General features: G+C 44.8%; 4 protein-coding genes across 28 annotated transcripts; 3 read left to right on the plus strand and 1 right to left on the minus strand.

Moving 5' to 3' along the window:
• Positions 1–4,703: 4,703 nt before the first annotated feature.
• USP20 (ubiquitin specific peptidase 20) lies at positions 4,704–28,645 on the plus strand. Of its 6 annotated transcripts, XM_054220805.1 has the most exons (25): positions 5,012–5,145; positions 8,479–8,594; positions 8,989–9,042; positions 9,754–9,816; positions 9,961–10,092; positions 10,667–10,763; positions 10,954–11,023; positions 11,597–11,710; positions 12,833–12,911; positions 14,246–14,684; positions 15,610–15,747; positions 17,021–17,133; positions 17,571–17,743; positions 18,240–18,334; positions 18,604–18,637; positions 19,081–19,126; positions 19,400–19,580; positions 20,043–20,169; positions 20,280–20,449; positions 21,097–21,178; positions 21,563–21,671; positions 22,068–22,170; positions 22,428–22,499; positions 23,360–23,544; positions 26,693–28,645. In XM_054220805.1, exons 2-24 carry the CDS (start codon positions 8,514–8,516, stop codon positions 23,518–23,520), a joined length of 2,733 nt encoding a protein of 910 aa, XP_054076780.1. In that variant the 5' UTR covers positions 5,012–5,145; positions 8,479–8,513; the 3' UTR covers positions 23,521–23,544; positions 26,693–28,645. The 6 variants fall into 6 exon arrangements, with proteins under 6 accessions (XP_054076777.1, XP_054076780.1, XP_054076781.1 ...); XM_054220802.1 differs by lacking the exons at positions 5,012–5,145; positions 26,693–28,645 and adding an exon at positions 4,704–4,842 and having other exon boundaries at positions 23,360–25,618; XM_054220806.1 differs by lacking the exon at positions 23,360–23,544.
• Positions 28,646–28,676: 31 nt separating this feature from the next.
• FNBP1 (formin binding protein 1) lies at positions 28,677–131,283 on the minus strand. Of its 17 annotated transcripts, XM_054220813.1 has the most exons (19): positions 131,031–131,283; positions 99,171–99,286; positions 94,045–94,101; positions 91,262–91,409; positions 79,000–79,062; positions 78,073–78,177; positions 64,007–64,135; positions 62,133–62,279; positions 56,954–57,151; positions 55,956–55,982; positions 55,395–55,490; positions 49,517–49,618; positions 42,216–42,325; positions 39,310–39,442; positions 38,162–38,283; positions 37,575–37,714; positions 37,011–37,169; positions 34,129–34,297; positions 28,677–31,879 (listed from the first exon to the last, which is right to left on the minus strand). In XM_054220813.1, the coding sequence occupies exons 1-18, from the start codon at positions 131,052–131,054 to the stop codon at positions 34,263–34,265; spliced, it is 1,911 nt and encodes a 636-aa protein (XP_054076788.1). In that variant the 5' UTR covers positions 131,055–131,283; the 3' UTR covers positions 28,677–31,879; positions 34,129–34,262. The 17 variants fall into 17 exon arrangements, with proteins under 17 accessions (XP_054076788.1, XP_054076796.1, XP_054076791.1 ...); XM_054220821.1 differs by lacking the exons at positions 49,517–49,618; positions 55,956–55,982 and adding an exon at positions 46,274–46,288; XM_054220816.1 differs by lacking the exon at positions 55,956–55,982.
• Positions 131,284–137,221: 5,938 nt separating this feature from the next.
• On the plus strand, positions 137,222–177,857 carry GPR107 (G protein-coupled receptor 107). Of its 2 annotated transcripts, XM_054220331.1 has the most exons (18): positions 137,223–137,379; positions 142,501–142,626; positions 143,166–143,216; positions 143,465–143,553; positions 144,209–144,375; positions 145,985–146,019; positions 146,233–146,289; positions 147,106–147,216; positions 149,702–149,835; positions 150,778–150,853; positions 151,847–151,920; positions 152,494–152,611; positions 153,621–153,751; positions 155,562–155,605; positions 163,979–164,028; positions 164,765–164,848; positions 165,657–165,781; positions 172,163–177,857. In XM_054220331.1, the coding sequence occupies exons 1-18, from the start codon at positions 137,269–137,271 to the stop codon at positions 172,257–172,259; spliced, it is 1,680 nt and encodes a 559-aa protein (XP_054076306.1). In that variant the 5' UTR covers positions 137,223–137,268; the 3' UTR covers positions 172,260–177,857. The 2 variants fall into 2 exon arrangements, 1 of the variants encoding a protein (XP_054076306.1); XR_008469264.1 differs by lacking the exon at positions 163,979–164,028 and having other exon boundaries at positions 137,222–137,379; positions 172,163–172,186.
• An 8,841-nt stretch (positions 177,858–186,698) lies between these two features.
• NCS1 (neuronal calcium sensor 1) lies at positions 186,699–210,235 on the plus strand. Of its 3 annotated transcripts, XM_054220983.1 has the most exons (8): positions 186,699–187,005; positions 201,036–201,060; positions 202,884–203,022; positions 203,496–203,574; positions 203,721–203,809; positions 204,082–204,159; positions 204,534–204,650; positions 205,388–210,235. In XM_054220983.1, the coding sequence occupies exons 1-7, from the start codon at positions 186,942–186,944 to the stop codon at positions 204,630–204,632; spliced, it is 573 nt and encodes a 190-aa protein (XP_054076958.1). In that variant the 5' UTR covers positions 186,699–186,941; the 3' UTR covers positions 204,633–204,650; positions 205,388–210,235. The 3 variants fall into 3 exon arrangements, 2 of the variants coding, with proteins under 2 accessions (XP_054076958.1, XP_054076957.1); XR_008469313.1 differs by lacking the exons at positions 186,699–187,005; positions 201,036–201,060 and having other exon boundaries at positions 201,077–203,022; positions 205,388–205,780; positions 208,850–210,235; XM_054220982.1 differs by lacking the exons at positions 186,699–187,005; positions 201,036–201,060 and having other exon boundaries at positions 201,077–203,022.
• The last annotated feature ends 1,987 nt before the right edge of the window (positions 210,236–212,222 follow it).

Here is a 212,222-nt window from a genome sequence, read left to right on the forward strand (position 1 = left end):
CATTCAGTTGCCTCTCTTTAACGCTTTAGAGAAAATACCTTCCTCCATCTCTGAGGCACCTTGTGGCACTTCATCTCCCTTCCCCTCTCTCATCCCATCAGAGCCCCCATCATTCTCTGCTCCGCAGCTTCTTTATCCTCCTCTCCGCATCCAGGGGGTCCCCGCTCGGCTCCTCTCTCACTCGCTCATCTCTCCTTTGCCGAGATGCTCTGTCAGGCTCCGGCGCTCCCAGAGCATTTGGCAGGAGCCGGTGTCCCCTGGGAGGGGGAAACAGGTGTAATGAGGGTTCCAGTGGGATGTGGGGGGACCGGGGGGGACTCCAGGGGGTCCCAGAGGGTTCAGGAGTGTCCTGGGGTGACCCAGGGGACTCTGGGGTGTTCTGGGGGGTGTGTGGGAGGGTCTGAGGGGGAATGTGGAGGGTCCCAGAAGGCTCCAGAGAGTCCTGGGGGAATATGAGGGGTCCATGGGGTCCTGGAGGGCTCCAGAGGGGCGGGTGTAGGAGGATCTCAGGGGGCTCCAGGAGATCCTGGAAGGCACTGGGGGTGCTCTCAGGAGGTGTGGGGTGTCCCAACGGGATGTAGGGGGTAGCAGGAGGCACTCCAGGTGGTCCCAGAGGTCTCTGGGGTGTCCTGGGGGCGATCTGTGGGGTGCTGGAGAGGGTGTGGGAGGGTCCCAGGGGGCTAGAGGGAGTCCTGGGGGAATGCAGGGGGGTCCCATGAAGGTCCCAGAGAGTCCTGGGGGAAGACAAAAGGTCCCAGGGCGTCCTGGAGGACTCTGAGGGGCTCTCATGGGGTTGGGGAGAGGTCGCAGAAGGGCCCCAGGGGGATGCGGGGGATACCAGGGTGGGCTCCAGTGGGTCCCAGAGGGCTCTGGGGGGCTCTAGGGGATCCTAGAGCAGGTGTCAGAGCGACCCAGAGGGCTCCAGGGGGTCCTAGAGGGGTCCCAGAATTCTCCAGGGAGCCCTGGGGGGAACGTGAGGGGTCCCAGGAGATCCTGGGGGGCTCTCGGGGGGGGGGGGTCCTACAGACATGTGGGGGGGGTCCTACAGACATGTGGGGGGCAAACACGGGCCAAAGCCAAAAGCCATTGTCCAGCAGGAGGGGCAGCCCTGCCATGACCTGCTGGCCTCACGTCCAGTGCCGGTGGGAGCTTTCGGAGGGGCTCTGGGTGTTGGGCACACTCCTGCCCTGAGGCCAGTGGGTCTTTTAACAATCGTTAGTGATGTTAAGAGCTGTGGTGACAGCCCGCTCTGAGGAGAGAGGGGATTTCTCCATCCCAACCCGCATGGGGTGTCCAGGGACTTCCAGGACTTGTGCACTGATGCTCTTTGAACCAATTCCTCAGGGGCACAGGCAGCCAGCCCCCTCCTGGCGCAAGACCCAGCTCACAGCAACGCCAGGAGAAGCAGCCTGAAGAAGCTGGCCGTCGCTTCCTCGCTAAAGAGATAAGGTAAGCCTTGGCCACGTGCCTCGGGACGCTCAGGGACCAGGTGGATGCTCGCAGCCCTTCAGTTTGTGCTGCTGTGACCCCTGCAGAGGGGACAGCCAAGCCCTTGCCATCCATCGCTGGCTCTAGGAGGTGAAAATTGGGCTCGGGCAGCTTGGTGTTACTGGTAGCTGTGTGTCTGGCGTGGCTCGGGGTGTCGGTGTGGCTCTGGTTGGCCGTAGACGTGGTCGTTGTTAGAGAAGGACGATGCCAGTGTCCTCCCAGGGTGGCTCCTTGGTGGATTTTTGGCACGGCAAGCTTAAAAAAGTTGGCTTTTGGTAGGGCCAGTGCTGTTATGAGTGGGCAGGTGTTAGTAAGTATCTCCTACTGCCATGACGTGCTTTCCTGGGTAAAATGAGCAGGTGAATCAGCTCAGACACTGTTGTCAGCTGGTTTCCATTAGTTTTTTGCCACCGCCGGTGTTTGCAGCATCCCTTAATGGCCAGAGCTGCGGGGGGGAGCTTGTTGTGGCCGGAGCCACTGTGGTTTCTAGTGGCAAATCCTTGCTTGGAAGCACAGTCCGGCGTGGGGAGCGTGCCAGCAGTGGAGGAGATGGGAGCTGCGGTCACCCCAGGGAGGTGGTTGTGGGCACCAGCGTCATGCCTTGTCTCTGACCAGATGGCTGTGTGTTTATGTGTGCTCCTACGTGATATTCATAGAGGGAAGGGTCAGCCCAATGCCATGAAAATCTGGAAAGCAACTCGGAGCCCTTCAGAGAAAGCCACTCTCCTTGCTCGTTGTGGTCTGGGCCTGGGTAGGAGCTTCGGTTTAGTGCTTTTGTTCCTCCCAGCTTTAGTTTTGGCCTAGAAAGGGGTACAGATCTCTTCTCTTTCCCCGAGGTCGTGTTCCTCCCGCAGATGCCCACGTGTGCCCTGGGGGGTTTCGGTGCTCCAGGCTAGGGGTGAGGAGGTGTCGGGTCCCGCTCCTGCAGAGGGGGGCTGTGGAGGTAGCTCCCGGCTATAACTGTACAGCGGCGCTGAGAGCAGAGGGGGTTTTGGAAGTGGATTAAAGCAGTGCTGCATTTCCTGGCCCTGGGAGTGAGGTGCCCAAGGCAGCGTCGTCTCATCCATCGAGCTGATGGACAGGGTTGCGTTTGATGTCCTGCTGCCTTTCAGAGCTCGGTTTAACACAGGCAGCTGTGGCTGGCACTGCTGGGTGAACTCATGCAGGTAGAATGGGGAATACTGGACCAGAGCTGGCCGCAGCAGCAATTCCTGTTGAGCTGCAAGCTCATCGGCGCACACCAAGAGTGTACCAGGGTCCGGTAGACAGAAGCCTGCTGGTTTAGGCATCTGGCTCTTCCCTAGAATTCAAGGGCATCCAGGCTCATCAGGGTAGGAAAGACTTAATTAAAGTGGCTGGGTTGGATTCCAAAATGTCTGTTGAGTACACGCGAAGACTGAGTTCAATCAGCGGACATGGTGAGGAAGACTATCGACGACCACCAGAGGACCCTGGAAGACCACCAATGGACATGGATGCACATGCATCAAGGACATTTACATATATTAATGAGTTCTAGGTGATAATATTAACGTGTTAATCATTTCTGGGAAATGTAAAGAATATGTATATTCTGATTGCTTATAACCTTTGTAGTCGAGCAACTCGGTGCACACACTAGGCGGAGTGATCCCCTGCACACCCAGCGCTGCAATAAAGAATGCCTGCTTTCTAACACTCCAAAATTGAGTCTTAGAGAGTCCTTAATTGCCGGCTTACGGCCACAGCGGCCCCCAGCAAGTCCCCAAAATAAGGAAGACAGTTCACTGCTGGGGCACATCTCCACTAGCTCATCAGGTAATCAACAGCACCAGATGAGAGGGGAGAGGGCAATGGGGATGGAGGAGGTGTGACAGTGTCCAGTTGAAAACCCACATGCAGCCCAAAAGTAATTTGTTGAAAATCCATGCCATGGTAAATCCCAATCTCCACCTTTTTCTTCATGGTTGGGAGAGAGAACAGACTTGGCTCCCTGTAAACTGACACTGCGCGCTTACACCCAACTCCCCCTCTTTTCCACCCTCAGGCTTTCATGGAGAAACTCCTCTATCAAGAACATGGTTTTGGCACCCTCCGACACCTAAGGGTTTCTACTGAAAGGAGGCGGGTGACAAGAGAGGAATTTACTGTTACATTACACTGTCGGACAAGACAGCTTCCCATCCTCAGTGCAGCATCCCTTACCTTGCCCCATTGGGTTGCTTTGCAGGGCTCTGCATTACTGTGCCTTCCTCAACGGAAAACCTGGAGAAGAAACATCCGACTTAGACTTGATGCTTTCCTTTTAGTTAATGAACTCATTTTGAGTTTTTGCAGTTCAGACGGAATCTCCTAGGCAGGCCTCGCCTTAACCTTCTGCACATCAGTGTTCAGGGAACAGACCCCCCATCTCCCAGAGCGGCCGGGGCTCCCGGCAGGTTCGGACCCCTCCGTTACCCTCCCGGGAGGGCTCACCGTCCCTCCCGCCCGCAGCCCAGCCCGTACCCGGGTGTGGATCTCCTCACGGCCCGGGAGAGGGCTCTGCTCGGGCGGCTGTGCCACGGGGCTGCCTGCAGCGGCGGCCGGACGCGGCGTTACTGGCGGTAACGGTGGGACGTTACAGCGGGAGAGAACGTTACGCGACCACACCGCGTTAGAGCAGTGCAACGCGATAACATGATGTGACGAAACGCTGTAACACGACAGTGCAACATGACGGTATAACAAGGTGACGTGACGCTACCGGACACTGCACGTCCGGACTAACGGGGACCCGGGGTTCCTTCCCCCCCTGCTCCCGCCGCAGGGCCGCCCGGCCGGGCTCTCCGCCGGTCCCACACACCTGACCACCTCCTCCACCATCTGCTGCTGCTCCTCATCGTTGTCATCCTCGTCCTCCTCCTTGTCCGAGTCCTCCCTCCGCCGGGGTAACGGCTCCTTGCCCGGCCTAGCGCTCCGCTACCGCCGCCATCCTATAACCGCTCTACACTTCCGCGTCGGGCGCGTCGCACGATGATGACGTCACAGCCCCACGACGAAGCGGCGCAGCGCTGCTCTTCCGCCAGCACCGCGGCCGGGCAGGGGCCGCCCGCCCCCCCGGGGCGGCGCCGCCTCCCGCCGCCCCGAGCGACCCCCGCGCCCTCCCGGGCTGAGAGCTGTCCTTTCCCGTTCAGTGCCGCGGGTCGCGGTGTCTGTCGCAGTCCCGGCGGACGGACTGACCGCGGCGTGCCTGTCAGGACCGCCACAGGGAGGAGGCGCCCGGGGCAGCGCTGGCCGCACCCGACGGTTCGACCCGTCCCTTCGGGCAGGACGCGGGCAGTCGAGCCGGTGACGAACCCCCGCCCGGCGCCGCGTCCCCGCCGGGGTGGTGTCCTGGTGAGGAGAGCCGGGGTTCGCCCCGCCGAGGGCTCCGTCAGGGCGCTCTGCTCGGGGACCCTCGGGACCGGCCCCCACGGGGCCAGCGGCGCCGCCGCCGCCCGTCTCCTCCCCGCCCCTCCCCCGGCCCGGCCCCCGCCCCTTCCCCGGCCTGCCCGCCGCTCCGCCGCCGCCTCCCCGCGCTGCTCGGGGCGCCGGGGCCGTTCCCCGTACCGGGCCGCAGGGCGCGGCCTACCCGGCGGCCCGGCCTGAGGCGCAGCCCCGCGGCGGGGCGGGGGCGGCGGTGCCCCGAGCATCCCGCAGGTGAGAGCGGGCGGCGGGGCCGGGGGCGGCGGCGGGGCCAGGGGGTGGTTGGGACGCGGGCCGGGGCCCGGCACTGCCGCTTCGCCCCGGGCGCTGTGTGGGAGGGTGGCCTCGGCCGGCGGTGAGGCGGCGGCCTGGGGGCTCCGGGCCGCCCCCCTCCGGGGTCGGGCGGTGCCCGGCGGGGCGGCCCTGCAGCCCCCGGGGCCTGGTGCCTTCCCCAGGGCGGCGGCGGCCTCCTCGACACCGGAGCGGGACCCTGTGGGGCGGCCGGTGGCTCCACCGGTGGCTCGTCCTGCCCCAGTCCGGCGGCAGGCGGGGACATTGATATCAATATCGGTATCAGCTTCCCTCATGCTTACTCCTTAGAAGAGGACTTGGGTTTGGGGGTTCTGCGGTGCTTGAGGAGGGATGTAGCAGGGCGAGGGGGAATTTCTTGAAGGTGTTTTTTTCTTAAAAACTAAACCTCTAGATGCGCCGTCGTGTTGTGGCCTCCAGTAATAAATCCATGTCAAAACCTGATCTCCTTAGCCTGTTCTGCATAAAACACCTGGATTTCCAATTCGTGCTGCGGTGCAAACCTTGAGCTAAGAGTCAGAAGCGCCTGGTTTCTGGTTAGTCCTTGTCAGCAGAGCAGTTCAGTAAATATCTCTTTCTTCAGTATCTTAAGTATAAAATGTCGCTAATAACAGCTGCGGATAGTCCTTTATCTCGGTAGGTTACGCAATATGAGCGAGCAGACCCCGGTGGTTGTTTTGCGAATGAACAGTGCTAAGATTTCTTTTATTCGTACAAACAGTCACCCTGCAGACCATGAATCTGCAGGTATCTGAGATTCTTGACAGCTGGCTCTAGCTCCGGTATGAAACCATATAGTTGTTTTAAGCAAGAAAACCCCAAGAAATGCGTTCTGCAGAAGGCAGAGACACTGGGTTTGGCAGCAATTTAAGCTGCCGGTAGGTTGAAAGTAGGTTGCAGTTACCGTGGAATTGTTCTGACGTGTTCGTGTACTGTTCCTCCACGGCAATGCTTGGGAAAGACAGGCTGCAGGACGTTTTAAGGTGCCTTCTTTTTCCATCATACACATTGCGTTTTGATAAGCAGAGCTGAGCTTTCTGGCAGCGCTTTTATTCCATTCCTGGTTTCCTGAGCAGCATTTGAGGGCTTTGTGCGCCATCTAAAGCTCTTAGGGCAGAGTGGTAGGCAGGCAGGGATTGAATACTGCCTTCTCAACAGGCACGACTCAAACCCTTTCTGATGCATTCAGTCAGGGCTGAGAGTTTAAAGAGTTAAACTTGAGCTTGAGAGCTCAAGTTTAAAGGCATGGTTTTAGTGTGGAGTAGAGGGGTGGTTCCACGGAATGTGCTAAAAACATCCACATCCACAAGACTCTCTTTAAAATAGTGTGCTCCAAAACCAGTTCCTGGTTAGCTGAAGCTGGTGAAGATGAAGGGATCTGGAGTTAATTTTAGAACAACATTTTGTTCATTAGTTTTTCTGGGAAGCCCCTTCTGGGCAAAGGATAAGAAACCAAGGAAGATGAACTAGCAAACATGGCATGGATACTTTTAAATTTTTTTTATTTTAAATTGGACCATCCGATGCACTTGGGAAAAGGGGTCAGTTTTGAGGAAGGAACTCAAAGCCTGAAAGCATCCCAGTTTTTATATGTTAGTCAAAAGTACTGCACTCTTGTCACTTGTCTTTTAAACTGACAGCTGTTATGTGACACTTTTGCTTTTCGGTGAAGGTGCATGAGATGGGTCAGTTGTTTGTTCAGCATCTCTCCGCAGGTTATTGGGATCCTGGTTACAACCCCTGTTGTGTTTTCTGGCATGCAAATTCCCCCTTCAGTTTTGCTTTGCTCCTCCAGTTCAGTTTATTGAGTGCTGGAAAAACATTGTTATAAAATTATCCTTGAGGTTTGTTTCCCGCCAAGGCAAGGTGCTAGGCAAGCTCTGCAGCTCCCAAGATAAGTTTTCCTGGTATGGCTTATTCATTTATCCATTTTTTTTTTTAATTATTTTTTCTTCTTTTCTCCCCACTGTCAGTGATTCAGACCGGATAACGCTGGGAATTCTTTCTAATGTCCTCAAAACACGTAAACAACAGAGTGCAGCAACCATGCTGCTGGAGTCGTTAACTTCATCAGATTTTTCCACTTCTTTTTTGTAATGGTGTGGGCTTTTCATCTCTGCTTCATTTCCAGCCAATAGTAATATTTTGGATCCCGATCTGTGTTGTTAATATCACTTGTCTTCTTTTTTCTTTAACAGCCACAAATGAGGTTACTTAAACTATGCTCAAGAAACACAGACTCTTTTAATCTCCGGTTTTATAGCTGCACGGTACTGAGATGTGTTTCAAGTCTTTTACATAGCCATGGACCACCATGAAAGTGTTTATTGTGCTCATAAGCATGCAGCTATGAAATCCTCTGTACTTGCGGTGCTTGTATGGAACTGGGGGAACAGTGTGTTGTTACGTTTTGTACAGTCTTTGAGAATTATGTGGCTCACATAACTAAAAATCTACCTATCGGTAAATTCCTCAGAGACTGAAGACTGGTTATCTGTGTTACAGATGATTTAAGTCTAATTCCCTCCTGCCCAGCTTCATTTACAACAATAATCCTATTTTTAACCTTTGGTAAAGTAGTATAGTAACTAAATGTTAGATTCAGATCAGCAGAGTATGAGTAGCTTGAAGCTCTTTGACACCATTTGCTGAATACTTGTGTCTTGGGCTGCAGTGCCCTTTCACTTTTCATCTGTTTCATGCAAACAAGCTAATTAGATTTGTATCTTTTCCTGCTGCATGTTTGCGTTTGGCAAGAGGAACTCAGTTCAGATCACCACGTTTGTTTTCCCACCCTGCCTGCTGAGTTAGCGCAGAACCGCATTTCCTAGGGGGGAAGGCATGGTTTACCAGTCTGCTCAGGTTCAGGGAGTACGGAGTATTCATGGTACACAAGAGCAGTTACGTATGTAAAGCATGTAGGAGTTAATGGGAGTTTTTATGTATTGCTATTGGACTCTGCATCATTCAGAGATGCTACATGATCCAGACACATCCTTCATTGTACCGATTATTACCTTTATTCGTGTGTTTCCTTCTCCTGCCCATTGCCTGGCTCACTTACCTATGGGTTAACAACGGGTCAGAGCTGTGCTCGCTAACATGACCGGCTCCTGATTTAGATTTGTGTTGATCTCTTTGAACCTTGAAGATGGATATCTTCATCTCCAATATACAAAACACGCTAATTTATCTACTTACAATCTGTGAGAGCAAATCTGGCATGTAACTGAAAGGAACTCTCCTTTCTTGTCCTAGGAAAACACCCCCTCTGTGGGTGAACACTGGTGAAAATGGGGGATACAAGAGACATCTGTCCTCACCTGGATTCCATAGGAGAGGTGACCAGGGATGATCTGCTGCTCAAATCCAAGGTACGGGGTGTTCTGGTTGTCAGTCCTTCCCCCTTTAGCTATTGTGCATGGGTTTGCATGTTTGTTTTTCGAAGAAAATGCTGCCTGTCTCCATAGAGGAGGGCCAGAAACTCCTCTTCCAATGCTGATGTACCCTGCACAGGTCCATAAAGTAAGCCTTTGCCCACCCCGTCTGATCTATTTCTTGCTGTCATTTTATCCTGCTTAAATGTGTCACTTAGCTAAAACGCTGATAAAGCGTATATTTAATTGGAAGTGTGATATTAAGAAATGAAATACTGTGAGCTGCAGGTTGGCAAGGCCTGTCTTAACAGAGGAGTTTCCCACTCTTGAAAAACCAGGTTACTTAAAAACCAAACATGCAAACAAACCTTCTTTTATCATGAATATGCAGGGAACTTGCCAGTCTTGTGGAGCTGTGGGACCAAATCTCTGGGCTTGTCTTCAGGTAACGATGGCTTGCTATTTGTGTGCATGATGTGGTGGGACTTCTCTTTAAAATAGGTATTTTTTTTTTAAGAAAAGAAAGTATTGTACTAAAAAAAAAAAGCGGGAAGCAAAGAGGGGGTTAACAGTGGAACGATCCACCGTTTTTTGATGGATTCCAAGGAAAAGACTCCCTACATTAAATGCTAAAACTGCTAGAATATTCCAAGATGTAACAGTTCACTCTTCATAGGTGATTGCCCCCTGGTAGTCCCAAAAAGAATGAATAAAATGCCCAGCATTTACTGTTGGCTGGGCCCTGCCTCTGCTGGCAACTGGGAAGCGAGGCTGCCAGTGTGAGACCTCAGAAAACCTTGCTCAGGGCAGCGAGGCAGAAAGGAACGAGAAGGGGCACCCGGGTGGGCAGGGGGAGTTTATTTTTACACTGGAATGCCCAGAGGTTTTGAGACTGCTCAAATGAGCTCCAAATTGCCCACTGCAGCAATTGCCTTGGAATAGAGCCTTTACATGGGTGCAAACCTGGTTCCAGGTTTTCTTTGTTAAATCAAACAAAATTTTCCATCTTATTTTGGGCCTCGAACAAAAAGCAGGTTAGAAAACTGGCAAGATCAATTCTGAAGTTGCAGCTGCTGGTGGGACTGGAGTTGCAGACTCTTTCATGAAGGGTCTAATTTGTTGTGCCCGTTGTACTTTTGCTTTTTTCTCTCACTAGATTGGTTGTCCTTATGTTGGTTGTGGGGAGTCCTTTGCTGACCACAGCACACTTCATGCACAGGTAAGCTTTTCTCTGTTGTCCATCTTAAGATAGAGTTGGATCCTTCCCATTACCTAATCCTCCTCTACCCTGTTCTGGTAGTCCAGTGCTTCAGCCTGAGCCAGCTGTCAAATCAGATCCATTATTTCTGCTTTTAATTTTTAGGCCAAAAAGCACAACCTGACGGTGAATCTGACCACTTTCCGCATCTGGTGTTATGCTTGTGAAAAGGAGGTGTTCTTGGACCAGCGGCTGGCAGCGCACACACAGTCACCACCAGTAAAGTTCTCTGAACCGGTGGGTCTGTGTCACAACGTGTCAGGGTTGAACACTTGGCAGGATTTTTGTTTACCTGTTGCAAAGTTAGCCAAGATGTTTCCGCTATTGTCCAGGCTTTTGTTGTGATAGGAACTCTTTGACTGAAAGCGTCTAGCTGTAGTCAGAGAACCACTAGCCTTGCCTTATAGGATCTCTCAGGAAGAAGACTTCCAGACAACTTGAATATCCATTTGGACTGACCTAGCCTCTTCCGTGGGGTGTCTGTTTCTAGGAGGAACCATAGAAGCTGTCACATCTTCATTTTCAATGCACGGTCCATGGAAATTTTAGCTGTCAGACCAGAAGCATGTGCACTTGTGACACTGCTGCATATTCCTAGTGCCTCTCCTACCACGTGTCTTGGAAGCGGTAATGGTTGTGTTTCCATTTCCTCCTTGCATTAGTGAAAAGGACAGACAGTGCGACTGGTTCTTCTCTCTCCAGTGTGGTTTTATTAAAGGCTGGCTTGATTTATGTGTAAGATCATACCTCTCACAACTCATCTTTTAAAGCAGGCCTCTCCCTGATGCTTATTTCTCTGTCTTTAATGTAGGATTCTCCACTGCCTGCTCACCCTTTGAAAGCTGTTCCGATTGCAGTGGCTGATGAAGGTGAATCTGAATCTGAGGATGATGATTTGAAACCAAGAGGTAAGTCTGCATCCAGCTGATGAAGGGGCTGTGAGGGTAACTCCGCGATCTGGAAGACCTGCCCTGAGAGGTTCCTAGGAGCAGAGTGCGGAGACTCCCTAGAAAGGTCTGAATTCCCTCTCCTTTGGGGAGGAATGTAGAAAGTAGTTTGTCTGGAAAGTGTTTCATGCCTCTCTTGTTTGTGCTTTAGGCCTTACTGGAATGAAAAATCTTGGGAACTCCTGCTACATGAATGCAGCACTTCAGGCTCTCTCTAACTGGTACGCATTAGGGCCTTTACGAGTCTTCACTAAATACCAAAAGTGGCGCCTGTCATCTGAGACCTTCCTGAGTCTTTGAAAGAGAAATCAGCCAGGCTGGGTGCGGAGAAAATGACTGTTTATTTAGGGCAACAGAAGTTTGACAGTAGGACAGTGAGTGAATAGCCAACTCGTGGCTACATACAAGACTCATGTTTAGATGATTAGTGCTGGAAAGTAAGACTTCATCCTTTCTGTTGTGACAGAAATGTATTTATTGCTTGGGAAGGCATGTCACATCTCTTTATTCTCCCCAGTGGTACTAAACAACCTGTATCCTGAAATATTCTCTAGCCATCCTGCTGAGAACTAATTCCAGGATCTCTTCTCTATACTGGGAGCAGATTCAGATCAGCCTTTTTCATTTGTTTCAAGTTAGGAGACAAGTCTGCATCTGGAATCACTTCTTCCCTCGATTTAAAACAGTATCTTAAGCATGCTTTTGAAAAGCATGCATTTAAGTTTTGATAAACCCTTAAATAAAAGCAGAGGAGAAAATTCTGTGCATTGAGTTCCTCTCTTTTTTTCTTGTAGCCCACCTCTCACACAGTTTTTTCTGGAATGTGGCGGACTGGTCCGTACAGATAAGAAACCAGCACTGTGCAAAAGTTACCAAAAGCTGGTGTCTGAGGTTTGGCATAAGAAACGGTGAGTGGTCACTCCCTAATCCTATCTGGACAGGTTTCTACTTAAGTTAGTTCTGAAGTCTGGCATCAGCAAAGAGGAAATCTGATCTTCAGGGCTAAGTGCATTGTCTAAGGCAGTCAGTTCAAATCCTATGTAGATGGTTATGTGAGGATTCCCCCGTATCCAGGAGATCCCATATCCTGCTACTCATGATAAAATGGACATATTGATGTCAGCAAAAAGAATACATTAATGTTATAACTTTAAAAAGGAAGAGATTATTTTTTTATATATATAGCTTCTCTATTGGCAATGAAGGAAAAATGATGGAGTAAGGGAATACTCTTGGCCATTTCTAAGTATTTTGCATGGACTGACCAGCACTTAATTGCACTGCTCTTGATTAGCAGAGGGATTGATAATTTGGATGGAAAAAGTGATACAGAGATTTTTACCGAAGAGAGCAGAAAATGCAGATGATGTTTTGGGAAATGTTTGCGATTGGTTCAAATTCTAGATCAGTTCAAAGGAAAGTATAAAATAATGCAGCTATGCTTAAATCTGGAGATATCTGCTCTGTGCAATCAGCTGGAAAAAATCAGACTAGGAATTTAAATGGCATTGCACGTTTGTTTCATGTTAGTTGTTAACAAGAGATAACTAAGATATAGAGCAAAAGCGAACTCTCTGGAATAGAAGGCTGTAGACTTTGAAGCAATATAATGTTGTTTTCATATTGGCTTTGATTTACCTCATTTACTGGGTTGCCAGCCCACCCAGATTTTGAGACAGACGTGGTGCTGCAAAATCAAACCGAGTAACTAATTGCAAGACCCTGCTCTGGAGAGAATCACTTGAGACAGTTTAAAGCGTGGCCAGAGCTTTAAGTTAAATGTGCTCTAGGTAGAAGTCTCTCTGGAAGGAGAGGTTGAAATGACTGCGAGAGGTTTTCCGTCTCTTAAATTGTATGTTGTCCAGCTAATGGAGAAATATATGCCCAGGCTTCGCAGGTGCGTCATTATCTTTTGTCCTCTTTAACTAGTTATCAGAGCCTGTTCTATGGCATATTAGACAAACTGGCTCCAGGCCAGATAAGCGAACTAACTGGTTTTGTGGTGTTTTTTTTTTTTCATATCTAAACAGCCCAAGTTATGTTGTTCCAAGCAGTCTGTCCCATGGAATTAAGCTCGTCAACCCCATGTTCCGAGGCTACGCACAGCAGGTGGGGCCTCAACAAAAACATGCCATTATTCCAAAGATGGTGGGATTTTTTTCTTCCTGCGGTGCTGGTGCTTGTGTTCAGAAGAGCATGAGCTCCAGGGTTATGCCCATGTCGTATCTGATAGAGCACTCGGGTGGGATTTAGGAGACCTGGGTTCTCTTCCAGGCTCTGTCTCTGGCTTGCTGGTACCAAATCAGTGCATTCTCTTATGTCAGCTTTCTCACCTCTGAAGTTACAATGGTCGCCTCCTTTATAAAGGACTTTGAGATCTATTGGTACGTGCTTTATGAGAGTTAAATTATTTATTCACATCAAAGCTGAGAAACTTGGATAAATCTGTACTAAAAAGTTAAAGATAGGAATGTTCTATATTCTTTTTCTGTGGAATTACAGCAAATTAAATCTTATTTAAAGATAGTATCCCTTTTTTTTTTTCTTTGAATTTTTTATCAGCGTATCTCATGTTTATTCTTTAGAGTAAAATGTAAACATCAAACTATGATTATAAAATTTACAAGAGAAGTGACAGTACATCTAAACTGTGATACTGACAGGAAATCAAAACAGAGGATAAAAATAATGATTAATGAGAGAACTTCTATATTTATCTTTGATGTGAAGTACATTGGATTGGAAAACTCTCCGCTGTAAAGAGATAATGTTGAAAGGAAGACAGGACAGGCTAAAAGCCAAGCTTCCATAAAATAACAGAAACATAATTAACTTTCCGGAGTTGTCAAAATACCAAGTCACTTTCCAGCAGGTCCTTTGAAGCTGATGTATCAGCTCTTTTACCACGTATTACGAATGTGGGAGCTTGTGACTAGACTCTATAGTCTTTGGTTCCTGGTTCCATTCCCTATTTATTAAAGATTTTAATCTGCCCTCTCCAAGAGAGGGATTGCCATGAGCAGAAGTCAGTGTTCATGAAATTTGTTTTGTGGATAAGAGTCTGTTCTCTACGGCCTGCTGTCTTCATTAGGCTTCTGCTTGTGTCTTGCCTCTTATCAGTGGCAAACCCCTGATAAATAAGCTCATGGTTTGCATGCTACAGCTGCTCTCTGGCTTTTCAGTCTCTTTCAGCTGAAGATGTTCAGATAAAAATTGGGTCTTTTATCATTTAGGAGTTAAAAACATTTATGTAGCGGACAGGATTCTTGGTACATTGCCACGGTGCCCTCTCTGCTTTAGTAGGGTCTCCTTGTGTTGCCGAGGTGGGTAACCTTTGTGGGCAGCGCTGAAAGAGGCTGTGAATGGAGCCACCTCTTCTTTTGCCCCTCTCATTTCCCCTATGTCTGGGTGGATGCTAACATGGAACTACTCCTGGTTTTCAGGACACTCAGGAGTTCCTGCGGTGCCTGATGGATCAGCTTCACGAAGAACTGAAGGAACCAATTGTTGCAGAGACGAGGGATTTGGATACCAGTGACCAGGATGACAAACGAGAGGGAGACCGAAGTCCTTCGGAGGATGAGTTCCTTTCCTGTGACTCAAGCAGCGACAGAGGTGAAGATGGTCAAAGCCGCACCACAAGCGGCATGGGCAGCAGCTCCCTGGCAGAGACAGAGCTGTTGATCCAGGACGAAGCAGGGAGGGGGATCTCCGAGAAGGAGAGGATGAAGGACAGGAAGTTCTCCTGTGGCCATCGGCGCAGCAACTCGGAGCAGGTGGATGAGGATGCAGATGTGGATACTACTATGATGCCAGTTGATGGTAGAGCCTCACCTGAGATGCTGCCAGCTCCCCGTCCTGCCAGCCCGTGTAGGACACCAGGTATAAACCTCTTCCGGTCGTGTTATTCGTGAGAAGACGTGGTATCATCCTACACAGGGACGGTGTTGTAGTGCAGTGGCAAACAACAAATAACATGACTGTTCCTTTTATGGGTTTCAAAAGATTTTTGCATCCAAGGCTTTCTTCAGCGTCCCTGGCAGTAGTTTCTGCCTTTGTGCACAATTGCTTCGTGAAGAAAACATAATACCTAAGCCAGAGAGGTGCTTACCCAGGCTAAAGTACTACAGAACTGAGTAAAGACTATGTCCTGAAGGCAGTGATAGCTGCCTCTGCCAAACCTGCAAATGCTGTATTTATGCCTTTTCCTAATTGAAGAAAACGTTTTTGTTTGTGTACGTTGCTTTATTTGATAGGCTGGCCTGGGGAAACAGATGTGGGAGATTATATTTGTTAATGTTGGACCGTGGGCTTTGTGGAAGGCAAAGGGAGATGCACAGTTTGTGCATTTCTGTGTCTTAGGGAAAAGAAAAGAGCAGCAGTTAAGATGTAGGTGTGGAGTCACCTCAAACTGAACACATCCAATCTTCCAACACTTCTTTATGTAAGAGTCTTACTCTGCCAACTGGCACTGGAGACAGCAATGCTGTTTATGTGGATTAGGGATACAGGAGCAAGCTGTAAAACCTAATTAGTCATAAGTGTGAAAAAATGTTGGGTTGTTGGGTTTTTTTATATGTGATTATTAGCTGTTCAGTACTGCTCTGTATGCACTCTTATCCATGCACTGAGGGAGCTGTATCTGCCGACCTGTGCAAGAAGGACAGTTAATAGACACTGAATTGTGTGTATTGGGAAAGACTCTGTGCTGGAATGCAGGGCTGGGCTGACACTGACTGCAGTAGGGTTGCCTTTCGTAACTGGGATTTTCACCAATGCCCTTCTCCCTCCCCATTTTCCCAAACAGAACCTGACAACGATGCCTACGTGCGCTGCTCCTCGCGCCCCTGCAGTCCTGTCCATCATGAGATGCACTCCAAGCTCTCTGGCAGTCCTCCTCGCTCCAGTCCTGCCAGGCTCGGACCTTCCTACGTACTCAAGAAAGGTAGTGCAAAGAGTCTATGCTGGGAGACAAACTGGGGAGAAGGGGTTCATTTACAGAAGAGAGAAGGAATCCGTCATGATTCTTGATTAACAGTTTTAAGAAGTGCTGATTCCCGTGGACATCAGTGCTATCTACAATAGTACTAGGCACAAACTAAAAAAATACTAGGCACTAGTAAACCTGCAGGTAAACTCAAGCTCTGGGCACAACAGAATTCTAGTATGCTCTTATATTGGAGCCTGAAGTGATTTCCATGTCTGCACCTGCGTGCTGTGTTTGTTATTAATAAAATGGCTATGAAGTCCCAGGCACAAGCTCTGTCCCTTTAGGGGAGTGTGGAGATGTGTAAACATTTGGCTGCCAGACTTGAATTTTGTAGCATGTGGGCCAAAGAACGGTTACCGAGAAGGAGCTTCCTGCCTCTTAGACATCCTGGTCTCGCAATAATAGAATTAAGGCTGCAGATGTCAGTCCAGTGCCGGGGGCATTGTTGGGCTTCAGAGTGGAGCTTGGCTTCTGTTGTTATCAAACCGGTCTCTTCATCCCAAGCAAATTGCAAATCAAAAATCCCTCAGCATTGCATAGTCTACAAACACAATGGCATGTGGTTATACCACTGTCCCTACAGCTGTTCAATAATGGCATTCTTTGCTCAACTGTGTCCCAGGCCCTTGGCTGAGGTCAGCACAGCCACAGATGTTCTGGCCGGATAAAAGCACTCTGTCTCCATACACGTGTGCCTGGGAAAGAGGGCTTGTTATTAAACAAAACTGTGTGTTTGGCCAGTCCCTGCTCTGGCAGGACTCTCCAGTGCAAGACACCTGGGGAACACATAGTAAACGTCTGAGGGGAAAAAAAAGGGGGACAAAGTAGACAGGCAGGTGAGGGGGGGGAGAGGAAGTACGGTGTAAAGCTTAGAGCAAAATGTTGCAAGACCTCAGAAAAGCAGGGACTCTCTGGCAGGGCCAGGCTTCTAAACATGTAGTAAGAGGATGGAAACAGGATTTCCAGTAAGACAATTTCTGCCTGCTGAGAGCTGGCACGTTTGTGTTGGTTGGTTTGGCTGCCTCCCCCTTTCTTGTACCAGTTCAAGCAGCGGTATTCTTCATGTCAGTTTACAATGGGCTCCGCTGTCTCACTGGCATGCAAGCGGCGTCTGGACATGCAGGACAGCACTTGTCCTGTGTTCTTCTTGTGTGGCTGCATGACTCTACTGAGATGGAAGGCTGGGAAGGAGTTGCTACATGATGGGTCTCCCTTGTCTGTCTTCCAGCCCAGGTGCAGGCTTCTGGGAAAAAGAAGAAAGAACTTCGTTACCGTAGTGTGATTTCTGACATCTTCGATGGCTCCATTCTCAGCCTGGTGCAGTGCCTCACCTGTGACAGAGTGAGTTTCCCGATGGCTGTCGGTCAAAGAGCACACAGTCCTCTGGTAGATCCCTTCTTAGGAAATGGTGCTCCCATTTCCAAACAGTGGGGTGCAGTAGGCCTGCTAAAATGATGATAGGTGGATGGTGGGAGAAACCTGCCTTGCCAAGAAGTCGTATTTCTCTGTAGGGGTCTGTTTGCTTATCCCTGTTACTGAGTTGACCTACCAGTATCCCGTTCACATTAGAAAACCGATTCCAGTGCTACAAAAACCATGACAAAAGTCGTCCTGCTGACAGCAGCGAAGAATAATTAGCCAGAGTGAGTTGCTCTTACTGCCAGCTCAGGTTTCCAGCCTAGACAAAATTCAAGCAGTGATAAACGGTGATGAAGGTCAGGTCCCAGCTCTGTTACACGCTTAGGAAACCCAGACCTCTTCCTCTTGGATATTTCCAGGTTTCTACGACAGTGGAGACATTCCAGGACCTGTCACTTCCAATCCCAGGGAAGGAGGACTTGGCCAAGCTGCACTCAGCCATCTACCAAAATGTGCCAGCTAAGACAGGGGCATGTGGGGACAACTATGCCTCACAAGGCTGGATTGCTTTCATCATGGAGTACATCCGGAGGTGTGTTTCCTATGCAGGACCTCTTTACCTCTTTTTTCTGGGGTTTGCCCTGCAGTGCTGGAAGGCAGCTATCCCTAACCAGTGGTGTTTTCAGCAGAATGTCGATTGGAACCATTCCTTGGACGGCAGTACGTGGCACCTCACAGGTCTTTGAGCCTTTTCATGAAAACCAGCTGCTGCTGTTCCTCCAGTTCTGGCATACACCTTCAGATCCCTTGTGCAGCTGACAATATCTCACTCACTTCTGCCTTTAGCTCAGTCTTGCCCTCCAGAGCAAATTGATTCCTGGCGTAGTTTTCCAAATCATTTCCAGTTTGAGCAATCACAGTAGGAACATCAGCTGAGAGAAATCATGCTTTCCCTGCTCCTCTGGGATGCGCAGTGAGCTCAGGACCTACAGCTAGGAGAAAACGCATCATCCATTTGGGGTTTTGTATTCCAAAGTGTCCAGCTATTTTATGTATAACTCTTTCTCTTAATCCCCTCTCTTTTGCAGATTTGTGGTGTCCTGTATCCCTAGCTGGTTTTGGGGTCCCGTTGTGACGCTGGAGGATTGTCTTGCTGCCTTTTTTGCAGCGGATGAGTTGAAGGGTGAGTTTTGTTCAGTGGGGTCTGACAGCACGAAACAAGGAAAACCACATGGAGGGGTATTTCACGTGCATTTTGGAGGCAGATTAAATTTCCTGGAAAGCCTGCCTCTGTATTTCACTTAGAGAGAAGTGTTTGGTTTGATCTCTCGTCACCGTGGCTTCTCCAAGAGGTTGCTTAACTTGGTTTCTCTGCCCTGGACGGAAATGTAGCCATATCAGCATTGTGTGCTCTGAGTAACTGCATAATGGCTTTCTTCTCTTTGCCTACAGGGGACAACATGTACAGTTGTGAACGGTGTAAAAAGTAAGTTTGTTTTACGTGTATCATGTTGTATTTCTGGAGTTTTATTTCTCTGTACTGCTGTCAAACGTTTTGCCATGCCTTCTGCCTGGACATTTCTTCTGCCAAGTGGCATGTAAAATCTGCCTTGCCTTATGCTGGACTTCTGGTCTTGAGGGGTCACCGATCGCAGATAGGAAGAGTGCTGGCTTTGGGGGAGAAAAATAAAAAAGGATATGAACAGGGATGTGGCTTGGCAGCAATGGAGCTATTGTATTATAAAGAAGAGGCATGACAAACTGCTCATGCCATGCCTCATTTGGGAAGGGTGCTGCAAAGAGCCTGAATTTGTTGCTGCTGAAATTCAAGATTTGTTTTGGATTTCAAAGCGAGCAAGACCCAGCCGTGCTTTTTGGCATCCCTTTGCTTTAGAGATTTCTCACAGCTAGTTTCTTTTCCTCCCTCAGACTGCGGAATGGAGTAAAGTACTGCAAAGTCCTCCGGCTACCAGAGGTGAGTGGAAGCACCGTGTTTCCTACTTTTCTTTTAGCAGCCACTGAGGAGGTAAGGAGGCTAGCGGTAGAACAGAAATAGCAGTTTGTTTTGGTGGCAAAGTCCTGTATCCAGACCAGAAGAGACTTCCCCATTCTAAGCTGATGAGCCAGCAGGTTTCATGACTAACAGGCAAAGAAATCTTGCAAAGATCAGATGCACAGGGATGCGCTGCTTTATCAGAACACCCACAGCAAAATTGCACTTTGATGTTCTCTGGCTTTGGTCTTTTAGATTCTTTGCATCCACTTGAAACGGTTCCGGCATGAGGTGATGTATTCCTTCAAGATCAACAGTCATGTCTCCTTCCCCTTGGAAGGGCTGGATCTGCGACCTTTCCTAGCCAAGGAATGTGTCTCCCAGATCACCACCTACGATCTCCTGTCAGTCATCTGCCACCATGGCACAGCAGGCAGTAAGTCCTTCTTCTGTGAGTATGGGCAGAGGCGAACAGGGACAAGATGAGTATGAGCAAAGCAGAATTGTGTTCCAGACTAGGCAACACCTCTCCTGGGCTGAAGTGCAGTGTAAGGCCTGTCCCCTCCATTCCCAGCCTCTGCCCTTTGAAAAGTGAACCCAGCAGCTTCTGACAGATGCCCTGCAGCTATTTTAGCCTCCCCACTGGGGTGGCTCAAACCCTTTCCTGATGTTCAGTCTCGCTGAGAGGCCCTTTCCGAGGAAGGCAAATCAGGATGACAGTGCCAGACTCCCCTGCTCCTGCAAAGCTTGCCTGAACAGGAATTATGCCTTGGGTTTTTTTTGGCGCTCTCTCCGTTCTTTGCCAGCAGCTAATCCTGTTTGTGCTGCTGACATTATCCCAGGCCTGACTTCTGCCTGCACTCCGAATTCCAGCAGTGCTGTGTTTTCTCTGCTACAGGTGGGCATTACATAGCCTACTGCCAGAACGTGATCAACGGCCAGTGGTACGAGTTTGATGACCAGTATGTCACTGAAGTCCATGAGACCGTGGTACAGAATGCAGAAGCCTATGTCTTGTTCTACAGGTGAGCTGTGCCCTGGATGCCGCAGTCTCTTGCTGGTTGCAGAATACCCAGAAATGCATTTCGCAAACTAAGTTTTCAGGAATTGCTTAATTTTCCTTTCCCCGCTTAAGGAAAAGCAGTGAAGAAGCTGTGCGAGAGCGTCAGAAGGTTGTGTCCCTTGCCAGCATGAAGGAGCACAGTTTACTCCAGTTCTACATCTCTCGAGAGTGGCTCAATAAATTCAACACCTTTGCTGAGCCTGGTCCCATCACCAATCACACCTTCCTGTGCTCTCACGGAGGTAAGGCGGCGCAGCTGGACCTGGGAACAGCTGCTCTCAGCTGTACCTTTATGCTGCCTGGTGCATTAACAAGTGCAGAAACAACCCCCCAGCTGCCATCCTGATAACCGTGTGCGCTGCAGTAGGATCCAGGATCCGCTGCTTTGGCAGAAGCTCCAGCGTGCTCAGGGAGAGATGAGACAATTACCCCATTGTCCTGCTGATCAGAGGCCAGGAGGGATGTGTAGTGCTGGGAAACAACAGGTTTCAGTTCTTCATTTGTTTTTAAAAACAAACCTGTAGAAAGCAGATAAGACAGCATTTATCTGTGTTACCCCATCAGCAAGGCTGGCCTTCAGTGTTTGTTTAGAGAATGGAGCATGTGCTACTGAAGAGAGCTTTACCATTCTGCTTCTTCATCTGTTGTGCTGGGGAGCCCTCGTGTTTATAAATCTCCAATTGGAAATAAAGCACTTGATTAGAAAATGAGGCCATGAATTGAGAAACCTCCACAATTGATGAACTCTTGACTGTCTTCCATCAGTAGAGGAAGCAGATTCTGGAATCAGGGAGTTTTCAGCAAGGAAGATCTGCCTTTTTTTATTTGTGTCTTTACCCATCAATAACGAGTTCCCTGGTTAACTGTCCCTCTTGCCTTTCCTCCACAGGGATCCCTCCTAATAAATACCACTACATCGATGACCTGGTTGTGATTCTGCCCCAGAACGTGTGGGAATATCTCTACAACAGGTGAATATGGCCACTTCATTCTTTCTCCCTGTGAGTTTTGGTTTTTGTTTCACACCTCAGGCTGCGACCAAGACATAATGGCTTCGCAGGGCACCTTAAAGGCGTGCAGTGCTTGGTGTGGACTGGCAAAGGCTGGTATTTGGTAGAGCCTCCTAATCTAAAGCAAAATGAGCTGTGTCAATTGTCCCAGAGCAATATTGTGACTCTCACTGTGTTAAGGCAGCACTCTCCATTCAGCTGCGGATACATCTCCTTCACCAGTGTCTGGAGTAGTATAAAACCCATCTCTGCAGGATTCAGGGCTGGGAAGCACATCCATTCAGTTCTGCGTTCAGTTCTCCACTCAGCCGTTCTCCGTTCCCCTCCTTCTCTTCCTGGGCTCAGGTTCGGGGGTGGCCCTGCTGTGAACCATCTGTACGTGTGCTCGATTTGCCAAGTGGAGATTGAAGCACTTGCCAAACGCAGAAGAATTGAAATAGACACCTTCATCAAGGTTTGTATGGGAAGCATCTGTAAGCAACAGCAAAGAGCAGAGGTGGGAAACGGAGACCTGTCACAGACAGTGGAAAACTGCCCCTGTTTTCCAGACCATGATCTACAGCATGGCCAGAAGATTGATCCTGGGGTTTGTCAGTGCTAACAGCACGGGGAGGGGCAGCTGGAAGACGATAATGCTGTGCGTGGCTGCATGCAGACATGAAGTTTGAAACCATCCTAGTCTCTTGCCTGCTCTAGTGAGCAGGAACAGGTTATGAGAAGGGTGGTAGAATTACAAGGGGTTCTTCTGAGGAGTGGCAAGGCTGCCTTACAGTTAACAGAAGGGGCTCCCCCAGATCTCAGGAGTGACTAAATCCTTCCTGCATGTCTCTGTTCTCCTCTACTCTCCCAGCTGAACAAGGCTTTCCAGGCAGAGGAGTCTCCAAGTGTCATCTACTGTATCAGCATGCAGTGGTTCCGTGAGTGGGAAGCCTTTGTCAAGGGGAAGGATAACGGTAAGAAGCCAGAGACCTCCGGAGAGTGTCAGGGGTGAGAGGCAGAATGCAATCAAGTCTATTCGCTGGGTCCTTGGTGAGCGCTGCACCTGACTGGTGCAACTTGAGGCTGAATGGAGTTCAGATACCAGCCACTCCACCTGCTGGTCCCCAGGGCAGAGCAGAAATAACAAGAGAACTAGCTCGGGAAATAAGCTGAATCTGGTGCCAACATAGAAAGCAGAATGGGTTTTGAGATGTTTGTTCTCCTCTTACAGAGCCTCCCGGACCAATTGACAACAGCAAGATTGCACTCACAAAAGCAGGTGGCCACGTGCAAGTTAAGCAGGGTAAGGCTTGTGCTTGTTGTCTTGTGGTGGAGAATGTTCCACTGGATCTAGCTTCCGTAGTGAAGTGGTCGCAGAACAAGATGGTGTTGCAGAGAAGGACAGTTCTCTACACAACCCACTGCTTTGATCTTGTGTTGCTCTTGACTTGGTCTTTACTCAGGATCTGCTGTGGTCCAGCTTGTGAAATAACATCGCTCCTGCTGCTTGTGCTGTCCTCGCTGGGCTCTCCTGCCAAGCAGATAACGATTGCATTTGCATCTCAAAGCAACCCTTGCTGCTTTTCCCCTCCTCTGTAGCCATTATGGCAAAGTTCTCTGCTTTCCCTGCTTTGTGCTTTGACCACCTTAAGTTGTGTCCCTCCTGGGACAGCCAGGAGGGGGGTTTTCAGTCTCAGGTTTTCAGGCTGTGCAACCCCAGCTGCCTGGGACTCGTGTGTCTGAGCACATGTTTTCAAGCCCCTGGGCTCTCAGAGTTCATTCAGGGGCCAGGCAGGCCCTGGCATCATGGGCTGTTGTTGCTCGGTTCCTCTCCAGGAAAGGAAAAAGTGACCCTGCAGCAGTTGGCTACGCTGCCGCAGAGCCCCGGTGGCTTCCAGCAGCAGATGGCACTGCAGAGAGCTGGTGGGGACCACTGTGGCTGCAGCTGTGCGGTGCAGAGCTGGCAGTGGAGTGGGGGCTTCGGTGGGGCTGGACCGTGCAGCTGCAGGGACCACTCGTGCCTCGCTTTTCCTGGGGGTGAGCAGGGGCAGGCAGTTGGAGAGGACATCCTCCGGTTGTGGTACACCAACCTGTCCCTCTGCCGGCTGCAGAGAGCAAGGGGCTACTGGCTGCATGGCTCACTCCTGCTGTTGTCCCTTTCAGGCGCTGACTACGGGCAGATTTCCGAGGAGACATGGATTTATTTAAGCACACTGTATGGAGGGGGCCCAGAGATTGCTATCAGACAGAATGTGGCCCAGGTCCAAGAACTGGAAAACCTCCATGGGGAGCAGAAGATTGAAGCGGAGACGCGGGCTGTGTGATCTATGCGGGACGGGGCAGGGAAGGTACGGCACAGATACGGCCAGGTTGGACAGGGCTTTTGAGCAGCCTGGTCTAGCGGGAGGTGTCCCTGCCCAGGGCAGGGGGGTTGGAACTGGATGATCTTTAAGGTCCCTTCCAACCCAAACCATTCTATGATTCTGTACGTCCATGTGGGGATGGAAGGCTGGGGAATCCTGAGGAGTCAAACCTCTTCCGCTGTCCGGTACGTGAAGGTGTGTGCAGCTCCCACCACCACTTCTGGGGAAGGCAGGTCTCCTCCGCTGTCCTTTCATGTGGCTTTGAATATAGAGGTGGTGCTGGGCAAGGCTGGGAGAAAAGCAGCTTCCCTGTAACTCATCTCTGGGTAACGCGGTGGTAGGAGACGGCAGCCCAACATCACCAGGATGTGTTTCAACCCGACCCCTCTCCCTTCTGTTTGCTTACAAGGACGCAGAGCTCCCAGCTTGCCCCCAGTGAACTGAGTCTCTGCTCCTTTGCAGGTTTTGCTTTTGGCACTTTTTAATTCAAATGTATAGAAGATAATGAAACATTATTTATGTTTCCAGCAGGCAGTATTGCAACTAGAGAAACCTGTTATTTGATACTGACTGAGCCACAGGGTCTCCCGGTAGTTCTGTGCTGGTGGTGCGCAGCTGTCACAACTTCCCTCTTTTGCTCTTTATCTAATTCTTGCAAATTCAGTTGCAATCGACTGAACAATTTTGAAAGAGGCCATTTCTTTCTTCCCTAGCCCCTAAAGCCACCCCTTCATGGTCCTCCAGATTATTTTTTTTCCCTCCTTGTACATGATTTCATGCATTCAGCACGTTTTCAGAGAAGAAAGCTGGCTTCCCAATGTACAGTTTCCACTAAAGCTCCTGGCAAGCTCTGTAGGACGCAGCCTTCCAGGTGTTCAGCTTCCCAGGGCGGCACAGGAGCAGCTTAAACTGAGAGCTGGCGACGGGCAGGCTGCGGTGGAGCAGCACAGCCCCAATGCAGGCTTTAGGGTTCCTGGTTCATACCCCATCCTCAGACTGACCCTGCTGTAAGCCCAGACCCATCCCCACACCTATCACCAGAAGCAAAGGGGACAAGAAGGACGAGCAGGAGCCCGTTAGTTCGCACGGAGCCTGCTCAGGTGGGTCACCCTTGGCCAGGGCAGCGATTCCATGCTGGCAAAGGGCCCTGGCTGGGCAGAGCCCAGGCTGTTGGAGCAGCTTCTGAGGAAGGAGCTGTTTTCTGCAAACAAGCCCCCACCTGTGTGCTGAGCTCATTCCAGCATCTCAACACGGATGTCGTTTGTGTACACAGTGGCTCATTTAATGAACAGAAATAACTTGCTCCCCATCTACTGCTGCTAACGCAGCCGCGGAGCATCTGATAGCAGGCAGGGAGAGAGGCATGACAATAAAGAAGGCTAAACACTACTTTTCGCAGCAGGGCTGTTCTTAAAAGTTCTTTGTTCACCTCGTAAGCCAGAAAGGCAACAGTGGAATCTTTGCAGTTCAGTGGAAGCAGAGCAGGGCAGAGGCGGCCTTCCATGGGCTGAGGAACCAAGCGGTCTCAGGACAGTGCTGGAACCTCAGTGATTCCACAGCATCAAGTCTGGCCTTGGTGGTACCAGTGGAGCCGGGAGCTCCTGAGCGCTTCACGTAAGAGAGGGGGAGAGGCTGCTCTTTGACTTAGAAAGTGGAAAAGGGCGTAGGACAGAATTTGGAAAGAAAAATGCGGCCTTCGGATTATTTTTTTTGTTTTAGACCAGATGTTTGCTGCAAACAGCAACAACTTCTTTTAAATAGCGTCTGTAAATGGTTCAGCATGTTAATTTTACTCTCCTGTTTATTGGATGTTGTACGTACCCAGCCAGGCCTGAGGGGAGGTCAGACAACGAGCCACTGTTGAGATTTCTCATTGTTTTAAGCTGTCTTCATTAGCACTGCAGCCACCCACCGATCCGCTGCAGAGCCTGTAGGGCTGCATGTCTGTGTTGTCCGTGCAGTTCGGAGAATGCTGTACAGATTGTAGTAACAATCCTGTGCTTACGTGTTATACTTTGTGCTGAAAATGTGTTACAATAAATACATGTGCATTCAACAAGCTGCTGACTGGTGCCTGCCCTGCGTGGCCAGAGGGTCTCACGGCTTCCAGGGAGCTTATGGTGTTACTGAAAACATTTTAAAAAAAATTTAAAAAATTAAAAATCCAAACTTTCTGCAGCCAAGAGGCCTTGCAGTAACGGATCCTTCCGAGCAGCAGTGACCTGCAGTGGCCCAAGCGCCCCAAGCCGTACTGCGGGTGTCCAGAGGAGGGCGCCTGTTCCTTGCAATCTCTGCTCACAAAGATTTCATCTTCCCTTCGCCCTGTTTCAGCTGAGTTTGTCTCAGAAAGCCCGTGCTGTCTGGCAGCACGTGCTACTCCTCACCACCTTGCTGTGAAAGTAACTCACACAGGAAGCAGATGAAGTTTCCTTGAGCTGCTCTCAGTTTCTAGAATTTTCTGTCTGTTGCGTGGCTCAAACGTCCTCACTGAGATAATCCACTTCCCTGGTGACACTTACATGAGAGCAGCTTTGCCACCGAGGCCCCGGGAGCCTGCCACCACTTTCTGCCACTGTCAATTAATGGAGCTGCTTAACGAGGCAGGTGCCAGGAGCACTGCGGAGGGCAAGGGGCTCTGTGCCAGAGCCATGAAGGGCAGACACCGCCTCAGCCCCAAACACCCGGAGAAACCAAGCTCTGGTTGGGTTAATAAGAACATGCAGCTTGTTCTTTAGCAACTTGAAGTCAAAGGCCAAAACTCACATCTCGCAAACAAACGCCATCACCTCAGCAACTGCAGAACAGCCCAAAACCTTCCAGGAGACATGAATGAACGCCCTCCCCCAGGGAGGGGATTAGGCAGTGTCTAGACAAACAGCTCTAGTGCAGCTCTGGCAAAACCATAATTGTACTTTTTGTCACCCTCTGTCCATTAAAACACTCAAAGCTTAGTTCTGCATCTGTATTTCATTTGAAATCTGACTACGGCATTGCTTTGCCCCGACTCCTGCAGCAGGCAGCTCTAGTAGCTCAGCCGCAGCTTTGGGACCCTTTGCCCACGTAGGCTGCGTTTCATGGCTAACTCTTACCAGTCGCTTTTGCAAATCGCTTCATTTTTCCCTTATTTTATCAGGTCCCTTGCCGATTGCAAAAAAAGGGAGATGAAAGAACTCACGCATTGGACCAATGGAGGTACCCTCAGTATTTAGATGACCTGCTCCCTCTCCCAGTCTGCTGGGACTACCAGGCAGCTCAGTTTCCCGGCGCTGCTCCTCTTCCACCGACTCCTCTCGCGCCCAGACCGCGGCCACATGGACAGACAGGTCACTGGGGAGCTGCCATACACAAATGATGGGTTCTGCACCATCTGCCCCACGCACACATCACGTCTCAGGCCGTGGAAAGGGGAAACAGCTCTTCCCTCACTGCTGCAGGGCCCACGCACAGCACGGCTCTGCCCTCGCAACACTCGCTCACGAGGCCACAGCCAAAGCATCCCCTACACTCCCACGTGCTCAGTGACACAGCCAGCATACGTAAACCTCATTTTATTGTCTTCCTAGCCATTGCTCAGCTTGGCTTCAGTTTCCAGCCTTCAGTCACTCATTGGGTTGTGCTGTTTCTATTTGCAGTTAGCAATGCTAACACCGCGTAAGATAAATCTAAATCAGAGCCAGATCCATACCCCCTCCTAGTCATTGTTTCCCAAAAATGCAAAAAAAACCTAGCAGACTGTTTCATAAACAGTACTGATTTGTCCTGAATTGACAGGGATGTTAATTGGTACTGGCAAAGAACTGAAACTGTTAAAAAAAAAAAAAAAAATAGCAATCTGACCTTGGGGGGGGGGAAATAAAGTATCTCTCTATAGCTGCTTCGAAGGAAATTATCGGCCAAGTATCACCTACTCTGAGCTGTTCAACCGCAAATCCTCACGGCTCCTACATGAGGCTGCTTCCAAGGAACTGGACTAATGGGCACTGGAGAAGCTGCCCAGAAGCCTGCCTGGGCTTTTGTCTCAGCTGGAGCCACACACGCCGTTCACAAACCCTGCACATTAGCAGGGAATTGTAAATGTCCTCCCCCAGATGTACAGAAACACAGCTGGGTTTCAGATTATTCGGTGAAGGGAAACGTTACTGTATTTCACACACCCGCCCGTTCACACATGCATGCGCGCGCACACACACACACGTGATGTGCTGGGCTTGCAACAGCTTCAGTTTTAATGTATAAACAGTCAGGATCTGCCAAGACTTCCAGCTAAACCAAAGCCTTCACAATGGGATAATAAGCTACAACTCTCTGGTAGAGGAAATATTTTCCCCAGGTTTCCAGTTCTCGTAGCCTCCTACTGGAGAGAGCGCCTGTTCTGCCCAAGTACACCAACCACCCCAACCAGAACAATGCATTTTTTTTTCTCCTCAGCTGACCAATTAAACAAAAACCAAACACACAAACCCAGCCACTTCATCCTCTCTTCAATGGCAGCTGGAAAGGTAAAAGTTCGATAACATTGTGTCTCCAAGTGACCTGATGGGAACTGGCTGCCTGGGACAGGCAGAGCCAAATCAATACTCCAAATACCTGAAAATTCCAGTATGAAATAATATGAAATAAAAACCAAACCAAAACCAAACAAAAAGCCCCCAAGTACCATGAGTAAGAATGTGTCGTCATCCTTCTGACCATCGCAGCTCACAGGTACGAGCACCCCACTGGAACAGGCTGTTTCTGCTGCTTTGTCCTAAATTTTACAGCTGGAAGCAAACCCCAAATCCCTCCCAGAGGCAAGGAGAACAGCCAGGAGTAAGAGAGCAGCCCTGGGGAGTTTCCGGCTATAACATTTCTATCTGGCTGAAACAGTAAGTCACAGCTCAATTCCCGTTCTCAACTGGAAAACGCCTGTGGGAAGGCAGAAAACTCACTGGGAGCAATGGCGACAAAACCTCAGCAAAGCAGGAGCCCCAAAGAGGCACTGCCTTTTTTATGAGAGAAGTGACAAAACCATTTTTTCCCTTCTTTGCATGATTCAAAAGGGTCCAGCAAAACTGCATGTCTGGAATTAAATGTTTATTTAAATACGCGGATGACTTTCATTTGTTACAAGGTCAATATTCGCTTTCAAATGGAAGCACTTTATTTGGTTGAATTCTGTCTCCAGAAATGAATGGGCAACACCAGAACCTTTTACACTGGCAATGAAATCACAACACTGAGATGCCACCAAAACCTAGAGATCAGTGCTCAAACACACATACACACACATATACAAATAAAAAAGTGCTCAACATCATCATGTTAAAATAGAATTTGGCTTCTTTTAGGTCTTTTGACACTTCAGGCAGGAAAACAAGAAACAAAGAACAATATGCATCAAACTAAATGAACTTCTGAAAAATACTCAGCATTAAACACAACTTTCAGTATCAGTAAATATGCTTCTTCTCTATTTACAGGTGTTAAGAAAGGGCATTAGAGACTTTTGCTAGGGATAATGACATTTGGTAGGACAGTTGGTAGTACAGTTCACGCTTCTGGGCGAGATTAGTAAATTCAAGCAGAGTTTTTATAAACCAGTCACATCTTTAGTCCTTCAGATTTTGCAAAAGGTAAATTCTACAAAAATTACTCATTTGTTATCCTGAATAAAGGCAGCGGAATAAACACGTGTAGGCTACAATACAGGACTGTCACTAGTTTTTTCTTGCAGTAAGGTTTAAGGTACAGGCTTTCGGGAACTAGTTGCCAAGTTTATAAAAACTCCATACGTGGTCTTTTCATAAAACTTTTGAAGAAAAATCAGTCAGCTAAAGCTAATGCTCCTTCTAAAGCGCTATTCAGCAACACAGACATTGCAATTCTTCAAATGTTCCACAGAGGCTGACAATAATATACTGTCCACCTAGATTAAATATATAAAAGCAAACTTTTATCTAATTTTTACATAGATGGCACAACAATAGGTGAAAACAAATTCTTCCAGCTGCTGATTCAACAGTGCATTGGACACAAGAATAAAAATACTGCAGCTAAAAAGATTTTAAAGATATTTTTGCACAGCTGTTAGCTGCTTAACCATTTAGATCCCCTGACAGATGGATGTGATAAAGCCTTGGCACGAATCTTGGTACAAAGCCACAGGTGCCAACCGCGTGGATCACATTCTGCTATCAGAGGCTCCTGGATCTAAACAGTTAAGAGACCACAGTAGCAGCAGTGATAAGGATGGTAATTTAATTGATTATGACCCTTCCGACACCGATAACGCTGTAGCTGAGCGGCCTCAGTGTTAGTACCACCTGCTCCTCAACGCAGGCTCCTAAGCCACTTCCATTAGATTAAAAACCATAACTTTTTGCTGGTTGATGCTTGCAGATATTAAGCACCATAATACAAGAGCTACAGCACTAACTGTAGGGCTGAGGGACTTTGTGCTCTTAAAAATAAAAGTTGGTATCTTGAATGGAGAGAAAGGGACAGAGTTATGAAGACAAACATAACCCAACTCAAAAGTTACATCATCCTGAGCGGGGAAGACCTGGGCAGGCCCCCGGCACAGAGAGGACATGCTGCTCGGACAGGGTTCTATGTGGTGGCCCTGCACAAAAGCATAGCAGGCAGCAAACCACCACACACACACACACACACACACACACACACACACACACTTGTGTGCAAACTAAACCTGAGAGGTTACATTTTAGGGTCACTGCCTGTAGTGGCATCCACATCAATTTTCTCAAATTCGGGGGATTTCACAAAATATGCTGAAGTTGTCTGAGAGCAAGTAGATTCCCCCAAATGATGTGTTGCTCCATGAATGAATCAGGCCCTCAGGGGCTATTAAGTAGCAACTCAGCCTTACGGGGCTCAACCATGTATAAGACGACCCTAAATTCTAGCAATGGTAAAGATTCAGGGGAAACCAACAGTTATAATACAGGAGTTTCAAAAGCAATTGACCCTTTCCTAGGCAGCTGAGGTCCAGATGATGTGATATTTGGAGATATTACAGCTCTCTCTCCATTGCATGACATGATAAATGCAGCATCCCTTATCATGCTACTTCTGCTTCAAATAAAACCACGTGAGAACAGGATGGCTGACAAGTAAGTCCCAATTCCTGTCTGGCTTCTGGGTCGAGGTCCAGTCCGTAACAAGGTGGGAGAATGAAACAGAGTGTGGTTTCTTTTTTCTTTTCTCTTTTATTTTTCTAAAAAAAAATCTGTTATTCAAACACTAACTGATGAGAATGCACAAGAGGTCATGCAAAAGGAGAAGGCGGGTCTGAAATGCTGAAAAACAAACCAACAAAAGAAAACTGCAAATAGATTAACACCAATGAGCCACAAAATAACGTGACCCTCAGGAAGGTGGGCGCAGGCAAGGCAACAGGGCGAGCATGCAGACTGAAATAAGAGCAAAACGGAGGCCTTCGTGACCAGCAAAATGGGGCTTCAAACCAAAATGCCAGTGTGTGTGTCTGTGTGTGTGTGAGAGTGTAAGGAAGAGGAGGGGGAGAGGAGGGGGGGAGGATAAGGAGGAGGGGTGAGAGAGAACAAGCAGGAAAACAAGCGTACATACATGAGCTTGAAGGCTTTCAGGAGACAGCAAGGTCATAGGGATTTAATACTTGGAGTAAGCATCAGCCTAGATTTCAAAAAAATAAAGGCTGACAAGTATTAGTGACTGTTTGGGGAAAGCAGAATTTGAATAATGCATATGGATCAAATTTAATATCTGCAAATTCAGAGCCCAGTCCAGCTGCTGTTAACACTGTTCCTGGGGGAGGATTTCCACGTGTGGGCACCTCCCGGCCAAGCTGTTTGATGAGACGACCTGCAGGATCAGCACTAAAGGCACCGTGTGAAATGCTGATGGACCAGTGCATACATTCAGATGGACTGAGGGACAAGGGAGGACAGAAAACAGACCAGTACGTGCTTGGGACTCTCCGGTTACCCTTGGCATCAAAGGGCAGCTAGCAGCCCTTTGACCGGTGTTGGCAGGAATCGGGAGAGGGGAAAGTGTTGGTTATGTTTTACGGAGGGGCTGTGCCAAGCTGGCAGAAGAGTGGGAAAGGCTGAAAGGTGAATCTGAGCCACAGGTAGCATGCCATGAAAAAGCACAACATCTGAATGGTACTGGGATGGAATTTAGGTCTGAATTTTTCAAGTGGGAACTCCAGACAAGACTGGGAGTCTGGCTTTCCACAGGTGTGTTTTAACTGCCTGCAGGGTAAACAGACCATTTTGTTCCTCCTTTTGTGACAAGCTCGCCCCGAGGTTCTTGCACCAGCACAAACACCTTTAGGAATCTAAAACATAAGAAAGACAAAAAGAAAGAGACTGGATTAGAAAGAGGCTGGGGGAAATGGGATCCCTTCAGAGTAGCACTGCCTGCAGGAGGTTAAAGGAAATACAGCATCCGAGCATCTCCCAGGTTACAAGGGGTTATGGAAGGCTCCTGAATACAGTTGGGAATACCTCAGGAATGCAGTTGCCAGCACTAACAGTCATCATCCACCCTCAGCCCTTCCCTCCAGCCTGGGGACGAGCATCACCGGGACACTGCTCTCCTCCGGAAGGAGGATGTAAAACCCAGGAGTAGGACCCTGCCAGCAGTTTCTCAGTGCAGAGAAAACAAACAGCTTTTTAATTTTCAATCTGCAAAGGAGTACTGTATATGTTCAAGTGGCAGCTCCAGAGACCGTGAATATTACTGAAGAATAACAACAGGAAGCTAAACCACAAAGAATTCTGCAGATGAATCCAGACTAGATATCCTTTCCACTACAGGCTGCAAAGACCTTTCACATTCCTAAGGGAAGTCCAGATATAAACGGATATGTGAACGCAGTCTTAGCCTCAAAACCCATCCTGTGTCACATTCCTGTGCCCACGAGGGGAAGTTTTGTCCATGGCCAAGCGAAGCTACAATCCAGAAGTGTGATTTTGCTGTATCCAAGGCAATACAGGATGAGTCCCAACTTCCCTCACATTCAAGCGTGCAGGGGAACCTTCCGATCTCCTTTGCACCCACTTCCACAAAAGAAAAAAAAACTCCAAACGACAGTACAAGAAAGTTTTCAGAGCCACAACAAAATGGCTGTGGCTTTTCCTGAAAAGGAACTGCATTTATATTTAGTGTGGGAAGCAGGTGAAAAGCAGTTCTGAGCCTTTTGCTTTCCATTAGTAAAGTTAAACTTAAATGAATTGCCATTAAAAAAAATAATCTCACAGGAATGAGAAAATATAACGTTTATTAGAAGAAGACACCACGGTACATCAAGCTATGAAGAAACTTCTGGCAGATAACGACTATTTAAAAAATAATAGAAGCGGAACAACCACACTGGCCATTAACAAACCTTAACACAAAACGACAGTTTCTAAGCAATTCCAACCAGATGCAGGCAGTCCAGTAACCAAAAACGCTTACCAACGTAAGAGGGACTGAGTAGTTATCAAAACAACAGCTAGGTTAAGCAGAATAACAGCCTATAAAACCATTTATATTGATACATATATAAAAGGATAAAAACAATTCAAATTCAAGTAACTTTAGTTTTTAAGTTATGTTATATACATATTTTTTATATACTGGGAGAACTAAGAGCAATTATTTAACAAAAGGATTTTTAAAAAGCCACAGTCCAGTTTATAATTACTGTTTCCTAAATAATTTGGCAAGCATTAAATAATCAGATATATCCTAGATAAAAAGTGCATCAGCATGGTTAACCTTTACCTATTTATTTATATAAGTCAAGGCTCTGCAAAATGGTTACAGCAAACAAACGCTGAGCTGCAACACCGAGAATCACAGAGCTGTCTTATCTTATAGATTTATTTGTATAATTGGAGGTGAGGAGGGACAGCCCCACAGTGGCAAAGGAGCTGAAATGCGAGTCAGCCCATGGCTCCAAAATGTTTTTATCAGGAAGTTTAACTTCACAAAATCACTGCATGTCTCCCAAACAGCCAGTCTTTCTGGTGGAAGCCAACGTGGCATTTTTTTTTGGGTGCAACAGAGAGTTTATCTAAAGCTGGTTATTTCATGCAAATTCTTTTGTGTATCAGACTATTTCACAACACCTCTCAGTGAAAGTCAGTTTTGTTCCCAAGAAGATGATGAGGTACCATAGTCAGTAACACACTGTGGTCAGCCTTGAGCAAAAGGGCCCAACTAATTCCTGCATTCGACAGTTGCCAGCACCAGATACCCGACAGGTACAGAAAAGCCCTGCAAGAAGCTACACCCCTGTGTGCAGAGAGGAGTTTTCTTCCTCGTCCCCTGGCAGTTACAGGTTGGCATAAGCCCCAGAACATAGTTTACATCCAACAGATCCAATTCTTAGTCTGCATGTTATTTAGCATTCATAATAGTTTCCTGCATGCATCACAAAGAACAAACATCACAAGAGAATATAGCTGGCTCTCATTTATATTTGGAAGCAGAATAACAACTAAATTCATGCAGTTGGGACAGTGCTTTCATTGGTTGTGATGCACATTTAGATTTCAAGAGGTGAACTTATACGTGCATCAGCTGAGTGAACGGTACCTAACAGAGTCTTTCATTGCTGGAGATATCACATGTGCATTCATCTCTTCTAAAGAAAACCTTCTGAAATAGAGCTCTTAAAACAACCGTAGCAGCGAACCAGTAGAATAAGAGGTGAACAGGCCTATGCAAACCTACTCAGAGATTTTCTGAAGTGATTTGTACACATCTGGAAAAAAAAAAAAAGGCAAAACAAGATAGATATTACTGTTCTTTTTTGTGACAGGGTTTGCTAACACCCTCTGACCGGAGGTACCATTGTAAACTTTACAAACAGCCCTCACACGGGTATTTGCAGGAGTTTGCAGACCCAGCTCAGCTCCCATGTCTTCATCCCTCCTCACTTCTACCATCACGAGGGCGACCGCAGCCCATGACTTACCTGTCCTACTCATCTCAGGTACAGCAGCAGAGCCCTGCCAACATAGGCTGCAGCTGACTGAAAAAGCTCACCAACTGCCCAGCGGCTTTTCACAATGCATTTAGCAGCTGCACCTCTCAGGCAGGGCTGCCTCCGGCTCACGGCGCTGGCACAACAGCTGGAGACGATGCTGCTGGCTCGAAGGGTCACAGATGTGCTCAGAGCTGGTGCGAATGCTCCCACCATTCAGGCAACCAACCTCTAGAGGCACCAGCTGCTCCAGCTTCTTTCCAAAACCAGGAAAGAACTACTGAAAGTTTGTAAATACTTTAGTATTTACAGTGTCATTTTCAGGAACGTGGTAGCTTCTGTTTCAAGGATTGAGTAAACTCACTTCTACTAATATATTAAAACTCAACTAAGAAATTTGCAGCTTGCAACAAAGTTTGTCTTTTAAACACAGTAGCACTTCCCCCAAATCTTTATGTTGCTACCCTGACATTTTATGCAAAGTTGTCTTTTAGCTTTTCTTTTTAACCAGAGAATTGAGAAAGAAAGAGGTAAATATTATAGTTTGTTTACATTAGATAGTCAGAGATACATTTCAATTTGTTCCTGAAGTCCAGCAAAATTAATGGAAAAACTTTAAGAGGATCTGAAAAACCTCCATCATTGCTGTAGAAGTGGCTGCAACTGTATCAGCCTTTGCTCCTGGCACAGATTGCATTTTTTCAATCATTCAGCATCATCCTATAACTTACATAATACCTTTAACATACTAAACATTCTGGCTGGTATTGCAATACTCCTGCAATATTCTCTCCAGAAGGGTAAAGACAAGCTTCTGCTAGTTCAGTTAGCGGGACTGTCAGGATTTCTTCCCCCACCCAGGGATACGCTTTGCTTCACTTACCCCCCCAACCTGCTGCTCTCCTCATCACGGGGTAACGTGCTGTAACGTTCTGCTGTGAACCACGCTGCGCACCCCAGGGCAGGAGAGACACGCTCCGTTCTTAAAACAGATTTAGATGCCACACTAGCTTAGCAGTTTCAAGCAGCCTACACTGCTGCTTGTGGAAAACAACAAGTTTTCCAACAGAGTAATAATGGTGCTTTCAACCATCACCACACACAAAGTCAAGTCTCCATAGGAGAGAACACAGGGATAAGAGATGGGATATCCCCCAGGTGGTGCTTTCTGCCTTGTTCCGAGTTATGAAGTAAGGAGAATGTACAATCCACGCTGCTCTTTCAAAGCTTAATAAAAGCCAACAGAGGGGCTGAGCTTTTTGCACTCTTTTGCATCTCAACTGACCCTGTATTTGCCAACACAAACACAAAACTACGGCGTTATGGCAAAATGGAACAAGACCCCAGACTTTCATCTGCAGCAAACAAGGCACTGCACTGTTTAATACTGAATCCAAGACAGTGAACTGATCAAGTTATAGTGTTTGTTTACAGAGACAGTCCCACTCCTCTCTTCCTGCTGTCCATAAATCCCAATGAGAATGGTTCAGTTTTAAATTGGATGAGGCGGCTTGTTTCACACCAAAAACTCTAAAGTCTAGGAAACTTAATCTGAAGGATTAAGTGACTGAAAAAATACAAATTATTTAACAGTGGACTTCAAACACATCCCGATTTGATTTTGACTAGAAGCTTTGGATTTCTTGGTGTATTACATTACCAGGTGTTGATGGTGCTAGCATATATTCCAGCCAGGACCCCTAGCACTGCTTGCTTACACAACACGCCTACTTGTGAGGAGTTAAAAGCAACAACGAAACTGAAGACTGCCAAATCTAAACTCTGAGTGTCTCCACTGATCACGTGTGAGCAAAAGATTAACCCATTAGCTATGGTCAACTGGAACAGCAAATACATCCAAAAGACCATTTTCTCAAAGTGGGAAAGAACAGAGGATCTTTCTTAATGCTAATGTTTTACCTATTTATCAAGGACCACAGAGTGCTGTGTAGAGAGGTTTTGGCGAGATTTCTCCCTCCCCTTCCAAACACACTAACTAAATGATGACCAGGTTTCAATCCAAAAGGTCCACAGAACACACCAGGCTCTGAAAAGCTACCACACTGAGACACAGAACAGCAGTCTAAATATTTCCTATATAACGTTCCACTGAATCAGTCTGGGACAAAGGGCTGACTTGTGAACGCATCTGAGACGCCACCTGGGTATCTGAGGAGAACCCATGTTATCCCAAATGGCTTTGTGTTTCCTGCACTGTCGGGCGTGCGGTGGCAGTGACAGTTGAATACACACTGTCGAGGAAAGTTTCCCCTCTAGTTTTACAGTCTATCACACTATCCTTCTCTGATCAATGAAAAGCACGTTTTGCAGCACAGCAAGCCATGTTAGTCCACATACGAAATAATGCACTTTGTGGCATTGTACAGACTTTTAAAAGGCTCTATCTGCAACACAGAGCAGTTGCAGTGTTGGATATCTCTGGGAAAGCAAATAAAGTAATAATAGTAGTATCAAATATAAGTCATAGCACCTTTGGCATTTTTGTCCAAATAAACTTCAACATACGACGTCGGGACATAGCCCTCCTCATCTTCATTCCTTCGGATTCGTGTCCACCCATCACCTTTGTCTTCTTCTATTACATAGAGCATTTCTCCTTCTGCTACGGAAATTGTTCCTTCATTCTGACCTGAAAGACACAGTAAAATGGAGTGTAAGCACAACAAGAACCACAGATGCAGTGGGGGGTTGCTCAGGGCACACTCGGACAAGGTGCTGACGCAACCTTCCCTGCATCACTGGCAGCATGAACAAGAACATGTGATTCTGGAAACAACAGGCGGTACAAGAAGAGCCAGATGAATGTGATCCTGACATCAGAGTTTTGTTGTTTGGTTTTTTTTATCTTGCAGAGTCCATGCATAATGGGAGACAAATCACTCTTAGTGCCTCTCTACAAAACAGAATCATGCCAGAGCCTCACTTGCCCTTTGTCTATTTAAGGACTGCAGAGGTTAAATGAAGGTTTCCTGCTTGGCCTTGGCATACCAATTAAAAAACAGTAAGTGAAATGAGAGTAAAGGTTGAGCGATACCTTCAAATGTATAGAGCGCTTTACATGTTCCTATGGTGGGTAGTGGTTCTTCATCATCAAATTCATCGTCAAAATCTGTTGCAGGTACTTTCATCTCAGTCTCCTGACTTTGCTCTTCTGTGTAACTGCCATCTGGGCTGCTCAAGAGAGGAAAATACACAGCAACTATAGCGACCAGTCTCAGGAGCAAAGAGAAGGACTCAATTACTAGACACCTAAGGCACAGTGAGCTGGAGCAGCTCCGCAATTCCAAAGCATGCTCAGAAACGGCTGTTACTACTAGCAGCTGTCACAATGTCATGGGTGAGACCAGCTATTTTTTCCCCATCAAAAGCTGTAAAATGCACCTATCTCACTCACCTTCACAGTAGCCAACATAGGGAATATTACACATTTCATCATATTTAAATTGGGATCTTCCATGTGCTAGAAATCAGTATGTGAAACGCTTGATGGAGTGCCTGCCGTTAGTCTGGATGCACAATCATTTTCTGAATGCTGCAGAGCTAGTTTTCCTGATTAACAAGCTAAGGAAAGCGGGTCCCAATTATCAGTCTGAAGAAGACAGCTCCGTACAGATACTGTACCTCTCCCGGTCCTGCGCACAGCTGTTCACTGCTGAAGTGTTCTGGGCTTCATACAGTCCGCTCTGCCGCCGGGCCTGTTCAGTCCGCGCAGGCAACCTGCCCTCCACCTCAGCCAGCCAGCCCTGCAAGGGGAACGCAGCGTCAGACATCTCTCCTGCTTCAATTTGCAACAGGATAGACACGTGTTGCTTTTACTTTGCTGTGTCATATTTGACATTCAGATTATGGAACTAAAAGCAGTTTGTAAACATATTTAATTTCTCCTTTGGGTTGCAGTTGTCAGGGGGAATAGATTCTCTACTATGAGTGTATATTACATCTATTGGCCTTGCCAAAAATCACACTTAAAACTCAATTCTTTTTTGAGACTGGGTGCTGAGAACACTAAGACCCAAGAGCAGCAGTTAACAACAGCTGCTGGGAGCTGCTGCTGCTCTAGTCACAATCAAGTGAAAAGATGTGTGGCAGCTTACAGTAGTCTCAATAACACCAGAAACAGCAATCTCGGTCACTGCTGAGCGCAGAGGACTAAAGCTGGGGTGAATGAAAGACCCAGTGATTTTCAAACAGGTAAGAAAGCAATGGATAGTAAAGCCAACAACTGTAAGAAACATCTGAAATTAATGGGCTGTACCTATTTATATACCTAGTGTAACTCATCGAGTGAAGTCTTTTCTCAGCCCTGTAATCCTTCTTGTGTAATTATAATGGCTTCATATATTCCAAATACTCCTAATGCTCTTGAGATCTTGGACCTCTAAGAAGCTTCCGGTTAGTGACAGACTATTCCTTAAAACACATTTTATCTGACAGCTTCTCTCTTGCTGTTAGACTATAAACGTGCTTTACATTTATGTTCCTCTGATTTTCCACAGACATCTGTAACATGATGCTGAAAATTATTTAATTAATTAAGCATCTGAACCCCTCTGGGCAGTCCAGAGAGCACTACATTTTCTCTTATCCACCACTTAGCATAATTTGTTTTCTGTGGCAAATTAAACAGCAGGATTGTTGGCTGACAGTCACGTAGCGCTTACCCATACATAGTAAGAAAATGCATCGATACATCTGGAAAAGCAATAAACCATCTGCTTCAAACCGAGCATGTGCTGAGCTACATTTTCCTGAAATGTCTCTTCCCATACCTCAAATTTCTGAACTTCTAATCGTAACTTTTCAATGTTCTGTCCAAGTTCTGCTAATCTGTGATCCACACTCGCTGCATCTCCCATCTGTGGGTTCTTGATATACACATCTTTCATTTTCGTTAAGGCATCTCTGAGAGATAGAAGAAAAATAAAACATATAAGTACTAGTGCGGCTGGGGGCAAATCCCTTTCTCTAAACGATGACAAATGAAAGGGTAATGAATTGCCTCTTCTTTACTCTGTGTTTCAAGCCTAATTGCTTACAGAGGTAACTGAGAACATCCAGACAGGGTCTTTTGCCCTGTATAGAACCAGCCATCAAAAAAAAAAAACAGTAAAATCCCTTGCCAGAAGAGAACTTACCCCATCAGAGATGGGAAAAAAAAGTGAATGACACCTTTACCTGCAATGTGACACGACACAGACATTGTGCACAAGCCAAACTTTTCAACTCCCTACAGCTGAGGGCTCTTCAAGCAACCAAGGCAGGAAAAGCCTCACCAGTGGATCTGAGGCTTCACAGGAGATGTGCTATGTTGGTACAGGCACACGACACAGACCAAGTAATTCAAGCTCCATGGGCCCTGCTTGATGAGTCTGAGCTGAAAAATGACTGAATTTTTGGACAGTGGCATTTTATAAGGTAAAAAGAGGAATGTGGTATTGACTTTTAGCCTGGCATGTTCTTTTATTTGGTACTATGATTTCTACTTGCTAACCCCGGGGGAAGAAATAAAAAATAAAATAGAAAAATCTTGCAACCATTGCAACGAATGACAACTTCAACTTTCTAGATGAGTATCATCCCAGTTTTGGGGGAACTGGTGAACAGTTGCACCACTGTTCTCCATCATGGGCTGAAATCCAGTTCAGAAACCGGGACAAAGAGCCGGATGTGGATGTATTAACAATAAAAATTGAGTGTTAACCAGAAATTTTCACCCTGCCTGTTGCAGTTTGTCTTTTGCAACCCAAATTGTTTGCAAGATATTGATTTCACACTGCTTAAAACAAAACTAAATCCAGATGGTTTGCATTTGTCACAGTGCAGTGAGAGATGGACCTTTGGCCACAAAATGTGATGCTGCATCCTGGCAAGTTACACAGCATTTTTGCTAGACTCTTTCTGGGGGCTGTGTTTCTATCAACATAGATGCCAAACGCGTAGGGTTTCAGAGATATTAATTTTAAGGCCTGCTATGAAGAATGTAGTACCGTAGGGCCAAGATTAATGTAGTACTTGCCTTCCTGAGCTCCCTTAGGAAAGTCTGCAGCGCTCTCGCCGACAGCAGTGTGCTGCCTTTGGCCTGAGTCAAGTTAAGGCTGAACTTCCAGAAAAAAGTTATCTGCGTGATGATGAACATTTCAGAGCTTAGACGGGTGGACTTACAAGCTGATTTCCTGTATTACTGGCACAGCTATTCAGCTTTTCTCTAGGCATTAGTTGGGGGGAGAAAGGTTAATGTGAGTCCCACGAGTCAAGTTAACGCTCTTTATATTTTAGAGTTTCCCATTAAACTCTTGACAATTGCAATCCTGTGCCTGCCTTTGCTTTGTGCGTATAGAAAATGGGAAAAAGTGTGGGTGGTAAGGAAGTGGGACTGCTCTGTGGTTGAAGCCCTAAGGGACAATATTACAAACATATGAGTCATGATTATTACTATTTTTTAACTCTTATTTAACTGCTGGTGCTACTTCCTCAATCACATTCTACCTTTATTTAAAATAACTTCATTCTTCTCTGATTTCATATCAGATTATAATGTTGGGTTACCTCACAATCAATACAGAGCAGAAAGGAAAATCCGTACACAGACTAATGTAAGTTACTACAGAGAAAAAACCCAAAGCTATGAGAAGTCATATAACCATGTGCAGTTCTCCCTTCTTATTCATGATATAAAATACAAGGAAGAAAGTCTGGGTTACCAGACCAAATAAATAGGTTCTTCAAAGCAAAGTAGCAGAAAAAATAGGCACACCTGTACAAACGCAAAGCAGTATTTAGGGACAGACTAGTACCAGAGAGGCCAAGTCTTGAAATTATTCAGGGAAGAAAAGGTCTGTCTCTGGCAAACATAGCACGCTGAATCTTTAATGAGACTGCAGAATGTGAACAAACACAGAGCAGCAAATACAGGCTGCAAGAATCAATAAAAATGTGTAACTAAAATAGCCTATTCTCAACCCGAATAATAAGTGCAGCCTTGTAGAAAAAACATCCACAAAACCCAGGAGTCATTATCTTTCTCCTTCCAGGAAACATAAGCTACAGATCAGAGAGTCTTAAGATACACACCAATCAATCAGCTCTTTTGATGATGTTATCATGCTCGTAATAGCATCTCTCGTTGGGATCTACCTCTGACTGATGCTGTATTTACATCCTGTTCTCTCCTAAAGAACACCCTCAGGGAACAGAACCCATCAAGAAACAAACTTAGCATATCTAACAGTGATCTTGGTCTGGCTCACGATTAAACTGCTGCTCTCCTGCGAAAGCCCAAGAAAGCAGCTCCAGAAAGAAGGGAATACTGTCCGCAATTGCTTCACTTGTATCTTCCCATGCTTATACTTGGATCTTCTCATCTCACAATTCCAAAGACAGGATATGCACCACACTGAGGTGGGAGAATGGAATAAAGAGAAAGCCAGCTTTTGCCCCAGCTCTGACCTGCATCAGCCAAAATTAAATAATGGGTGTCAGAATCTGAGTTATGGAGAGCCTTGCATCTCTCAGGTGTTTTTTAACCATAGGCAACTTCTGCTTCTTCTTTCCTTGGAACAGCACCTTAAACAAACCTAGAACCTCATTCTTATTTGGTCTTCCTTATATGTTAGTTTTTTCTATTCTCCTATATAAGGCTACCTATTTCAGTCTTCATTGGAGGGGGTTGATGTACCTTTGATCCATCTCCTTCTGAATGTCTTTGTTTAGTTCATCAACTTTTTGCTGAAGTTTTTTTCTTCTTTGCTCAGGTGGGAGATTGCTGAAGTCTTCTGGGCCTGCTCCCTATGCAGAGTGGAATGGAGGAAGGAGGGGGGAGGGGAAAAAAAAAAAGAATAACAAAAATCAGAGCTTGAAAGAATCCTTCAGGATTGCATTTTGAAAATAGCTTACAAAAATCCATGCAAAATCACAATGGTCTGAAGCACTGTTATTGTTTGTACTGAGAGTTATCAGTCCCTGAATGGTCAGGAATCTGTATGCCTTAGAAATAACCCCAGGACCACATCCCAGTTCCATACCAAATGGATAATGGGAGATCACCAACTAAAAGAATGCCAGAATTCAATGGCAAAGCTGAGTAATTCTTTTTATCCACAGTTATTATCAGATTTTATTCAACAGAGTTCCATTTTTGTGGAAACCCGATCTTTCCTGCCTTCCTCTACTCTGCTACAGACAGCATCCCCATAAAATCAGTTGCCAGCTCTTACTCCCATGTCACAGTCACGCTTCCCATGTACACTACTAATTGCTGGCTCACTCTGCATAGTCTGAGTGTTGGTCCAATACAGTTAATTTATGTCAGGGCTCTCCCAAACACGCTAAGATAATTGAAGTGTTTGCTCTATGATTCTGCAATTTAAAAACATTCTGCATGCTTTTCAGGATTCACACTCCATGTCAAAGTCTCTCGATTTTTCCTCTCTCGCTTGTACTAGCATAAAAATCAGGAGTTATATCAAGCCATAGAATCAATCAATTTGAAATCACAAACGAAGAAAACATTTGACCACAGTGGTTACCTTTGTGTGATTCTGCTTGAAAGCCCCTTTCCTGCCTTCAAGCTGCTATGCCTCTTCTTGATTGCCTCAATTTAACACAGCAGATAGATGACATAAAATACATCCATACTATTTTCTTCAAAGTACCACCTATTTTTGTCTTGCAAGAAGGCAAAGGGGACAGTTTGGGTGGGCTATACTGAACACAGCTCAATACTAATTAGTCGCACCATAAAGGAATGAGGTTCTTGTACACAATCTTTAACTTGTACAGGTTTTTCTTGTTTTGGTTTCTGCTCATTCCACCTCCCATTTCTAAGGGGGAATACTGGCCTACAGGAGAAAGAAGGGTAAAAAGAGAGAGCTGAGTAATGAAATTCAATGGCCCAGCAGCTTACTGAAAGCTTGTCCGCAGAGTTGCAACGTTAGTCTTACTAAAATGCCAAATCTCTCTTCCAGAAGAGTGTGATTTAGTGGAAACTCTGACACAAAAGCTGCCCATCAGATCCTTTCAACTCTGCACTGAATGTGCTCCAAGACAGTGCATTCATTCTCCTGCAAATGGAGAACAAGCTGTTTGGGAAGCAAGTGTATGGGTGTCGGAGGGGTGGAGGACAACTACAGACAGGTCACCTTCTCCTCTAGTCTGGCCATTTCAAACTAACAGAGCAGGCAAACCTAATAAAATTGATTTTCAGTAAGGACAGCATACGCGTCCAGTTAAGCCTTGATCATCTGTGTAATAATACACTGAAAATTCCATTTCATGAGACAATGAGAAAGCAAATTTAGGACACATGAAGGAAATAACTAAGTGAATTACACTTATTCTGAAACTTTAACCACATGAAGTGCAATACAGCGCTTACATTATTTGCTGTGCATGGTACAGGCGAGATCTATTTTAATTCATTCTTTAACGACAATATTTTGCATGATAGTAACTCCCACATCACATTAGACGCGTGAGCAATTCAATATATTCCACAGATAATCTACACAATAAAGCCATACATAACTGTTTAAGGCAAAGCATTTGGATGTAGCTTTGTAAATAAACAAGCAGTTACAAGAAATACTATGTAACATATTCTTCCCACTTCTAAGCAGATGAGACAGAGATGCTTGAAAATATCACCAGTTACACATTAGAGAATGCAATAGATGTAGCGAAATGAATTTGGAAAAACATCTTCTTTTTGATTCTTCAACTTCATTCAAAAGCTCTAGGCTGGACTAAATTCAGTATCTTTATTCACAATGCTTCAGACCAAAGCATTCGTGCTGCATAGAAATGCGTGCCTGGGACCAGGAGGGGATCTCACTCAGACTTTATTCCACACTCAATAGTTTCCCATCATAACAGAAGCTACAGTTCCTCTCCAAAAGGAGGAGCCAAGGAGCAATTTTTGCACATGCTGGGCACATTTCATGCTGTCAAGCAAAGACACACCTGGGCTCTCTCTCAAGCAGTGAACGTAGCCTACGTTTTCCAGAAATCCTTCAACTGAGGCGAGGGGGAAAATCTGTGCTATTTTTGATGTACTGTCATAGGACCAGCAGAGCCAGTGCTCGCTAGAGTTCCTTGCATAACGATACTGGGATTTAAAATGCAAATTGTCCCCAGATGAAGGACTGCGAATGAAGAGGCTGCATTAGGACCAGTTTCTGGGCTGAAGCTATATATATATGGTGAGAACGCGAGGTCTGTCAGCCCCAGTTTTGGCTCTTGTATACCTAAGATCCGAGAGGAAACAACAAACAAGCCGATTTCCTCTGCCTGAGGCGCACACGGGTCTCAGCCCTCTCTGCACACCTTTCTGATTCCTGCAATTCTTGGGGACTGGCCAGGTCAGCCATGTATTTTAGGAGGATTTATTCCTACATACAAAGGCTTAGCTCAGCTACACAACATTGTGACCAGGAAAATAACAAATGGAAATCCCTGGTAGAAGTGTGCTGGACTACTAGGACAGTGGCTTGGCGACAGTCAAAAGAACAAGGTTTGCAAGTAAGTTGGAGACTTCCATCCTTCCTCAGGCCTACCACAGGTCTTCAGTGAGAAGCAAAATCGGTAATGGAGCCCAAGCAGGTCACTGTGTTGGCAGAGGAGCAGCAGGACCTGAAAGCTCTAGAGCTACAGCAGGTAACTTTCATGGTCTACACGTTTCCTCCAAATAAGCTGCTATGAACAGAACAGGTCCACAAGGACACATCCAAGAAGAACATACGTGTAGGGGAAAGAGAGCACCTAAAGGCACTGACTGGTGAGGAGCAGGAAAACTTTCAAGCTAACGCAGCTAAGGTGCTACTGCAGATCCCCTGAAGCTATCCAAAACTGCAATCAATCATTTGCGGCTCTTGCACGCTGGCATGAAGTGGGTCAGCAAACCAGTCACATTCTCCTTGGGACTGGCCTTACGAAGGGCAAAGGATGGAGACAAGGTGTCAGAACATAGCAAAGTGTGGAGTACCTCAAGCAGTACAGCACCTTGCGTATGAAGTTCAGCACATAATTTGCTTTCCCAAACATGTTCACCCCTTCCCTTTCCAACTCAGTAACATATTATCTTACCGTAGTTCAAGAAACCTTCCCAGTTGCATCAAAGATAGAATTTAGGATTCAAATATATGTTTATCTCTCCATTTGCAAATTCAAATCAGACTGAGTTAACCTTGTTGGTTAAGGTTTACAGAACTTTAATTAATATCATTATTAGTTATTCTGAAGGACTACATAGGGCTGTAAAATGTAGGCGGTAATGATGCAGATTTCCAGTAATACCTGGACTTGGAAAGCAAACTTTGCAGCTACGTTATACAAAAAGACATGCATTTCTCTCTGGAAAAGGTCCAGCAAGCACATAAACCTTTGTTGTTGTTGGTTTTGTTTTTTTCTTTAAATTTTTTAATGTATACTTATAAAGTAGCAGAATTACTCAATACTGGTTTTCTACATTTTCATAGCCCTAGATTACAAATGTGAAAACTAAACTATATATTAGAATTATTTTTTTAGCAGCTTATTAGAAAGACTGAATTCTGATCACCTCTATTAGACTCCAGACCTGTGTATTCAGAGTTATCTGATAAATATCAAAAAAGCAAACACAAAGAAGAAACAAATTTAACAGTTAATTTCAGTGTCATATGTGGCACAGTGCACATTAAAACACACACAGAAAATTGTGATTAAAACACAGGACAGGCATGCTGTAAACGTGCTTACCAGCTTGAGAGAAAGCTTCATGTAAAAATTGGAGAGATACGGGGTGGAGGGAAAAAGAGAAAAAAACAACAGAGCATCAGTAGAAGAGGAACTTTTTCAGACTGATGTTACAATAAAACGACACACAATCCCCTTGCTGTTGGAAGGCAAAATGGGTAACACTAACAGATCTGTGCAAAAGTTCACAAGATGAGCCAGGGTTATCAGTCAGCTGCCGTTTTCCTCACCAGAAACAGAAATGGAATGAGTCTTGTACCTCTACACATGTGCTTTAGCACTGCAGGTGAAGATCTGGCCTCATTTACAGCCACTACAACAACAGTGACTTTTCTCATTACAGTAACATCTCTGAAGTGGAAAAAAACCTCAGAACTTGCAAATGTACACAAGTCACCTTAGATCAAAAACGTGCTGGAATGCAGTCATAAGCATCAGCCCCTTTATGCCAGGGCTTAAGAGAAGAGGGGGTAACACCGACCAAACTCACTAGAGAGGCAAGGTACTGTCCTTGGCCTCCAGCTGCACACCACATGGTGGGATCTCCAGCAATCTCCAGTGAATTCCTAGCTCCCAGGCCTATGTCCAAAGGACAACATCCCTGAAATATCCCTGTTGATTGCGTACAGTCCTGTCCAGGCAGTCACATAAAGTCATTTCACATTCTTGAACAATTCGAAAACAAATATTCAAGTCTCAAACTTACTTTGGCCATACAGTCAGACAAGGTCAGGACCAAGAAGGAGGAAAAAAAACCCTCTTCTCTTTCCACCAAATTGATCCTATGATAGCACAGCAAGACATTATTCAAGCTCCTTAAATGATATACCTGATCTAATTCTTCAAAGGTTACCACATCTCCTGGTCCAGAGCCAAACCGTTATCTTTTAGTTACTCTGGGAAAGTGAGAGACTCAAGTGAGGAGGATGCTTCAAGGGCCTCCAGAGCAGGACGCTTTGCCTCTGCCCTCCATCACTTGCACATAGAGCTCTCGACAGCACGGGAGGGTCTCCGAAACTGCCATGGGAACAAATGTGCCTGGGCAGGCAAAGTTACCAAAGCCTCTTACAGTGTTGTAAGATGTTACAACAGCTGCAATTCAGAAGGTTCTTCCAAGAGATAGGGAGACTAACAGTGCTTTTCCTGTTTGCTGCCAAGGAGCACAAGTTAGCTGCTGCTCAGGATATAAAGCCAGATGTTAAAGGGTAAATCAAAACTACCCCCCAGCCACCTCCTCCAGCAGTCCGCACTGTGCCTGTCCTTCCAGCTCATTGGGGACAGTTGTGAAATGCTCAAACTACGCAACAAACTTGTAAGTGCATAAATGCACGTGCTCGGTGCTAAAGACAGTTGAAACAGAAAAGCTGGAAAACAGCTCTCACTGCAGGCGCTGATCTGACTGCGAGAACCTCTGAATCTCTTTCCATTCAAGAGTTCTCTATTATTTTACTACCAACAGCTCCTGAATAGGATGCTCTCAAACAGGTGCTCCATTTTTAGCAACAGCACAGTTCTTTAGGACTAGATTCAAAATAAAGGTGGCTCCAGACCTATGATGTTTTTGACAGCATGAGTTAAGAAATACACGTTTCTCAAAAACAACAATTACCATCAGTTACCAGAATTTGTACAGCAATACACACCAACCATTCAAGGAAAACGTCTGGCCTTGCGATAAATAGTGAAATACTCCATTTGAACTGAGGCGCTCGGTGACAACGCAGCGGTTAAACTTCCCTCTGAAGCTCAGTCCATCAGGAAGTAAACACATGATAATGATCACAGTGCAATGAAGAAATTCACTCTCTCAGCTACTAGGCCATTAAAAACAGCAAACAAAACCAATCCATCTGAGAGAATAATCATACAGGAAGGAGAAAGAATGAGCTAAAATACGCTGCTGAAGAAATTCAGCATAGGCAGCTTTTGTTTGTATAATTGTTTTAGCGCTCCTGTGAACTTTAGCATAGACATGATCAGCACAAATTGAGATCCTTGTACATACAGACAAGACTCATGGTGCAGAATAAATATTTACCTATGAAGCACTCTATCAAAGGCACAAATGTATGCTACATGCGCTAGTTTCTAAACACTACTCACTCTAAAGGCACTATACTACTGCGAAGAATCATCTGCATCAAGACTATTCTTTTGCTGTAAATTCAGCAAATTTGAAAAGGATTATAGACACTGTATGCCGAATTCTTATGCTGTTAAGTATGACAAAAATAGAGAACTTATTAATAGCATTTCCAAATAGTACATCAGGGATTGTTATAACCAGTACAAATAACAAAGCAGATCATAGACTGGAAACAGCGAAATGCTGAAATAAGTCACATTCAGTTTTCCATTTCTGAAATGTATTCATCATTTCATATGAGAGCAATTCAGTTTGTATAAACAAATATAAGCAGACTGAAAATAAATCTGCATTAAACACTAAGTAATTACTTTTGCCCACTCTGTTGGGTTTTCACAGCTAGAAACTTGCTCAGAGCTCCTGGGAGAACAGGGGCATTTTTTCCCCCCAAATGATCGAATAAATTCCATTTCTTCAAAATGAGCAAATCTGTTTCAAGCTGTCAATTTAAAACAAGTCTTGCTTAGTCTTGCAGGGAAAAAATGAAGAGCCTAAGAGCCACAAGCTTCAATAACACATGAGAGAGCATGAAAGCCAGCAAGTCCATGTGTTATTGGACAGTCACGGACACTAACCTCACTTACAGAAAATGGGATTGAAATAAATCACTGGACTTCATAAAACCAGGAGGGTCATTTTCTTTCTTAGTGGTCCTGTAACAATCTTCCCATACTCTGCTTTATTCATATCATATTTAGAGGCCAAGTATCTTGATTCCATGAATTCCATGAACTATGATCAGTACAGAGAGTTCAGGGAAGCTTCAGAAAGCTTCATGACCAGGCACGGAAGGTGTCACTGCACTGCTGTGAATCAGGGCTGGGCTCAAGACTGCATTTGTAAAATAATTCAGAATAAATGCATGGAACCTGTTTGCAGTCCTTACTCTGAATTTCACAGGTCCAGCTATTTCAGTTGTGCCAATTTCAGCATTTCCAGGTCTAGCAGACTTATCTTTCCTGCACATAACACAGTAAGCTGCAACTTGCCTCCCATCAAATTTTCGTTTTATCTTTTACAAAGCACATTTCTACAGCACACACTGATGGCGTTGTAAGTGGGGTTAGCGACTGTGTAGCAACGGTATGGGCTGGTCACACCATACACGGACTTACAACATATTCCCTAGCCTCAATGGCACACGTGGGTGTCCCTAAAGTCCTCTTCATGAGTTCTTTGTGAATATACAAAGACTGTGTCTGCTGGTGAGTCAGCAAGAGAAAACACACATCCGTTACACTGGAGACGAGCACGGCACCTCTGTGTTTACTGCTTCTACAGCAAAAGACAGCTTGGCATTTAACTAGCCTTTAAGTGCAAAGTGGAAGTTTCCTAGAAACTAGGCGAATATTAAGAGATTAGCATTCTCACAAAAATCAGAAAATACCATATTTTTAAATACTAGCTTAAACACGCAAGGTCAGAAAACATCTCTCTGTGCTAGAACAAACCAAGGCTTGAATGACCCCACCCACCAAAAAATCCTGGTCTTGCCACAGATTTATACACTTACATTAGCATAACAAGTAAGCCCAGGGGCAGGGAAGAGAGCAGGTACAAGAGGGGGCGGTTTGTTTTGTTTGCTGTTTCTGCATGCTCACAGAACAACGAAGTGCCCACCACCCAGGCAGACGCGTCAAGGGAGAAGACTGCACGGTATGTCACAGAGAACAGACGGGATGGTAAGGGAAAAACATTAACTGGTGCAATGGAAATAAAATCACATTGTAATGAAGTCAACAACTTCCATTAAAAAGGAAACCACAAAAGTCCCTCCGTGAGCCTTAGGGAACTGCCTGGAGGCTGGAACTTGGGTAATGAGAGCAATATCTGTGTCCCAGCTCCCAGACCCATCCTCTCTGCTTCGTCACATCCCAGATGCTGAGGCAAGGGAGGAAAGGCAAATCTGCACAGCACAGTAATTCGAAGGTGTAAGTTCTACCCCTGGATTTTGTTAGTTCAGAAGTATTGCTCTTTAAATAAAGGTGCTGATGTTACTGCCGCTACAGCAATAAAACAAAAGAACACAAAATTAATATCAACTAGCAGAATATTGAGTCTTCTTTGTCCTCAAAATGGAATTAGAAAAAGCAGAGCAAGCATAAATTAAATTGACTTATGTAAGTGGTTCCTCATTTTTTGTACTCTTCTGGCTTTAACTTCCCTAAAGAGACAGAGCTGATTTTAGATGTTACACTACTTTTATACTGTCCTTTTAAAGAGGTATTAGACTCTCACAAAAATTGTAAGACTTCCCCCCCCCGCCCCCTTCTAACTCTGATCCATGACAAGTGCTGTAACGGTTTTACAGTATTTTCTACAATGGACGTTGAGGGTAGAAGAAAGAAGCTTTGAGGAAAACACAAAAATGTGATTAGAAAACCATAGACACTGACGAGAGTCACCAATTTTTTTCTATTTTTTTTATTTTTTTTTAAACAGACTAGGATTTCGTATTGGCAGTGACCACTGACGCTGGTATTGGCGGCTCTACATTAACCTTGCATCTGTTGTAAATTGTTCAGGCATCTGCTTCCTTCCATGATAACAAGATTCATTGGATTTTTGGTTTAGAAGCAAAATTAAAACCAGACTGGGCAGAGGACATGTCATTATTAATTATATAATTCATTTTAACAGTCAGTCCGCTTTAGTTCTGTAATTTCTCTTTCCAAATGCAACATAAGATGCTAAACCAAAACTTTATAATGGAATTACTACAATATACTGCCTCTCCAGACACGTTCTGATAGCAAAGATTTCACAGAGGAATTGTATGGGAATCCATTCACTCACTCATGTTTCATTTACAATGATCAATTACAGTGTGCCATTCTGCTGGTGGTATCTGTCCTGTTAAGGTCTTAGTATCTACTGGACTTGTTCACATTAAGTAGTTCCTTTTCATGCACTTCTTCCTTAACGCCAATGCAAAAAAAAAAAGTTTCCTCTGAAATAAACAAATTGTTACCCTGGCTTTTGCAGGAGTTAACAGCCCAGTTTATCAACAAAGCCAGGAAGGACCTGCTTGATAATTTCATTGAATACTCTAAAAATAATACTTAAAATACCTTTGTGGCCACCTTTACTGCAAGGTGTCTGGCTGGAGTGGAATTTTGTCTCTGAACAAAACCAGCAGTGCGGAGACAATATTCAGAGCAAACAAAATTCTTCAGTGTCCAAAGGCAAACAGCCGTTACACTGTCCTGTCCTGCTGGCTACCTGCCTGACCTGGCCAAAAGTTGCTTCACTGATGTATTTCTGCACGGATCAAATGTTCTTCTGTGTAGAGGACACCATCTCCTCTATGTCCTCCTAATTTCGTTGGCAACTTCACAGTCAGGTATTTGTAACATGCTCCTGAGCAAAATTCAGATGCTTTTGTGTTTGGCAGGGGGATGGAGAGGAATTGAGAAAAGGAAATCTTACGAAACTTATTATGGTAAAAGCAGAATTAACAGTATTATCTGGCTGTACTGAATATAGAGTGGGTCATATCAACCACATCAGCTGAAACAAATGCCAACCACTCATTTTTCATGTAATAAATTAACCGGATTTGAGGGTGGCTCTTGATTTATTTTTTGCCTGGTTAGAATTATTTTATTTTTGAAGGTCATATGGCATTTTCATGATCTTTTAGTCTGACCATTTGTATAACAAATCACCAAGGACTTACAAAATGGGAACTTGACAAGTTTTCAAATCAGTCGGAGGAAGCTGCCAGAGCTTTGCAGCCTCTCCTACGCCATATTTCTACATGAAGCAAGCGTCCTCAATTCGTCCCTCTGGAAAAAGAGAGGATGATCTGAACACTGGCCTCCAACTCTGCGGGATGAGTCAGGCAGGAAAAGTATTTACATACGAACACCCTGGTAGCTAACAGGGGAAGGAAATAAAACAGAAAGAGAACACAGTGAAAGGTTTAAATGAAGATTTAGCAATAGCCTTTCCTTGCAAATTTTTAATGAACGTGCCAGCAGAAATTCGAGGGATTTCAGGGAAGACTATAGGAAATTGTTCTCATTATTTCACCTTCCGCACAAGCCACTTAAAACCAACACGGTACACAGAATTTGTAAGACTTGCTTGGATTTCTCAGATAGTTAATACATATGATAATGGCCTTTCTTCATTAAATATTAAAAGCCATTAGTTATAATTGCTTATACGGCCAAATACTCGCTAAATAAGAATTTGTACATTTGAAATACAAATTTGTGAAGTGGCCAGGGATCTACAAACTAGTATTTTTAAATCAAGTTAGAAATATTCAGCACTATTTTCAATATTCTGTTCCATGAATGGCACTATCGGAGCACTGGATTGCAGTACAAACCTTCTCCTTCAGCAGCACTGGACTCTCCAAAGTGTCTCATACCCCGGATGAAGCCGACTGCCAGGTGCCACCAAGACAGCCACTACCCAGCTCAGTGCCCGGGTTTGCTGCTGCAGAAGCAGAATTGAAATACTGTCTCCCCCGGTAAAAGCTACTGAGAAGACGCTCTGAGCCAAACTGCAACTGAGGGAAAGGGGTACATTTACAGAACCTGCCTTTGGACAGCTTAGAAACTTCCCGCTTCCCCAGTGAAAATCAGTGAAGTGTGCGGAAACATGACTTTCTGGGGCTCTGAATTTCCCATTAAATGGGAAATCCTTAGCAAAGAACTGAAAACCGCTCTGTATAAAACACCTTTTTATAAAAAGTACTGTCTGCAACCAGATGAGACAAAATATTGTTTACAGCACTGCTCTCAATTCTCAGTAACTAACCACTGAAGTTCCCGACTGAAATCATCTCTACTTGTACAGCTCCAGCCTCAGCCCTAAATGCCAGTGCAGTCCCTGGAGCAGAATTTGGGCTTTTTAAAGGAGTCACTTCCTTGCTGTTACAGCCTGCTCTAAAAAACATTTTAAAATACTGAACACTTGCGTCTCATTCCTGTAATTTTTATAGGAGGAAATAATTCTAAGGACCTTAACCCAGGAGCCAAAGTCATGCTATGCCAGCGACTTCTCAGCACAACTGTGCCACGTGTGAGCTTCTGGAAAGATAAAGTCTTCTTTTTATTTGAAAAATGGAAAATTTTCTCTCGGGGACCTGTTATTTTACTTACTGCTTATGAAGACCACCAATGAGAACATTTTATTCAACACAAACACTTCCACATCAGTTTACCGCTATAGGCACAGCCAATGTCAAGGACAGGAACAGAGCAGCTGACCTGGGAAAACTCAGGTCACGCTTTCTACTCCATCAGCAGCAGAGGAGACAGGGACACTGTGCTTGTAACAGTAGTGATGTGTCACAAAATGTTGATACAGCATGATCTACACGCGGGTGAATCCCCAAGGTCAGCCATGGAGGCGTTCAGCTTCTCTGCACTGTACAGCACATAAACCAGCATCTACCACACTGCACTTCAGCTGAAAAACCCAAACCTTAATCCCTCAGAACATCTCATCTGTGTTTTGGAGCTCGCATGCTAGACTGATACAGCTTTTGCAGATGGAATATCATTTTAAACTGAGTGCATCATAGCACTGGGAAGTGAAAGTCAGTTCAGAAACCCACAAAATCTGTGGACTTAATGGGAAACACCCAGAAAAAGACCTGCTGGCCTGCAGTTCTGCATGCCAATGTAAGTAGAGAGGGCTGCAAGGACAAGTCCAACGTGGAAACTGAAATTTTTTTGCTAGCTTTACAATGGTTCATCACATAATGCTTATCAAATTCTTAGTTAATGTCTTTCCTCCACAGTTTGCAAGAATGGCAGCTATTAATGTCCATTAAAAATAGTTTTTCAACTTGGTATTTTCACAAAGATATTTCATTAACATTTAAACTGTCAAGAATAAAAATTGGGGAGAAAACACTTAAAGCTAATTAGAAAAAAGTTAAAGAGCATGGCAGGATTTTAAATTCTTCTATGGACACTTAAAAAGCCGTTTAAGCCACATCATCTGCTCATGGAGGTCCAGACACAGACATGATAAACAAATTTGGTGGGAAGCAGTATTACTTATGCTCTCTACAGCAATTGAGTCAAACCTTCCTATCTTATTGAAATTTCATGCTACAGGATGTGGTTTAGGTCCTTGAGAAGTGTCAGCCCCAAATATTTGAGTCAACTGCAATCAATACATCTAGGTAGCTGCACGGAACATTAAATTCAGTGTCACCCCCGAGGCTCCACCAACACAGCAGCCCTGGTTTAAAGCACACACGTACCATAAACCACCTAGAATCAGTTCATCTTTCACATCTCGCCTTTTTTTTTTTTTTAATCTTAAGACTAGACTTCCTAAGCAAGCTAACATTGCAGCACTTGAAGCACCATCTGAGGCCAAGTCTCTGGAACAGAAGTCGCACACAGAGGCGTTCTTCGCCATGAAACACAGGGAAGTCATCTTCCCACTACTACAGCAAGGTGAACGCCTGAACATGCACCAACTGAGGTCAAAAGAATTATTTTCTAGAATCCCTCCTAATTACTGTCCTCCTCCTGCCACAGATATTGAGCTGAGAGGCTCACCCTGCAGAGAGAAAAACTTTTCACATGAAGGTAGACAACATGCAGCACCAGGATCAGAGGAAACCTCTGAACGGAGCTCCTCCAAACCTACTCTGCTACAGACATACGCAGGGCTACTAAATTAGTGACTTTGACTTCTACATGAGTATTACTTAATCTTCAGCTATTCCTTCCATTCTTTGGACAATCCCTCCTCCCCAAAAAGCCCGAATGGGTAATTTCCATCAGCAGCTGCACTTTTTGTGGTTTCATTGTGGGGTTTTTGACTACAAATGGCTTTATAGGTTGGGATTCCTTGGATTTGTCTGCATGTTATGATAAAACACAATGGATTCATTCACAAAACAAAACAAGTTTTTACATAACAGAACGTGCAATAAAAGCGCAAGAAAGAAAGAAAAGAGAAAGAAAGAGAGAGAGAGGTATCCAGAGGAGAACTTACCCCGCGCTTTAGGCTCCTGAAGCAGTGGATTTTGGGTTTGGAGGTCATAAACTCGTTGAAGCGATGGGAGAGGGGTTCCTTTTGCTGCTTGGGAGACTGGGGGCCGTTGGGAACAGCAGAGGGTGAGGCAGAGGCAGGGGGAGGAGGAGGGGGCTGATGGGGGGATGTTAAAAGGGACATAAGCTACGTATAAGAGATGGAGAAGTGACAGAATAAAAACCAAAATAAAAAGATAAAACGAAAATAAGCATCAAAACCAATATTTGAAATCCAGAGAAAAAACCAATTAAATAATTAAATATTAAAGGCCATGGTTCAAAAGACGGGGGGAAAGCAGTATTTAAGAGTTGTGTTAAATAAAGAATGTGATAAATGGAAGTTTTAGTAAGTGATGCAACAGAAGAGTAACACAAAGTATTTTGACAGGAGGCTCATGCAGACTCTTCCATGCAGTGCTATCCCCATAAATTGCCCTGTTCTCTTCTGTGGACAGCTCAGAATAATGCATATGGATAGAGCTTTCAAATACCTGAATTTAAATGGATCAGATAAGGAAGGTACCTTAGTGCCCAGTAGCGTTTCTATTATCTGGAAAACAACAAACCACATTCCTTCCTGCTTTCAAATCATACCTCAGTAATGCGCATCACACTTCACTTCTACAAATTATTCTGCCAATTTGCTCATGAGTTAGTCCTGGTTGGTTTTTTTCTGGCTACACTGATGTAAGCACCAGACAGCCGTGTTCTCTCATATACCAGCGCAACAGGAATGATCCATTTTGAACAGGTAGATCTTTTGACTCTGGCATTAGTAGAAGAGGTTTCATAGGGTCAGAGCAAGGGTGAGATCAAAACCACAAAGCTACTCCGGGCTTCCATCAGTGTTACTGAAAACCGGTTTAGTCCAGTCACCCTGACACATTCTGGTAACCCCAGAGAAATGTCGCCATGCATTGTGGTGTAAAATATGACAGTGAAATGAAAAAGGTTTAATGGATACATAAGTTAATATGGTTCTTTTAGGAAGTCAACTGCTCAGTTAGTTATGCTCCGTTAGTTGTGCTTAACAAGAATGAATCGCAGCAATTCCCTGTTCCCAGCCACCCAACTGCTGAACCCAGTGGACAGACTGAAAAGATAATGCAAATGAAAAGCCAAGGAGAGTTTTAGAAGTGTCAAAACAGTAATGCCACATTAAAGCTTCCCAAAAGTAACGATGTTAGTTAGCGCACATGGCACTAGGTAAGTGGTATACAATTCTAATTCTTTCTCTGAGTTAGGAACAGAAATGGACCATGGCAGAGACATGACAACTTAAGTTAAATTAATATAATCAAACGTAATTAAAGAAATTATACAAGAAAAAAAAATGTTTCAAGATATAAAGAAACTTAAGTAACCAAAGACTACAACAAAACACCATATTAAGACATCAGTTATTAACTTTCGGAATCTAAAATTCTCTTTAAAAAATTGTAATTGCCAGGATTATTAGACAAGACAGAGGTTATTTACTATACATATACTAGCACCAAGCTCAAGTTTGCAAGTCAGTACCTTATTTTTCTTGATGAATGGCCATAACTTGCCCTTGGACTTGCCACCGAACTTCGGCTCAGACTTCCCATCCCCTCTTGAGTTGGAAAGGCTGGATTCCGAGACAGTCCGCTTCATTGGCTGCGTGAAGTCCTCAAAGTCGACGTCTCCCGGAGGCTCGAACCCGGATTTAAAGGCTTCTATTACCAGCTGTGAATCCTGAAATGGGACAGATCCAGTACAAGTATAAACATCGCTGATGAGGGCTGTCATCTAATTGGTGCCATAGAAAAACAGTACAAGGACAAGAAAGTTTGCCCATGCACGAACCAGCCTTTACAGGGACCAGTCTCATTCCCGGGAATGAACACCCTTCCAGGGCCCGGGATCGATACAAGTCTCTCACCTTCTGCTTAAAGACCATAAAGCATGGGTCACTGCAGTTAACTAAAGATGATGCCGAGGAAGAGTAAACTCAGGTCTCCTCACTCCAACCTTCCACTGAGGTGCGGAACCCTGGAGTTTCACCCCAACCCAACAATGTTTTCGCCCCCTTTGTTTTGTTTACACACAAAAATCAGAATTCTGATACAAACACCTTTTAAGGTTTTTTTCATGTCTACTGGTAAAAATGACTAAGAGCTTATTGCTATTAACTTTACTGACTAGAAAAGCAATGAGATTGCAGTAACCGAACAGATAACTTTAGTGACTCATAACAAGATTTAACGTATAGAATTGCCAGGCGTGCAGCTGTAGGCAAACTAGTGGAAAATCCCAATAAATTCTCCCATATAAAGGAGCTCTTGAGCAATCACACTGCCCCAAGCTGACAAGTCGATGCACGTGAACTCATCTACAGTAAATGGCAGGAGTTTATCTTACGAGCTTTACCCAACAACTGAGCAGTCCAAGGTCATGCAAGTAGCCCGACACCTTGGTGCGGGAGGCTGGGAACTCCATGCACTGTCATTAAAGCCACATTCCCTTTTGGCACTACTAGGAGTGTTAGATGCAAGTCAGCCACATACTGTCTGTCCACCGTGTACAATGGTTTTGCTGCCCCCTTTTTTTTTTTTTTTTGACAGAAGGGAAAAAAATATATATCAGAGCTAGAACAATATATACAATATACAGCATTTTTCCTGGCCAGGTCCACAAATGCAATTAATTATAAATAAGCTCAAATTCAGACTTCCAAATTGCCAAATGCATTCCAGCATCCCAAATGCATTTAAATCTAATGGACTCAGAAAAAAAATTATTTTAACACACTTATCTACTTGACTTCTTGGTAAGAGGCCTTTTTTATGTTATATTGTTGTAACAGTTTTCTTCTAAGATCATTAGAGAAACTGTGCCACAGCACACAAATATCTATCACCATCCTCTTCAGGCAAAAAAAGATGAACTTGTTGCTTTGAAGGCATTTCACAGATTCTGCTTATGTCTGTCGGTAAAACACTATTCATGAGAAATCCAGTGGGATATAAACATATCCAGAGGCCAGGCTCAACTGAGCAAAACACAGGTATAGGAAAAGTTTTGCAAAAGTCTGCAGGGGATTGTGAAGAAAATTAAGGTTTAAGATCCTCAAACTCTCAGGTGCTCTGCGAAATTCCTACACAACTTTTAGGGAGGCAGAACAACACCTTCCTCTATCTCATCCTAGTTTGACATTAAAACTTCCTCAGATCTAAACATTTGAAGAGATTTTTAATAATACTCACGAAAGCAAGATGAAGAAGGAAGAGACTATAAACATACACAAGGTTACATTAAATAATCTGTGGATATTTTATCCTATGCGCAGAGCTTTTCATTTTTTCCTCTTAATTTTACAGCGTTCCTTCCATTTATCCAAAACATCCTTCCACTACAATAGAGCTTAAAATAACCAGCATGCTCCATATATCACAGAGATAATGTCATAACAGGAACTCCAAAGTCCGTAACAAATTAATTTTATCTGCTGCTAGAGCCTTCTGAAGCAAGTTCTGTATAGGTTCACCTCGCAGTCACTACAGCTTACCCTTGCAGCATGACCTGAAGCTGGCCATTTTGCAAGTGGGCATGAGGCATAACTTTGTAACATTTAAACTGCAGAGAACATAGAAAGTATTAAATCTGTCCCATATGTCATTCTGGTTCTTAACGCTTTCTGACGGAATAGGGGCCCTGGAATAAAAGCGATCTTCCAGAATCCTGCTAGCATCCATAGAGGGAGGGAACATGGAGCCAGCCGTGGGAAACAGTCTGCACTTCCACAGTTTCAAAGTCATTATAGAAATACATCCTTCCTTACTACTGTATTACACAATTCTGCCACTAGAAATCATAGTGGTTCACAGATACCATAGGAACCCACCTTCATAGGCCGATGTTTGTAATAAACTTACCCAAAGCTGAAAATTGATAATAAAAAGCTGCAACACACCTCCATGAAGTGCAAAGTTCTGCCGCTTTCATTATTTTTTTTCCTTTTTAAACAGTAACGTCTTACCGTCAGCTGGTAATATTTTACTCACAGCAAAAAAAAAGCTGCAGAACTTGAAGGTTGTTACATCCTTTCAGCTAGAGTTGACACACAGTTTGGTACACAAGGTAAATTACTAGAATTGGTGTTTTCTCTAATATTTTTTTTTCTTTCTGACCAATACATCTTCTGTATTAGTTGTGGCTGTTCCATTTAAAGATCTGGTTTCTCAACTGAAGTTACCACACAAAGAGTGGAGCTTTCATTTAACCTCCCGCCTTCTTTAGTAACTCTGTATGTGAAAATAAAACCAAAGAATAGCAAGAGCTAAATAAGAACTCCAAACGCAGCACTGCCTTTTGTCAGTGTCACAGTGTCTGACCTTACACATTTCAAGTTTGGCAATACTGTATGTTTGTTTATGATTACCAGATCCTGGAGATCTCCTCCCAGCTGGGAAACACATGTGGGCCCAGAGTTTCACACAAAGCTTTTCCTGCTCAGCAGGCTCTTGGTTTTGCTCACCATTGTACTAGCTATATTATCACTGGCTGTCCTTGCAGTCAACTTCCCTGGAATCTGACTCAAAGCTGACTACAGCACAGATCTAGTTGACTTCCCTATGCAAAGTTTTCCACACTTGAAAAAGATAAGTAAAGGAGACAACCTTGAATTTGAACTTTTTGAGGAAAAGGAGAAGCTCTTCTGACGGTAGCCTGAGAGAGCCCAAACTTGCTTCTTAAAATGTTAAGAGGTGAGATGGGAAAGGTCTGCTGTAATCATAGAATCTGTCGGCTTGGAAGGGACCTTTAATGGCCATCTAGTCCAAACCCCTGCAGTGAGCAGGGACATCTTCAACTACATCAGGTTGCTCAGAGCCTCATAAAGCCTGGCCTTGAATGTCTACAGGGATGGGGCCTCCACCACCTCTCTGGGCAACCTGGGCCAGTGTCTCACCATCCTCAGCGTAAAGAACTTCCTCCTAATGTCTAATCTAAACCTGCCCTGCTCTAGTTTAAAACCATTGCCGCTCGTCCTATCGCTACATGCCCTTGCAAACACGTAATACTCTGCATTAGTGGCAAACGCAGTATATTACCTGGAAATAAGAGAAAATACAGCCTTTAAATTGCTAATGTGTGCACTTATGGCCATCCTCATGAAGTGACAGGACCTGCACACTACAGAAGGGCAGGAACAAACATATCACTTATCAGAATCAAGAAAGTTATAAACTACCGTTCCATAGATGAAAAAAAAAAATCTTTGATGATATTTAAGAAAAGAGAATCCTTTATGCATGTAACTGTTTTCCAGATAGAACGTGCTAAACCCTTTGTAATTGCTCAGATATAACAAATCTGTTTAAATGCATTTTTGTTCGCATGGTGTTTACAGGAGACCCCTTAGTTATCCATGCTCAAAGCCAGCATTTTGTGGTGTCGTACTTGTGCACAAGCCATCAATCTGACTTAACTGTGTACAAGAGAGACTAACTTGAATATAAAATTAACACTGATTCAAATACCTCGCTTAAGTCTGATTCAAACTGATTCAAACACACGCTTAAGCGTGTTTTGCTATGACCTCACTTGAGGATTCAAGCAGTTGTAGGCTTAGATTAGGAATCTCCCCAAGACGATTTCACCATGCAGCACCAAAAGCCATACCTCAAGAACAGCACGTTGTTCTAACATGGAAATCTGTGCCCCAACTCTCCCTTCTCCCACCCTGAAAAGAGTCATTTTCAGATTATTTGGTTTCCTATGCTGCTCTCTGTGAGAGCAATTGCTGAGCAGAAAGTAGTGGATTCATTTCAAAGCTTCAGCCTGAGGCTTATGCCGCCAATTAATGGCGGTCTCCGGGCTCTGGGGACTGAATAGCTCAGAAAAGATTCCAGTGCAAAAAACGTATGGGAAATTCAAACAGCCAGCAAGACACATGCTGTTTGTATTTGAAGCACTAATGTGATCCATGAGAAGGGCTGAAAGAGCAAGCGGCGACTTCATTTACGAAGGTAGCAGATCATTCTGAAAACAAAATAGAAAACACATTTGCCCTCATGCTAACTGTACATCAAGAAGCTCAACCAAACTCCTTATCAGCCTTTTTATCAGGAAGGCTTCTTTTTAATGCTACAATGATGTTCAGAAATCAAGATATGCGAGAGCTCATTTACAGATTGCTACCAAACCTCAAATCTGCAAACAAAGATTTTACAGTAGAAATTTTGCCAGATTGGTTGCAATTATTTATGTAGCAAATACTTTAAATACTTCCATTATTATAAAACTAACTGGAATGAAGATATTTCTGCAACATTTAGTTTTCTGACTATTAGGCATAGAACCCATCTGAACAGGAACTGGGGATTATTAAGTATCTGGAATTATGCCCACCTTCCTCCTTATTCTACGCAGAAGCCCATTTTTCACTTACGGGATTTCAAGAAGTAATTATCCTAGTAAGTGAGAGAATATTCCTAAAAGGAAAAAAAAATTAAAATAAAAAGTAGAGGCATTTCTGGGTGTTAAGTAGATTTGGGAAATAATCTGAGCACATCCTGCCTCAGACAAAGTAGCTTGGGACAAGAAGCCATTGTTTGTTTTATTTCTGTAACTATAAAGCTCTTGTGCTGCAGCCTGGACCCAGGATTTAAGTCTCCGTATCTCAGTGAACAATACTAAAGATGACAATCAACAATCCAAACAACCCAACACTTACATTCTTGTGATCAATTGATTCTGCAGCCTTTGTTATTTCATCCAGACACTTTCCAATGATAGGGATCACTTGGCGATCGACCTCTGCGAAAGTTTTCATGGATTCACCTATCCTCACGATTCTTCTTTCCTCCATCTCTTGTATTTTCTAAAACATTACATTTCATTCAGATCAAATATCAAAATTAACTTCACAGTTTCAACCCACTTTTTTCCCCAGCACACATCAGCTGCTTCAAAAGTTATGGTTTAAACATATTTTTAAGAACAAACTAGGACAGCCTCATGAAGGCACCAAGTGATATTGTTCCCTCAAACATCAAAATGCCATTCTAAAAGTAATCTCTGTTACACCTCCTGGGAATTTTTCAATTCACTTTTTATGTTAAAAAATGCTGATTTGTCAAAACCCCAGCTTTAGACTTGTAAGGATGGCTCCTCAGGCTTTTAAGAGAATTTCTGCAACAAGAACTTTTTTCATTTTCTGTGCATGTTCTGAAAGATCTTATTTTCATTCCGCTGCAGAATCCAAGCAAACAAAAATCTTGACATTTCTCCTTTTCCTTAGGAGGTAATTTTTGGTTTACAGGCAGTCCTATACATCACATGTTGTTCACACCAGGGCTCCTCAACACATGCTCCCTGTTGCTCAATGGATTCAGTGCCACAGTCTCCAGTATAGATTCCACGGGCCTCTCATTTACAACAGAGGGAAACTGGATGTGGTATAACGCTATTGTGACAGATTATACCAGGATACAGAAGGGCATGAACAGGAACAGCCTGTTTCACATTAGACTGCAGCAATCTTAGGAAGCACTGTCAGCTTAAAAATCCCCATTGCTTTGACTGATCCACAAGCAACACAAATTCTTTACAAAGCAACTTATTTCAGCATCTGAAAGGAAGCACTAGAGCTTACTGGTGCACTGGTAGTGAAAAGGATACATCCGCAGTACTTTAAGCATGCTCACCTGCAAATCACAGCACTTAGCAGATCTAGCACTAAATACAAATACATTGCAAAAATTTTATATCGGATGCCACGGATAATTTATCTCAAGACATTGGTTTGAAACACCATGAAGCAAAAGAGTCCATTGAGCTAAGAAGCTGCAGCTAGGGATAATAAAATGCGTAATTGCTACGCAAATATCAGTTATTTCTCATCAGATGATAAGCACGTGACATTTTCTCCCTTAAAGAGGTTGTATTTTCTACTTCTGATGCTTATGACTCATTACAACGGAACAGTCATTTAGAACTGCTCTACTACATTAATCTCTCTAACGTTCAGTCAAGCACAAACCCAGATCTTCAGTCAATATAAATCTGATGGCTTTTTTGTTCTTTCTCTACAGTCTTTCTTTAGGCCCCCTAAGGCATAATCAGCAAGCTCGCTTAAACCCTTTGACATTCACTGGTACAGAATTACTGTGGTTTAAAATTTAAACATCTGTGAAGTCTGATTTGAAGACGGGTTATAAAGGGCTGTGAGGCTTTACAGATTTAATGATGCCCAGCTGACTCCTGCCTCAACAATGCAATGAATGCTCTCATTCCCCAGATGCATGGACACAAGAGTTTAACAGAGGAAGATTGTGAGGATTCCAAAGACTATCGTAATGTGTCATGACAATTCATGTCATCTTCCTCATATATTATCACTTGGTATCTACTCTAAGAGAAAGGGACGATTTATCCTAACGAGCTCTCCATCTTGTGTTGGCAGACTGCATACAAAATTTGCTAACAGTGACAAAAGTCACCAAAAAATAAGAGACAGGGTCATAGAATTGAGACGATGTGCAATACGCCCCTCTGTTCTTATCACAAGATTAAGAGCTACTCTAGACCAGTGCCAGTGACCCTTACCTGGAAGATGTTTGGTATGTGTGTGTAGTAATGATCATGCTGCTCACTGTTGAACTTCTGTAGAGTGGAAGAATATTCAGCTTTGCTGTCTTCTGCCATTTGATGTCGTAGCTGAGCTTGCTGTCTTGCCTAAAGAAATGCCAAAAGAAATTTATAGTTTATACTACAGGGAAAGAAATTGCGTTGTGTTACTCCTCATCTGACTATCCTTACCAGTAGGCAGCACAAGAAACAGCATATGGGTCTCTGAACACTTCAGCTTGTGGTTTAGTCCTATTTTGTGAAACAGTTCATGCACGTTGAGCAGAAGCCTGCAGCGTGCACACTGCTGCAGTTCCTTTCTTGTGTTACAACATGCTCTTTCCATGAGCCATTTTGCATTCCATGAACAACCTCTGTTTGTACTGCAGGTAAAACACCAAAACAAGTTTGCCCCTCTACTAGCCCACTTAAGACGCACACACGTTTTCTGTACGCTTGCGGTCGCTCTTCTTGCTCCACTGTATGCCCCATTGGATGGCACCTGCTTTTCTCTAACGAACTACTTACCTGTTGGCTAGCAGTATTTTAGAGGGAAAGGGAAACCACAAAAAAAAAAAAAAAACAAACCAACACGGTTTTGTCTCATTTCACATGCCTTAGCCAACATAATCATGACAAAATATCTTAACTTGTGCTCCCACTGTGCTCTCTGCAAAGTCCTTTTTCTACAGTTCCTCAAACAGCGCTGGCATGAAGTGCACAAGGAAAGGGGAGCCTTAGTAGCAGCTGAGACACGACTCCCTTCCTATTTTTACCCACACAGATTATTTGCTTTGCTACCCAGCATAGCAGAGGGCAATTAACCTCCCTTCTTTCCCTAGAACAATCTGTCCCTGAGTGACCCTTTTACATTTTCAGATTCCTCTTACAGTTCTGCTTCCCAAGGCCTTCTGTTATCTGTTCCACTGCCCAATATTATTCCCTTACCGCCTCTACCATCTGTTTATTTTAGTTGCCTTTTCCTTCCTTGCTGCTGGCCTTCATACAGCAACTCTTCCTTCTCTTCCCTCCCTACCCAGCTCCCTGCACCCACACGCTTTCGCTCCCTGTCCTGCATCCACCTGCTGCAGCTCCCTCTCTCCCACTTTGCCGTCACCTGGCCGGAGCTCTGCTGCTCTCCCTGCTCCACCATGCCCACTCCCACGGACCAAATCCTTGCTCCAGGGAGAACTTTGCGACCGACCCGAGTGAGTGAGCCCAGGATTTGGCTTTGGAAATCTAAAATATCCTGAGTTTGCACACATTTTTCAGGCACTCATGGAGCCTCCTCACCCTCCGTTCCCAACCTAGCCTTGAACAATGCTGTGTGGGTCCAGAAAGTATTATGTTCCAATCACCTCCTCAATTTCAGAATAACCCCTTTAAGAAAAGGGAGAGAAAGACTGCTTTAAAAATCACTTAAAGCACTTTGGGGTGTTTCAGGGAAAACACAACAAATAATTTTGGCATATTTTAAGTGGACTCCCATTAAAAACAGTTCAGAACGGGATTATTCTTTGAACTCTTCCAAGCAGACAGTAGTTTCCTGACAATAAATCCACGAAATACCAAATCATGGAACATTTTAGTAATCATAACTGGAAGTTAACAAATTCTGCCAAAAGGTTTCAAATCTCAATTTGCAAAGAAATAGGCTTCCCTTCCATTTGTCCAGCTCGCACATCTCACCTAATAATTTATTTCACCTCAATTCAGCTATTTCTTTTGCATACACAGTCAGCTGTAGAAATTTCCTAGATCCCCTTCAACATTCTTTCTACAAAAATAATTCAAGCACAATGAAAAAATGCTTTGGCACCAAGTGCATAACAGGAGATGAAACAGTAGCACCAAATGGAAAAGACTGAGACCATAACCAAATAAATAAATCCAATACAAGACAGGCTTTCAACTTTGCTTGTTTCCCAGGAGTTTTAACCGTCCACTAACTCCTGTAAAGGATGCGTATATCACTTCAGAAAATCTACCTGCTGCAGTGACACTCCAAGAAGCCATATCAATCATTTTTTCTGCCCAAGTGCTATATAGCTTATTAAATTTCATTGTCCACACACTCATATATAGCTACATTAAATATGAGTGGAAAACAATACAGCCTTGTACTACAAACACAAATTTATGAGCAAAACAAAGTCAGCCATGGAAAAGTGGACAGCTGTAAGAGTAACGTACGCTTGTCTCCCAACCCCTTCCTCAAGACCCAGCTGCTACAGATCAATATCCATTTGTGAGGCCCATTCTCGTCATCTACCTAAGAGCAACCCATTGTCTGAGCTGACTTCTACAACAGCCCCAGTCCCACTCATACAGCTGTCCCTTTTTCTTTTTAAATAGCACAACTCAGGAATTTGTCCCTTGACTCTATTGTTGAAGCAGAAAAACAAGAAATCCATTATTACCCATTTCCAGGCAGATCCAGCAAACATTAAGCCATCAGAGTCCACTTCCATGAGCGAGCTCATTGGCTGGACGTGAGCAAAGTAAGTCTGAGCTGCATGTGTACAGGGGCAGATGCTTGGTTTCCAAAACGATCTTAACTGGCCCCAAATAAGAGGGGGCAGCAGATGAGTAAGTAAAATTGGGTACATTCCAAAACCAAGAATTTTTGTATGAGTGCCCCAGTGATGTTTTGTTTCTCCTGGCCATTTAATGCATTTGGCAAGCTTCAAACAGTTTAAATATTTTTTCCAATGAGGTATTTGGATCTTAAAATAAAAATATTTTTTAAAAGTCTAGAATTTTTTTTATTACTTCATTTTAATACGTCACTTACTCTAACATTATCACTTCTAGTACTAACAGAATTATATTTTATAGCTAGGTTCCTGCACTCTGCTGAAGCACAGAATGATAAAAATGAGTTGACGTTAAGTTTCACATTCAGAGTAATGGATGCAGCGGCCTGGAGCTGCACAGAGTCAGAGGAGCTATTTCAGGAGTAATTTATAGTTGAGCTTTACAGAAAATAAATTTTTGACTTCTTTACTGCTCACTTGAGCATGCAAACAGCTTCAGAGAAGGTTTTTCTGGGGGCTTCTTAATGTTAAAATATTTGATCTGAACAGTATTTTCAGGAGGAAAGGCTTTGGGAGTCACGGTCTCTGGAAAACCAGACCATGATTTCAGATATAAGAGGATGGTACTGCAACACAGCTTTCAGTCAACAATCCTCTTTCCTTTAACTGGGCAGGGATGCCTGAGCAAGAGCTCACGTTTCCAGCACCACATGCGAAACCACGATCCAGATCTACAGACTGCCAGATTACTCGGCTGTAAGAGATGTCAAGGCCAGGTACTTGTAATGCACCAAAAAATTCCCTCTGCTCTTGAAAGGAAGAAAGAATGAGGTCGCCTTTCAGCATCATGAAAAAGCAGAAAAGGGTATATACATGTGAGGGATTTGTGGGGAAAAAAAGCAGTTTTCTTTCAAATGCATGCTTCTGCACACATTTGCAAAAGACACACAGATTTTGCACACTCTCTCCCAGAACATACCTTTGTAACATCTTTTTGTCCCCAAATAAACGCATGCACTGTGTACACATATTGCATCTTCTCCAAAGTCTGGTTGTGTTAAGGCAGTTCTTCTCTGAACTCACATGGCAGCAACAAAACCAAAAGGTCACATATGCCAATGCAAGTCTCATCAAGACAAGAGCTCCCAAGCATGAACAACAGCCCAGTATCTGCAGCACCATTAACCTTGCAACGAGCATATGGGTAAACTGCAGGTTTCCACCACCACGGCAATCGGATTTATACACAATCACACCAGAGGAGTGTTTTGTATAACTAACTCTGAAAGAGAACTCAAGGGAAAGGAAGTGTAGCTCTGATACACTGAACTCGTCAAAACCACAGCAGCAGCAGGTAAGGCTTATTATGTACGACCTCTTCTCTCACTGAATTGCCATTAAACATAATCAAAACCAATCTTTTTTCCTTCCTTTACACAACCTTACTAGTTGATGGGGAAGAATGCAGGGCACTAGCTAACTGCAGGGCAGTAGTAACTTTCAAAATGTTGATTCTTAAAACTGGTAGAACTGCGGCTGTCTTCAATGCTTTAAAAAGAAAAAAAAAATTAAAAAAGTCAGGCCTCAAGAACACTTCCGTTATGTGAAAAACAACACTAAACTCAATAGCCACATGAATTGGCAACATGCACTATGGCTTCTATCTCTTCGACAAGGTAGCAGGAAAAAAACAAACATTACTCCTCAAGATTATTTTAATCACATTTCTTGCAGATTTTCTACCTAACCACTGAGTTGCAAAACCCAGACTTTCAAAGAGCATCAAAAGTTAGTTCCAGACGTTTAAATGATTCCACCAGGAATCCAGAGATAGGAGATCTCAGCTAAGTGATGGATACCAGGGTGGGACATTGATGCTCTAAAATCCTTCATATAGTAAGTACTTATGGAAGTATTTCTTTACCCTTTAAAATAAGAAATTGGAAGAAAGTTAACCCTGCAACCCTTTCACTCTGAAGTAACCCATGTTAAGGGAATATATTTAATCTGAACCTACTCATCACCTGCTTGAAAAATCCACAGCTTAGCAACATGATGCAACTAAAGTAATCATTGCGTATCAGAATGAGACAACAGAATTACGGGCAGGGAAAGTTCTCCATCATCCTTTCAAACACGCAAAACTAGTAAAGCTTTATATACTGATCTGAAATCAATCCTAGTACTTTATGCCTTCGACTAGTGGTCAGAAAAGGAAAATTTAACAGAGAAAGGGGATACATACATCTTTATGATGGGCACTGTCGATCCTGAAGGTGTGAGAAAATGTTAATAAGCCGCTATCCATTACATGCTGCCTCCGAGAGAACTCAAAAAAACCAAATCCTTGTATGGCATTATTGGATACACCTTCTCCCTCCAAAATCTGGTTTGATATGAAAAGCAACTGGTGACTAAGTGTAGGAGAAATTTAAAAAAAAACAAAAAAACAAAAAAACAAAAAACACCCAACAAGTACACTTTCTGCCATTTTGGTCTCCAATACAGAAAAGAATGAAGGATATTTTGCTGAGAACAATTTTCTAAGACACATTCCAGAAACAGCAAGAGGGTCAATAGACACACTGTCTTCTGGGTTTACACAGACAAAAAATGCAGCTCCTCAAGGCTGTTATGGTGGGAGTGATATGAATAACTGAAAAGGGCAGAAAAAAGCTTTGGCTGCTATTCAGCCGATCCACACTAAGTGGAACAGTTCAACTTCTCAGCAGTTGCTCTTGTCCAGAATGGCAGAGTTTCCAGTCAAAACTTTGGTGTAGTTTTCTTTCTTCTTTCTTTTTGCCTGTCCCCAACCCCTCCTTTTCTTTTAAACCCAGACAGCATGTGAGATGCGTCACTGACAGACTACTGCCTGCCAAAATAGATCTGTCTTTGGTAAACCCAAGATCAGACTAAAATGCAAACACAAAAAAAAAAAAATCACCCCCGCCCCCCCCTCAACTACCCAATCCTTTCAAAATAACTTAATGATAAAGGCAGACTCAGAAACACTTCACCAATTTCAGGAATCCTTTCAATTGCTCACAGATTTTTCAGCGGCAGGCTCTGGTGCCCCCTCCGCAGACAACCTCACATAGAATCGCTCTCTGTCCCGAGCGGGCACCAGCACGACCAGCAATGGGGCGCCTCTTGGTAGCAGCAACACTGGCAGCGTTTGCAGAATCATTAATAACAGCAGGAATTCTGCCACGGACTTCAAAACAGGGCCAGGATTTCAGGCTTTGATTTACACAGCCTCCAAATCAAGCTCCATTGTTTACTATTTTACAATAACCAGCTGGGGTCTCTCAACAGGCAAGCAGAAAAGATTTTGAAATTTGCTTTTCTGAAAGTAGGAAGTTAGAATGGGGGGCGCAAAATAACAAACAGAAAAAAACACAAAGGGAAAAATCCTTACTTTTAACATTAGAAGTGGTGAGAAAAAAAAAAACTGAGAATCCCTGAAATCCTTTGGCTGAATACAATACACAAATGAGCAAACCACTGACAGGGGATGGAAAAATCTTCATCACCGGATCTTGGGAACTGTTATCTAGTGCAGTTGCATTCCACATAATTCTGCCAGACTATAAAAGTGCTCACCAATATATACTATATTAGTATATATTAGATATACTATAGCAACAAAACACCACTGAAGCTCTAATGAGAAATATGGACCAAATTAATGGAGCTGGGACAGTAACCAAGTAAGCACACTGCACAGGGTTCTAACACAGCTCTTGAATTTCTCTGGTTAATAATTATATATATATATATGTATACATATTATATACGTGTGTATGTGTGTGTATACATATATATAAAAATAATAAATAACATCATATTGCAACAAGGACTCACCCAACTGTGCCAGTCCTATACTCTTATGACCAGTCCTGCAGCATGACTAAAGGCACAGTTGCTTGCTGATTAATGGAATCCGACAGCCAGAGGTTACCTGAACTTTTACTTAATTGAACGAGCCCAAGACTTCACTTGCCTGGCTTCAGACTTCAGTTCTGCTGCAGACTCCCTTGCACAAATTTGACTGCTGTATTTCCCGGTTATAAAAAAAAGTGTATTGCTTTTTCTTTTTTATCGTATCCAACCAATCACCTCAATTTGGTCTGCGAAGTGTTCAGAGCAGTCTAAATGTGTAAGAGAAGGACCACTACATAAGAATTAAGAGCAGCTGCAAACACTGACACACCATGCACCAGAGAAGCACCTCTCGGTGCACTGTTCCAAGGCCCAGGTGAAATAACTGCCTTGAATCCAAAAGTTTGCCTCCTTGCACTGCCATTCTTATGTCACAAATACTAAATATCCAAACTCTTTGGGTGACCTAGCTGCAAATCCCTGCTAACATCCAGTAGCTCGCCACATAGCTCGGAGAAACACAGTTCCATGATGATACCTAACAAAAGTTCAGTACAAAGGAACGAGGCGTTCAAGGTAGGTGTAAGGTTATATGGGCTTGAGGGAGGAGGTAACAAGATGTGTTCGGGGCAGTGGCCAACAATGTTTAAATTATTTCTGGAGATCTGTTTAGTTGTACTAACATAAGCAATTAAATTCTGCAGTGTATAAATGTAAGTAAGGAATATAAATAAGGGAAATTATTTCAGGACTGCATAATAGATTGCTTAGTTCATACTTTGAATACTGGGCACGGTTCTAGTCATCTCTCTCCAAGAAGAATTTACAAACACAGCCAATGCAGAACAGATAGTTGGGGCTGAAGAAAGTTACCAGTACGAATTTGCTAGCCTTAAAAACAAACTTTATGGGTACAATACATTCACTTAAACTGAACAACTTAAAAACAATGAGCTAAATTCTGAGGTCTCTGCTTTATTTTCCCTTAGTTCTTCAACAGGTGAAGATATCTGTTCTAATATTTTGACAGAATGACTGTAAACAAGCTTTCCAGCTGTACAGCATAAACTAATTGCTTTGCATTAGCTAAGAACACTGGTTATATTACACTTCTGATTCAAACTGCACTTGAGCCTTAATTCAGAAGTTGCTCTTAAGCCTCCCCCCCTCATACCCCTTTTCCTCCTTGTTTGATCCTTTAGCAATTTACCTCCCAATAGAGTTGTAGTGTTACGGAACTCAGTCAAATTGCTAGGGAAGAGCATTACTGCAGAGGAACACTGCTAAGAAGAAATGTAAGTTAACATGGATTTCCTTATCTTACACTAAAATTCACTGGTGCTTCTGTTTATTGATCTCTTAACACCAAACACAGTGTGTGCATGGGATACATATGGGTAGTTACTAAGTTTTCCACGCACTCCTGATGCAGTCATTAACTCTTTATTGACTAGAGATCAAAGCTCTTAAATTAGTCATGATTCCAAAAGGGAAACAGCTGCTACATACAGTGTCACAGCCAGCAGGTTGTAAACAAAGCTTACTCTTCCAGAAATGCAAGCGACTGTCCTGAGGGACTCCCTACACTCACACACTACATCATCCATCAGGAAGGAATCAGTTCAGGAAGGAGACTGGGGCCTGCATAACCCAAAGAAATAATGTTAGTGCGAATCTAATGGCCTTAAATCACGTTACCAAGAAAAGACTGGACTTAAATTGATGGGAAATTTGACCCACCTCATAAGCAAAGACACAGAAGGGTTCAGCCAGCTCCATTTGTGGAGCAAGAGAAAAGCAGCTGCCTAATTGAAGTACGTAAAACTCGCCACCACGCAGAGAACATGGGAAAGTCTTATGCAATATCTAACTCTCGAATAAGAAATGCACAGGCCAGGCCCTCTCGCACTATGTTGAGGACCGAGCCTTACGCACCTTGCCTGCCTATTTCACTAACACCGCTGCTGCACTTTTACAAATTCACGGCAGTGTATAGGAAAAGCAAAGCCTTTGGAACTATTCACTACAATATGTATTTGCCATATTAATGACGCAAACACTGTAGAGCTTGTCCACCTTCTAACATTACCTTTGCATGGCACTACATTTTCCAAAGTGCTGAGAAGTTCATTATGCCAGTAGGTGCCTCAAGGTGGACAGGAGGATGAGGGGATACACGAGCCCCACTGTCACAGGGCAGCATCTCCTGAAAAATTAGGCCCATTAAGTAGGTATAGTCTGCAAAAGACAGGCACCCACAATCTCAGGTTATGCTGCAGAGTTTACTGCTGACAGTCTTAATTGACTAAGACCCAAGTGACGCACAATTCAACAGCACTGAGCTGGAGATGTCGCTCTGTTGTTTGTGTGTGGGGTTTCACGCTGCATCCAGCTCCGTTGGGACTTGGCTGCTGTTCCGACAAAGCATACTGTAAACGGTGGATGCGGGATGATAGTGCCGAAACACAGATCAGAGGTTACTCCAGAGTAAGTAAAAATAGCTTGGTGCACCCTTCATTCTAAGGATGTGTAAATTCTTAACGAAGAGATCTGCATCCCGCAGCGCAGCAGCCTACAGGCTGGAAAAGCATTTTACCACTTGACAGCATAACTGCGCTTGCACAGGCAGGAAGATGAGCTTATTCCAAGAATCTTTCAAAGTGGCAGTATTTCTACATCTGTGGTCAGTACGACTCTGCCAGTGATTCAGCTCACAACTACCCAAGGCAATGTAAGAGGACATGACTTCTACGGGTAAGGAGGGAGATACAGACTCTTTGCATGGCACTGAAATAGATGGTGAGAACCCAGGGGACGTGGCATAAGAAGAGAGAAGAGAAAATGAAACTTCAAGCGTGAAATGTCAGTATCTCTCTGCAGTTATATTTACAGACTAGTAAATTAACGTCATGGTGATATCATATTATGAGGTTTTATGCCTTTATGCAAATCTTAGCTATTTGGGACTCCAAAAAACTTGGATACAGCAGACATAACCTGATCTGAAAGTCTGAGCGCTGGGGAAAGCTCCTAGAGATTTCAATGGACTCAAGACTACTATTTCCCTCATTTTCTCTACTTCAAAAATAAATCAAAACCAACCAAACAAAAAAAGACTAGCACATCTAAAACGCCAAAGTATCGCTGAGTCAGCACAGGAATAGAACCATCAATTTTTTCATTTATTTTGTTTTTAGATATGACAGGATTGGGCAGAGAAGGGAAGAAGGAATGGAACGATAATTCTGTCATAATAATTTTGGATCTAGGTTTGGATAATTTTGGAGTAATTTTGATTTCAAACCAACAGCTGACTTGCAACAAGCTCAAGCAGCTGTAAGCACATAAGAAAGCAAATTCAGTAGGAAACCCCACTGTCCCAGAAAAGAACATTACAGGACACAAATAAAATTGTAATACAAGCTCGTCCTTTCTGGTTGCAGGCTGAAGACTTACTAAAGATAAGTCAGACAAAACCCACAGCAAAAGAAGATATCACCCCATCTTTTAAGCAGTGTCAGAAGCTTCTTGACTTCTGAGAGTTAAGGTCAAAGTTGCACTTTATGTCTTTCTAAATCTACTACTACTAAACTGCTCTCTAAATCCACAATGCATTTACATTAATCTCAAAACCACCCAAGGTGGAAGAACCCTCCCAACATAACAGGAACAAAAATCAGAACAAGGTGATGAGCCCCAACTTCAGGACAGCAATTATTGGAACTCACGCACCGCTCATTTATTACTATCAAAGCTGAAGTTGTTCACTGGCAAAATCATTACTGAGGACGCCAATACACGACTGCGCTGCTCTTCAGCAAAGGGACGGATCCTGCTTAACACCAAGTACTTCAAACTGCTGTCCTCCCCCTCAACTGCTGTGCAAATCAGGAGGCAAAGCATCCACCCCTTCCCATGGTTGGCCTCAGCCTCTTCCTCTTTAAAAACAGGGCCTGAAGAGTCTACTTTGAAAATAAACCTTTAGAGAAGACAGCTGACTTATACTTTTTTTTTTATTGCAAGAAGTCTGCAAAGGCACCACTGGCTACCACGTTATCCCATAAAGATGTCAGCTTTTTAGCGATTGCAGCTCTAAAGAGAAGGAACAGACAATAGAGCGCTTCCTTATATGTACACCGGCTCCACACTGCTCACAGCTACCATTTCCCCAAATGGTCAAAAAACTGAAGCAGCTCCACTGTGGTTTTTGAAAGAGAACTGCTTTAAAGCACACATCTCACTGCGATCCAAACAAAGCTAACACAGTGATACCCACAAGGCTTCCCGGTATCAGCATCAGCATGTTGCACCATTTACTTAGTTTATAAGGATATTTTCACAGTACAGCTTTCTGCAACGCAGTAAGCTTCCTACCCCAACTCTGCTAAACTGAACTGACAAAACCTTTGCGTCGACACTTAAACATCTCTCTGGAAACATCAGCTGCTGGCAATTTAGAGTCTCAGTGCAAACACAGGAAGGGAGCTCAGGGGCCCTAATTCACACTCCTTTGATTCCTCCATAAAGACAGAGACCATTGCAGAGCCTGAACACAGCCTTTTGCTCCGTGTTCTTACCTCCAAAAAAGGAGATGGGAGGAAACAAAGCTAAACACCCTGCTCTCTGTAAGAAAAAATACACAACTTTGTCAGCTGCAAAGATGATTGAGCACATACTGGCCACAGAAGGCATGTGCCCTCTGCATATCAAACCTGAGCTGGTCCTACAGAAGGCATTTGGACCTAGGTGCAAGACTCTGATGCTGCACATCCAGCCATGCCTGTAAGCATACAGCTGTGGCCCTTCATGAAACAGTCCTGGAGGAAATGAGGAAAGTAATCCTTAATTTGTTTCTCTGCAACTATTCTGCTTACTTAATCCTAGCAAACTGTAATATCTTAGGCAAGGCCATGTTAAGTGCTGGCAGCTGACACCTCTGTCACAGAATTTCCTGCTGTAGTTGTCAAAGGCTACAACAACTGAAAGACAGAGATGTGAGAATTTCAGTGCCTCTTAAAGCTTAACATTAGGTGCATTAGGGAATTGCAGCTATATATTCTTTTGATTGTATGTGTCATCGTGATCGCTGCAGAATTTTAATTCCTTTACTCTATAATGCATGATGCAAAAAATAGCTCTAGTGTCTGCTCATATTTGCAGGTACAAGCTAAAGTAGACAAGGTGTCAATCTCAAGCCGAAGAAACAAGGGCAACCAATCCCACTGCTTGAAGAGCACCTCGGTCCACCAAAGTGAAAAGCATTGGCTCTGAACACAGCCAAATTGCCTGCTTTCCTGGCCAGACAGATTTTTGGGAGCCTTTGGAAGCAAGAGTGCAGCATCCAAGCCATAAGGAGCAAGAGAAATCAGAACCGCTGCAATAGAAGGAGGAGGTAAAAGTCACCATATTGCTTCATTTGAAGCTGAGCAGTTTCTGCATCTCCCCGGAGCGAGGCAGCAAGAGCTGCCCCAACAGCAGCACTTGGTTAAACAATGTCCTATTTTGCACTGGGGAGTTATGCAAGAGCGGGCCCAGTCACACGGGCAGAGGGAAGCAAAGAAAAGGCATTATTCACAGCCTGACATGGATGAACCCAGCTTAACACACGCACTTGGAAAACACTGTTCTCTCTGTTCAGTAATATTATTTCACATTCCACTCGTTTTGATAACCTTTTCCTTCTCCATCTACCCTGCTGCCTGATTGGAAAGTCGACTAATGCCTTCTCCTGAGATTAGCCAACACACATAACTGCAACGGATTTTTTTTTTCTTCTTTCAAGATACCACTGAGCCTCATTTTGCAATAAATAATTTACAAATACACTCAATAAAAAGCTAGAGGAATTTAGAAGGGAAGCCTCTCCTTCACTTTACAGCAAAAGAGCACTAGGGTAGGCATTACTTCCCAGAATTTACTTAACGCCATCAGATTGATTTGCCACCAATATGTAGCTTTTCACTCTCACCAGAAAAGGCCTTAGAAAGGGATGCAGAAGTAAGGAGTTTCATCCCTCTATTTCAAATAGTAAGTATCTGTATCCCTTTGACATGGCCTCAGCTTTGGAAAAAAAAAAATCTAGGCCAAGTCCTAATTTTGTCTATGAAAAAAAAAAACGTATTCTAAAAATCACTTTATACAGATAAAGCAGAGATGATCCTCCTCCGTCAGAAAAACCCACACGTGGTGTTACATCTTTAACCATCCTGTACAAGCATTCATCTCTGAAATGCCCTGGCAAATCCAGAAGGCAACAAAGGATCAAATCTGCATGGTGAATTTACAACTAATAGCCAAGCAAATTCCAAGACCACAGATGTATTTTTTCCTTTGATATACAATAGGCTTTGGGGAAATTTTCAGAGATTTTTTTTTTTTTTCACTTACTGTCCTCATTTTTAATAGCATCCTTGATACCATCTGCTACCCAGCCTCCATGATGTGTACTAGAAACACCTTAAGATCCCACAGATGTAAAAAAAAATTTGGATTTGATAGCTTCCCAGGACTGAACTAATAATAGAATGAAGCAGACCTCTTGAGGAGCAAGAGCTACATTTTACAAGGGCTATCTCGGACTAGAAAAGATTCATACCTATAATTCAGTTTCCTTTCTTGTCCCTCCAACAAAGTCTTCGGTATATTTTAAGCTTTACCTTTTTTTTTCCCCCCCTTGCTTTTTTTAAGAAACAAACCTTTTCAAATGTTCTGGCTCTTTTCTACCTATATGAATCAAACTCAGGGAAGACAAAACTGCCTTTCCACATTGTAATATGGTGTTTCTGATCTACATTACTAAATCTTCTAAGCAGATATTTAACACCAAAAAAAGAAGCCACTTAAACAGGCTTTCTCCCTCTCCATTGCTTCCTTGTTACGGGAATATCACTAGACTTGGACATTTAAACTTTAAGCCTCCTTCTGCACATCCGATTTTGAATCAAACTAAAGAGAAAATATTTCAAGATGGATATGCTGAAACAAATGTACGTTTAAAATTAAGCATCAGTTCAATAGCTCCACTGAATGGGGATCAATGTATAAAAATCACAAATGACTGTGCAACCAGAGAGCAACTGAAAAATTAAAATAAAAGCTATGTGCCAACTGTGACAAGCATGGATTCCAGGATTCTGCATAACATGAAAAGCTGTCCTGCTGTAAACCGAGGACCACGAACAACAACCCTGGTAATATTTCATTGCAAGTAGTAACACGGGGACATCTTCAAGGTGTTGCTCAAAAGGCAGGAAGTTTAGTTCTACCTGGATCAGAGAGCGAACAGCAGCATGTGGTAACTGCGGGCACCCCTCAGGGAGCCCTCACAAGCCTGACTGCCACAGAAGCTGGGGTGTTAGTAAAAACTGATTTTGCACAAGCTCATTTACAGCCATGTCAGCTATGTTAAACTCAGTTATCACCCTACTGAAGAAAACTGACTGTATCCCTTTAGAATTTTTATGCAAATATAGGTCTCTGCAGAGATCTCCTGATTTTTAATTAACCTACCGACAGACTTAAGTGAGGCGTTAAGCCTCAGAGGTTTTATCCTACCAGCAGGACTGAGGAACTAAACCGATCACATCCATGTTTACAAACAGTCTCTCTCTCCACCCTCTGCCTTACCTTTTCAACATCTGCTTTTGTAACATTGATGTCAGCATCCATTTTCTCGAAATACTGCTGTGCTCGATCAGCTTCTTTGCAATCACGTTCAAACCGCCTTTTACTCTTAAAAAGAAAAATAAATGCCTTCATTATGGGAAAGAAACACGGTATCAAAATCTACCTGAAATCAATCCCTGCCCCTAAATTGATTTCCTTTAACAACTGTCAGATTTTAAGACTCACTTGTTTACATTGGAATACATTTCCATATTAAAGAATTTCAAAAAACAAAAGATACCAGAAACACATTTTTTGTTCCTTTCTTCAGGCTGCTTGATCCTACCAACAGCACTAGTGTTTCAGTATTTCTCCCTGTTAGCATCTCTTCTGCTCTTGTAGAACAAATCACTACCAACACTTAACTCCCTCATTTTTATAATGCGCAAGGGAGTTACTAAGATTCGTACATTTGCAAGTAGGACTTTCGGTTACTGATGTCCCCTTTCTTTACCTTCTCCTCTACTTACAGTCTCACTTTTCATTCATCACATGAACAGCAATTCCAATGTATTTACTTCTGAGAAATAGCACCTTACTCAAGAGACGGTCCCATTAAATTTATTCATGCAGCATGAAGCTATTCAGCTTACAGTGGAATACCTGAATAGGACCGTTAGGGACCCTGCATTTCCAGCGACGCTTAGCACACTTTTCAAGTCATATCAAATGAAAAGCTACTTATAAAACACAGATCCCACAGAAAGCCAAATGTACTACGAAAACATACTTTTTCATGTCTACCAGTGTATTTAAGACAGTGAAATTTTAAAAATCAGCTTTTATCCATACACTTTTCTTTTTCCAAATATAATGTTTGGAACCATCTCTAGGAAAACAGTATAAAAAAATGACTTAAACATCACATCTGAGGAAGCTTCCACTTACTGCTTCAAGTTGTTTCCAGCAAGTTTCAATATGTTGTTGTGCCTTTCTGCCATCATGGAAGTGCTGTTTAGAAAAAGAAAAGAGAAAAAGAAAACATTTTGAACAACAAAAGAAGCAGCAGTCAATTATGCTCAAGGAGTTCCAGGAAAAAAAAAAAAAAGAAACCCCCAGAAATTATTCTGACAGCTGTGTTCTGCAACACTGGTAAACTGAGCAGGTGTATGATGACTATCTAATGTCTCAGCAGGCTGCAGATGCATATTTGCATCAATTATAGTGGTTAGTTAGACTAAGGCTAATTAATCCCTTTAGCAATTCTACCTTGCATTGTTCCCTGTATCTCGTAATTATTGGTTTCCCATACAACGAGATCTGAAGCACTCTTATTTGAAGAGTATTTCTTTGGTTACTGACTGAACACTAGCTCTAAATTAAAATTTCTCTTTACATGGAATTTACCAAGATGCCCTTGATTGGCACATTCTAACAACCGATGTTTGTCCTGATCTTCATTCAGACTCAACATAAAACCCTCTTCTTCCCAGGTCCTGGCTGCGTGTGTGAGGCCAGCTGTTCATTTCTCTTGCAAGGTATTCAATTCTTCGAGTGCCTCCAAAAACTCTCCTCTCCCGCAGACTGGGGGCGTGTGTGCATGTGTGCACACATGAAGGTGTTGTAGAAGCTTTAAATGCAAGATGTCAGCTACATACTAAACGACAAGGATCTTCTCCTGACATGCCTTTTGGAGCAAGTCTCTTAATTACAGCTGGCTTAAAATAACCATTCTTAACCCTTACACAATGCTCTTCATCAGAGAATCTAAGTTGCTTTAGATATTACCCCCTCTGTCTTCCATATGCCACACTTTTCCTCAGGATAAGCGATTCGATCAAGATCATTGCATGAGTCAATGACCCGGCTCTAAATAGGAACCTTAACACAGCCCCCAGCTGACCGCTAGAACAGGTTACTCTCCCCTTACAAACCACCCTGTAAAATAAGTAATACAGCAAACTACAAATAGGAAGAGCGATGCCTTTCTGATGTATTATTTACTGGCAATTTAGGATGTTTTACTCTAATACAGGTATGGTTTCATGCAGTAAACTTGAAAAAATAAAAAGTCTGATGATACTGACGGATAATCCAACTGCAGCTCACTAGAACTCATGCATTCTCAGACCTGCACATAACCAGACATTTCATAAATCCTAAGCAACATGATATCAACAGTCTGTTTGGGTAGAAAAGCTCTAACTTCATAGCAGTAGCCTGCCACAAGCTGCCAAAGTCAGAAAAATGTGCCTGCAAACAGTTTATAAATTGGCAGCTACTTGGTTTCCTGCATCTTCCCCTAAAACAACTGGCATTTTCCTCTCTCAGAGAAGCAGGTTTCTGGAGGAACACGCTACCTAGCTGCTTTTCTGGCACCACCAGACACGCCAGTAAAAAGCCACAAAACCACAATTCTGTCACGCTGTGTCCAATAGACTTGTAGTGCCTTAAAAATCTCGACAACCTTCAAGTTGTTTGTGTGAAGAGAAGAACGCCACACTGTCCTGAGCGCTCTGGATGCTACCTGTGGTCCCAAACACCGGCTGTTGAGGAGGGATGCTCACCTACAGTTAGCTTTAACTTTCTGGATAGAGTTTATCTCTGCACAAAAATTCTCAAAGCAGAGAAGAGAGGCACAATGTCAGTAACGATTAAAAGCCTTACCGGGTCTGTGGCATGCTCAGCTCAAGGAGAGCATGCAGCAGCTGGGCAATGGAGGGGAATGCAGGGACAGCGTGGCACCGCTGCAGACGGGGACAAACTCCTTTCACCATGAACCCCAATGGTACTTGTGCAGTTCAGAGCCCTGCCTGCCACACTAGGCTTCTCCAAAAACTCAGTCACCACATGATGATGTTAAAGAAGTCCAGATATAACTGTGAAACTGCAGTGGGGAAAGGCTCCACATCCATTTCAGTTCCTGTGGTAGATCCCCCTTTCCTTTCAACTCTTGTGTGACAGACACTGTGTCTGGCTTGCCAGGGGGCTTAGAAACCCTCCTCATTTCAGGCTTGCGTTTGTAATTAGAGCTTAGGAAACCAGTCCCAAGGAGCAACACAAACAGTCCCAAGGAGCAACTGTAATTTAACACTACATTTTTCAACATTTTGCTAATAAGCATGGAATTTGTGAAATATCTTTTAACAGTGAAGCTGCAAGTAAAATTACTTGGCTGTCTTCAATTCTGCATCCCCTGCCTCCGCCAGCCTTTGCTTCTGCGCTTCCCTCTCCTCTACCTCCGACTTTGCTGGAGTGGAGGCAGGGACCTGACTTGGGAGCAGCTGGTCTGCATGAAACCTAATACTCTCAATGACCCATAAACCTTAGGAAAACAACATGCCCAGTTAATTTAACAGAACACAATTGTATATAGGGGCTGAAGGGTGAACTGGGAATCAAAAGCGTATCAGATAACAGGACTACTCTGGGCTTGTATTTTTAAATCACTTTGTAGTTAGTCAGTAATGTAATTTTCATTTTGCACAAGCCATCCCTGTTATTTCCAAATTTGCCTTCTCTGTAGAATAAACTCTACAAGCTGCTGGAAGCATGTGCGAAAGACACACTAAACCTGAGCAGTGTGGCTACATTTTTTTTTTTTTTTTAAGCTCTTTTACAGAAATGGAGCATTGAGATGTTAAATGGGCATTACTTAGGGTTATTAAATAGTGGAACAGAGGAACTGATGTCAAGTCACAGTTCAATAAAAACAGGTGCATCACATTTTGGAGATTTCACTGCAATATTGCCTTTTTTTTTTTTTTAGTTCAACCATTTTCTAAATATATTTATAACCCCCAATTCTTCTTGTGTCATCCCATAAGTATATCCTTGTTATAAGAGATACATATGATAATACATATGATAATAGATGTAATATGATTGAGAGCACTTCTGCTTTTGCAAATCTTTTGCCCTCAAAGGATGACTTCTGCCTTCCAAAAATTCATTTTTATATAAAGCAACTAAGTAGTACCTTCCAACTACCTATATTTCTTCACTGCCCCCATTTTACGGGTAAGAAAATTGAGACAGTAAGGTTAAATGACCTGCTCAAAGTCATACAGGAAGCCTCCAGTTTCCTCAAACCCCGTACTATCTTCAACTTCCGCAAACTCATTTCCTTTACTTCACAATCTTCTTAAACAGCAAATGGCTTTTAGCTTCGCCCCCGCAAAAAAAAAAAATTAGCAAAAATAACTTTAAAATCAACTCCTCCTTGATAAGATACAAGTTTTAATTTAAAGAAAAAAATTTTAATCAAATGAAATAATTGGTTATTCTACACCTGATGATTCAGCAAATGGGAACATGAGAAATGATTTAGCAAATGTTATGCAAATCTACCATTCTTAATTAGTCACACACATTTCAGCAGCTCAGTGATGAATTTAGAGCAGCTGATACAATATAGAGTATTGTATTTTTCCCCAAACTGATTGCCCAAACTAAAGCACCCTAAACAGGCTTTCTATTTAAAAAACTTAAGATTATGAGCAAGACAGAGTTAATGAATCACACTTCATTAACTTCATTCACAGCATCCAAAACACACATTAAAACCATGGTAAAATGGAAGTTTTGGTTTCGTTAGTGTTCAATACTCTATCTCCCTAAATCACCTTTTAATCTATACTTTGGAGTCAGGCTAGCAATCACCACGCCAGCTTTAAGATTTCCCTGAAAAGTATTTTTTCCAAGCATTACATCTATTAAATAGCTTAAAACATAGCAGCATTACCCAAAACTGAGCCATACTGGCTATGCGACCATGACTGTCCTTTCTCCTGTGTGTTAGAGCCCAGTGCAGTTCGGATGTCGCAGGGTGCTCCGAGCAACGCATAACTGGCCATGTTTTGACTGGACGTCTCCATCCATTCTGCGCTCATAGGGTAAGACCCAATAATCTGTGTTTTATGTGATCTCACAAAAATTAAAACTTGAGAGATTTTCAGCACAGTATTAAGTTGCTTATATGAAGACTCTGGATTAGATCAACTTTTTAAAAATATTCATTATATTCTAAAAACTCCCAGCTCAAGGAATACTCAGCTACAGTAAAGGCAGAGTTTTATGAAGAGCAGGAAATCCACATATAGACACACAGTATGCATGAGGTTTTCTTCCTTTTTAAATCAAGTCATACCAATCGGTGTGCTCTCCTCATTACCAGGCTGACTGTGTTCGTAACAGCTGGGGAGAAATCCTGGCTGCTGCACAATCACAGACAAAACTCTCATTGACTTTTGTTAGGCTCAGATTTCACCCGTGTTGATCAAAACACTCGGTGCAGCGAGGGAGCTACCTACAATGCAGCGCCTGTTGCTGCCAACACTATTACAATACGTAGCAGTGGGATATTTTTGCAAAACTTCCTTGGTATGCAAGAGGGTTTACGGAGCCACGCAGCTCACAGAGCAGACAACAAAAGCTTGTTAGAAGATGTCTCTTATCTTCTTTCTGACCTTTTGAGAGGAGAAGTAGAACACTTGCTTTTCTTAAAGTTAGTTAAGAGGAGTTAAAAGTTCTTAAAGTAGTTAAAAGCATCTTATGAAGGACAATACAGTCCAATAATTTTTCTGAAGAATTCCTGGGCAGTTTTAAATGAAAAAATTGCCTGAAACACTTACACCATCAGCATGACAACAGGGCTACTTACGCTGTACCAAAAACTGACCATGCGAAACATTTTAAGAAAGGCTGTTAACAAGACAGCCTGGTTTTTCTTAAGGAAGTAAACGCAACTGATTACATGGTTAAACTTAAAATTTGCACATCTACGGTCAGTTTATATTAGAAGTAGTCAGAAAAATAATCTTAGTTAATTTATATGCATAGCATATGGTTCACTTGCCAAGATCCTATTTAAGCACTTTTAAAGAGAGACATATGACAAGGCTATTTCATTCTCTTTTCTGTTTTCAAACTAGTTAATGTAACATACTGAAAAAACAGTTAACTTTGACTTCTGCAACTGGCACTCTCAGCTCATATTGATAGTCAATATAAACACAGCCATGTAGTACTTCCTCCTCCAATTCAAACTCTATTGCCATTTTTCTTACAAGTCATTCTTAAAATAACAGCCAGTGATTAAAGCCTACCAGAGACGGAAATTAGAGAACATTATTTTTTCCTCAATTTTCTCAGCTCAGTTCGCAAAAGGCCTTGTCAAATGTTTTTCTTTTCCTGGATGCAGAGACAGGAAACAGACTCCTGAGAAGAAATCTTTCTTTCCAAGAAACATGCTCTTGAGGTCTTATCGCTCTCATTTGTAATAAGAGTAGCATAAGACAGTCCTGTGAATGTTGAAATGAAACACATGACTGTCTTCACACATGTTCATCAGTGCTACTTCTTAATATTGTGGCATAACCCTATTCTCCTTTGCAACCTTCCATGTGAACGTTATTCTTAATGCGTACCTACCAACTAGGTCAAAACTGAAGCAGGTTATATGAATCGTGTTCAAGGTTGATGTCAATTCCACTTGAATTGTCTCCTCCTGAAGCGGTGAATTCCAAAGGAATTCCAGTTACAGACCTTTAAGACCAAAGTTTTTCTGCCTTCAGACAAAGCCCAGATCAGCTGCACAAGTCCACCAGAACTAGCTGCTCCTGCATACTGGGAGACGTGACAACAGAATGATGGTGATCATCAGAAACCTAAAAGGCACCATGGCACTAATATTTATGGTAATTTGCCGTGTCATGCTACTTATCACAGATTAAGTCCTTATACTGGGAATCGTAACTGAGAACGGCGTAACTTCTTCTCAGGCACAGAGATAACTGTGCATCGCGTTCCTCTCAGCAGAGCAGCACTGCACTACTACAGCTTAGCAGCACAACTCCGTGGGAGCAAAGCTGCAGGGATCCTCGAGGGCACTCCGCTACACTGGCCAACTCTTCGAGCAGCCCTGCTGAACCATCCATCTGGCTTCACAGCAACAGGCCAGAAGGCCCTGCGTTCAGTGAGCACAAGCACAGGAATGACAGGTTGTTTGGAGATCACATACCCCGCCCAAATCCATCCTTGGGGGCTAATCAAGCCCAGCTGTGCCAAAGTGCTCTACAAGAGTAAACCTATGGGCTTTTCAAAAGGAGATCCAACATTGCTACTAAAAACTAAGGTATGAAGAAAAGATGTTTGTGTTTCATATCCTGCAATGAGACTAAAGGAGCACGCTATTTGAACTTCCACCTCTTCTAGTTCCCAGTCTTGTCACAAAGCTTCTTTTCCACTGATCCTCAACCAAGAGACATCACCTCGACAGAATGTCTCCTCCCTCCATTAGAAATGGCCTGTGACAGTCCCATACAATGCTTGCAGTGATAAGAAAACTAGAAGATTTACAAGTTAATGCCTCAACAGGCAAATAAATACTTGTTTCTTTAAACAGCTGCAACCTTTTAACTGTTTCTGTATAGCCTTCATGTATGTGGATACCCGCACGTGAATATTAAGACTTGCATCAGATATTTAAAACACTGAACGTGAACTGTCAGCTAAATATGCCCATGTGTATCATGTACCTCAGGCCTTGGATAAACAGCTTTTGGACACCATTAAGGTATGCTCTACCAGCATGGCTTTATTGTTGCTCTTTAATTTTAGGCCGATGTCTGAGGCTGTCTGAATAGAGCACAAAGGGAAAAAACACATGCACGGCCAATGCTCAAACTCTCTCGCCCACGGGCATTTCACAGTTATGAACCGAGAAGGAAATGTTACTGTCGATAGAAGACATCTCCCATCTCTCCCCTCTAACAGGCTGTTGCTCTGCAGTGCAATATTCAGGCTAATTCACAGAAAATGTAACTACATTGGTTCGTAACCTTATTTTGTTTCCCAATCAGAATCCTTCATGCAGTAAACAGAAGCCACTTTATTTGAACTATTCTCTCATAGTTCAAGGTACCCATTCAAAACTGGGAAGAGCAGGATATCAAGTCCAGTGGTCTCAACTTTGACTCTGCTAAACCCAAAGCTCACATTATACCTTTCGGCTGGATGGGATATTATCATTAGTTTCCCACACAAAGATGTTTTGGAAACTTTCATAATAAGTAGTTGCTTTTTCCATCCCAGAAGAGTCCTTCACAGCACGATTAGAAGACAAGTACAAATATGTAGCACAGTTCCATTAAATTTGTGCCATAATTTGGGGAAACCCAAGAAGCAATCAATAAGAATATACAGAACTTATTACGATCTTTCCTAAACAACTTTCTGCATTCTTTCATTTCTTATAGCTACTACTGGTATAATTTAACTAAATGAAATACAGCTGAAATATCTTGTAAGAAAGGATGAATATGTAGAATTAGATCATTGTGCAGTGTATTTATCGTGCATAACAAAGTCTCCCATAAAAGCCCAGTTTTACTTCTGTTCATAAATAGCTCCTGCAAAGCTTCTATCTGGCAACGTAAATATTTAATAATGTTTATTTTTTATACCCTTAGATTAAAATGAAATACTTCTAATGCCATTCACAGGGCAGTAAGCTGGGTTAGTCACAGAACAAGAGCTGGGGAAAGCTCAGTTTGAATCTTGTCAACCTAAAGTTTGGCGACTCACTTTTCCCTGTCTCTCTTTTCCTCTTTCTACTACCTGCTTTGCCATTAGTTTGTAATTTCTAGAAGGCAGCAATGTCTCTTTATACCTCTGCAGTACAAAGCACAGCTGTGCTCCAAACACACAGAGACCTTGAGGCACACCCAAAATGCCATATGGAAAAATCCATTGTGCACTTGACAGGGTCGTATTCTGCCATCCCATCTCACGCCTGCACAGTGCATTACACCATGAGAAATCCTGTCGAAAACCACAGGACTATTTGCAGAACAGGGCACTATTCAGAATGAATGAACATGGCAGAATTCCTCCAATTATTTACTTTTCATCAACACCTGAGAGTCTACAAGAAACAGAAAGTCCTCTGACATGTACACCTCCCCATATGAATACACACTGGGAGGGCACACACGCTCCACCATGAAGAACCAGACCATTTTTGCCCTCATGGTACCCATAAGGATGCATTCATTCCCCATTCCCCTTCTATCCTGACACAAAATGGAACGTATTGACATCAGGCAAATTCTCTCCCAACCACAGAATCCCAGTGCTGCACCGGTTCAGTCTACAGCAAAGCTCTTGGCTTGTACTTGACTCTCATGCTTGATTGTACAGAGCCAGCCCACCCCCAAGGGGAGGTGGAGGCAGAGGTAGAGGTGAAAGCAGCAGCAGTAATAAGAGGGATAGTACATGACTCCCAAATACATTTTTAGCAAAGCTGACATGAGCAACAGCTACATAGAGCAGCTGCTGCCGGAGGAGACCACGAGTCAGACCTAGTTTGTGACCACTGATCTAAATCAGCATTGTCCCAGGAATTAATTCTTGTATTTCTATGCAGATAAACTACAGTACTGAGGGTTTTCCTCAGCCACAGTGGAGAGAATACCTAAACCAAGTTCTCTCCTGTGAAGCTTTAAGAAAAAAAGGAAATTGTCAATGCTTGGGCCGCACTGGCTACATGTTTGCTCCTAAGTCCACTAAGGTGTCACCCAAAAAGAGGGTAGCAAAAACACCCCAGCGTCTAGATTATTACTTTTTTAATAGAACAAAGCATGGCGAGTACCCTGGCAGGCATAGCAATGTGGAGAAGCAGATTCCCTCACTAAGCAATCAAAATACTAGTGATCCCTCTCTCACATGGAGAATAACTGGTCTGCTTAGGAGCTACTGTCACAACCAGCAACAGTTGCAATGGGTGGGAGTAGAAGAACTGGAGTACATTTCCAACCTGAAAATGTATTACCTATTAAGGCTCATGAAGCAAAGTCTAAACACCTCTCTTGACATTACTGGCATCATCTCCTTTTCTTTTGTCACAGACAAGCAAGATTAAGTCTAAATTTTGTAATACTGCAGTGCCCCCAGCTCAAACTTCACACCTTCCACAGCTACCCCAAAGTAAGGCTTTGGTGAAATTGGTGTGGCACGAAGAATGACCGCAGAAGCAAGTTCTTTCCCTGAAACACTCTGAGAGACAATGCCTAACTTATTTATGTGGCTTGGTGATGGAGGTCTTCATACAGCGAAGGGGAATTCAGTCACATGCATCTGGCCTCAATAACCTCAAAAGGAAGGTGGATGGGGCATGACATTCACATGCAGTGTAGAACTGAAATTTCAGCTTTAAGGCAGCTAGCAAGATCCCGGCTGAAGACGAGAATTACTCACATGAGAGCACGGATACACTAAGATCAAAAGAATACAAGAAGAAGTTGAAGTGAGGAACTGTACTATAGAGAGTTTCACTTCACCAGACAGCTGGGAAGAACTGAAACAGCACAAGGAGTTCTCCCTCTCACATGCACACTTCTTGTGTGCGAAAAGCAGGCAGGGCGTACGCCTAACTTCAGTCACTGGGAGGGGAAAACAACTTGGCTGGTACAGTGATAAGATCAACGAGGGCTATCCTATGGAAGAGGAATGCCTAGTATGAAAAAGTTTAATGCAACGATTGATCTTTGTTGCTAACGTTATTCAAATTTCACAAAAAACAGTCTTTGCCTGATTTTTCTAACCACTTTCTGATGATCAAAATACATCATGCAACAAAGCACATTTACACATCATCTTTAAAAACATAAAGGTAACCTAGAATCCTCCCAAGCTCCAAATCAGGCCAGAGGAAAGACAAGGCATCATTGCCTTTTGAACAGCGCCAAACCACTGTGAATTTGCAAATCATCCCACTTATCCAACCTCCAGACTGTCCTGCCTGGTTTTGATTAGCTGCTTCTTCCCCTATTTTCACCATTAGCAACCATCTTATATGGAAAAACAAAATCATCAAGTACATCTTTCACAGTAGTCAAACGAATCCCACACACCTAAAAATTGCATGACAAATGAATTTTATCCAGCGTAAAACCAATGGAAGGCTTTTTAAACTATCAGGTTCTGCCCTGATTACAGGCTACAGGCTTGTACTTGTCAGGGAAAAACAAAGATATGTGATTTCTTATTGTGCAACCCAATCAGCTGCTGGTACAATTCCACTTTAATCAATAGAGCTAAATGAGCATGAAAACAGAGTAATGCAGGCATGCATCAGACCCCACTTGTTTAAAGATCGCCACCCTCATCCCCCATTACTCCATTAAATTCCTATTGTGTATCAAGGGGGTTTCCTTTGGAAGCAGCAGCTCGGAAGACTGATATATTTGCCTGACCGCTTTCTGCTGTTCTTGACTTCATCTTTCGCACATTTATACTTATGACGCCTCTGTGTACCATTTCCATCCTCCAGGTGGGAAATTATAAGAAAAAGAGCAAGGGTACTTATTTATCTCAGTCATACTTAAACCACGGGAATTTTGTACCATTTTACAGGTATTTGGACACCTGAATGAGCTAATTCAAATTATACAAGACTCTGTGGACAAGAATGTGGGTCTACCAATTCCTATGTGTGGCCCTAGCCCCAGAAGTGATCACCTTTTCTTACAGCTTCTGGCAACTTAGTGGGCTTGGTAGCATTAGATTAACAGTTGGACTTGATGATCTTCAGGGTATTTTCCAAACTAGATGATTCTATGAACTTGTAGCATAACAGCTGATGACATATCAAGCAGCGCGCACGAGAACTCTGCCTGCAAAATTTCTGGAAATCCCAAGCCATTCATCAATTCGTACCATAAAAGGTTTTGCCAAAGCATCAGCCCTCTGTGATATTTACACAACCACCACCTTCCCCTCCTGCAGATCCCAGCATGATTGATATGTTTGTGTTTTACAGTATGAAGTGAGAGGCTATGTATGAAAAACGCCTGAAGGCGGACACATTTTCCTTTTCAACACTATTTGCTCATAAATGAGAAATCTACATGAATCAGACAAGGACTCATAATTCACATAGCTTATATTCACATTACAAGAACAGTACAACCAACATGACTGACAACTGTTTTCTGTTAAAGGCTTAAGAATTCTCAGCAACAGCAGATAAATAGTCAGTTGGGTTTTTTTTCTGTTCCCATGCTGTTATCACTTGACCAATACCAAAATAATTTTCCTGTCATTCACCCATTACTTAATGTGAGCCATGCTTAACTACAACAGACCAAACAAACCAAAAAAGCACTACAGTTACTGCTCACATTCTTTACAAGATAGCAAGTCCTCTTTCGTCGTATTTAAAATGTTTCATAGATATTCCAATCACCTTATACACCCATATAATTGAAAAATTACGTAAAAACACTGTAATTGACAGAAAAATGCCACTGTAATGCTTTTTTTTTTTTGCTTTGCTTATTGTATGGAGTCCATGTAGAATAAAAGGTCATAGAAGTGGCTGAGAAAACATTCTCATCGCAGCTGTATGTAAAACATCCTTCTATGTTGCTGCCAAAATATTATGTCCCTGAAAGATTACACACCATTCTGCAAATTAGAGGTAGATCTATTCCTCTATTTGTTTACAGACTTACCATCCTAATACAACACTTCGGAAAAGAGGGTAATTTCCAGGTCTATGGTCCAGCCCAGCACTTGAACACGTGCTTAACATTTAGTGAGACTACTTATAAATGCGTAAGTTTTGCTGGACTAAGCAAGAGTACTTTTGCACTTTCCACAATGAACCATCAGTTTGGAAGTGAAATACAGTGCCCTGATGCTCCCGTGCCTTGTTACACTTTGCTTAGTCATTTTATACTTGTGTTATTACCATTTGTAAAAATAATGCTCAGAATCACTATTTTGTGTCCACTCATCCCAGGTATAAAGGTTTTGCTGACCAGATCTGGCTGAGAAGAACGAAAATGTGAACCAAGATCTTGATAATTCTTTTAGTCAAGTCCCAGTAATACAGTTTCTCTGTTTCAGTGCTGCTGGACTCTTCCCTAAACAAGCTTTTGGCTAACAGAGCCTTAAGCACAGATGGATCTCTGACCTTATTTAGCAGGGATTCTCCTGAAGGCATTGCTGTCTGATTTTATAACATTTGATTGAAATGGTTCAGCGAATTGGCCAGGGTACGTAACCCACTTTTTAATGCTTAGTTCGTTAGCAAAGCTCATGTTTATTAACTACAAATAAATTTTGCTTAACATTGAACTTCCCTACCACTAATTATCTGTCTTAAATAGCACTTAATTGTGAATAATAAAAAATGATCCATTACCGATTTCCTCTCTTGTTTCAGCTCCTGCACATAGCGTGTTAACTCTCCAGTGATAAGAGAGGTCATGTTCTCTGAAATGACCTCATGCTGTCCGGCATAGTCATTCATTTCATTTAAAGTGGCTAGGAAGGCTCTAGTTGATGTGTACCTGCAGAGGACAAAAATGCATTTTGCTTTTAGTCCCGTTCTTTTCATAAAGACACACTGCAAAGGGATGCTGTGTCCTTCTTAAGCATTTAGTATTGCTACGTGAGACTGAATATGAATTAGCACAGATGCACTTGAAGGAATTTCTCAAAAGGAAGCTTATCCCACACACTGACAGTTGTCTCATAAATTAATCTTGATTTAGACAGTTTGACATTGGCTCTTAAAATATCACAGTCTTAGAGTGCCAGGATTTTTTTTATCAGCACAGCTCTGAGACTTCACTATTCTAAACTCTATTCACCAAACATTTCCAGTTATACTCTTTCAAGTCCCACAATTCAGTGCACAGAGTCATCAGTGTACTCTACCTGGCAAAACCCTGCCTAAGAAACTAACTTTTTGGCTAGCATAGAGCAGAAAAATAAAACTTTTCAGGGTGTGAATTTAAATCAGCTATAGTTTATGAAGTTTTCAAAAAGGTAGTGAGTTTACTAACCAGATGTTCATTATCAACCCTTAATTTTTAGTACTTCCATCGCAAGGTCTATTTTTTGTATAAGGTTATCTCCAATACAACATTCCACGTATTATTAAAAGGAAGAAACAAACATCTGTGCACACAATTTCAAAACAGCAGATTATATCACTAGCATACTCAGCACTGCGCCAACAGAGCTGCATTTAAATACCCTGGCTGGCTGTGCTGGTCAGCTGGCAACAGCAGCTTTGCAGCATTGCATTTGTACATTCTAGAAAAATTATTAATGTTAAATGGTAGTGGTCTGCACTTATAACATCACTCAAAGGTGAAAAAGAAAAGCAAAGAGGGAGAGATTTAGAGGAAATAGAGAGAAGTGATACAAGTAGGGATTAAAATGGCATCAAGGAAAAAACAGAAATAAAAAGAAACTAAAAAGAAGAGACTAAAAATATAGTCCAATACAAGCAGCCACGTTCCCAGTCAAGCTGTGGTGCCTCGGGAGAAATTCCAGTTGCAAAAGACAGGGGATCAAAGCCACAGAACTACAGACTGACAATAAACTTGAAAACAGATCATTTTTAGACAGGCTATCTCAAAGCAGTGTCCGAGGCACCCAAAGGTCGCATGACAAATCCTCAGACATTATTTAGAGACATGAGGAAACTATAGGGAGGTTAACACTACATTTAAAAGGGCAAAGGATACACAGGACCTTCTGTGTCACATCACACGAATCATTTAACTCCAATATCCTTTTCCAGCAATGAAAGATGTGTCAAAAAATGCTGTAGTAAACTCAAAATACCCATTTATGGTATAACTACCCAAAGGCAGGTATAGTTAGGTATAACTCCTAATCTCAGGTACAGACCAGAACAGCTGATGTGCTGGCAATGTAAGTTTCCTTCTGTAAATATCCATATCTCAAGAAATAATGGCATAAATAACTGATTCACAAACAATGTTAACTAAAAATAAATTAAAAAGAAAATGAAAAGGCTGTTATCTCTGTTAATACGAGCCAGTAGAGTAGCTGTATACAGCAGCTTGGGGGTCTGACCCAAAAATATAAATTAATGCAATCATACAGTTGTATCCACATTCAGACTCATTTGAAATGTTTAAAATTTCAAGGTCAAGGGTTTGAGCGGGCTGCCAGGCTCTCCAGAGGCAGAACAGCCTCCCGCAATACAAGGCTGCGGGGCCAGGCTCTGCCATGCCTTCATTCAAAGCCAATACATTACAAAACACGGGCATTGAGAAACTTCGGAGTCAGAGTGCTCTAAGGAAAAGGTTCTCCCTCTGGCTTATAGCCTGTCTGTTGGAAAGCTCCTCCTCTAGAAAGTTCTCTTTAAAGAATATCTTTAATCTCATCAAGGGCAGGAATGTTCTTAATGACACATGGTCTATCAACACTCGTATCCATGTCCGCAGTGTCACAGTACAGTGAACGAGCTGTGCTTTGGCACTGCAGTCGCTATCTGCAAGTGCCACATTAGTCCCCTGCCACCAGGGAGATACAGTCTGAATACATGAATCAACAGCAGAGAGCTGAGGCCATGCAACGTCCTTCAACTGCAGCAAGTCATGCAGCGATCCATCCCAGAATACTGGGAGTACAAACTACATCCTTCACCTTACTCTTCAAGAGCCACTGGTTTCTCTGCAGTGTCATAACATTATCCCTTTAGTAAGTTATTAATCTGTGTCGTCAGTCCATTTGAGTAATTTAATACTTACGCAGACTACTGAAGTTTCACGTTAAAATTAACAACTGTTTCTGTTCCTGCTGAACGTAGTTAAGAATTTAGTCGTTCACTTCCAAGAGCCAGGACCATACCGTCTGGCTTAGAGTTTTTAAGGTACATGCGGAAGAAAAACCCAAACCAAAAAATAACCCAAAACCAAAACCCCAAACCAAGCATCCAGAAACCGTAACATATAACGGGAACTGAATAGTTACAGACCAAATCCAAACTTTGAAAATCAACTCCTTACTAACTACCATATGAGCCTGTTTCTGCATCTATGATTTCTATCTCATACTTGACTTTAAAATCTTTGGTTTACAAATGAAATCCTAGTTGGTAACCCAAACTTTTCCCCTTCCTCCATCGACACATGCTCACTCAGCAGTGGATCATGAACATACCTGTATTCTTCCTCCTCTTTGGAGTTCTTCTTGGGTTGGTATTTCTTTGAAAGATTCCTAAAATTAAAAATACATATATATAAAATTAAATGTAAAGTCTCCTTTAAATTAACTGGGCAATCTTTGCATGCACACACATTCTGTAAGGCTTCAGTTTTTATTTGCAGTGACTAGACACATTTTCAGAATTATGATTGCAATTGGGCTCTGAATGGGCCACACAGCTCTTCAGTCACTATGATGGTAATAAAGTGGCAGATTATGAACCTGAGAAGTTAATAAATTACAGTCACGAAGTCAATACACCTGAGTTCTGTTTCTGCTGATACACAAGTCTCCAGCTGATCTAAAGGAGACCCTTTTACAGTAAAAATACTGGTCCTTGGGCACACAGACATGCTGAACAAACTCCACCAGTAGAAGGTGTTACTCCATATCCAAAGGCCAGCCAGCCCATTAAAGCGTGGTCTGCTGCAGATGACACTCATGGCCAGGGAAATTTGCCTGCCTTTAGCAAGATGCTTCCAAGGAAGAGAAAAATCTTCATAAAGCTGTGTGAAGCTGCACTGAGATGACAAAAGGGGGATGATTTTATGATTATTAACTGATTCTGGGAGAAATGTGAAATTTGATTATCCCAATTAGCACAGATGCTTGCATCTCTCATTACCCCACATCCAACTAATGATTTAATTTTAAAATATTGATATGCTTTTCAAGTGAATAAGAACATAACTCCACTAGCACATTTAACAGTATATAGCTTTCACTGTCCTGAAAGCACTGGTGGAGCCCCTGCCCAGCAGCCTGTGAAGGGTGGAACAAGTGTGTGCTGTCCACATGACACTCAGTGCTCCCTGCTGATAATTAAAGCTCAACATTATGATGCACACTGCACCATAGCACGGTACAATGCCACGCATCTTTTAAACAATGCAAACCAGTGAGCTGACAAATCTTAGCAATTTGAAGACCCTTTAAGTGCTGCAGTACCGAGATCTCCTCTGTTCTACACTCAGCCCTATTACTATATTACTATATAATGCCTTCCTGCAGCCTCTGTTAGCCCACTGTGAAATGAAAGCCATTTGTTTCAGTTTTACAAGGTTGTTTCAGCAATTAAGGATAACGTACAAGCGGTACCGATGGAATCATTGTCCAAAGGACTACCAAATTTCATTGGCCTATCTGTGCCAAACTCTTTGGATGACCCCCAGAACGCATCCAGTTGAAAAGACGCTGCTTTTTCAGAAGTGTAACCCGCTCCTTGTTGCGTGCTGGTTTTACTGCTGACTGGGAGACAGCAGGGCCTCATCTCACATTTCTTACTCCTTTTGTTCTCCTTAAGGAATTAAGAGGGATCTGCCCAAACAGAGTAATGGCCAGAACCCTGGCAGATTTGCACAGACAAACATGTGTTTCTCAAAATTTAAGTATCCCTACTGGAAGGGATCCAAACAAGTATCTCCTTTCCCGTCTCTGCCTTCTGTGAAAAGGGGATGCTCTGAAACAATGACCTCTTCTCTAGTTCTGCATGCAGCAGCTTCAACCAAAGAATATCAGCAGAGCAAGAATTCTGCAAGCTGTTCTGCATGATTACAGCAAGTCTTACAGCACTCTTTGTATACCAGGGGAATACCTCCCTCCACACTCCTGCTCAAAGAGGAGAGGGAAAACCACATGAAAACCTGCACAGAAGACTACACTAATAAGGTATTTTCACACACACTCAAAACACACGTGTCCCTGTGCTGTCATGCTGCCCAATTAATTCTGACATACAGAGTTACTGTCTTCATGTGAATCTTTAAAGCTGTAGAAATGCTATAGAGCTAGGGAAAAAAAAAAATCCAGACAGTATGCTTTCACAGCAGAAAAGATTCTGAAAGCATGTAACAGGGATTAGTATCTGGGTTAAAAATATTATTTTCTATGTTCTTTATAAAACAAAAAATAAGAGTCTATATATTTGAGGTCTTTTTATTTCCCCCCGTCTTTTAACCAAAAACATATGTAGGACTTTAAACCAGGACACACACAAAAAAACCCAGAGGTGATACTGAATCGAGTAAGAGTCACTATGACCCTCGCCCATTGAAGTTCAGCATGCAATTCTGCAGTGTCATGACCAGAACACTGGCACTTCCCCGGTTCAAGCTCATGAAGCAGTAACACCTTCCAAGCTAACAGCGATCAAAGAGGGAACACAGAAGAACAAAGATCAGCAGTAAAATAGCAATTCTGGAGAGACTCTGTGTTATCCTGTGCACCTGTCTCCAATTCACTTTTCTATTTGCCTTTCATACTGCATCATTTTTTTCTGCCTTTCCAGCTTGTTTCTCTGCTCCCTTATTTCCACTTATTTGACATCTTGCTCTTTCTCTCACATGTCATTCTCTCACATCAGGGGTTCCCGATTCTCAGATTATCCTATTCATCTTTTTTTTTTTTTTTTTTTTTTTACAACACATCTTCCTCAAGGCTATCTATCCACTGTCATATCCACTTTTTGATGCTCAAAGTGTGTGTGCTGTAAGGTAAGTAGTGACTGGGGAAGGACAACAGAACACCTCTGCAGCACTCAGAGCACAGTGTCCAGCATGTCAGCATCCAATGGAAGTTCAAAACAAAACACAGGACCAAGTGAAAACTCTTCCATAGTTTCTGCACCCCTTCCTTCCCAGACTATTTTAATGATTGAACAATTATAATGCAAAACAAATAAGAAAACAATCATGTCAAATCTGAAATGGACTCTCACACCAGGACTGACTGTAAATGGTAAAGCAGGAGCTGAATAGCACAGGCACAATGTGTAACATATGTGACATCAGGGAGTTTCTTCCACTGGTGTAACCAGATAAATTTGATTTATCCTGCAAGTATGTAGACCTAACTTAAGACTTTTAAACAAAATATTACATATATGTCTGCAGAGTTATAAAGAGGAAGGAAAGAAACATTTTTAAATAGAAGACAATTAAGCATCAACAGCTGACCAGGGTGAGATGTAGACACTCAGAGAGGAAGAATAGCGAGCGAGGGAGTCCAGAGACCAAGCAGAAAACACAAGTTTCACAAAACAAAGTTCAGCAGCTTTACTTACACTACAAATAAAATTGATTTAAGTCCACAGGAGTATCTTGTGTTAATGTGTCCTTTTTTAATAGTATGTCTGCATGTTATGACATGCAGTGACACGCTACAGCCCTTTCACACCAAATGGATGTCATACAAGAAAGGTTTGCACCAGCCTTAAGGAGACTTATTAGAAGCAGATGCATTTTTTTTTTTTAAATGCCCAGTACTGTTTTATCTCAACACTTGACAAGTCTACATTTTTGTTTTTTTCTTTTATACCTCTAACTACCAGCTGACTCCAAACAGCATTGTGTTGAAGAGCTCCTCAGCGATGAATGCATTTGTCCGCAAATCACACCCGTAGGTGGGGAGACAAATGCAGCTATGCATCAGGAATTAAAATACAGAGAGAAGAAAGAAATTAACCAAGTTTGTTTTGGAAGTCTAGGACAGAATAAGAAATAAAACTCATGAGTTCCAAGTTTCTAGACAGTCCAAGGTAAAACTATCTCCCACTTTCCTTAAACATTTTGTTTGAGTGTCTATTTTTATAATTACACTCTTTACACCTGGAATTTATCATCCTAAGAAATTAACTGAGTCTAGTGTGTGATTCTTCATCAGACAGACCTGCTCACACAGATACTCTGTTGGGGTTTCCCACTCCAGTCATACTCTCTTTTTTCCAGCTCATTTGGCTTCTGTAATTCAGTCTCTTCTCATCTTCATAGGATGTGAGCAATTTGTTCCTGCACGAGTCATTCTCTATTTCCTGCTTGTCTGTAGCAGCAACCCTGGGGAATCCTTGTGGCATTCCCCTGAGAAAGCACATAACCATAAAGGCAGGGTTTTATCAACCACCAGCTCCTCGTAAATAACAGGCCATTGTGTGTCTCAAATCCATGCTAACACGAGCAGCAAAAATTCTGGGTGATTTTTTTTTTTAATAGACATGCTGCTTTAGAGATATACAGATCAACTGGACCTCAGATCTCAATCTCCGTAAATAGAGCAGATGGAGAGATTTCTAATTTGTATTTTAATCATGCAAAAAAAAAAAAAAGGTATGTATTTACTGGAGGTGTGTTAGGAAGGATTAGTCCTGCACTCCCCTCCCCAGTTAGCTCCACCACCTCCAGTTTATCACCCTGGACACCGTAGTGACTGCCAACAACATTGCACCACAGCCTCTCTCCGCAGCAGCAGGACTGTCTGTGTGTTGTACTCCCTTCTAACCCCTGCTCACCTCTCATTTTTTCTACCCTACTGGGAAAAGCAGAGTAAGAGCTACTAGTTGTGGGAGGATTCTTAGCATCCCTTCCCCATTTACACTGGATCTGACCTCAAGGAATACATTTTCTGGGTCTGGCTCACATACACTCATCTCTTTACCCACAACCTCATTGTCGAACCAGACACGTAGAACGTACATAGCGGGAATTTCCAGTAATTTAACTACTTGAGATAAATTCACAGGAACTCTGCTCTTTCAAGAGACACATCACAAGAACAGTAGCAAGATTATAAAAATGTCAAAACTCAAATCTCAGGCTACAACCTGGCTAACTACATCAACAGAATTTCCAAGGGCTGAGACTCACTTTCTGACCTGCAGTTTCTCCAACATGCACTCATAAAGAGACTGTCTTATGAAACGAAACCCTAAACTTTGCTTTACAACAAATGATCGTTATCCTGCTGAATTCTTAAACCTTTCAGCATTTATACGCAGCAGTCCTAATTTCATGGAAAACATTACAATGCTATCCTCAAAGCCTGAGCCATTAATCACACATAAATCGTGAGTAAGCCCTAGTATGCTACTCAGTCACCTAAATAACCTTGCTTTTTCAAAGCATATTATTTTTAGCAGAGATAATAAAACAGTATCTTAAATTAGCTTTCCATTCTCTAAATTAAAGCTATTCTGTAAAAGCCATTATTATAAATCAAACAAATTACCACCACTAACTGACTAGCACTAACCACCAATTACAGGCTCTGAACAGACGCAACTCAAGTCCAGACTTTACATATCAACTTACCTAAGCTGCTTTGCATAGCTGAGTTCAATCTCTGTTCTTTCTTTTACAAACTTGATGTATTTTTCCAGAACATCAATACCCCATTGCGTGTGTTTTTCTAAGTTGTCAAACTGGTCCTGCAATGAATCAAAAAAATAGTTTAGTCTAGTTGAGCATAGAGATAACTAAAAATAATTTCCAAAGTGCATATCACCACAAAGAAAGTGTTATTAATATTTTCCATTGCCACAGACATTTTTATAGCGACACGGGTTTTTAAATCAACAGAAATCTGTCTCTTAATGAGACAGATACAGTACCATTCTTCATTCCTCATTTCTGAATCAGTTTCATTTCAGAAATCCTGGCACTTCTACTGAACACAATTTTCTAATATAAGGACATATTTAGACAAAGGATAGCAAATGGATCCTCTTGCCAGTACCTCATTGTACTCTAAAGAGTTAATAAAGTTCCATGAATTTGAGGTCATATCCTAATTAATAATTTTGATTTTAGTCTGGAAAATATAGATTTATATTCTGGCTTTGTCAGTGTTATGAATTTAGAATATCATTTTGAACAGCTAAAAATCGTTTTACAGAACTGAAATTACTTCCCCTATAGCCTGGTTTGTTCTAAATCAAATCATGCCACAAAAAAAATGACATTAGCTATGTTTACAGCAAGTTTTCTTGTCTACCTCCATACAGATGCTACTTTGTTCTTAAAACATTGTTGCCCTCAAACACAGCCACACATGTTTTCAATAAAATCTTTTTCAATCAAGAACATTCCACAAGTCAGTCTGGGATTTGCAAATGCCAAGAGAAATTAAGCAACTCTAAATCCAAATTAATTATCCAAGCCAGCTTATTACTACCTACAGAGTTAACCTAAAATTACCTTATTTTTTAAAACTTGGTTACTTCAACAACACTTAAATTCCATAATCATCCATTCCACACAGCATTAAGGAGTTAATGTTTCTGTAATATTTCTTTAAAAATACTTTTTAAACTGTGATATACTGAGTAATTATCCTGACAGAAACACAGTGTAAACAAGATCTTTTATATCAGCCTCACTTATTTGGCATCATAACACACATTGGCATGTAAACCATTATGATTTACATGGAAAATAGAGAATAAGTTTATACATCTGCAGTACAAAGGTCAAATTTACAACATTTTCCAAAAAGTGGTACACAGCAATAGATTTGGGGCAGATGCTTAGCTGCCACAATTAAAGCCTCTGACAGAAGCGATGCTTCTTTCTATCTGCCAAAGATGTGGTATTGCGACTTTCAGTTTGTTGAGCCACCATCGAATGTTATCAAAGCAATACAAACCCAATTCCTCAGGTGCAGAGAGTAGAAAACCAACAGAAAACTACTACAAAGCCTAGTTTCTGAATATGTTGCTTTTAAGCAAATACCACTTTCTGCTTTATAGCATCTCTGGCTCTGACAGTAAATTAGATTGGTATCACGAGAGATTCTTCCGGCATTGAACAAGAGTCATGTACACAGAAGCTGCTACGTACTAACAAAAATGTTTTAACTGTATTTTCAAGGAAAGAAATAGGAATCACATTAGAGGTGGAAAACTTCCAGAACTCTATCAAGAAGCTAGTTAAGACAGCAGGTAATATGCATGGAATAGGACACACTGGGCTTCTGTATCTGCGTATTAGCTGTAGTTTAGCATAAGGTACTATTTTAAACCAGTTCAGCCAAACCAGACTAGGCTTCGGTTGAAATTATATCACTATTAGTCAATTAAAGAGGCGCTACAGGGAGAACAGCAAAAGGTCAATAGTATAAAGTTACAAAAATAGTAAAAAAATATCTAAGCCTTGTGCTCCAGGAACTAAGAAAAAATGGTTAAGGGCAAGTGAAAAAAAAAAATAAATATTCAAACTACACAGAATGAAAGCCTGACTTCCAGCAATATAAATCACCCTTAAACCAATGTAACATCATTAACTCAAAAAGAGGATGTACGTATTCTGCAGAAAGGGAAGATGTGGACGAAGCCAGTATGTATTTGCATATAGACAACTCCCTGTTTCAGACAATTTCACAGCTGGGGAGAATACAAAGACAACCTGCGTAACATCACGGACCTCTCCTGCTCCCAGCGGGCTCAGATGAGGACAGAACATGGTGTGGTGTCTGGAGTACGACACCAGCACAATGAGGCACCTTCTGCTCTGCTTCAAATACCCAACCTCTACATCTCTCAGTTTATGCTGGCGTCAAGAAAGCAGTGCAAACATGACCTTTTTAAGGTTTCTGATAAACAAGTCTTGTAGCTACCCCAAACCCTACTCTTCCACAATTTACATTATTTAACATAAACTCATGCATATAAAACAAATACTCTACGAGGCAGTCCATTACTCACAAGTTTACATGCATTCACACACACTCCCAACTTTGACCAGGGAAATCTCTGGGAGGGAGATCCACTCCCTAATCCCTGTAAGCAAATTAAACCACCTTTATCAGATATACCATACTAGACGCGAGAAACTAACTTAGCATTTTACTGCAGCCCCATCCAAAGAGAAAAGGTCGTGGTTTCCCATAAGAAAGAATGCCTTTCAAGGAGATCCTGCCCTTCAAGATAATTCAGGCTGCTGACTGCACAGAAAGGTACAGCAGGTTCACCCTGGAAAGGCAATCTTGGTGAGTTGTCCAAACCTCTTCCACCACCATCATTGTCACCCCAACTCAATTCTCCGAGCACCATTTAGGCCAGAGTATGAATAAAAACCTGAAAATGGCTCCAGGTAGCTGCCTCGGTGTGGTCTGTTATCCCATAGATGGATCTACTGGAATGTTTCAGCGGCCTCACTAGGTCAAGTTTGCCAAAAGAAAACTCCATGATGCGCAGTGCAAAGGCAGATACACTGGGGCGCAGCTGTTGAACAGACCAACTGTGGGAAGATGCTAACGTTCTATTTATAAAGCGAGCAGAGACACTTGTCCTGCGCCAAGCTGTAACCAGAAGAACCTCAACCAGATAAACTAACAAGCACTGATCTCCGCTATCTAGCAGCAAGGCAAGGTGAAATTTAGCTTTCTGCAGACTTTGCTGAAGAGTTTGGCCTCTTCCAGGCATGGGAGAGTTTTGGCCCAAATGCCATTTCACTAAGCAGGCAATGTAACAGTGTGTTACACCGGAGTCATGTATTCCATTATCTGTTTGTTTTTCTGTGTTCCTTAGGGATGAAAAACATTAGTAAAATTGTCAACACCATCCCTTGCTGAGCATAAGATTCCAAAGGAAAGGCAGTACAGACAGAGGGACCTAGCACAGACAGTCCTCCCTGTTTCATGGATCTGCTCAGCAAGATGAAGTTAGGCAAAGGCTCTGTGTTCAAGCTAATCAATCACAGGGATGACAGAGTACACAGAATGCTTTGATCATAAAGCATAACCTTTAATTCATGGAAACCCAAGTCTGGCGATGCATGCAATCAATGCAAAACCAGTACTTCTAAAAAGCAGATTTTTGAGAGTACTTAGCAACAATATCATGCCTTCAAATAAGATTGATTATCCCACAAAAGATTTACCAGAAGCAGACTGTAGAAAAGTAAGTTCTTCCAAAGATTTCCAAACTCCAGTACAATGTTTCATTTCAGTTTTCACTGAACTCCAGAATCATTTTAGAGCTTAAAAAAAAAAGCTCTTCATGGTAATTAATCCCAGAAAAAAAGAAAAGTTCTAATGAAGGGGGAAGTGTCATCAGTAAATTAGCTAGTACTTTGGTTAACTTAAGCACTTGTAGCACTGGGCGTAAGAAGCTTCTCATACTCAAACAGTAAAACTCAACAAGGATTTTAAAGGTACCAGTGTCGCACTGAAGCCAGGAAGAAGCTGGTGGCTGAGGAGCATCTACCGGACAAAAAAAGCAAGAGTGCAGCTTGTGAGGATTCATCTGTCTCGGCTCTGAAGGGACTTGGCTCTACAGCCAGAAGCAGCCTAATGAGAGCAGCACGTGGATTCGACACAAAATGACCATCCCCACCAGCGATGGCTGCAGGTTTAGCAGGTAAAGTGTGCCACTGCAGCTGTGCAGGTTCGGTCATTAGCTGGCAGATGGCTCGGATACCTCCATGAGCTGCTGTTTCAGCTTTCAATTTCAATATACACACTCTTCTCTGTTCGTTTTTGCAGCTTACTCACCCTTCCAGTTAGGGATAACATTAGAAAACAATGAATTCCACAAGGCTTTAGCATTCTTCAACAAAAGCAAGAAAACAAGACAAGAACCATGACACAGGGTTCAGTGAGAATGCTCCCACCAGACCACAGCAAGGCGGGGAGGAACAAAAGGTCACTTTGCACCTGCTTTCTCTGAAAAAGAAACATGAAAACATGTTCTAGAAGCATTCACTACTTTCCTCTGACTCAGAGACTGGTTTACATTTAAGAACACTCTTGAGCAAAATACTGCACTGACAATGAGTCCTGTATCTCGGTAGCCTTCACATTATTGCCTATGTCCTTTTGGCCTTACAACCTGCCAAATTTCATGTTCTCCCATTTTCAAGTCCCTGCACTTATTGTGATATCAACAGCTTATTAAAAAGAACACACTTTTGATTGGCAATCAAGATATACACATAATTAAACTACTCATACAGCTGTAACTCATTCCTCTTCATCAGATTCCACCAGCTTCACAGGGACAGCAGTGCGTGCCAGTACAAACACTTCACGCCTTCCCCAAGTGATGGAGGAGTTTGGACATAGGAGCTGACCCCCTGCCTTCACAGGGGTGGGAAAGGAGAGCCTCTGCCGCTAGTTGCTTGAAACAAACAGCGTTTTCATATTAGTTCAGAGCTTAACACATTCTTGAGCATGCACACAAAAGTTAAAGCTCAAAAGAGGAAAAAACAACTTTTATTAACGTCATTAACTTGAACAGGAATTGGACATCCAAGTACCCAGAGTGCTTTGAAAATTTTATCCCTAAGGCAAAGTGTATTTAACTCCATTTCTGTTTCCATTAATTCTCTCCTGGTATTTTTACCGCTGCCCAAATAACCTCACGTTCATGCATTCTTTCTGAAACTCGGCTGCATGCTTGTTACACTGACAATGCTTAAAATGGAAATAGCACTGCCTATTTGCTTTTCCTCATTTTAAAGGGCTGCCTTAAGCTGTCAAATCCACTCACTTCTCAACTGTTCTCCTGAAGCCACATTCCCCAGCTATGCAAAATATTTTGGGAAGAAGAAAGTTAGCCATTAAAAAAAAAAAAGCTTTCTTCCCATTTCTAAAGCACATAACATGGAGTACAACCAATTGAGCAATAAAGAAAGTGTTATTCATGTGGTCTTTGAAGATCAACTCAAAGATATTCCTTCCTCTTTCAAGAGCACTTCCATCTATCGTGAACTAGTTCAACCCAAAGATTTGTCAGATCCAGCGACGGATGGGACCTTAGTTTGCCACCAAGGAGCTGCAGCTGTAGGATCTACTGAAATAAAGGGGGTGTCCCCACTATTGCTGTGAGTTACGGTCCCAGGCTCTCTGCAGCCAGACAAGGCTCCCTCTGGTCGCTGCACTTCCCGTGTCCGGTAAAGTGATTTTCACAAACAGAAAGCCTGATGATGTGGAGTCCAACTCCACCATACAGCTAGGCCAGAAGTCCTGGGATTTCTATTTGGTTTCAAGTGTGAACAAAAGATTAGATTCTGGGAGACTTCACCAGTTAATTCTGCAATTTCGATCATCATGTCAAACCTGCTTAAACAAGACTCAAGTGGCCGTGTTTACTATGCCAGGAACCAGACTGAACTGTCACTGTCACTCCTGCTGTTTTCACAGGTAGTGGTGCAGGAGGTGAAATTAAGAAGAATGCCAAGACAGAGACAAGTAGTGAAGAAAGAGTATGCTGAAAATTCAGGTGCTAATAACATAAAAACAAAGCCTTTATATTTAGTATATTCTTCCTGTAATTCTAATCCAGCAACATAATAAGAGACCCATGACTTAATCATTAAGAATATTTGAAGACTTTCTACTGCCCCACTCTCCAGGGAGTTTGATTCTGCTTCCTCCCAAAATGACTTGTTTATCCACTGTCCTAAAAACATAAGTAGGACTAGGGGAACTAAACGCTAATTTTCACCTCTGGTTCATACCTTGTCCTCCCACAGCCTCTTTTTTTTATTTTTTTTTTTAAATACTCTCACCCATTTCCGTAGACAAAAAGGAATTAAAGTGAAGATCGAGAATACATTACAGTGTTCAAATTCTAAATTACTTTTTTAGATTCCATGGTTTAACAACTCCGAATTAGAAAAATGATTAACAAGATGATGATACCTTCATAGGCTCGGTTAAGTCCCATATGGCACTACGGTGCTGGCAGAATACAACAGAATTCAGATCACAGATCCTCAGAGACCTACAATAAAGCTACATGCAAATGTTAACAGTCTTCAGGCAAATTAATAATGAAAGAAAATGCATAATGTACAGGCTACCACTGCAAGAGCCTTCCAGAAAACAGAGATGAGCAGAAAATACGAAAGCACTTCAGCATCTGTTGACTCAGCCACTACTGATGAGGGACAACTTCCCACACAAAACTTGTCTGCTATAGTCAGTGAAATCCTCAGTTAATGACAACTAAACAAACATCCGTGTTTATACATGTGAAGTATGTTAAGTATGAAATGGAGTACAGGACACTAACCTTTTGCTTCACGCAGCACAGACAAGGAGGACTGATGGCACCATGGAAGCCATACTGAAGGGACAGGGACACCATCTCTTTTTGCTTTACATTGAAATGATGCTGTGGCTTTACTGGCTGTTTTATGAATCTACCCTTCCATCACCCCTGTATATCCGGTTCTTGTTCACAAAACTATTTAAGTTCACAGCATTTTCCATGCAGATCTCCTATTCATCCACGTTTAATTTCATTTTACCCTCTGAGTACTAAATAAATTCTTCCTAACCTTTCACCCTAAACATGCATATTTCCACTCAAGCTGCATAATAAATACCCCAGAAAAAAAATCCATCTTATTTTTCCAGCTCCATTTTCCCTTCATCGCCATCCCTTAAATGCATTTTTCCATAAAGCCCAAAAGGTTTTTAACTATTCCTTTACCTCTTCCGATTCACCTCAAAACTTGATTTATGTAGGAGAAAACAGAAACTAAAATAAGATTCTTTGCTGCATCATTAGGCAGTTGAGTGCATTTCAAGCTTGGGGCGGGGGGGATCCCAGAAATCAAGAGTTTGTACTTGAAAAACTTATAGAGGAAACTGACTATGTTTTATGTTGAAATATATTTTATGTTGCTAGATAAACTCACCTCCAATTGTCCCACTTGTTACAATAAACATTATGAATTAAGCAGTTTCTGGTCTATATTTCAGCCTTGAAATGCTTTCTCTCTTCAGCATTTTGCTGAAGCTGTAAAGCAAAGCAAGTTCTAATACTTATGCCAATTTTCATTTGGATTTAAAATAATGTTGCCCTAGTATAATAGCAAGGCCCTTTGCACAGCAAAGGGTAGCAACAGGGAGTAACCCTCTTAATTGCTCCAGAGAACAACCACACTCATCCCCACCCAGAAAACCACCTTCCACAAACTCAAGAGTGACCCCTCCTGCTAATTAAGCAGAAGTGCTGTCTCACAGACAGGTTTCGGCCATGCCCTAATCCTACCTTGATGGAAACCTGAGTGAAGTCAAATAAAAAGTGCTTCTGAAAAAAGCCACCCGAGCATAAAGCACAGGGGCCAGCACCCGGAGAGCAAAACCAGTATTACAGCCACGCCGAGGCAAGGCCAGTTCTGGGAGTACAACCAGGTTGTCAGGGCTGCCAGGGAACAAATTAAATTGCAACACCTAACAAAAAGACTCACCTACAGGAAAGCTGCATCGGTACATCCCCCACAAATGAAAATCCTGAACTTGTCTTCAAACTAGCGTAGCTTATGAGCTTGTAGTAGAGAGGGTGATGCACACCACCAGACCCTAAATGCAGTAGAGGCTGCAGGGAGCAGGACAAGGTGCAGTGCAAAGCCAAGTAACGAGCTGTGAAAACAGGGATGGGAGCGAGAGCGACTCCCTCAGCAGCAGCACAGATCATCGGGTCGGCAACAAGACCCCTCCGCCTGCCAGGCAGGTCAGCAGGAACATGGCCCAAGAACTCGCCTTGGTGACTCCACTGTCCCACCTCTTACGGAAGCCTTGCACAACCTGACATGTGGCTCACGGGAGGACGCTTCCCTGTGTGAGTACAACCCTTGTCACCAACTGCCAAGACGTTCATGCACACACGCTCTCAATGTCTAGTTCTCTCTGCTGACAGCTTAAACCGTGAACTGAAACTGCTCCTTCCTGCAGCCTCCAGCAGCCCCTGAGTCACTGCTGCTGCCCAGCTGCAGATGCAGGAGTGTCGGAGCTCCAGGAGGAGCAGGTGCTCCTGCAAGAAACCTCCTGGTCTTGGCACCAGGGGCTGCTCTTACCACTACAGCAAACAGCCTTCCTCAACAGAGCCCAAACCTATTAGAACCCCAACCCTCTACCTCTGCCTTCCTGGTATCAAACCAGGCCTTCTCCTCCCCCTTAGCCTGTTGTATCCTACAAAGGATGTGGTAAAGCAGAACTTGTGGTCTCTCTATAGCAACAGGGCAAGTAAGAGTGCTAACACAGCAGCCAGGAAGGAAGGTGAGAGAGAGGATGTGCGATACGAGAGAGGATGTGGTTGCTTGTGCTGCAGCAACTTAAAAAGATGCTGCGAAAGGTAAGACAACAAGGAGGAATGATTAATTCTGGGGAGTGGGAAGGCAGGAGGATGTGAACAGCTCAGCTGGAGCAGGACAGAGCTGATGAGCAATAGGTGATTAAAAGGAACGGCAAGTGAATCAAAGGATACCAGACAGTTAGGGACAAAGAGACAGTCAGTCCTCTTGCAGGCAAAAAGCTAACGGGAAGCCTGGTTTTCTTGGAACGGGGAGATTTTGGTGTGAAATTCTGTAGATTAAATGCCCTGGGTGGCACACGTGGAAGAACCTAAATCCATCTATTATAGAGGTTGTATTATATAGGTGCTGTTCCATTTTTATCTAAACGATTACCTGAAAAGGCCGTACAGAGGTGTTGGTGACTTGACACAAGTCATCTGCTGTTATCAGTATAAGTGTCTAAGAAAGTTGTGTTACATCTCTTGAAAGAGGAAGTGTACATTTTAGAGGTGTCAAAATTTCATGCTCTTGAAAACGAACATTAGTTTTCTTCGAATAAGGAAAAGGTAAGGCTCAAAAAACACTGTTCACAATGTCCAAGGACACTTTTCATAGAAGGCCATGCTGCAGCAGCAATTCATTTCCTTCAAATAAGTTTACACATATTGAGGTTTGAGGCACTGCATGACTTCACCACAACGAAAACCATCTGTCATAAGCAGACCATTCAGAAATGAACACTTCTTTTCAAGCATAGAATTCTGCTTATAAAATACACGCAAGAAACACCACAACGGGACACAGTTTTGTTTCAAAATACATTATAATGTGCAAATTACAACCCAGGATATAAGAAAGCTCTTAAAGAGCAAGATAATAAGAGAGAAACCTCAACTAATGCCAGATGTAAGGTCAGAAATACCAACTATTTTTATTGAAGGACTGAGTGCATTTCAACCTTTTTCTGTACATGTTCAGTTATTGAAACTGAAGACAAACATGCTCACGCTGCTTCTCCTTTTGGTGATTCTAGCGCAATTCAACTGATTTAAGTGAACTTACTTCCTACTAGGTATGGGGATAAGAAGCAGAATCAAGACCTTAAAATCCAGACTCATTAGCTAAGCAAAAGCTAAACAAGGCTCATAACTACTAAAATCTACTGGGCCCCAGAGAGATGATGCATCTCTACCATTAATGATAACCACAAAACACATTTAAAAACACAAAGAAACAAAACAAAGCAATGCTAACTTCTTCCTTCTGCTCTTCCTGGGGGAATAGGAATGGGACAAGGATTTGGGTTTTGCTGACGGTATCCAGAGCTGCAGATGGAAAGCTGCAACAACCCACAGGGATTCACTGTTCTGTGTGTTATAAACAAGAGCTTTGAAAATGAGCAGATTCTGGTGTGTATCACTCTGCTGTTGGGATGGGATAAATCATGAGCTGCAGCAGAGCTCCAGCTCCGAGCTGCCTCCCTCAGGAGTTGCAGCACGGTAACAATGCTAAATATATGTTCTTGTTGTTCCAGGAAGAAAACTGTTGTTTTCAGTTGACAATGTTGCAACTTTTCACTGTTCCCCAGCACCATCCCACTTCCCTCATTTAATACACACCCATTCTTTTTATTCTGAAATAATTTGAACAAATGCAATTTTAGAACAAATTCCCAGTAAATCTTTTGGTGCCTGGCTACATCTTTGGATTAGCTGTTGACTGATTTTCATCCTCTTTTTTTCCATTCTGCGAAGCTCTCCCTTAATAACACCAGCTGTTAAAACAAAGATCAACAAGATCTCTTGCCCACACAGTTTCTCCTTTGGGCAGCTGTGTACTAATTATTAAAAATGAACCATACAGCGTTCCTACTTATTGTACGGATAACTACAATAGAAAAACAAACAAGCCTGCTGATCCATTTAAAAGAACACACACACGCAAGAAAAAAAGGCAATTCTGCGCTCTTATCCAAAACCATACTGAATTACAATTGTAAAATCTTATCCACAAGAACAATACTTCAAGCTGTAGTTGTCCGTGGGAATGTTTTTTGTGGAAACTAGCTTTTAGCCCAACTTCTTCATAAACCAATGCCATACTGGATTCATCACATAGGATATCCAAGCTGTTTTATGCATCCTCAAAGTGCATGATTTTATCATTAATATCAAACCTTTTCAAACGCCATGCTGCTCTAAGTGTGCAGCTGAAGTTCAGCAACTCGAATTTCAATCCCATTCTGTTCAATCCTTTGGAAGAGTAATATTGCGGGGGGGGGTGGGGTGTTCTTTGGGTTTGGGGGTATTTAATTTGATTTTTTTATATATCTATAATCACTTTTAAAAAAAATTCAGTGACATTATTAAACTTTATGAAATAAAGAGTCCTTGATCTCCCTCTATGTAAATGTAGCCCATATGAGCTACATGGAAAGAAAGAAAAAAAAAAAAAACCACACCAAAACACACACAAAGGCCTTGCCAGGTATGCGAGGCCTTGTCAACAGTAGAACTGTTCTGATCTCCATTAAATAAATCACGTGTCAGGTGTAGAATTGAGCATGTGCACAAGTCTCTCTTCTGCAGAGATGCTAATGCAAAGATGTATTTATTTACTAAACAGAAGACAACAGCCTTTCCCCCTTGGTCTCATTTTCACCTCCTCTGGCCGTGAAGCGCTCTGAGAACTGACTACCAAACTCCACTTCAGGCATGCGATGGGACGTTTATGCAGACTCTTGGAAAAGAAAAATACCGTAAAAGTCACTGTAGTTCTGCTTAGCTGGAGGTTGCCTCCTAGAATCATTGGAGCAATGGCAATAGCTAGGGTCAAAAAATAAGCCCCCCCAGCACATCCAAAACCCTTCCCTAAAGTTCAAATGAAAAGTGAAAAATCTGTAAACTGACTGTTCCCTCCTCTCTTTTCCAAATTAAATGGAACTAACAGCTGAAAAAGATTAAAGTACTCCTTTGCAGATGAGGTTCAAAAAGCATTTAATATTTTAAATACCATGACATTACAAACAGAGTCCTAGATTATTTTAAGGACCACTTCACACTCAGAACCAAGTAAGATTACTGCTATGCCTTAAGTACCTCTATCTGCCATTGCATTCCATTTTTTAACCCAGGAATTAGATTTGGTGCTTCTGCTCTGATCCAAGAAATAGTTAAGTTTCCAAAACAGGAGACTTCTCAGTGTGATACATGCAATTCAGGTAATCTAATGCAATAGATAGAACGACTGTCATTCTGAGTACATAGCATTTTAAACGTCTGCAAACCTAGGCACAAATTCAACTTAAATTTCAAACACAAATCTGATCACTGCAAAATTTGTTACCAAACTCTGTTCAAAATGCATTTCATAATTCAGTATTATCCACTCATACACTCCACTCTGTGGAGTCAAGCAACACCAGCAAAAAAACCCAGATTAATTCTGGAACTAGGCCAGAAACAGAAAGTAAGCAAAGAGCTGAAAAAAAGCTGAGGAGACACTATTCCTTAAATTCATCTATTGGCGTTTGTCACAAAGCTTTTTTTATTACAATAAGATCCAACTCTTCCTACAGCTATGAAAACGGCAACCAAGACATTCAGCTAACATCCTGCCAAATATTCTCCTATAACCTATCACCGTTCTCATCTCATCTCACGCTTCAGAAAAGGGACTAACCCCCCTGCTGCATTTGCAGACACTCTGCAGTACTTTGTAGAGTCAGGCCATTTGTCTTGATTTTGACAACAACATTGTTTCAAACTGATCCCGCTTGCCTAAAATACTCAAAATTTAAGTTTAATCTTGCCATGCTGCTTCTCCTCTGCAAAAGACAAGATCAGCTGTATGGCCACAGAATTAATCTACGATTAACAAACTGAAACATAGTCAAATCAAAACTAATGTGGCAACTGTACCACTGACATGCCTTGCTAAGGATCAGAAACATCCCCCTTGCATCAAAGCCTATACTGCTGTCAATAAACAAGGATTCTCTGACAACATGAGTTTCTTTTCCCTTAGAGTGAGACAGCATATACTTATTCTCACATGCTCGGTTCCATTCCATTTCTATACAGTTTATCCTCAGGTAACAACTCCCATTAATTATAGTGTGAACTCATGTTAAATCAAAGTTTAAATCTGAGGAAAAGTAATCGCACTTCCCTTAACCAAATAATCACTGTAAAAAGCCTTTCTGGAACTCCACTGGGTCTCCCCCCTCTTCCCAACAGAAGCTTCTCTCAATTCTCAGTAATAAGATCGCAGCAAAAATAAATGAACGCATCAAAGTAGGTAGAATAAAGAAGGAGAAATATTATGCAAAACGCTGACCCACCAGAAGTACACAAAGCATTTGCTCAGTACTGACAACGAATAATTTAATCTGAGGCAAATTACCAAACAAACACCAATTAAATTACATGCTGGAATACAAGAGAAAGTTCTCCCACACACATTTCAGGTTTGCAGATTCAGTAGAGCAGCACGCACGCAGCCAGGCACAGTGCTCCGTGGATTGTGATGGAGCTGTGATGATCCCAGCTACTCGCTCAAGGATACTTGAGGTTCTCCACAGGACATGAGACAATTACAAGCATCTAAAGAGAAAGAGGTAAATTTAACTCCATCACACTAACAAAAATTCATACCATAAGAATGGAGAGATCATGTGTCACCGAGCTTTGTAAAATGGGAAGAAATCAATGTTTCCCATCTTATAAACATGACACTCATGAAACGTACAGAAACAGTTTTGTAACACAATGTTCTCTACCATCCACAAATTTTAAGCACCCCACGACCTGATCAGAGCATTTGAAGCAAGTTGTAGCAGCAGCAAAGATCCTCCAGCTCTTAACAGCAGCCCTGTTGCGCTAAGTGCTGCTTTTACACCCAACAGATCTGAAACAGGAACCAGTTCACAGAGAAATCAGAGACAAGCTGGGAAGCACAGCACAGCGAGCAAGACACAGTGGTTTGCTGACTGTCCCACAAAGATGCTGTAGTAAGGCCACACTAAGCCCCAACGGACAAAGCTCAAGTTCATTCTGTTAACCACGCTGTGCCAATCAAGATAACCTAAAATTACAGTTTCTAGAACTAGGGCATCTACTGACTGTGCAAGCCTCCTAGCCTGGTTCCCTACAAAGCCTCCAGCCTCTCAAAGTGAAACAGAATATTTTACAGAAACAAATCAACAATTACACTTTCTTTTGACCAACATGACTTGGAAACCTAAGCATCAAGAATAAATAACGTTTTGCCATCCTGAGCAAGAAAAGCGATATCCTTTTAAGTAAGGACTGCTTCCCTCAGCAAGGATATTCTGCTTATCAGCTGGATAGGCCAGTCTACCTGAGCAAAAGGTAGTTTTCTTGCGGCAACAATCTCATGTCCTTGGGCTCCAAAAAAAACCATGTGAGTATTTTAGAACTCATGCTATTAACAATGACGGTACCATGATACAGACTTCGAGCCTTCACAACACTTGAATAAGCATGCATTTTCACAACCCTAATGGGAATTACAACAGTCATCTTCTATTAATCTAGTTTTTAGACACAGTCATGAAGAAAAGCACTACCCAATTTAAAACAGTGCTTACTGGGACTAAGATTAAAAGCCACACATATGTTACACCAGTCTGACCACTTCCTTCTGCCCATCCCATCTTCCAGTACTATGTATTTGCCTAAATCCAGTATCACTGAAACAAGGGACAGCGCGAAATGTTGGTTGGTTGGTTGTTTTTTTAAATTCCATTCCTAAACATGCATCTGCAATAGCTTTATATTCAACTCCCAGTTCTGAAGAGTGAATCGGTACCAGTTCATAAACCTCATGGAAGTTCTGCTGCAGCAGCTAGTAATGTTATGCTTTACTCATCCAGGCAGCTTTCACTAAAATGTTTGGGTTCAATCTCTGACTAAAAGCATCCATTTTAAGACCTCAAAAGTAAACTTCTAAGGTTTGAAATTTTTTGTAGTTTTAAAAACTCGATCATAGCCCTCTTCTCCAAGAACTGCCAGACAAAATACTGTTGGGGGGGTGGGTTGCTTTACTGCACAAAGAGGAAAAGTGTCATATCAGTTCTACTCTTGCATTTAAATACCAACTTACGAACTTAAGATGGAATGGAAAGTACACATAAAAAAAAAATCAAGTTGACTGCATCCATTCTTATTAAAACCACAAAATCACATTATGTTAGTTTACCTAACCGTAAAAGCAACTATTTTTTCAACCAGACTATCCATCGAGATTAAGCACATACCAAAACATGCAATAAATGTAGCCACTGGCGTCTAGATAAAAGCACTAGTAGGAGCCTCACAAAATAATGAACTATGCAGTAAAACCCAGAGAACAATGAAAATCCAAGACAATTAATACTACCAGGAAAAGATTCTTATTAACTTTGCTAAGCCCAGGACGCCTAACATTTTGCAAATACAGATCTCAAAATTCCTTATAAAGCTGGTAAGGCTACGGCAAGCAGACAAGAATTTAAAACTCTCTTTTAAGGAGTTTAGAGCCAACAAAGCTCCTGGTATTTTAGTGACATTGCAGGCTCTTGTAACACTGCAGGCATTTAGAAGTGCTAGCAAATTAATATGCCGCACCAACTCATTTGGTGAACAATCTCATTCAGATCTTAAGCTGCTTGTCCTGTGTTCTGAATGTGTTAGTAGGCTGAAAAAATCTGAGGCACCGAAGATATATTCTGAAAGGGTGCTACAGTTTTTAAAGAGCAAAGCTGCTTGCTGTACTTTGGACTGATTACTGGGACGGCAATAAAAAGCATTCTGTCTTGAAGAGAAACAAGAAAACAAGACCACCACACCACGTAAATTGTGATGTTATTAGTTAAAGGACTAATAAAAACTACAGTTCAATGTTATTAAAATCTTCATATTAGAAGTAATGGAGAGCTGCTAGTTAAGTTTTGAGACAGTATTATGGCACAGAGCACACATGGTGAAATTTTGTGAATAAAACTACACAGATATGCGATCCTGATTTCCACTCTTCTCACATTCTTGGAAGATGAAGTAGAAGGCTACCACAACAACAACAAAAAATAAACAGAGGGAATGTTTACATTATAATGTGCAGCTTGTGTTTTCCTACCACAGCAATAACACACCATGAAGTATCAAAAGAGGATGGTGGCAAGCGGAATGCTGCTCTTTTCTACCACTATTGTGGGAGGAAATCTAATAAATGTTTGTTTCAATTCCAGAAAGTAATAGAATCCCCAACTCTACAGGTCTATTTGGAATAAACACTGCCCACAAATCATATGCAAATCTGTTACAAATTCACTTCTCCATAAGCCTGCCATTCAAAATAAGCAGCTGATAACAGTTGCTTGTAACATAGCAGTAACAATGAATACAGCCAGTTCACATATAAAAATACTGCCAAGAGCTCTAGAGCAGACCGGCATCTCGCAAGAGAACCATAAATTTAGGTCAGCTTGTAGCTGTGTTGTTCCAGCAGCCGAACAGGAAACAATGTGATGTGCAGAATAAGATGTCAGTTACTTGGGCTCGCTCTTTCCTGAAGCGAGAGAAAAAAATACAGCCCACTTTCAGTATTAGTTCTGCACGCTTGCTTCAACTGGAAGAGCCTACATGCTGAAAGGCGGAGACCAACTCATCCCACTCGGGAAACAGAAACTCCCTTTCTAGTAACATCCAAATGTGTATTCATGGTGCAACGGCCCACAACGAGAGATGAAGCTGTTTCCTCCAGCCCATTATTTTTGAGCAGGGCCATGTAGGGCATCACACAATTACATCTTTAAGGAGTAAGCAATTAACTTCTTAAACAAAAAGAAAACACAGACACACACACATTCCATCTTCTCTTTATCAGAGATGTGTGAATATCACCCCCACACAACTTCAAAAGTCTAGACTGGGAGGGTTTTAAGCAGGTGCCATTAAATATTGATGACGATGTATTTCATTTTTTGCCTGACTATTTATTTGAAGGGAATTAATTAGTACATTGGATACATAATTCTTTGAAACGTGGCTGTCAGACATACAGACTTTTTATAGAATTCACTGAACACTGCAATTCTAGTATAGAGAATTTATTTTGGTTATGTATCAGCACACTATATTGATTTTCAGTGTAAGAAGATATAATAAAATAGATACCCTCTATTTACCTTCTAACTTAGTCTCGGAGTACAGTAACTATTCAGTAGTTTACAATTTCACAACACATAAGAACTTTCATAACAAACGTGGGTGCGAGAGAAATTACTGTCTTTTTCCCCAGACCGGAAAAGTCATTAATGAGATGGGAGCGGTTTAACACCTGTGGACAATTTCCAGGTCCTTGAGAGACATACGCTCCATCCTTCCCATCCTGCTGGTCTTTAACTCCTATCACACAATTTCCAAGACAGGGCCCATCGATGCCTGGATTACAAAATGCCTACCTACCACAATGGGAACCTGGATCTCCAGCAATAACTGCTATGACAACTCCTCCCAGGTTCATAAAATAAAATAAAAAATAAAAAAATAAGCAGGACTTCTGAAAGAGCACAACACTTTAAGCAATGCACTTATTAAAACAGCAGAAGACATTTAAGTGCTACACTGAGAAGCATTCCTCAAAAGTCTTGCTAGATGCACTTCTAAGTCATTACTGGAATGAGATGTTATTAGAGCATTTAGTTTCAAAGCAGAAGATATTAAAGGCAAAGTTCTCATTTTTTGTGTAAAAGATGTTGACTTTGGATATGACAGTTCATCAGGGCAAATACAACCTGGGAAAACTCCCCACCTCAAAACATATTTATTCTTTTTAGGAAAAAAAAAAGTCTTGCCATTATATTAAAATACCAAGTTACTATCAGCAAGCCCCCTTCTAGTGCTCTGGAGTCTTAGACTCAGAGTAAGTTATTTGCTGCTCCTATGATACTTGCTATATTCAATTGATCTGTAAGACACCTTCCTTCATCAAACATGACACTTCCTGAGCTGGCACTCAAGCCTGCCGGAGGTTATCACGCTACACTTTAGTCGATGTTTCTGGAAACATACACTGCAAATTCTGAAGTACTTTGTGAGATGAGTTAATCTTATGAGTAATTCCAGAGAGAAACAGAAAAAGAACTGGCTTTTTGAGAATAAATAATCTACTTGTGGAAGTTAAGATGCACGGGGGGATAGCAGAAGATAATGGGATATTAACAAAACAACTTGTCCTGCTGCAGAACATCAGAAAAGAGAAAATTTACTTTACCAGAGGTTTCCTAGTTGCGAAACTAGAGACTTAAACGCTTTAGAAAAGAACATGCCTGAAATGCAATGAAGGTTCAGAATATCACCCTGCCTTGCACAGACATTGATGCAAACAGTGACAGATGTTCAGAGAGCAGAGTCAGCATTACTAAATGAAGCACAATGATCTAAATTTCTTATTCACCTCAAAAAAAGCTGAAGACATAATGCAGACAGACACAATGGATGCATAAACAAAAAGCCTGCACTGAAATAATTGATATTACTCATAAAGGTAATGGCTGCAGAATAAGATTCAGTCCTTCATAAAATGTTTAATTGAACAATAGTACAAAATGCAAGCAATTTCTAAAATAACAGATATACTAATAAAGAGAAATAGCAGCATTTTACATCAGTGCAAATGTTTGATGAAAATAAATTTCCCTACAGGTAAAATCCCCAAAGTTATATGAACTTTTCATATCTTTACTTTCTTGTTACCTTTACAATTCCTATTGCATTGTACTCTTCTGTCTAGGCTGAAGAAAATCACATGGTTTACAAACTTTAAGTCAAACATTTCAAAACACAGACACTAAGTTAATGTATTGTCTCGTTTATACAACAGTAATTAGCATTTTATCTTGGGACAGGAAGATAAAAAAAATACTCCTTGTTCTATTTTCTTTTTAATGTGGATGTGAAATAGATTCCATGCAACCATTGGCACAACACGACCACGGACATCCAAAGCTTACGGTGGTCCCACAGACTCTAATCTCGATATACAGCTGCTCCTTCTGACAGAAAGTCTACCAGTCCCTTGGCAATCTGTTTTAACTCCCACTATCCCACTAATGATGTGCCAGCCCTCCTCCTCTTCACCTTTCACTCTTCCTTCTATCTATGCTTTGCTTACTTCAGCTTTCATCCATTACATTGCTGCTGCTTTGTCTGTTGGATTAAGGAGCACCCAAACACAGAAAAAATGCCTTTGTTTGAAGAACAAACAGGAACCTTCTGTCCAACCTTTGACTTGGATGGATCAGAGCTACTGATCTTCATACAGCAAATGGAGCTTCTCGGCACCATTCCCTGAACGTCCCATGATTCCCCAACTATTTTATAACACAGGGATAGACCATTTGCTTGATGACAAGTTGAATCATCTAAAAAATATGAAAGAGGATATTGACTTGAATCTACTAGATGCTTTATCTGCCAAGCAGGAAAAGCAAGCTTGGCCTCTGAACCAGACTGATGCAGAAGAGACGGAAAGAAGAAAACAAACGCATGCTTACCTATGTACACAGAGGGGTAGGGAAAGAAAAGGAATTTCTCGTCATTTGACAAGAACATCCCCTCCCATAGCAAGGGCAACAAGGTCATCCAGGGCTCTTCAGCTGTCATAATGACAATACCTTCCACTTAAAATAGTCTTTGGAAACTACAACTCTGGTCCAAATGTTGACTGAAACTGCCATTGCCCTCAGCCAAAAAAGTGAAAGACCTTATTTTTCACAAACCCTAAAGTTTAAAGCCATCTCCCTGTATAACAGAGTTTTGTCTGCAAACACAAACCCGTGGGCCATGAACCAGTAGGACCAAGGAAGTTTATGTTGTGCTAGAATACTCTGGCAGAGCACCTGCCAACTTCTACCAGGGACATTCAGTATGTCTTCACAGATGTTATTAACAAAGAGTCACCTTAAAACATTCCAGCTTTTACAAAGTCCTCAGGCCTTCCAAATATATTTGTTCCCTTATAGGAAGGATCCCGGTATTTCGTAGAAGGAAAGTTACAGTTTCCCTGACTTGGTGTGCAGACTGAGGTGGAACGAGACAAAGTGGCTAAGAAAAGAACTAAGAGCAAGACTGAAGAAATGCCATGTGGTCTACCCCATTTTTTTTTATTTTTTTATTTTTTGAGTACTCCTGTATATGAATGACATTCATAATGATCAGTAAGCATATCCAACAAGATCACTGGCACATTATAGTTAATTCTTTCTTATGGGCACTTAATATACAGACTAAAGCACAGTCATAATGTTTCATTCCTCATACAAGTTAATGAAATGATTTCCAGAAAAACTGAATGCAACCATGACGTTTTTATCCTCAAGAAATTAATGCATAACCATAGACTCTGCAAATGCACACAAGTAAACACACTCTTAAAATTTTGGAAAATTAAGACATAATACAATATACTTAGGAACAGACATTTCCTCAGTAGTGGCTGTGGTTAAAAAATGGTGTATTTCCTGGCTTTAAGATGCTTAATTCTACTAATTTAATATTTGTGACCGTATCTATTTTTGGAACAGCTATGGAACACATACACAAAGGAGAGAAAACAAGTTATACGTGTAATGCCGTGAATAGAGCTATGTAGTTCATGCATTTTTTCTTTTCTTCCCTAAGAGAATCTGAGCTTTAAGCACTGCACCACACAAAGAAAATGTATTATAGTCCCCTTTTTTAAGGGTGATTTGTGCCTGTGGCTTTTTGCTTTTAGTTTTGGGTTCATCTTCTGATTATTTTCAAAATTCTCCTTATCCAAGAAAGCCTCTTGAAGTGCATTAGGGCTTACACATTAGTCCCAGACTGTTTAATTTAGCCCTAATACCTTGAGGAAGCTTCAAGATGGATTGTTGCTATTCTGATTAAGGAATCAATCTCACCACCTGCTGAGAAGGTTAGATGAATGCCTTGCCCCCAGAGGGAAATCAATATTGCTCCACTGACCAGCAACTTCCAAACACCGCATGTGCTGATGTATCATGAATAAAGAAAAAAGCACTTGAATCTTGCATTTTAATTATAAAAAAGGGTTCAGAATTTCCACTGTTTCAACACTTTTTTACTTGTTCAACTCTTCAAGTATGGAGTCTAACTTTTTACTACTACTCTGTCAGTATTCCAGATATTTTGTTCCCAGAGATTAACCCAGAAGCAAACCACAGAAGATGACTACACCAAGCCAACAACAGATTCAACATTGGAGTCAACACAACTTTTATAGTGATATGCATGAAACCCATACATATCATATAAAAGCAAATGTCTTCTGACCTTTGCGTGAATGGAATGTGCTACTTTGTCATGCTGTTCCCTAACTATCAAGTACTTCCCCTCAACTGCTAATAACCAAGTGAAATATTTGTATTTGTATTGTTTAGCTCAGCAAAGGCTTTTGTTAGCTGGAACAATTCAACACACTCCCACAACCTTTAAATGCTGGCACTATGGTACACAAGCTTTCTGTTCAAGACTAAGCGTTTTCGAAGAGCATCAACAATTATGCAGATCCAGTCTCCAAAGATGCCTAAATTAGGTGCATGTGTTTCGTAACAGCCCATTTCTTGCAAAAATTGTCTTCTTCAACAACTACAGCTTTCCTATTTCAAGATAGTTTATGTCAATCATACTGAACCTCCGGAAAAGGAACTTCCAACAATTTTGTACATAATACAAGTATAAGGATGACACAGACAAGAATGATAGCAAAAGCCACAATGCAAAAAGAAAAACCATCCCACATTTATCCAGAAGAGGAGGTGCAGAGGTGCTCACAGTTCATATTGTGCTTTACCAGAAATGGATGCATGCTGCCACCCTTCCAGGGTTGTTTCCTGGGCTACTTCGTTGCGTCTCAGAAGACTGCGTGCAGCCACACAGCCAGAGAAACATTATTTTATCTTTAAATAGAGTTGGAACCTAGCTATACACTCCCCACCTCCTTCCAAAAATATGGCTGTAAATCCCCAGGGCACTGATTTAAATAGGAACAGTGTCACACATGTCATGTGATATGCATTCTCATTACCTAAAGGATAGCTGGTGCATTTGCTCAGCTTACAATTTGGGTTTTCAGGTAAAGCCTGCAACAGGAATCTTTACGCGTTGAATGCTTTGATCACCATGGGTAGGCTGTCTGTCCTTCAGGAGGATGCAGCCTTTCTGATCAGCTGATGACAGTGTCTTCAAGCAAAGTTACCAAAGAAGCTACAAACCAACATATACGCTACTGAAATGTTTGCTTAGAGCTTTTTCACACAGCAAACGCTGAAGTAAAGCTGTGTTACACACTTTTTCAGCTTTTACATGTTAAGGTACGAACATATGCCAAAAAACATCCTCTGTGAAACATGAATGTTGCACAACTCAAAAGAGTTGTGGGGAAATAAAGGCTCTTGACCAGCACATACAATCCCTTCCTCTCACCCTTTATTTTTAAGCTTTTCCAGTGCCAACACACGACCAAAAGTATCTCAGACTGTTATACCTGTGAGAGAGAGGCAGGATGGGTGAAAAATATTTATGTAGTGCTCTATCACAGCTCTCCCGGTTCATCCACTGCCAGTTTTCCTTTTACTACAGCAAAACCGTAGTTAAACAGTCTTAATGAATGCCACTCGTATAAGACCAGGGTTTGACAGATCAACAGCTCTCAAGAGGGCAAGAAATATTTCCCTTCCCCATTTAACTTTTGTTTGAGAAAACACACTTCCATTCACTCACTGCTGCATGCCAATCATTTTTTCCCTTTTGTAAATACAAGATAAATGCGTTAAAGCATTTATCTCTGCATAAGAGAAAGCATAATGCAGAGTGAAAAATATTATCTAAATGCATTTTAAATCTATTTGCTAAACAATTCCTTAAGGCTTTCTGCATGGAACGAGTGGATGAAAAACAACAGTGCACACACTCCTGGATAAAGCTCCCATTTGGGGATATGGTCAAATATTCTTCCACAGTGAGTAAAGGTGCAAAATGCAACCACAGAAATCAATGTACATACATTCAAACCAGTAAACCAACTCTATTTAAATGTTACATGGAAAGAGCCACATAAAAATAGCAATGCTACAACGCCAAGCATGCAAAAGAGGGCTGCTAGGTCCCTTCACTACTTTTCTGGTTTAGTTCTTTTTTAATCTTCATCCTTTGCCCCATGCTTCTTCCTTCCCCTCATGCACCCACTGCCACTTTCTCCTGATCCCATCAAACTCTTGACTTGCTGTTCCTGACACGCTAATCTCATTGCACATCCTGTCTGACAGTCACAATCCCACCTGTCCTACTCAGACTCCAGCCCTGCTCCCTCCACATGCTCTTTATCCAAGCTGTTTCCTTGTTACTAGTTCCTTGCCTCTTTTTTTTTTTTGCTTGAATTCCCTTTCTCCTCCTGAGCTCATTCCTGCTGTTTCCATTGCCCAGTTAGTCCTGGTTCTCTCATCCTCCCCAAGTTCACTATCAGAACTGCCAATTTGAATTGTCTCTCCTCAAATGACCCCATTCCCACCAGCCTCGCCACTCCAATCACAGAACAGTTCCTAGACAAGCAGCTCCAAGTTTCTGTAACTAGATCCTAGTCTGATCTCTAATCCTCCTTCCCTGCAACATTTGGTCTCTTGAGTCAGCTAGTTTCCTCTCCAACCACAGCACCTCTTCCCCCACTCCTCACCCTGAGGTGAGTATAACAAGAGAAGAACCAGTCCATAACAAGAGAAGAACCAGTCTGCTACCATCAAGGAGGCATAAGTGGTCAAATGGGCGTTTAACATGACTCAGTGCAGCCATGCCTTTCATCCCCTTTCCCTCCTGGCTGTAGTCTGCTTTCTCCCAACTACTGACCCACACTGTTCTTCCTTAATACTGTTCTTCCTTCTGGGAGCAGGGGAGGCCACCTGGCTCCACCCTGGCCTTGAGAACCCATGGCATGGAGAGCCTGGCTGCGCTCCTGCAAAGACCAGACTGGGGCACACTCAATTATTCTGTGGGTGACTGCATCATCTTGTCCCACAAAAACCCCTCCAAGGCCAAAACGTACCCAGCACACACTAGAACTTCTGAAGACTGCAGCATTAATATCTTTTACTGAGCACTCACAAAGTCATATTTTTCCAAAGACTTGCAAGATTGCCTAATTTGGGCAGATTTTCTCAAGAACAGCAGAAGGCATATCCCTGTTCAACAGCTATTGTCTGACAATTTTCAAAACCTTGCTCCAATGAATGGAAGCACTACAGCTTTCCAAAATGAAAGAGGCATCCTGTTTAGTACATGCAAGACACTGGCCCTGGTAACAACGGAATAATCCTGACTAATCTGAAATACAAAAAACAAGAGGCGGGTGCAGAAAAAAAAAAAAAGAAAAGAAAACTGCAGGCTGAGCATACTAACTTGAAAAAAAAAATTAAGCAGTAGAAAATAGATTACTTCAACAGAAAGTGTTAAATAACCTTCATAATAATAAGAGCTACCAGGTCAGTCTAGAATATTGGCTGAGACAGGGAAAACTGTCCAAGGCACCTAATAAGCAATTTCTCAGTGATAATTGGAGCTGAGCATCAAAATCTCCAGGAGTCCAGTTAGGAAAAAGCAGTATTCTCAATATCTCTGCAAGACGATCATTCTCCTGTCACACGGGTAATATGCCTTTATCTGCATATCCACAGACTCAGTGCAATAAAAGTAAAATTTTTGAACTACAAAATGAATACTTTGAGAGAAATTGTACCTGCTGTCCACAGAGGAGTAAGTCTAAACACTACAAACTACCCTTCCCCTTCAGATACATAAGCGCTACTAGCAGCACTCATGTCTGCCTCACTAAAAGGGTAGAATTTAATGATTTACTTTAAAAACTTTTTTACGTACCAAGCAGCCGCACTTGAAAATACTGAACAAGAAACTGCCAAGTGACACATATTTAACATAAGAAATCTACGTTATTTCAACTACAAGAAGAACGATAATCCACTGTAGCATTTCCTCAGGATTAAGGACTATCTGGATGACTTGGTAGCTCATTGGGGACCATCCTTCTAAACTGGGCATTAATTCCTGAGAGACTCCCTTTCAAGTTTTATTGCTTTACTGGGTTTCAGAGGGCATCTAGGGGACTGCTGTTGTTCTTCTGGCTGTTTTTCCAATTAGGTTGAATCTTGCCCAAATAAACTAAGGACAACATTGCAACAGAACTGCTTCTTTACATGCTTTACAACGTGCACGTCTGCTTCAGTGATCAGCATTGAAGACCTGGCAATCAACGTTTCATTCTTGCACTTTAACTGCGCTGCTCTGTGCTGTAAGTAACCTAGAAACCCCATCTACAGTTTTTCCATTTTTCGATGCAAAATGAAACATTTTATTTAATAATGCCAACAAATCATTCTTAAACTGAGTCAAAAGAAATTACTGAGGGGGTTAATAAGGTTATCTGGACAATACAGAGGCAAAGCAATCATGTAAAAATTCCAAAGGGATCCAAATTGCCCTTACCATACCTACTGAAGAAGAAAGACTTCAACCATCATATCCTGTACATACATACATGCATATATACAACATATTATTACTACTTTTTCCCATTTTGTATTTTAAAAAAGAACAACGACTGCAACATGTCAAGAGACAACAGTGATTTTCCTCCTCTCACCAATTTAACCAGCTTATTGTTTAAAAAGAAGTGACATGGAAAAGCAGAGTTTCTAGGCATAGAAGGGGAAAGAGAAGTTTAATCTGAAAAGCATATGATTATACTGAAGGGGGAAGTTATTTTAACATATTTATATGAACACTAAGGAAAATCTCAACAGAGCATTGGATTTTGACGGCTGGATTGGATTCAACGTATAACCAATCTCAGAAGCATTATTTCAAACAGGATGAAAGTGAATTTCCAAAAATTCATTAGTAGGTCACCTTTCCAGCAATCAACAAAGGCAATAATGTAAAGCATGTTATTATGTTACAGTGCAGCAATGGCTCCTACTCTTCATGTGGAGTATGGCTTTTGAAATTCTGCTTTAAAAGAATGTTTCACAACATGAGTAACACTAATGAGCTGCAGAGTCCAGAAAAACATCGTCTCATGTTTGCCTTCCCATATGGTTCAAGAAGGCGGGGGATCTCAAACAGACACAATACAAATGGGAAGAGTTTGTGGCTGAAAAGGAAAAAAAAAGATATTCTGCAGTCTTGACTAATGCTGAAAAAAATGTAAATTCCCTACTCTTTAATGAATGGGTAGGAAATACAAGAATAGGCCGGTGACAATATTATAGAAATCCTCTTTCTTAAAGCAAAGCAGAATTGTAAACAAAATTACTCAGACATTCATCCATTAAAGACCCAGCAACTCCTTGACGTACCAGAAAGGTGTCTTTCTACTCCTAGTGCCTGGAAATATCAGGGGGCGTACACAGGGACCTCACACATAACCCCATTCTCCTTCCGACCAGCTCCCATGAGCAGCAGGGGAGTTCCCACACAACACATCTTAAAGTTTAAAAGTGAACTACTTTTAAATTAATGAAAAGGACTACAATAGCACTAGTTTTAAAACGCACATAGTTACAGGCTGCAGCAGCCTGAACTACCATCCTGTGCTGGGCAAATGCACTAAGGTGTGCACTGCAGAATTAAGATACCATGTAATGATTCAGCTTCTATAAACAATTTCTTACTCAGTAACCTGCATATACAGGCTGACCACTTAAAATGGTGAGTGATCCACTCTGAAATAAGGAGGAGATACTAACGTCAGACAATTTTGCTGCCTCAAAACTGTCCAAATAACTATGCAGAATACTTAGCTAATGAAAAGTGTATTCTGCTTTGAAGTGCCCATCTCCTGCGCTCTGTGTACAACTTTTACTAAGAGCCTTAGAATAACCAAGCCAAAATTATAAATATGGTGCGTTTATTCCTGACCTCCGCTTTCTTTTTTTTCCCCCAGCCTCTCACTGTATTTGCTTTTAGGGTCCCTTACTCTGGGATTATATTTTCGTAGATGAAATTCCAGCCTCTGAAATTTATAGAGGTTTTAACAAGTTACTAAATAGAAACCAAGATTCTACTAAATACAAAGAGAAAAGGGTCAGGGATGCACAGCTCTGCCTCTAGCAGTTGTCTGAATAATGCCAAATAAATTACAACAATTCACAGCCAATTTACAATAAAACATGCTTTTCAGAAGAGCATTTGCTGTCACTGCAGAAGAAGATTTTCTAAGCTGCAAACAATTCATTCACCCACCTTTGAAGGCTCAGCCCATTACCTTATATAATGGAAACTCTCAACTCATAATCAGAGTTAACTTGTGATTTCCCATGCGAGACTGAATACTTCCAATTTATGTCCTTGTCCCATCAGAAACCAGCTCCTTTTCCTTTCAGCCTTCCAGAGTAACAGTTAATACCCAAAACCAAAGAACTGGCAGGGGGTAGGCAAGGTGAGAATGGGATGGGTGGGATGACACACAGAGATAAATATCTATTGTATGCAATCAACTATACTGGTGCATACAATAAAACTAGATGTTGGCTTAAGAAAAGAATCAATACATCAAGCCTAGATCCAGTTTTGCAGATCCTCTTGTGGGGAACAAGCCGACAAGAACAGAGACTTCATTTAAGATCACATTTGACTGCTGTGCCCTGGTAAAACCACTATGTATGTAATGCCACCAAGGTCAAAATTACCTAGGTACTCCAGACGGTTTCGGAATGTGAGTCACCACAATATGCAACACCCAGACATTATAAATACTACCGAAGAACAATACTGCATTCAAGCAAATTTAAGAAATGCAAGATTACAGACGCTTAAACACAAATTCTGCTGATGAAATAGAGGCGCAAATACTGAAAGAGGAAACGATTTATCAGTTACAGATAGCAAGTTGGGGCCTTCAAGTTCCGAGTTGCACCTATTTTTCATCATCTGACAATGAGGATCTAGCCAAGAGAACACAGCCTACCAGAATCCCACTTGTTTTAATACTGTGAATTAAGAAATGACTATTACTGAAAATAATAATGTTCTAAACCACAAAAAGGTTTATACGAGGAATGAACTTTATACAGCAAAAATAACCATATCCACAAATTGTATTTTTTCCATTCTAAACCATACTGGAATACTCTACAAACAAAAGGTGCAGTCCCCAAAGTATCAGTCACATGAGGAGTTCGCCAACAGAGCCCTTTGCGTAAGGACTGCAAATTAAGTCCTTTGCAAATACAGAATATTCACCTTCTCATACATTGAAAGGACAGTGACAGCTGTTAGCAGACACCCAGATTTCCACAAAAGTCAAAGAAAAGTTTGGTTAAATCACCTTCCCCCCGGTCTTTTTTTAAACTTTACACTGACTGTGCAAAAAACCCCCAACAACAAACCCACAGCATCTGCACCTCTGAAACATTCATAACAAAAAGATGAATCTTCCCACATTTAATCACTTTACCGCTTGCACTTGGCATGCTGTGTGACAGTGTTCTGAAGAGACAAGAGTTTTTCCTGGACCACTTAACTACAAATTTACACGTAGCTCCCCCAAACTACATACTGTACCAGAACTCATCATCAAGACAGTTCATTCTCTTCAATATACCAACCATGCAGCCACAGCTTCCTTCACTCAGAAGACAAGGACTGAAGAGCTGAGGTTAGTTTCAGCTCAGTTTGCTATGTACTTCCTACCACTTGCTTCAAGGGCTTCATACCACAAAAAAGAACGCTGGTGGGAAGTGTAGCACACAGTAGCATTTTACCAGCTAAAGCACCCTCAGAATAGCTGTATGTGCCATGCTCCCTGTTCTTCCCCATTACTCAAGAGAGGGAAAGGGTGAAAGAGACCCGAGTATGCTTTTACAGCCTGTTGCCCTCAAAGCATAGCCGGATGAAGGTACAAGTTGGGTCTCTACACCAGTACAAGTAATCTTTACTTAGCACTTACATTAGCTAAGTATTTAGATAACATTGCCAATTTCAAGAATCAGGCATGAAATAAGTATCTACTCTACCCTTCTACCTGCTAGCCCTTAATGCTACTCTTGAACTGGGGTGAAAAACAAAATAGTTCAAGTCCTGTGACTGTACCTTGTCCTTTACCCACCACGTCTTCCTCCGGCCCCTCTATGCTTCAAGTACAACAGGCAGAAAGTCTTTTGGGAGGGCTGGATAGACTGACAAACTGCACAGCAGGCAGGGCAGCTGCTGCCGCCCTGTAGAGCATGCTTACACATGGCAAACTCACCCAGATGGTGACATGAGACCTTCAGATTTTGCTCTGTAACCCTGGATTGCTTGGAGGCCCCAGATGATCTCATTATCCCAAGCATTTAGCCTCATACAGGATACAAAAGCTGCATTAGTACCTCTAATAATTCTGCTGGTTATGGGGCCGTTTACACTCTACAGGGCCAATCTTAAGATGCAACTCAGAAGTCTAGATTCAAGTGAAACATCAATACGAACTTTGCAATAGGATTTGCAAGCCAGAGGCACAGAATACAATCACATCACAGCATGAGGCTAAAAGTCTGTCTTGGGAATAACTTACATTTTGCTGAAGGGATTTCATTCCTTCTGAAGTATGAGGCTTTCTGCAACCAACGCTTTTTTTTCCAGGAACTAACAGAAATTCTACATAAATCCATGCACATTAACATTCTACATGCTCTAAAGAGCAAGCTCGATTTTACTTCCGCTTTGCTACATTTAAAGGGGTCAATCATAAACACGCATCCAGTCTGATAGACCAGTACATCAGAGATACAGGGTGCAAGTCAAGCCTGACCAAACACCACTAATCTTTCTAAGAAATTCCTAGATTACAGTTGGAAACACTTGTTACTGCTTCAGCTTTCAGTCCATCAAACGGTTGCATCAAATCATATATATACCAGTCACACGGTAAACCAGGCCTTTGTTGCTTACAGCACCTGTTCCTAAATACCTATTACCTGATTTCTTAAAACTAATACCAAGTTCTAAGGTGAATAAAAATTTAATTTTGTTAAAAAAAAAACAAAACGAACAAACAAACAAAGCATGCTATGATTAACAAAAGGAGGCAGTATACATTAAATACAAGTTGGTTGTGTGGTTTCCTTTCCCAGTGAAAGGAAAAACATGCAGAGAGAAATCAACATTTTGGCCTAAATACCCAAAATACCCAAAGCACTGGAAACTGATGTGTTTTCAAAGCTCTGCCCAGTAAAGCAACTCCTGCCAATTTTGTATCTAGAATCATTTAATCTTTTGGTCCAACCCTTTTCCTCAGTAACCTGCTACTCTTCCCAAAGTACTACATTGAAGATGTGAAAAATAACACTTTGATGCTGCTGAAGACAATAATTTCACCAATAAAATTTCTGGGGGGAAAAAAACAAAAAGATACAAAAGCAGCCTGTAATTGTTACAGAAGACAAATATATAACTGCATATACACCTGCAAAGATTACATAAACCAGAAACAACTATTTATAAGCACTACTCTACTACTACTGTTATTGTGCAGAAACATCTCAGTATCGCCTACACACTTTTAAGAATGCAAAAATAACGAAGTCCATCTTGAGAATCCAGAATTTATTTTCCTCTGACAAAACTGTTATTCTGACTCTTACTTTAATTCCACCCAAACTATTCCATCTCCTCACAAAATATCCAAGATGCAGAAAAAGAAGGCAACTGCAGATTTCCCCATAAACATTCCCATGCAGCTGAGCTGTTTATATACTGATGAATCAATATAGCATCACTACCGCATTTCATCAGTATGTATCACCTTTCTTTCTCTGGAATATACAAACATACCACAATAACCTCTCAGTGAGCATTTGCTCCCTAATTTACTGTCTAGTTCTAACCAGATCTAGCCATAACGTGACTACAATGTCACAGCAAAACGGGATGCTTACTTAGCTGTCTGCCAGAATAGGCCAGCAATGCATCCAGAAAGGACAGCAATTAGCACATCTAAAATAACCATTTCTATACAGGGACAGTTTAAAAGCTTAGATATGTTTACGTCTTAACTTGCCCTGGTTACTAGCCACAGGGAGATGAACCCAAGAGCAAAATCCTGCAGTGCTTTGCAATCCAGATGACCCTCTACCACTCATTCTTGACTTCTCCATTCAAAACACCGTCTCCGTTTTCCTCTTCCCCCCCCTCCCAAGCACAGATTTGTCCCAAGGTTTTTAATGTCCCACCACGGCATTAACCACCGCTTTCAGTGCCTCCTGCCCACTGTTACAAGCCCTCGATAACAGGTTTTGCTCCATGCTCCACCATCACGCTGCCAAACATGGCTGCACCATGTCCTCTTTGTGATTGAATATGTATCTCTCTCCTGCCTTTCAAGACTTCTTTTATCTGCCGACCCTTAATTTCTCACATCAGCAAGGGATCATTTCAAATCGCTATTACCCACTTTCCACGGTTTGATATTTCCAGTAATGTTCCACCGTAAACCAAATGTATTTACTCTTCCCAGGTTCACTTCAAAAACAGTCAAGGAGCTTTAGACATTGAAAACCTCCCCACCATTAAAACACACTTATTTACACACAACAGAAAACTCTTCTTGATAAAAACCCCCGTCCTTCGGAACGACCGCGGAGAGAAAGCCCTTATGAACAGCCAGAGGAAATTTTATCATCTGGCTTTTCCCCACTTGCAGCTCCCCCTCCTGAAACACGACCCCCGGCACACAGATCCCCCTCACAGCCTCCTCCGGCCTCTGGCAACGGCCACACGCAGAACCCACCTCCCTCCCCTCCACAACCGCCGTCGCTTTTCGTGCCGTTAAGCATATTTATTTTATTTTACTGAAGAAAATGTGTAAAACTAACAAGTCTCCGCTAGGATTCCCCCAGCAAAAGTTTTTACAAAGGGGGGAACCCCCTTCCAGAGAGAGCAGCCCCCAGCCCGCCTTCCCTCCCTCCCTCCCTCCCTCCCTCGCCGAGCCCCGGCCGCCCCCCCCGGCACCTCACGGACCGTTATGAGACAGGGCGGGCACCGCGCTCCACGGTAACGGCCGCAACGCCAGCCCCACTCCCTACCTCCCCTCACTCACCCACAGCTCCGTGCCCCAGCTCATGGCTCCGCCACGCTGAGGAGAGAGCAGGCGGGCGGGGGGCGCTCGGTGTCTCTCTGTGCCCTGACTGGGCTCCCTTCAACCCTTCGCTAGGGCGGCCGCCGGTGAGATGAGGCGGGTTGCGGAGAGAGGCGGGACGGGCGCTGCTCTCACCGCCGCTCCCGCCTCATCGCGCCGCAAAATGGCCCGAGCGGCGCCGCGCGGGTAGGCGGTGGCGGAGCGGGGCGGGGGGCGGTTGACAGCTCTGCCGCACTGCGCAGGCGCAGATGGCGGCGGGGGGAAGAGGCCGGCACTGCGCAGGCGCAGGCTGCAATCAGCGCGGCCGCTCTGGTCCTCGCTGGCGGCGGCGGGAGGGAGCCGCCGCCCGGCCCCGGTCCCGTCGTGGTCCCGTCACGGCAGGGCCCGCGGCTCTCAGCCCGCCCCGGCCGGCGGCGGCAGCTGGAGGGCAGCCCTGAGGGTGATCCCCGCCCACCCTCAGGTGTCTGATCCCCTCGTCTCACCGCCCTCACCCCCAGCGAGGTGGGGCTTTTTTTTCATAATTTTTTTTTAAGCAAATGTTGCTGTTTTGATCATTTGGATGCGGGGCAACCGCCCTAGAGAAAAAGGAACCTGCACCCCTAAAACCGCCTGCAAGGGCTGACTTCTTCAAACTCAGCTACCCAAATATGTATACACACAAACACACTTCCCCCCCAAAAATAACCCAAATCCGTGAATATTAAGTCCACCATCTGTCACCAACACACTCAACGAGCAAGCAGAAAAATAACAATCTGCCTTTGCATAAATGTGGGTTATTGTAGCAATTAGGGAGGCCTGGCAGAAAATGGCCCATTTCCTTGCCAGAGAAATAAGATTTATTTTGTGCTCGTCTTCCTCTTTAGCAGCATTTATTTGAGCTGTGTCATTTAATCTGATTTTACATTTCTGTTTTTCAGCTACAAGAAATGTAAAAAGACCTTTAGACTGATATATTTATTGCTGCATCCGTTCATGAAAGATTTACATGGAGGGTAGAAAAAAAAGGAAGCACATTTATTCACCTGAGGAAAAAGGTATCTGCGTATAAAAGGTGGGGATCCTTTTGATGTCAGAAGATAAAAATTGACTGGCTGCTACAACAAGTGTTACCTCCTGTAGATTAATGCACTTCTTTCACTGATGCTTGGCTATTACCCTACATGAGAAAGGACAAGAAAACAATAGGTTATTAAGCAATTCCAACATTTAGAACAACAATGAAGACAAGTGTTATGTTAATAACTGAGTGGCATTTATTTTTATACCAGTTCAATTGATTTGAACATAAGAGTAGAACGCTGCTCCACACAAAGCTTTTTGAAAAGAAACAGAGAACAGGCAATGCTTTTGTTCATCATTAAAAGTTACTACTTTTAAGGACTTGACTTCATAACAAATTAAGAAACACGCCGTTCAACTCATTTTGCAGAGTACTTCTTCCTGCTACTGCGAACGTATTTAAATATCTGAGCCTGCCGTGCTGCCTAAAGCACAACCACAGTCTTCCAAGGGTTTGTACTTCCACAGACTCAGTGAAGGAGCACCAAAACTCACTGTCCTTAGACTCACGTCCATCCAGGACGCGTTGCAAAACCTGACAACACCCTTGCATCACAATGTTCTGACAGCTTAATCCATAAATATTTGAGTAAAAAGAATGTACGGAGACCAAACAGAAAGCACAGCGCTAGTATCATCTGAGGTAAATTTGCTGTGGAATTTCCTTTTGCACAAAGAGCTGGGAGGGGAACAAGGCAAACCTGTTACACCAGCACGGGCAGGGAAACCTGTCCACGCTGAAAGATAAAAATACTTAACCAGTTACAGAAAGATAAAGGCCCGAAATACAAGTTTTGCATTAAGATGGTACATTAGAATCAACCATGCCAAAACCTATGAAAATTTATTCAAATTTGTGTGGACAGAGGTTAAAGACAAGAACTAAATGTGATTAATTCTGGATATTTCTGGAAGGGTACTTTTTCCTATCTTTGATTGCCTTTGTTATTTACCCTGAAACTCTCCAAGACAGGGATTGCCACTTACATATTACTTTCAGTTGCACAGTGCCCAAAACAGCAGGGCCCACAGCTCCCTAATTACTAATGTAATTAACAACGATGGGAGCATTAAGAGCTCTTTATGCTGAAGTACGATGCTGGAAAGCTCAGTAGGTCCTAGCTGCAAAAGAATAATTCAAAATGACACTTAGAAGTTATATTGTCTATCATTCCATTACTTAATTCGCACAATCCAGGTCTGATCAACACAGAAGCTGGTGGGAGTTTTCCTTCAGCCGCACTGAGAACAAGGCCATGCAGACCTGTTACCTAGATATGGGCCTATTCCTGTAAGTTTTGCTTACATCTCCTGTTATTATGATTCAGAGCTTTCCCAGAGGTAGATCCTAAGCCCAAGCAGAAGCAATTCCCTTTTTAGAAGGCCAGGACTGCGTTTAGGAAACCCAATCTCACTTGAAAACAGCCAGCTAAGCTGCTAAATGATTCAGAAGGTATTTAAAGAAGATAAAAATAAATCCCTAAACTACAGTTCAATCTAAACTTTTTTTCTCTAGCTTTGTTTACTCATGCAAAACAAGAAAAATCACAACTTTCAGAACACAGATGAGTATTTCTAGCTTCCAGGATACAAGAGGAAGAGGACCCACCTTTCCCCCCTGGAGTTATCACCCTTGCAGCTGCTTCCCTTTTAGTTTTATAATTCTACCCAGATCACCCACATCCAAGATAAGGAACGTGGATGTTGCTTGTAACCTCTTATACACTGGGACCGAAACAGCACCAGGAAAGGAGGAGGACACACCTTTCCCTATGGCCATCACAGCTGTTTCCTCTCTGCTGTTATAACACTACACAGATCATTCAGACACACAGCAGGGGACCTTGGTTCTCTTTAAATGCCTTATCAGGGCCCAGAGGGGCCTAATTAAGGCCTGATAAACCTTAATGGCCCTGACCAGCCTCACCTGTGGCCTCCACCCACGCCCTCTGCCCATGGAGTCAGGAGCCTCATTTAAGCTTTGGCCTGAGGGTTTAGTCTTCCTTTGAGCAATGTTGTAGGCCTACTGGTCTCTGTGTCAGCCATGGCTGTCCTAGCTATAGACCCTGTTGATATGGAGCCTGTCTCATATTTGGCCTTATCTCAGACCTGTCTCATCCCTGTAGAGCCATCACTAGGCAGTGTCTGACCTTGGCTTACCATCACCTGAACTGCAGACTGACTTCTTAACTCAGCCTTGCCTGTCATTGCTGTGAACTCACCCGATGACCTGGACTCTTGGCTGTTCCCAGCTGCCATCCCTGGGCCTGTCCTGCTCACTTTGCCTGGGGACTGTGGGACTGCACCCTGAACGGTGAGGCGCCTGACCTGTTGTCTTGTGTTATCGTGCTTATCTCCTAACTCCATGTCCCTCATAGAACAGCCAGCCCTTACTACTCCACAGCATGTCTATACCTTGGCTCGTGGCGTACATTAAGGAATTGACACAGTCTACTTTGCTCTGTGCTGAGCTCTGCGTGTAGGCTGTTCTGATGCCAAGGTTTTTCTGACACTGCTCATGCCTTCCATCCAATCTTAATAGTGGCCCATGATGCACTGAAAAACAAAAAAAAATATTTCTGAAGGGTTCTAATTAGATGCTTGGTAACAATGAAAGAGTAAAGGAAAAAGATATCTAGGCTAAATGTGTTTAACCACAGCTGAGAATAATTCTATGTGCTAGTAACAGCACATTTAGACCAAGGTGAATCTTGCCTGGAAGCTACAGTAAAGCGTATCAATGTAATGATGAGCATTGCTGTTGTAGCATATTCATTACAGACAGCAGACAGTTTGCATATTGATAGAGATGTAAATTTAAGTACAGACATTTTTTTAACACAAATTATTAGAAAAATGCATAGCAAAAGAAAGTAAACGTTATAAATTCTATTCTTGAGATCATTGAATCTAGGTAAGTGGGGAACTTAACAGTTACTACAATATTCTAATAGTCAGTGGAGAGTTAGTTACATGACAAAAAAAAGATCTTCAGACATTTTCTAGTTTGTGGCATAAAAATCTCTGATTGCTATTTGGAAGTATCTTCAGACTAAGAGAGGCTCTTCAGCTGAACCGATCCCCAGAATTATAGGGGAAAAAACTCATACTATTTGACCACTGAAGTAGTCAAAGTGTGTCTGATGCTTAGTAATGGAGCAAGGCATGAAAGCCTGTGGTGCAGCTGTGGTTGCAAGCAACTCTCAGGAGTCAAAAGTCTCTAGGTTTCCCAGGCGGCCTGTGCACAGGAATTACAATAATTCGAACATTAAAAATATTAATTCCAAGAAAATATGTGGACCAGAGTTATCTTTTCAGAATAAATTATCTGATGTTTGGAATTACGTAGGCATTTTACTATCTGTCTGTGAGGCGTAGCTATTTGTGCGCTACAAGGCCTGATGCTGGCAGGACATCTAGCGGCATGTACAAGTTACTGCCCAGACAAAGAATCCTACTAGAAAAACACAGATTGATTTTTTTTTTTTTTTTCAAGCTTCCAGATATTTTCTGGTATCACTGCAAGTTTCTTTGGCTGATGGTGAGATTTTTGTGTTAATTTTATTACCTAAGAGTATAAAATAAAAATAAGGAAATAAAATTGTAAGAGGTAATGTACAGTAACATCTGAATCGCCTCTGTACAAAGATGCGACATTCTACATAATGTTGCTAATATAAAGGTCAAGACTATTGATTTTTCTTTGCCTTTTCACCCTCTCTTGCATTTTACTACTCGCCTGGTCCAATCCAATTGCTTATCTGGCTCTAGATGAAGAAACTTGCACAGCTGTTACTCCATACACTGAAAGGGGAAATCAGAATGTTTGAGCTGACAGCACAGGACTCCCCACTGATGAATTAAATTTACCTACATCCATGGCTTCCCATTGCATATTCAGGTTTTTTTTGGCAATGTGTTAGCCTCAAAGCCACTTTAATTGCCACTGTTCGTGTTTGCTTCTTGTGTTAGTCTCAGTTTGAGCAACAAAGAAGTCACTGAAGCCAGGCCAACCTGCTTGCTGTTTCATTTTGAAGCAGGACTACAGCTACCAGTTGCAAATAGTTCAAATAGTTCAACAGCTGCAAAACTATTCCAGTGAAGAGGCAGAAAGCCCTTTGTTTTGTTACTTTTTTTTTTTTTGGTGACATTTAAAATTAATGCTCTAAACCCACCTTTAAACAGAAAGGCAGTTTTTTAGTTGTTTAGACTACCTGCTGCTCAGACATTGGCTTAGTTCTTAGAAAGAAGTTGAATCCTGCTGGCTGACCCACGGCTGGGCTGGAAGCATCAACCCGAAACCTCCGTCCGAGCTCTGCTGTGTGGGCTGAGGTTGTGAGGGCTGTGGCCTTTGTGGAATTTTTCAGAGTTGGAAGGGACCTCTAGAGATCATCTAGTCCACCTCCCCTGCTAAAGCAGGATTGCCCAGAGCACATTACTCAGGACTGCATCCAGGGGGGTCTTGAGTGTCCAGAGAAGGGGACTCCACAACCTCCCTGGGCAGCCTGTTCCAGTGCTCTGTCACCCTCACCGTAAAGTTTTTTCTCATATTTGATCGGAACTTCCTATGTTCCAGCTTGTGCCTGTTACACCTTGTCGTGTTGCTGGGAACCACTGAAAAGAGGCTGGCTCCATCCTCCTTAAACCCACCCTTTAGATACTTGTAAACATTAATAAGGTCTCCCCTCAGCCTTCTCTTAAAGAGTTCCGGGGACAGAGCAGCTCAGTGGCGCCCCACCCCAAACCAGGGCCTCGCTGAGCAGCTGCACCTGGGATGGCCTGGGGCAGGCTCGGGGGGTCGGTTCCGCTGTGAGGGCCAGCGGCCCCTCTGAGGGCCAGCAGCGCGGAGGGAGCTATCACAGGGCCCCGGCTGCCGCCATGGCCTTTACTGCAGGGCCAGGCCCAACCCGGGGGACACCCCGGGAGGCAGCCTCCGGGCGGGGAGGGGCAGCCCAGAAGGGCCCTAGAGGCGGAGAAAAGGGCTGGGAAGCCACAAAACCCCGGTGGCAGGGGACAAACCGAGCTGACGGGAGACGAGCAGCGAGGACAGGAGGGAGAGGCGGCCCCGCCCCGGTCACGTGCCCGCTCCTTGACCCCGGAAGTGGCGCGGGAAGAGGATGCTGATGCTGGAATAAACATGGCGGCCCGCGGTGGTGGGGCTGCGCTGTCGCGGGCTGCGGTTGTGCTGGGGCTGGTGCTGCTCTGGGCGGGCCCGGCCGGCGCCCGCGTCCATCATCTCACCCTCAAAGTAAGGTCTGCGCCGCCCCCGTCCCTGTAGGCTCGGCCCCGGCCGCGCTAGACTCTCCCCGGCTCGGCTAAAGGAAGCGGCGAGGCGGCCTGGGCCTGCCCGCCTCCCGCGGGCCGACGCTCTCCGCGCCTCCGGCTTCGACCCACTGCCTCCCCCGGGTCCCTCTTCCTTTTCGCTGGGCTCTCCCCCTGAGCCTCAGCCTGCCCGGGCCTGGTTGTGTTCTGCCTTTCCCGTTATTTCCCCCTGCATCCCCTTGGCCATCTCTTGCTGTCTGGCCTTCTACTAGTCGTGAGGAAAACGCCCGAAGGGGCCCGAGAGTTGCAGTGGTTTGAGGGTGTAAATGCTTCACGTTCTGATAAAAGCGAGGCAGATAGTTATGTGTGAGGAGAGATGGCTGAGTGTGGGATGGGGGGAGGTTTCTGAAGGGGGTTTGGCGTTGGTTTTGCTTTTAACCTGTGCTCTGCAGTAGTCTTCCTGTCCTGATCACTAGTCACTCACGTCTGTCTAAAAGGCAGTGTGGCTGTTTTAGAAGCCTTCTGGATGTAGTTTCTTGGCACAAATAAAGCATTCAATAGAGGTGGAAGACATTGATGCTGTCAGCTCTCTATTTAGGTTTAATAGACTTCTGGCTGTGCTTTGAAAGAGTGTTGTGTTGTCCCGTGACCGTGTTGGAGCAAAAACTAGTTGTTCAGAGTTGTTGATGGGAAGCAGTGCAGATTTTGGTGAAGATCTTCAGCTCCAGAGTGCTGCTAGCTGTTGTGTTTTGAACAAAGATCTGCATAGTTGTTATGTGATAGAGGAACTCTGCATTTGGGGTGATGCTTTTAAAGGGGTTCTGTGGTATTCATGAACTGGTCTGTAAATCCTCAGAATGAGGTTGTTGATTTTGTTCTTGTTGTCAACAACATGGAATATTTTGCCAATAGAAATATTAGAAGAAGTTAATAAAGTGGTATATGACTAGGACCAGAATTACTCTGTCCTTGTACCACTTTAGGGAGAGTGCCAAAACTTTGCAGGAGTTCCCGTTCAGCCTTTGGGATACAGTGAATGCCAGGGGGACATTCATTCCCCTGGGGAATTTCCCAGACTACGTAGCTGTCTAATGTGCAACCACATGAATATTGTTCTACTTCAGGAAAAGTAAACTTTTTCCTGAAGCAATAAGTTAGGAGGTTTGTGCTGGTTACACTGTTGTTTTGAGGAATTTGTGACCAACAGTTGAGCACTGGAAGAATCTCTGCTGGGGTGGTACTTTTCCCTTACATAGAAAATGTTCAAACTGGCCTCAAGCAAATGTTCTCAGCAGCAAATATTATGGTTTCTAGTTCCTATTAGTGTGTCTCTTAACTGCCTGCATTAATTACTGAACTGTACAGCTGGTTTTTGTGATCAAAGTGGGGTGTGGTTTTATTTTTGTAGGTATTTTGTGTGAGTTACAACACTGACTGTGGAAAGTAGAAATGTGTTAATGCCTTTGTTCACCTCCTGCATAAACACGAGCTTTATTGTTAGAGCACAGTCTCTCCCTTTCTACTTCATCCAGCGTTTATGTAAATGTCAGGCTCCAACAACTGTACCCTTTCACAATGAAATTTCCCTTCTAGTGTTCTTGCCATTGGCTCCTTGCTTTTAAGTGTGCTTTGACACTGTGCCAAGCTAAACGCCACAGCTTTGTGTGAGTGTTTTGATATTAGGTTTCCTCAAACAAACTGTTACTGCTTAAATTAGAAAAGCCTCATTCTTGTATCTTTGTAATTAGTGTGCTACGGTGAAGCTTTTTTTTTGGTTGTCAGAAAAGCAAGCCACAGTCTGAGAAGTTTCCTGTTATGAAAAGAACTTCTGTTGTCTTTATAAAAGCATGCAAAATGATATATTTCTTCTGAGTTAGAAAAATGATTTGTTTGAATCTTGCTATTAGAGTAACCTTGTCAAAGGAGACTCTTCCTTAGTAGCAATTGTTATCAGCCTCATTAGTTTAATGAGCTATGTTTAAAAGCAAAACAAAACCCCTGCAAGAATTGAAGTTATAGGGGATTGGAAACAATTTTCAGAGGTTTCCAGAAGTAGCTGGTAGTTGGAATGTTTCTCTTGACCTAAAATAAGATTTTTTTTTTTTCTTAACAGTTGAATGCTATGATTTTGAAACCTTGTATTTTGTGTAATGCAATGGTAAACTGTCTTGGAGAATGAGGAAGTTAAGTTTAATGCTAGTGAATAGCCAAACATGTCAGTTTCTAGTGACTTATCAAGAGGAACTGTCCAACTGACAATGCTGTGTAGCAGCTGTGGTGTTAGCTTCTGATTAAAGTGAGTTATCTTTGCAATTAACTGGTTTCCAAATGGGAAATTAGACCTCTACTATTTATGATATTGTCAAGATTGCAGTTTAATGTTAAATTATTATTTGGAAGATGTTATTTTTCAGTGGATGTTTGTGAATACTTGTGTCCTTTCAATGTTGGTAGGTCTCAGGCTTCGATTGCTCAAGGTGAAAATACCTTTCACAATAATTCATTTTGTCTTACACAAATTATAAGTCTTGCCATTAGTCTAACACAAATAATAGAATTCCTTCCATTTAAGGGTAAGCACTCTGATGAAACTTTCACCGTACCGATAGCGTGATCCCAATTAGGTTTTGGGTTTTTTAAAGAATATTTTTCTCCCCATTCTGGGCTATAGGATCTGTCCTGTAAACTTACTCAAGTGTTGCAGGATCAATTTTTATCCTAAAGGAGTGGAAAAATTGGGAAGATTTTTATGGAAACAAGCTGAGAATTTACTGTATTAGTTTGAGTGTAACCTGTTAGTGACATGTCCCAGATCATCCCTTCTCAAAGAGGCAGAGTTAACTGTTAAAATGCATCCTATGTAAATTAAAATAATCTGTGTGTGAACAGCTCAGGTGCTTAAGTATTTGCTTGTTCACATCTTTGTGTAAACTTATGATTGAATATTTCTGAAGTCAGCAGTTAAGTGATTATAAATAAAAGCTGTATTCTTCCAATCAGTTAAACCTCCTGTGAAAGGTGAGACAATTGTTAGTTAAGCCAGTATCTTTAAGCTGTCAATATGTGGAGCAGTAGCTGCTCTTGGAGGGTGTGCTGTTGCTTGGTGGCAACTGGTGACAGTGTGTGTGTGATCATGTAAAGCTGAAGGATTTGTGAACTAAATCTGTAAAGTCTAAGCACTCAAAGCTGAGATAAAACCAGGGAGGAAGGTGTGTGTGTGTTGTGTATTAATTATCTTTTGTTGGTGGGGAGCATATTAGTGAACCAGTGGAGTAAATAAACTTACATTGAACTGAATAGCTTTTGCAAATACTGTGACCTAAGCAGCTGTTCCTTGTCATGTTTACAAGGTGCAAAACACCTTGTGGCTGGATGATGCTGTATTCTGCACCTCTCCCCCCACCCCCCATCTTATTCCCCTCTACCTAATCCCCCAGACAAATGCTTATCTGTCCAGATGTGGTGAAATATGTGATGTGCTATGTAAAGAGCTAGTATTAATCTTCTATTCTGACTGGGAAATTATATTGAAAGTAGTGTTAAATGAACCAGATGGGCTCTTGTTTCAAGCATGTTAAGTGATCTAGAACCTGGAGACAGTGCAGCTATAATACTCTGTTGAGCAAAGCATCTGCTTTGAGCCATGTGTCATTAACTTTTTTCCCCTTTGGAGCATTAAGGGAACCATCTGGTTATTTGCCATGTTAACTTGATTCTATTAGCGTGATCTTATTACAGCTAGATTACAGGTTAGGTGTGTCAGGATTTGTGTCCTGCTATTACAGTGAGTGATATTTATGCATCGGGAATGTTTTATGCAGACATGTCAAAAGTAATACTGGGGGTAAAGGAAAAGAGAGAACTTACTGTACTTCTACAGTTCTTAGCTCAGTCTTACAGTGCCTTGTCCAGAACAGTTTGTTTGCCTTTAGCAGCTGACTTCTGTGCTTAGAGTATTCTGCAATCTGATTATCTTTTCCTTGAAGAAACAAGACGAAAAACCAATTTTCTTACTTTTAGTGATGCCTTGTAAAAGGGCTTTAAATCATATTTTAAACTTGCTTTTTAATTCTCATTGCTCTATTTCCGCTTTTCTTCCAATTAATGATCCCGTAAGATCGAGGGTCCAGCTGCATACCTGTTTATTGATTCTTGAATGCAAAGTAACAGGGATGTGGCCTTTCCTCATCTGATGTGGCAGCTGTGTGCAGTGGTTACTGCTTTTCATGTGAGGCCCTTCATGATCTCCTTATTTAAAAAAAAATAAAAAAGCTTGCTGTACTCGAACCTTTATCTGCTGAGCAAGGCACAGAAAGGGATCCACTTCTACTGTTTCTGTGCCAGACTGAGAGGAAGTAAATTATTCTATGGCTAAGACTGGGAGAAAAAGAAGGGATTGGAATTTTCCTTTTAGAGACACCAACCCAAGCTCTTATGTTTGAACCCACGTATCCAGTTTTTGGTATTTATCCTACCTATAAGATGCAAGGCCTTGCTAAAAATCATTTGGAGGAGTGGGACTGCATAAGAAACTTTCTCATCTGGCGCCATACGCATGGTTTTCCAGTGTGTAAGGTGTTTGACTATCCCAACATTGACCCTGCCTAGCAGAAAATCTGATGGGATGACAATACACTGTGATATTTGTGAAACGCTTGGCCAAAACCCAACTCTCCGTTAAGTAAGATCCCTGTAGTCAACTAATTCCTTTTCAGTCTGTTGCAATTACAGTAGTTAGCATTCAAACAATAATTGTCTTGATTTGTCTGCGGTCTTTTTTTTTTTGTTGCAATATTTTGTTTAATCAGTGATGCCAGCTATTTAATTTCATCCAGACTTTTTTCTGGAATATCCCTCAGTAGTATAGTCAGGTAATTAGCAGACACATTTATTTAAAGTTTGTGCTCTTCAGGTTCTTGTAAGAGTTGGTCAATTCCAGTGAAATAATTGGTTATATCTGAAGGTATCCTAAAGAAATTTTCTCTTGGCAAGATCAGATAGATGTTTTGCATGAATACTTGTCAATCTCTGTTACCCTGCTTCCTCTTTGTTTGCCGCTGCAGATGACGGTGTATGTGATTTGTAAACTTGCTTTCCTTTCTTACAGGATGATGTGAGGCAGAAAGTGCACCTGAACACGTTTGGCTTCTTCAAGGATGGTTTCATGAAAGTTAATGTCATCAACCTTTCATTGAAGCCACCTGTGGGCTCTGATGACAAGAATGGTTTATCAGTAAGTTATTTTGAGTCCAAAATCTGTATTAAGCTTCCTGTGAAATTGCCTTTGCACTGGATGCCTTAAGTTGTTTGAGGTGTCAGATCCTAACTGCTGGTGTTCTTGGCTTTGCTCTCCACTGTGAGCTGATATATATATATATATATATATAGATATAGATATATATATATATATATATAGATATATATATATATATATATGAGGATATATATATTGTGAGATTTATCCTTGACCGCTATCCATTCTGCTTTAAGGATAAACTTTAACTTGTCTGATCCTTTACTGAAGTTAGTTTGGATTTGAATTAGTATGTATTTTATTCTTGGTGCATATGGATAAAGCAGCAAGTTTATTATATTTGAGTATTTTTTTCCTGTCTAATTAGGTAATGAGAAAAATACCTGGATTCTGCCTTAAACATAGGTTAATTTATTTAGAGAGCAGTATCTTTGACTCTTTCAGTGGTGGTTTGGCTTCTGATACTAGGGGAGCCTGAGCTGTTTTAATTTGACAGATTCTTCTCAATTGTCTCTTAGGTGGGGTTCAGTTTGGATCGAACAAGGAATGATGGGTTCTCCACTTACCTGGTAAGAGTAAGAGATGTGAACTTACTTTTCTAAGCTGGAGACATCTCATAGTTGACCTTACTCCAGGAATGGTCAGAAGAAATAAAATTTAAAAAAAAAGGGGGCCCTTTAGACATGGGCAGGTTATTAAGGATAATTAAATCTTACAACTTGCTGGACTAGGAATGGTAACCTCTACCTGGGGAAGAACATGTCCCATTTCTTATAAAGAGGAAGGAACTTCAGAGATGTTTTGCTTATATTACCAGGATGAAGAAGTGGATTACTGTATCTTGAAGAAGAAACCAGATCAAGATGTCTCTGTTGTAATCTTACTTCTGGACTTCAAAACGGAAGCGTGAGTAAATAGTGCACACTACACTTTAAAGTTATTTCTCTAGCAGAAGCTAACGTAACACTTGTGGAATTTATTTAAGGGCTTGGAAAGCTGCTGTGCGTGTAGTTTATTTTTTAATGGGTTACTTGTGAGCTGAGCAGAGGTGAGAGTCAAAGAAAAAAATCTGTAGTAGAAACCAGTCCAAGAATTCTTCCTGGAGGTGTAGGGGGACATAGGGCAAAAGAATCATACGTTAATTGTGCTGAAGGCATGAACTTGAAGTCTTGGGTCACTTTTGCAGCTCTTGCACTGAATGTGCCATTTTGTTGTTTGTCTTGAATTATTTTATGGAAGTACCTTCAAGGCTGTGTTGCTTTCTTTTGCAAGAACAACTGTAACTGTGTGGAAACATAATTTCTAATGAGAATCTGATTACTAAAACTAAATAAACTTATTTTTCTTCTGCTGCTCCAATTACATTTGATGTGATCATATAGTGTGACTTCTCCTACAGTGATCAGTTCAATGCCAAGCTGCTTTAAGTCATGATCTGGTGCTTGCAGGTTTTGCAGTAAAAAAAAAAAAGTCAAGACAAGTTGATTTTCTTTTATTGGGTATATATAGGTTATGACAGCCTCTTCATGAATGTTGATTTGCTTTCATTTTGTTTATTTAGTGTGAAAGTACGGTTCTCTGCAGAAGCTTCTTCTTTGTTACCAAAAATTTCGTTCATGCCTGGGGAAAATGTTACTGCCTTAAATAGCAAGCCACTAAAAACGTCTGAACAGAGCAGTGATTCTGGTAAAAGTGCTGCAAAGACCAACGAAAATACAGACAGCAAAGGTAAGCCTGCTGAACCTGACCTATATGTGCTCTCACTCCTAATTCCTCATTGATGTGCATCCAGCAGTGTGTTGTGGTCGCATTCTGGGGTCCCCTTGGGCTAAACTTGGCGAATAGTCTTGTGTAAACCTGTGCATAGGGCTACCTTTTGGGCTGGAGTCTCTCCTGCTCAGTGATTCATGTTCTGTTGGTCCAGCAGAGGCCTAACATGACTGTTGGAGACCTACAGTACCTGTGAGGAGGGGTTGAGGTACTTGGTTGTCCTCTGTCTGGCAAAAAGAAGTCTAAGGGGGAATTTGGTAGCCACCAACAACTAACTGAAGGAAGGTTAGAAGGACAATAATGCCACGCTATTTTTAGTAATGGCACACAATGCAACCTGTGGCTGTTCCCTCTTATTAAGTCTTGGGTGTCTAAGATTGAATGCTAGGAGAGAAAAAATTACTTTCCTAGGTGGGTATTACAGCGCTGTAGCAAATCATATGTGGAAGTTGCAGAACCCCCATCTTTTGAGGTTTTAAACATTTGACTAAACAAGGCCAGGATCAGTGTGATATAGTATTGACAGTAGGTGTGCTTTGAGTCAGAAATTGGATTAAATACCTCCACAGGTCCTTTCCAGCCAACATTTCTATTCGTCTATGGTCGTCTTTTTCTAAAGAGTTGAAATCTAGTCTATCACTTAGAAGCTATAAGGATGGAGAAGTAACTGTACCAGTAACCTTTCTTGGAGGCACAAGTCTTTGTCTGGCTTCCAGACCAGCAGACGAAACAATTCTATAATCCCATCAGAGCTGAGATTAGCTCTAAACAGTTCATGTTATCCCTTCGTGAAAGAGTTTAGAATTGTAGCAGTCTGAGTCTGTCTCACCATGTCATGTTTATAAGCTTTGATATGGGTGAAAATTACACGCAGCTGTTCTAACAAATCAAGAACTAAAGCTGTATGGCACTGAAGATAACTGATAATTGAGCTCTAGTTTTGATTTTTCTTGCATTAAAAAGTGTCATGCACATTGACAGTATGTGCGCGTGAGCCAAAAGCAAAGCTTAAGTCTTGAACTTCTGCTTCCTGGCAGGTCACCTGTGCTTTCGTTTCTTGATGTGTTTTTTGTTTGGTTGTTTTTTTTTTCTTCCTGGGGCTTTGCTTAGCAAAGAGCTGAGAACTTTTTCCTTCCCCAGGGCTAATTAGGACTTCTGTATATTTGTCAGGCCATGTATCAAGATTACTCAGTGAGATTAACAGTACTTGGTGATAATATTAAAAGTTATAGCTGTAGACTGTATGAAACAAGGCTGTAGTTTGCGTCTGGTGTAGGTCATCTACATCCCTGTAACTGGAATGGTTGTGAAGATTTCTTGGGTAGGCTTTTGTATAAGTTGTAATAGTACAGAAGTCTATCCTAGCACTTGATGATGCATTTAGAATGAATGCTAGTTGTGGGAAGAGTCCTGGGAAAGAATCTCTGTTAATGATCATCTAGGAAACTGCCACGCAGACAAGTATAGGAAGATTTGAGTTAGGTGTTGGCAATGTGTGAAAGGTGGTAGCCTATGAGGATGTCTAAATGCAAACACGCTGAATGTACCATTAATATTTTATCTCTAGATAAGAAGTCCAAACGAAGTACAACATCTTCCCAGGTAAGAAACTATCTGCTCTTCTCTTTCAGAAATAATCTGGGGGAATATTCCAGTATAAGCATAGCCAGAAAGTGGAAAGTGTTATTTTCTGTTGCTCTCAGCCTCCACTGTAAATATACAGAATACAGTTTGGATTGCCTGGATTACGTAGGCAAATGTGGTAGTTACCCACTTAAAAAAAAAAAATCTAAAAGTCTCTTTTCCTTTTCCCAGAGCATAGTAGAACAAGAACATGCTGTTCACAATGACAGAGGAACTTTTTCATTTCAGGTAAGGTATCTGTCAGTGTCTAGTCCTAATGTGTGCAGACAGTTCCTTCACTGTACTACTGCATGAAAAGTAAGTGTGGTATGGATGCCTCTCTGATAGCTCAGTAAGTTTTTGAGTGGACTCTTATTAAGAATAAGTGCTGGAAATCTTTCTTCATAAGGTGTGGGAAAGGTTTTTAACTGTCTTTGGTATGATACAGTTCTAAATATCTTAGTCTGTAAGACTCAGCATATTAAAGTTCACTGTGGTGCAACTAGTGCATACAGATTTCTAACAACAAATAACTGTGGCCTGACTGATGACTCACTTAAGAGGAAGATATTCTCTATGAAACCAGATTAACACTTTGTTTCAGCACCCTGGTTCACTTGTGGCTGTTGGTTACTGTAAAACAAACACACTTTAAATTCTGTTACGTGACACAAATCTCATTTCCATAGCTATCACAATTGGTATAGTTGGAGGAGGAACAGAATAGCTGCTTATGCTTTAGGGCAAGTATGATAAAAATCTTATGCTTCACCATGTTAAATATATGCTTCTTGTTATCTTTTCTCTATGGTGAAGTAAGTTAACACTGATATTTAAAGGTCCTGGATTACCGGAGTGCACAATCGTAGATAGGTGCAATGATTTTGCATCTGGAGTTCTGTTGAAACTTGCAGATATGCTGGTATCCTCGGAACAGTATGCTTGCTGAAAGGAACCAACTGACCTTAAATGTCTGACTTTTTTCATGCTTCCTACCAGGGCAACCCTGTTGTGAATGAGAAGAATGCTGACTTTCATGCTGACTTTTCTATTCCTTATTTTCAGTTTTTATTTAACATCAGCTCTGATAACCAAGAAGGTCTCTACAGCCTATATTTCCATAAATGTGTTGGCAGCGATGGGCCGACTAATGATCAGCAGCTATTTAGTCTCGATGTGAGTATAGCTTCTAAAGTATAACTCATTCACTTAGATTGAAACATAAAGCTTTCAATGCTAGCTTGTATACCAAGCACACGCTGTACATGAGCATATATATGGGGTGGGAAGTGATTCAGAATTGTGCATTTAATCTGTGTGGTGGCATTTCTGAAGGAAGCAACTACAGTAAGAAGAACTAAAATACTAGTTTTGGAGAAATGTCTGGAAATCTGAAGACTGTGTGGGCTGGGTTCAGTCTGCACAGTTGCGACTAGATGCTGTAATGAGATGGGAGCTAAAACAGCTGTTCGATTTTTTTGCTGGGCTCAAAAATCGCTTTTTTTTTCCTTTACACAATTGCAGATATTAAGGCTGTTGCTGCAATCTAAATTGGTATTTGTGAATTCAGTGTTTTTGCTTTTTCTGGCCTAATTAAAGATGCATTTCTACAATGTTAGTTCCACATCTTAAAGGCAATATGTTATAGCAAATGTTTTATCTCTCTTAACATCCAAGGGTTCAGTCCTATGCTCTTTTGAGCCAGAGTGCATTATCAGAGCTCTGGCTGTCCCGTTTTTTCTTTCCTGTGCTCATGCTGGCATCTCTGCTGGTCTATAGTGAGCTAATTCTGTAATGAATCTTCTCAATGACCGAGGTAGTTCTCAGCCAGATCAGACCGCTGAACTGATTTTTACGTGGTTGTCCTGACGCCACTGCGAGGGAAAAGCAAGGGAACACATAGGTGATAAAACTTAGCAACAGCTTAACTCAGATTACTTTAAATCTGCTTCTGAAGTTGTAAGTTTAGAAGACTAAGTTTTTTAATTGCTGATTATTGCTTTGACCCACTGAAGAAATTGGAAAGAGAAGAAAACCTAGAGATGCGGGACAGTTTCAGCACTGCAGACTATCTTGATGCATTATTTTATTGAAGTCTTAGAATCATAGAATTATTTAGGTTGTAAAAGACCCTTGGGATCATCGAGTCCAACCATCAACTCCACTCTACAAAGTTCTCCCTTACACCATATCCCTTAACACCACATCTAAACAACTCTTAAACACATTCACTCCAGCACCTCCCTGGGCAGCCTATTCCAGTGTCTGACCACTCTTTTTGTGAAGAATTTCTTTCTAATGTCCAGCCTAAACCTACCCTGCTGCAGCTTGATCCCATTCCCTCTTGTTCTATTGCTAATTACCTGTGAGAAGAGACCAGCACCAACCTCTCTACAGTGTCCTTTCAAGTAGTTGTAGAGAGCGATGAGGTCTCCCCTCAGCCTCCTCTTCCTCAAACTAAACAGTCCCAGCTCCTTCAGTCGCTCCTCATCAGATTTATTCTCCAGGCCCTTCACCAGCTTCGTTGCCCTCCTCTGCACTCGCTCCAGCGCCTCGATATCTCTGTTGTATTCAGGTGCCCAGAACTGGACACAATACTCAAGGTGTGGCCTCACCAGTGCTGAGTACAGGGGGACAATCACCTCCCTCCTCCTGCTGGTCACACCATTTCTAATACAAGCCAGGATGCCATTGGCCCTCTTGGCCACCTGGGCACACTGCTGGCTCATGTTCAGCCGCTTGTCAATTAGAACCCCCAGGTCCTCTTCTGCCGGGCAGCTCTCCAGCCACACTGCCCCAAGCCTGTAGCGATGCATGGGGTTGTTGTGGCCCAAGTGCAGGACCTGGCACTTGGCCTTGTTGAAGCTCATGCCGTTAGCATTGGCCCATCGGTCCAATCTATCCAAGTCTCTCTGTAGAGCCTCCCTATCCTCACGCAGATCAACACTCCTGCTTAGCTTCGTGTCATCTGCAAACTTGCTGATGATACACTCTATGTCCTTATCAAGGTCATCAATAAAGATGTTAACTAGAAATGGTCCCAACACTGAGCCCTGAATCTGATCCCTGAGTCTTAGCACATATAATCAAGCCATTTAAGGGCATAAGTAGGTTGTTAAATAAAGCTTCTGTTTTCTCAGTCACAGGGTAATAGGCTTGCAGGAAAGTTCTTCCTTTCTCTTGACGGGTGAAGAAATCCATTGTAGTAAACCTAAGAGTGATTTTTTTAGCTATGTATGACTCCATGCCTAAAATCGGCACTGTGCTATAAAACCCCTGCTTGTTTATGCAAGGTTGTAGACACTGTTTCTAAATCAAATGTGGGCAAACTCTGTAAAGTTTGGTATAGAGAACAACTATTCCTTGTGAAAATTACTTTGCCTTTCTGAATTACGTTGCATAACTGAAGCACTGGAAACAACCTCAGTCCTCTTCTGCTTTTCAAAGAAATTATTGTTGTGGGTGTAATTTTGCAAAATGTTTTGAGATTCTTGAGGATGAAGAGCTGCTTTTATTTTTTTCTTTAAGAGTCTCATAACAGTCGCCGCTTCAGAAAAGCTAATTTTAAATGAGCGACTTTGATTGTGAACTGTAATTGTTAACTCAATGCTTTAGCAAAATGTCTTCTCAGCTGTACACATAACACACCTTTAATATTCAGATAGAAATCACGGAAAAGAATCCTGAAAGCTACCTTTCAGCGGGTGAGATCCCACTGCCAAAACTTTACATTTCCATGGCTATCTTCTTTTTCCTGTCTGGGACCGTATGGATCCACATACTTCGTAAACGCAGGTAAACGGACTAGTTTGGTGTCAGTGACAAGTATAGGCCTACCTTGTTTGATTTTTATTTTTTTATTGCTCCTCTTATAATGCCCAATTCGCAGACAGATTTAATCACTTACAACTCCAAATCTGGCTCAGTATTTGATGCCTGATACATACAGTTTATAGTTGAAAACAGCTACCTCTGTCAGTAGCATTGTTCAGACTATTGTTCCAAAGTTATCAAGTCTTACATAAAGAAATCCTTCACGTAGAGTACATACTAAAATATATTGTGGCAGCAAATAAACAGGAGATTCCTGTAGTTGATGACAAAAGGAGAATGCTACTTGAAAATAACTTTAAATAACAAGAAAAACTTGTCCAGTTTTTTAATATGGTGAGTAGCAGCTTATGGCAGTGGAGAGCCATAAACATTTTGATTATAGTTGCAAGTGGTAGGAATTCCTGATTGAAAACCATACTCTTTAATAGTTAAAGCATAGCAACAGAAGCCATGAGAACCTATGATTCCATTTTGACTTTACTTCTGACTTAGTCTGAAGTTCACTTGGTAATCAGATTATTTGGTGGTCTGGAGTTCACTTGGTGGTGTGGTGTAGTAACTTGGGGGCTTTGGATGGAGTAATACATGAATTATGTTTAGCAAATGTTTAGCAAACTTTCTAACCGTTATGATCTATATATGCAAGATGTTCCTATGAATTACTATTTTTAAGTAACCCAATTATTAAAATACAGAGTTGTAGAATATGTAGTTGAAATGTTGTTAAGGATGTTGCAGAAACTTGGACTGCAGCATTAAAGGGAATCCTTTTACACCAATAGTCAGCTCAGCCTGGGAGTTACTGTTTGACATTTGTAGGTTTTAAAGAAATACACTTGGGAACAGAAATTTTTACTGCTGGCTTTTAATTGATGCTCTTCCTTCTTTTTTTTTTCTTCCAAGAAATGATGCCTTTAAGATTCACTGGCTAATGGCAGCCCTCCCTTTCACAAAATCTCTGTCCTTAGTCTTCCATGCGGTATGTATAAGAAACATGGAATCCAGGGCATGCTGTTTTAAAAAACAAAAACAAAAAAACAACAACAAAAAAAAACTACTATGGGAGGGAGAGAGAAGTGTGTTTCATATTGAAGCATTGGAATTGAACTGCAGCTGTTTGCTGGAAGTGATTTGGTTTTCATCAGCAAATTCTGACTTTAAATACAATTGAGATCATGTCCTGAAGCGGTGAAGCAGCAAGCGCGTATGAGGGTTGAATGAGTTCCATGAATTCTAATGTTTTGGCCATCTGAGGCTGAAAGCTTGAGCTATGGTGCTGCTCCAGCTACATGGCTTGCAGTAAATGCTAATAGAATGGAAACCTTGGTGAATGTTTGTAAAATTCAGGGCCACTACTTCACCTGAAGTATTATGGTGTGCCGTAACAGACCTAACGTTATAAGCTTTGACACTTTTAATACATAAAGTCTCTATTGAATTGTATTGACTTTGCTTTTCCACTGGAAATATCTCATAAACAAAGGTAATGGCAAGCATTTAGTCCTTCAGTGTTTGTGCCAACCATGATCTCCACCCTCACGTTCACAATAGTGTAACTGCGACAAACATCTTTGGAGTCTAATGATTTGAATCTGCTTTCTAGTGAAAGTGAAACTAGAAAGCCTCTCGTCGCTTAATGTGACTGAACTTGAACAATGAATGAATAAATAGGTTGCAAATGCAGTTGTTTAATTATAGTTAAGTGTGGGAGCTGTGTAGGAAGGATGTAGATTGTATAAGATACATTCCCTAATGCTTAGGAAATACAGTGAATGGAAATGACTTCATTGTTGCTAAGCAAAAGTAGAACATGTTGGGAGGAAGTATTCTCTGAGATGTAGTAGAGTTGAGTTTGTACACACTGATTGGAAAATGAAACTCGAAGTGGCTGTCAAGCAGACCTGGTTTATAGACATGGGTGGGGTGCTGATGAGCAGTTCGTAAAATAACACACTGTATTTTCTGCTTCCAGATCGACTATCATTACATTTCTTCTCAGGGATTTCCTATTGAAGGCTGGGCTGTTGTTTATTACATCACTCACCTGTAAGTATGTCAGAAGATTGATGTGATAGATTCAAACAATGAAACTGAATTCCGTGTGGGGCTGTCCCCCTCCTGAGCAAACTGGAAAATTGCTGATTCTTTGGTACTACGTTCTGAGTGACCAGACAATAATCAGCCCTGTGTGAAGAAGAAAGCTGTACTTACAAAAGGCAGCTGCAGAGAATTGGTATTTATGTAGGTGGGGGAGTGGAAGGATAGGAAATGCTTTGCTTTTCTTTGTTTGCACTAATATTCAAGTATCTAATTTGCTCTTGGTGTGAATGGTAAGAGGGTACAGCTGCCAGTGTTTTCTCCTGTTCATGATGGTGAATGGATTACTCCCCCGGGAAAAGATTGCATATATTGACAATTGTGAATGAAGCGTAATATTGCTATGTGATACACAGTTGTAAGCAAGTACATCTGCTTCACTGTTGTAGGATAAGCACTTGCCAAAATTATGAATAGCAAGGCATTTGTTTGGGTTTGTGGCTTTACTGACTGTAGGAGAGAACCTGGACAGCAGAGGAAGTGTGATAAAGTCTCTCACTACGGTATCTGTTTCCCTTTCAGACTGAAGGGTGCTCTTCTGTTCATCACTATCGCCCTTATTGGCACAGGCTGGGCTTTCATTAAACACATCCTGTCAGATAAAGACAAAAAAATCTTCATGATTGTCATCCCACTTCAGGTGAGGACTGAGCTGTGTCAATACTTAACTGTCTTGTGGGAGAGCTGCTTGTGGAAACTGTAAAAGGCTGTGAATCCTTTCCAAAATACCGCATAGTTACTGCTTGTATGAGCCTATTAGTTACAATATCAGTTGAGCTGGGATTTCCTGGGCCAGAAGTAACTTCTGTAATTTTCCCCACTTTTCTCCATATATTGAGTATGAGAAAATAGTGATCAAATAGTGTCAGCAAGTGAACAGCAAACTATAAGGTAGGTATATTCATGCTGGGGCAAAACTTGGACTGCAAAACAGTACTAAATGGCTAAGCACAGAAATTAAGTGAAAGCTGTCACTTCTGGAATGCTTGCTGAATGGACTTAAGGTGGAAAAAAAAAAAACAAACCAAGACTTCTAGGTCTGTTGGGTCTGAGGGAAATTTTCTGAGTGTGTTCAAAGCGATCAGTGCTTGTCTCCTCTCCAGGAATGGAAGTAAATAGGAGAGCAGCACTTCTATTTGTTGTAGGCAGAACAGTTTTTCTGCCTTTTCAGGAATCCCTTACCCATCTGCAAAGTGACAAGTGTATAATTTGTGTTTGAGGCTCTTATAGAGCTCAGATATGGAGTACAAAATGCAGTCAATGACCAGTTTGAATTATTGGCTTAACTTAGAATAATGCATTTAGACTGTTTGCTCTCTGTGTGTATGTGGAGTCCTGTTTCTGTATGTTTACAAATAGATTTTGCTCTTTTTATCTCTACTGATACAGTAGATTCAGTATTGCATATGACAAAAAGGAATACTTTCTGAATGCCAGCAGAAATAAGTTCCAGTCAGTTTTATTTCTGTAAATGCTGTGAAGATGCTGCTGAATGTGTGACTTTCTTGACATAGAGCTGCAGAAGAATTATTGATGTTACTGAATGGGCTCTTTCTGCAACTGTGGGACAGCTTTTCCTGAATTGGCAGCCCAGATCTAGTATCTCCTGGGAAAGCTTCTGAAACCATTAAGTGTGTTTTGTCCTGTAGGTACTGGCAAATGTGGCATATATTATCATAGAGTCAACAGAAGAGGGGACAACTGAATATGGAATGTGGAAAGAAATCCTCTTCCTGGTAGACTTGCTGTGTTGTGGAGCCATCCTGTTTCCAGTGGTATGGTGAGTCGCTGTGTGGTTTCTGAGCCCTGATGGCTTGAGCTGTTTCTGAACTACTGAGTATTGACTGATAGCTAGAGCTAAAGATACTGCCAAAGTAAAAAAAGTCAGTCATCTGGAATCAAGTGTTCTGTTAATATTTTTTTTAAACTGTATCATTCTTTTGAATTCTGTGTTGTGGAAGATACTTCTTTTAGGGATGTTAAAGTGGGGATAAGGTAAGGTGGGTGGTGATTTTAAGTGTGACCAGCACAGTACAGACAGAGGTGCTTTTGAAACCCAAAATTTTGCAGGAGCGCTGACTCTTTCTTACATTGAGAAACGGGATTTTGCTTTACTGCCTGAGGCTGGAAACTAGGCTGCTAAATTCTAAAACAATAGTGCTGTCTAAGATTCGTGCTGCCTTCAAGCAGAGTAGCTGCATTTTTACTTAACTGTTTAGAAGAAATAATCCCACAGGGAGCGTTTCCCTGCCCTTCCTTCCACTCTACTTGTCAAGGAATAATGTTGGTTATATAAAACTTGACCAAAACACAGATAATTCAGAAAAACACTATTGTTGCTTCTTGCCAATTAGTCAGAACATTCATCTTCCAAATTCATTTTAGTCTTAATTGGATAAACAGCTGCATTTAAAGGAGGATATGAAGGAGTTTCTGGCTCCCTGGTTAGTAAATGCAGAATATTCTTTTTTATCTTCAGTATTTTTTTCTGAAACATGGAGTGAATATAAATGTCTGTCTAGTAAACATGTCACCGCTCTAGAGTGTGTAACTCTTGAGTGTTTCGGAGAACTGTTTGATAGCGCATGTGTCCTTACCTTCCCAATTGTCCTCTGTGTAGGATCAAAACAATACACAGCCTTGTTGGCCTTCTGCCAAGGCTGGGAAATGTCTTCCAAGAAATTTGCACTACCCACTTGTCCCTTCCCCCATTCCAGTCAAAATGCAGTAGCTCTTCTGAGTTTGAGTGCGTTTGGGTATGGTAAATAAACCTGCAGGAATATTAAATTTAACTGTAGAGAGACTTGATTTCCTATGATAAAGATGACTTCTACAGTTGTAGCTCTTACTACCTAATGCTAGAATCCATATATGCTACCTAGTGATACAGTGGTACGAAACTTGCTTTCCATAAAGAAACTGCATCTAAAGAAAAAAATGCAGTTGGGTGAGCTGTGCTGTAACTGTTCATAGTGTGCAACCAGTGTTCCTGCATTGTCACGGTACCAACATAAACTGGTGGTGAAGCCCAGGACATAAAATCCTGCCCCTTTTTTCATCTGGGTAGTGTCACTGCAGCTGTTGGGATGACTCATGTGAGCAAGGTGACTAAGACTTGGCCCTTGAGTTTACATTCCTGCAGGGTAGCTTCTGTTACATAAGTTGCCTATGTAGACATGTAAGCTGTAATCAACTATTTAAATGAAAAGAGCTTAAAAGGGCAGTAAGATGCCAAATGCTTGGCAGTGCTCTGAATAGTAGCTCAGCTTAACTGTACAAGTGTAAAGCATTATGCTGGAAAATGCCCCAGTTTCTCACTCTGCTCTCTCCCTCCCACAAAGCTTTCTGTAGGCTGAAGTAGGCTTTAGCAATCAGCTTTCTTAATCACAAGGAGATACAGATACTTGAACTAACTGCCTGAGCCGGGGAGATGGGGGTGAAATATATTCAGTGCCAAGCACACTAAACACAGTTAATCATGAGCATAGCCCAGCCATAAAGAGCTAACAAAACTTGTTAGAGGGCTGCAGTGAAAAGGGAGTGGAAAAATTGTAGCTAATCTACTCTTTTTTTCCCCTGTTATTTTTCAGGTCAATAAGACATTTACAGGAAGCTTCAGCAACAGATGGGAAAGGCAAGTAATCTGTAATTTTCTTCTGGTTTATGCTACATGCCATAAGATAATGCCAGAATTTCAAACACATGATGTTGATTTTAAATACGTAAACTAAAACTATAAATCTACACTGTGTTATTGTTGCACCGATGCTTTTCCTCAGTGGGCTCATAGGAATAACTTCTGGAAAATGAGCTTTTTCGTGTATTGTTTTGACTATCAGAACTCATGTGTGAAACTTACTCTCTTGTACTTGCACAGCTCTCAGTGCTCAAGCTAGACATGACATCTAGAGCAAATCATCTTGACAGATTTTCCTTCTTTTCTCACTCGGGTGTTCAGAAGCAGAGCTAGAAATTAATTCCCCAATTGCTGACTATTAGTCAAAATAGACTCCCTTGTTTAAATTTCTGCAGAAATCTGTTCCTGCCAGAATAGAGGAAAACAAACCTCGTTTGAAACAAAACATAAATTGGTGTTCAGTGTAACACGGTTCTTGACTTGTCCATGTTTGTACAGGAGCTTAAAGGACTGCTTGTGTAAAGCTGAGTTGCGTTTATTGTAGCAGTGAGATGATGGATGGAAGGCCAACCCAAATATGGCTTCTGTAGCATGTGCTTTTCCTGCCTTATCCTCTCTTCTTAATTAGTTCTTCAGTTGGCTGCAGATTCAAGCTGTGGAGCATAGCACTGGCTTCCTTGGAAGCAGGCAGCCATTTCAGTAATCTGCCATTTGATGGCCTACTTGAAAGCTTTATTTGTAGAAGGCTCTTTTTTGGCAATATCTTTTCAACCCAGTCTTACCCGTTAACTCTTGTCTCTCCTTTCTGGACATAACCTCCTATGTCTGGATACTTCTTCCAGCTGTTTCCTGGTTTCCACTGAGACTCTTGGATTTTGGTGGAGATTGCCTTTGTAGTCTAGTAGGTGAACTGTGAGGCTGGGTACTGAGCTCAGCTCTGTGCAGACCACAGATTAGGTCTCTTGCAATCTGTTGAATTGAAACAATAATTAAGGGGAGCCCAGCATTTTTTTAGATTCAAGTTGTTAAAAAAAAAAAAAAATCCACAACAACCGTGCAAACACAAAAAAACCCAAACCACCTCAAACCTAAAGGGGGGAAAATATTTAATTTCTCATAGAAACCAATGCAGAAGAGGTTAGTGTTGATATAACATGAATGTTATTGGTAGCTTTCTCATCAGTGTGTTTACATGGGTTCAGTGACATTCACTGATGAATTTGTTTTGCCTTGTCCACTCAGCGTATGTTCTGGAGTATTTATGCTCTTATGGTTACAAAGTCTGCTTAAATTTAGGCACACCGTGAAAGCAGTCTTTCCTCTGAACTGAGGACTTCGTGTATGTAAGGCCTGGTTCTTAGGGTGAGCCACTGTGCGTGACTGCAAATAGCAGTCAGCTTTCCTGTAACTAAGGCAGAACTGTTGGGTGGCAATTGAGTCTGTGACTATTCAGATGCTGAGCAATCAGCAGATAGTGCATGTAACAGCCAAAACCTCTAGATCTGTACGGCCTCAGGTGATTACACCGTGCCTACCTTGCACTTGATGGTTCTTATCACAAGATGGTGCTATGGAGTTTGCTTAACTTCAAAATCTATTGAGTGAAGGAGAAAAAGTGGCCAATGTCAAGGATGTTCTGCATAAAGACTGGACCTGTCCACTGTTCATGGTAATGGGTGGAATCCAGACCTGAGTACACCCAAGCAGCTCTGAAGGATACATTGAGGTGTATAATGGAGGTAAAAGAAAATGGTGATCTGAGAAGAACTGGCTGTGTCTATACGCTAGTCAGTGCTATGCACAATAGCCCTTAAGGACTCTTCTTAGTCGTCTGTTTTGTCTTGCTTTCCACGGGTAACGGCACTCATCATGAATGTTGCTTGTGGATCACCTACTGCTGTTACCACACTTGACCTACTGATGTTACCATCTGGCTGTGCAGATTCTGAAAGTTCAGTAAGTGTGCGTTGAGAGGGACTTAGCAGCTGTGTTATGCTACATTAATAATGAAATAATAGCTTTTTTTCAGGGAAAACCGTGCATAGGCTGGCAGCACATTGTGGCCAGGACAGCCACAGTGCTGGGACTCACTTGTGAAATACATGGTTCGAGTATTCAGATGCTGTTGATAAGAGCCCATGCGGAGCAAGTGAGTGGCAGTGTGATGCCAGGAGCAGGATGTTACCTAATGATGTCATGCTGCTGGTGTGCCTGGTTGAGAAAACCAAAATGATTCGGCTGCACTGTAATAAGTTAAAATCATTCATGTTAGGCTTATCAATGAATAGTCTTGACTAGAACCATATACTCTTAACTCTGTAGGCTTCCCTTCGAGGCCCTGTTTTGCAGAGGTGCTGCTTAGTATCTTAGCTTCTCATGAAAAAAACAGGACCAGTGCTAACTCTGAAATCACCAGCATCTATTCCCCCCCCCCAGTTGAAGACAGTTTTCTACTGAAGTTGATAAATCCTGGATCTTCTCATATACAGTTAACTGCTGTACTACCTGTCTTGTGGTTAGATCTGACTGAATCTTGTGCAGACAGTTCTACGTGGACTGCCTATTGCTTGCTGGGATTTATTATCTGGTATTACCTTAAAGGCTGCTTTCCCTGTTCTTCGCACAAACTTCATTAACTTAAAGGGTGTCTCGGGTAATTATGTACTATAAATTCAATCGCTGTTTTTCCTGGTGCTGAGTTTTCTGGTGACTTTCTCACTGGTGAAAAAGACCAAAGGAAAATTACTTTTGCTTCCTTGTGTCTTTTAGAACTAACAACTCCAGGACCTCATGGCTCAGTTTCCTGAGTCTTGTCCTCTTCCAGCTACTTCACAACCTGTTTATTAGATAGCACTCCCTTGGGTCAAGTGCAGCCATGACTGCAGGGTGACTTGACTAGAAATGAAGCAGAAAACTGGTCGAACTACCAGTCTTTTAGACTTACAGCTGTGCTTGCCATAATGTATTAGCAATGTACAACTATTGAAAAGGCTTATTGTAAGTAGCAGTGAATTGGAATCACTAGGTAATGGTTGTTTGAACTTGATAACTTTTTTAAATTTTTCTAAAGTGGGAAAGCTAGAGGAACAGGTCTAAAGCCATAATTATCCAGGAAGACCTTACATGCACAGATGCTGTGGATTGCTAGTGAAGAGATGGCATAGCACAGCAATACAGCTGAATTTGAGCTGCCTGATTGTTTGCTTTTTTCCCTTGAAGGTGATCTTTAAAGCAAAATATCTGACCTACACAGGCTTCTTATCTTGCACAGCAGTGGGCGTAAACATCCCATTTTTAGAAGCTTTTTTCTTCCCCTTTTAAAATCACCACCTTCAGACTTAAGCAAGTGCCTAGCTGCAGCTCTTTGGTCTGTCACTGTATGCTCTTTCAGATGAGAGTCCGTGCTCTCTGTCCATTTCTAGACCTGCATTACAGATGTCTTGCAGATTTAAGGCAATCAGCCTTGCAAACTGAGCTTAAAATTGTTTGGGCTGGAAAGATGGTCAACTACCACTACCTTGTTTACAGGCATCATGAGAAAAGGAAGAGAGGGAGTACGTTGTAGTAAACTTGCTTATTTTTGGTTGAAACTCAAAGTTCTTGGTCACTGGACCCCTCAAGTCTCATAAGCCACTGCTGCGTATCATGTCATCTGAAGGAGGAATGGAAGTCTGGAATCACCACTGCAGTTTTTGTTCTGCTTGTACCTCTGCGCATGCAATGAGATATGTGAAACTTGGTGCAGTCTGATCACAAACGGTTAGCTATTTTCCTGAAGCACTGCAGCATGTCACAGTTGGCAGCAGAATTGGGGGAAATACATTGCAGTGTGTAGCTCCCAGGCAACATTCCCTCTGTGCCGTGCAGTGGGCAAATGGTGATTAATGCTTTCATACTTGCCCCCGTGTCAGGAAAAAACACTTGCTGTATTCACTGTCCTCCTGCTTCTGTACTATGAAAATGCTGTAAAGAAAGAGCCTCGTCCTGTGTGGTGCAGAACACCCTCTGCTTAGCTGAGCTTAGCAGACACTGGAGGCGTTGGCTCCCGGGAGACCTGTGCTAAAACACCCCCGCAGCTCTCCAGTGGGTAGGAGGGGGTAACCCAAGGGTAAACGTGCTCCAGGCAGTACATGGGCATCTGAAACCTTGAGATAAAGCTTAGTGATTTAAGTGTTGAGACCTCGATGGATAGCACTAGAGAGCTGGGAAATGTTGAGAAATGAAATAGGTCTGTTATGTTTCAGTGTACCACTTCCAGGCGCCTGGATGGCTATGCAGGGTCGATGTAGCTGTTAGGTGTTCGAGATACATTGCTTGTCCTGTACTTCAGACTTTCTTATGACCCTAGGGGGGAACTCTTGTGCCACATGGCTAATGTGTTTCAGAATATCAAGATTAACTAGTCTGTGCCACCTTCTCATGCATGACATGGAGAGTTACTGTTATCTGTTTGCTGGATTCTTCTTTCTAGTATAGGAATGCTTTTAAGCAGAGTGCTGTAGAGATGATGAGTCCGTGCTTCTCAGAGTTACTCCTGGAGTTGCTTTTTGAGGTCTAGATCTACGTGTGTGTCTTCATTCCTGGGGGGAATAGAAGACTTCCATTTACTGTTTGGTAATGGCACGGATTGCATTTCAAACACACCAGAGTGAGTATAGGGTGCAAAGCATTGTAGAAGTATTCTTAGCTGTCAGCATGTTCACTCAAGATGCATTATGGTTTGCCCTTGCGTACTGTATTGTCTGGACTTGAGCTCCCTATGCCCTCAGCTGCAGTCCTCTTATTTTTATTACATATGTATTCTAAAAAGATCAGAGTTACTCATCAAAAAGCTGCTGTCTGACCATGTGCAAGGCTGTAATGGATAGCCTGACTTTCTTTTCCCCCATCTTGTAGGATGTCTCAGCATTTGAAATTAGCACAGGGGACAATCTGAAAAGAGACTGATTATCAAAATACTGTGGTATGCTATGTTTTGATTGATGCAGATCAGGCTATTGCAGGCACAAGCTGTTAAAGTAAATGGTGATAGAGAGGGGAAACTGAGGGAAGCAAGGTATAGTCATTGTTATAAACCTTTCTTGGAGGATGGCTTTCATCTTTTCAATTACTTTACGAAAGAGATGGAACACAAGTATGAATTCATTTGTAAAACCTTTGGTAGAAACTCTCTATTTTTTTTTCCTTCTCTGCGGTTAAGTACTATTCCTTGAAGAATGGTTATCATACTCAAAACATAAATTTACCCAGCCTTTACTGCATGCTGTGATTGCTGCTGTGTTATCACAGCTTTACAGGTTGGGGCTGCAAGTGATTCAAGTAGCAAGTGACAGCTGCTGGCCTAGCCTCTCTCCTTGCAAGTGTTGCTGTCAGTGTCTGCACTGCCAAGCTAAGGTGAATCAAAATCTTAAAATGTCCAGCATCGCGCAACTCGAGTGTTACTGCTTGGAGCACATTCAGCCTGTGAAAAAGCATTTCACAGGCTGCTGATGCCAAGCAATGATGATTTTAGACTTTCTCCAGAACAGTGTGTGCTGTAACTTTCAGCTGTTTAAAAAAAAAAAACTGGCAGAATTTTGTGGACGCGGGTTAATACTGACTTTAGTGTCTAATAGCGGAGAGAAGTATTCCTGAAGTTGAGGCAGCTAGAGGAGAGCATTTAGTTGTGAGAAATAAGCAAGCCAGCTTCCAGAGGTGGCTCTTCAGTCTTGCTACTTGGTGGTGGTTGTCTTTTTTTTTTGTTTTTTCCTCCCCTCACCCTTGTTTCCTATGCTTAGCCACTCTAGATACCTAGATGTACCAACCTATGACTCTGATTATCATGGTGAGTCGGTGAGATCTTGAGCTGTGCTCTGTCAGTTGGAAGAGGTGGCGTTGTGACACTTCAGTTGGCAGCCAAATCTCTGGCTTCATGATCCTTTCCTCCCATGCACTGCATGAATCCAACAGAAATGACTCTCCAGCTCACTCGGTTGTTGACTGTAAAGCACTGATGGACTGGCAGTTTGAATCACAGCTGTTGAGTTGGTGTTCCTTTAGCTACAAAGCCTGGTAATTCTCATGGCCTGTCATTGCACCAGTTGGTGGCAGTTTTTGAAGATGAATGTGTTGAGTTCAAAATAGATCCTTCTGTGTACAAGACGGTATGTGGTAAATCACAAGATCTTCATGGTCGCACTTAATGTAGCTCTCCTTTAAATAGGACAATATTGCTTCCCTGCTTCACAATTTAATGAGCTTATCCTGCATATTTTACATGGTTTAATCTTTCTCCAAGTGTATTATGAAAATCTTTTTAACATTAGGTTACTTGGTAGAGCACTAGACCCATGAAAATCCGTAAGTTTTTGCTATTTAATTGTGGGGAAACTAGCTTTTGCAAGGGAAAGAAATGAGGGAGAAGTAGGTAAGCCAATGTCTCAGGGCTGATTTAGCTACCAATGATTTAGTTAGGTTCTTGTTCTAACAGTTCCAAGTCTTGACATCTGTTACTCTGTGCTTCGCTGCTGGTATTCTACAGATGCAGGTCTAGAGCTTGGGCATTGCTTTCTGGAAGCCCAGAACTGTATATTGCAAAGTAGATGCTATTCTATGTTCAGTGTTTCATATTGCAGTCCAGAAGGGAGCATCCTCCCAAACCTGAGAGCTGGTGTTCCTCTGACATACTGTGCTGTAAGCTCGCCCCTGTGAGCACAGTCTTGCCCAAAGCCAACTCAGTCTGACTGGTGTTCAGACGAGTGTTGCACGGTACAAGCTTTAGCTGTATGGAAACAACCTTGGTGTTCCTTCACAAATAAGGTTTGCGGGTTTTTTTCTGTTGAGCTCTGGCTCTGCTTTCTCTTCCTGACATGCCCTGTGCTCTGTCAAAAGTTAAACATACTGTTTGGAAATGTGTAGAAGCCACTAGCCAGCACTAAATCAAAACTACTCTTAGCTTAGTTTTATCTGCCTGTCACTCAGTTTATGCCTTGTGTAAGTCAGGGGTGGTTGTCATATGTCTGCTGAAGGAGGGTTTGTTTCTGTCTCAAGGTGTCCATAGCTTTCAGTGGTTCTCCTGGAACACTAAAGGTGAGTTTTGGAAAGTGACTCTTGATCTCTAGATTATAAAAAGCAGGTTTAAAATAGTGTGTTTTCCGTCTTCATGGTAGCTTATGTAGTGGGAACCTAGAACAGTTTACTTTAGTGCATTTGACATCTACCTTTCCGTAAGAAAAGCTTTATTGTTTTTGTCGCAAGAAGTGAAACACATTTTTGGTAGCTATTAGCCCTCTTTTTCCTCATGTATAATACTATATTTTGCACTGCTGTGAGCCTAGAAAATCATACATGTAACCTTATTTATAAATTTGCTTCTTGCAGTGGATGATTTCTGTGAGGGAGTGCAGGTGAACTTAAGCACAATGTGTTGTGCTTCCACATCTGATTAAAAAAAAAAAAATCGCAAGGAGGGCTTGGAGGGAATACCAGTACATATGTGGTAGTACTTTTCTAACTGGCAGCTCATGTTCGTTGGCTCTAAATTGCATCTCTGTATGCTGTCAGCATATCTTGGAATCTTTGCCTCTTCTCTTGTCACAAAAGCACCAGGAGTCTGTATTTGTAATCCTGCTGCACCTATAAAACCTGACTCTCAAACCAGAGTTGACAGCTGTTCCATCTGTTGTTGACCTCTGCTTGTTCACATGAATATCAGCTGTGTTCCTCAAGAGCTCAAGATGTAATCTGTCCAGTAAACACAGGCTAGCCTGGGGCCTTAGCTTACACAGTTTGTGACAAACAGATGCATTTGCTATGAGAACTACTTCATCTGACTTCCCATTTCACTTGTAAGTTGTGACTGAGCCACGAATGATAGAGGATACTGCTTTGATGTTAAAATACTTGTGCTGCTGTTCGACAAGATGCAGTGATTCCCAGAGCCGCAATTACCTCCAGGGTGCTCAGGTCAGCTGAAGGCGCGGAGCAGGTCAGGGAGGATTCTAGAAAAGGTGTGAATTTTCTAGGAAGCAATGTTGTGTGACGTGGCCCTTCTGGCAGGAGTGAGGTGATTGTATGTAGCTGGCTATATACAGATAAGCATTAGGGGAAGGTTCTATATTGCAGAATGCGTGCATATAAAATTTAGTGTAAAAGTGATCTCACTGAATTGCCTTTTTAAGAGGGAATTCACCCCAGTGTAGGAGTTCTCAGTAGGTAAACAAGCCAGACTGGCACTCCTCAGAGCACCCAATGGGCTGTGGGACAAACTCTTCTAGTCTGGGGTTACCTGAGAACTGGTTTTGCCCACTTGCCTGCCTTGCAGACAAGCATCCGAAGAAACTCTGTCTCATTTTAACAATTTTCTGATGGAATTCTGTGTTCTCTTGATAGCTGCCATTAACCTAGCAAAGCTGAAGCTTTTCAGACATTACTATGTTATGGTAAGTAAACACCTGTTTGCATGTATACAGAGCACTTAGAAGCCAGTCAAGCTTTTTGATGGATTACTCGTTGGAAGCTGCTACAGATGGGGTGTGTGTAGTGGAGATGTTCCTAGTTCTGTGGCAGTGCTGTGCTTCGGCATCTTGGTCAACTGGGCTAAAATCCTCAGAGCAACTTCCCTTCTTTTCCTAGTGGTAGCATCCTTCTGTCTATCTTTAAAGTGGTTCCAGTTATTTGTAATGATCACTGATTTCCTCTGGAGACAGCTTGATCTGCCAGTTGAATTGATGGGCTTGAATAACGTACTGTAAACTTGCTAAAAATTAAACTTGGGACCAAATGGTGCCTTGAGATGCATGTGTGCAGTTTCTGATTAAGTCAGTGGGAGCCATCAGCATACCTCCCAAGAGAGCATAGCCTTCTTAATGATCTCCAGCAGCCTCATTTCAGGCTCTGATAAGTGGTAAGAGTAATAAATTATAATCGTGATTCTTAAAGTTCTACAAAATCTTAAAGCGTTTTCCTGCTGTAACTTAAATATTTTAGCAATAGCTTGAGTCATCTGGTTGTTCAACAAGCAGTAGAGCCCTCAGTCTGTCTTTCATGTTTATCAAGGAGCATAGTAAGGCTAATCTGACGTGCTGAGTTGTCTGGGAATCGAGCTGTTTCTCTGGGAAAAAGAGGTTCTATAAGGACGGTGCTATTCTCATCATGCTTTCTCCTTCTCCTTCCCAGATTGTGTGTTACATTTACTTCACACGGATCATTGCAATTCTCATAAAGATTGCTGTTCCATTCCAGTGGAAATGGCTGTACCAGGTATTTGCCAGCAAAGGAAAATATATCCATTCCCTGGTATTTAAAGAATAATAGGAAAAAGAAAAAATATAACTGCACCAACAAAAAACGACAACATAAATTGTTTCTCATGTTATAGTAGAACATCTGAAAACTCAGTGCTGCACCCTGTCTCCTCTTGATTTTTATCACTGATGTGCCTAAGGTGGCAGGAATGTGTATTTAGTTTTATGTTTGTCCAGTAAGGCTGCTGGATTATACATGAGATGTCTGAAAGTAATTGCATTATTGATTTTTTTAGTCTTTCAATTTAAAAATGTCTGAAGGAAATTAATCAAGAACATAAAAAGGAGACAAAAATTAGTCAGGTTTGCCCTGGGTAATTGAGGCCCCAGGGAGCCAATGAAATAGGCTTTCACTCTTCCATCTACAGGCTTTATTTGCCTAGTGACTTTTAAATACTTTGTTCCGTAACATATAATGCAAGTAACCGTGCAGGGAGTCTTTGGAAGACATTACCTGTTGAAAGTACCAAACAACTTAGGGATGATGTTTTTTCCCCCTCATTTAAAAGCCAAGTCTTGCAGTAGTTATTTAAAAGGACTGGCGTGATGGCTAGAACTGTAACTGTATTTAAAGTGACAGGGAAAGCAGAAAGAACAAAGGGCTTGACAGCTTTTAGCCTGGGATTAATGATAACAGGACAGGAATTACTTTATTTCTGTTATGGCACAGGCTTCTTGGCCATTAAATCTTGAACCTTATGAATGAGGAGAAATGTTTCATGACCATGAAGGACTGAACTTCCATCTTGTGTTTTCACTTGCAGCTGCTGGATGAAATGGCCACGCTTGTGTTCTTTGTCCTCACTGGGTACAAGTTCCGTCCGGCATCAGACAACCCTTATCTACAGCTTTCTCAAGACGATGAGGATGACTTGGAGATGGAAGCTGTGTAAGAACCCCTCCCCTCCCTTTTTTTTTTACTTCATTTGATTTGAGAAAATTAATGCTTAAAACCAGTTTACTTTAATCTCTCTAAATACTTTTTTGAAGAAGAATGAGATCTGCCCATGTGTTTGAAGATGAGGTGTCCCTTTGGTGTGTGTTAACTACCAAGGAGATTTGTGATATGCATAGGACCCTCTGAGCTGGATATTGCAATAGTGTGGAATAAGCTGGGAAAGCTTTTAATGGGGCAAAAAGATAACCATGAAAATATCAAGTAAAAAAAGCTTCTGTGTTTAGTCTGTATTGCTGAACACCAGTCAGCCTTAGGGATTGTCACTAATGCTTCATATTAAAAAAAAAAAAAAAACAAACAAGCAAACAAAAAAAACCCCAAACAACCAAACCAATGACAAAAATGAAGTACCAATCTACAGAATATAAATGAGCATGGTGTGCGGTCGCTTCTACCTTGATGTTCAGCCTGTAGCTTTGCAGAAATTTATCTTGAGTAACACTGAGCTGAGGAGATGGATTTTTCTCAGAACTCTTCACTGTTCTCTTCACTCTTCACTATTTCTTGTTGCTAAACCATGAGGCACCACAAATGCAGTAGGACCTGAGATAGTCTGGAGAAATTATAAAGTGGTGCTCAGCCTAAGTCCCTGTCATTTTCTTTGCAGTAGTTTTCTGAGGACTTAAAAAAAAAAAAAAAGTGGCATTCCTGAATCTATAATAGAAATTGCCCTGAGAAATTCAGCATGCTAGAAGTGTTGAATATAGCTATAATTGCTACAGACTCTGTTGCCTTAATAGGAGCAGAGCTAACCTAATCTCTCTAGTATTTACACGTTTCATGCATAATTGCAATTCATGTACAGGCTCAGAAGCCTAAGAGTTTTTCCAGTTTGGCAAAACTCCTTTACCTTATCTTGGGTGAAACAAGTCAACACTCTAATTTTTGTTGCAGGGGCAAAAAAAGTCAGAATGTGTTTGCCCTCACAGTTAGCTCAAAGAAATGGATGTTATTGGGAAATTGCTACAAGGAGATTGTCATGCAAGGAGTTTAATTTCTCAGAAATATCTCTAGTAACAAAGGTCGTCTTTCCAAACGCTTAGCTATTTTTGCTTTGTGTCCATAAAATCTGTCAGTGTTGCAAGTGGAATGCAACTAGTGGGTAGTGACCTTAAAATCACTATCACTTAAAGGTGTTTAAATGGTTTATGTAAGAAACGTGTTTCAGTTTGGAAGCTGGTAAATAAACATCCACATGAGGAAGGCACGGTCTGAACTGGAAGATGTGGCAGGATTTGTGATTGTACATAAATGAGCTTTTTTTCCTTTTTGCCTGTTAGAGTGAATTTCAACTTTGCATTACATGCTTAATGAATTTTTACTTAGGCTTTTTTAGGACTAATAATATAGTGCCGTTTATATTTAGTGACTTCAGTAAATTGGAGAAGCTGCTAAATTTAGGAGAATTTGCCAGAAATAAGCTGGAGAAAGCTTAATGAACTAATTAAGTGATTTACATCTTACCATAGCAAAATAGACATTACTAGAAACTCAAGGATCAGAATTCCTTGTGAGCCTTTTCCTAGTAAGGCATTTTGCTCTTTGCCTTGGGAGTTTCCATTGTTGTGCCTCGTGGGTTGGTCCCCTTAGCCTTGCTTGAATTTTTCTCATCTGATTCACCAGAAGTTTAACTCCATTTGGGCACTTGGCAGGGTATAATCTGTGCCTTGTTCTCCCTTCCCCAGCTGCATTGGGGAGGTTAAGTGTGCATGTGTTTGAAAAGCATGGTGTATACGCATTCTGTGACAGGTGAAGCACTGCAGTGAAAGGATATTCAATTTCTTGTTGACTTGGTCTTGCTGGGTCCTATTTCTGTTTTTATAAATATTAAATGTTTTTTCTGGGGTGGGGGGGGGAATATCAAGGATTATTTGAGCAAGTGACTAAGTGCGTGACAGTATCCTGACTAACCATTGTATGAGTGTGTTTTGTCTTTCGTGTGATAAATACCCACTTGTCTTCAGAGGCTATAGGAGAAGTTAAAAGCACGTGAACTTCATAGTGTTCTGCCATATCTTATTGCCAGGTTTTATGGTTGTTTTCTTCTTCCAGAGGGCTTTTGTTAAAATCAGGCTTTTAAAAACATTTGCTGCAGAAGCATTCTGTTTCTTTAGACTCAACACTTCTATGAGCCAGTGGAGGGGAAAGCCGTGAGGTCGTCAAGCCTGTGTTCCAGGCTTGCTTGTCTTCCAGCAAAAAATAGGGCATTTTTAAGTGCAGCTCTCTAGCTTATGCCTGTTTTCAAGCAGTGCAAACTATACAAAGCTCAGTCTGGCAGTAAATGCAAATATTGTTAAGGACAGTGTAGAAATCTGCGAAGTTTCAAAAAAAAATCCAAAAACTAAGGTGTCTGTGACAGAAGCAATATAAGGTACAAATTCTCTCTCTGTAAATTCTTGTAACCCTCAAAAATAAACTATAAATCAGGAACGGTAAAAGTAACTTGTAATAAGGCTTTTCAACTAACATGCCTCTATCTTGGGGGAAAGCATCCACAGGTGTTACAGGACTTTCTCTTCAGTTATACCAGACTCAACAGAAGTTGTTCTGGTGCAGAGGAGAGTATGACTAAACCTGAACTGAAGGACCAGTCTGTTCTTTTTCAAGTAGGGTCAATAGCCATTCATCATCCACAAAGTGGCTTTCTGTGTATTCTGTGCTGGGCAGCCTCTTGAGCCTGTTCTGTCAGTACATGGGCTTGTCGCTGACAGTTCGCTAAAGTACTCTGTTTGAAAAGCTGCAGCCACACTTGGCAGAAAGAGTTGTCAGGCTTGCAGTCCTAATGCCATTTCTGGGGCATAAACACAAAAATATAAACAGTACATTAGATGAGGTGCGGGTGAGAAAGGGGAAAGGAAGCAGTTTTGTGGTGTGTGGTTTTTTTTTTTTTACTCTTGCAGTAAGTTAATACATTACTCTGTAAGTTTGTTTTAAATGTTAGGTACTAAAGTGCTCTTCTATGGATCTTGGTTGAGAATGGTGTTCATATGTGCATGTGGGGTTAAGATACTTCTGCTGGAGGAGGAATTGCAGGAAAAAGCCATTAATCATTTTGTTCTCAATTCAGATGCTCTAAATCCATCTTAGTGAGCACGTGGGGACCAACTTGGCTTTTCCTTAGCACCCAAAACAGCCTCAACATAGTGAACTGTTGTGGTGACACTGACCTACCTTTGCTTTATGCCTTGGGATCTGGAGTTTCTCAGTGTATAATGAGGCAGTCTATTCTGTGCTGAGACTTGAAGTCCTGGTTGGTTGCTTTTCTCTGCTTTCTCTCAGGTTGTGCTTCATGGCAGACTGATTCATGATGCTCTCTATTAGAAGTGATTTTCTTCACCTAACACATCTTTCCCATGCAGAGATCAGTGTTTTTTGCTTTTTCACTCCAGTTTGCAATAGGGCTGGCAGCTACCAGTATCACAGTGTTTCATGTTGGGACTACAAAACAAAAAACAGGAGAAAAGGCAGCTGAGATCCACCACTGTGGAGCGCTGAAAATGCTTCTGAATGTTTAGCCATTCCTTGATACCTTGGATACAATGCTGGGGGGGGCGCGGGGGGGAAGAAAAGGATGTAATTACTGTGGCATGTACCACTGTGCAATGGAGTGTTCAGGGAACTCCTTTTGTGCCTCATTTGTGACAGGTATTCCTCTGACAGCTACAAAAATCCTCTCTGGACAGAGATGCTTTAGTGAGAAGGATTTGTGGCGTTTTAGCTACTACTAGTTTGTGGGCTAGAAATGCAGTTCAGCAAACTGCAGGTGAGGGACACTTACTAGCAGTATTGCAGGTCAGAACCGATGTCTTGATATCGCTCAGAGGACTAAAATGAGAATTGCAGTGTGCTTGGTCTTAGTGCTGGTAGCCGTATCTTACTGGGCACTAAAACATGTTGGCTGACCTGATTTTGAGAGGGAGAGGAATTGCCCATTATACATGAACAGTCAGAGAAAATGAAGACTCGAGAGCTAGGCCATACATTTGTTATGAGACAAGAACAGCGCTCATCAGACGGTCTTTAATTTTCACTGTTGAGAAATCCGCCCCGAAATCTCTCCCGGTTCTTTGCTGTTGTCGCAGGGCAGGGACAGTAAATGGCCTCTCTGGTAACAAATGACATGACTTGACCTGGTTGCAATTTCAGTATGTAGCTGTTTGTCTTTTCCCTCCATGAAAGTGGATCATTCCCTCTTAGCCATAACCTCTAATCATTTTTGTCATCATCTTGGTGTGTAATGGGTTTGTAATTGTATTGAAGTGCAGTGCTAAAGCCTAGGCTGTGTGCCAGGTGGGATCGTGCTAGCTGTGAGTCAAGTCTTAGGACTACTCTGGTATCATGTATGTGCAAAACACCTGTTTATAGATCCCAATCTGTCTGCTGTTGCATTGCTATGTTAATTGCTCATTTTTGGTTTGTATTCCACTGTAATCTTCAGCTCCTCCCTGTGGAATTGATACATCGCCCCTTATTCTGTAATTATGAAGTTCATTATTTCTGAAGAGTAATCTTTGCAGTTGTCTTGCTGCATTGTCCCCCATTTTTCAGACCATTACTTAGACTTGCCAGAATCCTTCTGCATTCTAGTCCTGTTCTCAAATATGTAGCTCTTAGTGTCTTCTGAAGATCTAATAAGCAAGTTCTCTATTCCATTATCCAGGCAATTACTGAAAATATTGAGTAGAAGGGAACCTGGGACAGACCTCTCTGGAACCACACTCAATGTTCTTTCATTTTTGACAGGAAACCATTAAGTACATCTCAATGCATGTTTTTCGAATTAGTTATGCATCTACTTTGATGGTTTTGTGTAGCTTATGTTTCCCCAGATTTTTTCCTATGTGACTATGGGGAAAACCTTTGTCAACAGGGAGAACTTATGAGATCTACTTGTTCTCTGTGCTGATAAGCTTGATGTGATTTCTTCCAGGCAAATGTTTACTGTTTACTAATTCCATCTTTCTCCTTTAAGCAACTTGCTTGCTTTTCTCCCTTTTTTTTAATTTTAATTTCAATAGGGAATAAAGTTGTTATTTCATCTGTACTCTTCTGATCCTTTCCCTATTCCCTTAAACATGAGCTCGTCTAGACCAGCTCTAAAGTGTCTGAACCACTGATGATCCCAGTACTGCCACTGCTAGAGAGTCACTAAGCACACCAGTTTGAGTAAACTATTTTTGCAGTACGTGAACAGAAGCTAATATCTAACGTGGAACTAAGGGCATTATCAGAAGAGTGTATTTGAAGATTACTTCTCTTGGGCGATACTGTGAAATTGTTGTTAGCTCATCTGATCAAATAAAGTATTCTTACATGGTAAACAGCAGATGAAAGCACACAAAGACTGACAGTGGCATCTTTGAACAGGGCTGCTCTATGTATGCTTCTAGGCTTCCCTCGTGAGTGCATTGAGCTATTGGCACTCTTACTTTCAGCATCCGAAATAACCTTTGTAGCACATTTGTGGGGAAAAAATACCTGCATGGAATGAGAATCATTGTGGAAAAGAATAAAGCAAATGCCTTCTGCATGCAAATAGCCTGGTTTGTATAGCAACAGAGGCGGCCACTGGGCTGAAGAGCTTGTTGGACAGCCAAGGTGGTAGTTCTGAGAGGAGCTGTGCTGTTCTGGCTGGATAAACAGTTCAGTCTGCCTAATATTTGAACGGTATTATGAGACTTTATAGTTCACTGGTCAGATTGTCATGACAAATCCAGTCTTCGATGGCATAAAAAGGATGACCTCTCTCTTCTGTCGTGTTGCAGCTCATTGAGTAATTTTGCTATTAACAGAAGTTGGTGTGCATTAAGGTAATCCGTTTTTTTGGGGCACTGTCCACTGTGGGTGCATTTGTGTAATATGTTGTACCTATTACAAGCATTGCAAATGCAGAAGAAACTCTTCAATGCACAGAATTAAGGGTGTTCAGCTGTACAGCAAAGTGTTTTTTAAGTAAGCTGCTAAAACATTAGCAAATAAACACCTGGCTTAACTATTTAACCACCCCTGCTACCTTCTTTCAAGTATGAGCAAATATGATTTGCTGTTTTAGTTTAAGGGTAGATGGGGAGGGCCTTAAGGCTCTCAAGGACAGTGGCCTTGCTCCTAACGCACATCGGTGTGGGGTCCAAGATGATGCCTGGCCTGCGAAATGGTAGCAATAGGAGAGACTGAACATTGAGACTGCTAGGTCTTGGTAAAGGGACACTTGAAGAGTTCCTTGATAAGCGCAGGAAGACAAGCACGGGCTATTGGTGAAATGGATGTTACAACTAAAGTTCTGTTCCCTGATGTTTCTCCATTCTCTTCCAGGGTGACGACTTCTGGAATAATGGAGGGTATGAAGAAGGTCAAGAAAGTGGTGAATGGTTCAGCAGAGCCCCAGGGCGAGTGGGAAAGCACGGCATGATGGACTGGACTAGGGCAATACTTTCAGAGAAACTTTTTTTAATTTATTAATATTACTCTCAGTGGAAAGGGAGCAACTAGCACTTCCCAACACTGAAACTGCAGAGTGGGGTGTGTCTCGGGGGAGCAAAGCAGTGCAGAAATATAACTATTCCTCTGATCATAAGAAAATGGGGTCTCTTGGTACCTGCAAGGAGCGTGAAGCTTTCCTAGGGATTTTGGGTAGCTTATTCTTTTTTTTCCCCTTTCTGGATCGGTTAAGTATTCTGAATTGTTTGCGGTTGCGTTCTTCAGAATGTGTAATGCTAATGTGAAGAGAGACCTTTTAGTGTGTATGTAAAGTATATATTTTACCTAATGCACATTACATATATATATACACACACACTTGCTATGTGACATGTATGCTGGGAATTACAAAGTGTGTCAGAAGGTGGGAAAAGAAGATAAGTGATGTAAGTATTCTTTTTTCTTTTTATAAACTCTCCTTTTGGTGTGGACAAAACATTGCAAAACAAATGAATAGAAACAACTGCAGTTATTTGAGAGACTGAATGGGATATTGGATCAGTTGACTTCTGCCACTACTCACATCAGTGGGAAAGTTGATAAGTATCTTTTTGTCTTACCCATGCAGGTATCCACTTGAATGTGTCAGGTTTTCAAATGTATTGCTATGCAGGAAGCAAGTGACTGTTTTCCATTAAAAGCACTAGCTCGTAGCGCAATAAGCATTAATGTAAATTCTCCACTCTTCATGGAGTTGCTCTTGATTCACACCCACCTGACAAAAAGTACAGAAGAGGTGTAAGACTGATGCTTGCTTTTTAGGGGTCTGCCGTGCTATCTTAAACACTTAACTTCGAGCTGTTACCCAGAGCACTTTGATCTGCTTTATAAAATATTTTCAAGGTATTTCAAAAAACACTTCTTTCTGGCACAGTATAAACAGTACCAGAATCTCCAGTGGAAATCTGTCCAGCAAAGGTACTGCAGCATAAATCTCCAGATCAACGTTACCCTGAATTACTGGGCCTCTCTGGGTGGCTACTCGTACCTCTCTGACTGTGTAGGATTAATGGTACTGCTGTTTGTGATGAGCTGAACTGGTCAAAATGGTGCTGCTGCCAAAACCAGGCAACTGCAGCTCCTGGTCCTAAATGGTTTTTGTCAGGAAAGAAGATTATGAGCAGAACCTCGATGCAAGGGAATATGCAAGTCTTGACTATTAGCTGCAAACATGTAGTGGAGTCTTTAGAGATATGTTACAAATGCCACATGTGTTTTATCTGTAGTACTCTGGTATTGTTAGTAAGGCAAGCCGGTGCCTGTAGTTGTAGTAGTAAGGCATAGCAAATGATTCTTAATCTGGGGGAGGGTGGAAGTGGTTCACTGATGTAATGAGGATAAGCTTTAAGAAAAATAAATCAAGTATAACTTGCTGACCCGCTGAAGCCTTAATATATATGTAGAGACGTTGACATACGGTGCTGTTGAGCAAAGTGCTTCTGTCAGGGTGACAGGGATCATCGCAGAGCTTCAGATGCGCCAGCATCTTTTACAAACTCACTTAGGAATTGCTTTTTTAACTGAAGGGACTGCATCTCTGGGGCACAACTGATTAGAGGACTATTAGCCACATGGATTTTTTTATTCTTGAAGTTCAGAAGGAGGATTTTCTTTGGAACCTTGAACCACTTCTTCCTTGGTCTTGAACAGGGATTGTAGAGCTCTTAAGTGAGTGGTCTGTACCAAGACTTGCTCTTTGAAGAGCAGCATTGTTTTCTGCGGTTGCCAGTTCTTTTCCCAGGTGTTGGTTCTATGCATCATGGAAATGGTAGAAATGAACCTACCTGCTTTGATACCTGGAACTGGTTTCTCTTCAGATAAAGTATGAGAATAGCCTTGTTCTCTGGGTACAGAGTCCTCTTCTGTGTTTTCCTCCTCAGCTGTAACTGCATAGTAATCACAGCAGTGATAGTTTGACTTTTGATGTCATTGTCTTGCAATGATACAGTTTTAGTGGAAACGGAGAGCCTACACCACTAGAAAGGCTGTTAGGTGACCTACGAGCCTTTTAGACCTTCTGTATGAATAAATCTTCTGCATTATTAAGTAGCTGAGGTGTGAGAAATTGGACTGTTTGTTATAAACAAACATAGGCAGTCCCAGCTTATCATACACTTAAATACAATACCTGAAAAACTCATCCTCTCGCTCTGCACCGTTACTCTGTCCCTGTGAAAATGTCACTATCTGCATCCAAAGGGCCACTCAAAGCAGTAGACGAGCAGGAGACTTGAAGTCTGTTGGCACTGAAGTACGTCAGGGATAAGGATTTGCTGTCAGGAACAGAAGTGATATAACAGTGTTAATCCAGACATGATGCTGTCTAAGGACCTGCTAATACCTTTTGCAAATGAGATGTGTAATTCTGATGGGTGTGGTGTTTCACCCAAAAACATGAGGGGCTGTGCCAGGATCCCAGTGTGGGCTGAGCTGGTTCCAAAGGCTGCCTCGTCCATATCTCAGCATCAGTGGAGCCGCTGATTTGGCGAGAGTGCTTTTACCTTAGTCTCAGGTTTCTTTTTTTAAATGCACTTTTTTGCTGAAGCAGTGCGTGGTGTAGGCTTATCTGCCAAGTCCCTGGCTCACTAGTTAAAGGCCAAAAAATGTGTGACAACTTTTTGTCTTGGCATGAAAAGCCACGGTAGTACTCCAAAAGAGTTTAGAAGAGCTGTTTCCAAGTTCAGACTTGAGCTTCAGCAGTCAGCTCTACAGCCAACTTCAGCTGGCACTTAATGCAAGATGCCAACCAGTAGTATAGCAGTAACTGGCCAGACGTAAGCATTAGTAAAGAAAATTAATGTTGATGTACAAGTTGAAAAACAGTGCAATAGAAGTTCTTACTGCAGCCATTTCCAAAGTAAATTTCCACTTTCTCTGGTGGAATTCCTCAGAGCAGGTTGAAAAATTTGTCTTTCAGGGTTGTAGGATGGATTGGACGGTGGCGGGGATGTTGGAGGACGGAGAGGATTGTGTCTCCGGCAGCACAGTCTGTACTGCACCACAAAGCATCAAAGGGAGGGCTGCTCCCGCCCTCCCTGCCGAGGTGATCCCACATCTGCATGGCTGGGAGTGCACTGCTGCATTGCTAGTGAAAGGCAGCAGCTTAGAGCTCACCGGGGAGCATAATAGCAGTGCTTGCCTTTCAGATGCTGATGGCTGCCTATGTAGTAGGAAGCTCTGCCTTTCACGGGGAGGGAGAGTAGAAGAGCTGCTTGTAGCTTACACATCGTTTTGGGATACAGCCTTACTTTCCTGTCTCTGCCTTTTACTGAAGTGAGCAAGTAAAACAGTTACCCTGCAAGCACACAGCAGTGTAGTGACAGGAGTCCTGGAAAAGCGGGTCTGGTGCAATTCAGAATAAATGGTTTTGAATGCATTCGCATATGTTGCTGCAGTGGAGTACTCGGCACCCTCTGCAGACAAAAATGAGATCGGTTCAGTCTTCAGTTGTAATGCGTGTTATGCCCCAATAAATCCCTATTGTTGATGGCATGCAAATGCCACTGATGCACTCCTCCTTCCTGCCATAGCTGTTCAGCAAGCTGTCTTCCATAGGAAACCTCCTCGCAATGCAACTGCCAGACTCTTGTCATTCTTCAGGCTTGAAAATGTTTTCCTTGATGGTTCATCAAGAGATGTACTAAAAGAAAGCAAGACGTAATGGGGTCATCTGGAACATTGCTGCTGCTTGCTCAAAATGTAGCAGTTCGAGTTGAAGAAGCCACATGCTGTCCTATTAAGATGCTCTTTCATGTTGTCATCTCACTCAGCATGTCATGATCTGTGCAGTGCATTGTTCAGTGTTTCTCTCCAGCTGAGTGCCCTGTTCCTGGATTTCCATGCTGGCATACCCTGGGAGCATGTTGTAAAAATTTGCTGCATTGCAGTATTTTGTCTTGGAGCTAGTAATGTGGAAGATGTATTTTTCTAAGCTAAGTGGACTCTCTCTAGCATGAGTGTGCATCCACTGTGTATCCTTAAGCACTGCAACATTCCTTCTGGCCATGAAAGGGCATGTCCTAATCATTCCAGTGTGCACATTTGGTGAAAGTCCAATGGAAGATTTTTTTTTAGCGTTTTAAGTCTTTTTTTTTTTTTTTGTACAGTATGCTGCTCCTAGAGCAGAGAAATGCAGTCTGGCCAGTGACAATCAAATTTGCAAGAAAGGGGGGGTTTGTTGTTGTCTATTTGAAAATTGCCTGGTGGCATTTGAAGCAAATACTGGGTATTTGTATGTTCTGTTGAGCTCTGAGAACTGAAGCTGCTTAGCTGTTAATAAAATAATGGGGCAGAAGTGCAGGTATTGAAGGGAAGGAAACCCTTCCTCCTCCAGTCCACCTGGTTTGTCTCCTTCAGTTTGACCTGCCATGATAGCTAACAGACTACTGTTACTTTAAAGCAAATGTGTTTTATTGATTCTGTGCTACGACCTCCACTTCAATCATAAAACACTTCCCCATTTTTCACCTTTGTAAAAAAGAGCATGGAGCTTTGGTCCGCAGGAGATGGAAGGTACAGTGATATTTGAAACATAACGGTTCTTACACTGTCTAAAACCTGTGACCTTGTGTGTAACTTCAGTAACCTGAATTTTTCATGAAAACTGAGGTGGTGCTGCCCAGAGGCACTTGACTGGTGTTTCCTTGTGTTCCTTGGGGTTGATTTGCTGGAAAATGTTGTTCTAAATTGGATTAATCTGGCTTTTTTTGTAGCTGCTGGGTATGATGCTGTTCTGGGCTTATTAATCACTTTTACTTACCAATATTGGGAAGCTGCATATTTCCCCCTTGCAGTTTCTTGCTTGGATATAGCAACGATCTTGTAAGAACTCTGCATGATATGTACTTGCAAGTGGCTGGAACGGATTTAAGAAAAATACTGAGATACTCGCTCACGTGTAAAGTGACAGTACTGGAAGAAAGTGGTTGAGAAAAGAGCCACTTTTGTAGGTTGCCTGGCTCAAGAACCCATTTATGTTTTGACTGCAGCAATCCTGTAGAAAGGATAATTCTTAATAAATATTTCCCTGTGGGATTTCACTGGGCGTTCTGCTCTCTGTGTAATAAAGTAGAGCCCGACCTCCACATTATGAGAAGCACTTCGTCTTGTAGCTAGGGTACTGGAGCGTTGGGCTGGTACCTGCTCTGTCAAAACAGAGTATGGGTCTAAATAGCTTCCCTTTCGTAACTATAAATAATTAATTCCAGATCCTCTTGTGTCATTAAGCAGCTTTGGGTTGCCTTGTACAATGTAGCTTTGAATTCATTTAGTAAACGACCTCCAAAACTCAAAATGACTTTCCTGTACAGGAAGGTCCAGTTCCAGGGTTTTTGGTGACCTGTAAATATCTTATTCCTCAGTTCATGTTCAGATGTACAAATGGATTTTTTCAGTATTTTTTTAAATTTTATTAAAAGAAAAACAAACAGTATTTGAAGAGAAGCAAGGTAGATATAAAGCAGGATGGTCTGTGTAACTTGGTTTCCCTGCTGTGATGCAAATGTGTAAAATAAAGATTGTCCAGAAAGAAGTTTAATGCATCTCATTTTCTGCTTCTGAACCGCTAGGGCCCAAGCTGACCTGTTGATTCCGAAGTCAGCGTTTCCCCATGCCTGACTTCCATTTGCAGCCATTACCATCCACATCATGGATATGGGGCCAAATCACAAACCTCTTCTGCAGAAAAGTTTTCTAGGGGAAGAGCTTTCCTTCAGGAACGCACAGTGGGGTTCACTGCCCTTAGCTGTCGTACCTGGAGGTCTTTCAGCTCATGCTTGTATGGGCCGAGCCCCTCCTTTAGTTTTGTAAGCTGAACTTCTGCAGCAGTTTATGGACTTCCATGCAAGCATGGCGTTTCTTACAGTCCTGTTTCTCATGGTCTTGCAGTCTCAGGCAGGCACATCCAGGGCTTGTCGCTGTCACCTAGCGTTGTGGCCTCCCCCTTCCACAGGGCTTGGGGTCAGCTTGCCATGAGAGGGAGGACAAGGAGCTGGTGCTTTGAACTTTGGTGACCAGATACAAATTAAGGGTAGAAACCTGGATTTTAAGTAATATCCTATGTGGATCTGGCCATGTTATCTCAAAGGGGCAGGTTCTTGACCTGTTTGTTTTCAGGCTGAGGGTGATTTGGGACTCCTGTAGTTGTTCTCTTCCTGAGCTGTCAGGATCTCACCATGCCTTACAGTTCTGCAAACTGGTTGGGTTGGCAGGGATGAGGAGGGCAAAGTATTTCTGAGGAGTGCTCTTCCTGATAATCTCCCGCCCCTCAAAAGCATATGTCCTTCATCACAAAATGTAAGTCTTCAAGATGTTTCTTACAGTTTAGCCTCTAGTTCTCATCCTACCACAGAGGGGTAGTGCCAAAAATAGCCCGTGTTCTCTACCTTGCAAATCCCGAGTAGCCAGTTCTGCCTTGCCTCAAGCCTTTGGGTGGGTGGTGTTTTACCAGGGAACTAAACTATAAAAAGTACATGGATTTTTGGACTTATTAATACCCCGCTGTAGAATAAAACAAACTTACTGGGATGAGGGCAATGGCTGGTTGTTGCACTGGGGTAGCCTACCTCTGTTTCATGCAGGTAGTCCTTGGATATTAGGTTTTTCTAGACTGAGCATCCTCTGCATTTTCTGCCTCTTCTATGTTTGGCAGTAAAAAATCTCCCCTTAAAGTGAGAGCAGCCAACTCATCCCTGCTGTAAGTGCACAGCGCTCCAGTGGAGAGCTGCCCTGGGCCCCAAAATCTCTCAGATGTAAATGAAATGTTAGGGTAAGGGTGTGGAAAGAGGGACTAAATTGTGGGAAGACTCACTTGAGATTGATACCGAGTGTAGGTTCTGTAGAGAAAAATCTTGATTGCTGACTATTTCTCTAAGGAGACAAATAAAGGAAAAAAAAAACTAATTGCAACAGAGCTCCCAGCATTTAAGGTCTGTTGCAAGTGGAGACTGTCTGGTAGACTTACACAGGCAGAGAATAAACAAAACCAGAGCCCTAACCCAGGTTTCCTCAACGTGCTGTGTTTGGATGCAAGTTTGTAGCTGTTTTCCTGTCCAGAGGAGGTAAATTGTTTTACCTGCTTTAAGGATTTTCTTCCAGTGTCTGAAATTCTGAGCTGTCTTGATCATTTACCGCTCCTTGTTGCGGTCCAAGCTGCCTGCTGCCAGTGCTTTTGCTCTAGCAAGGTTATCTTCATGATTGCGAAGAGCTGTTGTCTCTTTAAATCCTGCTTTTACCACCCTGTGCCTTCTGACTGACAGACTGTAATGAGCAGGAGCGTGTTGTAGTGCCCTGTGTAGTGAATGGTCAATAAAAACAAATTGCTTTGTACAGAAGAGGTAATAATGCAGCTTGTATTGGCACAGCTGATCCTGATACCGGGATCCTTACTTAGGAGATAAGGGCTTTCATGTGCCTTAAGTAATAACAAATGCATGTTGTTCCTTTCTTCTCTCCCCTCTCATCCATGGAAAATAATGGAACGGGGGGTGGTTTTGCTTTCTTGTGACTCTTTCCCCCTGTGGAATATTTTTAGTGGGGTGGCTGCGCTATAATGCATGAGATGGCTCTTTGTATTACTGAAAAAAAATCATAAACAGGCATGATGCAAGGTGAGGCTGTCACAGTGGTGGCATAAGTGAGGATCAAAATGGAGGGGATGGCTTAAAACTCCTTTTACTGCTCCCTCTAGGGATGATTGTGCTGAGCTTGACTTCCAGCATCCTCAGTGAGAGGAGCTGTTAACAACACAGGCCTCCTGTGGCAAGGCTAAATATATTAATAAAGGGGGTTTTGTCCCTGAGGAGGCTGTTCTGAGGTGCTGGCCTTCAGTCCTGGTTGTTTCTGTAGGGTGGCACAATGTCCCATCGCCCGGAGAGCCCACCATGTTCTGCGGGTGCCTGTTAGTGCCTCAGCTGGTGCCAGGCTGGAAATGCCCCTTCCCCGGAGCTGCTCGGGATGTGTTGTTCTGCAGGAGCTCTGAAGTCAGAAGGAATCCCACACCCAGCATGGCTGTGAAGGTATTGATCTGCATCCCCTGGGAGAAACCAAACGTGTTTGGTTTTGGGATGGATCTCATACCAGGAGGCAGTAAGCTAAATCGGAGGGGCTACAACGAACAGTTGCAGTGACTGAGACAAGAGAATTGGGCAATGACAGAAGATTACAGGAATTAAAGCTGTAAGCCTGGCTAAGTGATGATTAAGGACAGCTGGGAAGACGTAGCATGCTACAAAATGGCTGCGTGGAGGGGGAACTGCAGAAATGGGGGGGAATTAACCAGTGTGGCCCAAGGCCTGAGCTGTGGAGAGGCGAGATGAAATGAGAGCAGAGGAAAACAAAATGTTGGGAGAAACCTTTTGCCAATGAGATGGGTTTGGCTGCAAACTGTCTCCCTGGAGAAATGGAGGCAGTTCTGTGTTGTTTTAGCTAATCAACACTAGAGTGGACAAATCACTGCTAAATATACTGTAGGGAACGACCCCTTATCAGCTGAGAGCTGGGCTAAACGCCTGAGTCAGTTTCTTTCCATTTGCTTATCTCTGTGTGAAGTATGTTGCGTGCATAATTTCTGGTTTGGGGATTCATTTTTGTTTTACTATTAAACCTTGTGGATGCCTTGAGTGAGCTCGGCTGCTCCATAGGAGGAACATAAAAGTACTACATTAAAATGACGCTGGTACGTGTGTGCCCTAATCTGTATTCGTGGTAAGTCAGGGTTTTAACTGTTGTTGTAAAAACTGCGCAGAAATATCTGCTTGGAGTTACAAAGCACACGATGCCGGTGTGTTGCTGTGAATCAGAGCAGCCTTGTGGGAGGCAATGGTTCAACCTCTTACAGCAATGAAATTTCAAAATAGGTACAAGTCGATTTTGTATATTTGAATATTTTGGGGGGGTTGTGGGTTTTTTTGGGTTTGGGTTTTTTAAAATTTTAAGTTTAAATGCAGGGTGAGCTTTGGGGGGACAGACATTGCTGCTGATGGCGCAGTTGGCTTATGAAGATTGCTTAAGAGTTTTGTGTCTCGTCTTAAAACCGGAGCAGGTCAGCAGTGACCAGCCCTGGCCGCAGCTCCTTGGCAGCGTCCGTGACAAGGTGGAGGTACAGCAAAGGGACTCCCCGCACCGAGAAGCTGATGATCTGCTATGATTCAGGAGTAATCTTTGAAAGGGACTGACTTCTCTCTGGCTCATGGTGTGAAAACCACCACCGCAACTGTTCCCCTGCGCCCGCTGCCAGTGCTCGCAGCCCAGCGTTGCGTGGCCAAAGACACAGGGCTACCTCCAGAGCGAAGATCTGGGCAGGAGAGCAGACAGCTGGCAGCTGCGTACCTTCCCTTTATTTTGAAGGTTCTTAGGTATATATATCTTTTTAAAAATCTTTGTTCTGATACAAACCTCAGCCTTGCAGTTCTAGGGATACTTCTCTCAAAGAGGTTTTGGGGTTTTCTTGAGTAAAAACATCTGCGGAAGCTGAATTGGTGAATGGTGCTCAAGTAACCTTGTCCAGGGCATCGCTCCCAGCGTGGAGAACAGCCTCTCTGACCCAGCTGTCGTCGCTGGTGGATGCTGCAGGGCGTCTTTGCTGCAAAAAGCTGCTGCTACCTCTGCGACTGTGATCTTATCACACACAGGCACAACTGCGCAGCACTTGCTTGGCTGTCGCTATGAGGAGTCATTTTATTTTCTGTCCCTGAACAAACGCGCTGCCTGCTTCTAGCATCGAGCCTTGTTTGAAGGCTCAAGGCGGCTGGGCTGAACTCCGCAGTTCCTGTACCGCAGGATGAGCAGTGGCAGGAGCAGAAAAAGAAGGTGGTTTCCCAGTTGCCAGCTGTGATTTGTGATGTGCCACGAAGGAATATCGGGACACCTCCCTCCTGCTTGGCTTTGTCTCAGCCAGCTGCTGGCTCCATGCAGCAGGCAACTGGGAGAGCAGCTGATGAGTTCACCACAGCCACCCCTTCCAGGTTCCCGCATTAGCATAACAATTACAGACCCAGAGGCTGTAAAGAGAATACGGTCTTTAAAAAAAAAAAAACAACTAGAATTTAACAGAGAAATTAATAGCATAGCAAATTGTAACACTCAGCGCGTCGGCTGCATGTCAGTCTTGAAAGGCAGCTGTACGGGCAGCCTCAGCGCAGTCGTGCTGATTTCCAGACCTTCCTCTGCATTTCCCCATCATTTCAACATCTGCAATTCTGTTTCCTGGGGAAAGAGCCTGCAGGGCACCATTCCCGCTGCCATTCACCCCAAAACCTGGTATGTTTGGTTTCTGTTGTGTTTCCTCTAAAGCTGTGCTATGGATTGGTACTAAAATGCTGCGCTAGCTGAAATAAATTTATAACGGTGATAGCCAGTAGGGCTGCTGGAGTTTGAGCCTCAGTGTGTTTTGGGTTATAAATCTTGATTTCTGAGGCTTCCTTAGTTGTATGTAGCTCAGTTATTATAACAGTTACAACAGTAACTGCCAGCACTGGGTGTTTGCTGTGGCCGACAGTGAAACCAGGGGCAAAGCAAGAGCATCTTTTCAAGCTTAAAAGTGCTTCAGAAACTCACTGGTTGATGAGCTTGAAGCTTAAATGGGAATGGAGTCCTATTTAAAGCTGCCCACAGTCTTGCAATCATACACCTGTGTAAAATTGCTGTAATCTGGGATTCGGGTGATGCCTGAGAAGCCAAGGCAGGGGCGAGGATGCCCCCAGGACTAGCCGATGCATTCCTGCTCTTCTGGTTTGTGGCTGTTGCATTGGGATGTTCACATCACTCTACTGGCATTTTTTGTTTTGTTTTGTTTTTTTTCAAAACCCCACAAAAAGCAACTATTTTGGTGGCTCTCTGTGCCAGCGGTGACCACGGCTTGTCTGGTGGAGCAGCCAGCGCTAATGCCAATAATTTCTTTGGCTCTTTTTCGGACTGAGTCAGGTCACTTAAGCATTAACCTTAAAATAGCCACTATTTTTGTAGTTGACATAATTAATCTCATGTGTGTACGTTCCTCCCCCATCCTAGGCTTTGAGGCATCACCACTCCCCTGCTGACTGACTCCCCAGCTTTGGCGCAAAAAAGCTCTTAGCAAAACTTGGCTTTTTCACCAAAAAGCACAAAGTACAGGTTGTGTGCGCTCTGCTCAGTGGCTTCATTGCCAGTTCATTACTGTCTCTGGTGACTGATTCCTCCCTCATGTGGTCGTTTGGCTTTGGAGCACCTTCTCTATCTGCTTTTTGGGTGGGTGGATGCGGAAGGAGGATGTTCACAAGCCGATAGGTAATGCTGGCCACAAAGACGGTGGTAACAGACTGATGGATGTGTGGGTTTGGGGATGTGCTAGGAAAAAAAGGGGGTTAGTGAAGCCTTGGAAGTGTGAGTGGACCTTGTGTTGGGCCTCATCCGGCCCTGGGAAGGGGAGGAGAGAGGCAGGGGATGGGCTGAGATGAGCCGGGCGGCGGATCCCCTGCCTCTCTCCTCCCCTTCCCAGGGCAGCTCCTCCATCACCTCACATCCCAAAATGCAAGTGTGGGATACTGGATGCCACCCGATCCCCAATTTCCAGCCTTGCTCATGGCTCCAAGGTGGGGGCCAGAGGGTGCTGTGCTTTGGCTGTGTTAAACTGCTTATTTTTTTTCAGGTCTGAGCTCCTGAGGAAGGGAGGAAAGCAAGACCTTTTGCCATGAAGCAAAGCGGGGAGGACCGAGCCTCACTGTTTGCGCATAGCCTCTATTCCCATGAGGTGACTGCAATCCCAACAATTAAATCAACAAGCACGCGTTGGGGAAAACCCTCATGATGGCGTCTGAGGATGCTTTATTAAAAGCACGCAGCGTGGCGAGCCCACGTGGAGCAAAGGCTGCCTGGCTGAGCCTTGCTACGTCCTGGGGAGAAAGAGCTCAGTGGTTTTATTAAAACACTTTTAAGTAAATACCCGAGGAAGCAAAAGCTTTCTGCAGCCACACACCCGGCTGTGCAGCCCACGCAGCTCCCAGCTTTTGCAGTCGTAGTGCACAGTGTCCTCGGATCCCACCCCAACCTCTGGCGCTGGCGTGGCAGGAGAGGCAACGGCTTCCCTATAAGCGAGACCCTGCTCCAACCGCAGCAGCAACAAGCGAATATCACCCAGGGAATGATCATTTCCATGGCAGCATGTTGCAATATGGTGAACAGACGGCAGATGCACCGTGAGCAGCACGCGCAGTCTCTTAGTGAAAAAAACCAGCCCCGGCCAGGGCTGGGCGAGCTCAGGATGCAGTCGGTGGTGGCAGGGAAATGTGAGCACTGCCGAGGTCTGCCTCTGAAGAGAAACGCAGAGGGATCTGCAAAGCAAAACTGCTCTCAAGGGCTGGCCCTGCACCGGATTTTCCTCTCTGAGCAAACAGCCCGGCTCCTTCCCCGGCGCACCGACTGCATTCAGCTGGACAGGACTGGGTTGTGCCCCACTCGCTGTTCAGATTGCAATCCTGCCAGCCCCAGCAGTCTTTCCGGGCTGGGGCTGCATTCCTCTGGCTGTAGAAAAGTCACTGCCTTCCAGAAAATGCCACTAGTGGTGTTATTCAAGCAATAATAGGGTTAAAGCTAATAATTAGGAAGAGAAAGTGACTGGCTTGCAATTTCCGATTACTTTTCTCCTCTCGTCTGTGTGATCTGAGCTCTCTCTTCAACGTTCTCCATGGTAGAGGCAGGGTAGAGTTTTAAATAGAATTAAATCCCTTTAACATCGGCAGGGCTTGTGCTAAAATGCCTGTGCTGTGTGGGGAAGGTTTGGGCTGTTAGTCCTGCTCATCACCCCAGCCCGCTATGGTCCTGCTCTGTACACAGCGGGACACCCCTGCTGCAGGTGACCACAGAGGAAGGGAAATACTGCAAAAATCAGTATTTTGCTGATGGGCAGCACAGGAAGGGGCTGTGCGGGCTGTTTGGCAGCAGATTTGGCAACCAAACTGAAATCTGCCGTGGCCTGCGCCTGAGTTGCAGGCGGGCCTTTGTCCCTGAAAGCTGTGCAAATGTTGGTGGTGGCAGCGAGGGATGCTGGAGGAAAGGCACGAGCCTCGCTGAGTTCTCACAGCCCTTTGCTGCAAATCGCCCACCACTCAGTGCTGTTCTTCCTGCTCGTCCCTCGGGCTGTGCCGCTGCCGGGTGCCCAAGCTGGGACCTGGTGATGGTATTTTTATACTCTTCTGCCTTAATGAGCTTGTTTGTGGAAGGCTGGGTAATAGAGGACTATGTATTTTAGAAACATCTACCTGGGGAATGTATCCCTGGAGAAATGAGTGTCAGGCAACCCTTTGCTGGGTAAAAAAAAAAAAGGCACAGAGACCAGCGGTGTGTCTGCTGTGCTTCTCGTCCCCTTTGCAGTTTGTGTTGTGCTCTCTGCAGCTTTGCAGGCAGGTTTTACTGTATCCAAGCGCCAGATTTTTTCCCCCTCCTTGGCTGCTACCACAGAAGTCCAGGCATGTCCGGGCAGCTCCAGCGGGGCCTTCATCGCAACGCAGGCGGGAAGAAAACTGTATTTATCGCGTGCATCAGAACAGCTAATGAATGTGTGCACACATATACAGGGCGCTTTTGTAGAGGCATAAAGCTCTGCATGGTTTTGAGGTGGAAGAGCGCTGAGTGCCACTGCTTTTAGCACTTGTATGGTTTCCTGGCTGTGCCGCAAACCTGCTGTAGGTTGGATCTGTGGGGTTTTTGAAGGGATTGAACTTGGTCTCTATGTGTGCACGATGCAGGGAGAGAACGAAGGCTCATGAGAACCCTGAGGATCCTGGGGGGAGAGGCACAGACCTGCCTTTGGCTGGGGGCAGCCAGGGCTTGGAAGATGCTTCTGCAGCTCAAGGTGCTGGTGGCCCACCAAGGTCACCCCCGTCCCCCAGGCCCTCAGCTGCCTGTTCCCACCGTCACCTCCCCTCAGCCCCCGCCCTCCTGCTGCCCATCAGCCCCCCAGGAAGGACCAGACCTCTAGTGACGATGGGGGGGTGCGGCTTGGCAGGACCCGAGCTGCGCATCCCCCCCCTCCCCGCCCACCTCCCGACATTTTTCTCCCTGTTTTCCCTGCGGAGCGGCCCCGGGGAGGGGCGGGGGGAGGTCTGGGATCCCCTTCCCACCCGGCTCCCCCGCGGTTTGGGGCTGTACCGGAGCGCCCCCCCCCCGCGCCCCGTTCTCCCGGCTCCATCCCGCGGGGCGGGGCGCGCCGCCCGCCCGCCCGCGCCCCCGCAGCGCGGCCGCGGCCGCTCCGCGCCTGGCGGCGGAGGGGCGGGGAGGGTGCGTGTAACCAGGGACACGCACACACCGACACGCACACGCAGGGCGGCCCCGCAGCGCCGTGCCGCTCGCCTTTGCGGCCGAGCCCCGGCAACAAAGACCCCCTCCTTTTCCCCGGCCACCCCCCGCCCCTTTCCCTTCCCTTCCCCGGCTTCGTCCCTGCCCGTCCACGTCCCGTCCACCCCCCCCCGCCGCGGGATGTAGCCGGGCCGGGAGCTGCCACCGAGGCACCGCGGGTCCCCATCGTCGTGTCTGTGTGTTGCTCCCCCTCCCCGTCCCTCCATGACCCCGCAGTGAGGCCGGGAGGCGGCGGGCGAGCCGGGGGCTGGGGGCTCCGCCGGGGCTGACGGCGCTGCCGGCCACCATGGGGAAATCCAACAGCAAGTTGAAGCCTGAAGTTGTGGAGGAGCTGACCAGGAAAACGTACTGTGAGTAAAGGGGCCTGCGGGGTGGGGGGGCCGGGGATGCTGCCGGGGGGGGTGATGGGGCCGTTCCGGGCGGTTGCCGGTGTCCCCGGCCGCCTCCTCCTCCTCCTCCTCCTCTCCCGGCTCGTCCCCGCGTTGGCGGCGAGCGGTGATTCCTGCGGGCATCGGCGCGGCCCTTCCCCGGGGGAGGGCGCAGGCTCGGCCGGGCTTTGTTGCAAGAATTCCGAGATTTGCTTGGGAGGACGGAAAAAAACCCAAACCGAACAACCACAAGGCGGCAGAGACAAGGAGAGGGATAGGGACGCAGAGAAGCACTCCGTTTTCTTATAAAAACAATTCTCTGTGGCCTATTTCTAAGCCTTCCGTAACCGCGGGAGCAGGGCCGCATCCTGCCCGCCTAGGGTGATGCACCCTCCTCATCCTGACCCCCCTCCTGCCCCTGCTCGGAGCATCCTTTCTCCCGGGGCTGCCTGGCCCTGGGGTTTGGCTGCCAGGTGGGTAGCCAGGGACCGGCCGTGGTGGTTGTCCTCCCCTCGACGCCTCCCTGGGGCCAGGCAGCTTCTCCCTGAACAGGGACCTAAACCGCCTGGGTGGCTTTCGAAGTTTGGGTGTGTTAGTTGCAGGGGTTTCCTTTGTTTTTATGCTCTGAAGCGGAGAGAACAGCCCGACACCAGAGAGTTCGGTATTTTTCATGAGTATCTCAGTATCGGTTTAATAACTTGATTTTCTAAGTGAGTGGCTTTCCCATCTGAACCTCCGCTGTAATCTTATTAACGTGGCTAGCGCCTGAGCCACCCAGTTTTAGCAAAATCAGTTGGTTTGTTTTTTTTTTTTCTGAAGGATGCACAAAGGAAACAAAGGCTTTGGTGGTCCGAGTTTGCCTCTCCGCTCGCAGATCAGAGATATTCGCCCAACGTGCAGCAGACCTGTGAGCTCTCCCCGCTGTCATTGCTGCAGTCCCGCGGCAGCGCTTACCCAAAAAGGCAATAGATTAGGATGCAGCAAGTTCTCCCATATGGAGAAGAGGCGATACTGGTGCATTGCACAACCCTACACGCGAGGTTGCTCTCTCGCCCTGGCACAGGCAGGAGGAGAGCAGGTTGCGGGTGGCACGTCCGCATAGCTGAACCGTGAGTGATGGTAGGGGAGGTTGGGGTGCCCCGGCTGGGCTTCCTCCAAGTGGCTCAGGGAGAAGAAATAGCCATAACGTGGCAGTGCCAGCTGGGCACAGCCCCCGGCTGGAGCTGGAGCTGAGCCCTGGGTTTTGGTGTCCTCGGTGCAGCCGTGACCTGCTGTCTGGGCCAGGTACGGGTATTGCCGTGCTGCAATCGCCCGCTCGGTTTGCAGCCGCCACGATGATCCGATCTCCAACGGAGAGGGATCTGGGAAGAGCTGGCCCCAGCACAGCCTCATCTGCTGGTGGTCTCCCACATGCTGGGCTTTCTGCACTCCTGGGGTGGCTCCTCACAGCGCAGGGAAGGTGCCGACCCTGTTGGGGCACACGGGCAGCAATGCCCCGTGTCTCACTAGCAACTGGTACCAGACAAACATGGATATCTCTCTTGCTGGATGAGGCTGGCAGAGGGGCATTGCCTTTTGAATCACTTTATGCCCAACTTTCTGCTCCTCTCTCTTAGGTACCCTTCCTTTTCCACTGCACTCCCTCCTTAAAATACTCCCATCCTCTGATTGCTCCCTCGGTGGGTTCCTGGCCTGTCTGGAGTTTTGTCTGCCCAATCTGGGCTTCTTGCTGCCTCTAGACCCGTGTACCTGTGCAGGTGAGGCAGCAGCGCCTGGGCAGCCGTGCCACAGGGCGGCGCTTGGCCGGAGCCCGGTGCAGCATCCCAGCGTGCCCCAGCAGTGTGCAGCCTGCGGTGCGATGCCTGTCAGGAAGAGCCATCATTAATACCAGGCTCTGTTTGTTGAGCTCTGCTCATTCCACCTCTCCTCTCTGGGATTAATTACTTTTGCTGAGTGTTTCTGCCCCTTTTTCGCAGCTGTCAAGGCGAGCACGCCTTTCCTTGTCTGGTGAAGCGCTTCACAGGGCCCTCCCAGGCACGTCTGGGAGCCTCAGATTTATCTTCAAACCCTGGGAGATTGGAAAGATATTAATTTCCTTCTGCGTTTCAGGGAACCCGGGCGGAGGAGGCGCAGGTAGGAGCGGAGGGTTGCCCTGAGCGCAGGGGGAAGGACTCATCCAGACCCCTGTGCTGTGGCCATTGGACCAGCTCGAGCAGGGGGTAGCCATACCCCCAAATCCGTGGCATACTCAACAGTTTCTGGGGGTCTGCTTGGGGAAGGTTTTGCTCTGCAGCACTGTGGTATTTCGGCACCTTTCTGGCGGACCGGCAATGACCATCCATGGAAGAGCATCCCCGGCGTGTGGCTGCCCTTCCCACATGCTGGCTGCCATGGCACCGTGTGGGCACTGGCGCTGCCTCCTGCATGGTGCTGTTCTGCTGCTGTTACAGCACATCTGGGCAGATGTTGTCAGGAGCCTGTAACTGGCAGCTGATGACGGGGGACCCTCTTTCGTGCCGGGGAGGTTCTCGTGGCAGCGTGAGCCGTGGCTGCGGTACGTGAAGGGTTTCTCCCAAGATGGGTATTTCCTTCCATTGCATCATTTTCTGTTTGTGCCATTTCCAAACAGAACAAAGCAAATAACAAAAAGCCCCTTCTTGGCTCTGCTGGGATGGGAGGGACGGGGAGACTTCGCCCCCCGCGCCCTGCCCTACGTGGCTTTTGTAGAGATTTATCACATCTAGGGGACTACAGAGGACCTGTAGCCTGTGCTCTTTCCCCTGGTGGCGTCTTGGGTCCCCTGGCCACTATCTCCTATCCCCTTGGGTATCTCCATCTCCTATTTTTGGCATTTCTCTGGTTGTACCTGGGTAGCAGCATTCTTGGGGCTGGTGGTGGGTGCAGCCAGGAGAGAAGCTCACGTGGCAGGGCAGTCGTGGGCATAGTGGTCGTGCCGAGGATGCTGCAGGGTTGCCGTCAGTGGCCTCCATGAGATATGAGAATTATTTTACCGCAGGTATTCAGAGCAGGTTGTCCCAGGTCCTGCTGGGAACTGCATACAGAAGGTCAGGAGCCTGGAAACCTCGTCTCTTGGCTCCCCTCCACACTCCGCTCCTGACTTACGGTGCTGGGGGCCAGATTTTAATGGCACTTGGACACCTAAAGGCGCAGAAGGACATCTGAGGGCTTCTTCGAAGTGCCGGCTGCCCAAGTCCTGTTGATTTGGACCCATCGCCGGGTGCCTTTCAGCATCTCTGGGCACCTGAGTGCCCAGGAACATCCGTCAGTGCCAAGCTCACCTGTCTGCCAGGCGCTGGCGGGGGGAGCCCAGCTGCGGGGTGAGGATTTAACCTTCCTCAGAGGCCGGGCTGGTGCCGTGTAGGAGTGTGCGGGAGAAGCCAACACTGAGTGATAATAATAATGAATAATGAATTATGTAATTCTTTGTACTTCCATAGAGCCTTTCATCCAAAAGTCTCTGGAAGTGCTTTATAGTCATTAATTTATTAATCTTCCTGATGCCTTGTTGAGGTAGCTCAGAGACGCAGCTTTGGCCTCTGTGTGTTTTGTCCCAGGAGGTGATAATGCCCAAGACTCGAAGGAACCGCCGTCCTCCCTGGATCACATCTGCTGGACCCTCTTCAGCGGGAATTTAATCCTGGGCTTAACTTGGGCCAGGTGCTGGTGGCTGTGGGCCATGGTGGGGTTTGGGGTGGTGCTTAAGAGTTTTTTGGGGACACTGTCAAAGTATTTTGCTAAGCTGGAGACTGATGCAGGTCCTGGGGTACCTGCAGCCTGCATAAAGTTGTGCAAAGTGCACGTGTGCGGTTGTGGGTGCAGAATATGCGTCGTGGGTGGAAATGGCTTGACGTGGACTCTTGTTAGAGAAATTGTGAGAGAAATGCAGTGCTGAGCATCCCTACTTACAGCAGTGCTCCTAGCCCAGCCACAGCATTGACAACCCTTAAAATCATGCTCAAAAATTTGTGGTTGTTTCAGAAGAGTACATTTTAGCTCTTCTTTTTAGTCATTTGGGGGGGAATTGGGTTTCAGTGTTCACTTTTTATAGCTGCTTCCCAGGTTCAGAACTACTAAAACTGGTATTTTTTTTTTTTAACGCCAGCTGCAATAGCCGCACAATCCACTGCGCTCGGAGCCATGTAGGTGCATGGCATCGCTGCTGGGACCGGGCATGGGGTCGGGACGGTGGTCCTGGTGCTCCAGAGGCCACGGTGAGGCTGCGGTGAAGGCGTGGGAGCCGTGGCGAGGGTGCCAAAATGACACCCGTGGCGCTGGGGGGCCCGGGCTGTGGAGCGGGTGTGGGGAGAGGAAGACGCTCTTTTCCCAAGAACCGTGTCCCACCCACTGTGATCTATTTTGTGGATTTTAAACTCACTCTGGCATCATAATTTTCTGCTCTTTTACAATAAGCCGCAAAATTGGCTCTGGTGCTTGATAGTCATGCATTGAATTAATGGGCATTAGTTTAAGAGCAAACTACAAACATATTGATTTGTAGTTGCGGGGGTATGTTGTGGCAGGTTGAATTCTGCGGGAAAGGAAAGAAAATTCTCCGACTGTAGCAATTCACAGCAGGGAAAAGGGGTCAGTTCCTCACTGGGGGCAGCGGGCTGGGGCTTCGCTCCGTTGTGCCACCCCAGTGCTGGGCGAATGTGCCGGCCAGGGTGGCGGGCAGGAGCAGAGGGACAGGCGGAGCAGTGGAGGGACCTCGGCAACTCCCCGCTGCTAGTTTATTTTTAGGCTCCGAAATGTTTGGCCCCGGGTGCTGGGTTTCTCTGCCAGGTTGGTTTGTGTTGAAATCCCTTGCTCCTCTGTCAGGAAGCGGGGCAAACTGGCCAGGTGGTTATGCACCTGATAGCCCTCGGCAGCAAGCGATGGGTGAAGCTGCCTGCGCTCCCCACCAGCCCCGTGCCCCTTGGCTCCCCTCGGCCCTACCAGCACCGTGGGATGAGAGCCCGTGGATCTCAGGATGGAGCCTGGGAGCCCCATGGGACCTGCTCCCGGGAGCGGGACACCGGGATGCCGAGGTGGGTGCACACCCGGTGCGTAACGCTGAGGCTGGGCTGCTCCTGGCTGGTTGAGCCGGTGAGCGCGCCCGCCTGCTCCGAGCCCTCTCAGTGTGTAATAGGATTTGCAGGAGCCCAAAAGGGAAGTTTTTCTGGGGAGGAGGAGAGCACCTGCCCCAGAAGCGTGGGAGGGCGATGGGCAGGATGCACCGGAAGGGTGCCTGGGGGCTGGCTTTTGTTTGGGACCTGTTTTTACTGTTTTTACATGTAACCCAGAGCCATGAAGGTGGCAGCTGTGGTGCAGGTTCACTGCGAGCTTGATGGGGAGCTGATGTGCTGCCTCCGGAGGGCTGTGGTGGTCTGGAGGCACCTCCAGCCCCTTCCCCAGGGAGACCCCAACCTGCAGTCTCATGTTTGGGTATCCCATCTGCGCGTGGACCTGGTGCTCGGCGGGGAAATGCAAGCAAAGCAAGTTTTGCAGTATCAGAAGCAAGTTTTTGGGTGTCCCTGTGGTCCCTGGGAGGTGTTTGCAGTGCCGGCGTGGGAAGGGGAAGACGTGGCCAGAGACCCCGCAGGCTCCCTCTGCGGCAGAGCGGAGCAGCCGTCCCTACCAGCCACGCTCGCGCTGCTGCCTCTGCTGCTCCGGCATCAGAAGAATCACATTTCATTTATCCCCTGACATGTTAATGGATCTGCTTAACCACTCTCCTGACCTTTGCTGCTGCCGCTATAATTAAGGTTGTGAAACAAGAAGCTCTGAAGGCATCAAAGGAAACAGCTCGTTCAGGGAGGAGCCCGCGGACGCGCTCGCTCTGTTATCGGGGTGACATTTGTGGGGTTGCTTTGTTCCTCCCTCCCCTCCTCGCCCTCCTGGGTCTTCTAGGGAGCTGGATGGGAGAAGGAGCCAGGGCCCGTGCCCTCCACCCCTGCCTGCCCGAGGGCTGGGTTGGCTGGGGGTGCTCACCCCAGGACATGGTGAACATCGCTGTGGTTCCTTGGTGGCCCCTGCTGCAGGTTCCCCAGCCCAGTGGTGCTTGGCGACATGGTTTAGTGATGGTTTTGTCAGTGTTAGGTTGATGGTTGGACTTGATGGTCTTAAAGGTCCCTTCCAACCTAGACAATTCTGTGATTCTATGGCCTGCTCCCCACATCTCCTGCACATTTTTCTCCCTTCAAGGCACGTTTTTGGTTTCTATGTGGAAGGAGGGCTGCTTGTGCTTCATCCAAGCGTGTTTCTCCAGCGTCTCCTGATCAATGGCCAGACCCTGTGGAGATGCCCTGGGTGCTACCCCCCATGGAGAAGTGGGTGTTTGGTGCCTCCAGCACCCTCCGCTTCGGCAGCCCTTGTCACGGCCCCATCCCGGTGGGTGACACCGGGAGGGGGCAGAGGCTTTGCCCAATCCCAGCAGGGCTTTGCCCTGCAGCGTCCTCCTGACCCTCCCTTGGCTCCAGGGTCTGATGGCGGAGTCACAGGAACTCCTGCGTTGGATCTGGAGGGGACCTTTCTCCTCTGCTCGGGGCAGGAACCCCTCCACGGGTGGGGGACAGCACCTTGGAGCACCAGGCCATGCCGGAATCCCCGCAGCCAAGGGGAGGATTGAGCAGGGGGGCAGGACACAGCTGTCCCCTGCACAGCCAGGGCTGCTCCATCCCTGCTCCCTGCATCCTGGGGATGCTCTTCGCCACCATGAGGCATCCCTGTGACAGCTCGTGGGGAAGCTGGGATTAAATCCAGCCCAGGATAGACCTGCCGCGGCCGCCAGCTCCTGCTGCGAGCGTGTTTCAGTCTGAGTCATTAATTTCCAAATGAAGGCACTGTCCTTTGCCCTTCCTCTGCTGCCTTCGCAGCGACTGCAGCGTTTTCCCCGAACCCAATTTCCAAAGCCTAATGTCGGGCCCTTAAATATTTAGTAAAGTCTAAAAAGGATTTTAACTGCATATTGGCCTTCCTGTTGGTACCAGCCCCGGGGGAGACGAGAACAGAGCTGCTCATGGACCTGTTTATCCAGTCTGGGAGCAAGACAGACCACTAATGGCAACCGCCGGCGAGAAGAGTGCCAAACGCACATGCAGTTCTCTCCGCATATTGCTTCGTATCTCAGCAGTAACAAATGACACCAATAACGCTGTCAGCCTTGTGCTCCGAACGTCTCGGCGGCTCCTGGACCTGCCGTGATGCTGGCAATGTCTGTGTCTGATGGGGAGAGAAGCCAAATTGGGCAAGTGCAGGGGGAGACAGGCGAGCTGGGGTCATCCCCATCCTGCTCCGACAGGTAGGCAGCTCTGGCAGTGTTGGTGCCCGCGTGGTGAGGCTGCTCTGACGTCCCTTTGCAATGGGATGCTGCACGGAGGGGTACCTGCACTGGGACATGGGGACACTGCCGGTGCGTGGGCGATGCGGCCGGGAACAGGGACCGGGCATTGCCAGGGTGCGCAGGGCTGAGATGGGGGCACGGTGGTTTGGGCAAGCTGCTGCTGGTCATCTCGGGGACCAAACGAGCCATCGGGCAGGCTCTTGCCACAGTTATTTCCGTGGGGGGTGGCCCCGGTGCTGCAGACGGGTTTTGCTGGGGTCGTGTTTTAATGCTGTTTCCCCAAATCTGGCCCTGCGCTGGCCCGGGAGCGGAAAGAAACCCCGGCCCTGAGGTGATCTGGTGGCCCCAGAGCTGGGGCTGAGCCCTACCGGGGCGCAGGAGGACAGGGTGGTCGGTAATGTTTAACCAGGACATTGGTTTTATAGTTAAACCTGAATTTTAATGAGTCCGAGTCATCCGGGCCAAACAACCCAAATTTCCAAAGTGCTGATGTGTGGCACATCTTAAAAGTTAACGTTGTCAAATGGGGACCTGAGTGAGCTCAGAGGTGCCCCAGGATGGGGTGACGGACGGTCCTGGAGGAGGACTGAGCCTGCAGCAGCCTGGGGGTGCTTTCACCCCTTGGCCCCCCACAGTGCTGCTCCCGCAGGTGCTGGGCTCCGTGCCGGGGGTTTGGTGTCGGAGCTGGGGCGTGCGTTGCTGGGAGAGTCTCGTGGTCACGCTCCAACTGTCCCTGGTGTCAGCGGGTACTTCCCCGCCCTGACCCAAGCCTGCACAAAGCCACCCGACAGCCCTGGCTGCCAGAGATGGTCCCAGACAGCCCTGCGGGGAGATGCCCATTCTGCACTCAGCGGATGCTGCCCAGAGCCCGTTTGGGGCTGAACAAAGCCCCGCAGCTACTGCACCCATCGGTATCTCCAACAGCTGGAGCTGCTGCCGCGCATTGGGCTACGGGTTTTGCAGGGATGGGGCCTGAAATTGGTGATAACTGTCCGGGTTATGATGCAGTTACCCCTGGAAACCTGCTCTGCAGGGACAGGGACAGGCAGTGGGGATGGGTCCATCTCTGCCGACTGATGGGACCTTCTTGGGTTCCTGTTTGCAGGAGCAAGGTGTGAAATCTGCACCAAATATCCATTTGGAATGCTGTAGTGAGCCCTGTGGTGGCTTGGTGGGGACCAAGGGCTAATTCTGCAGTGGGTGATTGTCCGGGCTGTGATGCTGACCCCCAAATCTGGGTCCCAGGGGAAAGGAGCGCAATCTGAGCCAGGATGCACGTGCTGCTGAGCCCTGTCGCCCGCTCGGTGGGGAGGGAGGGAAGGAAGGGGGAGCTTGTAATTGGTGAATATTAACGTTGTGATGATGTTGAAAGTGGAGTTTGTAACAGATTTATGTTCAGACAATTCTTAAATATGTGTTTCGCAGAGGCAAGGGGTGGAGTGTGTTGGGCATAAATTGCAGGGTGTGCGGGGTTCAGCCCAGAGCACCATGGTATTTTACGCATGAGGGACCAATTAGCACATGCATGAGCACCCCAGTCATTTCCGCATCAGCACCCAATAAGTTCATGCATGAGCATCCAATTAATACACACACGAGCGCACAATTAGTTTACATATGAGGACCCGGTTGATTTCTGCATGGGTACACCGTTAATTTGCGCTGGATTGAACACTGGTCCGTGCGTGAGCACCCAGTCAGTTGATGCATGGGTACCCAATTAATTGATGCGTGTGCCCCCAGTCAGTTCGTGTACAATTAATTTATGCATGAGCACCTGATCCATTCCCACCTGAGTGCCCAATTAGTACATGCACAAGTGTGTTATTTTCTAATTACACTAATTTACACATTAGTACATGCACAAGTGTGTTATCTACTAATTACACTAATTTACACATGTGTGCCCAATTAGTTCACGCAGGGGCGCCCGGTGAATTTACGGGTGAGTGCTCAATTAGTCCATGCACAGGCGCCTGATAAATCCACGAGTGCCCAAAAAATTTATGCATGAGCACCCAGCTGGCCCATGCATGAACTCCCCTTTCATTACGCCTCAGCACCCAGGTAGTTCATGCATGAGCACCCGATGAAATCATGCATGAGCACCCAATTAGTTCACCAAGGAGCACCCAAATATTTTATGCACGAGGGCCCAATTAGTCCACGCATGATCAGCCGGTTTATTTTTGCATGAGCGCCCATCTAGCTCAGGCATGGCTGCCCAGTTAGTGCATGCATGAGTGCCCCATTAACTCACGCGGGAGCACACAGGTGGGTGCCCAGTTTACCCTCCTCTGGGCGCTGGGCTGAGCATCCACAGCAGGTTTAGGCAGCCCCAAACACGGAGGGAAGTCCCAGTGTGGGGCAATGTGCCAGCCCCCCCAGATCAGGATGCGCAGGGACCTGCGGGGACCCCAGGAAGGAGCCGCGGTGAGTCCCTGGGGGAAATAAATGCCACAGGACCGACCCTGTCACATCTCGGTGGGTGATGCTGGACCAGTCACCCGTGGGTTCTGGCAGAACTGGAGTGCCCTGCAGTCGTGGGAGAGTCTCTTTGTGCCTGGAAATAATTAACCCTGGTTTCCCTGATAAGGCGGCGGTGCCTGTGGCAGCACAAAAAAGCTCTGTGGGGCTGGAGCATCACATCACCTCATGCATCCCACCATGACCAGGGGTCCCCAAACCGTTCCAACTCTGGCCACATCTCCTGCTCTCCACACTGCTGCCCTGTCCCTGCCGCGGTCCAGCGAGCGACGAGCTCCACCACGGGCAGGGCGATGGATGGGGATTCGCAGTCCTGGGTCCCTCCTCTCCTCGCTACCTGGCAAACACAAATTAACGGGCTTGAGCACTGATTAACCAGAGCTGTTTCTTGCTGCAGTGGCAGCTGGGTGGTGGGAAGAGAGGGGGCAGGCGAAGGGCGGGTGGTGACAGAGCTGTCAGCCCTCGCCTGTGCCAATGGGGATTGATGGAGAGGTGGGGGGAGAGGGTTGGGGGGGTTTTGGGTACCAGTAGCTGGGAGGAGGGGGCTGGGGGCTGCATCAGGTGATCTCTGCCCTTCTGTGCTGCGTGGGACATGTGGCCGAAACCCTCCTCCCAGCTGAGATGGGAGCAGGGATGGACCCACTAGTGCTGCCAGGGGGCAGCGAGGGCCCGTGGCCATGGCTTGGCCATGGGGGGCAATTCCTGGGCTGCTCTGGGCTGCCTGCCCCCACTGCCTGCCCCTGCTGCCTTGTCCCAATGCCTGCTTGTCCTGCCTGCCCCTTCTGCCTGCTCGTGCCTGCCCCTGCTGCCTTCCCCTACTGCCTGCCTTTGCTGCCTGCTCCTGCCTTCCCCTGCTGCCTGCTGCTGCCTGCAGTGAGAGCCCTGCACTCAGCGTTTCCCCCACTTCGCTAAGAGCAACGGAAGCAAAGATGCTGCCGTGTGGCGTTGGACATAGGGGAGGGTGTCTGCGGTGTGTAGCCGGGGCTGCCGGCTCGGCTCTTACAGCGCTGTGATTCATAACAAATGCTAATACCCTGCCTTTATTTAGCGCCTTTCATCCCCAAGGATCCCAGGGCACGCTCCATCCACTAATAAGCCGCCATGTGTGCTATTTATAGCCCCCCCCCCCCCCCCCCCGTAGCGGCTGCGGGAGCAGGGGTCCCGGGGGAGCATGGCACAGCGGCTGAGCCCAGCCGCAGCCCCAGTTCGGTGGGGGCATGGCCATGGAGCCGGCCCTGCTCCGGTGGGATGCTGCAGTGGGGCTGCTGCTGGTCATCCCTGTGTCCTTGAGCGCTCGGGGTCAAGCCTGGTTGAGGTTTATAACGCTGCAAATTGATTTGCATGGGCTCAGCATCGCGCCACAATCAATGCTGGGGAAGGGGAATTCAGCAGCTGCTGCTGCACAGGTACTTTCTGTGAGCTTGGCTGGGCTCTGCGTGCCGGGGAGCTGTGGAGGATGGATCGGGGAGAGCGGAGGGACCGCCCTGCCCCTGTGTGTGTGTCCTGTCCCCAGCCCCAGGACGCGTGGCTTAACCCGGCCAGGAGAGTGTCATGTCCCCAGTGCTACCACGGTTGTGGGTCCCTGCTGCAGGGACAGGCATTAGCATCCCTAATTGGTGCCACTCGGAGTGTCGACACCCAGCGAGGTCGGGAAGTGGCAGCTGCGAAGTCATCGTCTGTCTCGGATCTGTAACTGCAGAGACGGGGAGGCAGGTACTGGCTCAGCCCCTGCTTGCCCAGCCGCAGGGATGCTAAGCTCGGGGCTGTGATATTTCCCTACGCTGGGAACACTCTGCCCTGGGGAAAAGGAAGATTTGGTGGCAGTGGAGGGATGCACCCGGGGGTGGGTGGTTTTCCAAGGGCTGGGAGATGGGGCCGCGTTCCCACCCCAGACCCCACAGGGGCAGGAGGAAGGCACTGGTGCCAGTGTGCTGGAGGAGGGATAGGGCTTTACATGGCCCCATTCCAGGGATGCACGTTAACAAATCCCACCTCGGGAGCCCCGTGCTGGTTTTCAGGCTGGCACCTGGAAGGTCCTCTCTGTTGGAAAAGCCTCTCCCGGGAGCATCGTGTCCCTCCTGCAGGCACAAGTGGAGCCGGCTCCATCCCTCCCCTCCCACCCCAGCCCGAGTGTGTCGTTACCAGCGTTTCTCCTGCACTAAAAAAAGCACGGATTTCTTAATTGTTTCCTGCTGAAGTTGAAAGGCAGCTCCTGGGCCTGAAATAGCACATTGGGGGAAACACAGCTGAGAGAGGGAGAGAGAACAGAAGGCGATTTGCCAGGAGGGGCTGAGCCGTGCCCCCACCGCAGATCCGGGCTGCTGCTGTTGCCCCTTTCGCCTGCCTCGTGGGGTGCCCAAAGTCCTGCCGCTCATCCTCCTCTTCCTCCTCCCACCCGCCTTCGTCAGTGTCTCTGGGTGATCAGGGCTGCAGAACTGGTGCCTGGGGCATCCCCCATCCCCTGGCACACTCGGGGTGGGAGTCCTGGCTGGTGTCTCGATGCTTGTGGGGAATGTGTGGGGAGAAGCCTGTTTCTGTTAGAGACGTGGCTCAGCATCTTGCTTTTGGAAGGATGCTTCCTTCCATTTGGGGATGGGGAATCCTTCGGGACTGGCACGACTGTTGTTTTTGCCTGCCGCTGGATGCGGCGTGTCCTTCCCAGCTGCCTCCTGCCAGGAGACCTCAGTCCTTTCCCGTCTGCTCTTCTGCCGGACAGCCCTGCCACAACAACCCTCCAAATCCCTCCTGCGGTGTGGCTGAACCCCTCGGTGTCCTTCAGCCCAGGTGCCGAGCATCCCTGTGCCTGCCTTCCCTCTCCCAGAGGACTGCCGACCAGACACCCCGTGGCGTGTGCTCCCGGCACGGCTGGGCCCGGTATGGCCATCACAGCCCTGTGCCACCTCCCTGGGGAGGCCGGGTCAGAGGCTGCCGGCCTCTCTACCCTGTGCTGAGCCCTTCCCGGGGGATTTTTTCAGGCTCTGTCCCTCCAGCGGTCCCCAAGCTGGGATGGAGGGACCCCCCGTATGCATGGGGACGCCTCGGGCACAGCGATTCCTGCCCACGGGGACACAGGAGCCAGCACCTGGCCGGCTGCAAGGTGGGGGCCGGCGTGTTCCCTCCCGGCTTGCCCCACTGCTGCCGCCTGCCAACCCTCGCCTTCTACCAGGCACGTTATCAATCTTTCTGATGGAAAATTGCTTTCTTTTATTTGCCATCCAAGGTAATTGGCATCTGTTGATGTGTCTTGGGTCTCTATTTTTATCAGCCGTTTGCACATTGACACATCTCCACTCCGCCTCATTATCCCCACGCATTTCAGACCTATTGCTTTTTTATTATTATTTAGATACACGATGCGAAGGAAATGACTAATGAGGCCGTTTCCCCCCGCGCACCCGCCTGCTGGCACTGGGCTCCCCGCTGGCATGCTGGGATGCACAGGGATGGGTGCCAGCCCCCAGCCCCGCTGGGCTCCCCGGCATCCCGCATCCCATCGGAGCCTTTCCTCTGCTGAGGACATTTGCCATCTCAGCAGCTGTCCCCGGGCTGGGGACATGTGGTTGCCAACGCTCACTGTTTTCTAGCTTGTCACGTTTTCAGGGTTTCTCTGGAGGCCGGTAATGCTTCCCAGAGCCCTGGGATGGGTTTGATGATGTTTCTCTCTGTCGTTCAGAGGCAGCTGGTACCTGGGGGGATGCCAGCCTGGGGGGCTCTTCCTGTGCCCATGTTCAGTGTGTTGATGTTGGGGCCGGGCAAATGCCTTCCCCATGCCGCCTCCAGGCAGATGTTTCCAGGGATGTTCTGGCTCTGATGGGGGTGGGAGGGCAGGGCCGGATTCTCCCCAGGCATGAACCAGCTTGGCCCCTGCGTGGTCCATAGCATCTTCCACCAATGGTGCTGCACACCCCTGAAAAAACGTCCTGGTGGGCTCCCCAGTTTTGGAGCCGGAGGGACCCCACTGGCTGCAGCTCCAGCCCCATCAACCTCCTGGGCTGGCGCAGGATTCCCGGTCTGTGCCTCGAAGGCAGCTGCTTCCATGTGGATAACAGACGACAGCACGTGGAGCGAGCCAGCCCAGGGGCATATTCCCTGGGAAGGTCACTTATGTGAAGTGCAAAACACAGGGAAAGCACTAAATTCCTTTTTCTTGCCTTTCTCTCTTTTCCCCTGTTTTCTCTTGCAGTTACGGAGAAGGAGGTGCAGCAGTGGTGAGTGGCCGGTGTGGCGGGGGGCTGCCGGGGCGCGGGGCTGGTGGGCGAGGGGCTGGAAGCCGGTGGCATGCAGCAACCCCTCTGGCTGTGCAGAGCAAGGGGTGCAGGAGGGGCACCTCCTCTGGGGTGCAGGTGTTACCTCAGAGAGGGGACACCAGAAAATAGAGAGGGCTTTCCTGCACACCTCATGCACAGTGCGTGGCAGGGCGGACCTCCAGCTGCTCTCGGCCACCCGAGTGGCATGGTGCATGCTCCCTCTCGCCTCTTCCCTCCCCACATGGGCAGCTGAGGGGTGTGGGGACATGGGGTCTGTCCAGCTGGTGGCCGTGGCTGTCCCAGGGGCAGGCTGGTGCCGTCCCAGCATGTCCCCATTCGCAGCAGGGCCCACAGAGGCTGGCAGGGGCTGGGGCTGTGGTGCCTCACCATCAGCACGCTCTCACCCCACCCCTCCGCCCCACCGAACGTGACGCCCTAGAAAAGCCACTGCTTCCCTTTCATCTTCCTATTCCACCAGTCAAGGTTTGCTTTCTTTATCTCTTTCTGTCATCCTTTCCCCCCCCTCCCCGATGAGTCATAGCTGCAGCAGCGTGAAAAAGATGTCACCAGCACTTCGGTTTCCCACCTCGCCACCCCCTTCCCCTCCTCCTCCAGCCCTCGGCCCATCGCAGCGGGCACCTGACAGATCTGGGCGACGCATTGCATAATGCTCATGCACCCTGTGTGGTCCCTGCCTGGTCCCTGTGGTCCCCGTGTGGTCCCTACATTGCCCCTGTGTGGTCCCCGCACCCACGGAGCCGGTGAGCCCCTTCCCCTGCACCCTGTGGGGTGGCACTTTGCAGCATCCAGGTCCATCCCGGAGCTGGGACCAAGGGCTTTGAGGGTGTTTAAGTGCTGATGGATTTTGGGAGATGTCCTTGGCCGTGCCACCCCGAGGATGCAATAGCCCCGCTGTGTTCCCTGGCTCCTCCCAGCAGCTTTCACTCGGGATTGCGCAAAAAATGCCCTCGCGGCTTGGCTGCCCCGGGTGCTTGGGGCCACCGTGCTGTTGGTTTTTAGTGGGGCACGGCTGCAGCACGTGTGTGCACAGCAGGGGGCTGCAAATTGCTGTCGATCATGAGTCCCTCCCCCACGGTGGTGCATTGGATCCGTGGGAGCTTTCCCAGCCACCTCCGTGCAAGAGAGCCAGTCGGATGCACCCCGTGTAGTGAGGCCACACCGGAGCGGTGGAGGGAAAGGGGAGCTCTGGCCCTTGGGTGAAGTTTTCCGTTTCCTTCTTGCTTGGAAGCTGCATGCATCTGAAGACCTGAGCAAGGAATATCAACACTTTTCGGCTTCAGGGCTGAGCGAGGCATCGCCTGCCGGGGCACCTCTGCCTGCAGCGTGGCCGTGCTGGCAGGGGGTGACTCTGTGCAGGGGGCTTTTTATTTTAAAGGAGGTTTAAAAGACTCTTCCGTGTTCTCCTGGCTGGGTGGTGGGTCCCCGTCCCCTCCCAGGTCCTGGACAATGTTCAACAGGAACCTGGTTGTGGCTCAGTTGCCACTCCAGGGCTTGCAGTGGGGTTGGACAGTGTGGTGGGCGCCGTTTGGTGCCACCGGTGCCACTCGCTGCTGCTCCAGGCTCTCCCCACTGCCACCCTTGCGCAGTGCCTGCAGGGACCTCATCCCATGGGCGATGGGGGTGACACAGGGAGCACCCCAGGACCTTCCCATCTCCAGCCCTCCGCAGCGCCAGGGAGAGCCCCATCCTGGCACCCCCGGGCTTGGGGGGCTGTGTTCAGGGGGGAAACCCACCTGGTGCCCACCTCTGCCCTTCCTCCCCAGGTACAAGGGCTTTATCAAGGACTGCCCCAGTGGGCAGCTCGATGCCGCCGGCTTTCAGAAGATCTATAAGCAGTTCTTCCCCTTCGGCGACCCAACTAAATTTGCCACCTTTGTTTTCAATGTCTTCGATGAGAACAAAGTAAGTTTTTGGGGATGGTCCGGCGGGGTCGGGGCTGGGCCCAGGCGATGGTGGGATGAGTTCAGTAACGCGGCTGCGTGGCACCGGCGGAGGAAGATACTTAAGCGCTTCCTGGGGCGTGCAATTAAAGCGGCGCAGCTGTAGCGAGCGAGCCCCCGCGCTTATTTTAGTCGGTGAGAGTCAAGTGGGAAAAGACGATGAAGTGGCAAGCGAGAGAGGAGAAAGGCGATGTTTCGGTGACGCTGGCAAAAGCCCCCCCATGCTCTGGAGTCTCTCCCGCTGGGGTGCTCGCTCTCGGGTGGGCACAGCGGCCGGATCACGCTGCTGGAGATAAACGTGCATCACTCCTCCCTCCCTGCTGCCTTTTTGGATGTGCCCCATAAGGGCACCCGATGCTGGGCACGCATGGGCAGGGGGGGCTTTGGGGGACAGGGGTGGCAGCGGCACCCTCACCCCCTCCTTCCCCCTGCCAGGATGGGAGGATCGAGTTTTCGGAGTTCATCCAGGCACTGTCGGTCACCTCCCGGGGGACGCTGGACGAGAAGCTGAGGTGTAAGTGCTCGCTGCATGCTGGGCTCAGCCCCGCAGCCCCTGGCACGGCGAGGGGAGCCGGGGGGTGGCAGGGGGGTGGCGATGGGGTGCGTGTCCGGTGTGGGGGCCACGGTTCCAAGCCACCTCCGCGTCGCTCTGGCTTGCAGGGGCGTTTAAGCTGTACGACTTGGACAACGACGGGTACATCACGAGGAACGAGATGCTGGACATTGTGGACGCGATTTATCAGATGGTGGTAAGTGCAGGGGGGGCTGCGAGGAGGATGCGGGAACACCCCCAATTCCCTCGCTCCCTGGGCTTTTTTGGTGTGGGGTTGTGGCCATTGTGGCTAGGGCAGGGTCTGGATCTGGATCTGGCTGCTGAGAATGGCTCTGTCACAAATGCCAGCCCTCTGCGCCCTGTCCTGACGCGGGGAGGGGCAGGGACAAAATGTGCATCCTCACCTGGGGACACCATCCAGGCAGGGCACAAACGAGTGTGTGACCGGATCCTGTCCTCTTGCTGCAGGGAAACACGGTGGAGCTTCCTGAGGAGGAGAACACACCGGAGAAGAGAGTGGATCGGATTTTCGCCATGATGGACAAGGTGAGGATGCTCGAGTCATTTTTTTCCCTAGGGCCAAGGGGTTTAGCAGGCAGTTGTGGGCTCCTTGGCCACGTCCCGGCTCTTGCAGGTGCCTCCTTCCCCTGTGAGTACAAGGTCTCAGCTGCCGCTGGGCTCACTGCAGACCCCGGCATCCCTCTGGGACCCCCGTATCCATTTCAGGGACCCCGAGGTGGCATTGCACCCTTCCTGGCTGCAGGCACGGGTGGTGTGATGGGGAAGCTGAGGCTGTGGTGGCAGAGGGGACCTGGGTGACTGTGTGGGATGGGGTGGGTGCTGCCGGGGCACTCGGTCTCCGGGTGTTCGGCGTCTCCCTCCCCGGGTTGAAGCGACGCTGCAATGGGAGTGTTTTGCAGAATGCAGATGGGAAGCTGACGCTGCAGGAGTTTCAGGAGGGCTCCAAGGCTGACCCCTCCATCGTGCAGGCGCTCTCCCTCTACGACGGGCTTGTATAGTCCCGGGGCCCAGCGGCGGTGAGTGCGGCACCGGGCGGGGGGGTCTGGGGATGCCCCATCTCCCACCAACCTGATGCCATTCCCACCTTCCCTGGGGGTGGCGGATGGTTTTCCTCTGCTGAAGCATCAAAGCATGGGCATCCCCCCCAAATCCAGGTCGGAGGGATGTTCCCCTGTGGCGATGTGCTCTCCCACTTTCCCGTGACATCCCCCCATACTCATGGGTCTCTCCCAGTCCCTCCCCCCATCCCACGGAGCGCCCCCGGACCGCAGCCCAGGAGGATGCAGTACGACCTCCCAGCTGGCACAGCTCACGCTCTCACCTGCAGATGCGGCTGCAGAGGAGGCAGGGGGGCAGCTGGCTTGCTGGGGGCATGGGGATGCTCTGGAGAAATGTTATATTAGTTGTTTTATTTATATTATGTCCTATTATATTACACCCCGGAGATGGCAGGGTTTGGCACAGCAGTGTCGAGGATGCTGTGGTTCGCAGCATCCAAGGGGTGCTGGGCTGAGCACGCCGTGGTCCTCACCGTGCCCCGCGGGGCCATGCGGAGATGTCTCTTGGGATGATTCTGGTTGTTACAGGGTCTGACCAAGGGTGCTGGGGCTTTTTTTTTAAACTCCCGCTGGAGTTTTGAGCGTTTCACAATCTTTATGATGTTTCCAGCTGTGCTCATGTCATGCCAGGTGGCTGCAGGGCTTTCTGCCCATCCTTCTCACCCGATCTTCCTTCTCCCCACCCTCTCCTGCAGACGCCTGGGGGAAGATGCTCTCTGTACCATCCGACCACCGCCGCGTGAAGCTTGCCTGTCCCTCTCGGCCTTCCTTTCTGTTCCGCGAGCAAAGGATGCCCTCGAAGCGCGAGCTCACTTCCCCTCTCTGCACTCTGAACCAGCCGCTGCCATTTGCCAACTTCTGCTTTTTCCAAAAAAACCACCCGCGACAGACCCCAGTCTGAGCGGCAGCGAACGCCCGAGACTTCAAGGCCAGGGGAACGGGTTGAGCATCGCCGAAGGCAGAGCTCACCCCCCGGCCTCCTCACCCTCTTTGCTCCCCTTTCCTACGTTTTCGGATGGGACTGCGGATGCGCCGGTGCCGGCGTGGTCCTCTCCCAGGAACCGGCCGGCTGGAGACGGAGCCCAAAGGTAGCGGGGGGCCGCGCACCCCGGGGTGCTGCCTGCGGGGGGCGGCCGGGGAGCTGAGGCACCGACGGCGACTGGGGACACAGTCCTGGCATCACCTGCGATGCCGCTGGCAGCCCGGCCCGGCTCACTAGGGATATATATTATTATATATATTTTTTTTTTTGGTGAGACAGTATTGTGCTTTTTCTTTTTTTTTTTTTTTTTTTTCCATTGGTGGAAAAAAGTGAGGCTTTTTTTTTTATATGCCTGTCTCGACGATCGATATCCTTATTTATTTGTTGTAAATGTTGCTGCCGTGTTTAGTCTCTTGTGTGTGTGTCTGACCACCTCGGTGATGGTATGTAAGGTTTACAAGCTCGTACACTATTGCGGGGCACTGGGAACCTGCAATAACAATGAAGCCAAAAATCTGCCTTGCCCCCTCTCCTCCCACCCGCTGTATCCCGAGCTCCGTGGGCTGGCTGCTGTTTTAAGGGGATGCTGTAGCTTATTTTCCTCTTCCCGTTTACCTGTTTCCTGCATTTTTCTGTTCACCCTTCCCTTTGCAAGCTCAGTCCAGGCTCCGAGCAGTCCGAGCCCCCTCCATCCCTCAGCCGGGCAGGGCAAGGAAACCGCCAGGCACCAGAATGTCCTCATTTCCATTGATTTTTTTAAAATTTCTCACTGCATGAAAAAGTATTAATGGAACTGAGAGCTGGGTTTTGCTTTCAAGTGGATTCCTTTACTCTTTTGGGGTTTTTTTGCAAATGGTGGGAAGGTCTGTTTGCTCCCCAGGGAGGTGGCTGGGAATCAGCCTGTGTGCCAGTGGGGCGAGCAGAGGGGGTGCCCCTGGGGACCGCTCGCTGTCCCCCCATGCTGGTTGGGGAGATGTGGCAGCTCCTTCCGTGGGGTGCTGGGCTGGGAGACACGCAGCTCGGGGTGCCTCCTTGTCCCCTCGCTCCTCATTCAGGATGTGGGAGGTTTTGCTGTAAACCAAGGGCATGGCCCCAAAGCGGAGCCACTTGTGCCCCCCCCAGGAGAGGCAGAGGGCCAGGGAAACATGTCCGGAGATACCCAAGTGTGGGGCTTGGAAACAGCTGGAAAAGGCTGGAAACAGCCACAAGCGGTGCTTGTGTGGCCTCTCCATCACCCGCCACTGCTCCAGGATGTGGCCAAGCAGGGCTCAGCCCCACCAGGACACATGCTGTGGGACACACACTGTGGGACACAGTTGGCATCTCCACTGGAGGAAGAGCGTAGGTGGATGCTGCCGCAGCTCCGTTTCCATCCGCTGTGGCCCCTGCCCTGGAGAAGGAGAGATTCGCACCTCCTCAGGAGCAAAGTGCAAGATGCCCACGTGATCCCTATTGCCAGCCGGGGTGCAGACCCTCTTGCTCTGATGTGGCTTGTTCCTGCCCCACCACCCCTGATGCTGCTCTCCCACCATCTCGGGGCTCACCCCGCCACCCCCGGTGCGGCTGATGGTGGCAGCATCTTTCCGCCCCACTGTCTGCTGGGGTTTCTGCAGGTCCCGCGGCCGAGCCCAGCCAGGGGCCGTCCCCATGGCGGTGGGAGGTGACATCTGGACATGAAGGATGTTCTCACAGGTGTCCCGCGATGCAGGTGACAAGACGGTGCCCCAGCAGGGTCTGAATCCTCCCCATGTGGCAGAAACGGAGTCTCTGGCCAAGTGATGCTGGTCCTTTGCTGCGCAGCCTGGCTCCCCCGGTTTTGGGGCCATGTGCTGGTGGCACTTCCTGATGTCCATAAAAAACTTCCCCATCCCCAAGGAGACCGACCTCACGTCCACGTGCAATATTTATGCCTCCTCTGTGGCTCCTGCCCCTGAGGGTGATGGTGGTTCATTTCTGGGGGCTCCTGGAGGGTGTCACTTCGCTCCTTCCCCTGGAGACTCCTGTTCCTTGATGCTTTGTGGCCAAAACACAGCTCTCTTGGGTAGATCTTTGCAGTGCCTCCAACTTCTCTAACGCTCCTCTGCCAGACTGGACCCTTCTGGTGCCAATCGATGTTCCCAATGAATGTGACGCTGCTGTAATCACCTCCGCTGATAAATGATGGACCCCGCAATGTTTGACATAATTCCCAGCAAAAGGCAAACCTCATTTGCTCTGACGCTTTCCCCTGAAAGGCTTTCAGTTTTTGGAGGACCTGCCATGCTTTGAGCTCCATCAGCGCTTGCTGGTGTCTCATGAGGCAGTCCTGCACGGGCAGCAGTATGTGTGGCCCCCGCTGTGGGTGGGTGGGGGACCAGCATCGGTTTGGGAGAGCTTCAGACCCCAGAAATCCCCAAATTCAGCATCACCGCCAGCAACCTCCTGCTGCCGCTGCTGCCGACAGGCTCAGGGGATGGAGCCCAATGCCTTGTCCTCCCTTAAATATTTGCACATTAAGAAACAGAAAAAGGAGCAAAAAGGAAAAAAGCTTTTTGCCTGCATCCAAAAGCTCTGTGCTGGCTGACGAGGACCCTGTTGGTTTGGTGGTGACGAGGAGTTTTCCCGGGCAGAGGCCCCTCCTGCAGGGTCGGGCTGGCTCTTGTCCTGCGTCCCAGTGTGGGGTCTGTCCTGCCCCGCTCTTGGCACACTGAGCGTCCCCGAGCAAATTGTTTGGACCACGGTATTTCCCCCTCTCTGTGGATTTGGGACCCTGGTTTGGATGCTTCTAGTCACCATTTGGGGAGCACTGTGGGCCCCCGACTCCTGAACATCACCAGAATCTACAGCTTTTTGGTACCGCTGAAAATAAGGCTTGAAGCATCTCATGCTTGGAAATGTTGGCCTTAACCTCCTCGTGCCTCAGTTTCCCCATCAGTGAAATGGCCTGGGTGAGGCATCCCCCCTCCGGAGAGCGGTTCAAGGCTGTGCCCGAGGTGATGGATACGGCTCACGGCTGCGACCAGGCGGGTTTGGCAGGACCCCCTGAACATCAGGCATGTGTGGAGTGCTGGGAGCGGGGCATGGACTGCTGGGTTGGAGTTTACATCACCAAATGATTAATTCTGGTGTTTTTACACCTGCTCATTATTAAAGGCGAACAACCGACAAGACCTGATCTGTTTCTGTTCACACACAGGTTCCTGATGCCTGTCTGAAATCAAGCCGCCTGCAGCCCTGGCAATGGGAAGGGGACCCGAAGCGCAGCCGGGCAGAGGCGACCGTGGCGTGTCCCCCCCTACCTCTCATTTGTCCCCGTCGGTGTTGCCCCATTAAAATGCCATGTCTGTGCTTTCCTTTCTTTTCATTTTCCTGTTTGTGTGCAGAGTGTTGCTGCTTTGTAACTGTCTTTCCATGAGCTCTGGGGCTGGGCTGGGCTGAGCTGTTTCACCCCAAGGACAAGGATGTGGGAGAAGGCTCTGGGGGCAGATTCCCCCCCACCCCCTTATCACGGCACAAACCAGGACCCAAGAGAGAAGCGTAGCGGGTTTTTCCTCCGAAGCAGCCCTTTAATTGCTGCGATTTGTAATGAGACTGGGTGGCCACCAGGAGCACTCCCCGATGGGTTCGTGGAGGGGGGAGTTGGCTTATGGGGGACCCTAGACCCCGTTTGTGCCGGGTACCAGCTGCATCTCACCTGTGCAGAAGCAGATGCCTGTCGGTGCCTGCCTCCTGTGCTGTCAGGACACCGCATCCCAGTTGGATGGGGGATGCTGAGGCTGTGGGACCCCCATCCCAGAGCCACTGCTCCCCCCGAGCGGGCAGGGATGTAAGGAAGCGTCTGCCACCGGCTGCTGTGGGGCCGTGTGAACCTGGGGGGTCTCGGGAAATGGGGCTGACCCCTGCTTGGAGCAGGGCTGTCTTCGAAGCAGGGCCGGCTTCGAAGCAGGGCCAGGCACGGCATGGGGGCAGCCGAAATCACTGGCAGAGCTGCCATCTTCCCATATAGTTAGGGTTGGGGGGGTTGAACGGGATGGGTGGGTGACCTGCAGCCATCTCCCTGTCCCACTGTCCCCAACCCCGGGGCAAAGGGGGGGATTATGGGAGGGCATCAGCCACCCCTCCTTCATGAGGGCAGTGGGTGGCGGTGGTCAGCAGGGCAGGAGCATGGACTGGGGTTGAAGGAGGGAGATGCTGAGCCCAGTCTCGGTGCAGCAGCTTGGGGTTCTCCTTGCAGAGCAGTTTTGGGGTCTCAGTCACACATGCCAGCCCCGACCTGTTCCAGTGGCGCTGCAGGAAAGCCGTCCATCCCTTCTCTCTCTCTGCTCCTGTGGCCACCAGCCCTGGGCCAGGGTGCTGTGTCCTGCGGGACCCCTGCCTGGGGCGGGGCGGCAGCAGCCGAGCCCCCGGCTGAGAACCAGCAGCTCCAGCAAAGAGCCTTGTTTGTAAAGATGAAGCCTGTTTGTGCGTCCATGCCGGTGTCTCGGCTTGCATGCCCTGCTGCCTTGTCTTGAGATGAATTCAAGAGCAAACCAAGCAAACGAAACAGTTTAAAAACAAAAGAAAAACAAAACAAAACCCAGGAACTTTGTGACAGTGGAAATAAAAGCTTAATGACAATAACGAAGCACCCGTGGTCTGTGATGTGCTGCGAGGGGAAGACAGGCAGCCTCGGGGTGGGGCATGGGTCAGGCTCGCTGCCTCCTGCGGCCCCCAAAGCTGCCCCCCATGCTCAGTGGGGCCGGGAGCTGGGCTGGGGGGGTCCGACCCTCTGGTGCCATGTGTCCTGAGCTGGGGCTGCAGCGGCACTGGCAGCTAGTGGTGGCTGCAAACCGTGGCTGCAACCGTGGATGCACTGAGCTGTGCCGGCAGGCAGACGGGGAGGGGGCACCATGCCCACATGCTGTGATGAGCTGTCAGGTCTCAGCTCCAGGCTGGGGGCACACTCAGGACCATTCACCCCCTGTAACAGGACTCCTTCCACCTCCCTTTGCCCAGACACAGCTTTTCTTCTGCCAGCTCCTATCCCCCTCCCCAGCACCCGCATCCTCTCTTCTATTTCTTTTTTGCAGCAAAACCACTTGCAGCTGTGCCGTGCCCGCCCGTGCCATCCCCATCTCCTCCTTATCAATGCAGCAGGCTGAGAGACATCGGGTCGCTTTTGGCATGCAATGGCTATGGAGGAAGCTTGATATTAATATCTCGTAATTGTGCCTCACAGCCCCCCCCACAGCTGGCTGGGCAAGCAGGGGGGTTCGCAGCCTGGATTAGGCTTTTCACGTGCGGTGGGATCGCGTTTGCCGTTCTACCCTGCCAAGTCTTCTGGAAATGAGCACCGCGAGGCTTCCCTGCCAGCCCATCTTCATTTGTTTGCTCGCCTAACGAGGCTGACTAATTATTTTCAGGAGGCCAGGGGAGATGCCCTAAACAAGGAGGCTGTGTTTGCACGGGGGGTTGTGTTCGGAGGTGCCTTGTGCCAGCACATGGTGGGGGGCACCCGGGGATTTATCCCCCATGCTGGGGAGTGGGCGAGGATGGGTGCAGGCTCCAAACCGCAGTGGTTACCCTGCCTTTGCCGTGCTTTAACCCCCAGCAAAGACGGGATTAAAGCCCAGCTAGTGCAGGTGCTCCTGGGACTGGGAACGCTGGTGGGTGTGGGAAGGGCTGACTGGGATTAATTTGGTGATGGGTAAAAGCTGTTGGGGTTTCTGGGTGCCGGTGTTGTTGGAGAGAGGTGCTCCCTGCCGGGGCGTAGGGTTAGTGGCTGGGGATGCTCTGCGGTAGGTTTAGTGGCACTGTGGGGTGGGGGACCCCCCCAAGAGCTTGCAGTGAGTGGGGGGCTGGGGGTGCAAAGCGTGGGGAGGACAAGGGGCTGCGGGTGGGTAGCTGGACACAAGCGCACAGCCCTGGCTGTGGGACCCGAGGGGGACAGGCCACCAGCACAGCTCATGGTGCCATGTGGCTGCCCCCTCTGCCCTCCTGCAGGGGGGGGGTCTCACCCACCCTGGGACTGTGCTGGGCTGGGCTCAGGCTTGCAGGGACACATGGGATAGAGGGACACAAAAGAGGGTCCCACGATTCCGTGTGTGGGGACGTGGGATGGGCGGTCCCTAATGTCCCCCATCCCCTGTGTCTGGGAGGAGCCGGGCTGGTGCCGGGGAGGCGCTGGGGGCGGGAGGGGGTGCTCAGCCCGGTCAGGATCCGTCCCTCGGTGCGCAGCTTCACCTGGAGCCGGCCCTTGGCCGCGGCTGCTGCCCGGCCCCCGGGGGGGAGAGTTGAGCAAGAGCGCAGCATCCCTCTGGAGCAGCCATGAGCTCAGCGCTCGGCTGCGGGGGGAGCCAGGAAAAGCTCCGCAGCCTCTGGCCAGTGCTCCCGGCCAAGGGCTGCCTTTCCCGGCCCTTCTCCTGGCTCCGGCTTTGTCTGCGCTTTACATGGCTGTTTGCTCCCTGTTCCTGGGCTGGATACGCTGGGGAGCCCCCCGGAGCCCTCCTAGAGCCCCTTTTCCAGGGAGGGCCCTTTGCCTGGCGGGGGGGGGTGGGGTGTCACTTCCTCGGGATCTCTTTCGCAGCTGG

This window comes from Rissa tridactyla, chromosome 14, assembly GCF_028500815.1.
Source record: "Rissa tridactyla isolate bRisTri1 chromosome 14, bRisTri1.patW.cur.20221130, whole genome shotgun sequence".
Taxonomy (NCBI): domain Eukaryota; kingdom Metazoa; phylum Chordata; class Aves; order Charadriiformes; family Laridae; genus Rissa; species Rissa tridactyla.

What these genes read in the sequence shown, in the direction of transcription:
- NCS1 (XM_054220982.1), top strand. Translation starts at nt 202,567, where the DNA reads ATGTTCAACAGGAACCTGGTTGTGGCTCAGTTGCCACTCCAGGGCTTG. An exon ending in ATGTCTTCGATGAGAACAAA is followed by an intron (nt 203,023 to 203,495) that starts GTAAGTTTTTGG and finishes TCCCCCTGCCAG; the next exon opens with GATGGGAGGATCGAGTTTTC. An exon ending in TTTTCGCCATGATGGACAAG is followed by an intron (nt 204,160 to 204,533) that starts GTGAGGATGCTC and finishes AGTGTTTTGCAG; the next exon opens with AATGCAGATGGGAAGCTGAC.
- GPR107 (XM_054220331.1), top strand. Translation starts at nt 137,269, where the DNA reads ATGGCGGCCCGCGGTGGTGGGGCTGCGCTGTCGCGGGCTGCGGTTGTG. An exon ending in CTGGACTTCAAAACGGAAGC is followed by an intron (nt 143,554 to 144,208) that starts GTGAGTAAATAG and finishes TTGTTTATTTAG; the next exon opens with TGTGAAAGTACGGTTCTCTG. An exon ending in AGTGGAAATGGCTGTACCAG is followed by an intron (nt 164,849 to 165,656) that starts GTATTTGCCAGC and finishes TTTCACTTGCAG; the next exon opens with CTGCTGGATGAAATGGCCAC.
- USP20 (XM_054220802.1), top strand. Translation starts at nt 8,514, where the DNA reads ATGGGGGATACAAGAGACATCTGTCCTCACCTGGATTCCATAGGAGAG. An exon ending in TTCCTACGTACTCAAGAAAG is followed by an intron (nt 15,748 to 17,020) that starts GTAGTGCAAAGA and finishes TCTGTCTTCCAG; the next exon opens with CCCAGGTGCAGGCTTCTGGG. An exon ending in TGCAGCGGATGAGTTGAAGG is followed by an intron (nt 18,335 to 18,603) that starts GTGAGTTTTGTT and finishes CTTTGCCTACAG; the next exon opens with GGGACAACATGTACAGTTGT.
- FNBP1 (XM_054220808.1), bottom strand. Translation starts at nt 131,054, where the DNA reads ATGAGCTGGGGCACGGAGCTGTGG. An exon ending in ACATACCAAACATCTTCCAG is followed by an intron (nt 62,280 to 64,006) that starts GTAAGGGTCACT and finishes GTAATGTTTTAG; the next exon opens with AAAATACAAGAGATGGAGGA. An exon ending in TCAGGAGCCTAAAGCGCGGG is followed by an intron (nt 49,619 to 55,394) that starts GTAAGTTCTCCT and finishes CTGACTCACCAG; the next exon opens with CAGACACAGTCTTTGTATAT.